The 288,358-nt window shown below is 42.4% G+C and overlaps 5 protein-coding genes across 11 annotated transcripts; 4 read left to right on the forward strand and 1 right to left on the reverse strand.

Annotated features, from left to right (window-relative positions):
• Positions 1 to 24,503: 24,503 nt before the first annotated feature.
• On the forward strand, positions 24,504 to 54,756 carry FNTA (farnesyltransferase, CAAX box, subunit alpha). 2 transcript variants are annotated; one of them, XM_082680573.1, is made up of 9 exons: positions 24,504 to 24,695; positions 26,682 to 26,767; positions 34,595 to 34,709; positions 44,438 to 44,542; positions 48,982 to 49,108; positions 50,725 to 50,873; positions 52,699 to 52,761; positions 53,676 to 53,847; positions 54,129 to 54,756. In XM_082680573.1, the coding sequence occupies exons 1-9, from the start codon at positions 24,520 to 24,522 to the stop codon at positions 54,249 to 54,251; spliced, it is 1,116 nt and encodes a 371-aa protein (XP_082536699.1). In that variant the 5' UTR covers positions 24,504 to 24,519; the 3' UTR covers positions 54,252 to 54,756. The 2 variants fall into 2 exon arrangements, with proteins under 2 accessions (XP_082536699.1, XP_082536700.1); XM_082680574.1 differs by lacking the exon at positions 44,438 to 44,542.
• Positions 54,757 to 61,022: 6,266 nt separating this feature from the next.
• POMK (protein O-mannose kinase) lies at positions 61,023 to 82,007 on the forward strand. Of its 3 annotated transcripts, XM_082680391.1 has the most exons (5): positions 61,032 to 61,062; positions 63,140 to 63,233; positions 64,152 to 64,221; positions 68,245 to 68,547; positions 78,354 to 82,007. In XM_082680391.1, the coding sequence occupies exons 4-5, from the start codon at positions 68,266 to 68,268 to the stop codon at positions 79,122 to 79,124; spliced, it is 1,053 nt and encodes a 350-aa protein (XP_082536517.1). In that variant the 5' UTR covers positions 61,032 to 61,062; positions 63,140 to 63,233; positions 64,152 to 64,221; positions 68,245 to 68,265; the 3' UTR covers positions 79,125 to 82,007. The 3 variants fall into 3 exon arrangements, with proteins under 3 accessions (XP_082536518.1, XP_082536517.1, XP_082536516.1); XM_082680390.1 differs by lacking the exon at positions 61,032 to 61,062 and having other exon boundaries at positions 63,102 to 63,233; positions 64,067 to 64,221; XM_082680392.1 differs by lacking the exons at positions 63,140 to 63,233; positions 64,152 to 64,221 and having other exon boundaries at positions 61,023 to 61,062.
• Positions 82,008 to 88,582: 6,575 nt separating this feature from the next.
• LOC309838979 (large ribosomal subunit protein uL30-like) lies at positions 88,583 to 89,770 on the forward strand. Its single transcript, XM_082680432.1, has one exon. The coding sequence runs from the start codon at positions 88,589 to 88,591 to the stop codon at positions 89,330 to 89,332; it is 744 nt and encodes a 247-aa protein (XP_082536558.1). The 5' UTR covers positions 88,583 to 88,588; the 3' UTR covers positions 89,333 to 89,770.
• A 15,229-nt stretch (positions 89,771 to 104,999) lies between these two features.
• On the forward strand, positions 105,000 to 152,091 carry HGSNAT (heparan-alpha-glucosaminide N-acetyltransferase; the record flags this gene model as incomplete). 2 transcript variants are annotated; one of them, XM_082680200.1, is made up of 18 exons in its annotated part: positions 105,000 to 105,195; positions 112,351 to 112,466; positions 116,362 to 116,498; positions 116,716 to 116,837; positions 119,657 to 119,726; positions 135,777 to 135,846; positions 136,726 to 136,823; positions 138,280 to 138,356; positions 138,954 to 138,984; positions 140,437 to 140,597; positions 141,706 to 141,821; positions 143,990 to 144,111; positions 144,474 to 144,600; positions 145,677 to 145,763; positions 147,436 to 147,513; positions 148,114 to 148,184; positions 148,274 to 148,386; positions 149,032 to 152,091. In XM_082680200.1, 18 exons carry the CDS (start codon positions 105,000 to 105,002, stop codon positions 149,211 to 149,213), a joined length of 1,974 nt encoding a protein of 657 aa, XP_082536326.1. In that variant the 3' UTR covers positions 149,214 to 152,091. The 2 variants fall into 2 exon arrangements, with proteins under 2 accessions (XP_082536326.1, XP_082536327.1); XM_082680201.1 differs by lacking the exon at positions 116,362 to 116,498 and having other exon boundaries at positions 105,176 to 105,195.
• Positions 152,092 to 166,436: 14,345 nt separating this feature from the next.
• Positions 166,437 to 203,181, reverse strand: INTS10 (integrator complex subunit 10). 3 transcript variants are annotated; one of them, XM_082680199.1, is made up of 18 exons: positions 203,021 to 203,181; positions 202,369 to 202,436; positions 201,088 to 201,191; positions 199,354 to 199,493; positions 197,211 to 197,292; positions 196,576 to 196,716; positions 195,974 to 196,145; positions 195,342 to 195,511; positions 194,475 to 194,608; positions 183,559 to 183,712; positions 182,336 to 182,418; positions 181,470 to 181,622; positions 178,705 to 178,813; positions 174,110 to 174,189; positions 172,567 to 172,729; positions 171,633 to 171,726; positions 168,895 to 168,972; positions 166,437 to 166,827 (listed from the first exon to the last, which is right to left on the reverse strand). In XM_082680199.1, exons 1-18 carry the CDS (start codon positions 203,147 to 203,149, stop codon positions 166,671 to 166,673), a joined length of 2,211 nt encoding a protein of 736 aa, XP_082536325.1. In that variant the 5' UTR covers positions 203,150 to 203,181; the 3' UTR covers positions 166,437 to 166,670. The 3 variants fall into 3 exon arrangements, with proteins under 3 accessions (XP_082536325.1, XP_082536323.1, XP_082536324.1); XM_082680197.1 differs by lacking the exon at positions 168,895 to 168,972; XM_082680198.1 differs by lacking the exon at positions 168,895 to 168,972 and having other exon boundaries at positions 201,088 to 201,174; positions 203,021 to 203,149.
• Between the last annotated feature and the right edge of the window lie 85,177 nt (positions 203,182 to 288,358).

Raw genomic sequence — 288,358 nt, forward strand, 5'->3', positions numbered from 1 at the left:
AGAGTTGCTTGTAGTAATCTCTCATGATCTCTTTTATTTCTGCAGTGTCGGTTGTTACCTCTCCTTTTTCATTTCTAATTCTATTGATTTGAGTCTTCTCCCTTTTTTCTTGATGAGTCTGGCTAGTGGTTTATCTATTTTGTTTATCTTCTCAAAGAATCAGCTTTTAGTTTTATTGATCTTTGCTATTGTTTCCTTCATTTCTTTTTCATTTATTTCTGATCTGATTTTTATGATTTCTTTCCTTCTGCTAGCTTTGGGGTTTTTTTGTTCTTCTTTCTCTAATTGCTTGAGGTGCAAGGTTAGGTTGTTTGTTCGAGATGTTTCCTGCTTCTTAAGGTGGGCTTGTATTGCTATAAACTTCCCCCTTAGAACTGCTTTTGCTGCATCCCACAGGTTTTGGGTCGTTGTGTCTCCATTGTCATTTGTTTCTAGGTATTTTTTGATTTCCTCTTTGATTTCTTCAGTGATCACTTCATTATTAAGTAGTGTATTGTTTAGCCTCCATGCGTTTGTATTTTTTACAGATCTTTTCCTGTAATTGATATCTAGTCTCATGGCATTGTGGTCAGAAAAGATACTTGATACAATTTCAATTTTCTTAAATTTACCAAGGCTTGATTTGTGACCCAAGATATGATCTATCCTGGAGAGTGTTCCATGAGCACTTGAGAAAAATGTGTATTCTGTTGTTTTTGGATGGAATGTCCTATAAATATCAATTAACTCCATCTCGTTTAATGTATCATTTAAAGCTTGTGTTTCCTTATTTATTTTCATTTTGGATGATCTGTCCATTGGTGAAAGTGGGGTGTTAAAGTCCCCTACTATGAATGTGTTACTGTCGATTTCCCCTTTTATGGTTGTCAGTATTTGCCTTATGTATTGAGGTGCACCTATGTTGGGTGCATAAATATTTACAATTGTTATATCTTCCTCTTGGATCGATCCCTTGATCATTATGTAGTGTCCTTCTTTGTCTCTTCTAATAGTCTTTGTTTTAAAGTCTATTTTGTCTGATATGAGAATTGCTACTCCAGCTTTCTTTTGGTTTCCATTTGCATGAAATACCTTTTTCCATCCCCTTACTTTCAGTCTGTATGTGTCTCTAGGTCTGAAGTGGGTCTCTTGTAGACAGCAAATATATGGGTCTTGTTTTTGTATCCATTCAGCCAATCTGTGTCTTTTGGTGGGAGCATTTAGTCCATTTACGTTTAAGGTAATTATCGATATGTGTGTTCCTATTCCCATTTTCTTAATTGTTTTGGGTTCGTTATTGTAGGTCCTTTCCTTCTTTTGTGTTTCTTGCCTAGAGAAGTTCCTTTAGCAGTTGTTGTAGAGCTGGTTTGGTGGTGCTGAACTCTCTCAGCTTTTGCTTGTCTGTAAAGGTTTTAATTTCTCCATCAAATCTGAATGAGATCCTTGCTGGGTAGAGTAATCTTGGTTGCAGGTTTTTCTCCTTCAACACTTTCAATATGTCCTGCCACTCCCTTCTGGCTTGCAGAATTTCTGCTGAAAGATCAGCTGTTAACCTTATGGGGATTCCCTTGTGTGTTATTTGTTGTTTTTCCCTTGCTGCTTTTAATATGTTTTCTTTGTATTTAATTTTTGACAGTTTGATTAGTATGTGTCTTGGCGTATTTCTCCTTGGATTTATCCTGTATGGGACTCTCTGTGCTTCCTGGACTTGATTAACTATTTCCTTTCCCATATTAGGGAAGTTTTCAACTATAATCTCTTCAAATATTTTCTCAGTCCCTTTCTTTTTCTCTTCTTCTTCTGGAACCCCTATAATTCGAATGTTGGTGCGTTTAATGTTGTCCCAGAGGTCTCTGAGACTGTCCTCAGTTCTTTTCATTCTTTTTTCTTTATTCTGCTCTGCAGTAGTTATTTCCACTATTTTATCTTCCAGGTCACTTATCCGTTCTTCTGCCTCAGTTATTCTGCTATTGATCCCATCTAGAGTACTTTTAATTTCATTTATTGTGTTGTTCATCGTTGCTTGTTTCATCTTTAGTTCTTCTAGGTCCTTGTTAACTGATTCTTGCAATTTGTCCATTCTATTGTCCATTCTATCTCCAAGATTTCGGATCAACCTTACTATCATTATTCTGAATTCTTTTTCAGGTAGACTGCCTATTTCCTCTTCATTTGTTAGGTCTGGTGGGTTTTTATCTTGCTCCTTCACCTGCTGTGTGTTTTTCTGTCTTTTCATTTTGCTTATCTACTGTGTTTGGGGTCTCCTTTTTTGCAGGCTGAAGGTTCGTAGTTCCTGTTGTTTTTTGTGTCTGTCCCCAGTGGCTAAGGTTGGTTCGGTGGGTTGTGTAGGCTTCCTGGTGGAGGGTACTAGTGCCTGTGTTCTGGTGGATGAGGCTGGATCTTGTCTTTCTGGTGGGCAGGTCCACGTCTGGTGGTGTGTTTTGGGGTGTCTGTAGACTTATTATGATTTTGGGCAGCCTCTCTGCTAATGGGTGGGGTTGTGTTCCTGTCTTGCTAGTTGTTTGGCATAGGCTGTCCAGCACTGTAGCTTGCTGGTCGTTGAGTGAAGCTGGGTGCTGGCGTTGAGATGGAGATCTCTGGGAGATTTTTGCTGTTTGATATTATGTGCAGCTGGGAGGCCTCTTGTGGACCAGTGTCCTGAAGTTGGCTCTCCCACCTCAGAGGCACAGCACTGACTCCTGGCTGCAGCACCAAGAGCCTTTCATCCACAGGGCTCCTTAATTTGGGATAATTCGTTGTCTATTCAGGTATTCCACAGATGCAGGGTATATCAAGTTGATTGTGGAGCTTTAATCCGCTGCTTCTGAGGCTGCTGGGAGAGATTTCCCTTTCTCTTCTTTGTTCTCACAGTTCCCAGGGGCTCAGCTTTGGATTTGGCCCCGCCTGTGCGTGTAGGTCGCCGGAGGGCGTCTGTTCTTTGCTCAGACAAGACGGGGTTAAAGGAGCCGCTGATTCGGAGGCTCTGGCTCACCCAGGCCGGGGGGTAGGGAGGGTCACGGAGTGCGGGTCTAGCATGTGGCGGCAGAGGCCGGCATGACGTTGCACCAGCCTGAGGCGCGCCGTGCGTTCTCCCCGGGGGAGTTGTCCCTGGATCCCGGGACCCTGGCAGTGGCGGGCTGTACAGGCTCCCCGGAAGGGCGTGTGGCTAGTGACCTGTGTTCGCACACAGGCCTCCTGGCGGCGGCAGCAGCGGTCTTAGCGTCCCATGTCCGTCTCTGGGCTCCGCACTCTTAGCCGCGGCTCGCGCCCGTCCCTGGAGCTCTCTCAAGCAGCATTCTTAATCCCCTCTCCTCGTGCACCAGGAAACAAAGAGGGACGTAAAAGTCTCTTGCCCCTTCGGCAGGTCCAGACCCCTCCCCGGACTCTCTCCCGGCCAGCCGTGGCGCACCAACGCCCTGCAGGCTGTGTTCACGCCGCCAACCTCCAATAGACTTTTAATATCAAAAAAATCTAATGAATATAAAATTCTATTTATATAATCCCAAATTTATTTATAACCCTGTCAAATTACATAGCCCTATATACATGTCCTTCCATGCCTGTGTATACACATCTCTGTCATTCTTGTTTCACTTTTCCATACAGTGGGCTTGGCATAATTTTCATGTCAATGCTATTTTTTTGCAGAACAGATTTCTATAAGTGGGACTAGGATACTCAGTTTTAGGACTAACCATTATCTGAGCCTTCAGCGAGTCATAACCTTTTTGCTGGTAGAGGGTCTTGCCTGGATGTTGATGGCTGCTGACTGATCTGGGTGGTGGTTACTGAAGTTGGGGTGTCGGTGGCAATTTCTTAAAATAAAACAACAGTGAAGTTTGCCACATCCCTTGACTCTTCCTTTCGTGAACAATTTCTCTGTAGCATGCATTGCTGCTTGGTAGGATTTTTACCCACAGTAGAAAGTCTATCAAAATTGGAGTCATTCCTCTCAAACCTGCTGCTGCTTTATCAACTCAGTTGATGTCATATTCTGAATTCTTTGTTGTCATTTCACCAATCATCACAGCATCTTCACCAGGAGTAGATTCCATCTCAGGAAACCAGGATCTGTGGTTGGCTGAACCCACAGATGCAGAACCAGGGATGCCGAGAGTTGACTCTAAGATTATATGCGGGTTTTCTGCTGCACGGGAGTCGGCACCCCAACCCTTGGGTTGTTCAAGGGTCAAATGTAATTATTTTTTCCTTTGGGCTTTTGGTTTTAGTCTTGTGTTTTTCACCATTTTACTCCAATTCTGTTTTCCACCTTAAAGTATTTTTTATTGTAAAATATAATACAAAAACAGGAAAGTACATAGTATGAACATGTAGTCTTACAAGTTGTCATATAGAGAAGAACAACGTAATCACATCCCGGCAGGATTAAACATTGCAAGTGCCTGAGAATCTCCACACATTTCCCTTCTCAAGCTCCTCCTTCCCCAGAGGTAACCACTAGCCTGACTGCTATGGTAATGATTCCATTTTTTGTTTAGGGTTTTACCATTAAGTAAAAACAACATGGTATGACGTTGCCTGTTCCTAAACTTTGTGTAAATAGAATTATATAGTCTGGCTTCCTTTGCGCAGCATTTTGTTTATACAGTCATCCTTATTATCATGTGAGCTCCAGTTAATTTATTTCATTTTTGCATAGAATTCCATTATATGACAATATACATTGTACCCTTGATGAGTATTTTGGTTGTTTCCAGTTTGTGGCTATTCCAGACAATGTTGCCAACATTGTTCATATATTCTGATGCATCAGAGTATGCGTTTCTTTGGGGACGTACCTAAGAATAGAATTACTGCATCATTAGGATAGGTATCTTCAACTTTCCTACATAATGCCAAACTCTTCCCAAAGCAGAGTAGTCATTTCGAACTGTCAAGCTTTTTCATTTTTGCCAATGTAATGGGTGGGTAGTGGTATATAAAAATGTCTTTAATTTGCATTTTCCTGATTACTGAGATTGGTCACTTTGTCATGTATTTATTGGCCATTTGGGTTTCTTCCTTTGTGCAGAATATGTTCCAACCAATCTTCTATTTTAGGTTATCTGTATTTTTATTTCTAGGAATCTAGTACATATTTTGGATTTAAGCCCTCTGTGGTTTGCCTTCAACTCTTGGTGTATTCTGATGGATAGAAAGTTCTTAATTTTAACGTAATCAGATTTATCATTTTTTCTTGTATTACTTATTTTCTGTCTTGTTTAAGAAATTTTTTCTAACTCTAAAGGCTGGAGATTTCCTCCTATATTATCATCTAAGATATTTATCTTTTGCATCTCATATTTCAGTACATAGTGTGAGATAAGGATGCAATTTTGTTCTTTTTATTAAATTTTTTTCCGGTATTGATGCCTAATTGTCCCAGCACCATTATTCAGAACACTAGATTTTTCTCACTTCTCTGCAGTGAAGGTTTTCTCAAGTCTCAAGTATCCATATATATTCATAGATATGTTTGTGAGTTCTCCACTGTGTTCTGTTACTTGCTTTGTCTATTTCTGTGCCAATATCACACTCTCTTAAATCATTACAGCTAAAGTATTAGAATTAATAGAAGTTAGGACTTCCCAGGTGGCGCAGTGGTTAAGGATCCACCTGCCAGTGCAGGGGACACGGGATCGATCCCTCATCCAGGAAGATCCCACACGCTGAGGAGCACCTAAGCCCGTGCACCACAGCTACTGAAGCCTGTGTACCCTAGAGCCCACTCACCGCAACTACTGAGCCCACGTGCTGCAACTACTGAAGCCCGCGCACCTAGAGCCTGTGCTCTGCAACAAGAGAAGCCGCCGCAATGAGAAGCCCACACACCGCAATGAAGAGTAGCCCGTGCTCGCTGCAACTAGAGAAAGCCCGCACACAGCAACGAAGACCCAACACAGCCAAGAAAAATTAATAGAAATTAGGAAAGTGGCTAGATATAAAAATCAATTTTAACAGCATACCTAGAAGATATAAAACCTCATAAGAGACAATAAAAAGCTAAATAAACAGAAATATGCCACGTTCATGGATTGGAAGATTTAATACAGTAGAGTTGTCAGTTACCCCAACATTGATCTACAGCTTTATCACAATCCCAGTCAATCTCAATGAGATGGTGGTTTGTTGGTTTGTTGTTTTGAATTTTATTTTACTTATTTTTAAAACAGCAGGTTCTTATTAGTTATCCATTTTATACATATTAGTGTATACATGTCAATCCCAATCTCCCAATTCATCCCACCACCACCCCCCACCCCCTGCTGCTTTCCCCCCTTGGTGTCCATATGTTTGTTCTCTACATCTGTGTCTCTATTTCTGCCTTGCAAGCCACTTCATCTGTACCATTTTTCTAGGTTCCACATATATGCGTTATTACACGGTATTTGTTTTTCTCTTTCTGACTTACTTCACTCTGTATGACAGGCTATAGATCCATCCACATCTCTACAAATGACCCAATTTCATTCCTTTTTATGGCTGAGTAATATTCCATTGTTCTCCATTGTTCCACATCTTCTTTATCCATTCATCTGTCAATGGGCATTTTAGGTTGCTTCCATGACCTGGCTATTGTAAATAGTGCTGCAATGAACACTGAGGTGCATGTGTCTTTTTGAATAATGGTTTTCTCTAGGTATATGCCCAGTAGTGGGATTGCTGGGTCATATGGTAATTCTATTTTTAGTTTTTTAAGGAACCTCCATACTGTTCTCCATAGTGGCTGTATCAATTTGCATTGCCACCACCAGTGCAAGAGGGTTCCCTTTTCTCCACACCCTCTCCAGCATTTGTTGTTTGTAGATTTTCTGATGATGCCCATTCTAACTGATGTGAGGTGATACCACATTGTAGTGTTTTTTTTGTTTTGTTTTGTTTTAACATCTTTATTGGAGTATAACTGCTTTACAATGGTGTGTTAGTTTCTACTTTACAACAAAATGAATCAGTTATATATAGACATATGTTCCCATATCTCTTCCCTCTTGCATCTCCCTCCCTCCCACCCTCCCTATCCCACCCCTCCAGGCAGTCACAAAGCACCGAGCTAATCTCCCTGTGCTATGCAGCTGCTTCCCACTAGCTATCTACCTTACGTTTGGTAGCGTATATACGTCCATACCTCTCTCTCACTTTGTCACAGCTTACCCTTCCCCCTCCCCATATCCTCAAGTCCATTCTCTAGTAGGTCTGTGTCTTTATTCCTGTTTCACCCCTAGGTTCTTCATGACATTTTTTTCTTAAATTCCATATATATGTGTTAGCATATGGTATTTGTCTCTCTCTTTCTGACTTACTTCACTCTGTATGACAGACTCTAGGTCTATCCACCTCATTACAAATAGCTCAATTTTGTTTCTTTTTATGGCTGAGTAATATTCCATTGTATATATGTGCCACATCTTCTTTATCCATTCATCTGGGGATGGACACTTAGGTTGTTTCCATCTCTGGGCTATTGTAAATAGAGCTGCAATGAACATTTTAGTACAAGACTCTTTTTGAATTATGGTTTTCTCAGGGTATATGCCCAATAGTGGGATTACTGGGTCATATGGTAGTTCTATTTGTAGTTTTTTAAGGAACCTCCATACTCTTCTCCACAGTGGCTGTATCAATTTACATTCCTACCAACAGTGCAAGAGGGTTCCCTTTTCTCCACACGCTCTCCAGAATTTATTGTTTCTAGATTTTTTGATGATGGCCATTCTGACTGGTGTGAGATGATATCTCATTGTAGTTCTGATTAGCATTTCTCTAATGATTAGTGATGTTGAGCATTCTTTCATGTGTTTGTTGGCACTCTGTATATCTTCTTTGGAGAAATGTCTATTTAGGTCTTCTGCCCATTTTTGGATTGGGTTGTTTGTTTTTTTGTTATTGAGCTGCTTGTAAATTTTGGAAATTAATCCTTTGTCAGTTGCTTCATTTGCAAATATTTTCTCCCACTCTGGGGGTTTCTTTTGGTCTTGTTTATGGTTTCCTTTGCTGGGCAAAAGCTTTGAAGTTTCATTAGGTCCGTTTATTTTTGTTTTTGTTTCCCTTTCTCTAGGAGATGGGTCAAAAAGGACCTTGCTGTGATTTATGTCATAGAGTGTTCTGCCTATGTTTTCCTCTAAGAGTTTGATAGTTTCTGGCCTTATATTTAGGTCTTTAATCCATTTTGAGCTTATTTTTGTGTATCACGTTAGGGAGTGATCTAATTTCATACTTTTACATGTACCTGTCCAGTTTTCCCAGCACCACTTATCGAAGAGGCTGTCCTTTCTCCACTGTACATTCCTGCCTCCTTTATCAAAGATAAGGTGACCATATGTGTGTGGGTTTATCTCTGGGCTTTCTATCCTATTCCATTGATCTATCTTTCTGTTTTTGTGTCAGTAACATACTGTCTTGATTACTGTAGCTTTGTAGTATAGTCTGAAGTCAGGGAGCCTAATTCCTCCAGCTCCATTTTTCGTTCTCAAGATTGCTTTGGCTATTCGGGGTCTTTTGTGTTTCCATACAAATTGTGAAAATTTTTGTTCTAGTTCTGTGAAAAATGCCAGTGGTAGTTTGATAGGGATTGCATTGAATCTGTAGATTGCTTTGGATAGTAGAGTCATTTTCACAATGTTGATTCTTCCAATCCAAGAACATGGTATATCTCTCCATCTATTTGTATCATCTTTAATTTCTTTCATCAGTGTCTTATAATTTTCTGCATAGAGGTCTTTTGTCTCCTTAGGTAGGTTTATTCCTAGATACTTTATTCTTTTGGTTGCAATGGTAAATGGGAGTGTTTTCTTGATTTCACTTTCAGATTTTTCATCATTAGTGTATAGGAATACCAGAGATTTCTGTGCATTAATTTTGTATCCTGCCACTTTACCAAATTCATTGATTAGCTCTAGTAGTTTTCTGGTAGCATCTTTAGGATTCTCTATGTATAGTATTATGTCATCTGCAAACAGTGACAGCTTTACTTCTTCTTTTCCAATTTGGATTCTTTTTATTTCCTTTTCTTCTCTGATTGCTGTGGCTAAAACTTCCAAAACTATGTTGAATAAGAGTGGTGAGAGTGGGAACCTTGTCTTCTTCCTGATCTTAGTGGAAATACTTTCGTTTTTCACCACTGAGGACGATATTGGCTGTGGGTTTGTCATATATGGCCTTTATTATGTTGAGGAAAGTTCCCTCTATGCCTACTTTCTGCAGGGTATTTATCATAAATGGATGTTGAATTTTGTCAAAAGCTTTCTCTGAATCATTGAGATGATCATATGGTTTTTCTCCTTCAATTTGTTAATATGGTATATCACATTGACTGATTTGCGTATATTGAAGATTCCTTGCATCCTGGAATAAACCACACTTGATCATGGTGTATGATCCATTTAATGTGCTGTTGGATTCTGTTTGCTAGTATTTTGTTGAGGATTTTTGCATCTATGTTCATCAGTGATATGATATTGGCCTGTAGTTTTCTTTCTTTGTGACATCCTTGTCTGGTTTTGGTATCAGGGTGATGGTGGCCTCATAGAAGGAGTTTGGGAGTGTTCCTCCTTCTGCTATATTTTGGAAGAGTTTGAGAAGGATACGTGTTAGCTCTCCTCTAAATGTTTGATAGAATTCGCCTGTGAAGCCATCTGGTCCTGGGCTTTTGTTTGTTGGAAGATTTTTAATCACAGTTTCAATTTCATTACTTGTGATTGGTCTGTTCATAGTTTCTATTTCTTCCTGATTCAGTCTTGGCAGGTTGTGCATTTCTAAGAATTTGTCCATTTCTTCCAGATTGTCCATTTTATTGGCATAGAGTTGCTTGTAGTAATCTCTCATGATCTTTTGTATTTCTGCAGTGTCAGTTGTTACTTCTCCTTTTTCATTTCTAATTCTATTGATTTGAGTCTTCTCCCTTTTTTTCTTGATGAGTCTGGCTAATGGTTTATCAATTTTGTTTATCTTCTCAAAGAACCAGCTTTTAGTTTTATTGATCTTTGCTATCATTTCCTTCATTTCTTTTTCATTTATTTCTGATCTGATTTTTATGATTTCTTTCCTTCTGCTAACTTTGGGGGTTTTTTGTTCTTCTTTCTCTAATTGCTTTAGGTGCAAGGTTAGGTTGTTTATTCGAGACGTTTCCTGTTTCTTAAGGTAGGATTGTATTGCTCTAAAATTCCCTCTTAGAACTGCTTTTGCTGCATCCCATAGGTTTTGGGTCGTCGTGGCTCCACTGTCATTTGTTTCTAGGTATTTTTTAATTTCCTCTTTGATTTCTTCAGTGATCACTTCGTTATGAAGTAGGGTATTGTTTAGCCTCCATGTGTTTGTATTTTTTACAGATCTTTTCCTGTAATTGATATCTAGTCTCATAGCGTTGTGGTCGGAAAAGATACTTGATACAATTTCAATTTTCTTAAATTTACCAAGGCTTGATTTGTGACCCAAGATATGATCTATCCTGGAGAATGTTCCATGAGCACTAGAGAAAAATGTGTATTGTGTTGTTTTTGGATGGAATGTCCTATAAATATCAATTAAGTCCATCTTGTTTAATGTATCATTTAAAGCTTGTGTTTCCTTATTTATTTTCATTTTGGATAATCTGTCCATTGGTGAAAGTGGGGTGTTAAAGTCACCTACTATGAATGTGTTAGTATCGATTTCCCCTTTTATGGCTGTTAGTATTTGCCTTATGTATTGAGGTGCTCCTATGTTGGGTGCATAAATATTTACAATTGTTATATCTTCTTCTTGGATTGATCCCTTGATCATTATGTAGTGTCCTTCTTTGTCTCTTCTAATAGTCTTTATTTTAAAGTCTATTTTGTCTGATATGAGAATTGCTACTCCAGCTTTCTTTTGGTTTCCATTTGCATGGAATATCTTTTTCCATCCCCTCACTTTCAGTCTGTATGTGTCTCTAGGTCTGAAATGGGTCTCTTGTAGACAGCATATATATGAGTCTTGTTTTTGTATCCATTCAGCCAATCTGTGTCTTTTGGTGGGAGCATTTAGTCCATTTACATTTAAGGTAATTATCGATATGTATGTTCCTATTCCCATTTTCTTAATTGTTTTGGGTTCGTTATTGCAGGTCTTTTCCTTCTCTTGTGTTTCTTGACTAGAGAAGTTCCTTTAGCATTTGTTGTAAAGCTGGTTTGGTGGTGCTGAACTCTCTCAGCTTTTGCTTGTCTGTAAAGGTTTTAATTTCTTCATCAAATCTGAATGAGATCCTTGCTCTGTAGAGTAATCTTGGTTGCAGGTTTTTCTCCTTCATCACTTTAAATATGTCCTGCCAGTCCCTTCTGGCTTGCAGATTTTCTGCTGAGAGATCAGCTGTTAACCTTATGGGGATTCCCTTGTGTGTTATTTGTTGTTTTTCCCTTGCTGCTTTTAATATGTTTCTTTGTATTTAATTTTTGACAGTTTGATTAGTATGTGTCTTGGCGTATTTCTCCTTGGATTTATCCTGTATGGGACTCTCTGTGCTTCCTGGACTTGATTAACTATTTCCTTTCCCATATTAGGGAAGTTTTCAACTATAATCTCTTCAAATATTTTCTCAGTCCCTTTCTTTTTCTCTTCTTCTTCTGGAACCCCTATAATTCGAATGTTGGTGCATTTAATGTTGTCCCAGAGGTCTCTGAGACTGTCCTCAGTTCTTTTCATTCTTTTCTCTTTATTCTGCTCTGCAGTAGTTATTTCCAGTATTTTATCTTCCAGGTCACTTATCCGTTCTTCTGCCTCAGTTATTCTGCTATTGATCCCATCTAGAGTATTTTTAATTTCATTTATTGTGCTGTTCATTGTTGCTTATTTCATCTTTAGTTCTTCTAGGTCCTTGTTAGATGTTTCTTGCATTTTGTCTATTCTATTTCCAAGATTTTGGATCATCTTTACTATCATTATTCTGAATTCCTTTTCAGGTAGACTGCCTATTTCCTCTTCATTTGTTAGGTCTGGTGGGTTTTTATCTTGCTCCTTCATCTGCTGTGTGTTTTTCTGTCTTCTCATTTTGCTTATCTTACTTTGTTTGGGGTCTCCTTTTTGCAGGCTGCAGGTTCATAGTTCCCGTTGTTTTTGGTGTCTGTCCCCAGTGGCTAAGGTTGGTTCAGTGGGTTGTGTAGACTTCCTGGTGGAGGGTACTAGTGCCTGTGTTCTGGTGGATGAGGCTGGATCTTGTCTTTCTGGTGGGCAGGTCCACGTCTGGTGGTGTGTTTTGGGGTGTCTGTGGACTTATTATGATTTTAGGCAGCCTCTCTGCTAATGGGTGGGGTTGTGTTCCTGTCTTGCTAGTTGTTTGGCATAGGATGTCCAGCACTGTAGCTGGCTGGTCGTTGAGTGAAGCTGGGTGCTGGTGTTGAGATAGAGATCTCTGGGAGATTTTCGCCATTTGATATTATGTGGAGCTGGGAGGTCTCTTGTGGACCAGTGTCCTGAAGTTGGCTCTCCCACCTCAGAGGCACAGCTCTAACTCCTGGCTGCAGCACCAAGAGCCTTTCATCCACATGGCTCAGAATAAAAGGGAGAAAAAGTAGAGAGAAAGAATTAGTAGAAGTAGGAAGAAAGAAAGAAAGAAAAGAAAGAAAGAAGGGAGGGAGGGAGGGAGGGAGGAAGGAAGGAAGGAGAAAAAGAAAGCAAGAAGATAAAGTAAAATTAAGATAAAATATAATAAAGTTATTAAAATAAAAAAATAATTATTAAGAGAAAAAAAAACGGACGGATAGAACCCTGGGACAAATGGTGGAAGCAAAGCTATACAGACAAAATCTCACACAGAAGCATACACATACACACTCACAAAAAGAGGAAAAGGGGAAAAAATCATAAATCTTGCTCTCAAAGTCCACCTCCTTAATTTGGGATGATTCGTTGTCTATTCAGGTATTCCACAGAAGCAGGGTACATCAAGTTGATTGTGGAGCTTTAATCCGCTGCTTCTGAGGCTGCTGGGAGAGATTTCCCTTTCTCTTCTTTGCTCTCACATTTCCCAGGGGCTCAGCTTTGGATTTGGCCCCGCCTCTGCGTGTAGGTCGCTGGAGGGCGTCTCTTCTTCGCTCAGACAGGACGGGGTTAAAGGAGCCACTGATTCGGGGGCTCTGGCTCACTCAGGCCGGGGGTAGGGAGGGGCACGGAGTGCGGGTCTAGCATGTGGCGGCAGAGGCCGGCATGACGTTGCACCAGCCTGAGGCGTGCCGTGCGTTCTCCCCGGGGGAGTTGTCCCTGGATCCCGGGACCCTGGCAGTGACGGGCTGCACAGGCTCCCCGGAAGGGAGGTGTAGAGAGTGACCTGTGCTCGCACACAGGCTTTTTGGTGGCGGCAGCAGCAGCCTTAGCGTCTTATGCCCGTCTCTGGGGTCCACGCTTTTAGCCGCGGCTCCTGCCGTCTCTGGAGCTCCTTTAAGCAGCGGTCTTAATCTCCTCTCCTCGCGCACCAGGAAACAAAGAAGGAAGAAAAAGTCTCTTGCCTCTTCAGCAGGTCCAGACTTTTCCCTAGACTCCCTCCCGGCCAGCCGTGGGGCACTAACCCGCTGCAGGCTGTGTTCACGCCGCCAACCCCAGTCCTCTCCCTGCTCTCCGACCGAAGCCCGAGCCTCAACTCCCAGCCCCGCCCGCCCCAGTGGGTGAGCAGGCAAGCCTCTCGGGATGGTGAGTGCCGGTCGGCACAGATCCTCTGTGTGGGAATCTCCCCGCTTTGCCCTCCGCACCCCTGTTGCTGTGCTCTCCTCCGCGGCTCCGAAGCTTCCCGCCTCCCGTCACCCGCAGTCTCCGCCCGCGAAGGGGCTTCCTAGTGTGTGGTAACCTTTCCTCCTTCACAGCTCCCTCCCACACGTGCAGGTCCCGACCCTATCCTTTTGTCTCTGTTTATTTTTTTCTTTTCCCCTACCCAAGTACGTGGGGGGTTTCTTGCCTTTTGGGAGGTCTGAGGTCTTCTGCCAGCGTTCAGTAGGTGTTCTGTAGGAGCTGTTCCACGTGTAGATGTATTTCTGGTCTATCTGTGGGGAGGAAGGTCATCTCCGCATTTTACTCTTCTGCCATCTTCCCGGAAGTCCTCACATTGTAGTTTTGATTTGCTTTCTCTAATAATTAGTGATGTTGAGCAGCTTTTCATGTGCCTCTTGGCCATGTGTATGTCTTCTTTGGGGAAATGTTTATTTAGGTCTTCTGCCTAAATTTTTGGATTGGGTTGTTTGTGTTTTTAATATTGAGCTCCATGAGCTGATTATATATTTTGGAGATTAATCCTTTGTCCGTTGATTCATTTGCAAGTATTTTCTACCATTCTGAGGGTTGTCTTTTCATCTTGTTTGTAGTTTCTTTTGCTTTGCAAAAGCTTTTAAGTTTCATTAGGTCTTATTTGTTTATTTTTGTTTTTATATCCATTACTCTAGGAGGTGGATCAAAAAAAATCTTACTGTAATTTTTGTCAGAGTGTTCTTCCTATGTTTTCCTCTAAGAGTTTGACAGTGTCCAGTCTTACATTTAGGTCTCTAATCCATTTTGAGTTTATTTTTGTGTATGGTGTTAGGGAGTGTTCTAATTTCATTCTTTTACATGTAGCTGTCCAGTTTTCCTAGCACCACTTATTGAAGAGACTGTCTTTTCTCCATTGTATATCCTTGCCTCCTTTGTCATAGATTAGTTGACCATAGGTGCATGGGTTTTTCTCTGGGCTTTCTATCCTGTTCCATTGATCTATATTTCTGTTTTTGTGCTAGTACCATACTGTCTTGATTACTGTAGCTTTGTAGTACAGTCTGAAGTCAGGGGTCTGATTCCTCCAGCTCCGTTTTTTTCCCTTAAGATTGCTTTGGCTATTTGGGGTCTTTTGTGTCTCCATACAAATTTTAAGATTTTTTTGTTTTAGTTCTGTAAAAAATACCACTGGTAATTTGATGGGGATTGCATTGAATCTGTGATTGCTTTGGGTAGTATAGTCATTTTCACAATGTTGATTCTTCCAATCCAAGAACATGGTATATCTATCCAACTCTCGTGTCATCTTTGATATCTTTAATCAGTATCTTATAGTTTTCTGAGTACAGGTCTTTTACCTCCTAAGGTAGGTTTTCCTAGGTATTTTATTCTTTTTGTTGCAGTGATGAATGGAATTGTTTCCTTAATTTCTCTTTCTGATCTTTCGATGTTAGTGTATAGGAATACAGGAGATTTCTGTGCATTAATTTTGTATCCTGCAGCTTTACCAAATTCATTGATTAGCTCTAGTAGTTTTCTGGTAGCATCTTTAGGATTCTCTATGTATAGTATCATGTCATCTGCAAACAGTGTGAGTTTTACTACTTCTTTTCCAATTTGGATTCCTTTTATTTCTTTTTCTTCTCTGATTGCCGTGGCTAGGACTTCCAAAACTATGTTGAATAATAGTGGCGACAGTGGACATCCTTGTCTTGTTCCAGATCTTACAGGAAATGCTTTCAGTTTTTCACCATTGAGAATGATTTTTGCTGTGGGTTTGTCGTATATAATCTTTATTATGTTAAGGTAGGTTCCCTCTATGCCCACTTTCTGGAGAGTTTTTATCATAAACGGGTGTTGAATTTTGTGAGGAGCTTTTTCTGCATCTATTGAGATGATTATATGGTTTTCCTTCTTCAATTTGTTTTATGGTGTATCACATTGATTGATTTGCATATATTGAAGAATCCTTGCATCCCTGGGATAAATTCCACTTGATCATGGTGTATGATCCTTTTAATGTGTTGTTGGATTATGTTTGCTAGTATTTTGTTGAGGATATTTACATCTATATTCATCAGTGATATTGGTCTGTGATTTTCTTTTTTTGTAGTATCTTTGTCTGGTTTTGGTATCATGGTGATGGTGGCCTCATAGAATGAGTTTGGGAGTGTTCCTCCCTCTGCAATTTTTTGGAAGAGTTTGAGAAGGATGGGTGTTAGCTGTTCTCTAAATGTTCGATAGAATTCACCTGTGAAGCCATCTGGTCCTGGACTTTTGCTTGTTGAAAGATTTTTAATCACAGTTTCAATTTCATTATTTGTGATTGGTCTGTTCATATTTTCTGTTTCTTCCTGGTTCACTCTTGGAAGGTTATACCTTTCTAAGAATCTGTCCATTTCTTCCAGGTTGTCCATTTTATTGGCATGGAGCTGCTTGTATTAGTCTCTTAGGATGCTTTGTATTTCTGCATTGTCTGTTGTAACTTCTCCTTTTTCATTTCTAATTTTATTGATTTGAGTCCTCTCCCTCTTTTTTTGATGAGTCTGGCTAAAGGTTTATCAATTTTATTTATTTTCTCAAAGAAGCAGCTTTTAGTTTTATTGATCTTTGCTATTGTTTTCTTTGTTTCTATTTCATTTATTTCTGCTCTGATCTTTATGATTTCTTTTCTTCTACTGACTTTGGGTTTTGTCTGTTCTTCTTTCTCTGGTTCCTTTAGGTGTAACGTGAGATTGTTTATTTGAGATTTTTCATGTTTCTTGAGGTAGGCTTGTATAGCTATAAACTTCCCCCTTAGAACTGCTTTTGCTGCATCCCCTAGGTTTTGGATCGTTGTGTTTTCTTTGTAATTTGTCTCTAGGTATTTTTTGATTTCCTCTTTGATTTCTTCAGTGATCACTTGGTTATTTTGTAACATACTCTTTAGCCTCCATGTGTTTGTGTTCTTTACGTTTTTTTCCAATAGCGTTGTGGTCGGAAAAGATACTTGATATGATTTCAATTTTCTTAAATTTACCAAGCTTGGTTTGTGACCCAAGAAGTGATCTATCCTGGAGAATGTTCTATGTGCACTTGAGAAGAAAGTGTAATCTCCTGTTTTTGGATGGAATGCCCTATAAATATCAATTAAATCTATGTGGTGTATTGTGTCATTTAAAGCTTGTGTTTCCTTATTAATTTTCTGTCTGGATGATTGCCCGTTGGTGTGAGGTGCTACAGTCCCCCACTATTATTGTGTTACTGTCAATTTCCTCTTTTATAGCTGTTAGCAGTTGCCTTATGTATTGAGGTCCTCCTTTGTTGGGTGCATATATATTTATAATTGTTCTATCTTCTTCTTGGATTGATCCCTTGATCATTATGTAGTGTCCTTCCTTGTCTCTTGTAACATTCCTTAAAGTCTATTTTATCTGATATGAGTATTGCTACTCCAGTTTTCTTTTGATTTCCATCTGCATGGAATAGCTTTTTCCATTCCCTCACTTTCAGTCTGTATGTGTCCCTAGGTCAGAAGTGAGTCTCCTGTAGACAGCATATATATGGGTCTTGTTTTTTTAACCATTCAGCGAGCCTGTGTATTTTGGTTGGAGCATTTAATCCATTCATGTTTAAAGTAATTATCTATATGTATGTTCTTATTACCATTTCCTTTAGCATTTGTTGTAGAGCTGGTTTGGTGGTGCTGAATTCCCTTAGCTTTTGCTTGTCTGTAAAGCTTTAGAGTTCTCCATTGAATCTGAATGAGATCCTTGCCAGGTAGAGTAATCTTGGTTGTAGGTTCTTTCCTTTCATCACTTTAAATATATCATGCCACTCCCTTCTGGTTTGTAGAGTTTCTGCTGAGAAATTAGCTATTAACCTTATGGGAGTTCCCTTGTATGTTATTTGTCATTTTCCCTTATTGCTTTCAATAATTTTTCTTTGTCTTTAATTTTTGTCAATTTGATTACTATGTGTCTCGGTGTGTTTCTCCTTGTGTTTATCCTGGCTGGGACTCTCTGCAATTCCTGGACTTGGGTGGCTATTTCCTTTCCCATGTTAGGGAAGTTTTCAACTATAATCTCTTCAAATATTTTCTTGGGTCCTTTCTGTCTTCTCCTTCTGGGACCCCTATAATGTGAATGTTGCTGCGTTTAATGTCGTCCCAGTTGTCTCTTAGGCTGTCTTCATTTCTTTTCATTCTTTTTTCTTTATTGTGTTCCACGGCAGTGAATTCCTCCATTCTGTCCTCCAGGTCAGTTATCCGTTCTTCTACCTCAGTTATTCTGCTTGTGATTCCTTCTAGTGTATTTTTCATTTCAGTTATTGTATTGTTCATCTCTGTTCATTTGTTCTTTGATTCTTCTAGGTCTTTGTTAAACATTTCTTGCATCTTCTCAATCTTTGCCTCCATGCTTTTTCCGAGGTCCTGGACCATCTTCACTATCATTATTCTGAATTCGTTTTCTGGAAGGTTGCCTATCTCCACTTCATTTAGTTGTTTTTCTGGGGTTTTATCTTGTTCCTTCATCTGGTACATAGCCCTCTGCCTTTTCATCTTGTCTATCTTTCTGTGAATGTGGGGTTTTTTCCACAGGCTGTAGGATTGTAGTTCTTGCTTCTGCTGTCTGCCCTCTGGTGGATGTGGCTATCTAAGAGGCTAGTGCAAGTTTCCTGATGGGAGGGACTGGTGGTGGGTAGAGCCGGGTGTTGCTGTGATGGGAAGAGCTCAGTAAAACTTTAATCCACTGTGATGGGTGGGGCTAGGTTCCCTCCTGTTGGTTGTTTGGCCTGAGGCGACCCAGCACTGGAGGCTACCCAGCTCTTTGGTGGGGCTAATGTCAGACTCTGGGAGGGCTCACGCCAAGGAGTACTTCCCAGAATTTCTCCTGTCAGTGTCCTTGTCCTCATGGTGAGACACAGCCACCACCACCACCCCCCCTCGCCTCTGCAGGAGACCCTCCAACACCAGCAGGTAGGTCTGGTTCAGTCTCCTATGGGGTCACTGCTCCTTCCCCTGGGTCTTGATGTTCACACTACTTTGTGTGTGCCCTCCAAGAGTGGAGTCTCTCTTTCTCCCAGTCCTGTCAAAGTCCTCTAGTCAAATTCCACTAGCCTTCAAATTCTGACTCTCTAGGAATTCCTCTTCCTGTTGCTGGACGCCGAGGTTTGGAAGTCTGACGAGAGGCTCAGAACCTTCACGCCAGTGGGTGGACTTCTGTGGTATAAGTGTGCTCCAGTTTGTGAGTCACCCACCCAGCAGTTATGGGATTTGATTTTATTGTGATTGCACCCCACCTACCATCTCATTGTGGCTTCTCCTTTGTCTTTGGATGTGGGGTATCTTTTTTGGTGAGTTCTAGTGTCTTCCTGTCGATGATTGTTCACCAGTTAGTTGTGATTCTGGTGCTCTCGCAGGAGGGAGTGAGCGCACATCTTTCTACTCCGCCATCTTGAACCAATCACTCCACTGCCTTGTGCCTCTGTCTTACTTATGACTGGGCTCCACTCAGCCACTGTTTTACTGTCTGTTATGACTGTCCTGACTCAGCTGGGCATAGCCTCAGGTGCTTCGTGGTGGGGGAGCCAAAAGACAATCACAGGCTCCTGGTTCTGGTTCTCGATTAACCAATCTTCATGTGCTTTCTCCCTTCCTGCCCTCCCCTCCTGTTTTCTCCCTCTCTGTCTAGCTCACACGTTTCTAGTACTAGCTCCTGGAGTGCAACCAGGGCTCTGAAAGTACCAACCTCCCTGATTGTAGCCAAGAGAGAAAATGTTGAAGCTTAAAGAGCATTGGGGGAAATTGAAAGCTCAAGCGTTTAACACAATTCCCAGGCACCTAATCATTATCAAACTTATGGGTAAACTCTGGAAGAGTGCAGTCAAACTGAGAGCATCATGTAGCTAGTGACGGCCCTACCAATGAAAAGCTCATATCAATAATTCCCAAGAAGTCAAAAACAGATGATGAATGGTACACATGAATGAGATAAATTTTGTGATAGGTAAAATATACCTCAATAAAAAACTGATGAACAATTTGCACTACAACTTATATCACTTGTTAAGTAGTTTTATTTACACACACATTGTGATTTAGTTTATTTGTATAATAAATGGTAATTTTAAAAAAATTGTTCATTGATTGGTTGATTTCTGTATTTAGCACAACATACTGATTGCTAATCAACCCTGCCTACACTCTCCCACTAGCACTGTGGCATCTTAACTTTCCCCAGAAACCCTGATGACATAGCAGCAGTCTGTACTGTGGACTCATTGAGCTGTCGTTTTCAACCTGGGCTGCACCTTAGAATTATGGGGGGAGCTTTTAAAGTATGCTGATGCCAAGCCCTCACCCTCAGCCAATGAAATTAGAATCCCTGAGGCTGGGGCTCAGTCACTGGAGTTTCATTAAAACTGTCCACGTGATTCTAAGATGCAGCCAGGGTTAAGAAATACTGGACAGAGGAAGGCACCCTTTGAAACTGGGGAGGCAGGCGTGGGTTTCATGAGTGTCCATTTCCTAACTGTCACCCTTCTCCATGTTCTGTAACAAGTGCGTCAGGCCTGGCTCAGGTTCTCACTTGTAAAGTGGAGAATCAACAATTGCCCTGCTTCTCCATAGGGTTTTTTTGGTCTCAAATGAGACAGCATTTGTGTGTCCTTATGGATATTCGTCCAGATCCCATCTGTCCCTCGTCTGGGGTGATGACTTTCTTCTACCCTGTCTTACAGTTTCCCTTCTCTGGCTTTCATTTTTCTGATCGTATTTTCACCAAGCATCTGTAGACTGCTTCTGATATCCTCAGGGATTGGTAAGAAGGCAGGAGTGTTGGTGCACAATTCAAAGCACATCGCAAGGATCTAGAAGACAATGACAGGTTTAGAACATCCATGTGCTGACAGGTATCCAGCTGTTTTGAAAGAGGATCAGCCAGTCTTTTTTTTACTCAGATTTTATTCTTATTTGTACTGGTTTGATGGGAGAGCTAATGGTGTAGGGTACCTATCTTGAAATAGTGGCAGCAGTCATTGATTTTCCTTTCCTATAACTGACAACTTTAAAGAATATGTTCTGGGACTTCCCTGGTGGTGCAGTGGTTAAGAATCCGCCCACCAATGCAGGGGACACGGGTTCGAGCCCTGGTCCAGGAGGTCCCACATGCCACAGAGCAACCAAGCCTGTGTGCCACAACTTCTGAGCCTGCACACTAGAGCCCGCAAGCCACAACTACTGAGCCCACGTGCCATAACTACTGAAGCCCGTGTGCCTAGAGCCCGTGTTCCCTAACAAGCCACCGCAATGAGAAGCCCGCGCACTGCAACAAAGTCCCAACGCAGCCAGAAATAAATAATAAATAAGTAAATTTATTTTTTAAAAAAGAATATGTTCTGTGATTTATTAGAGTTTGGAGGAGTTATTAGGTTATTGCGGTTTGGAGAGATACATATCAAAGGATCAGGAAGGACAGAGAAGCTGTATTGTAGCCCAGAAAGATCTATATCCATTCAATACTAAAATTTGCCAAATAAATATGACTCTGTTTTTTTTTTTCTTTTAAAGCCACCAGAAATATATGCATGGATGTAAATCCATAGGGAAAGAACACAGTGAACAACTGAACTAAATCAGGATTGGATGGTCAAAGGGAGTTTTGTCTACTCTGATCAAAAGGAACTGTCACCTTGGAGTCATTCTTAACTATTTTTGGGTCTTGCATCCTCCATCCAGTTAAGCTGTCAGCAAATCCTATCAGATTAACCTTCAAAGAACATCCAGAATCCATACACTGCTCATCACCTCCAACTGAACTGATACAGTCCATTGTTTTCTAAAATTGTTGACCACGACCTACGGTAAGAAATACATTTTACAACATGACCCATTACACCTGAACATATATAAGTTTAAAAAAACTTCACCAGGGTTTCCCTGGTGGCGCAGTGGTTGAGAGTCTGCCTGCCGATGCAGGGGACACGGGTTCGTGCCCCGGTCTGGAAAGATCCCACATGCCGCAGAGCGGCTGGGCCCGTGAGCCGTGGCCGCTAAGCCTGCATGTCCGGAGCCTGTGCCCCGCAACGGGAGAGGCCACAACAGTGAGAGGCCCGCGTACTGCAAAAAAAAAAAAAAAAACTTCACCAAAAATTACTTTCTTCTTCTAAATGCACTGTGCACTATTTTCTATTCCACTGTATTTCAGTTTTTGAAATACTCATTAAACACGCCAAAAAATGCTGGTCATGGAATCAGATACTAAGATGGAACTTGGGACCAACACCCGTGTGGTCAAACTGCAAGGCCTGTGAGGTCTCAGCCTCCCAGGTGGAAGCCGTGTGGCACCTGTCAGTGATCCCCGTCAGGCTGCGATGGCTGGGCCCTCATACCTAAGAGGCCCTCTGTCTCTTAGCAGTCCATTGTGGGCTGTCCTCAGGCCACGCAGGAGGCTGGCTGCTGACTGCACTCCCCAAAGCTGGGCAGCAAGTTCCTCCTTGGAGGAGGACTGGTGGGTCACCTTGTCCACCATAGGACCCACTAAAATGACTTTATGATCGATCAGTGAATCGTGAAGCATAATTTAAACACTTTGACCTTTTGCCCGGACTGCTACAATAGCTTTACACTCATTTGTTTCCATTCTTGCCTTTCTACTTTGTGTATTTCACACATGGTAGCCAAAATAATCCTTTAAAAATGTAAATCACATGTCCCTCCTTTACTCAAAACCTTCCACTAATTTCCACTTAAAATCAAATCCCATAAATGTTAATTAGCACATTAAAAGATGCTCAACATCACTAATCATTAGGGAAATGCAAAGTGAAGATACCAGTTCACATTCATTCAGATGGTTATCAAAACAAAACCAGGAAACAAGCATTGGTGAGTATGGGAAGAAACTGGAACCCTTGCACAGATGCTGTGGAAAACAGTTCCCAAAAACTTAAACACAGAATTACCGTATGTCAAGCAATCCCACACTGAGTAAATACCCAAAAGTGAAAGCGGGGTCTCTAACAGGTATTTCATTATTCTCAACAGCCAAAAGGTGAAAGCAACCCAAATGTTCATTATCAAATGATTGGATAAACAAAATGTGGCCTATACATACAATGGAATATTATTCAGCCTTTAAAAAGGAAATTCTGACACGTGTTACAACGTGGATGAACCTGGAGGACATTATGCAAACTGAAATAAGCCAGACACCAAAGGACAAATACTGTATGATTCTACTTCCATGAGGACCTAGAATAGTCATACTCACGGAGACAGAATGTAGAATAGTGGTTACAAGGGGCCGGGGCGGGATTGGGTGGGGAATGGGGAGTGTTTTATGTGGACAGAGTTTCAGTTGGGAAGATGATAAAGTTCTGGAGATGGATGGTGGCCATGGCTGCACATCAATGTGAATGTACTTAACATCACCAAACTATATACTTAAAAATGATTAAAAAGATAAGTTTCATGTTATGACTATTTTTTACCACAATAAAAATAATAATAAAAATCCAAATCCTTACCATGATCCTTGGCTGCTTCTTCAATCTTATCACCCTCCAGTTCCTTCCCTTCATTCACAGGCCTTCAGCCCTGCTGGCATCCTTGCCGAACCAAGATCGCACCAAGCACGCACTTCCTGTTCTCTGACTGGTATGCTTTTTCCTCTCACAGGTCTCTGCTCAAACAGCCCCTGAAAAGCCTTCCTGAAAATCTACTGCTGAAGGTGAAAAATAATTTTCCTTCCACCCTTCTGAGTTCTTGGTTGAAACCCCAGTAATAAAAGATAGATTAACAAGAGAAAAACAAAAAGAGGTTTATTAACATGTATACCTCGTGTATACCTAGAGAAAATAGAAAAATACGTAGAGATACCCAGAGAAAAATTAGCAACTCCCTGAGATGGCTTAGAACTCAGGCTTAAATACCACCTTAATAAGGAAAGGGGATGGGAGATGAAGGCCTCTTGGGGGAGAGTAAAAGGTTTTTAGGAACGATGAACGGGCCCTTAGAAGAACAGGTTGGGGATGTGACAATTTGACAAAACTTGTCAGGGTGTGGCATCCACTTCCACTCTTGAAACTCCCAGGGAGGGAACTTAACGGCAATTGAGTTCCTTTTGGAGGGTCTGTCTTTAGAAATGTAAGGGAGTTCGGAGAAGTTTCTCCCCACATTTACTGTTTTTCAAGTGCCAACAGCTCAAAATAACCAAAACACCAAAGCAGCATCTGTGGAGTGGCATGTCCTGTACTCCTACATACATATTTTGGGGCGTATTCTGCTATCCTCCCCTAGAATGCAAAGCCCGTGACTGCAGAGCTTATTTTGTGCCATGAGCAAGCCCGGCATATACTAGGTAGTCAGTGTTAAACGTTTACCTTTCCTATAATGTATACCCATATTCCTTGCATAATTAGAACTTTAATTTCAAAAGACTAAAATCCTGGATTACTGAAATTCTGCGGTATAAATTCAGCATCCAAAAGAAAAAAAAAAAAAATGTGTGCAAGGAGCGTAAATGCCCTTGGATGGCTAACGCGGAGCACGGGCGCGAGCTGCTTATCCAGGGCTCCCAAGCTTCTCCCGCCGACACTAACAACTAACAACACTAGTACGTTCCGAAGCACCAGCTACAAGCGTTCGGACAGGCCTGCGGACAGGACGAGTGGGAAATCTGGTGCCCCAGGTGGCGTGACGCAGCCCGAAGTGCAGAACCGCGCCCAACAGGGACGGCCAGGCCAGGGTGCAGGCGCGGGCGCTGGGCACTCCGGCCCGCGTCTCTATGGTAGGAGCGGAAAAACCGGAAGTAGCCGTGAGAGGGGCGGGGCAGGGGCGGGGCCTCCGGCACCTCCTCCGCTGGGAGCCGAGGAGAGATGGCGGCCGCCGACGGCGTCGGGGAGGCAGCGCAGGGCGGGGAGCCAGGTCAGCCGGAGCCGCCGCCGCCCCAGCCGCATCCCCCTCCGCCCCAGCTGCCGCCAGAAGAGGCGGCGGCGTCCCCTATGGACGACGGGTTCCTGAGCCTGGACTCGCCCACCTATGTCCTGTACAGGTAACGCCCACGGCATGGTCGCGGGGCGGGAGGCCCTCCCCCGCGCGCGGCGCTGCCCGGGGCGCGGCTGCGGCAGAAGCTAGCGCGTCCTCGCCGTCCGGCGGCTGGGAGCGGCGGGGTGGGGCCCGCGCTGTCACCGTTCTGGGCGGTGGAGGTTCCGGAACCCACAGCGCTGGCCTGCTGTAGTCCGAATGCCAAAGGGCTTGGGTGCAGTCGGACCGCAAAGAAGGTCCAGATTGGCTCGCTTTAGAAACGGGGCTTCCCGTGGTTTGTTCTGCGGAAACGGAGAGAGCTAGCGTAAGATCTTTAGGGACCGGGACGTTTTCATTCAGTGTTTCTAGCGCCCAGCGTCAGCCAGGCACCGAGTTAGGCTGTAAGGATGAGACTATGAGAATTCAGCTCCGTTACGCATCCCCTCGTCGCCTCGTGCTTAGTGCAAGCCATGTGCAGTGTCGGGTACTGCTGTAACTTTCTCACCTTTCCTCTCCATCTTTGCCACCACCCAGTCCCGTCCCCGTTAGTTCTTTGCTTTCTATTGGTCATGCTGGTTCCCCAGCTGCATTTTGAACCTGCAGAGACGACTGAGAAGTCCTTACTTTTCTCATGTCTTATTTTTTCTTCTGTAGTTCTAGGTAAACCCATTAGATGACTGATTTGCGTAGGTTGTTTATGAATTGAGTGAAAGCCACTATGCACATTTCGTTCTTGGAGTTTACAGTGTTAGTGATTTCAGTTGGTTGAGGTGGCCCCATAGCCCTCAGACCTCCTCTCTGAACTGTGAAATACTCGGGTTCTTCCCTTGACTGTGTCCTATTTCCCTGTGCCTAAAGGACAGCGGTACCATTCTCATGCCACTCCCCATATAGGTCTCACACCTCGAGTAATTGTTTCCCCTGGATTTCTCCTTGTATAATGGGCACAATTTTAGGATTTGTCTAGATACCACAGAATTTTTGCTGTCAATAGCTGATGAGTACAGAGAACTGAAAAATGGGTAATAGGAAAAGAATGTAAGTAAAAGAGTGGTTAACGAAAATTTGGTCACACTGAGCAGTTTACACAGCAGTGTCTATAGGCACCCAGTGTTGCCACTGTAATTTATTTTAGCATTGATAATGAGAAGTAGTATTCATTGAATACTTACTATATGCATTTATTATATGCTACATTTATAACATATAGCATATATATTTAAGCATACAGTAATACTATATAGTACATTTAGTGTATTTCCTGTATAATATTGTATATGCTAACTGTGTGTGTTAGGGTATATATAGTATAATAGTGTATATGTAGTATAATACTATGTATTATATGCTTACTATTATGCATATTTTAAGAGCTTAACATATTATCTCACTTAAACCTCCAAGTAGCCTTCTAAGGTTGGTTGGTAATAGTATCATCTCCATTTTATAAATGAAGAAATTGAGGCCCAGAGAGGTTAAGTAACTTCCTCAGGATCCCACAGCTAGTTAAGTGGTAGAGCCAGTGTTCCACAGATTCCAGACTCTACTGACCACCTGGACCACCTCTCAGTGTACAAAAATGATAGTGATTACTTTTACTTTTAAATATCACTTTCTAGTTATTCAGAGTATTCAAATAAAAAATTGTTATTCAATTTTTTTTAAACTGTTGACTGATTCCAAAGAGCCTTATTAGACCAATGAATTAGATTGATTTCTAATTTAAAACTATTGTGTACTTGCTACAAAAACCTGCTTTTGCATTTATGTAAAAACTTTAAATTTGAAAACTATTGACTTATTAACTTTAATTGGAAAATTATTCATTTTATTTTTCTTTTACTTAAAAGTTTAATATGTAAAACAAAGTGGCAACACTTGGTCTTGAAGAATCCAACCATGGTTACATTATTTGTAAGTTAAAGTGTAATTGTTGCCTTTTTAAAAAAACATCAGATTTCTTCTTTTCCTTACACGCTTGAATATAATCACTGAAAAATATATGTATTTTCAGGGACAGAGCAGAATGGGCTGATATAGATCCAGTGCCGCAGAATGATGGCCCCAATCCAGTGGTCCAGATCATTTATAGTGAAAAATGTAAGTTTATTTTTTATTAGGGAAAGGTCTGTAAGTCAAACTTAGTAGCAAAGTTGAAATTCACAACTATGTGACTAGATAGATGACAGATTTTTGTCTAATAAAGATCTAAGTGACTTAAGCTAATCTTGTGGGGTTTTGTAATTTATTTTCATGATTAAAAGTTTTATTTTGTCCAAAGAGTGGACATATTTTAAGTTTAAATAATGAATGTTACATTATAATACATAGTAACTACTGTGTGATTGTGCTTTTCATTTAGTGTTTAATCTGCACATGAGATACAACAGAAATGATTTACTGTTTTATTTAGAATAAACTTTGGTTGTTGAAACATGAGCATTTTGAAATATATTTTAGCTGTGAAATGTTAGGCTCAGCTGGAATATATTACTGATAGTGAGTGGATTATTTTCTTTGACAAAGTATTCTTTCATAATGAATGTGAAATGCTTTGTAAATTGAAGGCCATGCAAATGTTAATTGTTAGTTGTTCTTCTAGGAAAGGGTAAACAAAATGGAATGCAAGTTTTGTAGTTTTATGTATATACTTCTTTCAGTTAAGGCTCTGTTATCCAAGATCATTCCTCTTTTACAGAAAGCGATTATTATTTTTTCTGATTATGAGATAATGTCAAGAATGTAAAGAAAGAATAATAGTGTGAGGGTTTGCCTTATCAAATATGAAAGTGTACTACTAGACTTAATAATTAACATGTGGAACTGGTGCAGAAATAAATAGATTAATAAAGAAACTAAAAATAGGTCATCAGTATAGGTGGGACCTCAATATTTGCTAAAAAGGACATTTCATATCTGTATGAAAAAGATGGATTAATCAAGTAATGGTTTTGTAACAGTTTCTGTGGATTTGAATATAAACAGAATTGTATCCCTATCTCATATCTTACATGAAAATAAATTACAGATGAATTAAAGTCCTAAAGCAAAACTGTAAACATACTAAAGCAAATAGAATAATCTTTCATTCTTAGGGTAAAGAAGGCATTATTAGGCAAGATGTAAAACTCCAAATTGATTGAGGAAAAGATCAGAAGGTATAACTGCATGAACCTGCAAAACTTCCAAACTGGTGAGAGATATTATATGTGAAGAGTTAATTCACTAGAAGAAATAGAAATATCTATGAAGAGATGTTAACCTCACTAGTGATCTGAGAAATGAAAACCACAACTTTTCCAGATTCATAAGGTACCTTTTGAAAACTGACACAGTCATTCATTTCTCTTTCAGTTAAAAATAATAAAACCTTTTTTTTCAGGGTAAAAAAAAAAAATCAATATTTTTAATTCTTAAATATATCATTAGGGGCTTCCCTGGTGGCGCAGTGGTTGGGAGTCTGCCTGCCGATGCAGGGGACACGGGTTCTTGCCCCGGTCCAGGAAGATCCCACATGTCGCTGAGCGGCTGGGCCCGTGAGCCGTGGCTGCTGAGCCTGCGCATCCGGAGCCTGTGCTCCGCAACAGGAAAGGCTGCAACACTGAGAGGCCCGGGTACCGCAAAAATAAATAAATAAATAAATAAATAAATAAATAAATATCATTATTACAAACCACAAAGGAAAAGAGAGAAATAATGACCCATTGATCAAACATTGATAAATGATTATATCAGAATTTTAAATTTGTGCAACAGAAGACACCATGAATAAGTTAAAAAGCAAACAGCAGTGTAGGAGAAGATGTATAAACAGAGGATCGATATTCAGAACCTTATAAGGAATTCCTACGAAAGGTTAAAGAAACAGGGAAACTAATCAAAAAATAGACAAAGGGTATGAACTTGTAGTTCATAGAAGAAAAAATTTCGTTAGCCATTAAATAGGGGGACAATCCATTATCATTAGGAATGGAAGATAATTTTAAACTGTTTTATGATATCAGATATTGAGACATACGAACAGATCCATGCTTTTCAGATGGTAGTTTTCATATGTTTAGCCATTTTAGAAAGCACTATTGCGTGTATATTTAGTAAAACTAGAAAATGCTCATATCTTACAACCTTGAAATGCTGCTTCGCATGATACATTCTGGGTTCACTCTGGCTTATGGCATCAGAAGACATGTATTAGGAGGCTGAGAGCACAGACTTCAGAGCCAGACCACCTAGTTCAGATTCTAACTGCACCACTTTACTGACTCTGTAACCTTGGACAAGTTATTTAACCTCTCATTATCTCTGTCTTCTTCTGTGTAAAATGAGGACGATAGTAGTAACTACTTTATAGAGTGAGTGAGGTATACACATGAAATAAGAGAACAGTGGCTGACTCATAGTAAGCACTGTGTGTGATAGCTGTTACAATTCACAGCATTTTTTGGAAGAACAAAATATTGGAAACCAGCTGTATATTTGTGTTTTGGAGAATAGATAAATGTATCGTTGTCATACAGCTGTGTGCTACATAACCAATAAGAGGATCTAGATCTGTTATAATAGGGACAGATCGCAGAAAACAGTGTTGAGTGAAAAAAAGGCACATAAGTTTTAGACACTTTGAGTATGACAGTATATTAAATTTGTAATTTTTAATTAACAGACTTTTAATATCAAAAAATCTAATGAATATAAAATTCTATTTATATAATCCCAAATTTATTTATGACCCTAAATTATATAGGGTCATATAGCCCTAAGACTGAGTATCCTAGTCCCACTTATAGAAATCTGTTCTGCAAAAAAATAGCATTGACATGTAAATTAGGCCAGGCCCACTGTATGGAAGTGAAACAAGAATGATGTAGATGTGTATACACAGGCATGGAAGAACATATCACTGAGGGGAAATGCCAAAATGAAAAGCAGAATGAAAGTGTTATGCCAACTTCATTAAAAAACAAGAGCAAGATTACATTTATTTGCTTAGAAAAATGTCTGGAGAGACATATCAACTGGTAACAGCCATTACCAGTGATACAGATCCAGTGCACTGGGGAGTAGCACTGGATATGGGAGACTTCATGTACTTTTATATTGTTTGCAGTGTTTACAAAGAGCATGTATTTCTTTCTTTTCTTTTTTTTTTTTGAATACTCAAAATAGTTTTATATTAAACATTTACCAAATTTAAGTTGTGCTAACTTCTGATACATAGACATATGTATCTACATAACTGTATATACATGTATACATAAATACATACATAATTCGCATCTATGGTAATATTTTGAGCTTTACCTATGAAATTAATTTCAATTTGGGTCAAATATTTCATCTTTTGGAAGAAACCTAACTTGTTCATGAAAATCTTGAATCCATCTGAGGTAAGGAATAGAATTCCGGGTAGGACTGGGATATGGGAGTGGCGTGGTCAGACATGCCACTAGCCCATACAGGGTGCGTTGGCGAAAATTTGAAAAAGGAGCCACATCGTCTGGGCAGACACGGCCATGCACCAATAAACTCGGCTTGGTGAATGCGGTAGGATTTCAGCTTCCGTTCCCTGCCTTAGCTGGATGCCTTGCACTGGGTGCAACCTGCATGTAGGTGGCAGTCCTAGAGGGATGGCTCAGTGGCGGTGCAAGCAGAAGATGGTCATCTGGCCAATGATCTGTACAGCTCCATTCCTCGCTGGACTGATTTAATTTGTCTGGAGGAGTTTGGTCGGGTAGGGATCTTTTCTTCTCACCACTTCTGATGATTTAGCTGAAGAATGAGATCTCCCTGATGAAAAAAGTCCATTTTCAGGTTCAAGTGTGCAGATGGCTGTGCAGCCTCCAAGTGGGCTTTCATGGTTTAATCTTAGGAAATAGCCCAATGTTGATTCTTGAGTCCTAAAAAAAATATGCTGTCGATCTGGTTGTAGATGAGCTTTGCAATTTCCCTTTTCTCTCAGCGCCTCAGCTCGGCCGCCTCACGCCAGGGATCGTACGGAGGGGCTGCATGAGGAGAGAGGAGCGGGCGGGGAGCCACTGGGCTGCGCCCCAGTCCCAGGCAGGCTGGCTGGGGGACCAGGGCCGTGCACGTCCCTACCCGGATGGCGCGGCCAAGCGGGCGCATGGTGTTCCGTGCCCTCCAGGCTGACTCCCGGAACATGTATTTCTTTTTAATTAAAAATATTTTGGAGGACTTCCCTGGTGGCGCAGTGGTTAAGAATCCACCTTGCTGGGCTTCCCTGGTGGCGCAGTGGTTGAGAGTTCGCCTGCTGATGCAGGGGACGCAGGTTCGTGCCCCGGTCTGGGAGGATCCCACATGCCGCGGAGCGGCTAGGCCCGTGAGCCATGGCCGCTGGGCCTGTGCATCCGGAGCCTGTGCTCTGCAACGGGAGAGCCCGCAACAGTGAGAGGCCTGCGTACCGAAAAAAAAAAAAAAAAATCCACCTTGCCACTGCAGGGGACATGGGTTCAAGCCCTGGTCTGGGAAGATCCCACATGCCACAGAGCAACTAAGCCCATGTGCCACAACTACTGAAGCCCACGCGCCTAGAGCCCGTGCTCTGCAACAGGAGAAGCCACCGCAGTGAGAAGTCTGCGCACCACAATGAAGAGTAGGCCCTGCTCGCCTCAACTAGAGAAAGCCCACACGCCACAGCGGAGACCCAGTGCAGCCAAAAAAAAATATTTTTTAAAGTAACGCATGCTCATCGAAGAAAAATTTGAAGATGTTAACATCAAAAGAAGAGTATAATCATCCAGAACTAACCACTGTTAACATTTGGTGTATAGCCTTCCACTCCTCGGAAAATATGTTTCCACAGAGTTAGGTTTATACTATGTATGTGTGCATGTGTGAATATAAAATAATGTGTTTATACATTGTATATAGAGTTAACATGTTATAAGCATTTTGTTACACATTTTAAAATATTTGGGAGCTTGGTTCTTAATGACCACATAATATTCCATAGTTATTTACCATTTATATTGTTTCTAAATTTTACTCTGGTATAAATTAAATTCAGCATTTTAAAGATAGTATTTAGGAGTAGATGACCTTTGTATGTTCAGAAAGAGCTATAATTATTCATGCTCTCCTCTGATAATTTCTTTTTTGGATTGTAGTCTAATGAAACTATACATACCTATGTGTGCTTGCATGCACACACATAAATACATGTGTGTATTGTATATTTAATTTTTAAAATTTTTTAATGAAAGGTCATTGGATGCTTAAGGTAGTGATTTTTATAAAACAAAATTGAAAACAACCAGTAGTAGCAGAATGGTTAGGCAAATCAGGATATATTGACATTGTATTCATGCATATTGACCTCCTAAAAGTTTGTGAACCCTGTCAGTAACTGGAAAATTATATGCTATAAGAAAAAATAGCAGGACTTTCCTGGTGGTCCAGTGGTTAAGAATCTACCTTCCGATGCAGGGGATGCAGGTTCGATCCCTGGTCAGGGAACATACCCACGTGCCGTGGGGCAACTAAGCCCATGCGCCACAGCTACTGAGCCCGTGCTCTACAACTACCAAGCCCTTGCACTCTGGAGCCCACACGCCACAACTACTGAGCCCGCATGTTCTGGAGCCTATGCGCCACAACTAGAGAGCCTGCGCGCTGCAACTACTGAGCCCATGCGCTCTGGAGACCACACACCACAATTAGAGGCCCACGCACCACAACGAAGAGCCCGTGCACTGCAACAAAAGATCCCGCATGCCGCAATGAAATCCCACATGCTGCAACTAAGACCTGACGCAGCCAAATAAATAATAAATAAAAATTAAAAAAAAAAGAAAAATAGCATAGCATGTCCACATAAATTTTTAATTGTGGAAAAACAAGTATTGAGGAGTATTTAACACCTGGGTTTCTTTAGTAGTCTGTTTAGGGCCTTAGTCTGTTCTCTATGTTAACCTGTGCTGTGATGTGAAGGCATTTCAGCTGCAGTGAAATGAGCATTGTGATTAGCAGTGTGTGCTTTGGTGTCAGACTAGATTGGGGTTTAACTTCTGTCTCCAAAGTACACTGGGCCATGTGAACTTGTTAATCTCTCTTAAGCCTGTTTCTCTTGTGGAAATGAGAGTAAAATAGGTTAATATTTGTAAAGGTCTAAGTTCCTTCAGTTAAGAGATTGGCAAAGATCAGAAGTTTTGATACTCTGTCAGTGCGGATGTGGAAAAAAATCGGTGTATTCATACATTCTTGGAGGGACTATATATTGAACAGACCTTTTTTGAGAGGTTAATTTGGCACTGTCTGTCAGCATCAACAGTGCACGTAACCTTGATCCAGTAATTCCGCTTGTAGGAATTCATCCTACAGATGTACTGAATTTGCACGTGTGTGCAGAAACATACCATGATAGGACAGTGAGAGAATGAAAACAATTTAAACATTCATTTATAGGGGACGAGTTAGGTATAGAGTGCCCATACAACGAAATGCTGTGCAACTGTTTGAAAAATGTAGTAAACTTTGTAATGGGGAATGTGGTTGAAAATTATGTCATCTTCTCAACTTGTTCCTCAAACTCGTATGTTCATAAATAAGCATATACTTTTAACTAAACGAATAGCTGCTGCTCTGCACCTTATGTTTTTCACTCAACAACCTGTCTTAGCAGTTGTTCCATTTCAGTACATAACAGACCAGCCTCGTTACTAATAGCTGCATAGGATTTTGTTGTATGGGTGTACCGTGATGGACTTAACCCATTCTTTACTCATGGAAATTTCAGTTGTTTCCAGTTTTCATTTATTTCTTATGTAAATTTCCTTGGATGCTTTGGGCACATACAGGAGTATATTTGTAAGAAAACTTACTGGAACTGGAATTGTTAGGTCAATGAGTAGTCAGTTTTTATTTATTTATTTATTTTTTAGAGAAACACTTTATTTTTGGCTGTGTTGGGTCTTTGTTGCTGTGCACGGGCTTTCTCTAGTTGTGGCGAGCGGGGGCTACTCTTCGTTGCGGTGCATGGGCTTCTCATTGCGGTGGCTTCTCTTGTTGTGGAGCACGGGCTCGAGGCCTGTGGGCTTCAGTAAGTTGTGGCTCATGGGCTCAGTAGTTGTGGCTTGCAGGCTCTAGGCATGCAGGCTTCAGTAGTTGTGACGCGCGGACTCTTGAGCTCAGGCTCAGTAGTTGTGGCACACGTGCTCAGTTGCTCTGCAGCATGTGGGATCTTCCCATACCAGGGCTCGAACCCGTGTCCCGTGCATTGGCAGGTGGATTCTTAACCACTGCACCACCAGAGAAGTCCCCAGTTTTTAATTTTTAATAGATATTACCAAGTGGTTTTCCATAGAGATATTTACTAGTTTATACGACCTTGAATAATGTATGAGTGAAAAAAGCAAGGCCCAGGACATTAGAATGGGATGTGATCTCATTTGTATTAAAAAAAAGAAAATGAGAAGATGGAATTAGAACATGTACTTTTGTGTGCATAGGATATATTTGGAAGGATACATTAGAATCACTCCACAGTTGCTTCTGGGGAGAAGAACTGGGAATTTAGTGGAATGGAAACTTAGCATGAACCTTTTTGTACTGTTTGAGTTTTCTATCATTGTGTATATTACTTTTTCAGTTAAAAAAAACTGATCAAAATAAAATGTGAGAAAAACAGCTAAGTGAATATATTTGGATATATGCACTCTTAATTTTTCTTTAATGCATAAGGTCTCTGGGGGATCTGGAGTCAGGCATCAACCCCCGTACGTGCATCCTGGCTGTGACACAAGTTATCAGGGTGGCAGTCATAGTCATGGATTTTCTTTCTTTTGCGTATTGTTATAAATCGTATACATACGATAAAGTATCTTCCTCATAGAGTAAAACAACATTTTGTACTATAGTGGTTGTTTTAAACAAGAAAGACCATCCTAATGCAGTTGTGTGCTCTGTTTCTAGTTCAGGATGTTTATGATTATTTCCGGGCTGTCCTGCAGCGTGACGAGAGAAGTGAAAGAGCTTTTAAACTAACCAGAGATGCTATTGAGTTAAATGCAGCCAACTACACAGTGTGGTAAGTAAGACACCTCGTTAATATTCCCTGTCTGAATGTCGCAGGTTTTAGTTTGGATGACTTTTTTCTTAATGATAATTTTTATCAAAATAACAATTCACATATGAGTTTAAAAGTCAGAGACTGAATGAAAAATAGCAATCTCTGCTCTATTCCTTCTCATTACAGAGTCCCACTCCCCGGAGGCAACAATTCCTAGGTGTTTTTTCTTAAAATCACCTCTATATTCTAAATCATATGCTTGATTATTTTTAATTTTTTCACTTTACACATTACTCCTGCTATGGAAGATACAGAGTTCAGTCTCCTATACTGTCTCCATCACAGTAATCAGTTCATGGTTCATGCAGACCCACATTTCATCATATATTTATATTTCCTTTAACAGATTGGCTTTTTTATTTAGTTTTGTTCTCTTTTTACCAGCAAGTTATCTGTCTCCCCGACTCTCTGCTCATGTAGAATGTCACGTTACTGTTGAGCACAGCAGGTAACCCTTCAGTTCCTTCCTTTCTTCTCCAAGGACTTGGGCACCGTGTGTCTGGTCCATAGCTCTTTCCTGTGTCAGGTCCCTGTTTCCTAGATCCCACATCTTTCTCTTTCCTGCTTTACTCTCATTTTATAGACCAGATCCTTGAATAGAAGAAAACTCTTAGAAGGCTGTGATGGAAATTGTTACTGAGGTTTCGTAAATTTAAAAGTGTCTTCAGTCTCTTCGAGCTTTAGTGATAGAATTCTAGATTGGAAATCATTCTCCGTTAGATTTTTAAAACTGTCTTTCTGTTTCTTTCAGCCTCTATTGAGAAGATTCCCATTCCTTCGTTTTAACCTTTTCTTTAGCTTTGGGAAATTTTTTTTTTTATATGTTCTTTTGATAATGTCTTCTCTCTTTCCTCTGTTGGCTCTCTCTGGAATGCCTTTTAGTTGCATGTTGTACTTCTGAGGTTGTCTTTTCTTACTTTTATCTGTTTTTATTTACTTTTGAGATTTTTTTCAGCTTTATCTTCTAACCTATCTGCACTCATTTTTAATTTACAAGAGCTCTTTTTATCTTCTCTGAGTATTCTTATTTAATAGCATCTTGTTTATTTCATGGGTGGGATATGTTTTCATTTTTCTGTTTATTTGTTTTGGTCTCTTTAATGTAAACATTTTTCTCAAATGAATGGTAAGTTCTTGGCTCTCCTTTCATACTTACAGTGGAAGCAGGAAAATGATTTGGCATCCCTGCGTGTTGCAGGACTTGTCACCGAGAGGGGTTTACCATGAAGTTAGTGTGGAGGCATGGCTGCTTTGTTTGACGTCTTCATATGTCAGTATTTCTGGGTCTTTTCTCTTGACTACTTTGTTTCTCTGAAGAAGAGCTGTCTGAAGAATGTACATTTGGCTGCCACAGTTCTGGGGGTCAGTTCTGGCAGGGGAAGACAGGGGTGGGGGGCATCTCAGCTATTCAGTGTATCAGCGTTAAATTTCCTTGTTTCCAGCCTTTACCTCACCCTGCCTTCTGCTATGTCTGGTATTTCTTTCTGCTTTGGATTTTTCCAGAAAATAAAGCCACTTGTCTGCTGCCCAGGCTTTTTTTTTTTTTTTTTTTTCTGCCCAGGCTTTTTAAGAAAACCCTAGTCCTCCTTCTCCTATGTGTTTTCTTTACTTCCACAAAACACTTCACTTCTGGCGCTTCTAGTCACTGAATGTGTGTGGGATTTTTCCCCTACCAGGCAGTGCCCTGTGACACCACCTGGGTGTCCTACAGTTTAACTCAATTCTAACACTGTCTACCTGGAGGTAACGTCAGATCCCACAGGTTAAGGGCTCGGTCCCACAAGCCTGCCCCACCCCAATGCCAGTCGCACATCCTGTGCTTCTGACTGGTGGGCCATAAATCAGAGGTTCCACAATTCCCTCCTTGGGTTCAACTGATTTGCTAGAGCAGCTCACAGAACTCAGTGAAACACTTACTTATGTTTACCAGTTTATTAAATGATATGATAAAACACAGAGATGCACAGCCAGATGAAAAGGTGCATAGGGTGACATCTGGGAGGGTCCCGAGCACAGGAGCTTCTGTTCCTGTGGGGTTGAGGTGCATCACCCTCCTGGTACATGGATGTGTTCACCCACCTGGAAGCTCTCTAAATCCCCTACTGTTGGGATTTAATGGTGGCTTCCTCACGTGGACACGATCGATTATTAACTCCATTTCCAGCCCTTCTCTCCTGTCTGGAAGATGGGAGGTGGGGCTGAACATTCCAAGTTTCTAATCAAGGCTTGGTCTTTCTGGTGACCAGGAGCCATCCAGGAGCCCGACCAGAATCACCTCAGTAGAAGGGATGCCCGAGTGCTCTTATCACTCAGGAATTTACAAGGGTTTTAGGAGCTCTGTGTGAGGAAGAAAAAGACAGACAGACACACACACACACCCAGGTTGGGAGATGTTGTCACCTCTCTGCTCAGGGTTGGAGGAAGGATCTTGGCTGCTGAGGACTCTGTCTACATTTTAAAATGTTTTCAGCCCCACCCTTGACTTCCAGTTTTGGAAATACCTGATACATCTGATTTCTGAACCTTTCTTCCTCAGTTGACAGGTTTTTAGCACTTTCTGGTTTTCTAAGTCAGTCAAAACTTATCAGCTTACCATTTTCCATCGTTTTGTTGACCTCTTCCAGTTGCTGTGGTATCCTCTCATCCTTGTGGATTTATACCCTTTTTATTTCTTTACTGTCATTTTAGTAGGATTATCTAGAGCTGTTAGGGTGCTCGTCCATCACTTTATGTCTCTAATATGCACATTTTTAGCTTGTAAGAAATTCCTGACTGTACACAGCTCAGAGCAACTTAGAATGCATTTAAAATTTCCTAAGTTTATTTGCTGTTTTCTTAAAAACAGTATACCTGAAATTACCCATATGAACCAGGCTGCCTGTATGTGTATGTGCTCTGTGAAGCCTTATTTTCTTCAAACTAATTATAATAGAGGAATACTGTCATTTCCTCTATTTAGCATTTCATTTTAAGAGATAACTTTTAAAGTAGTTTTTTGGGGGGTTGGAGTCAAGATGGCGGTATGGGAAGACACAGAGTTGGCATCTCCCCACAACTAGGGCGCTTGCCAGACACTGGTGGGGGACCTTGAAGCCCAAGGAGATGGGAGGAACCCCCAAGTGAACCGGTAGGACGTGGGGGGACTGAGCAGGGAGGAGAAGTGGAGGCCAGACAGGACCAGCGCCCCTGAGGGGTGGCTGAGAGGGGAGGGGTTCCTATGCCTGGAGGGACCCTCGGGGGCTCGGATTGGAGCGGGCAGAGTGCCCAGCATTTGCCCTACTCACTTGAGCCTGGGAAGCCTGCTGGGCTCCCAGGCCAGGTCTCCCGCCCTCCAAAGCCTCCTTCAGGATGCATGGGTCTTGGAGGCATAGGAGGGAGGCCGGGGGAGAGGAGGAGAGGCAGCAGGAGGGGCCCTCCAGGACGGCAGGAGCAGGAGAGGAGCAGAGGGTGTTTGCCCCGCCCACTTGGGCCCAGGAAGCCAGCTGGGCTCCCAGGCCGGGTCCCCCGTCCTCTGAGACCAGAGGCAGGCCTGGGCCCCTTCTGTTCCATTGAGCCTAAGCCCCACCCCCCCACACACACACCCCCAGGGCCTTTTCCAGCTGTGTGAGTCCTAAGCATAGGCCCCACCCACTGCCCAAACCTCACCCTTGCTTAGGCCCCACCCTCCACAGCCAAGGCCTTTTCTACCTTTTTTTTTTCTTCCTTCTGCTCTTGTTTTTTTTTTCCCTTCTGCTCTTGTTTACTATTGTGATTCTGTTTTACCTTACGGTTGTTTCATCTATATTTTTATTTTTATACTCTTTCTAACATACCTGTTAGTTTCCTAGTCTAATTTTATTTTTTACTCTTTCTTCTTCTTCTTATTTATTTATTTATTTTTTTGCTGCTCTGCGCAGCTTTCAAAATCTTGGTGCTTGAGCCAGGGGTAGGACTGAAGCTCCTGTGGTAGGAGTTCCGAGTCTGAACCACTGGACTAACAGAGCACCTCAGACCCCAGGGAATATTCATTGCGGTGAGGTCTCCCAGAGGTCCTCATCTCGGCACCAAGACCCAGCCCTACCCAACAGCCAACAAACTGCAGTGTTGGACGCCTCAGGCCAAAGAACAAGTAAGACAGGAGCACAATCCCACCATCAAAAAAAAAAAATGAGACTGCTAAATATATATCACAGGTGAAGGAGCAAGTTAAAAACATAAGACCAAATAAATGAAGAGGAAATAGGCAATCTACCTGAAAAAAAATTCACAGTAATGATAGTAAAGATGATTCAGAATCTCAGAAATAAAATGGAGGCACTGATTGAGAAAATACAAGAAATGTTTAACAAAGATCTAGAAGAACTAAAGAACAGAGAAACAGAGATGAACAACACAATTGAAATGAAAAATACACTAGAAGGAATCAATAACAGAATAACTGAGGCAGAAGAACGAATAAGTGAGCTGGAAGATAAAATGGTGGAAATAACTGCCGAGGAACAGAATAAAGAAAAAAGAATGAAAAGAATTGAAGACAATCTCAGATAGCTCTGGGACAACACTAAACGCACCAACATTCAAATTATAGGGGTCCCAGAAGAAGAAGAGTAAAAGAAGTGGTCTGAGAAAATATTTGAAGAGATTATAGTGGAAAACTTCCCTAACGTGGGAAAGGAAATAGTCACCTAAGTCCAGGAAACACAGAGAGTCCCGTACAGGATAAACCCTAGGAGAAACACCAAGACATACTAAAACTAACAAAAATTAAATACAAAGAAAAAATATTAAAAGCAGCAAGGGAAAAACAAAAATAACATACAATGGAATCCCCAAAAGGTTAACAGCTGATTTTTCAGCACAAACTCTGCAAACCAGAAGGGAGTGGCAAGGTATACTTGAAGTGATGAAAGACAAAAACCTACAACCAAGACTGCTCTGTCCAGCAATGATCTTATTCAGATTTGATGGAGAAATTAAAAGCTTTTCAGACAAGCAAAAGCTAAGAGAATTCAGTACCACAAAACCAGCTTTACAACAAATGCTAAAGAAACTTCTCTAGGCGGGAAACACAAGAGAAGAAAAAGACCTACAAAAACAAACCCAAAACAATTAAGAAAATGGTACTAGGAATATACATATCGATAATAACCTTGAATGTAAATGGATTAAATGCCCCAACCAAGAGACACAGACTGGCTGAATAGATACAAAAACAAGATCCATATATATGCTGTCTACAAGAGACGCACTTCAGATGTAGGGACACGTACAGGTGGAAAGTGAGGGGATGGAAAAACATATTGCATGCAAATGGAAATCAAAAGAAAGCTGCAGTAGCAATACTCATATCAGATAAAATAGACTTGAAAATAAAGACTGTTACAAGACATAAGGAAGGACACTACATAATGATCAAGGGATTAATCCAAGAAGAAGATATAACAATTATAAATGTTTATGCACCCAACATAGGAGCACCTCAATACATAAGGCAAATGCTAACAACCAGGAAAGGAGAAATCGACAGTAACACAATAATAATAGGGGACTTTAACAACCCACTTACCAATGGACAGATCATCCAAACAGAAAATAAAGAAGCACAAGCGTTAAATGACACAATAGACCAGATAGATTTAATTGATATTTATAGAACATTGCACCCAAAAGTGGCAGAATACACTTTTTTTTCAGGTGCACACAGAACATTCTCCAGGATAGATCACATCATGGGTCACAAATCAAGCCTCGGAAAATTTAAGAAAATTGAAAGCATATCAAGCATCTTTTCTGACCACAATGCTATGAGATTGGAAATCAGTTATAGGAAAAAGACTGTAAAAAACACAAATACATGGAGGCTAAACAGTGCACTACTAAATAACCAAGAAATCAAAGAAGAAATAAAAAAATACATAGAAACAAATGACAACAGAAACACAACCAAAAACCTATGGGACGCAGCAAAAGCAGTTCTAAGAGGGAAGTTTATAGCAATTCAATCTCACCTCAAGAAACAAGAAAAGTCTCAAACAATCTAACCCTACACCTAAAGGAAGTAGAGAAAGAAGAACAAAGAAAACCCAAAGTCAGTAGAAGGAAAGAAATCATAAATATCAGAGCAGAAATAAATGAAATAGGAATGAAGAAAACTATAGCAAAGATCAGTAAAACTAAAAGCTAGTTCTTTGAGAAGATAAACAAAATTGATAAACCCTTAGCCAGACTCACCAAGAAAAAAAGGGAGGGGATGCAAATCAATAAAATTAGAAACGAAAAAGAAGAAATCACAACGGACACCACAGAAATACAAAGGATTATAAGGGACTACTACAAACAACTATATGCCAGAAAAATGGACAACCATGAAGAAATGGACAAATTCTTGGAAAGGTACAATTTTCCAAGAAAGAACTAGGAAGAATTAGAAAATATAAACAGACCTACTGCAAGTAATGAAATTGAAACTGTAATTAAAAATCTTCCAACAAACAAAAGTCCAGGGCCAGATGGCTTCACAGGTGAATTGTATCAAACATTTAGAGAAGAGCTAACACCCATCCTTCTCAAACTCTTCCAAAATATTATAGAGGGAGGAACACTCGCAAATTCATTCTACGAAGCCACCATCACCCTGATACCAAAACCAGAAAAAGATATCACAAAAAAAGTAAATTATGGACCAATATCACTGACGAACACAGCCACAAAAATCCTCAACAAAATACTAACAAACAGGATCCAACAACGTATTAAAAGGATCATACACCATGAGCTAGTGGGATTTATCCCAGGGATGCAAGGTTTCTTCAGTATATGCAGATCAATCAATGTGACACACCATATTAACAAATTAAAGAATAAAAAAGTATATGATCATCTCAATCGATGCAGAAAAAGAAAAAGCTTTTGACAAAATTCAACACCCATTTACAAAAACTCTCCAGAAAATGGGCAAACCCATTTCTGGAAACAATCCCATTTACCATTGCAACAAAAAGAATAAAATACCTAGGAATAAACCTACCTAAGGGGGCAAAATACTTCTACTCAGAAAACTATAAAGCACTGATGAAAGAAATCAAAGATGATGTGAACAGATGGAGAAATATACCATGTTCTTGGATTGGAAGAATCAATATTGTGAAAATGACTCTACTACCCAAAGCAATCTACAGATTCAGTGCAATCCCTATCAGACTATCAATGGCATTCTTTACAGAATTAGTGCAAAAAATTTTACTATTTGTATGGAAACACAAAAGACCCCGAATAGCCAAAGCAATCTTGAGAAAGAAAAACAGAGCTGTAAGAATCAAGCTCCCTGACTTCAAACTATACTACAAAGCTAGAGTAATCAAGACAGTGTGGTACTGGCACAAAAACAGAAATATAGATCAATGGAACAGGATATAAAGGCCAGAGATAAACCCATGCACATATAGTCACCTAATCTATGACAAAGGAGGCAAGAACATAGAGTGGAGAAAAGACAGCCTCTTCAATAAGTGGTGCTGTGAAAACTGGACAGCTACATGTAAAAGAATGAAATCAGAACACTCCTTAACACCATACACAAAAATAAACTCAAAATGGATTAAAGACCTAAACGTAAGACAAGACACTCTAAAACTCTTAGAGGAAAACACAGGAAAAACACTCTTTGACATAAAACACAGCAAGATCTTTTTTGTCCCACCTCCTAAGAGTAATGAAGATAAAAACAAAAATAAACAAATGGGACCTAATTAAAGTTAAAAGCTTTTGCACAGCAAAGGAAACCTAATCAAGACGAAAAGACAGCCCTCAGAATGGAAGAAAATATTTGCAAATTAAACAATGGACAAAGGATTAATCTCCAAAATATACAAACAGCTCATGGAGCTCAATATCGAAAAACAAACAACCCAATTAAAAAATGCGTGGAAGGGCTTCCCTGGTGGCGCAGTGGTCGAGGGTCTACCTGCCAATGCAGGGGACACGGGTTCGTGCCCCGGTCTGGGAAGATCCCACATGCCGCGGAGCGCCTGGGCCCGTGAGCCATGGCCGCTAAGCCTGCGCGTCCGGAGCCTGTGCTCCACAATGGGAGAGGCCACAACAGTGACAGGCCCGCGTACCGCAAAAAAAAAAAAAAAAAAAAAAAAAAAATGCGTGGAAGACTTAAATAGACATTTCCCCAAAGAAGATGTACAGATGGCCAAGAGGCACATGAAAAGATGCTCAGCATCACTAATTATTAGCAAAGTACAAATCAAAACTACAGTGAGGTATCACCTCACACCAGTCAGAATGGCCATTATCAAAAAATCTAGAAATAGTAAATGCTGGAAAGGGTGTGGTGAAAGGGAACCCTCCTGCACTGTTAGTGGGAAGGTAAATTGATACAACCACTATGGAGAACAGTATAGAGGTTCCTTGAAAAACTAAAAATAGAACTACCGTGTGATCCAACAATCCCACTATTGGACATATACCCTGAGAAAACCATAATTCAAAAAGAGACATGTACCACAATGTTCATTGCAGCACTATTTAGAATAGCCACGACATGGAAGCAACCTAAATGTTCCTCGACAGATGAATGGATAAAGAAGATGTGGCACATATATACAATGCAATATTACTCAGCCATAAAAAGAAACGAAATTGAGTTATTTTTAGTGAGGTGGACAGACCTAGAGTCTGTCATACAAAGTGAAGTAAGTCAGAAAGAGAAAAACAAATACCGTATGCTAACACATATATATGGAATCAAAAAAAAATGGTACTGCTGAACCTAGTGGCAGGGCAGGAATAAAATCGTAAACATAGAAATGGATTTGAGGACACGGGGTGGTCGGGAAACTGGGGCAAAGTGAAAGTAACATCGACATGTACACTACCAAATGTAAGGTAGATAGCTAGTGGGAAGCAGCAGCATAGCACAGGGAGATCAGCTTGGTGCTTTGAGACCACCTAGAGGGGTGGGATGGGGAGGGTGGAGGGAGGCTCACAAAGGAGGGGATATGAGGATATATGTATACATATGGCTGATTCGCTTTGTTATACAGCAGAAACGAACATAGTATTGTGAAGCAATTATGCTCCGATAAAGATGTATTAAAAAAAAGAAAATAAAAAAATAAAGTAGTTTTTTGTCTCATTATATATTGAGTTGGAATATTTTGAAATTTTGAAGTGAAAATAGACTAGAACTAATCATGTCTTTAGGGAAAAGGTTTTTTTAATGGTTTGACTTCACCTGTGAAAAAATTAAAGAGAAACTTGTTTCATTTATAAGTAACATTTTTAGGGTGGTTCTAAAAATAAAATATATGATAATGTTTGTAATGAAATTAATTTATTATATGAGTAATGTATCTAAATGAACAGCTTATACCATATGGGGAAAGAGATGTTTTTGATTCTTGTGTAATAGAACACTAGTAACCAGAGTATTACCTGGAAATAATCATTTGTTGGTTGTCTTTTCTTCTGTCTCACATTTGCTGCCTTTCACTATTTTGCTTCAAAATGCCTTATTCTTCTGTTCATCAGATAGTTGTATGAGTTTGGACAACGACAAGCAGTTAAGTTGCTAAATTACTGGTTATATAGAATACCTACCAAAAATGTGTCTATGTTGTTGTCTTGTGACTTCATTTGATACTGTGGCTGGGCAATTTATGTGGAGTAATGAGACTTTGGATGCTTGATGTTTGCTGTAGGCATTTTCGGAGAGTTCTCTTAAAGTCACTTCAAAAGGATCTACATGAGGAAATGAACTACATCACGGCAATAATTGAGGAACAGCCCAAAAACTATCAAGTTTGGTAAGATGAAAATAGGAAGGAAATAAGTCACTATGCTAATAGTACCTGCCAATGGGTGACGAAACCATAGGGAATTGTTTTTTTCTTTATGATTACAGTGCTTGCATTGGAGCTAATGTCACCAGGCTTAACGGTGTTGTTGGGAGTACCTGAGATAACTTTATGTTTAGTGCTTGAAGTGGTGCTTGACCCATAGTTAACACTCAAATGTTTGCTGCCGTAATTATTTCAGACTTCGACATTAGCACGTAATAGTACTAGAGTCAGGAAAAAAATTGAGTGAAAAATCTGAAAAAATGTTTCTATTCAGTGTGTTATAAAATGACTCTCTGGTATTTCATCTTTTATTCATTTGTTTATTAAAAATTTCTTATTGATGTTGGGGGTACAAAAATGAATGCGACACCATCTAAAAGGGAAAGCAAATAATAAAACCAGTTATTTTACAGAGCAGTGTGAAAAATATAATGTTAGGGTTTTTTACAGTGTGTATTTGTTCTAAAAATTAAGCCCCTAACTTAGCTTAGACAAGAGGATGGGGGAGCAGGACACAGTGGGGGAAAAGAGAAGTTAGGGAACAGGAGGACCGAGAACAAATAGGAAAGAAAGAGTCCGGACAGTACCCAGCATTTAGTGAGCCCCCCATGAATGGTAGCGACTGTGGTGATGGAGGTGGCGGTCGAGGAAGAGGAGGTGGAGGAGGTGGCGTTGCCGTGGTCATGGTGAAGGAGAAGCAGCAGCGTGGTGACCGTCAAGAGCTGTCTCCACTTCTGTGCCACTGACTGCCTGCTCTTCATGCAGGGCTTTCCTCCACTGGATGTTTTTCCCGGGTAATGACTAGCACACACACCCTGTCTTTATGCCTGAGATTTAAGGATTTCTGAGAAGAAAGACTGCTGAGGCAAAGAGAATATTCCGGGGAGAAGAGGCATGAAAGAGCTTGGTGCACTCTGGGAACTGCATGTAATTGCATGTGATTAGAGTACATTTGGGGGCCCTAGGACGAGATCATAAAGGGCCTTATGAACGTTGGTAAGGGTTTGGGGATTGATCTTAGCTGCAGTGGAGACCTCCTGACAAATTTTAATTAAGGAAGTAGTATGATTAGATTTGTGTCTCAGGAGCTTTACCCTGACAGCAGGGTGGAGGATAGCGGAACAGACTCACAGTTCTGGTGGGCCACTGGCAGTGTGGGAGCCAGGGGGGAGTGTGGTAGGGTATGGGAGAGAGAAGGGTAGATGTGAGAGAGGTTTTGGAGGCAGAAGCAACAGGCTTTGAAGTTAAACTTATCAGGGGAGTGACAGAGAAGAATGATGTCTATATTTTTGGCTTGACCATTGGGTGAATGGTGGTGCTGACCACTTGGGGAATTTTGGGAAACAAAGCAGCACATTTTTGCGAAAGGAGGGTGGATTCAGTACTAGAAAAGTAGAACTTGATGTGCTTATGGAAAACCTGTGTAAAGTTGTCCAGTTGTCCAGTAAGTGACTGAAAAATGCTTCTCTGGAGTGACAGTCACAGCTCTGGATGAGGATGCTCAAGGAGAATTAGAGAAGGTTGGGGACAGAACACTGGTGAGCATCAGTGTCAGGCAGAGAGGTGGTCCAGGACGACTGAGGAAGGAAACCAGAAGCTAGTGTCCTCACAGAAACCAAGAGAAGGGAGAGTTTCAAGAAGAAAGGGGTGGATGGCAGTATCAGCTGCTGCTGAGAGGTCGAGGAGAGCGAGGGCTAGAGATGACCCATGGGATTTTTAAGTTAGGCAGTTGCCAGTGACTGGTCTTGGCACGAGCAGTCCTCCCACCAGGGGTGGGGCAGGGCAGGGGTGGGAAGAGGAAATGAGCCACGGAGCAGTGCTTGAATCGCTGATGAGAGAGAAGACGGAGCAAGCAGCTAGTCAGGGCTGTGTCTTTGGGTTTTGTTTTTCCAAAGTGGCAAAGACTTCATGGTGTGGGGAGAGTTACTAGAAAGAGAGAAGGTGAGAATTCTGGAGAAAAGGGGGATAGAGCAAGGGCTTGCTTGGAGTTGGGAAGAGATCCAACACATAGGTTAGCCTTAGGAGAAGGAACAGCTCCCCAGCTGTGGACACATGCGGAGAGTGAACTGCTCTCTGGCCCAGTTGGCTAATAATAATCTGCATGATCAAATACGGTCGTTAAGGAGTACAAACCATAAGTAGATACTTAATTTTCAAAGAATTAGAACATAATAGATCTGACAGTGAGTAACTGAACATTTGGCAAAGCATGGAAGTGCTAGCTGTTGTGGATTTCCATTTGTAGAATTTTAAACAACTTTACCTGTGTAGCTTCTTTCTTTGTAAGTGCATGATGGTTGCATTCCTGAGAAATTGCCTTATGAAAGAGCTGTTTTATTGACAAAAGTGATTAGCTAGAGAGTTTCAGTCCCTCATTTAAAAGGCATTGACTCTTCGGAATTAAGGTGCTTTTATATAAATATTTGGAGGTTATAGCTCCAGAAGGGAGTTCCCTGGTGGTCTAGTGGTTAGGATTCAGCGCTTCCACTGCCGTGGCCCAGGTTCAGTACCTGGTCGGGGAACTGAGATCCCACAAGCTGTGTGTTGTGGCCAAAAGAAAATCCAGAAAAGTACTTGAAGAGATATATAAACTATGTACCATTTTATCTTAAAAGAAAAAAAAAATCCAGACATCACAAGCATTCTCAGCATTTGATTACATCTAGTTTTTGCTGAAGAGAAGTAGCTTCTTTTTCTGGACGCTGCAGATACTGTCATTAACACGTTGTCACCTATCGTTATGAAAAACAAAATACAAGACATCCAGAGTGGGCTTCCCTGGTGGCTCAGTGGATAAGAATCCACCTGCCAATACGGAAGACACAGGTTCGAGTCCTGGTCCGGGAAGATCCCACATGCCACGGAGCAGCTAAGCCCGTGCACCACAGCAGCTGAGCCTGCGCTCTAGAGCCTGTATGCCACAACTACTGAGCCCACGTGCTGCAACTACTGAAGCCCACATGCCTAGAGCCCGTGCTCCGCAACAAGAGAAGCCACTGCAATGAGAAGCCCACGCACTGGAACGAAGAGTAGACCCCGCTCGCCGCACCTAGAGAAAGCCCGTGTGCAGCAATGAAGACCCAACACAACCAAAAATAAATAAAATTTTAAAAATTTAAAAAGAAAAAAAGAAACCCAGAGCAGTTGCTGTTGGAAACCTAGCAGTTTTTAATTACGGTACATTTTAAATTGCCCACTCCGCTAGTTGCTATCATAATTAGTATAGTACAAGTAATGCAAATCCTGTATGCCACGTCACTTTTTATTAAATTCACTATGAAAACTTATGCTGTAAGATCAAACCCCTGTATTTAATTAATACTCTTTAAATCATAGAACATCAGAGAGAGCTTCTTAGTATTTTTTTCTGAGAAGTCATTTTGACACACTGGAGGACCTAATTCTTAAGTTTTTCCTGAATTATAGAATTTACCAGTAACCTGGAAAAATAAATTATTACTGTGCTCACTGACTTGGAAGACTTCTTAAATTATTTGGAAACCGTTCCCTCTAGGATCTTCCTCTTGGTAGTTTCTTGCCTTAATATTCTCTAAGATGAATTTTTAAATTTTCCATGCATGTAGAATAGGTCACCCATTAAGCATTAAATCTTTCCCCTTTCCCCCATCATCCCTGCGCACTTTTAGTATAATGAGTACTAATGGGTTTTTTTAAAAAACAGCTTCACTGAGATATAATTCACATATCATACTGTTTACCCATTTAAGGGGTATATATATGCAGCCATCACCACAGTGAATTTTAGAACATTTTCACTAATAGATTTTTATAAATATTTCAGCTAAAGAAAATTATAAAAATAGAACCCAGTAGAGAACTCTTAGAAGTATTTTCCTGGTACAGAAACTCCTCTTTCGACAGACTTGCAACTTGTCATAGCTACTTGCCAGACAAGAAGTGAATTCCATTCTGCCCACAAACTGGTGGAATAAGAAGTTGCTTGAATGGTGGCACTTAGGACTTAAGGAAAACTGACAGCGTGTTGATAACCAGAGGGGCTTCCATACTTGATAAAATAGTATCACATTTCCCATAATCTCACTGTGACATCTGGGCATGTTGAAAAATTCTTTCACACGGTATTGTGGTTGTCAAGAGATTACTGTACTTTCAGATTTAGCTTGAGATAAACCTTCTTTAAGCTCTTATTATCTGGTTTCATTTTACGTGCAAATCACTGTTTTATGTTTCTCAGCTGTTACTTAGTGTTCTGAAATTTTTTCTCATAGTGTTTATTCTGTAGTACCTTTTCTTTCTAGTAGAGTCTTGAGAATTAGAGATAAATTGCTGTTTCTTGAGTGTCCCTCCACATCACCTAACACATGCAGCGGATACTTCCGTTTTGGGGTAAATTAACACAAAACTTCTTCTCTTGACTTTAGGCATCATAGGCGAGTGCTAGTGGAATGGCTGAGAGACCCATCTCAGGAGCTTGAGTTTATTGCTGATATTCTTAATCAGGATGCAAAGAATTATCACGCCTGGCAACATCGACAGTGGGTTATTCAGGTATTGCCTTTCTTGTGTTTTACAGATTTTTATTTTTTTAACTGAATTAAATAATTTAATTACTATTAAATTGTAGTATACTTAAACACACATGTAGATCATTACAAACAATATATAATTATTAAGAATTATTAGATACTTAATTAAACCTGACATCCTTCATGTTGGTTAGCCTTTATAATCTCTTTGGATATGTTGGTGAGTAACTTCACATTAAAGAATAATAATAGTGACTTTTTAAATACTTTTTGGATTGAACTTGAGTCATGTATTTGCTAGCAAATTGAATAGAAAAAGTAGTTGTAAATTTTTTATACAGCTGTGTTATTTTAATTAACAAGGACATATTACATATTAAGGTTTTGCATGCTTAAACTTTGAAATATGATTTTACAGTTAACTGTTGTATATTTTATTTCTGCCCCCTTGTTAAAATTTTATGCTAAGTCCTGAATAGAAGAAAACAGTTATGGGACTTCCCTGGCGGTCCACTGGTTAAGATTTCGCCTTACAATGCAGGGGGTGCAAGTTCGATCCTGTTCAGGGAGCTAAGATCCCCCATACCTTGGGGCCAAAAAACAAAACATAAAACAGAAGCAATATTGTAACAAATTCAATGACGACTTTTAAAAATTGGTCCACATCAAAAAAATCTTTAAAAAAAAAAGAAAAAATAGTTATAACTCCCACTCTGGGCATTTTTATTTATTCCAGCAAACAATTGTAGTGTTGTGTCCAGTGAATTTTTTCCAGGGATTGCTACTTTCTGCACTGTTCATTATACCAAGAGTATTTCACCAAAAAATTTATTGCTTAAAAATTTAAACTTTTCCTAATTTGATTAAAGGAATACATTTTCTAAAGACATTTAGTATTTTTTTTATGAAATTCTAGTTTTTTGCTAGTATCAAATAAGCAATGTATCTCCGTTAGCTTTTTCATAGTTAACATCCCCAACTTTTGTGGCATTTGTACGTTTTGACCTTTTACTCCTTTTTCAAATTGTCTTTGTTAGTTCTCTCCATAATTTTTTAAATTAAAACAGCTTTGTAATGTAAAAATTTATATCTAAATCCAATTGTATATTTATCTACATGTATTTTAGCATTTTTGAATACTTCCCTTTTACTTAATATATGTAATAATGTCAAATCACATCAAATTAATATACAGTAGTACAGTTAATCATTGTCTTATCACTGAGTTTGGTTTTTTTCTTCCACATTTTTACTGTAAACAATGCATAAGCATTTAGTTAGATATGCTTTTTTTTTTTTTTCTTTTGATTTAATTCTTTAGAGTAGTTCTTGGGTCAAAGTTAAAACATGCTGCTTGGTATCTAAATTGTTTTCCACAAGATGCTCCTGAATGACAGCCACTCTGGGTGTTCACTCTCACTTCCTCATTTTTCCTTCCTCATCGCCATTCCTCTGTCTTTGATGACTTTTCTTGCCCCGCCATTTCCTTGACCTTCAGCATCCCTCTCCAAATATGTGATGAGTCCATGTCTTCATTTCTACCTGCTTAGCTTTGCTGAAGTTTTATTTATTTATTTTTGTTGTTAATAGATGATAGGACATTTCTAATTGGATGTTTTATTTTGTATTTTCTTTTAGGAATTTAAACTTTGGGATAATGAGCTGCATTATGTCGACCAACTTCTCAAAGAGGATGTGAGAAATAACTCTGTCTGGAACCAAAGATACTTCGTAATTTCTAACACCATGGGCTACAATGATCGTGCTGTATTAGAGAGAGAAGTCCAGTTAGTAATCTTCACTTGTTCACTCATTAAAAGAATATTTGTGTGCCTACCATGTCTCATGTTACTACTGAGATACAGGGCATAAAGGCGTTGGAATACAGCAAAGATCAAGATTGCCCCAATCCTACCCTCATGGAAGTAATAGGACAGAATACTTAGGTGAAACCTATAATGATAAATTTACGAATAATATAGTGTATAGCAGCGGTCCCCAAGCTTTTTGGCACCAGGGACTGGTTTCGTGGAAGACAGTTCTTTCACGGACCGGGGATGGGGTGGGGCTGTGGCGGGAATGGTTTGGGTGGTAATGTGAACGATGGGGAGTGGTCCACGGCCTGGGGGTTGGGGGCCCCTGGTGTATAGTAAACCTTTACTTTGTAGTGGCTTAAGTTTCTTAAAATATTGTTGCTACTGTAGAGGCTTAAGTTTCTTAAAATATTGTTGCTACTGTAGATTGAGAAGAACTCAGATTTCATGATGTCTAGGAAGCTTTATTTTAAAACTATCTCATTAAATTTTAGATAACAGTCCCCAGATGCCATGTTACTCTCGTGCAGGGTTTGGGCCAATGAGTCTTTGTTGTCCTGTGCATTACAGCATGTGTGGCTCCATTCTCAGCCTTTATGCCCTATATCTCAGTAGTAGACCCCACCCCAGCCCAAATCACCCCCAGCTGAAAACTGCTGTAGCATACAAAATGCTGTTATAAGATCTAGAAATTTCTGAATTGGCATGAATTTCTATATTCTATCCATAAACCTCTTTTCTGACTTTGTCTAATTTGTCTCAGTGTCTTGTTTGAAATTTGAATATGTTTATTATCTTTATAGCCTGATGAGATCATAGTCATATTTTAATTATAAAAGTTGTTTGAACAGCTCCTAGGAAGAGCTGATTTCATGGTACATCTGCCTTTCATCTCCCTTGCCCTTACTTCTGCTTGGATCAGGGCAGTTGGCTCTAATTTTATCTGTTCTATATATAGGGTTCTGGTGATTTAAATTTTTAAAAAGCACACACACACAGTCTCCAATCTAGTGTCCTATCTTAACTCTCTTCTCCAGGCTTCTTTCTTTATAATATTCATAATTTTCATAATGCTGAATGAGTTTATTATTACTTTCTGTGAAAAAAAATGCTGTTAAAACAGCACTGCAACAAAACTAAGATTACTAAACTTTAGTCAGTCACTAATTTGAGCAAGTGTATAGTGAAGCAAAGTTCTGTAACTCCCTTGGAATTTTTTGTAACTGGATCTAAATTACAATTAATAATCTGGTTAAGGGGAAGAGAAAAGTAGGGAGCGTCCATTTGGAATGGAATAACATCATAGTTTGCAGGTACTCTTGTTTTGGAATATAAGAAATATGCTGTTGTTGGTTTCTTATTTTTATTCTTTGTCTATATAATCTCCATGCTTGTCTGTTTTTTATTATAGCTTCCAGGATTATTTAGTTCTCCTTTTTCAATGAGTAATGATTTTTCTGGCGTAAGTAGATCTTAGACATTTTCCCCAAGATTGCTTCAGCGAAAAAAGGACAGTCTCCTTGTTGTAGCTGACATCTCCTTCAGAGGGCAGTCTCCAACATTAACTTCTTTTCCATTTGTGAACTGAGCCTTCGTATTACTTTGTAAATAAGAATTGACCATTGCAGCCACGAGGGAGTCTCTAACTCAGATATAACCTAGGGAGGTACCAAGTCCACCAGCAGAGATAAGTGAAAGCTCATGTCCAGGCTCTGCCACCACCATAGGAAGACTGTTTCTCATTATTGCACTGCTCTTGCAGAGTTATACACGTTTATTTGTGGTCTTTTTCTTACAGGTACACTCTGGAAATGATCAAACTAGTACCACATAATGAAAGTGCTTGGAACTATTTGAAAGGGTAAGAGGTTGTTTTTGCTTTTTTTTTTAACCTCCTAACATGAGTCATCTTGGAATATGTTCCATAATCAGATTCCAAAAGGACACTAAAGAATTTTCCATTTTTCTGGATCTAAGAGCAGAAGTGTAATAGCGTTATGATAACACCTAAGAACAGTACCTTCTACCCTTTCCTTAACCTCCCAGGCACATACCAGCACAGTTTTTAGAATAGTCCATGAGTAGACAGTGACACAATTTTAACTGCATTTATGAATCCTGGGGTCTTTATGTCACAGAACGGAACACACACACCAGTTTCTGTTCAGCTCAGGATCACGGGAAGACAAGACAAATCACTTAGAAACAGATTGCACAGACACATAGCCACCCTTTCCGTTGTCATTTCCGGAGATCTCCTGTTACAAGTCTCACTCCTTAAATCAGCAAGGTTTCTCTTGCCACTGACATCACCCGGCTCCTTGTCAAACTTAAGGGTCTCCAAGGAAACAGGCCCAAAATGCACAAAGCATGGAGCTCAGTCACATTTGGAGATCTGTCAGCGGTTGGGGCCTATAATATCTGGAGAGCTAAAGGGATGAATAACCATCTCAAGACACAGAAATGTCTCTCCTGTTTTTTTCCTTCACTTTTAATTTTAAGAAAATGGAGTTTTTTTCCTTTAATTTTGTATGTTGCAGTTTGACTTACAAATGATTATTTTTAAACTTCATTATTCTTTTTAGCTAATTTTACCCAGCTCTTAATTATGTATGATAAAGCTCACATTTAATTTAAAAATTTCATTTCATTTCAACCTCATTCAAAATGTTTCCTTTTCTTGCTTATATTACAGGGGTCATTTTCTCTTGATCTTTCTACTATTTTTGTTCTTCCCTCTAAAAATTGGGAATAATTTTTTTTTTTTTTTTTTAGGATTTTGCAGGATCGTGGTCTTTCCAAGTATCCCAACCTGTTAAATCAATTACTTGATTTACAACCAAGTCACAGTTCCCCCTACCTAATTGCCTTTCTCGTGGACATCTATGAAGACATGCTAGAAAACCAATGTGACAACAAGGAGGACATTCTTAATAAAGCATTAGAGGTAAGCTGGCAGGACTCAGCGATTTCTTCTTGGAGTCTCAAAGCTGGGTCTGCCCAGCGACACGAGTATTCATGCCCCTTTCAACACAGCCACTCAGAATTCCGTGCAGGGCTATTCTGCTGTTTAGGGTGACACCCATATCACTAGTGCACATAGTATGTGACTCTAGTGGTGTATCTCATTTGATCACGACCTGAATGAAACTGTACTAGTCCAAATGCATTTGCCCTAGGGATTGAATTACACATTTCCTTTAATGAATTTTTGTTGTTCATTTTCAGTTATGTGAAATCCTAGCTAAAGAAAAGGACACTATAAGAAAGGAATATTGGAGATATATTGGAAGATCCCTTCAAAGCAAACACAGCACAGAAAGTGACCCACCTACAAATGTACAGCAATAACACCATCTAGAAGAACTTGATGGGATGCTTTTATTTTTCTAAGAGACTCTAACGCAGGAGTTAAAAACCAGAGCGATCATCCCCTTTGCCTGTGGTGTGAAACGTACATTACACGGGCACTGCTTTTTAACATGAACCCAGTGTGATGCTCCTGGGGTGCTAATGCTGTTCAGCCTGGTTCTGAGTGATTTGATTCTTGTTAAGCAGAGTGATTCAGGGGAGGGAGGAGAAACAGGAAGTCCCCAGAGGAACTTGGTAGCCTTTCAGCATTCACTGTAACCCCTTAGCAGCAACTGCCCTAAACGGTGTATGTGTCAGGATTTGCAGCGTTAATGTTTGCAGGCAACGCGTATGTGAAGGATGTGAGTCACTTACATTTCAGTTCAGAAAGCAGGGAGTGCAGTTGTTACATTAGAGCTGCTCTGCCACACTCACAGTATCTTGCTATCACTGTAACCAACTAATGCCAAAAGAATGGTTTTGTAATAAAATTATAGCTGTATCCTGAAACAATTGCCATAGTGGTTTGACTTTTTTTTTTTTTTTTTTTTTTTGCGGTACATGGGCCTCTCACTGCTGTGGCCTCTCCCGTTGCGGACCACAGGCTCCAGACGCGCAGGCTTAGCGGCCATGGCTCACGGGCCCAGCCGCTCCGCGGCATGTGGGATCTTCCCGGACCGGGGCACGAACCCGTGTCCCCTGCATTGGCAGGCGGACTCCCAACCACTGCGCCACCAGGGAAGCCCCTGACTTTTTAAATAGCATTTAACTATATACAGGGGACATTGTCTCGGCTTAGAAAAGCAATTGAGGAAGGATATATTGCTATAAAACTGAAGAAACCAGAAACATGACTATGTTAAAGGAAATGTAATTAAAATGTGAAGTGGTCAGTTCTTGACTACAAGCAACAGAATTCACTCAAGGTGGTTTAAAACTCACAGGGTTTATTGAGGTATATAGGTAGCTCACAGAATAATTACCCGATCTTCCGAAATATGTCCCAAAACCTCATTGCAGAACTGGAGCATCACATTGCTGTTGCCTGTGCTGGGATCAGGAACTGCTGAGTGAGGCTGCCAGCTCCATGTCCACCTCCACCACCTTCCACGCAGGCTCACCTGCTTCCCTTCCCACAGGACGTGGCTCCAAAGTAAAGGCTCGCTTTAGTGCATCTGATTGGAAAGAACCTAAAGGACATCGAACACCCTTAACTGCAAAAAGGAATCTGGGAAATGTAGTTTATAGCTTTCCAGCCTCTACGCTTCAGGAAGACTTGCTAGAAAGGAGTTGAAGGTTGAACAAGCGAGTTTCTGTGTACCTGCACGTAATTAAATCTCACCTTATCAATAAAGAATTTTTGTTCACTGTTCAAAGCACCAGACTATAACTAAAGAAATTATATAGAGTAGAACAGGGAATTCCCTGTCGGTCCAGTTGTTAGGACTCAGCCCTTTCACTCAGGGGCCTGGGTTCAATCCCTGATCAGGGAAGTAAGATCCTACAAGCTGCGTGGTGCAGCAAAAAAACCAAAAAAAAAAAAACAGTTATCTCAAGAATTCAGAAAATAACGATATATTTTTTAAAATATTTATTTATTTATTTGGCTGCACTGCGTCCTAATTGCAGCATGTGGGACCTTTAGTTGCAGCGTGTGGGATCCTCAGCTGCAGCACGCGAACTCTTAGTCATGGCATGCGGGATATAGTTTCCTGACCAGGGATCGAACACGGGCCTTCTGAATTAGGAGCACAGAGTCTTAGCCACTGGACCACCAGGGAATTCCCACAATATTTTTTTTAAACAAACTTTTTTTTTTCTGGCCATGCTGTGCAGTTTGTGGGAACTCCCAATAACAGTATTTTAATAATTCCTGGAGAAACTACCATATGACCCAGCAATCCCACTCCTAGGCATATATCCAGAGAAAATCATAATTCAGAAAGACACATGCACCCCAATGTTCACTGCAGCACTATTTACAATAGCCAAGACATGGAAGCAACCTAAATGTCCACCAACAGAGGAATGGATAAAGATGTGGCACATATATACAATGGAATATTACTCAGCCATAAAAGAACGAAATAGTGCCATTTGCAGAGATGTGGATGGACCTAGAGACTGTCATACAGAGTGAAGTAAGTCAGAAAGAGAAAAATATCGTATAATATCGCTTATATGTGGAATCTAGAAAAATGGTACAGATGAACTTATTTGCAATGCAGAAATAGACACACAGATGTAGAGAACAAACATGGATACCAAGGGGGAATGGGTGGGGTGGGATGAATTGGGAGTTGGGATTGACATATATACACTACTATGTATAAAATAGGTAACTAATGAGAACCTGCTATATAGCACAGGGAACTACTCAGTGCTCTGTGGTGACCTAAAAGGGAAGGAAATCTAAAAAGGAGGGGATATATGTAAGAGGGGATATATGTATATGTATAACTGATTCATTCTGCTGTACAGCAGAAACTAACACAACATTGTAAAGCAACTGTACTCCAATAAATTTAAAAAAACACTAATTAAAAGGAAGGCCAGTCTGATTAAAAACAAACAAAAAAACCCAAAATAACTAGGATAATGGTGAAAAAAAAATTCCTGGAGAAAATATACTTTGTGGGTATTTAACATTTTACATGTCAGTTTTTGTTTTTAGACTCCAAAAATCTCTGAATTTATATTTGAAATTTTCATAAAGTGTCATCCCTATGTAGACAATTTCAAAGGTGTCATAAAAAAAATTGTACAGAAAAGTTTTCATAAGATGGCATTTACTCTCAGAAACTACCTTGTCAGTGTACCCAAATTGATTAGATTCAGGGCTGCTGACTCAACAAAGCTCGTAAGAGACTTTAATAAAAAGCATAATGGCAGTTTACTAATTTACACTGAGAAATGTAACAGGCGGACCAAGCAATTGCACCAGCCTAGCCACTTAGCATTTTCTGCCTGAAGTTTAACTAGGTGGCAATTCATTTATCACAAGGTTGCTTAGTGAGTATGGAATCAGGTGAGGAGGCCCCATGATTCAAGTGTATAATGACTTATTTTGATGATCCTAATGAGGGTCATCTGATGGGCAGCTGAATACAGAGACCTGGCAGTGCACTTTTTTCATTGGACTAACAATTAAAATGTGGTCTGTGGAGGGGCTGTTAGCTCAAAATTATTTATCCAATAATACTTTCACTGTGTTGCTATCTGCACTGCTGGCGCATAAACAGTGGGTCAGACTGCTGGTGCCTTAGCACAAATCAAGGCAGTGGTACTGAGTACTCATTGTTTTCTTCACTGCCATGCATTCACTGAACAATGCACTTGATGAATCAGTAATTATATATTTTATTCACAGTACTCACGGTCTCTTCAGTATTTTGTGTGACTGAATGGAAGTACGCCTAAACTTCTTGGTTGTCTTGAAGAAAAGCATTTGTGCAATTGTGTAAGTTGTGGCCCAAACAGGCCACTCTTCTTGGAATGCCATTTGTACTTGAACAACTGAGTGTTTATTGCCAATCATAAAATTTGAGTTTTTGAGGGAAAATTTTAATCTACCACAGTCAGCTTGACAGCTTCCCGCTACCTTCTGATGAAATCAAAGTGATGATATTAATGAATTATTAATTCATTATTAATTATTGAATCAATAATGAATAGTTAAATGTATCCACAATTGGTGGATCCGTATAGTTTAATGGAACAATATTTTCCAAATGACCCATCTATGATATTATCATGAATGCATAAACAATCCATTCACATTACCAGATGTAACAGAACACAAAAAGTACATTGATAAGAGTTGCAGATTCCACAGTGCAACTAACCTTTGAGAAACCACCACTTGTCGAATTTTGGTGTAGTATTGGAGAATATCCACAACTTCTTAAAAGACTCCTAAAATACTCCCTTTCTGACTATATATCTGTGTGTATGAGTGGATTTTCTTCATGTACTTCAACCAAAAACACCATATTCCAACAGATTGAATATAGAAGCAGATAGGAGAATCTGGAAATCTTCTATTAAGTCAGACGAAAGAGATTTGCAAAAATGTAAAACTGCCATTTTCCTGGTTGGTTTTTTGGAAAATGTAAGTTTCATAAAATGTTATTTTTGTTAACATGTAATGGGTTTATTGCTTTATTAATGAATTAAAATTTTAAAATCTCAAATATAGCAAATAGCACTAGCTTGGACCCACATAAAGGAAATCTGGAGCTAGAGGAGAGAGTAAGATCTCTGCCCTCAGGGATCCCAATTTTGAGAGAGACCAACAGTATGCTACACCCCTCAGTACCCTGAAAATGTTTATTAGCTTGTTGAAGAAGTACTATTTGGGAACACAGAAGCAGGAGGGATTATCTTCCTGATGGAGTCAGGAAGGGTTCACAAAGGAGGACAAATTTCGTTAATTACATCCTTTAGTGAGGCCTTCAACTCAATTTTTTAATTGTTTATATCCCAGATATTAACTTATAAATTAGTAACAGAGTCCAGAAGTTTTCCCTCTGGAAGTTATGTTATAAAAAGCAATGTTTTTCAAAAAAAAAAAAAAAGGCAATGTTTTTCAAATTGGGTTGTAACCCATTAATGGGCAAGTCAGTGTGCATCGACAAGCTTTAAAAACAAAAAAGTATATATAATAGAACTTTCAACTTCACTGAATTCTCTCACATTTTATTTCTTTCCTTCTACTTGACTTGGTCCACTCTAGCTTTTTTGCCTAGCAATTATTGTGATATAATCGACAAGTAACACTGTGTAAGCTTAAGACATACAGTATGATGATTTGATACATATTGTGAAATGACTACCACGTTAAGATTAGTGACCAGATCCTTCACCTCACACTTGTGTGTGTGTGTGATCTCTCTTAGCAAATTTCTAGTGTACAGTACATGCTCTAATTTTTTAAGGTGGAAGCTTAGATTGATCCAAGCTTAGATGATGATTTTTCCCCAATATAAGCATTTAATGCTATACATTCTATTTTTATTCAGCTCAAAATATTTTCTAATTTCCCTTCTTGAGACATCCTCTTTCAGTCAGGGATTATTTAGAAGTGTATCATTTAATTGCCAAGTGATCAGAGATTTTCCTGTTATTCCCTATTATTATTATTTAGTGGTTACTCTAGGAATTATATAATACGTATTCAACTTTTTACAGCCTACTTATATCAATATTTTATCACTTCAATTGGCATGTAGAAACCTTACCACGGTATAGGTCTCCTCACCCCCACCATTTATGCTATAGCTGTCTTATACATTACCTATACTTACATTGAAAACCCCATCAGACAATTTTTTTGCATTCAACCACCAAACATATTTTAAAGAACTCAAGAATAGTAGTCTATTACATTTACCAAGAGATTTACTATTTTTGTTACTTTTCTTTCATTCCTGATGTTCCAAGTTTCCTTCTGGTATAATTTTCCTTTTGCCTGAAGAAATTTCTTTCAGCAGTTCTTTTAGATTAGTTCTGCTGGTTGCAAATTCTGTTTAGTTTTCCTCAGCTGAGAAGGTCTTTATTTCATCTTCATTCCTGAAAGATGTTTTCGCTGGATACAGAATTCTGAGTTTACAGTTCTTTCAGCACTTGAGAAATGTCACTTCCTGTCATTAGAATGGTCGTTCACCTACATGTCATCTCTCTCTGGCTGCTTGCAAAATTTTTGTCTTTAGTAATTTGATTTTGATGTGTCTGGCCATGGATGTCTTTGGATTTACCCTATTTGCTCAGCTTCTTGAATCTGTAGGTGTCACCAAACTTGGGATATCTTCAGCCATTACTTCTTCAAACATTTTTTCAGCCCTTTCTCTTCTGTGGGATTCTCAGTGCAAGAATGTTAGACCTTTTGTTATTGTCCCGAAGGTGCCTTTTGTTCTTTTTTCTTTCTTTCTTTTTCCTTTTTTTTTCCCTCTGTTGGTCAGATTAGATCATTTCTATTAATCTGTCTTCAAATTCACTGACTTTTTCTCTTGTCATCTCCATTCTACTATTGAACCAATCCAATGAGTTTTTTGTTTGGGTTATTATATTTCTCAGTTCTAGACATGGGCATTGGAAGGGCTGCAGCCTGTGAATTATTGTGAAGCGATGGGGAGTTACCCGAAACCCACTGGTAAGCTGGAACACCAGATGTGGATGGCTGTGGCTCACGACAGGAACTGAAGACACTGAGAGATGTTGAGGTGCGTGCGTGTGTTTTGTGCGTTCCTACGCAGCGCGGCTCAGCTGGGTGCATTTTTCCGCATTCACCTAGTGTTTTTCCAGAATGAAGTTACGCATAAACAAACGTGGACGTCTAGCACGGGCACCCCCGGGGGCCTGTAAAAGCACAGAGCGCTGGCCCCAGCCCCGTCTGGGATGGAGCCCAGAATTCGCACTCCTGACAAGTTCCCTGGAGCCGTGAAGCGTCGGCACCTGGTCTGAGGACCGCCCTTTGGAAGCACGGCCTTGCGCTGAGCGGGAGCTTTCTGCTGCGTCTAGATCGTACAAGTCCTCTCCGCACCGGCACCCGCACCCGGCTGCGCGTCCGGACTAAACACGTCACCGCCCTTACGCGCTGGCAGAGAAGCAGCCGCCACAGGAGCCGGCCGGGGGCGCCGGCGCTGCTTCCGGGTGCGCTCCGACACTGGCTTTGCGTTCCGGCGACCGACCTCCGGGTGCGCGGCGGCGGGAGGACGACACTAGGGCGCACCCTCGCGCTGGTCCTGCTGGGCGCGCTTCCGGCCGCGCAGGCGCAGGAGGCCGCGAGCCAGACCGGGAACCGGGACTGCAGGTAGGGGCGGCGGGCCGGGGGAGGGGTCGGCAGGTAGGGGCGGCGGGCGGCCGCGGGGGTAGCTGGGCTGCGTCTTGCCCGGCGCCCGAGCTGGACTTGAGCCGACGGACACGCCGCCGGGACAGGCTTCAGCTCCTGCCTCTGTTGGTGCCGCGCTGCCACCGCCTCCAGGTCTGGAATCGTCTGCTGCCCCTTTTTAAAAAGCAGGGTTAAGCCGTGTTCTTTGGTGGTCTTGTCTTCTCCACCCTTGCTTGACCTTTACTAAAGAACCTTAAGGCTAAGCAGGCATCCGGAATATTTAAAATAATTAGTGTACCTGTGCTTTGTTGGCAAAATGGGATTCTAACCAAAATTGTATGGGCGGGGGGGGAGCACTAATTCATCATTTCTTCTCTGGTTGGTTGTGTAAATTATTCTGTAGCTGGTAAAAACCAATTTTGTTCCATTGCTTTTCTTTCTTTTTAAATTAAGCTGTGAGTGTATAGCAGTGGGAACCACTTTTTTCCTGTTGCCAGTTTTTTCGTATTGTCAGAAATCCTTTGTGTCTAAACAGTGCCTGAATTTCTCCTACCCACCTGGACCTTTAATCGTTATTTCTTAATTTGTAGAAGCTTTCAGTGTCGTTTTGCTTATTTCTGGGCGAGAACATTTCCTCAGCCTTACAGCCTCTTCCCTAACTCTGGGCAACATACTACAGAAATATGCCTTTAAAAGAAAAAGGAGGGGACTTCCCTGGTGGTCCAGTAGTAGAGAATCCTCCTTACAATGCAGGGGATGCGCGTTCGATCCCTGGTCAGGGAACTAAGATCCCACATGCCGCGGGGCAACTAAGCCCGCACACCACAGCTGGAGAGCCTTCTTGCCGCAAAGTGCAAAGCCCACACGTCCTGGAGCCTGGGCACCACAACTAGAAAGACGCCCGCGGCCGCAATGAAAGATCCTGCATGCCACAACTAAGACCCGATGCAGCCAAAAACAAATTAAGTAAATAATAAATCTTTAAAAAAAAGACCATAAGGTGATAGAGTGGGTGAATGACTTCTTTAAGAAGTGGGTGGGACTTCCCTGATGGCACAGTGGTTAAGAATCTGCCAGCCAACGCAGGGGACACGGGTTCGAGCCCTGGTCCGGGAAGATCCCACATGCCGCAGAGTAACTAAGCCCACATGCCACAACTACTGAGCCCCTGCTCCGCAACAAGGGAAGCCACCACAATGAGAAGCCCGGGCATTGCAACAAAGAGTAGCCCCTGCTTGCCGCAACTAGATGAAGCCCGTGCGCAGCAATGAAAACCCAACGCAGCCAAAAATAAATAAAATGATTTTTTAAAAAAGACCCTGTGTAAACCTTCCACATGTACACAGGAAGTGTGTGCAAACCTGAATCACCAATCCAAAAGAGTGAAGTAGAGCGTCATGTATCTGCTTCGATAAACCTCAAAAACATAATGCTGGGCTTTTAAAAATGCAAGTCATAAGAGGACTTTGTGTCCTGCATCCCCGATACAGAGGGATTCTACGCCATTTTAGATGAGGGACTTGAGCATCCGCAGATGTTGGTTTTCGCACGGGGTCCTGGAACCAATCCCCTGCGGTTACTGAGGGACGAACAGTACAACACTGCTTGTATTAATATAAAGTTTGAAAACATACGTGTATTATGTGTTGTTATTTATGGGTACATACTCATGTGGTGAGAATAAAAAGCACGCATGGAAATTATTAAAGTTCAGCTTGCACCCCCACGTCACGTGTGTTAACACAGATGTCTGGGCTCCACCTCAGAGTTTCTGGTGCAGTAGGTGTGGGGCAAGGACTTAAGAACCTGCATTTCTCAGAAGTTCCAGGTGGTGCTGCGGCAGGTACAGGGACCACAGTTTGAGAACTACTGACATACCAACTTGAGGATGGGGACTGTTTCTTGGGATGGAGCAGAATAGGACTGCGAGGGGCCCCTGGCTTCAACCATGTTTGTAATAGGTTATTTCTTTAACAAGGGGATGCAGTATTACTTGACAAAGCTGGATGGGTGCTCATGATCTTACGTTTTAACTTTCTTTATGCTTGAAACATTTCAGGAAAGAAAAAAGATCCTAGTCGGTGAGGAAAATGGATTGGAAAAGAGAAAGCAGTGGGAGAGTGCGTAGGAAAGCGTTGCAGAAGCCCAGGAAGGTGATGCTTAGACCAGGGCGGGGGAACGGGGGCGGGGGGATCGGGTGTGAGCAGATTTGGGAGCTTTGCAGAGACAAGTGACTGTCGGTGGTGACTGGTTGGTCTAGTGGCTACGGGGAGGGAAGAATCAAGTCACCTGGTTGTGTGCCCGTCACAGAGGGGAACCCTGTGGAGTGGGCATGCTGGCGACCGGAGAGACAGAATTCAGGTATGGATGTTGCAGACCTTGAGAGGCCAACTGAGCGAAGTGTAGGAGAAAGAGCCAGGCCACAGAAGAGACCTGAAACAATCGGCGTGTACACAGCCGCCAGAGCCACATGCGGGGACGAGACCGCGTGGAAGGCGTGGAATGGAAGGGGGGCCCACGACATCCAGAGGGATGCCGTCACCTAAGCTGGGCTGGCTGGCTGCTCCCCGCCACCCATTCTTGTACAGCCTGTGAGCTGAGGATGCGTTTCACTTTTTTAAATGTTGGGGGGAAAATCAAAAGAACATGTGGCATGTGAAATTCGAATCTCAGCTTCCATGAACAGTTTTGTCGGGGCACAGTCATGCTCGCTCACTTGTGTAGCATGGCCTGGCTGCTGCTGACGACGAGATGAAATAACTCTGACAGTTACCTGGTCGCTCGGCACCACTGCTTCTCACCCCGCTCATCACGGTGCCGTGGCCACTCGATTCCCGCTTCTGGCCCCTAAACCTGAACATTTGCTGTCTGATCCTTTGCAGAAAATAGTTCTCTGCTCCCTGACCTCAGGTCTAAGTTGACACACTCTTGGTCACTTTAAATGCTACAGAGGAGAGATGGCCGTGGTTTTGCCCATTTCTTTAAGGTCACCTTCTAAGAATCAGGCGTCGGTGGAAGAAGCTCAAGAGACCATGAGGCCTGAGTGGTGAACGTTGTCATCATGTCCACAGGAGTCCTGGAAGATGCCTGGAGGGAGAGAGGTGGAGAGAAAGATGTGGGCCCGGAATCTCGGTGAGGAAGGTGAGCAGACAACTCCCTGCAGCATTGCTGGACGTTGCTGACAGGACTCAGGTGGCGGGTGAGCATGTGGCATCGTCTCGAGAAAGGAGCTGTTAAATGAGGCTGGAGCAGTCGAGTAGAGCCAGGGTCTCTCGAGCACCTCGTCATGACGGCAGGGATGAGCAAAGCAGCGTGTTCTCTTCTCATTAGGAAGAGTACACTGACCCGTAGAAGGGTCCATTACTTCTAAAATTCCCTGCTCAGCAGAAGAGTGTCACTCCTGACCCTTCACCTGCAGCCTTGTCACTGGAAGAATACAGTTGTCACTCACTGAGATTGTGAACACTGAAAACAGCAGATTTGAGGGGAAGAGTTGAGTTTGGGAAGTTGTTTTTTTTTTTAAAGGTTTCCCTTTTCTGTTTTTTTTTTAAAGGTTTCCCTTTTCTTTTTTTTTTTTTAGATTTGGGGGTAGGAGTTTATTAATTAATTTATTTATTTTTGCTGTGTTGGGTCTTGGTTTCTGTGCGAGGGCTTTCTCTAGTTGTGGCAAGCAGGGGCCACTCTTCATCGCGGTGCGCGGGCCTCTCACTATCACGGCCTCTCTTGTTGTGGAGCACAGGCTCCAGACGCCAGGCTCAGTAATTGTGGCACACGGGCTTAGTTGCTCCGCGGCATGTGGGATCCTCCCAGACCAGGGCTCGAACCTGTGTCCCCTGCATTGGCAGGCAGATTCTCAGCCACTGCGCCACCAGGGAAGCCCAGGAAGTATTTTTATATTTTAATGTTGAGATTTTATATATACATAAAAATACATACCACGTCTTCTTTATCCATTCCTCTGTCGATCGACACTTAGGTTGCTTCCATGTCTATTTATATGGTAAATAGAACTGCAGTCAGCATTGGGGTGCATGTAACTTTTCGAATTAGTGGGTTTTTTTTTTTTGCTGAATATATACCCACAAGTGGGATTGCTGGATTATATGGTAGTTCTAATTTTAGTTTTTTGAGGGACCTTCACACTGTTCTCCATAGTGGCTGCACCAATTTACATTCCCACCAACAGTGCAGGAGGGTTCCCTTTTCTCCACACCCTCTCCAGCATTTATTGTCTCTTGTCTTTTTGATGATGGCCATTCTGACAGGTGTGAGGTGATATCTCATTATGGTTTTAATTTGCATTTCTGATGATTAACAATGCTGAGCATCTTTTCATATGTTGGCCGTTCATATTGTCTTTGGAAAAATGTCTATTCAGGTTTTCTGATCACTCAGCCATAAGAAAGAATGAAATTCTGCTATTTGTAACAACATGGATGGACCTAGAGAGTATTATGCTTAGTGAAATAAGTCAGAGAAAGACTAATACCGTATGATGTCACTTATATGTGGAATCTAAAAATAAAACCAACAAATGTATATAGCAAAACAGAAACAGATATATAGAGAACAAACCAGTGGTTACCAGTGGGGAGAGGGAAGAGAGGGGGCAAGGTAGAGGTATGGGATTAAGGGTTACAAACTCCTATGTATAGAATAGGTAAGCAACAAGGATAATTGTACGACACAGGGAATACAGCCATTGTTTTGTAATACAGTAAGTCCCCTACACATGGACCTTCAAGTTGCGAGCTTTCAAAGATGCGAACCTATGTTCCATCATCGTCAGGCGTGAGTGAAATGGCAGCTTGCCCTCCGTCTCCTATTGCTGACAATCCTTCAGCTCTGCCATCTCCCACCTTCTCTCCCTCCTCCAGTCAGTAACTCTTCTTGCCTATTCACTCGATGCCAGCCCCTGTGTGCCAGCTGTTGTACTGTACTACTGTACTTTTCAGGGTACTGTACTGTAAGATTAAAAATGTTTTCTGTATTTTTTGTGTTTGTTTTTTATGTATTATTTGTGTGAAAAGTATTATAAACCTATTACAGTACAGTGCTATAGCCGATTGTGTTAGTTTGGTACCTAGGCTAACTTTGTTGGGCTTAACGAACACTATCTTGGAATGGAACTCGTTCGTAGGTAGTGGACGTGCTGTAGCTTTAGATGGAATATAATCTAGAAAAATACTGAATCACTATGTTGTACACCTGAAACTAATACAATATTGTAAGTCAACTATAATTCAATTTAAAAATTAGGTTGAGATATATTTTACAGGCTATAGATTTGCTATTTTAAAGTGTACAGTTAATGATTTTTAGTATATTCACAAGGTTGTGCAACCGTCACCACTAATTCCAGAACATTATCATCCAAAAAGAAATCCTGTCACATCAACTACCTCTCCCCATGTCCGCCTCCACCCAGGCCCTGGCAACCACTGATCTACTTGCTGTCTCTGGACTTCCCTGTTCTGGAGTTTTATATAAATGGAATCATATGCTATTTCCCTTAGTTAATTTTCCTGAGAATAATGTTTTCAATGCATGTTGCAGCATGTATTAGTGCTTTATTCCTTTTAATGGCTGAATACTATGTCATTGTGTGGACACATCACGTTCTGTTTATCCAGGCATCATCTGATGGACATTTAGGTTGCTTTCACTATTTGGCTGTTATGAATAATGCTGCTGTGAACATTCATGTACAAGTGTTTGCACGAATGTATGTTTTCAGTTCTCTTGGGTAGATACCGAGCAGTAGATTTGGTGGTAACTCTGTGTTTAACCTTTGAGGACTTCAGACTGTTTTCCACATTGGCTGCTCCATTTTGCATTGTCACCAGCAATGTATGAGGGTTTCCCATCCACACTTGTTACCGCCTGGTTTTTTGATTATAGCCATCCTAGAGGATGTGAGGTGGGATCTTGTCGTTTTGGTGTGTGTTTCCCTGGTGACTATTAAAGTTGAGCATCTTTTCATGTGCCTGTTGGCCATCTGTATATCTTCTTCGGAGAAATGTCTGTTCAAGTCCTTTGCCCGTTTTTAAATTGAGTTATTTGTCTTTTTATTGTGGAGGAGAAATATTATTTTTGAGTTGTCCACCAGACTCCAAGTAGAGGTGTCAGGAAGGCAGGTGTGGAGTTCTGGGGAGGCTGGGACTGGGCTTCACACCTGGAGCTCAGCGGATGGGCATGGAGATCTCCCCACCCCGGGAACGAGGGTGGGGGCCAGGTCCCAGCTGCAAGTGGTTTCCTGGGAGCCGAGTGCAGAGCGTTTTCAGGAGGAGGGAGGGAGTGGTCAGCCAGGCCAGGTGCTGCCGAGGGGCCAGGCCTGCACGTTGGCTGTTGAGCTTTGGCACAGGGTCTGTGCCGTCAGTGGTGTCCCGTGTGCCCCAGTGCTGTGGTTAAGCCAGCGCACAGTGGTACAGCCACGTCGCTCGTCGGGGTAGTGATGCTCCCTGCGCGTGGCAACCAGCATCCGCCCCAGGCACCCTGAGTGTCCCGCTCCCGATGTCCAGGTCCCTCCCCACCCTCCACCGAGGCAACCGGGTGGTAACGCCTGCCTCCACCCCGGGCCTCGCACCTGCTCCCGGACGGGAGCCCACTGGATGGTGAGCGCCCCTGCCTCACCGTGGTGTTCACCTGTGCGCCCGCCCGTCTCCCTCTGGTCGTGTTGCCCTGCGTTCTCATCAGTGCTCGTTCTGGGTTCCCGCTGGGGCCTCCCACCCTGGGGCACCTTTCACACCTTTGCTTCTTAAAAACATCAGGGGGCTTTTGAGTACCTTGCAAGGAACATCCCAACCCCTCAGAGTCCCAGCCATACCCCGACCCCAGCTTCTCTCCTGTCCACCTCCTGCCCCAACCCCACTGGACTCACAAAGCCACAGTTTGCTTTCATCTTACTAACTGTTCAGTGCGTATCTACTCAGCGCAGACAGCTGCAGGGAGACAGAGACAAAGTCAGACCCAAGACTCCCTTCTGCTCGAAGCTGTAATAGGAAGCAACGATTCTGGGAGGAGCTGGCATCGAGCGTTTGGTGCAAGGCTGCTCTCAAACCCTCTCTGATCCTCACGGTGACCCTGAGGCCCGGGAGGCTGTGTCACCCTCAGTCCTTCCTGAAGTAAGATGGACCGTGACTACTCCCTGTTTCCCTGTTTTAGGAGCTCGCAGAAGCCAGCGCCATGGAGACGAGGCCCCAGGAGGGCAGGAAAGGGCCCCCGCCCAGGGACGTGCCCCCGATGGTGGGACTGCTGCTGTCCATGGCCCTCATGAACGCCCTCCTCTACCTGTGCCTCGACTGGCTCTTCATCTCGCCCCGGCGCTCCACGGAGGACCCCACACGCTGTCCCTACGGCCACTTCAGGATGGGGCCGACGAGCAACTGCTCCCCGTGGCTGTCCTGCGAGCAGCTGAGGACAGAAGTGAGGCAGATGAAGCGTGTCGGGGAAGGAGCCGTGAAGAGAGTGAGTCCCTGGCTCACCGCCCGGGGCAGCGAGTGGCCCAGCGGGAGGGGGGCTGGCATCGTGTGGCCGCCAGTGCCTCCAGCTGGGACATTATCCTATAGAGGGAGGCGAAGGAAGGAAGCGTCTAGATGCACCAAGGAGTACTCTGCTTCACTGTTGACAGTAATAGAAAACTAGAAGTCATAACTACAGGGCAGTGGTTAAGTTATGGTCCAACCACTTGTAGAATATTCTACAGCCAGTAAGTGTAGTTAGGAACCCTCTGCGGCAACGTGCAAAAGCTCTCATTATGATAAGTAGAAAAGCAAAATAGAAAACTGTGCAATATGCAGTTTTCATCTGCAAGATCATATATGGAGAAAAATATTAAAATGATAGAAAGTGTGTTATGGTGAAGGAAGATTTGGGGCAGTTTTTTTCGTTCTTATTTTTCAAACTCTATAGTGGCATTATATTGATTAAAAATTTTTTATTTTAAAAAGAGAAAGCAAAGGGGCGAATTCAGTTCTCACGTAGAAGCTTCCAGAGCCCCGTCTCATGGGCTGCATTTCCGCAGTGGTTGCACTGAGACAGGGTGACTCCAGAAGCCAGTGAAGGGTGTTGAACAGGACAGACCCTCTGTGAGGACGCAGCGAGTGACGGCAGGGCTGCAGCTGGATAGACAGCTGCGTCCCTGAATGGGGAAAGGATTCACCTTGAAGGAGGGAGTCAGAGGGAAGAAGGGAGGGGAATTAATGTGAGGTGAAACCATGAAGCCAGGTGACGGGAAGGTAACGGGTTTCTTCAGATTCGCCCGCTCATTGTAGTGGGTGCTCATTGTAGTGGGTGCTGACCTCCACCCCGCCCCTCCTGGCGCCCCGACTTCAGTAACTCCTCGGGGCCTCGGTGGGCTGATCCCACTGCTGGGGGTGCAGCAGTGGACAGAAGCCCTTGAAGCCGGCTGGGGAGTCAGACAGTCAAGAAGACAAGAAACAGGTGCGTAGGAAGCTGTGTTAGTGACGTGCTCTGAGCCAGTGGGGCAAGGGAAGAGCCGCTGGCTTGTTACTCCAGGTGGTCAGAATGGTGTGGTACTTGGGCACAGCAGACGCCCCTGGGTGGGATGTGCCTGCTTGTCCAGGACCAGAGGCAGGATGCGAGGAAGGCGTCAGAGGTGAGGGTGCCCCAGGGGTGCTGGCCGCAGGCACCACCTCGGGCAGCGTGAGTGGAGGGGAGGACTGCTGGCCTGTGTGCAGAGCGGACCCGGCCGGGCTCGTGGGGAGTTTGGTGACAGGTGGCTACAGCTCGACATGAGTGTCAGCGCCGGACACGGTAAGAAATCAGTGAGTTCTGGTTGTATCTTAAAGGTGGGGGCGGTAGGACGTCCCAGTAGACTGGACGTGGGGTGTAAGGGAGGGGATGACGGAGGCACCCGGCTGGGGCAGCAGGGAGGACAGGGTCTGCGTCACCTGCTCAGGGAGGCCTTGTGAGTGTGTGAGGTGACCGTCCTGAGCCGTTCAGGTGGCCAGGCAGGGACACGGGCAGTCGGGTGTACGAGTCTGGCACTCGGGGGCGGGGATGGAGATTTGGGGGTGTTGACAGCATTGGGCTAAGCGGTCACCAGGGAGGGGAGCAGTAGAGGACTCACAGCCAGGTAATTTCTGTCTCCTTCGGAGAGGGACCCTGAGGGCTGCCCGCTTGCTTCCATGCTGCTGTGCTCGCTCAGAACATTTTTGGAATTTTTTTTGGAATTGCTTTTTACCCTGAAGGATGTTTCTGAGTAGCTTCGATGGTGGCAGATTATTGTTTGAGGACAGATTTGATTTTACGGAACCTCACAGATGACACCCAGCCCACTAGATTCAACAATGTGGAATGTGGTTTGTTTGTTAAGGTAAAGGGCTGTTACACTGAGATTTTGTTTCTTTGGCTGAAACTTGCCCTTGGGTCACAGGTGTTCTGAGCGCAAGATGTCAGCTCCACTGGGAGCCCCATCTGTCCTGCCCCGTTGGGACCCCAGGGCCTGTGCATGGTCCAGCCCAGGGCAGTCCCCTGACCCTCTGTGTAGGCACCTACTCCCACAATCCTGCCACCCCGCCTACGTGGGCATCCCTCCTCTCTGGCACCCGTTCTGGGGGCATAGTTTCTCAATAGGAATTTCTGTGACCAAAGTTCCTGACATCCCTGTCTGACCTCCACCCCGCCCCTCCTGGCGCCCCGGCTTCAGTAACTCCTCGGGGCCTCGGTGGGCTGATCTCACCCCCTTCTCCCTCTCCCACCTGTCTGCATTCCGACTCACCCAGCAGCAGATTCTGCTGCTGTGTCCTCGTCACTCTGGCGCAGACACTGGCAACATCTCCCTGCATCTCTGTCTCCATCCTGCCTGGCGGGGAAAGCCCCACACCCGGTTGACGCCAGCTGTGTATCTGCACTTGGGCAGCTGTCCTGGAGGCAGAGAGGAACGTCACAACCCTGCCATTCCGGCGCGACCACAAACCTCAGCACAGCCCAGGGGTCAGGCTCTTTTCCCTTAGCTACTTTTTCCTCCCATTCTCTGAGACAGACGTTTCCTTTAACAACCCCCTCGTTGTTTCCTTAGACGTTTCCTTAGCTGGTGATCTTGCTACTAAGATGTTGTGAAAACAGAAGCCACCCAGAGGCCCTGTCCTCATCTGCCCACCCGACCTACAAACCTTCCAGCTCCGGGGTCGTCCCTGACTGCTCACAAGTTCCCTTTAAATGATTCCCCCTTCCCTACATCATCGCTCTTCCCCACTCTGAAGGTGGTCCCTACCGGCTACACACAAACGCTCGCGCTTTCAAAGAGAAAACCCTCTTCCCGTGATTCCCTGTTGCTTCCCCTCTGCTTCCTCCTCACCCATCCACCCTTCCATCCTCCTCCTGAGAGGCTCCCAAACACCAACCTCCAGGGAGACACTCTCACCCAGCTTCCCGCTGACCCCTGGCCAGATGTTGCTCTGCCTGCCTCTCACTTGACCTTTCCTGCAGCCCGGGCTCCTTGACTTTCTGGTTTTCCTCCCCTGGGCAGCCCTTCCTATTTACTCTCCCCTTGGCTTCTCCTGTTCGCTCTTCTTGCCTCAAGCAGCGGTTCTTAGCCCAGAGGCGAGGCTACTCCTCAGGGGACGTTTAGCAATGAGTAGAGACCCCAATGTGGCTGTCACAGCTGGGCGTGGGGAAGTGACACGGGCGTCCAGTGGGCAGACACCAGGGGCGCTGCTGACCACCCTGCCACGCGGGGACGGCCCCATCCCCAGCAGGTGGCTGCGCGGCCCGAGGTGGCCCTGGTGCTGAGGCTGAGAAACCTTATTCCTCCCGGTGGCTTCCAGGGTCCCCTTCTTTTTCTTCTTGGGATGCACTCTTAGGTGATTTAATCTATCCATTGCTCTAAATGCATTTTATGGGCTGGCGACCCCCAGCTTGATACCTGCAGCCCGTCCCTCTCCCCTGAGCTTCAGGTCTGTGTATCCACCTGTACTTGACCTGTCTACTTGGAAGTCTCTTGAGAATCTAAGTGTGACCAAGGTGGAACTCCTGGTAATTTCCCCTCTGAAGCCCATTCTTCCCCAGCCCTCCTGTCTCAGTAAATGCCAGCACTCCGCCCAGTGGCGCCGGCCAGACCAGGGAGTCAGCTTGCATCCTCTCACCCCCTCCCCCTGACTAGGCCAAGAGCAAGTTCCATCAGGTATGTTTTCAAAACATTTCCCAACTTGTTGGGTAACCCCTGTGTCCCTGGCCTTGGAACCGGCCTCCCTGCCCACCTGTGCCCTTCCCCAAGCCCCAGGCAGGCGTCTTGCAGACACACTTCAGACCACACATGTCCCTTCCTTAAAACCCACAGCATCCTTAGGAAAAACCCCAAACCCGGGCCCTACCTTCCTCCTAAACTCACCCAGACCAGTCCGGGTCCTCACCCCACCCTGCCACCACCCTGCCCTTTCTTTTGTTCCTTGATCAGACAAGCCCTTTCTCACCTCGGGGCCTTTCCCAGCCTGAAATCTCTTCCTCCCCATCTGCCCGACTCCTCATGTCCAGATCTCAGCTCAGATGTCACTTCTCTGAGAGGCTTTCCCTGACATCCCTCTCTAAACCCATCTCACCCCCTGCCGTGGACCCTCCCATCTGGCATCTGGTTTGTTGTCTCATATAAATGCAAGCTTCCTGAGGGCACAGACACCAGTTACCTGTGTGTCCTCAGCACCTAGCCCGTGGCTGGTTCATAGAGCAAGTCTAGCCCGTGGCAGGTTCATAGAGCAAATTTTAGGGGCCTGAACACAAAGGCTCATTGCTGAATCCACATAAAAAAAAATACTGGCTTATCTTTGACAGTTTCCTCACTATACAAGCACACCACCCTCCCCCCTTTCCCCAGGCTGTGTTTCTGGTTTGTGTTTGGAATTGCTGGGGCCACAGATCTTTTCCTGCAGCTGGTTTGGGGGCAAGGCCGACTGCCCCCCTGCTTTTCCTTTTCTGCCCTTTGATTATGAACGCAGCACATCCAGCTCGGATGTTCGAAGGAGCTGGAGCCCAGGGTGAAGGCCCTTCACCTGCCCCTCCCCGCTGTCCCGTCTGACGCCTGCAGGTGACAGTGGGTTCAGCCCTTTTGGATTTTTAAACCCAAGATGAACGGACAGGTACGTTTTCTGCCAGCCGCTCAAGGACAGCAGCGGCCACGTCTCAGGGCTGCCTGTTTTCTGAACCACAGACTTGGGCAGCAGTGCTCGTGAGGAGGAAGGGCTGCAGTAGAACCGGTGCTTCTGGGGGCGGACACTCCACCGTGCTTTGCGGACACCAGGCACCATCCCGGCCACTCGTGTCCACCTGGGGGAGCGGAGGTGGTGCGGCCCCGTGCAGCATCTGTGTACTTAGCCGCACAACCCTCCAGCAGAGTTTTCTCGGTTACGTTGTTTTTCCTTTAAAATTAAGGTATGGTATGTTAAAAAGCCGTAACATTTGAGTTGGCTCCCATCAGAAGAATGGATTCAGCCCTTACTCTGTCGCCCTCTCGTTTTGTGTAACCCTTAGAAGGGCCGTGTGTGATCTGTTTTTACTGTGGAAGGCTGGCGGGAGCGCAGGCGTGGCATGAAATAGCAGCGTCCGCCCCTCGGTCTCCCCTGCAGGCTCCACCTCCTCATCCTCTTAGCCTTGGACTTCTCTGTGCGCACTGCCAGCGTGGCCTCGTCCAGCCCCGTATCTTTATCCCCTGAACGAACTCTGGACTTTTCTATCCCCTGCCTACCCCGCATCTTGGATGTTGAATGTCTTCTCAGCCTGAGTGTGTCACAGACCATCCCCTTAGCCGGCTCCTCCTTCACCGCCCCCATCACCCTAAGGACAACCCCATCCGTCCAGCTGCTTACACCACAACCCGGGAGGCATCCTTTGTTTTTGGTTTTGTATTTAATTTTTCTTTTATATTGGAGTCGAGTTGATATACAATGCTGTGTTAGCTTCAGATGTACAGCACAGTGAGTCAGTTATACATATACATGTATCCACTCTTTTTCAGATTCTTTTCCCATATAGTCATTACAGAGTATTGAGTAGAGTTCCCTGTGCGACACAGCAGGTCCTTGTTGATTATCTGTCTTGTATATAGTAGTGTGTATATGTTCATCCCAAACTCCTAATTTATCCCTCCCCGCCCAGGGAGGCACCCTTGTCATCCTGCTTTCTCCACAGCCACGTTCAGTCCCTCAGCAAGTTGCAGCGTCTCCACACGCAGGAGAGACCTGGAATTTGGCCGCTCCTCGGCTTCTTCCCGGCCCCCTCCCCGCCCAGGCCTCTGTGCCTGGTACCTGATTATCTCGGCAGCCTCCAGAGTGCGCTCTCTGCCTCCACACTTGCCCCTTCAGATGCTCTCACACAGCAGCCAGCTCCTCCGTGTAGGGTGCCCTGTCTCACGCTAGTCCTTTCGGCGACTGAAGGCCTCTCCCAGCCTCTGCTCCCCTCCCCCTGCTCAGACACTGCAGCCCGTGGACATATCCCACCCCAGGGCCTTTACCCTGCTGTCCTCCCCGCCTGGGACATGGTCCCAGATGCCACGTGGCTCCATGCTCCACCTCCTTCAGGCTCCTGTTCGAGCCTCACCCCAGTGAGAGCTTCCCCAAGCTAGTAAAGCTGTAAACCCTTCCCTGCTTAATTTTTCTCCAAAGCCTGTTTTACCTTCTAATGTACTTTACACACTTCCTATTTATTTTCTCTCTTGTCCGCCTCCTGCACTAGAATGTAAATTGCATATGGGCAGGGATTTATTTCAGTTTTTTTAATTGACATAAGTACTTGTTAAATGAATGAAGACATATTTGACATTGTACTACAGAAGACCACATAAGCTAATTATCTTCTAAAATTTGTCTTTACATTTGTAATAAAGGATCACATGAATAATATATAAAGAACTAGATATTAATAAGCACAAAGCAAACAACCCTAGAGAAAATACTCTGAAGGACAATGAACAGACTTTCCACAGAAGAAATACAGAAATGCCCAGAGGGTGAAAAGTGCTCAGTCTCATTAATAATCAGGGAAATACAGATTGGAACAGGAAAATGTTTTTCAACCATTAGATTGGCACAGATTACCAAGATTGGTAACGCCTAGTGTGGTTAAGGCTCTAGAACACAAGATTTATACACGATTGGTGAAAGTACATGTTGGTACTTTGAAGGGTCCTGATAGTACCTCGTCTTCATTCAGTGATGCGTCTACTTACCTAGCTTATAAAAGCACTTGCACATGTGCACAGAGATGTAAATATAAGACTATTCATTGCAGAATTGTTGTTACTAGGAAATAAATGGGAAATAGTTTAAATGTCTATCAAGTCTTTAAAAATAGATTACATAAGATCTTATTAAATGTTTATGTAAAATGATAGAGCTGTGTAGAAAAAAGAACCTAATCCATTCTGACAGCATCTGTTCCAAATTTTATGAATTTTTATTATATCATACTTTAGTTTTAAAAAAAAGAAATGATCATCTGTAAAACTGAAAATATACCAGTATAAGTAGTACACCCATACTGTGAAATATTCTGCAGCTTTAAGAATGACCTAGATCTATATATACATTACGGAAAGATTTCTGAGGCATCTGTTAAATGAAAAAAGCCACCTGCAATATATTTGTCATATTCCCACTTTACATAATAAACTCAAATGCTATTTTATAAATGGACATTAATACATGTAAACGCATAGAGAAACTTCTGGGAGGTTGCCAGCCAAATAGTTAGCTAGTTTCCTTTGGGTTGGGAGTAAATGCAGAGGAAGGAGTTCTACTCCTTCTGTATTTGAACTTCTACCAAGAAAAGTATTCATGATTATTTTTATAACTAAAAAAAAAAAGGTAAAGTTGGTTTCTGAGAAATGATTCTTAACCTTTAACTTGCAAATATGTAATATTGGAGGCTTCAGATATTTGTGAGAGATCCCAGAGACTAATACTACTTAATAATAAGTAGTAGTTAATCTTTCATTTATCTGAGGCACAAAAATGGATTTGTCATAAACGAGGGTTCAGGAGGAAGTCACGAGGCCTGTGCTGAACGTCTCCCGCGTTTCTTGTTGAATAAATGCGTAAACCGTGGCAGCTTCTCTAAAGTGATTACTGTTTTGTATGAAAAATGGGCCTGGGCACCAAAGCCGTCTGCTAGTGCTGGTGCCGACACAAGCAGGAGGGGAGCCCAAGGGAGTGATGGGCTCAACAGAAGCGGGGTTTTTGTTTTGTTTTGTTTTGTTTTGTTTTGTTTTACGGTACGCGGGCCTCTCACTGTTGTGGCCTCTCCCGCTGCGGAGCACAGGCTCCGGACGCGCAGGCTCAGCGGCCATGGCTCACGGGCCCAGCCACTCCGCGGCATGTGGGAATCTTCCCGGCCCAGGGCACGAACCCGTGTCCCCTGCATCGGCAGGCGGACTCTCAACCACTGCGCCACCAGGGAAGCCCAGAAACAGGATTTTTATATTGGAGTCAGAGATCAAATACAGTGCTGGTGCAGATCTATGGAGAGAATAAAATGTGTTCTGTATAAAAATAAATAAAATATATATTCATGAAACTTACAGTGACTGTAGCAGCCAGAGAAATATGGCTTCTTAATAGAAATTATCCGTAGTGAAATTTCTCAAATTCGGGTTTTTGAGAAGGTCTTGAAAGATTTCTCTTTTGAATAAACGGTCAACAGCAGTTAAAGGGTTTTTCCATAAGGAACCTCCGTTCTCAGGCCCAAAATAAATCTTCACAGTCCTCTAGCCCACCTCCATTTGAAATAGTAGTTTTTAGTTCTTTAAAAAAATGTTTTAAAATATAAAAGTAATATATATTCATTCTGGAAAAGTTATACCAAAAGATATGAAGGAAAAAAAAAAGCATATAAAGAGAACAGCAAAAATCCTTCGATTCCTATGTAATTTTGCCTTGTTTTATGCAGTTAGAACAATGGTATGAAAACACTTTGTATCCTTTTCATTTGTAACGTGACTTTTATCTGTGAAAACCCTATCAGGGTCTGCATTTTGCTGAGCCCTGTAACCTTCCTTGAGTGGTCCTGCATAACCGGACTGCTCCCGGATTTTTGATGGATGGATAACTTCCAGTTATGCTTTTATAAATAATGCCATATTTTTATTCTTAGAGCTTTTTAGGTATTTCAGATTGTTGCCTTAGATAGATTGTAGATTTTAATGTTAAAGGCTCTTGATAAATATGCCCCAAGTTGCTTTCTTAAGCTTTATTTTAACAATGAAGAAGAGGAAGCCAGAGGGACACAGCCCACGGAGTCAGGAGCCACCTGGTGCGGTGGAGTCCTGACCTGGATCCTGTTGTCTCTTCTGCAACCTTCTGCCTTCCCTTTGGGGACTCGAGCAGAAGATCAGTGGTTCTTATTTCTTTTTTTCTCCATACCACTTTATTTATTTATCTGTTTATTTATCTATGTATGTATGTATGTATGTATCTATCTATCTATCTAAGCCGCAGAGCTCACAGATCTTAGTTCCCTGAGCAGGGATTGAACCCCGGGCCCATGACAGTGAAAGCGCAGAGTCCTAACCACTGGACTGCCAGGGAATTCCCCTGTGGTTCTTCTTTGCCAGCTGATAGAAATAGGAATCCACGGCTGTGCGGTACAGCGGCTCCTCTGCCAGCTGTGTGCCAGGACAGCAGGTCCAGTGTGTGCCACTTCAGCTCCTGCTGTTACAGCTGAAGTCACAAAACCACGGACCGTGTAAAAATGTGTTCCTTACGTAGAGTCGTTCCTGTTTGTGGTTTGCTCTGACACCTTTTAAAGCGAATGGTGGCGTTGTGTGTGATGGGCTGGCTGGGCTCGGTCCCTGTGTGGGGTTTTCCAGCTCTCCACTTTTCCAGCCTTCTCTCACCACTTTTCCAGCCTTCTCCCGCCCCACCCCACCCCCGCTTTGTGCTGCCCTGCTTTGGTCTGTCTGCTACTCCCTGCCTTTGTTCGTGCCGTCCCCTCTCCTGGGAGTGCCCCCCATTCTCCACAGCTGGCCTGCGAGCCCCGTCATCCCACAGACCAGCTTCCAGGACATTCCCGTGGGCTCTCCAGACAGCCCTCAGCACCCGGACCAGCTGCCCAGCCTCCTCCGCGCTGGGCCTTCGCGCTGACAGGGCATTTGCCTCACCCGGCATCTGGTCCTGCTTATTAGCAAGTCTTTGGAACAGTCTGTGCCTCGCTAATGTCTGTGTCCTCTGCACCACGTCTGACACTGAGAGGCATTTGCCGGGTTGCTTCCTGGCTCACCAGCTGACAAGGGTTCCGGGTTGACGTTCTCTGTGGCTGTGTTCCAGGTGTTTCTGTCCGAGTGGAAGGAACGCAAGGTGGCTTTGTCGCGGCTCACCAGGCTGGAGGTAAGAGACGACTTCCTGCACGGACTGCGGATGCTGAAGTCGTTGCAGAGTGAGCACGTTGTCACGCTGCTGGGCTACTGTGAGGATGACAACAGCATCCTCACCGAGTACCACCCCTTAGGCTCCCTGAGCAGCCTGGAGACGACGCTGAACCTCTCCAAGTACCGGAGCACGAACACATGGCAGCACAGGCTGCAGCTGGCCCTGGGCTACGTGGCCATCATCGACTTCCTGCACCGTAGCCCCCTGGGCACGCTGGTCATGTGCGACTCCAGCGACCTGCCCAAGACGCTGTCCCAGTACCTGCTGACCGCCAACTTCAGCATTGTGCTCAACGACCTGGACGCCCTGCCCCTGGTGAACCGCAGCACCGGGGCCCTGGTGAAGTGCGGCCACCGGGAGCTTCGCGGGGACTTCGTGGCCCCAGAGCAGCTGTGGCCCTACGGAGAGGACGTGCCTTTTCACGACGACCTCATGCCCGCGTATGATGAGAAGATCGACATCTGGAAGATTCCAGATGTCTCCAGTTTCCTTCTGGGGCATGTAGAAGGGAGCGACATGGTCCGATTCCACTTGTTTGATATTCACAAGGCGTGTAAGAGCCAGACGCCTGCAGAGAGACCCACCGCTCAGGACGTCCTGGACACTTACCAGAAGGTTTTGAATCTACTCAGAGACACCGCGACATCTCAGACAAGAGAGATGCTGTAAAAACCAGTGCAGTCGGTGAGGTATGGGAGTCAAGGATCGGATGGAAGAGTTACAGTGGTTCCGCTCTGATGGTGAGGTTTTTGCTGCTTTGACCCGTGGTTCTTCCATCCGCGTGCACAAGTGAGCGGCTCCCTATCCTGGCCGCCTGGCAGGAGTTACTAAGTCAGAGCAAATTGGGCTTGATGGGAGCCTGGCTTCAGGCGAAGGTGCAGAGAAGCAGTGAGTCTGGCCAGTATCTGAAGGAAGTAACAAAAATGGAGCTACAAAGAGGCTTCCCTAACACCTAAATGTGTAAGCTTGTAAGAAATGTGTGTAGAGAGGTTTTTAAATTGCAGTGTACGGAAGAAACGAGCAGTAGTACTCGCTTTTTTAGGTGAGTATTGCGGTGTATTTCACTGGTACTGATGAGGCATCTCTACCATTTCAAATGATTGCTCTGTGAAGCTCCCGTGCCATTCCCTTCCCAGCGAGCTTGCACGTTCTTTGAAATTTTGAATGGATAAGGAACATTTAAAATATCAAGTATGATGGAGATTATGTTACTGCCTTGGATGGTGCTTGTGAAATTCCTACTTACCTTCCAGCTGGATTTTCTGTGTCCAGAATTAATTATTGTGAACATTTTATATCAACAGTATCTGTCACTCATTACTGGAAGGTGTCAAGCCCTTCCACTTGAGTTGCATGATTGAATCCTTCAAGTAGCTCTTTCCTTGGTCACTGTCATCCTTGTTTGCAGGGGATGATGGGTTTGGTGCATAGTCATCATCACCAGTAAGGGGGTTAAAGCTGACTGAGGGGCAGAGATGCTGTGCAGCCGGCTGCCTGCCCCTGGCTTGCACAGGCCTCACAGGCACTGGAGTCACAGGGAGCCGGGCCCTGACCCACAGGCTCTGACTCAGTCTGTCTGGGTGGAGTCCGAGAGTTTGCATTTCTTACTGGTTTCCAGGTGATTCTGGTGCTGCCAGTCTGGGGACCACATTTCGAGAACCACTGTGCTTAACTGTCAGGGAGGGCAACCGAGGCAGTGGGATAGGGAGTATTGTCAGTATTATCCCTATTCTACTGCCTGTGGTTGATCGGGTCCTGTGGGTCCTATGGTTCGTCAGAGACTACGCTTGCCCAGAGTATATTAACTGCTACTTTCTGTTATAAAAATGCTGCCAGAACCCACTAGGACGGCTGTAATCAGAAGGATGGACAGTAACAAGTGTTGGTGAGGATGTAGAGAACTGGAACCATCATACACTGCTGGTGGGAATGTCAAGTGTTCCAGCTGCTTTGGAAAACAGTCTGGCAGTTCCTCTAAAAGTTAAAATAGAGTTACCATGACCCAGCAGTTCCCCTCCCCAGTATTTACCTGAGAGAATTGAAAACATGGCCATAAAAGAACTTGTACATGAATGTTCATAGCAGCATTATTCGTGAGAGACAAAAGATGAAAATAACCCAAATGTCCATCCACTGGCGAATAGATAAAGAAAACAAAGAAAATGTGGTCCATCCATTCCATGAGGCGTTGTTCAGCCATAAAAAGGAAAGAAGTACTGATACATGCTCCGACATGGATGAATATGCTAAGTGAAAGAAGCTGTCACAAAAGACCACATTTGTATGATTTCATTTGTATGAAATGTCCAGAATCGACAAACCCATAGACAGAGAAAGTAAATCAGTAGTTTCTAGAGGCTGGCAGGGGCCTGGGGTTGAAGAATGGGGAGTGCTTGCTTGTGGGTACAGGGTTTCTTTGGGGGTGATGAAAATGTCCAGAAATGATGCAGTGGTGATGGTTGCACAACTCTGAATATACTAGGTAACACTGAATTGTACAAAAAGGGACAATTCTATGGTATGTGAATTATATCTCAATAAAGCTGGAAACCCCCCCCCCACCTCTGCCACAAGACCATGTACCTCTTATGACCCTTTTCACTTGATGTAGTAGTTACTGTGTGGAGTTGCTGATTTGAAATTACCCTATTCATGTTGTAATTCTGGTTTGAGGGTTTTCTTGGTTTGGTGACTTTGCATTGGGAGCAAAACATTGTTTCAAATGAATTTGTTTTTAAATATTGATGATAGAGCTAAAATGAACAGCATGGTGTAAGGGAGGGGACGCTGTCAGGATCAGAAGACCTGAGTTATCATCCCAGCTCTGCCTCTGACTCATGTGTGGCCTCAGACAAACCCATTTCTAAATGAGAGAGTTGGTGAGAGGCATTTCCAACTTCTGCTCTGCCTCTGAGTTCTCCCTGATGCTTTACCATGCCAGTGCCGACACCAAACTGGCCCTGGCCCTTCAGGTTCAATCTTCAGTACCAACAGAACTGCAAAATCATAAGAGGAACTTACATGCTCACTAAAACCTAGGTGAGTTCATTGCCCACATATTCAGCAAAAGTATAATCAGGAGAAGAGGCAGATGAGGTGAGCCATTCTCAAAGCACAGCCCAGGATTTAGTGGTCTCTCTACTAACCTTATTCCAAGTTTTTTTTTTTTTTTAATCACCATGGGGACATCACTGGAGGTCCAGTGGTTAAGACTCTACACTTCCACTGCCAGGGGCAAGGGTTTGATCCCTGGTCAGGGAACTAAGATCCTGCATGCCACGTGGTGTGGCCAAAAAAAAGAAAAAAAATCATCACTACCATGTGGTTTATAGTGTGTTTTCTCTTTATCTCATGTGATGCTACAAACACCCCAAGCTTCGGAGAGCCTCCAGGGATTGTAAATCGTTCAGCAGAGACAGGACACGTGAGTGTTCTTAAAACGAGGCACATGAGGTGGGAGTGGGGTGGAAAGCTTATCTCACGCAGGATGTGTTAAAAAGGTCCTCTATGTATCCACCCTCCCCCCATTATTTTAAAAATAAATGTCAGTTTCAGTAATCACTATTCTCATATGACTTTTAATCATTTAACATAGGGGTCCCCAACCAGTACCAGTCTGTGGCCTGTTAGGAACCGGGCCGCACAGCAGGAGGTGAGCGGCGGGCAAGCGAAGCTCCATCTGTATTTACAGCCACTCCCCATTGCTTGCATTATCGCCTGAGCTCCACCTCCTGTCAGATCAACGGTGGCATTAGATTCTCATAGGAGCGCAAACCCTACTGTGAACTGTGCATGCGAGGGATCTAGGTTGCGCGCTCCTTATGAGAATCTGATGCCTGATGATCTGAGGTGGAGCTGAGGCAGTGATGCTAGCGCTGGGGAGCGGCTCTAAGTACAGATTATCATTAACAGAGAGGTTTGACTGCACAGAGACCATAATAAATCAATTGCTTGCAGACTCATATCAAAACCCTATGAGTGAGTGGTAAGTGAAAACTACGCTGCTTTTGGTGGCAGGCTTTATAGTGGCAAGTGAGTTGATGGTACTTCAATCGTACAGCTGCATCTGATGGCAGGCTCTAAGTCAGAATCCGACACTTATTTTAGTCTGTGTGTGGCCCGCCCATTATTTTATTTACCACTTCCATCCGTGCCTCTTTCCTGCACTGCACACTTGTCTCAGTCACAGTTTTGGTAAGCCTGCAAGCTAACCCTAGCCCACATGAGTAAAAAACAAACATCACTGGAGAGCTTCTTTGAAAAGGTGGAAAGACCCAATGATGAGACAACAGAAAACTCTAAGACTGCCAACAAAAAGAAAGCTGCATTTAGAAGAAAATGCCAAGAGTCCTACTTAAGTTACGGGTTCATTGCAACAGGTGATTCACATTCTCCAAGCCTGCTTTGTATAATATGTGGCGATTGGCTATCCAATGAAAGCATGAAACCTTCAAAACAGCTTCACCGCATGGAGACCAAGCACCCTGCATTAAAAGACAAGTCTTTGGGGTTTTTCAAAAGAAAAAAAAATGAATACAAAGAACAGAAGTTCAATTATTGAAGTCTACCACTTCATCAAATGTGTCTGCACTGAGAGCATCATACTTAGTGGCTAACCACATTGCTAAAGCTAAGCCCTTTACTATTGGTAAAGAGTCGATCCTGCCTGCTGCGAAGGACATTGGTCGTGAACTTTTAGGAGAGGCTGCAGTTCAAAAGGTGGCACATGTTCCTCTTTTGGCTGGCACTGTAACTAGAAGAATTGATGAAATAGCAGAGGATATTGAGGCACAATTGTTAGAGAGGATTAGTGAGGCACCATGGTACGTAATCCAGGTTGACAAGTCTATCAATGTTGACAACAAGGCAGCAATGCTTGTCTTTGTGTAATATATTTTTCAGGAGGATGTGTATGAGGATATGTTATGTGCACTTTTGTTGCCAGCCAACATCACAGCTGCAGAACTATTAAAGTCTTTGAATGATTACATATCAGGAAAACTGAATTGGTCATTTTGTGTCGGTATATGCACGGACGGAGTGGCTGCCATGACTGGACGGCTTTCTGGTTTCACTACTCAGGTCCAAGAGGTCACTTCTGAATGTGAGTCTACGCACTTAGAGAAATGCTGGCTAGCTGAAAAATGTCACCTGAACTTAATTTTTTTTGTGTGGTACGTGGGCCTCTCACCATTGTGGCCTCTCCCGTTGTGGAGCACAGGCTCCGGATGCGCAGGCTCAGCGGCCATGGCTCACGGGCCCAGCTGCTCAGCGGCATGTGGGATCTTCCCGGACCGGGGCACGAACCCATGTCCCCTGCATCGGCAGGCGGACTCTCAACCACTGCGCCACCAGGGAAGCCCATCACCTGAACTTAACATTTTGAAGGATGTGATTAAAATTATCGACCACATTAAAATACACACCCTTAACTCACGTCTGTTCATGCAGCTCTGTGAGGAGATGGACACAGAGCACACACGTCTTTTCTTATTCACAGAGGTGAGATGGCTTTCTAAGGGTAGATCACTGGCCAGAGTTTTTGAGTTATGAGAGCCGCTCCAGAGATTTCTTTTAGAAAAACAGTCACCACTGGCAGCACATTTCAGTGACACGGAATGGGTCGCAAAACTTGCTTACTTGTGTGACGTATTCAACCTGCTCAAAGAAGTCAGTCTGTCACTTCAGGGGAGAAGGACAACTGTGTTCAAGTTGGCATTCAAAGCCAAACTGGAATTATGGGGGCGACGAGTGAACATTGGGATTTTTGACGTTTCAAACATTAGCAGAGATTTTGAAAGAGACTGAGCCAGGGCCTTCTTTCTCCCATCTGGTGCATGATTACCTGTCTCAGCTTTCAAAAGGGTTTGAGCATTACTTCCCAACCACAAAAGACCCCCGAACTGGGAACGAATGGATCCGCGACCCATATGTGAGTAAACCAGGTGAATCGACTTTGCCGGTGCTCGAAGAGGATCAGCTGCTTGAGATCACAAATGACGGTGGCCTTGAAAGTATGTTTGAGACAACTTCAAATCTCCATACATTCTGGATTAAAGTCAAGGCGGAATATCCTGAGGCTGCCACAAAAGCACTGAAAAGCCTGCTTCCATTTCCAACATCCTTTCTTTGTGAAGCAGGGTTTTCTGCAGTGACAGCAACCAAAACGAGATTATGGAGCAGACTGGACATAACACACTTCAAGTGTCACTGTCTCCCATCACCCCCAGATGGGACCATCTAGTTGCAGAAAAACAAGCTCAGAGCTTGCACTGATTCTGCATTATGGTGAGTTGTATAATTATTTCATTATATATTACAATGTAATAATAACAGAAATAAAGTGCACAATAAATGTAGTGCTCTTGAAACATCCGAACACCATCCCCCCCGGCCCTGGTCTGTGGAAAAATTGTCTTCTATGAAACCGGTCTCTGGTGCCAAAGAGGTTGGGGACCGGTGATTTAATGGTAATTTAAAATGTGAAACCAAGTCATCCCCAGTGTTCTGTATAACTCACCTACACACACACCTAACCCATGGCTGGATCCCTGTGCACACCCCAGAAGGTGGTGAGAGTGAACCTTTGCAGATGCCTGGTGAGCACGTGCAGAAATCCTGACTCTGCAGGATTGGGAGAAAGTACACAGATTTGAACATTCAGCAGTGCCCAAGGGAAAGCAAACAGGAGGCTCTCAGCACTCAGCCTAGCTTTGTAGGATAAAGAGAAGGCAGAGAATCTTAAGAATTCCCCCTAGGAGGGATCAAGAAATATGAAACAGGTATATCAATAGAAAAGTTCTGGAAGAGCCTCAGAATCCCTGGTAGAACTGACAGAAGCTATTTCTCCTTCAAAGCCAATCACTAAAGACTGGAAGAGATGGCTGCCTCTTCACATGTGAAGATGGCCGTTCAACACTTCATGGGACATGAAAAATAAAGGAACATGATAATTCTTCAGTAACTGATCCCAAAGGAGTGGAGATCTGTGATTTGCCAGATAAGGAATTCAAATTAGTCGATATAAAGAAGCTCAGCAGGCTACAAGAAAACATGAAGACAATTCAATGAAATAAGAAAAATAATACATGAATAAAACAAGAAGTTTAACAGAGAGCTAGAACTCATAAAAGAGAGCCGAGCAAATTCTGGAGCTGAATGCTACAGCGAATGACATGAAAAATGCAATAGAGAGCAACAGCACAGTTGATCAAGCAGAAGAATCTCAGTAATACAGCAAGTTGAAGACATGTCATTTGTTCTCTATCTCAGTAAGACAGGAAGTTGAAGACAAATCATTTGAAATTATTCACTCAGGGAAGAACAAAGTAAAGGGAATGAAAACGAGTGAAGAAATCCTGCGTGAATTATGGATAACATCAAAAGAGACAGTCTAGGCACTATTGGAGTCCCAGAAGAAGAAGAAAGGGAAAAGGGGGCAGAAAGTTTACTTTAAAAAATAATGGCTTAGAACTCCCCAAATCTGGGGAGAGATTTGGACATTCAGGTTCACGAATAGGTCCCCCCAAAGATTGTTGAATCTTTTTGTTTTGAATCTTCTCTAAGACATTAAAATAAAGCTGTCTAAAAATCAAAGATAAAGAGAGAATTTTTAATGCAGCAAGAGAAAAAAAAAGTCCTCATATACAAGGGAACCCCCATAAAGCTATCAGAGAATTTCCCAACAGAAATCTTGCAGGCCAGGAGAGAGTGGAATGATATTCAAAGTGTTGAAAGAAAGCAACTGCCAACCTAGAATACTTTACCTAGCAAAGCTGTCCTCCAGAAAGGAAGGAGAGATAAACACTTTCCCAGACGAACAAAAGCTGAGGAAGGTCATCACCACTGGACATGCCTCACAAGAAATGCAGAAAGGAGCTCTTCAAGCTGAAATTAAAGGATGCACATTAGTGACATGAAAGCATATGAAAATATAAATCACCCTGGTAAAGGTATGTACCTAATCAAATTCAAAATATTCTGATACTGTATGTGGTGGTTTGTTAATCACTAAAGTTTATTATAAAGGTTAAAGGACAAAAGTATTAAAATAACTATAGCCACAATAATTAATTAATTATTTGGTTACGCCATTCTTAGTTTTGGCACATGTGCACTTAGTTGCAGCTCGTGGGCTCCTCATTTGTGGCATTTGGGCTCCCTAGTTGTGGCAGACGGGCTCCTTAGTTGTGGCAGGCAGGCTCTGTAGTTGTGGCTCTCTGGCTCTTTAGTTGTGACATGTGAACTCTTAGTTGCAGCATGTGGGATCTAGTTACCTGACCAGGGATCGAACCCGGGCCCCCTGCATTGGGAGTGAGGTGTCTTAACTACTGCTCCACCAGGGAAGTCCCACAATATAATTGATATGGAATATAAAAGGATGTGAACTGTGACATCAAAAGTAAAATGGGAGAAGGAAATAAAAGGGTAGAGTTTTTATATGCAATCAAATTTAAGTTGTTACCAGCTTAAAAAGACTGTTATAACTGTAAGATGCTTTATGTAAGCTTTACAGTAAGCACAAAGCAAAAACCTACAGTAGATACACAAAAGATAGAAGAGAATCAAAGCATACCACTATTGGAAATTATTAATTCACAAAGGAAGACAGTGAACCAGGAAGACAGGAACTATAAAGCATCTAGAAAACAATAAGATGGTATTAGTAAGTCCTTACTATCAATAATTACTTTAAATGTAAATGGATTAAATTCTCCAATCAAAAGGAACAAAGTGGCTGAAGGGATAAAAAGCAAGACCCAACTTTATGCTGCCTACAAGAGACTCACTTCCATTTTAAGAATACACATAGGCTTAAAGTGAAGGGATGGAAAAAGATATTCCATGCAAATGGAAACCAAAGGAGAGCAGGGATAGCTATACTTATATTAGACAAAATAGGCTTAAATCAGAAACTGTAATAAGAGAAAAAGAAATTCATTATATAATGATAAAGGAGTCAACTCATCAGGAGGGTATAACAATCGTAAATATATATGCACCCAACAATGGAGCACCTAAATATTTTAGCAAATGCTCCCAGCTCTGAAGGGAGAAATAGACAACAATGCAATAATAGTTAGAGCCTTCAATGCCCCACTTTGAACAATGGACAAATCAGACAGAATATCAAGAAAGAAACATTGGATTTGAACTGTACTTTAGACCAAATGGATCTAATATATATATATATATATAGAACATTCCACCCAACAGTAGCAGAATACACATTTTCCTCAAGCACACATGAAACATTCACCAGGATAGATTATATTGTTAGGTCACAAAACGAGTATTAACAAATTTGAGAAGATTGAAATCATACTGTAACAAATTTGAGAAGATTGAAATCATACTGACCATCTCATCTCATTTTCCTACCAAAATGGTATGAAACTAGAAATCAGTAACAGGAGGGCGAAAACAAAGGGAACAGAAACCAATGAAATAGAAAACAAATGGACAACAGAGAAAATTCACAAATGTGTGGAAATTAAACAACACACTCCTTTTTGTTTTGTTTATGGTTTCCTTTTCTGTGCAAAACTCTTAAGTTTAATTAGGTCCCGTTTGCTTAATTTTGTTTTTATTTTCATTACTCAAGGAGATGGCTTGAAAAAGATATTGCTGCAATTTATGTCAAAGAATGTTCTGCCTATGTTTTTCTCTAAGAATTTTATAGTATCTGGCCTTACATTTAGGTCTTTAATCCATTTGAGTTTATTTTTGTGTATGGTGTTAGGGAGTGTTCTAAACAACACACTCCTGAACAAACAAAGAGTCAGAGAAGAAATCAAAAGGGAAATTTTAAAAAATTCCTTGAGACAAACAAAAATGAAAACACACTATACCAAATCTTACAGATGTAGCAAAAGGAGTTCTAAGAGGAAAGCGTATGTATAGTGATAAATGTCTACATTAAGAAAAAAAAGATTTCAAATAAACAACCTAACTTTACACCTCAAAGAACTAGAAAAAAAAAAAAAAAACTAAGCCTAAAAGTTAGTAGAAGGAAGGAAATAACAAAGATCAGAGCAGAAATAAATGAAATAAGAGACCAGAAAGTCAATAGAAAAGGTCAATGAAACTAAGATCTGATTTTTTTAAAAACATAAACATGGAGAGTTGGAAAGATGGCGGAGGAAGAGCCAAGAAAAAAGATCCCTTTGGTTCCAGAAAATCTCCTGAAAAAGAGGAAGGCTTATCAGGCCCTGAAAGCCACCCAGGCAAAGCAGGCGCTTTTGCAAAGGAAGGAGCAGAGGAAAGGAAAAGAGATCAAGTTTAAGCGACTAGAATGGTTCCTACATGATTCCTGGCAGCAACTACGTGACAAGGTGCGACTCAGACGACTAGAAGTGAAACCTCATGGCTTGGAAGTGCCAGATAAACATTCCTTGGCCTTTGTTTTACGCATCGAAAGGATTAATGGGGTGAGTTTACTGGTGCAGAGGACCATTGCAAGACTTCGCCTGAATAAGATTTTCAGTGGTGTCTTTATGCAAGTAACTCCTCAAACCATAAAAACGCTTCGTATAGTGGAACCTTATGTGACCTGGGGATTTCCAAATTTGAAGTCAGTTCAGGAACTCATCTTGAAACGTGGACAAGCCAAGGTCAAGAATAAAATCATCCCTTTGACAGACAACACAGTGATTGAGGAGCACCTGGGGAAGTTTGGTGTAATTTGCTTGGAAGACCTCATTCATGAAATTGCCTTTCTGGGGAAGAATTTTCAGGTGATCTCAGGGTTCTCGCGCCCTTTCCAACTCTCAGTGGCCCGTCACGCTACCAAGAATAGAGTGGGCTTCCTCAAGGAAGTGGGCTCACCTGGCTATCGAGGTGAATGCATCAATCAGCTTATCCAGCAGCTGAACTAAACCCAGCATATCTGAAAGCACAGTGCCTTGGAAGCATGTGTTTTTATTTTATGGAATTGTTACCCAGTATCTTCAAGCAAGATTATTTTCTGCTGTATCTTCAGAAACTGGAGGGAAAGGGTCAGGGAAAAGATGGTGATGTTCAGGGCAGGCACTTTTCATCCCACTTCAGTTCCAAGAAAAAGTTCCTGTGTGTTTTCTGCAAAGACCGCCGTCCACCTCTGAAACCAGCAAAGGACTTGTGTCATGGAGGAGAGAGTCCTGTTTTATCACACCTATCCTGGGACTTCATGTTGGTGAATGAGCAAATACCCACATATGAATACAAGACAGCAGTGGACCAGGCCCAGGGACATATTGAACCTGGGGTATCCAAGGGCCTTGTTTTAGAAAGAACTTGAAATACAATTAGAAAGAAGCACACAAAAACAAAAACAAAAACGAACAAACAAAAAAAAAACATAAACATGGACACACATTTAGCTAGACGAAGAATAAGAGAGGACTCAAATAAATAGAAATGAAAGAAGATATTCCAACTGCACCACAGAAATACAAAGCATCATAAGAGATTACTGTGAACAATTGTATGTTAACAAATTTTATAACCTTGAATAAATGGATAAATCCCTGGCACATATAACCTACCAAGATGGAATCATGAAGTAATAGAAAATCTGAACAGACTAACAAGTAGGAGATTGAATCAGTATCAAAAACCTCCCAACAAAGAAAAGCCCAGGACCTACAGTCTTTACTGGTGAATTCTACTAAATATATAAAGAATAATTAATACCAACCCTTCTCAAACTTCCAAAATATTGAAGATCAGGGAACACTTTCAAACTTATTTTATGAGACCAGCATTACACTGATACCAAAGCCTTGCTGGACACTACAAGAAAAGAAAAACTACAGGCCAATATCCCTAAAGGATATATGAATATGAACCAAGGATGGTTCATTCAACATGCTCTAATCAATCAATGAGATGCATCACATTAACAGAATGAAGGGTAAAAATCATAGAATCATCTCAATATGTGCAGAAAAAGAATTTGACAAAATTCAACGTCCTTTCATGATTAAAAACTCTCAATAATAAGGCATAGAAATAATGTACCTCAACATAATAAAGGCCATACATGACAAGCCTACAGCCAACATCATACTCAACAGTGAAAATCTGAAAGCTTTTTCTGTAACATTAGGAAAAAGACAGGAATTTCCACTCTCACCACTTCTATTCAACATAGTACTAGCTAGAGTAATTAGGCAACAAAAAGAAATAAAAGGTATCCAAGTTCTTAAAGAAGAAGTAAAAATGTCTGTATACAAATGACATGATTCTATATATAGAAAACCCTAGACTCCACCAAAAAAAAAAAAAAGTTAGAACTAATACATGAATTCAATGAGGTTGAAGGATACAAAATCAATATACAAAAATCAGTTGCTTTTCTATATGTTAACAAATTATCAGAAGTAGAAATTTAAAAAACAATTCTATTTACAATAGCATTAAAAACAATATTTAAGAATAAATTTAACCAAGAAGATGAAAGATATATATGCTGAAAGCTATAAGACAGTGATGTAAAAATTGAGGGAGACACAAATGAATGGAAGGATAGCCCATGATTATGGACTGGAAGAATTAATATTGTTAAAATGTCCATACCACCAAAGACAATCTGCAGATTAAGTGCAATCCCTATCAAAATTCCAATGGCATTTTTCACAGAAATAGAAAAAACAATCCTAAAATTTGCTTGGAATCATAAAAGAATCTGAATAGCCAAAGCAGTCTTGAGAAAGAAGAACAAAGTTGGAGGCATCACAATTCCTGATTTCAAAGTACTGTATTACAAATTTATAGTAGACACAGACCAATGGAACAGATTTGAGAGCCTTTTATAAACCTTGATTTTGTCAAGAGTGCCAAGAATACTTAATGAGAAAAGGATAGTCTCTTCAATAATGGTGTTTGGAAAACTGGATATCTACATGCAAGAGAATCAAACTGGACCCCTATTTTATAACATTCACAAAAGTTAACTCAAAATGGATAAAAGACTTAGAATGTAAGACCTGAAACTGTAAAACTCCTAGAGGAAAACATAGGTAAAAAGCTCCTTGATGTTGGTCTTAGCAATGATTATTTTATATGACACCCAAAACCTCAGGCAACAAAGCAAAAGTAGACACCTGGGACTACATCAAATTAAACAGTGTCTGTACAGCAAAGGAAACAAAATGAAAAGGCAACCTATAGAATGGTAGAAAATATTTGTAAACAATATATCTGATGGGTTAATATCCAAAATATATAAAGAACTTGTGCAACTCAATAGCAAAGAAACAAATAATTCAATTTTAAAATGGGCAGAATAGACATTTTTCCAGAGCAGACATACAAATGGCCAACAGGTACACAAAAAGTGCTCAACATCACTAATCACCAGGGAAATGCAAATCAAAACTACAATGAGATATCACCTCACACCTGCTAAGATGGCTTTTATTAAAAAGACAACAGATAACAAGTGTTGTCCAGGCTGTGGAGAAATTGTGCACTGTTGGTAGGAATGTAAGCTGGTACAGCCATTATGGAAATCAGTATAGAGGTTCCTCAAAAAAATTTAAAATAGAGCCGTATGATCCAACAATCCCACATTTGGGAATATATCTGAAGTAAGTGAAATCAGACTCTCAAAGAGATATTTGCACTCCTATGTTTATTGTAGCATTATTCACAATAGCCAAGATATAAAAGCAAACTAAATGTAAGGAAGATGTGAAAGAAAATACACATACACAAAAAACATTATTCAGCCATGAGAAAAAAGAAAATCCTGCCATTTGCAACAGCATGTGTGAAACTAGAGGACGTTATGCTAAGTGAAATTAGGCAGACAAAGAAAGATAAATACCGCATGATCTCACTTATCTGTGGAATTAAAAAAAAATTAAACTCAGAGAATAGAATGGTGGTTACTAGGGGCTGGGGAGTGAAGGAGGTGGGAAGATTCCAGTCAAAGGGTACAAGTCTTCAGTTGTAAGATGGATAAGCTCTGGGAATCTAGTGTACAGCATGGTGACTATAGTTAATGTGTGTGTACTCTAGATTTTTGAAGAGTAGACCTTAGGCATTGTCTCTACAAAAAACAGTGACTGTGAGGAGATGGCTGTATTAAATAACCTGATTTCACACAGTATACTATGTCAAATCATCATGTGGTACCCTGTTAATAGATAAAATTTTATTGGTCAATTATTCCTCAGTAAAGCTGAGAAAATATTGCGAACATTTTCATCATCTCAAAACCCTTGATACCAATTAGCTATCATCCCCTATCTTCCCATCCCTCCCCCAACCCCAGCCCTAAACAACCACTGATCTACTTTCTATCTGTACCGATTTCTCTATTCTGGACTTTCATATGAATGGAATCATAACATATGTGAACTTTTGTGTCTGGTTTCTTTCACTTAGCATAATGTTTTCAAGGTATATCCAAGGTGTAGCATATATCAGCACTTCATTCCTCTTTAGAGCTGAGTAATATTTTGTTTTATCCTTTAGTCCATTGATGGACATTTGGGTTGTTTCCACTTTGGGCTATTATGAATAATGCTGATATAAGCATTTGTGTACAAGTTTTTGTGTTTTCATTTCTCTTCTTATATACCCAGGAATGGAACTATTGGGTCTTTTGGTAACTCTAGGTTTAATCATTTGAGGAACTGCCATTAAACAGACTATTTTTCAAAGCATCTGCACTTTTACATTCCCATCAGCAATGTATGAGGGTTCTGATTTCTCTACATTATCTTTTTGATCATAACTCTCCTAATGGGTGGGAAGTGGTATTTGATGATGGTTTTTCTTTGGGGTGGGTTTACTTTTATATATTTTTAGATGAGCCTTCTGATACTTGGAATTTGAGTGTCCTTACTGTTAAAATCAGTCTCACAGAGGCTCTGTTTCTTATATGTGAAATAGGAAATGACAATAACTTTCTTCTAGAGTGGTTTTCCCGCTTTTTAAATTATAGTAAAATATAAATAAAATTACTATATTTAAGTGTGCAGTTCAGTGGCATTAAGTACATTCACGGTGTTGTGCAACCACCACTACCGTCCATCTTCAAAACTTTTTCATCTTCCTCGAGGGAAACTCTTTATCCATTCAACACTAACTCCCCATATTCACCAACCTGCCCCACTCCCACCCCAAGTGCCTGGTCGCCACCATAATGCTACTATGAACATGGGTGTACAAATATCTGTTCTGAGTCCCTGCTTTAAATTCTTTTGGGTGTATACCCCAAAGTGGAATTCCTAGATTATGTGGTAATTTTATGTTTGATTTTTTGAGGAACCACCATACTGTTTTCTACAGTGGCTGTACCATTTTACATTCCCACCAGCAATTACACAAGGGTTCCAGTTTCTCCACATCCTCATCAGCACTTGTTATTTCCCCTTTTTCTTTTTTTCAATAGTAGCATTCTAATGGATGTGAAGTGGTATTGTGGTTTTGATTTGTATTTCCCTAATGATTAGTGATGTTGGGCATCTTTTCATGTGTTTATTGGCCATTTGTATATCTTTGGAGAAATGTCTATTCAAGTACTGTGCCCATTTTTGAATTAGGTTGTTTGATTTTGTTGTTAAGTTGTAGATGCTTTTTATAAATACTGGATATCAATCCCTTATCAGATATATGATTTGCAAATATCTTCTGCCATTCCATGGTTGCCTTTTCACTATTGATAGTATCCTTTGATGCACAAAAGTTTTTAATTTTGATGAAGTACAATTTATCTATCTTTTCTTTTGTTTTCTGTGCTTTGGTGTCATGTCCAAGAAATCATTGTTAAATCCATTATCATGAAGTATTCCCTTCTGAGACTTATAGTTTTAGCTCTTGGATCCATTTTGAGTTAACTTTTATATACAGGGTACAACTTATTTTTTACATGTTGCTTATCCAGTTTTCCCAACATCACTTGTTTGAAAACACTGTATTTTCCCCATTGAATGGTCATGGCACCCTTGTCTAAAACCACTTGGCCTTATATGTGAGAGTTTATTTTTGGGTTCTCCATTCTATCCCTTCAGTCTATTTCTCTGTCTTTATGACTCAGTATCATATGGTTTTGATTACTATAGCTTTGTAGTAAGTTTTGAAATTGAGTATGTGAGACCATATAAGTTTTAGATTTTTTTTCTATCTGCAAAACACACCATTGGGATTTTGATGAAAATTGCATGGAATCTGTAGATTGATTTTGGGTAGTATTGACATATTAACAGTATTAAGTCTTCCAGTGAACAGGAACAGTCTACCCTGTTCCTTCATGAGCAGGGTACTCACTGTGCATTTGATGTGTATTTTCCTGATGACTAATGATATTGAGCATCTTTTCATATCCTTATTGGCTATTTGTATATCTTCCTTGGAGAAATGCCTGTTCAGATCCTTTGCTCATTTGTTTGCCCTTTTTTTTTTTTTTTTTTTTTTGATGCTTGCTTTTAAAGTTAATTGACACCTGTTTGGTCCCAACACAAAAAAACAGCACTTGAACCACAGAAAAAGTTCAAACAAAATAGAGAGTTAAGAAAAACATCTCTTCCCCCAAGCTCAATCCAAACAGTGCAAGATGGGAAATGGGGTTTTGGTGATAACTTTTGTCTTTTTTTAAACAGATAAATCTAATCTGGTATATCTTTCCACCCAGAAATAATGAATTTCGCTGTCTTAATTCTCATACATCATTTTGTCACATCATTCAATTAAGCCTCCAGATTAAAAAAAAATGGATAGCAATTGGACTGGCCATTGTGGAGTACATTATGAACACAATGAGTTTCGCTGTATTCTCACATCTTCAGCCAGCAATTGTTGGAGCTACACACACGTCCCAGGCTGACTGGTGACTCCAGTGAATGATTCAACCACACCTACACCACAGCACACAACTCCAGTCTCTTCTTTGTCTGTTGCCCAAAGAAGCTGCTCTTTGAGGCTGTTCCTAGTGACTTGTAATGGTGCCTCTTACATCTTTAAAGTCCACATTCCTTACCTTCAAGCAAAACTAAAGTAGCAGTGCAGTTTTCCCAGCACTGCTTATTGAAGAGGCTGTCTTTTTTCCATTGTATTCTCTTTCCTCCTTTATCAAAGATAAGGTGACCATATGTGCATGGGTTTATCTCTGGGCTTTCTATCCTGTTCCATTGATCTGTATTTCTGTTTCTGTGCCAGTACCATACTGTCTTGATTACTGTAGCTTTGTAGTATAGTCTGAAGTCTGGGAGCCTGATTCCTCCAGCTCCATTTTTCTTTCTCAAGATTGCCTTGGCTATTCAGGGTCTTTTGTATTTCCATACAAATTGTGCAATTTTTTGTTCTAGTTCTGTGAAAAATGCCATTGGTAGTTTTATAGGGATTGCATTGAATCTGTAGATTGCTTTGGGTAGTATAGTCATTTTCACAATGTTGATTCTTCCAATCCAAGAACATGGTATATGTCTCCATCTGTTTGTATCATCTTTAATTTCTTTCATCAGTGTCTTATAGTTTTCTGCATACAGGTTTTTTGTCTCCTTAGGTAGGTTTATTCCTAGGTATTTTATTTTTGTTGCAGTGGTAAAAGGGAGTGTTCCCTTAATTTCTCTTTCATATTTTTCATCATTAGTGTATAGGAATGCAAGAGATTTCTGTGCATTAATTTTGTACCCTGCTACTCTACCAAATTCATTGATTAGCTCTAGTAGTTTTCTGGTAGCATCTTTAGGATTGTCTATGTATAGTATCATGACATCTGCAAACAGTGACAGCTTTATTTCTTCTTTTTCAATTTGTATTCCTTTTATTTCTTTTTCTTTTCTGCTTGCAGTGGCTAAAACTTCCAAAACTATGTTGAATAATAGTGGTGAGAGTGGGCAGCCTTGTCTTGTTCCTGATCTTAGAGAAAATGGTTTCAGTTTTTCACCATTGAGAACGATGTTGGCTGTGGGTTTGTGATATATGGCCTTTATTATGTTGAAGTAGGTTCCCTCTATGCCCATTTTCTGGAGAGTTTTTATCATAAATGGGTGTTGAATTTTGTCAGAAGCTTTTTATGCATTTATTGAGATTATCATATGGTTTTTATTCTTCAGTTTGTTAATATGGTGTATCAAATTGATTGATTTGTGTATATTGAAGAATCCTTGCATTCCTGGGATAAACCCCACTTGATCATGGTGTATGATCCTTTTCATGTGCTGTTGGATTCTGTTTGCTAGTATTTTGTTGAGGATTTTTGCATCTATGTTCATGAGAGATATTGGCCTGTAGTTTTCTTTTTTTGTGACATCTTTGTCTGGTTTTGGTATCAGGGTGATAGTGGCCTTGTAGAATGAGTTTGGAAGTATTCCTCCCTCTGCTATATTGTGGAAGAGTTTGAGAAGGATAGGTGTTAGCTCTTCTCTAAATGTTTGATAGAATTTGCCTGTGAAGTCATCTGGTCCTGGGCTTTTGTTTTTTTGGAAGATTTTTAATCACAGTTTCAATTTCATTGTGATTTGTCTGTTTATATTTTCTATATCTTCCTGGTTCAGTCTCCGAAGGTCATGCTTTTCTAAGAATTTGTCCATTTCTTCCAGGCTGTCCATTTCATTGGCATATAGTTGCTTGTAGTAATCTCTCATGATCCTTTGTATTTCTGCAGTGTCAGTTGTTACTTCTCCTTTTTCATTTCTAATTCTGTTGATTTGAGTCTTCTCCCTTTTTTTCTTGAGTCTGGTTTATCAATTTTGTTTATCTTCTCAAAAAACCAGCTTTTAGTTTTATTGATATTTGCTATTGTTTCCTTCATTTCTTTTTCACTTATTTCTGATCTGATCTTTATGATTTCTTTCACTCTGTTAACTTTGGGATTTTTTTGTTCTTCTTTCTCTAATTGCTTTAGGTGTAAGGTTAGGTTGTTTATTTGATATTGTTCTTGTTTCTTGAGGTAGGATTGTATTGCTATAAACTTTCCTCTTAGAACTGATTTTGCTGCCTCCCATGGGTTTTGCATCATCGTGTTTTCATTGTCATTTGTTTCTAGGTATTTTTTAATTTCCTCTTTGATTTCTTCCATGATCTCCTTGTTATTTAGTAGCATATTGTTTAGCCTCCATGTGTTTGTATTTCTTACATTTTTTTTCCTGTAATTAATTTCTAGTCTCATAGCATTGTGGTTGGAAAAGATACTTGATACTATTTCAATTTTCTTAAATTTACCAGGGTTTGATTTGTGACCCAAGATATGGTCTATCCTAGAGAATGTACCATGAGCACTTGAGAAGAAATTGTACTCTGCTGTTTTTGGATGGAATGTCCTATAAATGTCAGTTAAGTCCATCTGGTTTAATGTGTCATTTAAATCTTGTGTTTCCTTATTTATTTTCATTTTGGATGATCTGTCCATTGGTGAGTGTGGAGTGTTAAAGTCACCTACTATTCAGTGCATGTTCGTGGGGAACCTGGTGCTAAGCCATTCATAGACGACCTGCTTCTGGGTCAGGGTTTCGTATGTAGCAGAGCAGCTCCCTCGCTGCGATCTATTGAAAGTCAGCCCTTGACACAAGGGTTCGTCGAAAGGTAATAAAAAAAAAATTAAAGTCTCCTACTATGATTGTGTTACTGTCAATTTCCTCTTTTATGGCTGTTAGCATTTGCCTTATGTATTGAGGTGCTCCTCTGTTGGGTGCATAAATATTTACAATTGTTATATCTTCTTCTTGGATTGATCCCTTGATCATTATGTAGTGTCCTTCTTTGTCTCTTGTAATAGTCTTTATTTTAAAGTCTATTTTGTCTTATATGAGAATTGCTACTCCAGCTTTCTTTTGATTTCCATTTGCATGGAATATCTTTTTCCATCCCCTCACTTTCAGTCTGTATGTGTCCCTAGGTCTGAAGTGGGTCTCTTGTAGACAGAATATATATGGATTCTTGTTTCTGTATCCATTCAGCCAGTCTATGTCTTTTGGTTTGAGCATTTAATCCATTTACATTTAAGGTAATTATCAATATGTATGTTCCTATTACTGTTTTCTTAATTGTTTTGGGTTTGTTTTTGTAGGTCTTTTCCTTCTCTTGTGTTTCCTGCCTAGAGAAGTTTCTTTAGCCTTTGTTGTTAAGCTGGTTTGGTGGTGCTGAATTCTCTTAGCTTTTGCTTGTCTGTAAAGGTTTTAATTTCTCCGTTGAATCTGAATGAGATCCTTGCTGGGTAGAGTAATCTTGGTTGTAGGTTTTTCCCTTTCATCACTTTGAATGTGTGCTGCCACTCCCTTCTGGCTTGCAGAGTTTCTGCTGAAGAATCAGCTGTTAACCTTATGGGGATTCCCTGTATGTTATTTGTTGCTTTTCCCTTACTGCTTTTAATATTTTTTCTTTGTATTTAATTTTTGATAGTTTGATTAATATGTGTCTTGGCGTGTTTCTCTTTTGGTTTATCCTGTGTGGGACTCTCTGTGCTTCCTGGACTTGATTGACTATTTCCTTTCCCATGTTAGGGAAGTTTTCGACTATAAACTCTTCAAATATTTTCTCAGACCCTTTCTTTTTCTCTTCTTCTTCTGGGACCCTAATAATTCGAATGTTGGTACGTTTAATGTTTTTTCAGAGGTCTCTGAGACTGTCCTCGATTCCTTTCATTCTTTTTTCTTTATTCTGCTCCCTGGCAGTTATTTCCACCATTTTATCTTCCAGCTCACTTATCCGTTCTTCTGCCTCGGTTATTCTGTTATTGATTCCTTCTAGAGTATTTTTAATTTCAGTAATTTTGTTGTTCGTCATTGTTTGTTTGCTCTTTAGTTCTTCTAGATCCTTGTTAAATGTTTCTTGTGTTTTCTTCATTCTGTTTCCGAGATTTTGGATCATTTTTACTATCATTACTCTGAATTCTTTTTCAGGTAGGTTGCCTATTTCATCTTCATTTATTTGGTCTTTTAGGTTTTTACCTTGCTCTTTTGTCTCTAACATTTTTTTTTTGTCATTTCTTTTTTTTTGTTGTTTGGTGCTGTAATCCTGTCTTACTGGTTGTTTGGCCTGAGGTGTCCAGTACTGGAGTTTGCAGGCAGTTGGATAGAGCTGGGTCTTGGTGCTGAGATGAGCACCTCTGGGAGGCCTCACTCCAATTGATATTCTGTGGGGTCTGCGGTTCTCTGTTAGTCCAGTGGTTTGGACTCGGAGCTCCCACCAGAGGAGCCCTGGCCCAACATCTGGCCTGGGGACCATGATCCCACAACCTTTGTGGCACAGTAAAAAAAAAAAAAAAAAAAAAAAGGAAGAAAGAAAAAAAGCAGCAGTACAATATCAAAGAGTAAAAAACAAAATAGAATTAGGAAGATAAAAATTATATTAGGAAAAATAAAACTATAATTGAAACAACTGCAACATGGTAAAATAAAGCCACAACAGAAAAAAAGAAAAAAAAAAAGGGGGGGGGGGGAACAAGCCAGAAGGAGAGAACAATAACAAAGTATAAAGAATAAAATAAAATTAGAAAAATAAAAGATTTTTTAGGAAAAATAAAAATATAAAAGGATCAACAACAATGAATCAACAAGGTAAAACAGGAAAATGTAAGAGGAAAAAAAAAGCGTTGGCTCTGGGGGTGGGGTTTAGGTGGGGGCTGGAACTTCGGCAGGGGCAGGGTTTTGGGTGGGGCGGGACCTAGGTGGGTTGGGGGTGACATTAGAGCATGGGCCGGGGCCTAGGCGGTGAAATGTTCAAGTGTGGGCAGGGCCTCTGCTTAGGACCTGCACAGAAGGGGAGCAGCAGCACGTGGAAAGGAGGGCCTCTGTTGTATGGGGTTCCTGAGTTTGGAGGTAGCCACCTGAGTGAGAGTGTGTGGGTGGGGTTTAGGCCCAGTGTGTTGGAGGGGGTCTCAGAGGGGGTCTCCGAGTGTAGACGTGGGGCCCCGGGCGGGGGCGTAGGGGTGGGGCTTGGGCTCTGCCCGGCAGGAGGGAGGCTCCGAGGGCAGAGGATTAGGCCTGGGAGCCCTACAGGTTCCCCGGTGCCTAAGAGGACAGGGAAAGCACTGGCCCCGTTCCCTTCCGTTCCTCCATGCCCTCCCCCAGGGTCTCCCCCATCAATGCTGAACCCCTAACTGTGGGTGGGTCCCGCTGGGTGTAGGAACTCCTCCCCTCCCGTAGCTGCCCCTCAGGGGTGCCCGTCCTGTAGGTCCGGCCTTTACTTTTGCTCCCCCTTCCATCCCTCCCACTCCCTCAGGACCCATGCAGCTGGAGGGGGCCTCGGTGAGCAGAGGATCAGGCCGGGGATCTCAGCAGGTTCCTGGGGGCCCAGGTGGGCAGGGGAAACCTGTCCATGCTCCCTTTTGATCCTCTGCCCTCCCAATGGTCCCCCCATTTCCCCCTTCAGGCATGGGATCCCTTCCCCTCCCCCAGCCACCCCTCAGGTGGGCCAGTCCCATCCTGCCTCCACTTTTCCTCTCTCTTCACTTCCCCCAAGCCCCACATCCTACCCAGTTGGGGTCCCTCCCATCCCCTTAGGTGTCCGTTGTCCCCCTCCGGTGCCTGGTAGGTGCCCTAGTTGTGAGGAGACACAAATTTGACGTCCTCCTAGTCCGCTGTCTTGATTCCGCCCCCTCTTTTGCCCATTGTTGAATCAAGTTGTTTGGTTTTTGTTGCTGTTGAGTAGGAGTTCTTCATATATTCTGTATACGAGTTCCTTATCAGATGTATGATTTGCAAATATCTTCTCATATTCTCTGAGTTGTCTTTTTACTTTATTGACAGTGTCTTTTAAAAAAATTTTTTAAAATTTTGATGAAGTCCAATTTGACTATATTTTTCTTTTGTTAGTCATGCTTTTGAGTAACAAAGAATCCAAGGCCAAATCCAAGGTCATGAAGATGAACCCCTATGTTTTCTTCCAATAGTTTTTTAGTTTTGACTCTTACATTAAAGTACTGAGTTAATTTTTGCATATGGTGTAAAGTAAGGGTCCAGCTTCACTCTTTTGCTATATGCTATATATGCTATATGCCTATCCAGTTGTCCGAGAACAACTTGTTTAAATGTCTACGATTTTTTGTATTCCTTTGACCCCTCCACCCACTGCAGTCTGAACTTTGCTACTACTACTGCCCTGAAACTGCTGTCACCAGGTCACTAATGGCTAAATTTAATGTGCACTTTTCAGTCCTTTCCTTTTTGAAATCCCCCTTGACTGCTGTGGCTTCCCACCCCCAAGCTTTCTCCCACCCCTCTGGCTTCTTCCGCTCAGTCTCTGCCCACCCCACAGCTCCCGGTTTCCGTTTTCAGCCCTACACACACTACCTGGGTAATCTCATCCTCTTTCACAATTTCACTTGCCACATAAGTACTGATTTTCCCCAAATACTTAACTCTCCTTTTATATCAATGTGATTTGCAAATCATATATCTTATGTGTGATCGATATCCAGTATATATACAGAACTTCTACAACTCAGCAAAAGACCCACAAACCATCCAGTGAAATGAATAGACATTTCTCCAAAGAACATCTCAAATTCAACATTTCCAAAATAACTCTTCTCTGCTTCAAATTTGCTGCTTTGTGTGTGCTACATCTGTACATGGCATCCCATCCATGGTGATTTCCCAAGGGAGAAGCTCAATTTATATATAATAAAATGCAACCATTTAAAGTATTCATTTCAGTGAGTTTTGATACATTTATATACTTGTGTCACCACCCCTACAGATAAACACAATGCATTTCTATCTCTTCTGGAATTTCGTATGTGCCCCATCCCATTCAATCCTTTCTCCACTGCTGGCCCCAGGCAATGACTCTCTGCTTTATTCTTAGAAAGATTAGAATTTCTTTTCCAGAGTTTCATGTAGTTGGAATCATGCAGTATGGTATATACCTTTTTGAGTCTGTCTTCTTTCATTCAGTGTAATGTTTATGAGATCCATCCATGTTTGTTGCTTATATATATTTTGTTAAATTTACTTACGTATTCATTTAAAAAACTTACTGTAAATGCTATTTTAAAAATTTCAATGTTCAATTTTGTTTATATCTAGGTTATAAAAATACAATCTATTTTTGTATATTGACTTTGAATTTCGTGACCTTGCTAAATTCACTTTAAGTTCTAGCAGCTTTTATTTTGTAGATTCCTTAAGATTTTACACATATATAATCATGTCATGTTTGAACAAAGCCAATTTATGTGCTTTTAATTTCTTTTTCTTGCCTTATTGCACTGACTGGGACCTCCAGGACAGTGCTGAGTAGAAGTGGTAAGGGCAGATATATTTGCCTTGTTCTTGATTCTAGGCAAAAAATATTGTCTTTCAAGTGTCATATTAGCTGTAAGTTTTTCATAGATGCCATTTATCAGATTGAGGAAGTTGCCTTCTATTCCTATTTTGTTGAGAGTTGAATAAATGTTGAATTTTGTCCAATTTTATTTCTGCATGTGTTTGTCACATTGGAATCATATGACCTGCTTTGGCCAGTGAATGCCAGTCACAGGCATCTCTCTGCTGGGCAGGAGCCAGTGTAGGATTTGCTACATCATTTCTCCATGGCTGCAGTCATGGTAGAATGAAGCACTGGACATGAATGTGAGCAAGACATGAGCTTTTGCTGAAAAAAGCCACAAGACTGGGTGTCTGTTTATTGTGCATTATAGCTTAACAGAGAAGGTTCTTGCCCTCAGGACAAACTCTTTGCCTTCATGGATCTTACATTCTAGTGCAAGGGAAGCAGAAAAACAAACACACATTATAATGTCAGGTAGATATGAGTAGAATGAAAACCAAAGCAGATATAGCAGGACACAGGGATAGAGAATGTTTTAGTTTTAAATAGGGGTATTGGGGAAGAAGGTAACAGGTGAGCTGAGACCTGAATGAAGTGAGGGAGGGTCTGTGAGGTGTCAGGGGAAGAGTGTTCTAGGTAGAGGGACCAGCCATGCTCAGCCCTAAGACAGGAATTCCAGATTCTTCTGGGCACGGAGGTTTGTGACAGAGCTGAAAGAGCCATCCTCGAAGAGGAAGCAGAGAAGGGCACATCCACCCAAGGGGCCCTGTGGCCCATTCTGGTTTTGTGGGGACCAGAGAAGCTGTTGGACAGCAGATGTCTAGTTGGCGATGGTCTTGTCATATTCCTTATACACCAGTGTCCCTCAACTCCTGGGATTTTGAACAGTGGGGCCGGGCAAGGAGGAAAAAAGGAGTCACCGAACTTCTTGCTGACCTTCAGGCACAGAGGTTTGTTTTCTCTGAGAAAACCCATGTGACTGACCTTTATTAGATAGTTCATGACCATGACTTTCCTGAAAGTTATCTCCACCGTAAAACTCAACAGCTTGCTACTGTCCTTAAGAAGAAGCCTAAACTCAACTCTATTGTCGAGCTCACCTCCTGTCTCCTCCTTCCCCTCACAGAATTCTGCTTCCGTCACACTGGGTCTCTTTCAGTTCCTGCACTGAGACGTGCTTTCTCTGAGCCTTCGCAAAGGCTGCTCCTTCTGTTAGGAACGCTCTTCCTCCCTTCTCCTGGCTCACATCCCTCAGGACTCAGTTTAAATGTCCATCCTCCTGGGAAGCTTCCCAGACTAGCTTAGGTGCTTCCATCAAATGCTATCTTAGCGTCTTGTCCTTCTATGAACATAGCACTCATCACACTGTATTGTAGCTTTACAAAGTTATCAAGTCATTCAATATACAGAGAAGTATAAAAAATAATATAGAGAGCACGCATAAATCTATCACCCTACCTAAGCAATAACTTCTCTGGCTGAAGCCCACCGTGAAGCTGGACCTCAACATTGTGCCTCCTCCCTATTCCCAGCCACGGCTTAAATTCAGTGTTTAACTTTCCATATGTATCTTTATACTTTTATTACACATGCATATAAGCCTAAACAATATACCTATTTTGCTTGGCTTTACACTTTATGTATGATATTAAAAAGATATGTCTGCAACTTGCATTTCCCTCTCAGCCTTATTTTTGAGATTCATCCGTGTGGACACAGGTAAGTCTAGATCATTTCTACTGCTGTATGCATTACACCACAATTCATCCATTTTCTCCACTGATGGACATTTAGATCATTTACAGGTTCTTGCAGTTTCAAACCAGTCTGCCTCAAGCATGACTGGATCTGCCCTTCATGCGTATGTTAGTTTCCCCGGGCGCAAAGCTAGGAGTGTAACCGCGGGGTCATCGTGCCTGCGAGGCTTTAACTTCATCCGGGACTGGCAACCAGCTCTTCCAAGTGGTAGTAACACACGGTGGCTTTTATGTCGCAACTCTCCCTCTGGATAGCAAACGCCTTAGGGGCTGGGACTCAGAACAGTGGACAGAGGACACTAACACCCGTTTGTATGGCGAATGGCTGGACGCAGGGATTCAGCGTAATGTCGCTCAGCGGGTGGTGAGGGACCGCGGAGCGGCGGCTCGGGGCCTGCAGGGCCCTCTCTTCCCGACGCGACGCGTCTCTCCTCAGGACAAAAAAAAAAAAACAACAACCCCAAAAAAAGCAAAACCCTGCGCAGCGGTTCCGGGTGCGGTGAGCTCCCCTCCCCCGGAAGATCCGCCCCCGCCCCGCCCCCGCGGTGGCTCGCGCCCCGCCCCCGGGGCCGATCGCAGGGCGATGACGGGCTCGCGGCCGTGTGCGGCCGAGCAGCGCGGGTCCCGGGAGCGCGGCGGCGGCGGCGGCGGCGGCGGCGCGGGGTCGGCGGGCGGCATGAGCGGGACGGGGGCCGCGGGCTGGGCGCTGGCCGCGCTGCTGCTGGCCGCGTCCGTGCTGAGCGCCGCGCTGCTGGCCCCCGGCAGCTCCCCGACGCCAGGTGAGTGCGCGCTCCGGCCGGGCCCGCGGAGCGGCGACTGTCCCCTCCCCGGGGCGGCGCGCGGGACAGCTCGGGAGGAGCAGCGCCCGGAACTCGCGTGTCGTTTCCGCCGCGCTGTCGTGGCGGGGCCGGGGCTCGTGCACTGAGGCCGACCCAAGGGAGGACGCAGGAGGGCGGGAGTGGCGCTCCTCGGGCTTCATGGAGTGCCTTTGACCCGGAGACCTGTCGCCCCCTAATGCAAAGCTGATCGGAGCCGGGCCGGCGCCCCGCTCCGTCCGCCGCACGGAGGGGTTGCGGGGGACCCGCCGGAGCCGCGGCCCGAGCACGCAGCTCCGTGCGCGGCGGGACGGAGAGGCCGGCTCGGCTGTGCTGGGCTCCGGGGTCACCGCGGCCCGGGCCGGGGGCGCAGCGGGAGCGCGCGGGAGGCGGCGGGCGCGGGAGCTGGCGGCCGAGGCGCGGGGTCGGATCTCGAGCGAGCCTCCCCGGCCCGCTGGGCGGTTCCGCTTCCATGGTGACGGGCGGAGCGCCGGGGCTGCGGTCTGCAGGGGCGCCCCGGGCGAGGTCGGCGGCCTGGGAGGGCTCGGGGGGATCGGTGTTCATGTCCGGCAGGGAGGAGAGGAGAGGTGAACCTCGGCTCAGCGAGCGTTTCCCCAGCTTGCCTGGTCTCCGAGCTCGCCAGGGAAGTGGAAAAAAAAAGGCAAATTCCAGGACCTCCCGCTAGACCCCTTGGACGAGGACCCAGGGCCCTAGAAGATCTCAGTCCCATGCCCCTCCCCAGGGGATGCTGTGGTTGAAGGTCAGCCCTTGGGATCAGCCAAGGGCAGCAAACCCGGTTCGGTCAGTGTTGGGGAAGGTCTGCTTATCACCTGGGTAGCTGGGGGGCCACTTGCCTCTGCTCCCTTCATCCCATCACCTTTGTATCAGAACGCGGGGGTTTTGGTGTCAGCGTGTGTGGTTCAAACTGCCGCTCCTCCTCGATCAAAATGTTGTAGGGAGAAGACAAAATCAATTTTGAAAAAGCATCTTAGCTGATTACGTTTAATACAGTGTCTCCCCCGCCCCCGAGCTCAGTCTCGTCACTCCCTCCCTTTATAATCGAGCAACGGACCTCAAGGGGTTACATAATCTGCCCTGTCACAACTTGTCAGAGACTGAACCCGTACAACGCTCTATTTTTGTGCTTTAGCATCAGTTAATACTGATAATTATTGTAGGAAAAAGGTAAGTTTCTAAGCAGTGATTCTGTGTAGTGAGGGAGAGCATACTAGTAGCGTTCTGAAGCCATCCACTCCCGAACCTTCACAGAGCAGTGTTGCCAGGTCAGCCAGGCTTTTAGTGCCATCTGGAGGCCAACTTTGGGCGGGACAGATTCCTACTAAGAACTCCACCTTTATATGATTTGTGGACTCAAGTTTACTTGAAAAGAAAAAAAAAAAAAATTAAGTAGACTATGTCTTTTCAGATATGCTCAGCAAAGACACTTACGAGCAGGGAGCTAGAGCCAGAAATTGAGTATTTGGATATGAAGTAAAAGCCTAATATGCGAGCAGTACAGTTACTTGGGCACTATTGAAACGTGACTTTGTTTGGTTTATTTCCTCACCAAGACATTGTAGACAGGAAGAGGGAATTGTCTGTTGTATGTAATGCTCCTTGAGGCTGCCCTGGTATTTCTTTTTTTAAAAAATATTTATTTGGTTGCGCAGGGCGAGTTGTGGCAGGCGGGCTCCTTAGTTGTGGCATGCAAACTCTTAGTTGCAGCATGCATGTGGGATCTAGTTCCCTGACCAGGGATCGAACCCTGGGCCCCCTGCATTGGGAGCGCGGAGTCTTAACCACTGCACCACGAGGGAAGTCCCTGCCCTGGTATTTGTAAGTTCAGCTGTTGGCAGCTTTTTCTAGAAACTGAGCATCAGTTTCAATTTCGGCGTCATATTGGATGGCTTAGGAATTTCGTCCTTTGTGTTTGTGTGTGTGTGTGTGTGTGTGTGTGTGAGTGGTACAGACTACACACTCATTGGGTTTTTAAAAAATTTATTGTATTGAACTATAGCTGATTTATAATGTGTTAATTTCTGCTGTATGACAAATGATTCAGTTATACATATATATACATTCTTTTTCATATTCTTTTCCATTGTGCTTTATCATAGGATACTGAATATAGTTCCCTGTGCTCTATAGTAGGACCTTGTTGCTTATCCATTCTATATATAATAGTTTGCATCTGCTAATCCCACAGACTCATTGGTTTTTTTAAAAATGCTCAAATAATGCAAAAAGGTACAAAGATGTCAGAATCCCCTGGCCTTACACTCACAGTGTCTGTTGCTGCTGTTTTGAGGAGGGTAAGTGTTGATGAGGGTGTGGAGAAAAGGGAACCCTCCTACACTGTTGGTGGGAATGTAAATTGGTGCAGCCACTATGGAGCACAGTTTGGAGGTTCCTCAAAAAACTAAAAATAGAACTGCCATATGATCCAGCAATTCCACTCCTGGGTATGTAACTGAAGAAAATGAAAACATTAATTCAAAAAGATACGTGCACCCAGTGTTCATAGCAGCATTGTTTACAATAGCCAAGATATGGAAGCAATCTAAGTGTCCATCAACAGATGAATGGATAAACATGTGGTACATATATACAATGGAATATTACTCAGCCATAAAAAAGAATGAATGAAATAATGCCATTTGCAGCAACATGGATATGAGGGTATTATACTAAGTGAAATAAGTCAGAGAAGGGCAAATACTGTATGTTGTAATTTATATGTGGAATCTAAAAATAAAATGAATGAATATAACAAAACAGAAATAGACTCACAGATATAGAGAACAAACTAGTGGTTACCAGTGGGGAAAGGAAAGGGGGAGGGGCAAGAACGAGGGTAGAGGATTAAGAGATACAAACTGCTATGTATAAAGTAAACTACAAGGATATATTGTATAGCATGAGGGATATGGCCAATATTTTATAGTAACTTTAAATGGAGTATAATCTATAAAAATTTTGAATCACTATGTAGTACACCTGAAACTAATATATTATAAATCAGCTATACCTCAATTTAAAAAATACAAAAAATAAATCATACTGGTTGGGCAGAGATTCTGATTTAATAGGTCTGGGGTGGAGCCAGGGCATTGGTATTTTTTTGTTTTGTTTTTAAATTATGTATTAATTAATTTATTTATGTTGTTATTTTATTTATTTATTTATATTTTATTTTTGGCCGCGTTGGGTCTTTGTTGCTGCATGCGGGCTTTCTCTAGTTGCAGCGAGCGGGGGTTACTCTTCATTGCAATGTGTGGGCTTCTCATTGCAGTGGCTTTTCTTGTTGTGGAGCATGGGCTCTAGGCACATGGGCTTCAGTAGCTGTGGCATGTGGGCTCAGTAGTTGTGGCTCCTGGGCTCTAGAGCGCAGGCTCAGCAGTTGTGGCACACGGACTTAGTTGCTCCGCGGCATGTGGTATCTTCCTGGACCAGGGCTCGAACCCATGTCCCCTGCATTGGCAGGCGGATTCTTAACCACTGCACCACCAGGGAGGTCTGGTTTTGTGTTTTTTTTAGCTTGCCAGGTAATTCTGATGTTCAGCTAGCATTAGCCCTTCATACAACCTTATATAAAATAATATTGATGACAATTAAGAGCCTTCAAAGTCTGAAATTCACATGGAAAAATTAAGCATGAAACAAGAACCGTATTCCACCCACCACTGAAGACTCATAGAAGTATGAATAAAAAGAGTAGTTACTACAGCTCTGAAGGGATGATGCTGTATAGAACAATTCCGGAGGAAAAGGTCAACAGCTAGTGACTATAAATTTGCAAATGGAAGCTCTCAAACCTGAACAAGGGAAATGAAAAAGAGAAATACTTGAAAACATTATGACAAGTATGACAAAGGATTTAATATCACAGGGGCTAAGTGGTTAAATAAACATTCCAACAATTCACAGGAAAGTACTGATAGTCAACATTTGGAAAACATGTTCGAACTTGCTAATTGTCAGTTCAGAACTAAAATAATAAGGAAATTATATTTTCTATACTTCGGGCTAAAACGCAAGGGAAAAAATTAAACTGGCCCAGCTGCTAGGGGACAGATCTGCTTAGTCTCAGGAGACTGGGAGCATAGAGGTTAGGTGCTGGCCAGACTGGTGAGTCAGTCTGGTGGGTGACCTCTCCAGGCCTTCCATACCTCATCCGGAGGCTGGAGACACCAGCAGCTGTTTCACGAGGCTGTTGGGACCTGGAGCACAGTAAGTGTGTCGTTTTTGGTGTCACCTGGGAGCCGATGAACACCACAGTTGTCTTTATAAACCGGCACAGCTAAATTGGGAGAGGAATTTGGCTAAACATATCAAAAACTATTTAAAAAGCTATTTTTGATTGAAAATTTCACTCCTGGAAGTTCATTCTTAAGGAACTATGTTGAAAGAAGAGCATGTTGATTTTCAGGTGTCTATAGCGCCATTTTTATATAGGATATAGCATCATTTCTTATAATTGGAAAAAAGGGGAATGGGGAAAAATTGGAAATAAGGTTAAATGAAAAGAGAAGAAACAACTTTTCAAAATATTTAACCACATGTTCTGATTCTGACAAAGCCCCTCTTGTCCCCTGCATTGGTTGGATGTGGCCCAGGTCATTATAATCATCATTTGTCGAACACTTACTTTGTTTGAGGTTCTCTGTCAAGCACTTTGCTAGTGTTATCAATTTTAGCCTCCCCAGCAATCCTCCGAAGCACACACTGTTATGACCCCTAATTTATTGATGAGGATGCTGAGGCAGGGTGGGGTCCAGATTCAAGTTGGCCCAACATGGAGTCCACACACTTAACCCACCATGTTATACTCCTGGTCTCAAACGCTGCTTCTGCTGGCCGCTCGCCATAGGGCGACCAAAGAACAGAAAAAGTGATTGGTAAAGCTTTGTTTAGCCTGGAAGGGAAAAAAAGCCTCAGTAGATTATTAAAAGTTATATACTCTGTGTTTTGTCTTCACTGAGAGCTAAATAAGGGTAAATTAGGATGAACGCTAAAAATGAGGGATTTAGGCTGGCTGCAGTGAAGAATTTTCTGAATTAACCAGATGAGGTACTGGGGAGCCCTGAATTAAGCTTTCATATTACAAAATAAAAGAGGCTAGATTATTACCTTTCTGGTTGTGTTATTAAATAGTTTCCCTTAACCCTTACACTGTTGGTGGGAATGTAAATTGTTACAACCACTGTGGAGAACAGTATGGAGGTTCCTTAAAAAACTAAAAATAGAGCTACCATATGATCCAGCAATCCCACTCCTGGGCATATATCTGAAAAAAAACATAATTTGAAAAGACACATGCACCCCAATGTTCATTGCAGCACTATTTACAATAGCCAGGACATGGAAGCAACCTAAATGTCCATCAACAGAGGAATGGATAAAGAAGATGTGGTACATATATACAGTGGAGTATTACTCAGCCATAAAAAAGAATGAAATAATGCCATTTGCATCAACATGGATGCAGCTAGAGATTATCATACTAAGTGAAGTAAGTCAGACAAAGACAAATATCATATGATATCACTTATATGTGGAATCTAAAAATAAATGATACAAATGAACTTATTTACAAAACAGAAATAGACTCACAAACTTTGAAAACAAACTTATGGTTACCAAAGGGGAAATGTGTGTGGGGAGGAATAAATTAGGAGTTTGGGATTAACATATATGCACTACTATATATATGTATATATAATAGATAATTAACAAGGCCCTACTGTGTAGCACAGGGGACTCAGTATTCTGTAATAGGCTACATGGGAAAAGAATCTGGAAAAGAATGGATATATGGGGACTTCCCTGGTGGCGCAGTGGATAAGACTCTGTGCTCCCAATGCAGGGGGCCTGGGTTCGATCCCTGGTCAGGGAACTAGATCCCACATGCATGCCGCAAGTAAGAGTTCACATGCCACAACTAAGGAGCCCACCTGCCGCAACTGAGGAGCCCACGTGCTGCAACTAAGGAGCTGGCGAGCTGCAACTAAGGAGGCCGCCTGCCACAACTAAGACCTGGTGCAACCAAATAAATAAATTAATTAAAAAAATAAAGAATGGATATATGTATATGTATAATGGAATCACTTTGCTCTACATCTGAAACTAACACAACATTGTAAATCAACTAGACTCCAGTATAAAATAAAAAATTAAAGAAAGTTTCCCTTTTTTTCTTTTGCCTAGAAGCTAGATGGTGATTTCTCTTTCATATAATATAACAGATATAAATGGCCTAGTTGATCTGGATGAAACACTTTGCTTTAACTTTAGCCAATAATAGTTCACTGTTTTCCTACCAAATTGGCAGACTGAAAGGTAGAAGATGCATCATCCTTATGGTACCCTGAGAGCATCTGGTAAAGTGATGAGCTCTAAGCCCAGGGAATATGGAGCAGTGGCTCTTTCTGCCCTTCAGACTTACCCTCTCTCCTTCCCCGCCTCATGTCTGCCATGGAAACCAGGAGATGCAGAACTCCAAACAAAAGTGACATCAGGCAGAGCTTCTCGGACTGTAAAGGGCGTGCAGATCCCCCAGGAACACTGCTGCTCTGCGCGTCCTGACTCCCTAGTCTGGGGTCCTGCAGGTCTTAAGAGCTGCCCATCCCAGCTCAGAGCTGAGTGATGTGGGCCAGGAAAGTTGGAGCTTCGGAATCACGCAGATTGGGTTCATGTCAGTGATTTTACTGAAAACCTCTGTGGCCATGGGCAGTTATGTAATTTTTGTGGGCCTTAATTTCTTCATCCGTAGGATGGAGAAAATACCTAGCTCATGAGGTTGTTATATTATCAAATAGAAGTTGCACGGAAACAACTAAACTTGGTGCCCCTCACACCTTAGTACTTGGTGATTGGAAGATGCGAATGGTGTTGATTGAATCCTTGTTTGTAGTAGAGGCATGTGTGTGGAAGGGAACTGGGTGCGTGTGTGCACGTGCACATCCGTGTGGACACGGCATGAGGGACGAGAGACCCCAGGCGTTTGAGAAGCGCTCCTGAGAAGCCACTTTCCACTCTGATGCACTTTGTGTCTGGCACATCTTTCAGGTGCCTAGTTTTTCTTTTTCTTTTCTTTTTTTTTTTTCTAATTCTTACCAGACTTAGGGAAAAAAAGGCACTTGGAGCTGAAGATGGACCAGGCTTTGCTGCTCATCCATAATGAACTGCCTGGGACAAACCTGACCATCTACTGGAATTTCGATCGCTGTTATCATGTAGGTGCTGCGTGCTTGCTCACAGTTGTGTTTGCTTTGGGGCTGGTTTGATATGGCCCCAGTGCTGTCAGACCTGAAGCCCTTCACATGTTAGCCTCAGCTTTACAGGTGAGGAAACAAACAGGCTAGACAAAGACTCAGAAGAAATTCCATCACGGAGGATGCCTAGCAATGGGCAGCATCCCTTTTTTATCATTTCCCTGCCCATCTTTTTCAAACCAGTTTCTGTGATGAGCAAAATTGATAGACATTTTTTTTTGTTTTTCGTTTTTTTTTTTAATGTGACAAGCATCCTTTCATTCCACAATAAGAGCATAAACCAGATCCGGGCCACTTGCTCATTTCTGCCACCTCTTATAGCCTGTACCCTCAGAGCCATTAATCAAGGGGCCTAGAGTGTGACAGGGCAGCCACACCACTGGTTTCAAGTTGCAGAGGGTGATGCACTAGGATGGGGTCTCAGCAGGATATTCACACTCCCTTTTGGAGTCCATTCAATTTGATCCCTTGTGAAGCCTGAAGTGATAGACGTGTTTTGGCTCCTCTGCCCACTGCATAACCCTCCTGCTGGACCAGAGAAGGAAGGAGTGAGACACGGCGGGGGTGGGGGGGGGCGGGTAGGGCGGGGCGGTGAGGGCCACTGGACGCTTAGGCTGAGGCCCTTCTGATGATAAAGGATTTTATCTGAAGGTGTTGCTCCTATGCTAGACCTTGTTGCTTTTTAAGGACAGGGCTATTCTTCCATGTAAAATGAAATAGTCTTTACTTCCAGATTGAGAGCTTCAATGTACCACCTTCAGAGGAGGAATTTTAATGGATAGTGACCTATTTAGTGTAAATAGCTTTTTAAGAAAGAAGACAAATTTTAAAAGTCCCCAGTGTGGGTATCAGCTAGAAGATGATGGAGAAGTACATGACACCTCCTGTAAAGTTAAGTGAAACACAGAACATTGGTAATATTAAAAAGGTAGGTCAAGACCAAGAAAAGGCTTATCACAAGAGGGACTAAAAGGACCTTAAATTAAGTAGAAAAAAATCAATAACTTCAAAAATATCTGTAATGTATTTAACAAAACATCAATCATGTGTTGTCAAACGAGACTAAACACAAACGGCAGAGATTATACTTTCTGCAATTTCCTACCTCTGCATAACAAAAAAATACTAATAGGAGAGAGAATACAGCCGTAAATGTCATAGAAAAATCTTTGACCTGGCCAAAGCAATTCTTATGAAAATTTGTGTCTAAATGTTTCTAACAGTAAAGATAATGTTAATACAAGTTGTCGCTGCTGTTTACTGAGGGCCTGCTCTGTTTTAGATACATTATATCTCATTTAATCCTCACAGCAATCCAGGAAATACCTGGATTCTGCAGATGGTGATGCTGAGATTAAGAGCGGGAAAGTGACTTTATCCCAGGTCCCCCCGCTGTCACGTGGCAGCGCTGGGGTCCTCACCCCTCAGTCTAGCTTCAGAGTGTGTCCGCTTTCCTTTCTGGATCCTGCTTTATGTTAATCAGGAAAAAAAGGGGAAAAGAAAAGCTACTGAGTAAGGATCTCAAGGTCTTGGAAAGCAGTGTCATCATCCAAACAAGAAAAAAGGAAGCAATAAAAACAGTAACTATGGAAACTGCAAAATGAGAAAAAAACTGGGAATAAGAATGAGCCAAGAGATGGTTTTCTAAAATAAAAGTCACACATACTCTGTAATGGCCTATATGGGAAAAGAACCTAAACAAAGAAAAAGAGTGGATATATGTATACGTGTAACTGATTCACTTTGCTGTACACCTGAAACTATAACACAGCATTGTAAATCAACAATACTCCAATAAAAATTTGAAAAATTAAAAAATAAATAAAAGTCACAATTGATAAATTATTGATACATTTAAGGGAACAATGGAAATTAATAAAATTAGCAATTATATTTCAACAGAAATTGAAATAATTATGGTCCAATGAACAGTTAAGACTGATCAATTTAAAGTACAAAAATTGATTGATTTCCTTCAAAAAATATAATATGAAGATTGATTCAAGAAATTGAAGATATAAATAGATCAGCAACTGATTAAGAATCTGGAGAGTTGTAATGAATTTCTCTACCTAAAAATAGGTCATTTTCTCCTGCATTTTCAAATAATAAATAATTCTTAATCTATATAAACTGACCCTAAATATAACAACAATAAAAAAAATGATGTCTTGGTATCTGATTCATTCTGCAGGGTGTTGATCTTAAAATCTAGCCAAGACATGACAGAAAATGCAGGTCAATCTTTCTAATTAATGTGGGTGTAAAAATCTTAAATAAATTATCAGGTAGAATAAGTTGGCATATTGAGAGATTTATGATGACTTATATTTTCATCTTGAGGAATCTATAAGAGGTCATATATATGGACAATGATAAAATTTTAATGGGAAAATTATAGGCTAAATGGAGAAATAGCCAATGCACGCTGATGTGACACCTAAACGTAGGAAAAATGGCAATACTTCCCAAATTAGTTTATACATTCAACACAATTGCTTGTGGATACTTTATAGAAGCTGCATAAAAATAATTCCAAAATGTCTATGAAAAAGTAAGTGTGCAAGAGAATCAGAGGATGGCCCAAAAGGAGAACGGATGGTACGGAGACTTGCTGTACCGGATAAGAAGTATCGCAGAGCACGGTCGTGAATGTAGCCAAAAAAGATAAATGAAGACCAACGGGCCAAACGAAGTATAAGAAGTAGAATCTAATTTACGTAAGAATTTAACAGCTAAAACCATGGGAAAGGTATTTAGAATTATGGGATACCATCTATCAAATACCCCAAGTGGATTCAAGTAAAAAAAAACAAAACCCACAAATTTAACAAATACTAAAAAATGCAGAATACATTGTTAAACTCATGAAGCCATAGAAGAAATAACAAACCAGAGTAGTGTGACTCTGTAAAACTTTAAAAACAACAACATAATAAGATGAAAGCACTAGAGTGGAGAAGCGTTTGAGAGAGTTAGAAGTTTCATGTTGCAGTGTACGAGGACAGATTTCTAAGATTCTGTTTGAGGGAATTGAGTGTCTACCAGGTGGTTCACACCATAAGGAACATAAAAGAGCAAAAGAAAATTGAATTATTTAATCTACTTCTAATTTAAAATGTAATCTTAATGCTGTGGTATCATAAACACCTAGTACCTGAACAAAAGGAAGAATGATATGAAGTCCTGGTAAGGCTGATGAGAAATAAATCTATTGTAATTTTTCTTATGTGAGTGCTATTTGGCCACGTGTAACAAGAACCATTAAAATGATTATTTTTTTAATCCAGTAATCTCAGTTTTGGAAATTTGTCTTAGGGAAAGAGTTTAAAGGAATAAGAACATCATGTGTAGATCTTTTAAAACAATATAATTTATATAAATTATAAATATAAGTAGATTTATATTATTATATATCATATAATTAAATTATATATCTTCCAAAGCAATATAATTTATATAAGTTATATACAAAAAGATAAAACGAGCTTTGAAAGCACCCTAAGTATTCATAGCGATAGTATTTGATGGAATATAATGCAACCATTAAAAATTATAAATATGCAAATTAGGTAGAATCATGGAAGTTTATTTGTTAAATAATATTAAGTAAAACCATAGAATGCAAGATTAAAGGGATGCTGTATTTGTTAATTATGTGAAGAATGTACCTATGAACAAAGATTATGTAGTTCCATAGCAACACCTAGTTATGTAGGCAAATTTTACCTAAATTATTGAAGTGTAAAAGTTTTCTATAAGCATGAAGGAAAAGTTATCTCAGGTCTTCAGTTGGATACCCAGCAACCACAGACTGTCAAACCCCTAACACCTGGCCTGTGCTTGGATCGTGTAGTGCCTGCTCCAGGTCCTGGTTGACGTCTCCCAGAGCAGGAAACCCGGGGAGCCCAGCATTGAGGCTGTGGCTGTGAGCACCCAGCACGGATCCATCCTGCAGCTTAATGACACTGCGGAGGAGAAGCAAGTTTGTAGGTTCGTACCTGCTATGATGTGACCTACTGACACCTGTACTTTCTCTCTACTATTTTTTTCCTGTTTGGTTTTTAGCTTCTTCTCTCAAAATATCTTTCTGTGTCTTCCCTGATCTGCACCCAGGAATGCCTGTCACTCTGCCTGGGTGACATTACCAACATCCAACTGCTTATTTCCTAACCTAATGATGTTTCTTCATTTTCCGTAATCTTTGTAGGCTGGAATACAAATTTGGGGAATTTGGAAACTATTCTCTCTTGGTAAAGCACACCCACGATGGAGTCAATGAAATTGCATGTGACCTGGTCGTTAATGAGAAGGCAGTTGACAGTAACCTTCGTACGTACATGCTCTTGATTGATTTTTATTTTTTAAAATTATTTATTTATTTATTTATTTGGCTGCTCCAGGTCTTAGTTGTAGCACGCAGGCTCCTTAGTTGCAGCATGCATGTGGGATCTAGTTCTCTGACCAGGGATCAAACCTGGGCCCCCTGCACTGGGAGCACAGAGTCTCAACCACTGGACCACCAGGGAAGTCCCTCTTGGTAAATTTGCATTTTCAACGGTTTTACTTTTTGAGTACTGTTTGCGACATTTCGGGTAATTTAAATCCTGGATTATAGGTTGTCTATCTCAGTTATGGCATATTTATAATATATTTATTGTGTCATTGGTGTAGACTAAGAAAATTATGTGACATACAAAAAATTATTTGATGTATCAACATATTCTCATAGTTTTTATTTACTGTATTATGAAGTATAAATAAGCCAAAAAAATTAATGCAGTGGAAAGAAACTAGAAATAAGACAGTTGGCTGTCAGTTGTCTTTCTTTGTTTTAGGATTTAGGGTACAGTGTTTCCTGTATGTGTCTCTGACTGTCCAGAGGTCCCCTTGGGTTCAGGAGGGATCGTTCGTTCTCTAATAACTCCACTGGAGAAAATCTGTCCCTCCAAGCCCCCAGTAGATAGTATCAGGAATCCCTGGGGCTGTTCCAACAATAAGTACTGTACACAGTGACGCTGTTGAAAACTGTCAGAAGAACACTGGTTAGAGCCAATGTGAAAGAGTCAACGCGGGATGATTTAATCATTAAAAGAATAATGAATGTAACTGACGGAAACACGTTGCACATACAAAAACCAGTGAGTTCACTATGAAGCTAAAAAGCACAAGGCCCCCAACAAAAACAATATTTTGGTTGCCTTTGAGGGTAACAAGGACACCTGGTGTTAACTGATGATCCTGGTGAAGGCAGGATCATCTCTCCTGCCTTTCCTGTTTTGACTATATCTTAGGGTAACGAAATAGTCCTAGGTGATGAGGGTAAATTCTTTAGAGAAGGAATCCAGCTAATAATGTGGCAGAATATTTTGCAATGCGCATTGAAGTTACTGATTTAGGCAAAAGCCATGAGTGGATGGAACCATCCAATGAAAGGGGAACTTTACACGGGAGGGGACAGGCCTTCACCAGCTGAATGCGGGCATCGGGCACAAGGTCTGAAGCAGGAGGTGCTCCTGATGGGACGTGGTGGGAAAGACACAGCACCTGCGACGCGTTCCTGCCAGAGAAGTGGGACTTCTCGGCCAAGGCTGTACAGCTAACTTCCCATTTATAGAACGCACAGAGGATAGAGGAACAAGTTGAGTGACACCAGGCGAGGGGTCCTGGCAGATCTAGACCGCGAATGAGATGCCCTGATAGGAGACAGCCAGCCTCGTGTAAATCAAGTCAGTGGCTGTGGACCAATGCATGGAGCTTAAGGCACGTTAACAATGCAGGCAAGATGCGAGCCTTGCTTGGATCCTGATTTGAACACATGGACTACAACACACATTTTTGAGGCAACTAGAAAAATTTGAATATGGACTCAGTGTTAGCCAGGGAATTATTAATTTTGTATGACGTTGTGCTTATACAGCAAAAGGTCCATTCTTAAGAAACTTTTAATTTTGAAATAGTTTTAGACTCACAGAAACGTTGCAAAACAGGATTTCCATATACCCTTCACTCAGCTTCCCCTAAGCCCCTAAACTATATAATCACAGTACAGTGATTCCATGTACAGTGATTGAAACCAGGAATGTCATGCACACAGCGCTATTAACTGAGCTGCGGAGTTCTCAGATTTCTCCAGTTGTCCTACTTGTGTCCGTTTTGTGTCCAGGGTCCCACAGAGCATTTAGTGATCAGGTCTCCCAGGCCTCCTCTAATCTAACCTCATGGCCTCTAATCAGCCTTTCTTGGTCTTTCATGACCTTGACGCTTTTGAAGAGGACTGGCCAGTTATTTTGTTACTTTGGTTTGCTTGCTGCTTGCTGCTTGTGACCCAGAAGAGGCCGTGTGTCTTCGGTAGCGTCCTACAGAAGAGATACAGTGTCCTCCTCAGGGGATCACGTAAGAATTGCATGACGTACATAGAGATACATCCTGAAGATGTGGGAATGAAATAGCTTGATGTCTGGGATTTGCTTAAAACACTTCAGGTGGAAAAAAAAAAAAAGGGTGAGTAGTAGTAGTAGATGAAGCAAGAGTGGCAATGTTTGATATTCTAGAATCTAGGTGACAGCTATATGTGGGTTTATTGTACAGTTCTCTGTACTTTTGTGTATGTTTGATATTTTTCATGATGAAAATTAGCGCTTCCCTCATGAAGAGTATTCTCAGTTGTTAATAAGAAATTTCACATAAGGATATAGGCTTTTCCTTCATATGTTTCCATTTTTATTTGTTTGCCTTTTTCTTTTTTTTTTTTTTGCGGTATGCGGGCCTCTCACTGTTGTGGCCTCTCCCATTGCGGAGCACAGGCTCCGGACGTGTAGGCTCAGCGGCCATGGCTCACGGGCCCAGCCACTCCACGACATATGGGATCTTCCCGGACTGGGGCACGAACCCGTGTCCCCTGCATCGGCAGGCGGACTCTTAACCACTGCACCACCAGAGAAGCCCCCTTTTTCTTTTTTTAATTTTAAAATTTGTTTTACTGAACTATAGTTGATTTACAATGTTGTGTTAATTTCTACTATACAGCAAAGTGATTCAGTTATACGTATATATACATTCTTTTTCATATTGTTTGCATTTTTCATTTACTGATTCACTGTGATGACACGACAGCTTTTGGTGATGATACGTTTTCTTTATTTTTGCAGCCGTGAGTATCGCATTCCTTGTCGGCCTGGTGCTCATCATTGTGGTGTCCTTTCTAAGGTTCGCGCTGAGGTAAGCAGGCGTTGGCGGGGGGCACACTGGGGAAAATAGAATACGGAATAACTGTATTCAGAAAGGGTACTTTGACCGTTATTCCTGGATTAAATGAAAACTTACTGTGTCCACCGTGCCCAGTGTAGTCCTAGGCATTAGGGATTCAGTGTCAAATAAGAGATGGTCCCTGACTTCAGGGAAATAATAACCTAGTGCGAATGGCTCTCTGCCTTCAATTCTCCCACGTGGCTGAAGATGTAGAAGAAAATACTTGAGCAATCATTATTTCCTGACAGACTCTCACATCCTGCCACATAGCGCATGGAAGAGGCCTGTGATGGGCTTGGGAGGTGCTGCCACACTGATGTCTTCCTCCTCTTGGCTCTGAACCCAGAGGCCACGCCTCTGGTCCAGCTTCCCAGCTCCTGCGGTGGGGACCTCCGACCTCAGGGTGGACTCTCCCTTGGTTAGGGTCGGCCAGCTTGGAGAGGGGATTCCTTCTCCTGCCTGGTAAACAACGATTCTGGTGAGTGGATTTGTGGACTGCAGAAGGAAAAGAAAGTAAAATAGACCCAGGCCTGGCACGTCACCTTGCCAAGGGGAGGGCTTTCCTCTTAAAAGGAATAAGATTGAATTTTCACATGCTCAGCTGGTTACGGTCTCAGGAAAGACCATGAGATTTTATTAGTGAGCCGGATCCAAATTGGAAGAAAAAACCTGCTAGCTTGGGGAAATCCTGCACCTTTGGGGAGTTTATCACTCTGACCCTTTAGGGATGGAGTGCAATCCGTAAAGAGGAGTTGCATTACTTTGGTGATAAGATGTAAATGGTCTTCCAGTTTATTAGAGTGTTTTCATTTGGTGCTTTGGATGTGAATGTATCTATTACATGATGTTTAAAGTGGTAGATAGCTCATATCAGACTCTTGGAAAGAGAAGAATCCCACCTTGCCCCACTGTGGAATTGAAACTCCTTCTACATGTGATTCTCCCTTTGCAGCCTGTGGGCACAAAGCTCTTGTGGGGAAAGCAAGAGTGCCTTGTACCTTTCCCCATCACTTTCCAGTGTGCCCATGGAAGCCCAGGGAAGTTCAGATTTGTCTGAACCAGAAAAGAATCTGAAAAAGTAGTAAGAATACAGCGTCTTTCTCCTTTTCACTTGGGGAACAAGCATGTACAAGAAAATAAGTGCTTTTTTTAATTTTAATTTTTAAGTATCTTCTTTTACCTTTCCTTAGATGGTTCTGTTTTCAAGTTTTTCATGTGATGGTGATGTTATTAGTGCTGGATAAACTAGAAATGGGAGTTGAGTTATAAGGGAAAAAAGAAATTAAAAATATAAGCAATGGGTATATGGAACATGTTTGGATATTGACTTGAGCAATTAAACTGTAAAAAAGACAGGAAAATTGAACTTGCTATTTGACAATATTGAGGAATTGTTGATAATATTCTTAATGAGGTAATAGAATTGCAGTATGTTTAAAAATAAAGAGTCCTTATTGTTTTCTTTTTTTAACATCTTTATTGGAGTATAATTGCTTTACAGTGGTGTGTTAGTTTCTGCTTTATAACTAAATGAATCAGCTATACATATACATATATCCCCATATCTCCTCCGTCTTACGTCTCCCTCCAACCCTCCCAATCCCACCCCTCTAGGTGGTCACAAAGCACGAGCTGATCTCCCTGTGCTATGCTGCTGCTTCCCACTAGCTATCTATTTTATATTTGGTAGTGTATATAAGTCCATACCACTCTCTCACTTCATCCCAGCTTACCCTTTCCCCCTCCCCGTGTCCTCAAGTCCATTCTCTACATCTGCGTCTTTATTCCTGTCCTGCCCCTAGGTTCTTCATAACCTTTTTTTTTAGATTCCGTATATATGTGTTAGCATACGGTATTTGTTTTTCTCTTTCTGACTTACTTCACTCTGTATGACAGACTCTAGGTCCATCCACCTCACTACAAATAACTAAAATTCGTTTCTTTTTATGGCTGAGTAATATTACATTTTATATATGTGCCACATCTTCTTTATCCATTCATCTGTCAATGGACACTTAGGTTGCTTCCATGTCCTGGCTATTGTAAATAGAGCTGCAATGAACATTGTGGTACATGCCTTTTTTTGAATTATGGTGTTCTCAGAGTATATGCCCAGGAGTGGGATTGCTGGGTCATATGGTAATTCTGTTTTTAGTTTTTTAAGGAACCTCCATACTGTTCTCCATAGTGGCTGTATCAATTTACATTCCCACCAACAGTGCAAGAGGGTTCCCTTTTCTCCACACCCTCTCCAGCATTTATTCTTTGTAGATTTTTTGATGATGGCCATTCTGACAGGTGTGAAGTGATACCTCATTGTAGTTTTGATTTGCATTTCTCTAATGGTTGGTGATGTTGAGCATCCTTTCATGTGTTTGTTGGCAGTCTGTATATCTTCTTTGGAGAAATGTCTATTTAGGTCTTCTGCCCATTTTTGGATTGGGTTGTTTGTTTTTTTTGATATTGAGCTGCATGAGCTGCTTGTAAATTGTGGAGATTAATCCTTTGTCAGTTGCTTCGTTTGCAAATATTTTCTCCCATTCTGAGGGTTGTCTTTTCATCTTGATTATAGTTTCCTTTGCTGTGCAAAAGCTTTTAAGTTTCATAAGGTCCCATTTGTTTACTTTTGTTTTTATTTCCATTACTCTAGGAGGTGGGTCAGAAAGGATCTTGCTGTGATTTATGTCATAGAGTTGTTCTTCCTGTGTTTTCCTCGAGAGTTTTATAGTGTCTGGTCTTACATTTAGGTCTTTAGTCCATTTTGAGTTTATTTTTGTGTATGGTGTTAGGGAGTGTTCTAATTTCATTCTTTTACATGTAGCTGTGCAGTTTTCCCAGCACCACTTATTGAAGAGGCCATCTTTTCTCCATTTTATACCCTTGCCGCCTTTATCAAAGATAAGGTGACCATATGTACATGGGTATATCTCTGGGCTTTCTATCCTGTTCCACTGATCTATATTTCAGTTTTTGTGCCAGTACCACACTGTCTTGATTACCATAGCTTTGTAGTATAGCCTGAAGTCAGGGAGCCTGATTCCTCCAGCTCCATTTTTCTTTCTCAAGATTGCTTTGGTTATTCAGGGTCTTTTGTGTTTCCATACAAATTGTGCAACTTTTTCTTCTAGTTCTGTGAAAAATGCAACTGGTAGTTTGATAGAGATTGCATTGAATCTGTAGATTGCTTTGGGTAGTATAGTCATTTTCACAATGTTGATTCTTCCAATCCAAGAACATGGTATATCTCTCCCTCCGTTTGTATCATCTTTAATTTCTTTCATCAGTGTCTTATAGTTTTCTGCATACAGGTTTTTTATCTTCTTAGGTAGGTTTATTCCTAGGTATTTTATTCTTTTCCTTGCAGTGGTAAATAGGAATGTTTCCTTAATTTCTCTTTCAGATATTTCATCATTAGCATATAGGAATGCAAGTGATTTCTGTACATTAATTTTGTATCCATTGAGTAGCTCTAGTAGTTTTCTGGTGGCATCTTTAGGATTCTCTCTGTATAGTATCATGACATCTGCAAACAGTGACAGTTTTACTTTTTCTTTTCCGATTTGGATTCCTTTTATTTCTTTTTCTTCTCTGATTGCTGTGGCTAAAACTTGCAAAACTATGTTGAATAATAGTGGTGAGAGTGGGCAACCTTGTCTTGTTTCTGATCTTAGAGGAAATGGTTTCAGTTTTCACCATTGAGAACAATGTTGGCTGTGGGTTTGTCGTATATGGCCTTTATTATGTTGAGGTAGGTTCCCTCTGTGCCTACATTCTGGAGAGTTTTTATCATAAATGGGTGTTGAATTTTGTCAAAAGCTTTTTCTATGTTTATTGATATTATCATATGGTTTTTATTCTTCATTTTGTTAATATGGTGTGTCACATTAACTGATTTGCGTATATTGAAGAATCCTTGCATTCCTGGGGTAAACCCCACTTGATCATGGTGTATGATCTTTTTAATGTGCTGTTGGATTCTGTTTGCTAGTATTTTGTTGAGGATTTTTGCATCTATGTTCATCAGTGATATTGGCCTGCAGTTTTCTTTTTTTGTGATATCGTTGTCTGGTTTTGGTATCAGGATGATGGTGGCCTCGTAGAATCAGTTTGGGAGTGTTCCTCCCTCTGCTATATTTTGGAAGAGTTTGAGAAGGATAGGTGTTAGCTCTGCTCTAAATGTTTGATAGAATTTGCCTGTGAAGCCATCTGGTCCTGGGCTTTTGTTTGTTGGAAGAGTTTTAATCACAGTTTCAATTTCAGTGCTTGTGATTTATCTGTTTATATTTTCTATTTCTTCCTGGTTCAGCCTCAGAAGGTCTTGCTTTTTAAGAATTTGTCCATTTCCTCCAGGTTGTCCATTTCACTGGCATATAGTTGCTTGTAGTAATCTCTCATGAGCCATTGTATTTCTACAGTGTTAGTTCTTTTTCATGTCTAATTCTGTTGATTTGAGTCTTCTCTGTTTTTTTCCTGATGAGTCTGGCTAATGGTTTATCAATTTTGTTTATCTTCTCAAAGAACTAACTTTAGTTTTATTGATCTTTGCTGTTGTTTCCTTCATTTCTTTTTCACTTATTTCTGATCTGATTTTTATGATTTCTTTCCTTCTGCTAACTTTGGGGTCTTCTTTTTTTTGTTCTTCTTTCTCTAATTGCTTTAGGTGTAAGGTTAGGTTGTTTATTTGAGATTTTTCCTGTTTCTTCAGGTAGGATTGTATTGCTCTGAAATTCCCTCTTAGAACTGCTTTTGCTGCATCCCATAGGTTTTGTATCGTCGTGTTTTCATTGTCATTTGTTTCTAGATATTTTTTTATTTCCTCTTTGATTTCTTCAGTGATCTCTTGGTTATTTAGTAGAATATTGTTTACTCTCCATGTGTTTGTATTTTTTAGTTTTTTTTCCTGTAATTGACATCTAGTTTCATAGTGTTGTGGTCAGAAAAGATACTTGATACTATTTCAGTTTTCTTAAATTTACCAAGGCTTGATTTCTGACCCGAGATATGGTCTATCCTGGAGAATGTTCCATGAGCACTTGAGAAGAAAGTGTACTCTGTTGTTTGGGGATGGAATGTCCTATAAATATCAATTAAGTCCATCTTGTTTAATGTGTCATTTAAATCTTGTGTTTCCTTATTTATTTTCATTTTGGGTGATCTGTCCATTGGTGAAAGTGGGGTGTTAAAGTCCCCCAGTATGATTGTGTTACTGTCGATTTCCCCTTTTATGGCTGTTGGCATTTGCCTTATGTATTGAGGTGCTCCTCTGTTGGGTGCATAAATATTTACAATTGTTATATCTTCTTCTTGGATTGATCCCTTGATCGTTATGTAGTGTCCTTCTTTGTCTCTTGTCATAGTCTTTATTTTAAAGTTTATTTTGTCTGATACGAGAACTGCTACTCCAGCTTTCTTTTGATTTCTTCTTGCATGGATTATCTTTTTCCATCCCCTCACTTTCAGTCTGTTTGTGCCCCTAGGTCTGAAGGGGTTCTCTTGCAGACAACATATATACAGGTCTTGTTTTTGTATCCATTCAGCCAATCTATGTCTTTTGGTTTGAGCATTTAATCCATTTACATTCAAGGTAATTATCGATATGTATGTTCCTATTACCGTTTTCTTAATTGTTTAGGGTTTGTTTTGGTAGGTCTTTTCCATCTCTGTGTTTCCTGCCTAGAGAAGTTCCTTTATCATTTGTTATAAAGCTGGTTTGGTGGTGCTGAATTCTCTTAGCTTTTGCTTGTCTGTACAGGTTTTAATTTCTCCGTTGAATCTGAATGAGATCCTTGCTGGGTAGAGTAATCTTGGTTGTAGGTTTTTCTCCTTCATCACTTTGAATATGTGCTGCCACTCCCTTCTGGTTTGCGGAGTTTCTGCTGAAGAATCAGCTGTTAACCTTATGGGGATTCCCTGTATGTTATTTGTTGCTTTTCCCTTGCTGCTTTTAATATTTTTTCTTTGTATGTAATTGTTGATAGTTTGATTAATATGTGTCTTGGTGTGTTTTTCTTTTGGTTTATCCTGTATGGGACTCTGCGCTTCCTGGACTTGATTGACTATTTCCTTTCCCATGTTAGGGAAGTCTTCGACTATAATCTCTTCAAATATTTTCTCAGACCCTTTTTTTTTCTCTTCTTCTTCTGGCACCCTAATAATTCGAATGTTGCTGCATTTAGTGTTGTCCCAGAGGTCTCTGAGACTCTCCTCAATTCTTTTCATTCTTTTTTCTTTATTCTGCTCCCTGGCAGTTATTTCCACCATTTTATCTTCCAGCTCAGTTATCCGTTCTTCTGTCTCAGTTATTCATTCCTTCTAAAGTATTTTTAGTTTCAGTAATTTTGTTGTTCATCATTGTTTGTTTGCTCTTTAGTTCTTCTAGATCCTTGTTAAATGTTTCTTGTGTTTTCCCCATTCTGTTTCTGAGATTTTGGATCATCTTTACTGTCATTACTCTGAATTCTTTTTCAGATAGGTTGCCTATTTTGTCTTCATTTATTTCATCTTTTAGGTTTTTACCTTCCTCCTTCATCTGTAACATTTTTTTTTTCGTTTCTTTGTGTTTTTTTTTTTGATAGGTGGCGCTGTAATCCTATCTTACTGGTTGTTTGGCCTGAGGTTTCCAGCACTGGCGTTTGCAAGCAGTTGGTTAGAGCCAGGTCTTGGTGCTGAGATGAGGACCTCCGGGGGGCCTCACGCCAATGAATATTCCCCGGGGTCTGAGGTTCTCTGTTAGTCCATTGGTTTGGACTCGGAGCTCCCACCGCAGGAGCTCGGACCCGACCTCTGGCCTGGGAATCAGGATCCTGCAAGCCAGTCACTGGGTGTTCCTACCATTGCCTTAGGCATCCGTGGTCCCCCACCAGTCCCTGGTAGGTGCCCTAGTCGTGCAGAGACACGAATTCCGTGTCCTCCTAGTCCGCTATCTTGACTCCGCCCCCTGAGTCCTTATCTTTTAGCAGTACATACTGAAGTATTTATAGATGAAATGATATGATGTCTCTGATTTTCTTTCTTTATTTTTTTAAAATATATTCTTTTTAAAAATTAATTAATTAATTTGGTTGCACTGGGTTTTAGTTGAGGCAGGCGGGCTCCTTAGTTGTGACACACAGGCTCCTTATTTGCAGCTCGTGGGCTCCTTAGTTGTGGCAGGCAGGCTCCTTAGTTGCAGCATGTGAACTCTTAGTTGCGGCATGCATGTGGGATCTAGTTCCCTGACCAGGGATCCAACCCAGGCCTCCTGCTTGGGAGCATGGAGTCTTATCCACTGCACCACCAGGGAAGTCCCCTATGATTTTCTTTAAAATGACCAAGCCAAGTCAGGGAAAAGGGGCAGTGGGTGGGAGTATAGATGAAGTAAGATTCGATATGAAGATGAAGACCATGCTTCGTAGATACTTGTTGAAGGTAGGTAATGGGTCCATAGCGGTTCATTATACTGGTTTGTCTACTTATATGTATGTATATGTTTGAAACTTTCCATGACCATAAAAAAAAAAAAGGAAAGAGGAGGAAAAATCCTATGCATTGAATATTTCAAATGTTCAAATGTGCAAATTTTATGCAAAACCTGTGTGAGTATGAAGTTTATTACACTTTTCAGTATCAAGAGAGCTGGAAGCACAGTACATATAAGGGCTTGTAATATTAGAAATGTTATATATAATTTCTATAAGAAAGCCCTCAATGATTTACAGACAAAGGTCTGCCTTCTCTTGATTTTTTAATCAAAGAATTATACTTACTAAAAGGGCAAATTTAATCATTCTTATATACCAAATTAAAAATGCTAAGTATTCATTATTATTTGAAAAATAACAAATTGGCCTGTTAGCTCTGAGTTTGCTACAGTTGTTGGGTTGAGAAAAGATTCTGTGTGGACTTTAATAATCGGATGTGGGGACATAAAGTGGAAAGTTCATGTCTTTATGGGCACAAACAAACTAAATAAAAGTGAAACTGTCCCAGAAAATTTCAGGAATTGTAAATAACAAAAGATATTACCCCATCAAGTCACTAAGCAATCTTTAGTGTATTGGAAATCAGGATTCGTTTCCACTCCAAAGTTCAAAAAAAAAAGGGGGGGGGAAGTAAACTAAATCAGAATGTAAACATTGTGTGAAGAGCTAAATATACTTTTTGAAACATTTTTTCCAAGTAAGAACTCTCGTTTCAAAGAAAAACCAGTTAAGTTATTTATCTTTCGTTAATCATGTAAATCAACTTAATATCCTCTGGATATCTTGTTGCACTAAAGCTCCATCTAGGAGAAAGAACCCCGTACATTAACTGTGAGTCACTCCAAGGTCACTGTCAAACTTTCTCAGTTTGCATCTGTGCATTTTTTTTTTTTTTGGCCGTGCCACACGGCATGTAGGATCTTAGTTCCCCGACCAGGGATCGAACCCGTGCCCCCTGCAGTGGAAGCATGAAATCCCAACCACTGGATGGCCAGGGAAGTCCCACATCTGTGCATTTTTATTTAGTTGTAATTGAGTCTGAATACTATGATTTGCTTTTTGTATTTAATAGTTTGTATTTATATTTCTTTGTACAGGCATTCTTTTTTTTTCCAGGGTGGACAAAATTACTTTTTTATACAGCAGGATCTTATTAGTTATCTATTTTATACATATTAGTGTATATATGTCAGTCCCAATCTCCCAATTCATCACACCACCACCACCATCCCCCTGCTACTTTCCCCCCTTGGTGTCCATATGTTTGTTCTCTACATCTGTGTCTCTATTTCTGCCCTGCAAACCAGTGCATCTGTACCATTTTCTAGGTCCCATATATATGTGTTAATATACAATATTTGTTTTTCTCTGACTTACTTCATTCTGTATGACAGTCTCTAGATGCATCCATGTCTCTGCAAATGACCCAATTTCGTTCCTTTTTATGGCTGAGTAATATTCCATTGTGTATATGTACCACATCTTCTTTATCCATTCATCTGTCGATGGGCATTTAGATTGCTTCCATGACATGGCTATTATAAATAGTGCTGCAATGAACATTGGGGTGCATGTGTCTTTTTTTTTAATACTACTTTTATTTATTTATTAATCAGATACATTCACTGATTTTTGCATCCTGACTTAAACCTCTATCTGTCTTTCACTCATCTTTTTTTTTTCACACATACACACTGTATTTTATTTTTACAAGAGATAAATAAACTGACACCAAGCATTGTAAATGGATGACCACAAGAAAAATAACAATGATTGCAATTAACAAACACGAAACACACTCATACTGTGTCATAATATTGACAGTCAGTCCAGTAATCCTCCACTGTAACAGCTCCTTTACTTTGCAGTGAAAATTGATTTGTATATCTTTTGCCTCTGACTCCTTGTGGGATTTTTTTTTTATTCATACAGAAAGTCACAAAAATTATAATCATCCTCATCAGTTCACTCAGTCCCATGTAATTATTTTTTTTATCTTGATCTTTTGTTAGCACTTCTATGAATTCATTAGTTTTCCATTAGAGTTCTGAAAATGCTTATTCATTCAGTTCAGCAGTATAGTCAGTTACCAGAAACCTGTACTTGTCAGAGTCTTTCCCATGAATTCCTTGAAGACGAAACCCTTTTATAGGAACATATTTGCAAAAGCATCAGAGTACACCCAGAACTGTCTGTAAATGACAAAAGACTTAAAAATGACCATGGTTACAGATTTGATGACACTTCATAATAATGCAATTGACAAGGAAATTTAGTTATTTCTGAGATACACATTTTAAAGTAATAACTAGAATTATGACTTATAACATTATACCAGAACATAAGATTTTTAGAAATTTCATGTAATGTCTGAAACATTTATATTAACATATTTCCATACAAGTAACCCAAAGAAAGTTTAGTATTAGTTGTTTTTTTGGTTTGTTTGTTTGTTTTTTTATACTGCAGGTTCTTATTAGTCATCAGTTTTATACACATCAGTGTATACATGTCAATCCCAATCTCCCAATTCAGCACACCACCATCCCCACCCCCCTGCGGCTTTCCCCCCTTGGTGTCCATACGTTTGTTCTCTACATCTGTGTCTCAACTTCTGCCCTGCAAACCGGTTCATCTGTACCAATTTTCTAGGTTCTACATACATGCGTTAATATACGATATTTGTTTTTCTCTTTCTGACTTACTGCACTCTGTATGACAGTCTCTAGATCCATCCACGTCTCAACAAATGACTCAGTTTCGTTCCTTTTCATGGCTGAGTAATATTCCATTTTATATATGTACCACAACTTCTTTATCCATTCATCTGTCGATGGGCATTTAGGTTGCTTCCATGACATGGCTATTGTAAATAGTGCTGCAGTGAACACTGGGGTGCATGTGTCTTTTTGAATTATGGTTTTCTCTGGGTATATGCCCAGTAGTGGGATTGCTGGGTCATATGGTAATTCTATTTTTAGTTTTTTAAGGAACCTCCATACTGTTCTCCATAGTGGCTGTATCAATTTACATTCCCACCAACAGTGCAAGAGGGTTCCTTTTTGTCCCCACCCAATCCAGCATTTGTTGTTTGTAGATTTTCTGATGATGCCCATTCTAACTGGTGTGAGGTGATACCTCATTGTAGTTTTGGTTTGCATTTCTCTAATAATTAGTGATGTTGATCAGCTTATTGTGTGCTTCTTGGCCATCTGTATGTCTTCGTTGGAGAAATGTCTACTTAGGTCTTCTGCCCACGTTTGGATGGGGTTGTTTGTTTTTTTAATATTGAGCTGCATGAGGTGTTTATATATTTTGGAGAGTAATCCTTTGTCTGTTGATTCATTTGCAGATATTTTTTCCCATTCTGAGAGTTGTCTTTTCGTCTTGTTTGTAGTTTCCTTTGCTTTGCAAAAGGTATTACGTTTCATTAGGTCCCATTTGTTTATTTTTGCTTTTATTTCCATGACTCTAGGAGGTGGATCAAAAAAGATCTTGCTGTGATTTATGTCATAGAGAGTTCCTCCTATGTTTTCCTCAAAGAGTTTTATAGTGTCTGGTCTTACATTTAGGTCTTTAGTCCATTTTAAGTTTATTTTTGTGTATGGTGTTAGAGAGTGTTCTAATTTCACTCTTCTACATGTAGCTGTCCAGTTTTCCCAGCACCACTTAATGAAGAGACTATCTTTTCTCCATTGTATATCCTTGCCTCCTTTGTCATAGATTAGTTGACCATAGGTGCGTGGGTTTATCTCTGGGCTTTCTATCCTGTTTCATTGATCTATATTTCTGTTTTTGTGACAGTACCATATTGTCTTGATTACTGTAGCTTTGTAGTATAGTCTGACGTCAGGGCGTCTGATTCCCCCAGCTCTGTTTTTTTCCCTCAAGACTGCTTTGGCTATTCAGGGCCTTTTGTGTCTCCATACAAATTTTAAGATTTTTTTGTTCTAGTTCTGTAAAAAAATGCCATTGGTAATTTGATAGGGATTGCATAGAATCTGTAGATTGCTTTGTGTAGTATAGTCATTTCCCCAATATTGATTCTTCGAATCCAAGAGCATGGTATATCTCTCCATCTGTTTGTATCATCTTTAATTTCTTTCATCAGTGTCTTCTAGTCTCCTGCATACAGGTCTTTTTTTCCCCCTAAGTAGGTTTATTCCTAGGTATTTTTTTCTTTTTGTTGCAGTGGTAAATGGGATTGTTTCCTTAATTTCTCTTTCTGATTTTGCATTGTTAGCGTATAGGAATGTGAGAGGTTTCTGTGCATTAATTTTGTATACTGCAACTTTACCAAATTCATTGATTGGTTCTAGTAGTTTTCTGGTGGCATCTTTAGGGTTTTCTATGTAGAGTAACACGTCATCTGCAAACAGTGACAGTTTTACTTCTTTTCCAATTTGGATTCCTTTTATTTCTTTTTCTTCTCTGATTGCCATGGCTAGGACTTCCAAAACTATGTTGAATAGTAGTGGTGGAAGTGGACATCCTTGTCTTTTTCATGATCTTACAGGAAATGCTTTCAGTTTTTCACCATTAAGAATGGTGTTTGCTGTGGGTTTGTCGTATATGGCCTTTATTATGTTGAGGTAGTTTCCCTCTATGCTCTCTTTTGGGAGAGTTTTTATCATAAATGGGTGTTGAATTTTGTCAAAAGCTTTTTCTGCATCTATTGAGATGATCATACAGTTTTCCTTCAATTTGTTAATATGGTGTATCACATTGATTGATTTGCATATATTGAAGAATCCTTGCATCCCTGGGATAAATCCCTCTTGATCATGGTGTATGATCCTTTTAATGTGTTGTTAGATTCTGTTTGCTAGTATTTTGTTGAGGATTTTTGCACCTATATTCATCAGTGATATTGGTCTGTAATTTTTTTTTTGTAGTATCTTTGTCTGGTTTTGGTATCAGGGTGATGGTGGCTTCATAGAATGATTTTGGGACTGTTCCTTCCTCTGCAGTTTTTTGGAAGAGTCTCTAAATGTTTGATAGAATTCACCTGTGAAGCCATCTGGTCCTGGTATTTTGTTTGTTGGAAGATTTTTGATTACGGTTTCTATTTCATTACTTGTGATTGGTCTGTTCGTATTTTCTGTTTCTTCCTGGTTCAGACTTGGAAGGTTATACCTTTCTAAGAATAGGTCCATTTCTTCCAGGTCCATTTCATTGGCATAGAGTTGCTTGTAGTAGTCTCTTAGGATGCTTTGTATATCTGCGTTGTCTGTTGTAACTTCTCCTTTTTCATTTCTAATTTTATTGATTTGAGTCCTCTCCCTCTTTTTCTTGATGAGTCTGGCAAATGGTTTATCAATTTTGTTTATCTTCTCAAAGAAGCAGCTTTTATTTTTATTGATCTTTGCTATTGTTTTCTTTGTTTCTATTTCATTTATTTCTGCTCTGATCTTTATGATTTCCTTCCTTCTACTAACTTTGGCTTTTGTTTGTTCTTTCTCTATTTCCTTTAAGTGTAAGGTTAGATTGTTTATTTGAGATTTTTCTTGTTTCTTGAGGTAGGCTTGTATAGCTATAAACTTCCCTCTTAGAACTGCTTTTGCTGCATCCCATAGGTTTTGGATCATTGTGTTTTCTTTGTAATTTGTCTCTAGGTATTTTTTTATTTCCTCTTTGATTTCTTCAGTGATCTCTTGATTATTTAGTAACGTATTGTTTAGCCTCCATGTGTTTGTGTTTTTTATGTTTTTTTTCCTACAGTTGATTTCTAATCTCATAGCGTTGTGGTCAGAAGAGATGCTTGATATGATTTCAATTTTCTTAAATTTCCTGAGGCTTGATTAGTGACCCAGGTGTGATCTATCCTGGAGAATGTTCTATGTGCACTTTAGAAGAAAGTGTGATCTGCTGTTTGGATGGAATGTCCTATAAATATCAATTAAATCTGTCTGGCCTATTGTGTCATTTAAAGCTTGTGTTTCCTTATTAATTTTCAGTTAGGATCATCTGTCCATTGGTGTAAGTGAGGTGTTAAAGTCCCCCACTATTATTGTGTTACTGTCGATTTCCTCTTTTATAGCTGTTAGCAGTTGCTTTATGTATTGAGGTGCTCCTATGTTGGGGTGCATATATATTTATAATTGTCCTATCTTCTTCTTGGTTTGATCCCTTGATCATTATTTAGTGTCCTTCCTTGTCTCTTGTAACATTCTTTATATTAAAGTCTATTTTGTCTGATATGAGTATTGCTGTTCCAGCCCTCTTTTGATTTCCATTTGCATGGAATATCTTTTTCCATCCCCTCACTCTCAGTCTGTATGTGTCCCTAGGTCTGAAGTGGGTCTCTTGTAGACAGCATATATATGGGTCTTTTTTTCTTTTTTCCATTCAGTGAGCCTGTGTCTTTTGGTTGGAGCATTTAATCCATTCATGCTTAAGGTAATTATTGATATGTATGTTCCTATTACCATTTTCTTAATTGTTATGGGTTTGTTTTTATAAGTCCTTTTCTTCTTTTGTGTTTCCCACTTAGAGAAGTTCCTTTAGCATTTGTTGTAGAGATGGTTTGGTGGTGCTGAATTCTCTTAGCTTTTGCTTGTCTACAAAGCTTTTGATTTCTCCATCTAATCTGAATGAGATCCTTGCTGGGTAGAGTAATCTTGGTTGTAGGTTCTTCACTTTCATCACTTTAAATATATCATGCCACTCCCTTCTGGCTTGTAGAGTTTCTTCTGAGAAATCAGCTGTTAACCTTATGGGAGTTCCCTTGTATGTTATTTGTCATTTTTCCCTTGTTCCTTTCAATAATTTTTCTTTGTCTTTAGTTTTTGTCAGTTTGATTACCATGTGTCTCGGCGTGTTTCTCCTTGGGTTTATCCTGCCTGGGACTCTTGGCACTTCCTGGACTTGGGTGGCTATTTCCTTTCCCGTGTTAGGGAAGTTTTCAACTATAATCTCTTCAACTATTTTCTTGGGTCCTTTCTCTCTCTCTTCTCCTTTTGGGACCCCTATAATGAGAATGCTGTTCTGTTTAATGTTGTCTCAGAGGTCTCTTAGGCTGTCTTCATTTCTTTTCATTCTTTTTTCTTTATTCTGTTCCGTGGCAGCGAATTCCACCATTCTGTCTTCCAGGTCACTTATCCGTTCTTCTGCCTCACTTATTCTGCTGTTGATTTCTTCTAGTGTATTTTTCATTTCAGTTATTGTATTGTTCATCTTTGTTTGTTCTTTAATTCTTCTAGGTGTTTTTATTTAATTCTTCTAGGTCGTTGTTAAACATTTCTTGCATCTTCTCGATCTTTGCCTCCATTCTTTTTCCAAGGTCCTGGACCATCTTCACTATCATTATTCTGAATTCTTTTTATGGAAGGTTTCCTATGTCCACTTCATTTAGTTGTTTTTCTGGGGTTTTATCGTGTTCCTTCATCTGGTACATAGCCCTCTGCCTTTTCATCCTGTCTGTCTTTCTGTGAGTGTGGTCTTTGTTCCACAGGCTGCAGGATTGTAGTTCTTGCTTCTGCTGTCTGCCCTCTGGTGGATGAGGCTGTCTTAGAGGCTTGTGCACGTTTCCTGTTGGGAGGGACTGGTGGTGGGTAGAGCTGGGTGTTGCTGTGGTGGACACAGGTCAGTAAAACTTAATCCGCTTGTCTGCTGATGGGTGGGGCTGTGCTCCCTCCTTGTTGGTTGTTTTGTCTGAGACGACCCAACACTGGAGCATACCCGGGCTCTTTGGTGGGGCTAATGGCGAACTCTGGGAGGGCTCACGCCAAGGAGTACTTCCCAGAACTTCTGCTGCCAGTGTCCTTGTCCTCATGGTGAGACACAGCCACCCCCTCCCCCCCGCCTCTGCAGGAGACCCTCCAACACCAGCAGGTAGGTCAGGTTCAGTCTCCTATGGGGTCACTGCTCCTTCCCCTGGGTCCCGATGTGCACACTACTTTGTGTGTGCCCTCCACGAGTGGAGTCTCTGTTTCCCGCAGTCCTGTTGAAGTCCTGCTATCAGATCCGGCTAGCCTTCAAAGTCTGATTCTCTAGGAATTCCTCCTTCCATTGCCAGACCCCCAGGTCGGGAAGCCTGACGTTGGGCTCAGAACCTTCACTCCAGTTGGTGAACTTCTGTGGCACAAGTGTTCTCCAGTTTGTGAGTCACCCACCCAGCAGTTATGGGATTTGATTTTACTGTGATTGCGCCCCTCCTACCATCTCATTGTGGCTTCTCCTTTGTCTTTGAATGTAGGGGATCTTTTTTGGTGAGTTCCAGTGTCTTCCTGTTGATGATTGTTCAGCAGTTAGTTGTGATTCTGGTGCTCTCGCAGGAGGGAGTGAGCGCACGTCCTTGTACTCTGCCATCTTCCTCACAACACCCTTGAACGAAAGCTCTGTCTTTATTTCTGTCTCATCGATCAGGAGACCATGCTGTCAGGGTGAAGCATTTGAATGTACTTGGATTTCTACTTCCGTTTCGTTAAAACACTTTAAAATGTTTAGTTCTTTGACTTGTATAGAATGTGAACTTTAAATTAATTTCCTTTCAATATGATACCATTCTGAAAATTCTGCCGAGGAAAACAAATTAACCAGGCCTTTCATTTATTTACAGCTTGGAAGACTTTCGTGATTGGATTTCTAAAGCCATAAATTCTCAGGAAACGGACGGCCTCATCAATTCTGTGAGTTGTTCAGACGCATCGTGTGTGCTCTGGGTGTTTTCCTGGATTCGGATTTACAGTCTGCTATTTAGTAATCTTAATTATCTCGTGCTGTGCAAGGCCAGGTCATGTGTCCTGCCTTCTTGGTAAACAGCAGTCCTTGCTGGCCCCGTGAAGGGTGCCCCCCCCCCCGCCCCCATCTTTGTGAGGCTGGAGCTTGAGCTGCTTTGTGATGCTGGGTGTGGAGATGGTTTTCACTCTTCAGGCAGCACTGTTGAATCAATCTGTTTAAGTAGAGAGTATCAGGATGATGGGCTTCCCTGGTGGCGCAGTGGTTGAGAGTCTGCCTGCTGATTCAGGGGACACAGGTTTGTGCCCTGGTCCAGGAAGATCCCACGTGCCACGGAGCGGCTGGGCCCGTGAGCCATGGCCGCTGAGCCTGCGCGTCCGGAGCCTGTGCTCCACAACGGGAGAGGCCACAACAGTGAGAGGCCCGCGTACCACAAAAAAAAAAAAAAAAAAGATGAAGACAAAAGAGTGAGAGACATCAGTATTAAGTCTATACATGAGATGGCCTGCTGTGATGATTAAACATACTGTCTGTGTTAATTGATTAACATGGACGTATCTTTGTCCACTTTTGGACACACTTGCTGGTACTCTTGCTCCTTTGTGGTCGTTTATCAGCATGGCCACGGAGAGCTCAGCAGGCGGCACATAAACCAAATAAAGTGAAAAACCTAACCTCTAGGTGGGGTCTTTACAAAGGCAAATTAAAGTATTATCCAGAACAATGATCCTTGGCTTTCACTCTGCTAATTTCTTCCCTAAAACACAGGAAAGTATAGTTTACTCTTTTGTATTATGAACTGTTTGCATTTTTCTCCTCTTTTCCGGCAGGAGCTGGGGTCTCCGAGCAGGGCGGGCGACCCCCCACCAGAGGCCTGGCGTCAGTCGGCGACCCCCCTGCGCCTCCGCTGCGTGGACACGTTCCGCGGGTACGTGGGCTCCCTGGTGACCCGTGGGCACAGGTGGCCTCGGGTGGCACGTTCACAAGTCCACCCACTTGCAGCGGGAGGCGTTTCACGTGCCTTTTACTCTCTAGGCTAGAAAGGATTTCCTGCCCGAAAGAGAAATCGGCAGCCTCTCCTGACTTGAAAACTGTCACGAGAGCCAGGGTGACGTGTCACTGGAGAGCAGCAGTGGGAGAGGCCGGAGCCCGTCTCCCCTGGTGCACAGGTGCTGCTGAGAAAGCCACTCACACGTGTGAGCAGCTGCCCGAGGGCCCCGTGTCCGCTCAGCCCTGGACCAATGGGCTAGTGCCCCAGTCTGGAAACGGAACCCGGGACAGCCCTCGGCCTCCTCCACCATTCGCACAGCAGCTCGGATATCAACTGACAGCAAATCCACAGAGTCCTGCAGTAAATTGTTATTTTCCAGTTCTGGGAAAAGAACGAAGGCCGGGACCAAACTCTGAAAATAGAGTCTAAGACTGTATGGCTGAAAAGCAGTATCTAGGTGTCAGGTCTTCTGTTTCTCCCACTGAGGCCTTTCAAACTCCAGTGATAACCTGATAACTGACCCAGCTTCCCGAGCTCTAAGTGCTCCTGTGTGTGTCCAAAGCCAGGCAGTAATAACAGTAACGATACTAATAGTAACCACTGCTAACAGTTTTGAGTCCTTATGGTATGCCAAGCACTGTTCCAGCTTGTCTTAATTTCCTTAATCTTTTAGCAATCCTATGAAGTATATACTTTTAATAATACACCTGTTTCACAGATAAAGAAATTGAGCCACAGAGTTGAGTAAGTTGGGCTCCAGAGTGCCCACAAATTACCCCCTGACATACTAACGTTTTTATTCCCCGTATTCTGAGAAATTAGCAGCAAACAACAGCACATGCAGAATCTGTTTTATTGTATTCCTCTTTCTTTCGGAGATGTTCACAGGTGGACGGGAGTCGACATTGATTTAAGTGCTAAGATGTTTCAGGCACCGTTTAGGTGCTGTGATGTACGTTACTCTCCATCGTGGTGCCTGTGGTCCCCAGGTCAGGGGTGTCCCTCCTCACAGAGAACTGATGAGGGGCTCGCCTGAGGTCCAGTGGCTCCTAAGAGAGAGGGACCCAGGGCTTGACCCTAAAGACTGTCCCCTCCCACTACAGTTCTTTAACCTGAGACATCTAAGTTATTAGCACAAAGTGGAGTGATCGGGAATGTTTTGCACCATTTTCAAGTTACACAGTTCAGTGTTGGTGTAAGTTTGTCTTCAGACGTCATGTTGGAAATGTTGGCAGAGAGGACTTTAGCGCGAGGGTCCTAACCGTGATGGCTAGAAGTGGGAGTTTCCTGCTCTTTCAGTGTCTGCTTGTATCGTGACGGCACCTGTGTCCTGCAGTCGGGCCATCCTTGTCACATGCCCAGGCCCTGAGAGTGTATCTTTGTGGCTTTGCAGGATCGCTCTCACCCTCATGGTCTTTGTGAACTACGGAGGTGGGAGATACTGGTACTTCAAGCACGCGAGTTGGAACGGTAAGACACCACCGAGAGGTCGCCTTGCTGACGCGGGCCCTCTGAGAGCCGCAGGTAGGAGGGCTCCTTGGCGTCCCCCAGGGGTTCCAGAGGTGAGCCCCACAGAGGCCCCTTAGGTCGTTCTGTCAGCCTTCAGCTCTGCTCTTCCTTTCACGTGCTCTGACTCCGAGATGCCTCGCTGTCATCACGTTGTACACGGTCCCTGTGCTCTTCTAGGTGTGCCCCATGCCTCAGCCGCACGGGCGTCCTGCCCCGAGACTCATGGTCCCCCTGGGATGCCGTGGAGCTGGGGGTGGTCTGAGTGGCGCTGAACAGTGGCTGTGAATCTGGCTGGGGGGTTGCTTTAGGATGGGTTTTGAGTAAGATCTGCCTAAGAGCACAGATTGTCCACATACTTCTCTGTGGTGCTCCCACAGCAGGGGTGCTCTCAGGTGGCGCCCGGGCTGGCCCCTGGCCACAGAGTCCAGGGAGCTCGGTGCTGCTTCATGAGGTTTACCCAGGGCTTTCCCTGTCAGTGTGAGACGGAAGCCTTCCCGGGTCAGGGAGCACCGGCGTTCCAGGTCCTTTCCTCACTGTCGTGCTTGTGTTCTTCTGCAGGACTGACGGTGGCTGACCTCGTGTTCCCGTGGTGAGTTGCAAATCCGCCATCCACTCTTCGTAGCCCATCTGCAAAGTTTTCTTTTCAGTGGATGCTGGACCTTCCCAACACCAGCCTTGAGTTCCGGGCTGCGGGCCTGTGCTGCCCACAGGTGGTAGCGTGATGAGGTCCTTCCGAAAGCCGGGTTTCTGAATCATTCTGACACTTGGGCTCGTGCTTATCTAAGAGACGTGAGAATAAAAGACTGCTGATTTCACAGGGAACATTTTATTAGTGTGGATATGATGTACAAGATCCTGGAATCTCGTAGGAAATCATAAATTCTGAATATTCCACTAATCCTGAAAATAAATTTAAACATCTTAGTTCCTAAAAGGTATGCAGTATATCAGTATCAGGGAATACAGATAAGTATGTAGCAGTTAAGGATAGTAATAAGTTACACTTTAAAATAATAGTGGAGGACTTCCCTGGTGGTGCAGTGCTTAAGAACCTGCCTGCCAATGCAGGGTGCATGGGTTCAAGCCCTGGTCCAGGAAGATCCCACATGCCACAGAGCAACTGAGCCCGTGCACCACAACTACTGAGCCTGCGCTCTAGAGCCCACGAGCCACAACTACTGAGCCCACGAGCCACAACTACTGAAGCCTGTGTGCCTAGAGCCCATGCTCTGCAACAAGAGAAGCCACTGCAGTGAGAAGCCCGCGCACCGCAACGAAGAGTAGCCCCTGCTCACCACAACTAGAGGAAGCCCGTGTGCAGCAACGAAGACCCAATGCAGCCAAAAATAAATAAATAAACAAATTAAATAAATAAATAAATAAATAATAAAATAAAATAAAATAATAGTGGAGTACCCCACTCTGCCCGGAGCATTCCCCTGCTGAGGGACTCTGGCCCCTGCACAGCGTGGCTCTTGTGTCTTTGCTGAGATGCTTTGAGCGGCTTGCCTCCACCATTTATAGGCAGGACCAGCCACTGGTTTGCGTCTTTGGTCCCCAGTGTTTCACTGCTAACGTGAACTCAGGTTTATCTGAGTGGGGGAGGAGTTCCTTTTGTTTTAATTGACGTATAGTTGATGTACAATATTATATAAGTTACAGGTGTACAATATAGGGATTCACAATTTTTAAAGGGTACACTCCATTAATAGTTATTATAAAATATTGGCATTCCTTATGTTGTACAATACATCCTTGTAGCTTATTTTATACCTAGTGGTTTGTCTGTCTTTGATGGAAGGCTTGTCCATGGAAGCTGCAGTCAGTCCCGAAGGATCTCCCCCTAAGACAGGACAAGAAGGTGCACAGTCCTTCCAGCCCAACATTCTGATTCTTCTCCACCACTAAACCGGATGTGGTTTCAATCGTCAGTTTCTTTCAAAAATCATGTGTTGCTTCTCTTATGTAGTAGATTATAAAATAGTAATGACATAGAGACAAAGTTGAAAGTGGCCATCTAGTAACAGCTTTGTTTTTTCAGGTTTGTGTTTATTATGGGATCTTCAATCTTTCTGTCAATGACTTCCGTTCTGCAGCGGGGATGTTCAAAATTCAGATTGCTGGGGAAAATTGCGTGGAGGAGTTTCCTGTTAATCTGTATAGGAATTGTCATTGTGAACCCCAATTATTGCCTTGGTCCACGTGAGTATTTTTTCCCCTCTGTTAGAATGTATTCAGGTTGAAATAGGGAAACGATGTGTTATAATTTGAAAGAAATGCAGTTTCTCCATCTCATGTACCTGCAAAAAGAACAGTTACTAGAAAAGTATATCTAATGCTTGTATGACTTTGGGCATTATCATTATTACTATCTTGGAATTTTAGGCCTGGGAGGCGCCACCAGTCCACTCAAACCCTTCTGTACGAGGGAAGACCCTGGGGCCGGGAGAGTGAGTGCTGTGTCCGTGTGTAGTGAAGGGCAGAGCAGGGACCACACTGGTTCTCAGAGCTGCCCTCCTGCCGCTTTGGTTTCACCAGCTTTCACAGTAAGGCTGTTGTTCAAGGGTCCACCTTGCCATCACCTGAATGCCCCCGGGCTGCGGGAAAGGTATGACATCTCTGTCACTGAGTGGCGTGAGAGGGACAGGAAAGCTGAGGGAAGGATGTGAGTGAGCCCTGTTCTGGGGACCAGTGTCGGAACCAGGGAAGGCAGCGGCCACCGTCCTCAAGGGGCTTACAGTGTCATTAGCAGAAAGAAGACGTACTTATCCAGGCAGGTGCCAGGTGAACCCCTCAGGCAAGAAGCACTAAGGCTTCAGGCGACGGGAGGAGGTGGGGTGCTAAGGGAAGGTGTCACAGAAAAGTCCATTCGATGGATCCCCCAACAGAGGGCCACTGCTCCCAGGAGGACACACTGCGGGGGTCCTTATAGGGTTACCCTCGGGCAGTGATACAGTCACGTAGCCTGCATGGCAGGGACAGTCCGCGGGCTGCGCTGGGTCTGCAGGCTCCTGCTGGATGTGAGTTGAGTCCACACTCCTGATGGGAAAGGCCGGGGCGGGGTGGGGCAGGGCTTCAGGGCCGAGGGCGTCTGCGTTATCCCCACACCGAGCCGGACCCTCCCTGGCTCTTAGCCCAGCATCACTGCCGTGTGTGAGCCAGGCCCTTGACCACGTGTGTTTCCATCTCCAAGAGCTTAACTTCCTCAGATGCAATGGAAGTCTGTCTCCCCCCTCAGGAAACAGTGGTGTCATCTTGGGGTGAAGTGAGCAGTGCCGGCTGACACCCCTGCACCCTGTGCGTCCCGCAGTGTCCTGGGAGATGGTGCGGATCCCCGGCGTGCTCCAGCGGCTCGGGGGCACCTACTTTGTGGTCGCCGTGTTGGAGCTGCTCTTTGCCAAGCCCGTGCCTGAGATCTGCACCTCGGTGAGAAACCCTGCATTATGAAAGGGGGAGAGGTCCCTGTTTAGGTACTAGAACTTTCTTTAGTTTTGAGTGCAGTACCAGAGACTACAAGACTCTTTAACTCAGTTAGTCAAAAACATTCTTTTTTCTCTTCAATGAGTTATTTTTATTTAGTCTTTATATCAGTCTTCTTTTAAATTGTGGTAAAAAACACATAACATGAGATCTACCCTCTTAACACATATTTCAGTTTCCATTAATCAAATGAATGTGATGGCGTTAAATAACATCACCATCTTCTAGTTGGCTGGTCCAGCCTCTTGGGGGAATTACTGCCAGTTTTTCAATTTCCTGGTGGTAAGGATACACAAAAACCTCACAGAACATTTCAGTGTCTATACACATGCTGCAGAGGTTCGACTTGGACAGTGCCAATGTTGGGCCAGGAGGTGACAGTTCCGCCCTGGGCCGCTTCCTGTGTCTTCTTTGTAAGAAGTATGTGAGCATCTCACCTCTTTTGTAATTACTTTCTGTCTTATTATAAATTGCTGAGTTGAGTTTACTCAGATGACCACTATTTTTTTTCCCCCAACGAAAGTAAAACTTCAGGTGGAAATATTTAAATGCTTCCATTTGGGGTCCTACTTCACAGTAAGTTAATAAAGCTGCATTTGTTGTCCAGCTCCTTCCTGTGTGGGTAACTAGCAAATTCATCACTGAATCCCCGGTTCTCTTGGTTTTTCCTGTAATGATCCCTTGGTTTTACGTGCTTGGAGAGCATTTACACTTCACTCCTTCACACCGCGCCCCCCGACCCCTGCTGGCACACCCGTGCCCTCTGCTGTAGGCTATGGAAGGCACACAGGGGCTCCATGTGCACATGTGAACCTGACCTTGCTGGCTGTGGGGAACCGGAGGGTCTGCAAGGCTCATCCAGGTCCCACAGTGGAGCCCAGGGCTGGGGGGACACCAGGAGTGGTGGGCTGCACCTCTCCTTCCCTCTCTTTCCATTTTAAGCTCCAAAAGCTTAAATTTTATTTTCCTTTTTTAAAATATAGCTGTATTTCTTTTAATTTAATTTAATTTATTTTTGGCTGTGTTGGGTCTTTGTTGCTGCGCGCAGGCCTTCTCTAGTTGCGGCAAGCGGAGGCTACTCTTTGTTGCTGCACGCGGGCTTCTCATTGCGGTGGCTTCTCTCGTTGCGGAGCACGGGCTCCAGGTGCGTGGGCTTCAGTAGTTGTGGCTCGCAGGCCCAATAGCTGTGGCTCGCGGGCTCTAGAGCGCAGGCTCAGTAGTTGTGGCGCACGGGCTTAGTCGCAGCGCGGCATGTGGGATCTTCCCGGACCAGGGCTCGAACCTGTGTCCCCTGCATTGGCAGGCAGATTCTTAATTACTGCGCCACCAGGGAAGTCTCTTTATTTCTTTTTAAAATAATAGCTTTATTGAGATATAATTCACATACCATAAAGCTTACACATTTGAGGCGCAAAATTGAGGGATATTTAGTATATTCATGGAGTCGTGCAGTCGTCACCACTGTCTAATTCTAGAACAATTTCATTATCCCCCCAAACACCCTGTCCTCACTACCAGCCGCTCTCCAACCCCAGGTCCCCCCAGCCCTAGGCAACCCCTAATCTACTCTCTGTCTATAGATCTGCCTGTTCTGGACATGTCCTAGAAATGGAATTATAGAATATGTGGCTTTTTGTGTCTGGCTTCTTTCATTTAGCAGAATATTTTTTGAGGTTTATCCATGTTATACCATCAGTACTTGATTCCTTTTTACTTCTGAATAATATTGCATTTTATGAATGTACCACATTTTGTATCCAGTCATCAGGTGATGGATATTTGACTTGTTTCCACTTTCTGGATATTACGCATAGTGATTCTGTGTCCATTTGTGTACAAGTTTTTGTACGAACATCTCTCTTCAGATCTCTTGGGTATAGGAGTGGAATTGTCCACTGATTTCTTCTTAACTGGCATTTTACTGTGCTATGTCATAGAGATGAAGCATCTAGACCACATGCCACATATGGAATAAACACGCGTCTATTTTGTGTTACTACCGTAAAGGCCAAGAGGAGCGTCACAGAGAATTTTCTGAGTACATGTACTGCACTGTGTATTGTTTCCCATTCCACTTGCGTTTAGCTCACGTTTTTTATGCCCCGCCCCTGCAGGAGAGAAGCTGCTTTTCTCTGCTGGACATCACATCCAGCTGGCCCCAGTGGCTCTTCATCCTGATGCTGGAAGGTGTTTGGCTGGCCTTGACCTTCTTCTTACCTGTTCCCGGATGCCCTACGTGAGCCAGCCCTGCGGGAATCCCCTTTTTGCCAAGTCCGAGCCCCTGGGTTACAGCTGTCGGATTTCCCACATTGGGACCTCCCTTCCTCTCTCTCTTCTCCCCTTGTGTGGGAGGGGGTTTGGGCACGTGTCCAGAGGCCTGTCTCCATGAGGTTTTCCAGGGTCGGTGGGACGGACGTTGGGCTCCCGCCTTACCCCTCGGGCAGCCGTCGAGTCAGGGGCCCCGCAGTGGACGTGCATGGTGCCCCGGGGTCGTCAGGCTGGTGGGTGTTTGCGGCTCTTTGTGGGCACGCACATCACCGGTGTACATCCCCCTGCCCCTAAGTCTGGTGGGTGAAGTGCATGTTCTCGCTTCCCCAGCGGCTATCTGGGCCCCGGGGGCCTCGGAGATTGGGGCAAGTATCCGAATTGCACGGGAGGCGCTGCCGGCTACATTGACCGCCTGCTCCTAGGAGACCATCACCTTTACCAGCATCCTTCCTCGGCTGTGAGTGAGCCTGGCTCCAACTTGGAACCGGACACTGAGGGGAAGGAAGGGAAAGAGCCAACTCCGAACTGTGTCCACGAAATAGACTTGGGTGGAACGAAGTTTTATTTGAAAAGTTGGCTGACTTTACAGACTTCAGTTTAATGTTGGTTGTGGGCGGCATGTAGACATTTCTTTGGCTGTTAAAGTGAGACTGCCTGGTGTCAGGTGTGCAGCAAGGTGCTTTCTTGTACATCTCAGGTATGGGGACAGCTTCCCGTGAGGGAGGTCTGTCAGACAGTGCTTTTGGGATCAGCACGTGTGGGTCTGGAGGAAACAGGACGGGGCAGTGGGGACAGCCACACGCAGGCCCCCGCTGGTCTCCTGGGGGCTGGGGCGGCCCTTCAGGGTTGTTCTCAGTGAGGTGAGGGACCAGGCTCTAGACATCCCGGGTGGGATGTGATGGCCTGGCCAGAGGGCGACTCCTGAGGGGCAGCTGTCTTCAGGGACAAATCCAGAAGCTGCTGAGAGCTTTGGGCCATGGATACGTCTAGCAGCCGGGGGAGTGGATGCTTTAGTTGCAAAAGGGGTGGGATGGACAGGTGGGGGCCAGATAGCTGGGCAGTGCCTTCCAGCACCCACTGCAATGACTGGTTCCAAATTTCTGCCGTTTCTACAAGAACGATTTCTTTTATAATGAAATAATACAAAGGTATTTTTCTTATCGTTATTTGCCTTAAAAGAAGAAAGGAAGCTGTCGACGTTACAGTAGGGTTGGCCGCAAAGAGTAAACCTGAAAATTAGAAGGTGTCATGTGTGGTGTTTGAAGCTGGTTAGGGACGTGTAGTGTCACAGCCACAGGGCCCAGCACGGTCTCCCATGTGGGGAGAGTGTCACATGCCAGAGTGTCACATGCCACACACTTTCTTGGCCAGGAGTATTCTGCCCGTCATCCCCATAAGTTAGCAGTGAATTTCTGCAGCAAAACCAAAAATGTTGAATACTGGGGTGTATCCGAGTTTGCATTTTGTCTGTGAGTTGCTGTGTGCTTTTTGTGATCCTTGGGTGAGTCCCGCCTGCTTGTCCTGCCCTGTCAGGTGCTTTATCACACCGAGGTGGCCTACGACCCAGAAGGCATCCTGGGGACCATCAACTCCATCGTGATGGCATTTTTAGGAGTTCAGGTATTTGTTCATTTCATGAGAATGCGTGTTCCTGACAGTTCATGGTTATTGATTCATTACTAATCCAAAAACCATTTGATTAAAATAAGTAACTGGAAGCACATCTTCTGTGTTTCAGACCTAATAAATTCTGTTTATATTTGACAGGTGGTCAAAACCAGAGGTTGCTAAAATTTAGCACTTTCGAATAATTAGGTATAATTCCTGTATTCTCCAAAGAAGTTATTCATACGGCTCATCTCGGCAGTGGGCGCACAGCAGCCCCTGGCTGAGAGGGGTCCCTGCTGGGCTGGCGGCCTTTGGAAGGTCACCTGTCACCTTGTGTGTACAGTTGGCACAGTTTCAGGTTATGCCTGTTTTATGCCAAAGTCAGTACAGGTTGTTCTTGGCTTCTCTCACGTGTTTGTTAGGATTCTGAGCAGTCTAGATTTTCCTTGCTGAAGTTCTCCTTATCGGTGTTTGAAACTATTATTTGCGGGCAGATGACGGGAGCGGGGAAAGACCGGGTCCAGCCTCCTGCAGGGGGGCCTCTGCAACGGTAAAAATGCTCCGCGTGTGCTGTCCATGTGGCCGCTGAGTCCTCAGACGTGGCTGGTCTGACGGAGGAACTGGTTTTTAATTTTACGGCATTTAAATTGAAACTGAAATTGTCACAGGTGGTCAGTGGCTCCCACGTGGGACAGTGCAGGTCTACAGCATATACGTTTTGGTGATGAAATAATTTCCTATTTAGAGATACTGCCTTTCTCTCCGCAACACTGTAGAGTTTACATTGGGTGCTTTTATTCATAAATGCATTTAATCCCCCCACGTGCTCTCCAGGTAAATCTGCGCCTGCAGGACAGCCGAGGGTGGGTGCCGAGGAGTACAGCCCGGCGCCGGGGCCTGGACTTGACCCCGCTTACTAGCCGGGTCATTCCGGGAGTGTTACTGCACCCTCTGTGATTCAGTGGCACCCAAATAAGTAGGCACACCTAAATCAGTTAATTCACATAAGGTTCTAAGACCAGGACATTCATAAATTTTAGCTATTTTAAGTTATTATTAACACTTTCTCTGATGTTTTCAGAAATTAATTCCTAATTTGCAGGAGGGTGGGGCTATGCAAAGTCCAGATTTTTCTGTTTTTAAAGTGTTTCCCTGCCTCTGGGTCCACGCTGTTCTGTCCCTCTTCTGTACCCCTGCCAGACTGGGCCATCTAGCAGGCCAGCCTGAGCTGGTCCCTTGTCACTTAGTGGGGGAAAAGTGACTTTCCTTGGCTCCCATCACCTGTGGGAGAAAGCTCGTGCCTACCTGCTCCCACCTTCCCACCTCTGCCCACCCCTGGCCTTTCTGAATTACCTGCAGCACCTCGGGGAGGCTGTGCGTTTTCACCCGTGTGACATACTCCTGTGCATGCTGTTCCTTACTGCCCAGACACTGTTCCTGCTTTGTGCTCATATCCTCAGCCTGGCGGTACCTCCTCTGCGCATCCCCTTCCCTCCCTCCCTCCCCAGTGGTCCCTGTGCCTCTAGGCCTCCACTAGCCAAGGACAGGGGAACCGTTCATCCCCTTGTAACCCCGGTACCTGCAGGTGAGTCCGCCTGTCGAGCGGTTAGGACAGTGGATGAGTATGAAATAAGAACACATCGTAGGTGATTCTCTTGGTCATACTGTGCGTTTTCTTCCCCAGGCAGGGAAAATACTCCTGTATTACAAGGATCAGACTAAAGGCATCCTGATCAGATTCGCTACCTGGGGTTGTTTCCTTGTAAGTAGCGGATGGTCCTCACTGAAATTCCTTCTCTTCACACATACACATTTCAAAGACATAAAATGTTTAGTGGCCGGCCGTGGGATAGACAGCAGCTGTCACTTCGCATCGGTAACATTCTTCTTCACTTGAATATCAGAGAGGAAAAGTCTCGACACCTAAGTTCTCAGGTTGATTTTCTTAGGAAAATGTCTTTATAAATAAGTCAATGAAGATATGAGGAAATGGAGCGGAGGTGTGGGTTCTGGTGGGGACCTTTGCCAGAAGGACCAGGCCAAGGATAACAGGTTCACTGGGGGCAAAAGATAAGCTTAGCTGTTCTTTCACCCCTGACCTGGCAGCCCTGTTTCCTCCACGGATTCACTCCAGTTGATAAGGTCGTTTACCTTCAACTCAAGAGTAATGCTGAAAAGAGGTTTTTTGGAGAACATTTTTAGTTACACATCTTAAAAATGTTTTTCCAGTTAAAAGAATAAAACGGAGGGCACAGTTTTCAGCCTTCCCTAAGCAATTAAGTCACTCCTTTTCTTCAGTTTTGAACCACAGTTGTTTCTTGAGATGATGTAAAAAACTTTAACATCTTCTCCCCGCTTCTAGGGGTTTATTTCTGTTGCTTTGACAAAGGCTTCCGAAAATGAAGGCTTTATTCCAGTAAACAAAAACCTCTGGTAGGTACAGAAAGCCTGTCGTTTTCACATCCGGTCGGGCTGGCATTGGATGTGCTCTCGGGAGCCCTGAGATGCCCGCTGTCCCCCAGGTCCATCTCCTATGTCACCACGCTGAGCTCCTTCGCCTTCTTCATCCTGCTGGTCCTGTACCCCGTTGTGGACGTGAAGGGGCTGTGGACGGGAACCCCGTTCTTCTACCCTGGTGAGTCCCCCCACCAACCGGCCCCAGGCCTCGCGGAGGAGGGGACCCAGCGGACGGGCCAGAGGCCGCGGGTGCCGGGTGTGTCCAAGGCGCCGACCGAGATGGTCCGAGGGGGTCCATGCAGGGTGTTGCTGGGCCTGTCCCCGAGCAGCGCCACCTCGTTTTACCATTTAGGTTGTGGGATCATAAATGCACCCCTCTGGCCGCTTCAGGCACGTCATCCAGTCCCTCGAGCTTCACAAACAGGGCCGTGCTTTCTCATGTAAACCCCCTGCCCTACAGGCGGTGCCTAAGAGACACCACGCGGAGATGCACGGGTTCTGCCCGAGATGAGAGACAGCAGATGACTTCAGTGACTCGTTTCAGCCCCGAGTCCAGTAACAGTTACGCTCATTGGTCCTCCAGTTTTCTGTGTGGAGAATATAAATGAATAATTCTGGCTTTCCTTTCAAATTCGGTATTCCAGAATTACACTTACCAAAGGAATGTTTTCTAATAATTTTTGGATAAGGTTCACACTCAAATCTCTAAGATTCGCATCACTTATTTTTGGAGTAGCCAATAACAAGTGGGCACTTTTTCTTTTTTCACTGAACTAAAGGCAAATTTCAAGAGTTAAGTCAATAACCAGCTGTGTTTCCTTAGGAATGAACTCGATCTTGGTGTACGTGGGCCACGAGGTCTTCGCCAGCTACTTCCCCTTCCAGTGGAAGCTGGGGGACAACCAGTCACACAGGGAGCATCTCGTTCAGAACATAGTCGCCACTGCACTCTGGGTGCTCATCGCTTACGTTCTCTATAAGAAGAAGGTGTTTTGGAAAATCTGAGGCCCCAGCTGAGATGTGTTGCTAGCAGACAACAGGGCCTGGGGCATCATTAAAAGGAGCCATTCGTTATAAAACTGCATATTTGCAGGTTATTGGGGGCGATGCGGACGTGCTCAGGCTGGTTGATTATCGGACGTGGCTCATCTGACTCTGTATACGTGAGACTCAGACGTCTGAAACGTGATTGTCTTTCCTCTCCATCTTCTGTAGAAATGGATGCCTTTGCAACTTCATTCTAAGGATTTCTCCTCTAATTTTTCACAAGGGAGTTAACCAGGCCATTTTGCTTCTGTGACCACCTAAGGTCTGACCTTATGATCTTTCCTGCAGACTGCCTTTCTGTGCTGGTCCACGCCGACCAAGATACCACCGTTTCTGTTGTGTCTGACTGTGAAGCTCATTGGGTATAGTGTGTGGTAACATAGTCTAACATATTTCAGTTACGTACAGTTTAGTATTTCAAGAAACTCCAAGTAATCTCCTTTCAGATCTGTAAGTAACTGGTGGGTCCAAAAAAACGCCTTTCTATCAGAAGCCATTTTCTCCTTTTCCTCATTTGAAAAACAAGTGAAACAGTAGGTGTGTTATTCCCAGCCACCCTTGCATATACCTGTCTCTCTACCCACCCACCTCCTGCCTGCCTGTCTGTCTTTCTGTCTGTGTGTCTGGGTGGTAGCTGGTCCCCCAGGCCATCCTCTGACTCTAGGAAGAGAGAGAAGCTCATGGTCTCGGCCGGGCTCCTGCTGTGGCGTCCTTGCCGGGTCAGACGCGAGGCAGGTCCCCTCACAACGAGGGACACAGTGCTGCCCGCTCAGCTCCCCTCCAGCTCTGAGACCCAGTGGGGTGGGAGACATCAGTGGCATTTCTGAAATCCTTAGAAAAATAATTTTGTTACAGAAAACTCTTGAAAATAAATGAGAAGTTTAAAAAACTCTCATCAGAGTAACTCTTTTCAGAATGACCCTCCACAGTGGAGGCAGCTTTCCTGCTTGGAATCACCAAACTGCAGAATTGTTTCTCAGGAGTGAAGGAGGAGAACACAGGGGACCAGCACCCCCGTTTTGCAGCACCCTACTTCGGGATTTCCTGTGAGAATTCCACAATGAAGGAAGATGTGGCTATAGGTTGTACTTCGGAGCATCCTTGCATGGTGAGGCGGGGTCACTTCGACCTGTCCCCTCATGTCAGCTATCACCCTGCTTGGATAGTGAGTTTCCAGCTACCCCGTCTCTACCCGAACTCTCATCCCAACTTGTACCTGTCCACCTGGGTGTCCGCCAGCATTCAGGCTTCCCCCTCCACCCTCTCTTCTCAAACACAAGCCTTTCCGGCTTGGATTGTCCCAACTCTGCAGACAGGTGACCCTCTGTCTCTCGGATAAAACTGTCTTTCACCCGCTTTACCTCCTCTGTCCCCCTTTCCCATGTTTAGTCATTGCCAAGTCGTCTCAGCTCTCACGGTCACTGCCTGTTACTCTTGCCCAGATGCCAAGAGGAATCATTTTTCAACTGGCCTCCTTCCCTCAGTCCCTCCTTCTGTAAAGCCACTGTCCACTGCCCCAGATTACACTTCATAAACAGAGCTGACTCACATCACCTCCTTATAAGCACTTACACTGAAGTTCGAACAGCTTTGCTGGCAGGTAGAGCCGTCCTCCGTTGAGCCCAGCACACCTCGGCTGTGTCCAGCCCCCTGGACCCAGCCTGCTCCTTGCAGCCCCATCAGCTGCCTCCTGCCCCTGAGGTTGATTAGTCCCCTTAATGTTCTCCCATCGACCCTTGACCTATCACATTTGCCCCCTGCTTCTAAGGCACCTTCTCTAATCTCTTAGTCTTGTCCCTAAGTAATATTTTCTTGCTCTGAGTTCTCGTAATATCTGATTGGGCTCAATCTTGTGGCGCTTGTTGCTCTCTGCCTTGCATGACAGTGATTTGGGTACATGACCAGTTTCCCACGCTGGCCTGTGAGCTTGTGGCGGATAAGGCACATTCTTCACGCACGCCACAGTGGCCCGTGCAGAGCAGGCGCTAAATAAACGTGTGAAAGCAAAATGGGGTGGTGGGTTTGCTTTTCATAGGTAAAATTTCGCGTGTATCTGGAGCTAATGTGTGTGTGTGCGCACGTGCGTGTGCGTGTGTGTGTGCACGTGTACGCGTGGGGAGAGCTGTCATCTTTGAGGAAACCCCTCTCTTGCGGTGCACATTTGTGGGTGGTCATGGCTATGTCATTCCAAGTCTCAGCAGGTAAGGCTGAGCTGGGCCTCTCCAGAAGCAGTTTTCAAGTCGGGGTGTCCATCGGTTAGGATGTCTTGAGCCGGATGGAGCAGAAACTCCCCATCCAGCTGGGTTATAAGCAGAGCATCGCACATAAGTGGTCCCACGGCGGGTGGGCTCCCGCTCAGGTCGCTTCACGGCTGAGATGCCCACCCCACTGCCATCACGACAGACACACACACTCGGCTAGCGCCACACGGGAGGGAGCGGGCATCCCCTCTGTGCCTCATAACGTTATTGGCCGGAAAACGCTCCCCAAACTGTGCAAGACCAGCCGTGACGAGGGAGCTTGGGCTGGCCTGGCCCAGGGCTGAGCGGGGACAGCTGTCACCTCCCTGGGGAGGGCAGGGAGTGTGCAGGGTGAGTGGTGGAGTGGGACATGGCAGTGGGGACAACCGTGTGCAGCGGTGGCTGCAGAAAACCCATGTCACAGTGCATCCCATGGGGAAGTTGGGTGGAGTCCTTGTGTAACAAAGCAGAAAGTACTGTCCTGGAGTGGGGATGTAATAATTTGACATTGTTTATTCATTTTTTGCACTTATTTTCCTAATTCCGCTTTATAATTAGGTGAATAAACTGCTGCTCTTACACTTGACCTCACTTCATTCTGGCCCATAAAGGGCCTCGTTCATAAATGCACAATAATCTGGTTTGTATCAGATGGTATCAGCTTAAATGAAAGTCAACATACTATTTTTTATTTTTCCTTTAATGTAGTCCTGTTTTCCAAATAAATGGGGGTGACAAAAGGACTTTGAGAAATTTTCTCAGCAAATCAAACTGCCTTTCAGAAAGAGATTTCCATCAATCGTAAAAAACCAGGGGTAGATCTTTAAAAATCCTAAGCAGTACGCTGTAGCAGCCATGGCCCTGTGAACAATGCAGCTTCTGAGGTTTTAAACACACCTTCTGTTTAAACTTTGAAATTAGGCGGGAAGACGCATCGCCAGTGGTTGTCTTCAGCTGCATATCTGTGTAATCTGTTTTCACTGGTGTAGCAAGCCACCATTTTTCTCCCGGTAATCAGTTTTTGTTGGGCATTAGTTCCAAACATTTTTTTTCTTCAGGCTACATGTGTTTCCGATTTCAAAGTTGATAGAAATGCTAGATGTTTGCGTCATGTCATAAGATGCTCCAGACCCTGTAACCCCCTTATCTAATGTATGTTGCAAACACTGCGCCAGATAAAAGATGCCAGCATCCCGCTAGCTTTCCTTTGCAGAATCCATCCCAAACGCAGCTGTAAGGACAGCTGGCCTCACTCTCCGCAGGGCCGAGCCCACGGCTTCCCACGGTGTCCATTACCATCTCGGGTCTGGTGGGATTCTGTCCTGACTGCTGGATTTTTTCGACAGAGGTCAGTTCTTTTTCTATTTCCCCACCTTTCATGGCTGTTTGTTCTTGCATTTTATCTTATTAGAGGTCACACCCTTCCACTTCCATAAATAAAGAGTTTTTCTTCTATTTGATTAAACTCTGTATGTCATTTGGCTTGTAAAGTGGTACCTCCGTCCAAATCCTGCCTGTTACAGCTCTGCCCAGGAGACAGCTCACATCAGTTTAACAAATCACAGGCGAAGCCAGCCCTTGTCAAAGATGAACAAAGCCAGAGGCTGCTAAAGCGGTGAGGCCAATGGAAAGAGGGTCCAGCGTGATCGGAACTAGTTTCCTGAAGCAAAAGGCTGGAGTTTGAAAGGCTGGCTTTGGAAGGGCGCTGGGAGCTGGGACGGGATTGGTCCACGTGACTGGGCCACCTGGGTTTGTTCACTCGCGCTTTTATGGAGGAGAAACAAACTTCTATCCTTATGGCAGGAGGCGGTGGTGCCACATGAAGCAAGGTACCCACGGAATTAGTCCCCATCCTCCCCGGATGTTTACATTTCAGAGAGAGCTCCTGGAGGAAACAGTTCCGGGTGGCAGTCTCACATCTCAGAGAACAGAGGGCGGGTTGAGCACTGCAAGCTTTCTAAAGGAGCAAAGAGTAAATTCTGGCGGTGGCAGCTTTCTCAGGCAGACGTTTTAAGGGCGCTGGGGTCATCCCGGGACACTCCTTCAGCTGCTGGAAGGCGGTTGCCCTTTGGTTGAGTCTCTCAGTGCAGGGCTTGGACGGACTCTCCTGTGCCAGTGGTGCGAGCCCTTCCTCATCTGCACACTTGGTCTGAGTTTCCATTCTATCCTGTGGCCCTTTTCCTGCAACTCTGCACAGCAACGCACCACCGAATTGAAAAAAAAAAAAAAAAAAGATGATTGGTTCCCTTTTATCTGGTCCCTACACATGTGGGTGTGAGACAGTCTTATTTTGATGTGTGCTGCCCCCAGATGCCGATCTGAGGAAGGGGTTATGAAACCAAAAGGTGCCAGAGTGTTTACTTTGAAAGTTGCTACGGGCAACGCACGCCATGTTTGTAAAAACAACAGGATGGTTTAATATTTGTAATCCACTCATATCACAGTGATAAGCACTTTAAAATGAGCTAGTTGAAATATTTTCTGAAACCGGATGTCTATTCCTTAAGCCACTATATTGATCTAATTTTATTTTTAAAAATTTTATTGAAGTATAGTTGATTTACAATGTCATGTTAGTTTCAGGTGTACAGCACAGTGATCCAGTTATATAATTCTTTTTCAGATTCTTTTCCCTTAGGTTATTACAAAATATTGAGTATAGTTCCCTGTGCTATACAGTAGGTCCTTGTTGACTGTTTTACATATAGGATGTATATATGTTAATCCCAAATTCCTAATTTATCCCTCCCCCTTCCTTTCCCCTTTGGTAGCCATAAGTGTTTTTCTGTCTATTTCTGTTTTGTAGATAAATTCATTTGTATCTTTTATTTTTTAGACTCCACATATAAGTGATATCATATGATATTTCTCTTTGTCTGACTTATTTCACTTAGTATGATAATCTCTAGGTCCTATTGCTGAAAATGGCATTATTTCATTCTTTTTTATGGCTGGTACATTTTATATATGTACCACATCTCTTTACCCATTCCTCTCTCGATGGGTACTTAGGTTGCTTCTAGGTCTTGACTGTTGTGAATAGTGCTGCTATGAAATTTGGGGTGCATGTAACTTTTCGAATTATGGTTTTCTCTGGATATATGCCCAGTAATGGGATTGCTGGATCATATGGTTGTTCTATTTTTAGTTCTGTAAGGAACCTCCATACTGTTCTCCACAGTAGCTGCACCAATTTACATTCCCACCAACAGTGCAAGAGGGTTCCCTTTTCTCCACAGCCTCTCCAGCATTTATTATTTGTAGACTTTTCGATGATGGCCATTCTGACTGGTGTACTTTTGATTTGCATTCTCTAATAATTAGTAATATTGAGCGTTTTGCATGTGCCTTTTGGCCATCAGTATGTCTTCTTCAGAGAAATGTCTATTTCGGTCTTCTGCGCATTTTTTGGACTGGGTCATTTGGTTTTTTGATATTGAGTTGTTTGAGCTGTCTGTACCTTTTGGACATTAATCCCTTGTCGGTTGTATTGTTTGCAAATATTTTCTCCCATTTTTTGGGTTGTCTTTTCATCTTGTCTGTGGTTTCCTTTGCTGTGCAAAAGCTTTTAAGTTTAATTAGGTCTCATTCATTTATTTTTGTTTTTATTTCCATTACTCTAGGAGATGGATCCAAAAAGATATTGCTGTGATTTATGTCAAATAGTGTTCTGCCTACATTTTCCTCTAGCAGTTTTATACTATCCAGTCTTACATTTAGGTCTTTAATCCATTTGAGTTTATTTTTGTATATGATGTTACAGAATGTTCTAATTTCTTTCTTTTACGTGTAGCTGTCCAGTTTTCCCAGCACCACTTATTGAAGAGACTGTCTTTTCTCCATTGCATGTTCTTGCCTCCTTTGTTGTGATTAATTGACCATAGGTGCATGGACTTATTTCTCGGCTTCCTATCCTGTTCCACTGAACTATGTGTCTGTTTTTGTGCCAGTACCGTACTGTTTTCATGACTGTAGCTTTGTAGTAGTGTGAAGTCAGGGAGCCTGATTCCTCCAACTATGTTTTTCTTTCTCATGATTGCTTTGGCTTATTCATGGTCTTTTTTGTTTCCATACAAATTAATTTTTGTTGTTGTTCTAGTTCTGTGAAAAATGCCATTGGTAATATGGTAGAGATTGCATTGAATCTGTAGATTGCCTTGGGCAGTATGGTCATTTTAACAATATTAATTCTTTCAATCCAAGAACACGGTATATCTAACCATCTGTTTTTTCATCTTCAGGTTCTTTTGTCAGCATCTTATAGTTTTCAAAGTACAGGTCTTCTGCCTCCTTAGGCAGATTTATTCCTAGGTATTTTATTCTTTTTGATGTGATGGTAAATGGGATTCTTTCCTTAATTTCTCTTTCTGATCTTTCACTGTTAGTGTATAGAAATGCAGTGGATTTTGGTGTATTAATTTTGTATCCTGCAACTTTACTGAATTCATTATGAGCTCTAGTAGTTTTCTGTTGGCATCTTTAGGATTTTCTATGTATAGTATCATGTCATCTGCAAACAGTGATAGTTTTACTTCTTCCTTTCCAATTTGAATTCCTTTAATTTGTTTTTCTTCTCTGATGGCTGTGGCTAGGACTTCCAAAATTATGTTGGATAAAAGTGGTAAGGAATTCCTGGCAGTCCAGTGGTTAGGACTTGGCACTTTCACTGCTGTGGCCCTGGGTTCAGTCCCTGGTCAGGAAACTAAGATCCTGCAAGCGGTGTGGCATGGCCAAAAAAAAAAAAAAAAAGTGGGAAGAACACAGCAAGGAGGCAGCTGTCTGCAAGCTAGGAAGGGTGCTCTACTAGAGACCAATCAGCTGGCATCTTGATCTTGGACTTCCCAGCCTTCAGAACTCAGTGAACAGAGAAGGTGGGCTGTGTCGTGCCTACAGACCTGGATCAAGACCTGGATCGAGGAAGACCTTCTGCTCTGTGAGGAAGAAGCCCAGAGTCCCGGTGGGTGGAGCCAGGATGCCCCCAAGGCCTTGAGGACACAGAGCAGCTCCCCAAGCATAGAGCCAAGACTGAGAAGCGTGAGCAGTCCCTCTCATCAGGAAACTTGCACAAGCCTCTTAGATAGCCTCATCCACCCACTTCAGAGAGACCCACTTCAGACCTAGGGACACATTCAGACTGAAAGTGAGGGGATGGAAAAAGATATTCCATGCAAATGGAAATCAAAAGAAAGCTGGAGTAGCAATACTCATATCAGATAAAATAGACTTTAAAATAAAGACTGTTACAAGAGACAAGGAAGGACACTACATAATGATCAAGGGATCAAACCAAGAAGATGATAGAACAATTATAAATATATATGTACCCAACATAGGAGCACCTCAATACGTAAGGCAACTGCTAACAGCTATAAAAGAGGAAATCGACAGTAACACAATAATAGTGGGGGACTTTAACACCTCACTTACACCAGTGGACAGATCATCTAAACAGAAAATAAGGAAACACAAGCTCTAAATGACACAATAGACCAGATTTAATTGATATTTGTAGGACATTCCATCCAAAAACAGCAGATTACACTTTCTTCTCAAGTGTACATGGAACATTCTCCAGGGTAGATCACATCTTGGGTCACAAATCAAGCCTCAGTAAACTTAAGAAAATTGAAATCATATCAGGCATCTTTTCTGACCACAACACTATAAGATTAGAAATCAATTACAGGGAAAAAAACGTAAAAAGCACAAACACATGGAGGGTAAACAATACATTACTAAATATCAAGAGATCAGTGAAGAAATCAAAAAATACCTAGAGACAAATGATAATGAAAACACGAGGATCCAAAACCTATGGGATGCAGCAAAAGCAGTTCTAAGAGGGAAGTTTATAGCTATACAAGCCTACCTCAAGAAACAAGAAAAATCTCAAATAAAGAATCTAACCTTACACCTAAAAGAACTAGAGAAAGAAGAACAAACAAAAGCCAAAGTTATCAGAAGGAAAGAAATCATAAAGATCAGAGCAGAAATAAATGAAATAGAAACAAAGAAAAGAAAAGCAGAGATCAATAAAACTAATAGCTGGTTCTTTGAGAAGATAAACAAAATTGATAAACCATTAGCCAGACTCATCAAGAAAAAGAGGGAGAGGACACATCAATAAAATTAGAAATGAAAAAGGAGAAGTTACAACAGACAACGCAGATATACAAAGCATCCTAAGAGACTACTACAAGCAACCCTATGCCAATAAAATGGACAACCTGGAAGAAATGGACAGATTCTTAGAAAGGTATAACCTTCCAAGACTGAACCAGGAAGAAATAGAAAATATGAACAGATGGATCACAAGTAATGAAATTGAAACTGTGATTTAAAATCTTCCAACAAACAAACGTCCAGGACCAGATGGCTTCACAGGTGAATTCTACCAAACATTTAGAAAAGACCTAACACCCATCCTTTTCAAACTCTTCCAAAAAATTGCAGAGGAAGGAACACTCCGAAACTCATTCTATGAGGCCACCATCGCCCTGATACCAAAACCAGACAAAGATACTACAAAAAAGAAAATTACAGACCAATATCACTGATGAATATAGATGCAAAAATCCTCAACAAAATACTAGCAAACAGAATCCAACAACACATTAAAAGGATCATATACCATCAAGTGGGATTTATCCCAGGGATGCAAGGATTCTTCAATATAGGCAAATCAACCAATGTGATACACCATATTAACAAATTGAAGAAGAAAAACCATATGATCATCTCAATGGATGCAGAAAAAGCTTTTGACAAAATTCAACACCCATTTATGATAAAATCTCTTCAGAAAGTGGGCATAGAGGGAAACTACCTCAACATAATAAAGGCCATATATGACAAACCCACAGCAAACATCATTCTCAATCGTGAAAAACTGAAAGCATTTCCTCTAAGATCAGGAACAAAACAAGGATATCCACTCTCGCCACTCTTACTCAACATAGTTTTGGAAGTCCTAGCCACGACAATCAGAGAAGAGAAAGAAAGAAAAGGAATCCACATTGGAAAAGAAGAAGTAAAATTGTCAGTGTTTGTAGATGACATAATACTATACATAGAGAATCCTAAAGATGCCACTAGAAAACTACTAGAGATAATAAATGAATTTGGTCAAGTTGCAGTATGCAAAATTAATGCACAGAAATCTCTTGCATTCCTATACACTAATGATGAAAAATCTGAAAGAGAAATTAAGGAAACACTCCCATTTACCATTGCAACAAAAAGAATAAAATACCTGGGAATAAACCTACCTAAGGAGACAAAAGACCTGTATGCAGAAAATTATAAGACACTGTTGAAAGAAATTAAAGATGATACCAACAGATGGAGAGATATCCATTATCTTGGATTGGAAGAAACAATATTGTGAAAATGACTGTACTACCCAAAGCAACCTATAGGTTCAATGCAATCTCTATCAAATTACCAATGGCAATTTTTACAGAACTAGAACAAAAAAATCTTAAAATTTGTATGGAGGCACAAATGACCCCGAATAGTCAAAGCAGTCTTGAGGGGAAAAAAATGGAACTGGAGGAATCAGGCTCCCTGACTTCAGACTATACTACAAAGCTACAGTAATCAAGATAATATGGTACTGGCACAAAAACAGAAATATAGATCAATGGAACAGGATAGAAAGCCCAGAGATAAACCCATGCACCTATGGTCAACTAATCTATGACAAAGGAGGCAAGGATATACAGTGGAGAAAAGACAGTCTCTTCAATAAGTGGTGCTGGGAAAACTGCACAGCTACATGTAAAAGAATGAAATTAGAACACTCCCTAACACCATACATAAAAATAAACTCAAAATGGACTAGAGACCTAAATGTAAGACCAGACACTATAAAACTCTTCGAGGAAAACATAGGAAGAACACTCTATGACATAAATCACAGCAAGATCTTTTTTGATCCACCTCCTACAGTAATGGAAATGAAAACAAAAATAAACAAACGGGACCTAAATGAAACTTAAAACCCTTTGCAAAGCAAAGGAAACTACAAACAAGATGAAAAGACAACCCTCAGAATGGGAAAAAATATTTGCAAATGAATCAATGGACAGAGGATTAATCTCCAAAATATATAAACAGCTCATGCAACTCAATATTAAAAAAACAAACAACCCCATCCAAAAGCGGGCAGAAGACCTAAATAGACATTTCTCCAAAGACGACATACATATGGCCAAGAAGCACATGAAAAGCTGCTCAACATCACTAATTATTAGAGAAATGCAAATCAAAACTACAATGAGGTATCACCTCACACCAGTTAGAATGGGCCTCATCAGAAAATCTACAAAGAACAAATGCTGAGAGGGTATGGAGAAAAGGGAACCCTCCTGCACTGTTGGTGGGAATGTAAATTGATACAGCCACTATGGAGAACAGTATGGATGTTCCTTAAAAAACTAAAAATAGAACTACCATATGACCCAGCAATCCCATTACTGGGCATATACCCAGAGAAAACCATAATTCAAAAAGACACATGCACCCCAATGTTCATTGCAGCACTATTTACAATAGCCATGTCATGGAAGCAACCTAAATGCCCATCAACAGACGAATGGATAAAGGAGATATGGTACATATATACAATGGAATAGTACTCAGCCATAAAAAGGAATGAAATTGGGTCATTTGTAGAGATGTGGATGGATCTAGAGACTGTCATAGAGTGAAGTAAGTCAGAAGGAGAAAAACAAATATCGTATATTAACGCATATATGTGGGACCTAGAAAAATGGTACAGATGAACTGGTTTGCAGGGCAGAAATTGAGACACAGATGTAGAGAACAAACATATGGACACCAAGGAGGGGGGAAAGTGGCGGGAGGGTGGATGTGGTGATGTGATGAATTGGGAGATTGGGATTGACATGTATACACTGATGTGTGTAAAATGGATGACTAATAAGAACCTGCTGTATAAAAAAATATAGAAAATAAAATTCAAAAAAAATAAAGTGGTGAGAGTGACCATCCTTGTCTTGTTCCTGATCTTAGAGGAAATGCTTTTAGTTTTTCCTCATTGAGGATGACGTTAGCTGTGGGTTTATCATATATGGCCTTTATTATGTTGAGGTATGTTCCCTCTGTGCCTTCCTTCTGGAGAGTTTTAATCATAAATGAATGTTGAATTTTGTCAAAAGCTTTCTCTGCCTCTATTGAGATGATCATATGGTTTTTATTCTTCAATTTGTTAATGTGGTGTATCATACTGATTGATTTGCAGATATTGAAAAAATCCTTGATCCTTGGCTTATATCCCACTTGATCATGGTTTATGATCCTTTTAGTATATTCTTGGATTTGGTTTGCTAGTATTGTGTTGAGGATTTTTGCATCTATGTTCATCAGTTATATTGGCCTGTAATTTTCTTTTTTGATGGTATCTTTGTCTGGTTTGGTATCAGAGTGATGGTGGCCTCATAGAATGCGTTCAGAAGTGTTCTTTCCTCTGCAATTTTTGGGAATACTTTCAGAAGGATGGGTGTTAACTCTTCTCTAAATTTTTAATAGAATTTGCCTGTGAAGCCATCTGGTCCTGGACTTTTGTTTGTTGGGAGTTTTTAAATCACAGATTCAATTTCAGTACTTGTAATTGGTCTGTTCATATATTCTGTTTCTTCCTGGTTCAATCTCAGGAGATTGTACCTTTCTACGAATTTGTCCATTTCTTCTAGGTTGTCCTTTTGATTGGCATATAGTTGGTCGTAGAAGTCTCTTATGATCCTTTGTATTTCTGTGGTATTAGTTGTAACTTCTCCTTTTTCATTTCTAATTTTATTGATTTGGGCCCTCTCCCTTTCTTTCTTGATGAGCCTGGCTAGAGGTTTATCAATTTTGTTTATCTTCTCAAAGAACTAGCTTTTAGTTTCATTGATCTTTTCTATTGTTTTCTTCATCTCTATTTTATTAACTTCTGCTCTGATCTTTATGATTTCCTTCCTTCTACTAACTTTGGGTTTTGTTTGTTCCCCTTTAGTTGCTTTAGATGTAAACTTAGGTTGTTTATTTGAGGTTTTTGTTTCCTGAGGTAAGATTGTATTGCTATAAACTTCCATCTTAGAACTGCTTTTGCTGTGTCCCACAGGTTTTGGATCATCATGTTTTCATTTTATCTCTAGGTAATTTTTAATTTCCTCTTTGATTTCTTCAGTGGTCCATTGGTTGTTTAGTAGCATATTGTTTAGCCTCCATGTGTTTGTGTTTTTTGCAGTTTTTTTTTTTTCTGGTAGTTGATTTCTAATCTTAGAGTGTTGTGGTCGGAAAAGAAGATTGATATGATTTTTTTCTTCAATTTATCAAAAATTGCTTTCTGGACCAGCATATGATCTATCCTGGCGAATGTTCCATGTGCACTTGAAAAGAATGTGTATTCTGCTGCTTTCACATAAAATGCTCTAAAAATGTCAATTAAGTCCATCTGGTCTAATGTGTCATTTAATGCCTGTGTTTCCTTATTGATTTTCTGTCTGGATAATCTGTCCATTGATGTAACTGGGGTGTTAAAGTCCCCCACTATTATTGCGTTAGTGTAGCATTTGCCTTATATATTGAGATGCTCCTGTTTTGGGTGCATATCTATTTACAATTGTTATATCTTCTTCTTGGATGATCCTTTGATCATTATGTAGTGTCCTTGTCTCTTGTAACAATCTTTAAAGTCTATTTTATCTGATATAAGTATTGGTACTCCTGCTTTCTCTTGATTTCCATTTGCATGGAATACCTTTTTCTATCCCCTCACTTTCAGTCTGTATATGTCTCTAGATCTGAAGTGGGTCTCTTGTAGACAGCATATTCATCTCTTGTTTTTATATCGATTCAGCTAGTCTATGTCTTTTGGTTGGAGCATTTAATCCATTTACATTTAAGGTAATTATTGATATGTATGTTCCTATTGCCATTGTCTTAATTGTTTTGGGTTGTTTTGTAGGTCTTTTTTCTTCCCTCCCTCTTTTGTTCTCTTCTTTTGTGGTTTGATGACCATCTTTAGTGTTGTGTTTGAGTTGCTTTTTCTTTTTTGTTTGTGTATCTATTGTAGTTTTTTGGTTTGCATTTCCCATGAGGTTTTGATACAGCAGTCTATATATATACAAGATTGTTTTAAGTTGCTTGTCTCTTAATTTCAAATGCAATTCCCATTTCCTGCATTTGTACTCTCCTCTTCTCATGGTGGCTGGTTTTGATATCATATTTGTGTGTGGATGACTTCCTACCTTTACTGTATGTTTTGGTGAGCATTCCCATTTCATAATTTTCTTGTTATGACCTTTTCTTTCCTGCTTAAAGAAATTCCTTTAGCATCTGTTGTAAAGCTGCTTCATGGTGCTGAATTCTTTTAGCTTTTGCTTGTATGTAAAGCTTTTGATTTCTCTGTCGAATCTGAATGACAGCTTTGATGGGTAGAGTGTTCTTGGTTGTAGGTTTTTCCATTTCATCACTTTAAATATAGCGTGCTACTCCCTTCTGGCCTGCAGTTTCTGCTGAAAAATCAGCTTATAGTCTTATGGGATTCCCCTTTATGTTATCTGTTGTTTTTCCCTTGTTGCTTTTAATATTAATATTTTCTCTTTGTCTTTAATTTTTGTCAATTTGATTACTATGTGTCTTGGCATGTTCCTCCTGGGGTTAATCTTGTATGAGACACTCTGTGCTTCCTGGCCTTGGGTGACTGTTTCCTTTCCCATGTTAGGGAAGTTTTCAGCTATTATCTCTTAAAATATTTTTCATGCCCTTCCCCTCTCTTTTCTCCTTCCTGTATAATGTGAATGTTGGTGCATTTGATGTTGTCCCAGAGGTCTCTTAAACTGTCCTTTTTTCTTTTCATTCTTTTCTCTTTATTTTGTTTTGCATCAGTGATTTCCACTATTCTGTTTTCCAGCTTACTGATCCGTTCTTCTGCCTCATTTATTCTATTGATTCCTTCGAGTGTATTTTTCATTTCAGTTATTGTATTCTTCAACTCTGTTTGCCTCTTCTTTATATCTTCTCTTTGTTAAAGACTTCTTGTAACTTCTCACTCTCTGCATCCATTCTTTTCCTGTGTTCTTGGATCATCTTTAGGACCATTACCCTGAACCCTTTCTCAGGTAGATTGCCTATCTCCACGTTACTTAGTTGTTCTTCTGGTGTTTTATGTTGTTCCTTCATCTGGAATGTATTCCTTTGCTGTCTCATTTTGTTTACATTTGTTAGCATTTTTATTTATGTGGTAGGTTAGTTATTTTTCTTGATCTTGGAGAGGTGGCCCTCTGTAGGAGATGTCCTATGTGTCCCAGCAGTACACTCCCCTCTCATCACCCAAGGGCCAGGGACCAGGTGGTCCCAGAGTAGGTTCTGATCTGCGTTTGTGGACTCAGTTCTGCAGACTCTGGGATCATAGTTTTCTTGCTTCTGGTATCTGCCCCCTGGCGGATGAGGCTGGTCTAGCAGCTGTGCAGCCTTCCTGGCGGGAAGGGCTGGTGCCTGCCCACTGGTGGGTGGAGCTTGGTCTTGGCCCTCTAGTGGGCAGGGCCATGTCTAGAGGTAGCTGTGGGCTCAGGAGATCTTTAGGCAGCCCGTCTGTTGATGGGTGGGGCTGTTTAACCCCCACTGTTGGCTTGGCCTGAGGCATCCCAGCACTGAGCCATAGGCTGTTGCATAGGGCCAGGTCTTGGTGCTAATGAGCCAAGCAAAACGTCTGCCTCTAGTGAGTTCACACAGGTGAACACTCCCTGATACGTTCGCCACCAGTTTTCATGACCCCAGAGAGAGCCACAGGCGCCCCCTCCCACCTCCCCAGGAGAACCTCCAGGACCAGCAGGTAGGTCTGGCCCAGGCTCCTGTGAAGTCACTGATTTTGCCCCGAGTTCTGGTGCACACAGGACCTTGTGTGTGCCAAGAGTGGAGTCTTTGCTTCCCCCAGTCCCGTGGAGCTCCTACAGTCAAGCCCAACTGGCCTTCGAAGCCAAATGCTCTGGGGGCTCCCCCTCCCAATGCTGGACCCCCCCAGGCTGGGGAGCTTGATGTGGGACTCAGAGCTCTCACTCCTGTGGGAGAACATTTTAAAAAAATATTTACTTATTTATTTGGTTGCATTGGGTCTTAGCTGTGGCTTGCGGGCTCCTTCGTTGCGGCACATGAACCCTTAGTTGCGGCATGCATGTGGGATCTGGTTTCCTGACCAGGGATCAAACCTGGGCCCCCTGCATTGGGAGCAAGGTGTCCTAACCACTGTGCCACCAGGGAAGTGCCCTGTGGGAGAACTTCTGCAATAAAATTATTGTCCAGTTTGTGGTTTGCCCACCTGGGTGGTATGGGATTTGATTATATTGCAAGTGAACCCCTCCTACTGTCTCGTTGTGGTTTTGTCATGTCTTTGGATGTAGAACATCTGGTTTTGGAAGGTTCCAGTCTTTTATTTTGATGGTTGTTCAGCAGTTGTGATTTTGGTGTGCTCATGAGAGGAGGTGAGCTCAAAGTCCTTCTACCTCACCATCTTTTCTTTCCTACTGATTTTTAAAAAATAATAATTATTTTTTTTTGCTGCATTGGGTCTCCGTTGCTGCACGCAGCTTTCTCCGGTTGTGGCGAGCAGGGGCTACTCTTCGTTGTGGTGTACGTGCTTCTCATAGTGGTGGCTTCTCTTGTTGCAGTTTCCCATTGATTTTAATAAATCTATAAAAGGGTCTTATATAGAAAAAATTTCTAAAATTTTTGTGCACGGTAATGAAACCATGCCCCACAGGGTTGACAGAGACTGGTGACTAACGGAAGTTCCCGAGCTCCTCACAGAACAGCAGCAAAGGGAACAGCTTAAAAACCCCTGTGGCCTGCTTTCACTGAGCAAGCTCACTTTGGTTATTTTCCTTTTCTTCCTCTTTAAATGCACGCCTCCCAGCCTCCCGTAGCCCAGGAACTTGTAATCAGCTCCTGCCCGATGCGAGCTGGCTAGGACCGGTTGGGACCACTGCTCCTGAAACTGGGCCTTGGGGGTTCCCATGAACGGCCTCTGCCGCCAGAAGTCTCCACCCTCAGATGGCGCTCGGTGCCTCCACTGTGAACGTGCAGACGCACGAGCCCAGATGACCCCGCACAGAACACCCAACACCTCATCTGTCCCCACTCCCAAGACCACCCTGCTCACAACACACATACCCCGAGCCCCTTGCCTTTGGGCAGGCAGACCTGAGACTCGTTCTCCTGTCTCTTCGCTTGGCTGCCTTAGGAATAAAGTCTTTCTCAGCTGCAAACCTTGGCCTCTCAGCATTTGGCTTGTTGCATGTTGGGCCAATGGGCCTGGTCCAGTAACAGTAACTGAACAACTTCTTAGCTCTTTCATTCTTACATCCCCCCAGAAACAACTGTTCATGTGATGCTTACCTGATATATTTCAGGAACAGCAAAAGAAATGAACCTGACCCCTGACCCCAGTGTTGTACTTAGAAGTGCGAGGCCCCATCCCAAGTGTGTCACGTCACTGGCTTTACAGCCAGCTGGGAGGGAAGGGCCAGTGCCTGTATTTCCCATGACAAGCTTGAGGGACATGAATGTGTCCCTGGTATGTGGCAAGTAAAGGGCTGGGCAGAACCAGGCCGGAGGCTAGGCTGTCTGGTTCAGGGCACCCAGGTGACAGCAGCCGACGGGGAGGGGAGGTGCCCTCCACAGGCCACTGGGCAGGACCCCCACCCCAGCCCCCCACGGCGGCTTCAGTGGAAGTTCAGTCAAGTTCATCCTGGCACAAAGGATTTTGGTGTTAAAACTTCCTGAAGGAAAAGGTCTAGCATTATGTTGATATGTGATATTCACCAAAACCTGACTGTGGAAAAGAAAATCTTGAGAACATGGAAGGAAATGCCTTTTAAGTAAAGTACACTCTTGTTCAGAAACTCTAAGAATTAAAAATAAAATTGAAAACCACCCCCACAAATTTAGGATGATTTTATTTACAAAACAGGTTCTTTTGTTTTACAAAAATTACAAAATACGACAAAAATAGAAATAGCTTCTTGGACTGTTGGGAACTACTTCTAAGCAACCAATGAGTTAAAACCCCGATGGTCTTCCTCTTTTGAAGAGCGATGACGGCAACGCTCATCTGCGCTTTATGTCTCCCCAGAGCCCCGCGGCTGTGGGCTGCCTCTGGCGGGAGGGCCGGTCAGGCCAGAGTCTGGAGCAGCAAGATCTTCTCGTTGACGCAGAACCTGTGCAGCACCAGCGTCAAGTTCTCCCCACAGCGGGACACCTGGCGCTCCATGGCCAGGCGGAAGTCCTCCTTCACGCCCTTGGTGATGCCCCGGGTGACCGTGTGGTGCCTGGGGCAGCGACAGGGAAACAAACAGACACCACAGTTAGCACGGCAGCACGGGTCAGTGACTCTGGGGCAGGAGAACAGGCTGCCTCAAATCTAGCGAAGAGTTTAAAAAAGCAAAAAGCCCCAACCAAACAGCCTCCACTGCCCGTTCCTCTTCAGAAAGACTTAAAGCCGGAGAGTCGTCTTCCCCACTCAGGAAAAGGCTATTCTAAACATCGCATGTTTGGCGAGGTGCTGCCTGCTTGGCTTCTAACTTCTGCAGCCCTGACGCTGTACTTCCCTCTGTGACTTGTGCACAGTTCAGTTACTTGGGGCTGACGGAGTCCAGACCACCCTGGCCACACAGTTCGGGTCCAGCCAGGCCAGCTGAGCGCAGAGGCAGCAGTGGGGAGGGGGATGCCTGAGCGAGCGTGGCCATGGCCGCAGCCCCCGGCCGGTGCCCCGTGTCAGGCTGCGGGCCACAGGCGTGTCTCTCTCCCTGTGATGCCAGGATGGGACAGCTCCTCCAGGTCTTTTTGCAAAGAAGCAGGAGGACCTGGGGCCCCAAGACAAGAGTCCGGCACCGGCAGGGAGAGAGCAGCAGAGTCGCTGATGCAAAGCTTCCTGAGGGCCTGCTGGGGCCCGGGAGCCCTGCATGCTGGGCTGGGCTGGGCCGGTGGGAGCACAGGTGGGTCCTTCACAACGCCCTGGAGGGTGGGCTTCAGAGAAGGAAATTACAGAGGAAACCCCAGGAAACTCCAAACACCAAAATGAAGGAAGCAAAAGAAAAACCTAGCAAAATTCAATGGGTTCAATCAAAAGGAAAGGCGTTTTAACTACCAGTTAGTAATTTGGTAGATTTAGACGAACAGAAGCCACCTCCATCCTCCACTCCCACTGCCTAACTTCCCTAAGACACAGTCATGGGGGTTTAAAATTAGATTTTTAGGTACTGGCCAAGATTAAACTGTTGAAACCACTCTAAAATGTTGCTGTTTTTAAAACTTGAATTATATAAAATAAGTACAACAGAAGTCAGAAAGTTGCAATGTAATAGAAGGAAAAAGAAAACCAAAACAGGCTTTGTTAGAAGGGCAAGATATTACAGGACACCCTACAACGCCCATGGACAGTTTATAGAACCACACAGTGAGACAGCACAGCCAGTTCTCTGTGGACATCTCTAATCAGGTCTGGCTGGTGACTCAGTAGTAAGTACAGTGTCAGTGAGCCCCGCTGGGAGCTCATGCAGCCCCTTTATGCTGCCCTGAGATACTGCTCTCAGGGGACCCAGACTGCAACCCCAAATGGGAGCCCTCCCTCTGACCCACTGAAAGACGCTGGTATTTGCAGACACTGAGCTAAAGGGCATGGATGGCTCCAAGCACACGCTCCCCTTAATACTAGTAAAAATGTAATAAAATGCTGTGTCCTGCTGGTCACGGGCCAAAGGTGTTTCCACATATGAAGAGTGGTACAACCCAACTGTATTTCTATCAGAGTCTTTATTGCTCTGGCAAGTTTGGATGAAGAAGAGGACGAATTAGCTTTTGTGGTTTAAGACCAGGATAAGTCAACTAGTAAATGCAGCATTCTAGCCTACCAAATATTTTCAATCCGGACAGGTAAGGTCAGAAAAAACAGTACCAGTGGCAGGAAGATACTGTGCTTATGCCCATTTAGACCAAGACCTCAACACTAATACGAAAATCTGAGAATAAAAATTTACTTAGAGTAAGTTTCAGCATCCTTAAATATTTAGGACCGAATGCCTTATGTTTTACCAAAAGAGAATCATAATTTAGTGCCTAATCTAATGTGTACTTAGTCTTACACAGTTTTATATAACGTTCACTTATTTCCAGATCCATAATGATTTTTAAATTGAACACAAAAACACTGGCAACTTATGGAAAAAAATAAGAAATGTTACAATATTACAACCAGATGGTTTGCCAAGGAATGCAGAACAAATTAAAAAATTAAATAAAGCATGAAAAAGAGCACTGAGGAACAAAGAGCTGAAAACCATGGGCAGTAAAACATGTCGACAAACAGTACACTATGAGCAGGTGTGTCCACTTGGTACCTGTCAGCAGTCTGTATGCTGGGCTGAAGCACAGGTAAGAATTCCTGCTGCAGTAACCCCATGGGAGGGCTAGAAGGCCTTTAAAAAACAGCAAACAGCGGCATTCAAACACCCACACCGACTCAGCCTGCACTTAAAAACAACACTCCAGAGAAAACGCATGAGACGGGGGGCAGGCTGCACAGAACCGCCAGCCTCAGGCCTCGAGCAGCTGTTTCGGGAGGACAGAGGCTACCAGCCCCCCCGCTGCACGGCTGTGGCCCACATGGGTCCACAGGCCTCTCGGCTGCCGGTCCCCGGCTCAGCCCGCTGAGATCTGTCATGAAAAGCAAGAGCCAGGGGAGAGGACGGGGAGATGCCATGGAACGGCCGTGGAGAGAATCTCAAATCCAGCGCCTTTGCTCTCCACGCTTGCCACGTCCATGCCGATCCCAGAAAGACACCCGTGACTTTTTAGAACCATCTTTGATGGGACTGAAGCCCCAGACTGAAGAGGCCCTTTCAAGAGGACTGGAGAGGCTGGCAATGTTTTTGATAAAGAAAGGTTGAGTTTAAATTTCAAAAAGTATTGAGAAAAGGAACAGATGGGGGAAAACAAGAGTCTGGGCCATGGCTTTGTGGGATTCTGTAACAACAGAAATGAGTACATTAGCCGGGTGATCACCTCTGAGAACGTCATCACGCACCCGGTTCGGGGCACACACAGGACATGGGTTTCTGTGTCACCCAGGGTACTGCAAGCATCAGCACAGAAGCATTTCTCTACTTCAAAATACATGAGAGCAGCACGTGTAGGTAAGAATCAGAGCTCGTCCCTCCTGCCAGTCAGGCCCCCGTGCCCTCGGCGCTGGTACCGTACCTGCTGCAGCCCAGACGCCACAACCAGGACAGACTCACAGCCTCACCTGAGGGAAGGCTGGACTCTGCTCCCTGCATCTCTGCGCTCGGCTGGAGGGCCCCCCAAAAGGTCCACAATGGCTTCAGACAATTTGTTTGCGACCCAAAGGGAAAAGGAATGTGACAGTTTTACTCAAGATCCCGACCATACCTCAACTGTCTCAGACGGCCCGCTTCTCCACGGTAGCTTCTCGTCAGAAATTTGGAAGGCAGGTTTCAAATGAACCCTGGGACTCACACTGTCAGCTCACTAAGCAACAGCCCCTAGTCCTGCTTCCAAACTGACGGGGCAGCAGGTTTCCTAAGAGACTTAATGGTCTTCTACAGGGAGTTAGAAGAAATTAAGGGTTTCTTTAACTAAGGACACCGTCTGCGTGCCCAACAGCCCTCGCCTTCACTACTCGTCCGAGGGCTTGTCTGCATGTTCCCGTGTCGCTGTGCAGCTCAATAAGACTGGCTGGAGAAGACAGGTTCAGTAGAATGAAGTCTGAGACTCACCGCTGATTTTCTGACAGCCTCTTCTCTCACATTCACAGCTAAGCATTATCTAGCGTGAGGATTATTAAACTCAGGTTTAATCTAAGTAAACGGAGTTGATTCTACTGAGGTTGTCTCCGTATTATGACAATTTGTATGGTGAGCATTAATGGGAATTAAAGAAAAAGCTATTAAAGGTATGTTTGTGTGTCCAGCCTCAAAACCTGCAAATTACAACGTAAAAGGGGTTACCTAGGCTTCCGTGTCAAAAAGCCATCTTTACTCTCAAGCATGGTGAAGAATATTTTGAATCACGCAATTATTTTCCCCACGTTCTAGGGGAGCTACCAGAGTGAGAAGATGAGCATGTCTGGTCCCCTTGCCTGAGCCAGCTAACGTATAAAGGTCTTGCGCTTTCATGTCAAATGCTCAGAATCTTTAGTAACGTTTGCAAGGTGAAGGACAAGCACCCCACCTTCCCATTCCCGACAGGACACCGTGCTGCCTGGATGCCCCAGCCCCGAGGCTACGGGAGTCCAGAGGGACACTTCTTACTTCCCTCTCGACAACACTCCCCAAAGACAGCACGAGATGCGGATTTTGGCTTTGCGCTGAAAACTCGTCCCTTTCACAAGTGAGGGAAAAAGGAGAATCTGTCAGCCTCAGCAACACTTTCTTCTCACTCGGGGTTCGGTCTCCTGCAGTGACTCTGATCCTGACCCACACACGCTGAACGTGCAGGACGCAGAGGAGGAGGTATGGACATCACACTACGCGAGGCGTCTGCAGCACAGAGGATGTACTGTCCAAACTGCAATGAGGACTGAAGGGCAGAAGCAAGGGCATTTAAAAATCATAAATGGTCACTGATTTCATCCAGGAGTGGGGAGTGCCAAGACCAAACCCCACCCCGCTGAGCGGGCAGGTGCTCAGCAGGGCTTCAGTCAACACTGAGGCCCAAGTACAGTGTGGAAGTTAGGTCTGCAGTTTTTCCCAGTCCAGCTCAACTTTAGTTAAGCATGGCTTTTCTTAATTAAAAGCACCCTACTTCTAATCAGAAATTATAGGATCAGTCTGTAAGTTTTGGAACAGAAAAGATACCATGAGTAAGACTTTTGTCTAGTGAAGTAAGTATCAAAAGTGACAGAACTACCCCAATTTAAACAATGTTCTATCAGAAATGTAGTTAAGGAAATGCCAAGTCTTTCAAAAGGATTCCCGGAATCAAATCTACTCTCCAAAACAGAGACCAGGTTTGTATTCCTTCCTAATGACTGTGTGCAAGCCACGGACATTTACAAACGTTTCCCACGAGCACACGAAGGCGGGCGCTCAGCACGGAGGGCAGGAGGCGGTGCCCTTACTTGATCAGCATCCCTTGATTGGGCAGGAGTTCCAGATGGATCTTCCCACCTTCCTGAGTTCTCAGGTAGGCGAACTCCTCCAGCATGTCGATATCTGAGGCCAGATTCAGGGAACCACGTGAGAAATCATGGAGCCCTGCTCTCCTGGAGGAGCAGACTGGCTCGCAGCCACTGAGAGACCTGCCCACGGCGACCGCACCAACAACCCAGCGCTGCCTGAGTCCAGACCCAGCGGTTCCTATGCCAGCCCAACGCCCTCACAAAGAGAAACATGTTCCTCAGGTAGCTGACTGAGCAGAGCCTATAGGGTCCCAAGAGCAGAATCTTCTGTTTTCTTAGTAAGAAAGAGGCAGTAGAGGTGCTATACACACCGCCCCCCTCCCCCTGGCCCAAAGGTTAAGAAATGCTGCTCTAGGTACCTGGAGAGGGATGTCAGACGACTTGCAGCTCAAAAGTAATGTATTAAGAGAAGCAGACCTTTCCCTAACCAACAGTATGAAATACAATGCTCCCCCACACGAAAGCCAGTGCTGGGTGGAGGAGATTCTCTGGCGGGTGCCCCACGGGCCACCAGCTGCTGTTGTAACCCTAGACCCCGGGGGTCCTGTTCCCAGAGGAAGGCCAACAGAGAATCACAGTCTATGGCCCCAGCAGTCACCCTGGGCCTGCAGGGAGCCTGCAGGCTCTTACTTCAGGCACCCTGGGTACCTTCCTAAGAAGCCACTTGAAGTGGAAAATGCAACAGGGCTGTCCACGTTCCTGATTCCTCTTTGAAGCCATTCATGACTTTCACAAAACCAGCTGCCACAATCCCATTTTAAGTCACCATTCCTTCTCCTTTTCCCCCAAATCACCAAAAGCATTATTTCTACCCCAAATGGTTCGTTCATTTTTGTACCAAGCATTGCTTCTGCTCAAACAAGAAAAAGGATACTTGTAACATAATTGAAAAAATTCTCATATTGGAAGTTTCCTTGCTGGCAAATCTTATTGACGGCTTTCAAGAAAAGGGTCTCTCCCCGCGGCCACTCCTGCTGAAGCAGCACGATCACGTGCCCCAGCGCCAGGTCGTCTCTGCTGTCTGTGAAGGCTCTCAGCTGCAGGACAGAGGGGAGGGAGTCACGGGGTGATCTCACACATGCCCGATACCACCTCCCCCAAAACACTGTGGCAGGGAGGTGCGTGACTACGGTCACTAGTCAGAAGGGACAGCAGAAGTCAAGCCTGCCTGGCAAATGTCACCGCTGCCGGCGAGGAGGGGCCCCACCACAGAACCCGGCTCCCCGGCACCCTCGTGAGCATCCTGGCGGGAGTGGGACATGCAGGGTGGGCCCGAGGCTCTGAACGCGGGGATGAGGGTGCGAGGAAGGTGAGCGGTCTGGGCAACAGAGAATTTGGGGACTTCTTTTAAGGGGCCGGGGGGGGGATGGAGGGCGGGTGAGAGGCCCCCTTAGACAGAGGGGTCTGAGGAGACTGTGGGACTGGGGAGAAAGGCCAGCGGGAGCCACGGGAAGGAGGACGCAGGGGTGTGAAGTGAGAAGCTGTCAAAGGGCTTCTGGTTCTAAACCGGCAGCTGTGCCTGAAGTCACTTCAAATTGTTTCTGCCGCTCAATGCTTCAGATCAAGAGTCAGGTTTGGGGTATAATTGCTTTACAGTGGTGTGTTAGTTTCTGCTTTATAACAAAGTGAATCAGTTATACATAAACATATGTTCCCATATCTCTTCCCTCTTGCGTCTCCCTCCCTCCCACCCTCCCAATAAAGATGTTAAAAAAAAAAGGGGGGGCGGGGATAGGACGAGATGAATAACTTAAATGTCCATCACCAGGAGAAAGACTAAATACGTTGTGGTACACATCAATGAAGTGGACACAGCCATTCAAAAAAAAAAAAAAAGAGTCAGGTTTGGGAATTACCGCCCTGAAGGGGAGACCCGACACTGCTGCCCGCTTGAGCCTTCGTAGACAATTCAGCCTGTCCATCCCAGGCCTCCGCTCCCCACAGCCCGGTCCTTAGGCTTTCCTGACTCTGCTGGGCCTCTGCACGTGCCCAGCCTCATGCCCTATCCCTGTGATAATGAACTCACATCCCTCCATAAGCCCAACAGCACTTGTGCTCCCTTCTTCTGTAGCTAATATATCCTGACTCGTAGGCTAATTGATAAAATATTTACTGGACGCTACCACAGGCAAGGTTATTTGTGTATCCACCCCACTATTACCTGTAAATTATCTGCCCCACTGTTACCCATAAACCTCTCGAGGATGGGGATTATTTCCTACTCATCTTTGCCTAGTGCAGTCGATATTTAATAAATATTTGTTAATTCCTTGCCCATGTGCTTTCCTCACTACACCACCCTGTTTTCAAAGGACTAAACTAACATTTGTGCCTAAGGCTCTCAATTCAAGTCATTCCAGGTCATCAGAACAATCCTGCAGATTAATTTCCTTTACACTAATCAACGTGAAGCTTACCTTAAAACAAGCTAACATTAAATGCAGGCAATAGGGCATGATAGCCTTGCTGGTACAAGGCAGCAGCTTCAGATCTGAACCTAAGAAAAGTCCACAATATATCTGTTAGTAGCAAAGAAAAGAGCTTTGAGAAGCAAATGTTTAAAGTGCTTTCCTTAAAAGGAAAAGGATAAGCAACAATCACATGGTCTCAACACAGTTAAACCACAATTACATTTAGTGAAGGTGAAACTGGTTTTTCAATCGTCTCTGGATTTCATTTCTCAATCTAAATTTCTAAAGTTGCTTAAATACTTATTATTATGAAACATTTCAAATACATAGAAAATGACAGAGATTATTACAAACAGCAGAGTGCTCACCACTCAGCTGTATAAAATGCTGACATCTGCTTTAGTTTTAGATTTTAATATAAAGCATCGCAAGCTCACTTCTCTTCTGATGCCACTCCTGCCTCCCTCCTGAGAGAAGACTGCTATTCTGAACGGGGGTTCATCATTCCTGTGCACACTGCCTGCTTTTAACACAGGAATCTATATTCACGCACTGCAGAGAAACGTCTCGTGTGTTTTCAGTCTACTATATAAATGGTGTCATAGCGTACGTATCTTTCTGCAGATTGTTTTTGGTACTAATATCTGTGGCTCTAGCTCATTGGTTTTCTGTGTTACGTAGTGTTCTGTTGGTTACACTGACCACACCTGATTTATCCATTCTTTTATGGTAAACACTGAGTATTCCAATGTTTCACTATTACCAACAATGCTGAAATAAACATTCTTATATATATTTTCTTGTGCACTTGTGGAAAAAACTTTAAGCAATGGTTGTTTTTCAAACCAAGACCATAGTCCTTTCCTTTATGCTGTGTGCTCTTTCTATCCTAAATCCTCTCTACCCCAGAGGCAAGAAGTAGCAAGAAATAAATATGCTTTTCACGTGGCAACCCTGTGCACACACACTTACACATGTTCATACAGCTGGCTTCTGAGCAACACAGGTCTGAATTGCACGGGTCCACTTATACATGGATTTTTCAGTAAATACAGTGTCTGCATTTTCATCTTACAGATCTCTAAATGAACTAACTGTGGGGAAAAGTTTGTATTGGATTAGAGATCACAACATGTGGAATCAAAAGAATTGCGGTTTGAGCCCTGATTTTATCCAAACTGTTCCAGCTTCCTGCCCTAGGCTGAGTCACTGGTCAGTTCCTGTTTTTGAGGCAGAGAGCAGTACCCAGATTTTCGACCGTTGCGGGGAGGGGTGGGTCTGAGCCCCTGGGTTAACTCCTGCATTGTTCAAGGGTCAACTGCGTGTCTAAAACAAAAGGTTCATGAAATAAAATTTACCCTTTTTAGTGGAGATACATTCATTTTAATAATACTGTTACAGTCTATCTCATTAAAAAAGAAAATTTCTATGGGAAATTCATGACCTAGTAGGTGAGGGCCCAAATTTGGAGATCACTGATCTAAAGTCTATACCTGGAAGGGGCACATAACCAGGTAGTGAGATATGCAACTTGGTACTGCTAAACTGCTCTCCAAAGTGACCATATGAATCTATGCACCTTCCAGAAGCACGTGGGCGATGCGTATCTTCACGTCCTGATGGTCAATACGGCCACCCTTTACTCTCTGCATCCTGATGTAAAATGATAGCTTATTGTTTTAATCTGAATTTCCTGTATTAATAATAGGTGGAGAATCTTTCCAAGTAGTTTTTGGCCATTTGGCTTCTGTGAATCTGTTGTTCATATTTTTTGCCTATTTTTCTATGGGGGGTTGGTTATTTGTTTCTTATAGGAGCTCTTTCAACATTCTGGATACTAATTTTTTGTTGAATATATAAGTATATAAATATATAAATTGTGCTGGACAATTTTCTTATAGTCTATAGCTTTTCACTTTGATCATAATATCTTTTGTTGGTATTTTGATTTTAACGTGATCAAATTCACTAATCTTTTATGTTGTGTGCTCTTTGTAGCCTAAATCCTTCTCTAACTAGAAAGCAACAAGGATCGTCTTCTGTATTTTCCTCTAAAAGTTTAAAAGTTTTAGTTTTAATATTTAAATCTTAAAATTTAAAGGGTTCTTGTGTAGTATGAAGGAGGAATCTCTTTTCTGTCATTTTTGTATTTGGATAATCAACTGTAACAGTACCACTTACAGGATAAATTCATTCTTCCTCCCCTGAACTGTAATGCTTCCAGTTTCTTCGTTCTCTATTCTGTTCCTGGGGTCAATCTCTACGCCAATGCTACACTTTAAAATCAGTCTTGATGTCCGCTAGGTCAAGTCTTACCCACCTGATCTGTTTCTGTTCCACAGAGATATTAATTTTTGAAGGGGTCTGGGCTATGTCTAGTTTTTTCAGCCTTTTGTTGTAGAAAATCCCAAACATATAAAAAGTAAACAGAATAGTATAATGAACTCCCAATAAGTATCAAAACTGTCATGCTTTTGTCTTCTAGAAAGCTTTTAGTGTCCTAAGGAACCTACTACCAGTCTCAAAGAAATTTTCTTCTAAAAAAATGTTATCATTTAGCTTCTCCATTTAGTCTCTCTGCTCCAGCTCAAATTAATTTTTGGGAAAAATGTGAGGTAGGAGGTGAGAATCTTTTTTTCCTCTACATGAAGATCCCTTTGTTCCAGCACCATTTGTTGAAAAGGCTTTCCTTTCTCCATTGAATTACTTTGGCGTCTTCATGGAAAATCATTTGACCATACTTATGTGGGTCCATTTCTGGATTCTCCAATCTTGTGCCAATACTGTCTGGATAACTGTAGCTTTATATTAAACCCTGCTATCAGGTAGGGTCACTTGTCATTTTGTTAGTCTTTTTCAAAACTGTTGTAGTATTTCCATATAAATTTTAGAATCAGTTTGTCAACTTCTGTTAAAAAAAAAGTCTGCTGGGATTTTGACTGGGATTGCACTGAATCTATAAAGACATTTGGGGAGAACTGGTATCCTAACAATATTGAGTCTTCTAACCTACAAACATAATTTTGCATATCTTTCATTAAATTTATCCCTAAGTATTTTATGGGGTTTGATGTTATTCTATTTGGAGATTCCTTGACTTTTCTACGTAGCCAAATATGTAGCTGTGAATAAAAACGGTTCTTTTTCAACCTTTCTTTTTCTTGCTTATTGTGTTTGCTAGAATCTCCAGGATGTTGAATTGAGGTGCTGACAGCAGACACCCCTGTACTGCTGCTGGTCTTGGGGAAAGCATTCAATATTTCATAGTTAAGAATGATGCTGAGGAAGTTTCCTCCTATCTCTAGTTTACTAAGATTTTAAAAAAATCATGAATGATAAATGCAGACATAATTGAATTCTGTCTGCATCTATTAAGATAATCTTATGATTTTTCTCCTTTAATCTGCTAATGTGGTGAACTGCAGTGACTGGTTTTCCTGTGTTAAACCACCTTTGCATTTCCGGTATACTTGGCCATTATGTATTATCTTTCTTATATATTGCTGTATTTGCTTATATTTTCTTAAGAATTTTGGCATCTAAGATCATGATAGACACTGGCCTTTAATGTTCTTCTCTTGTTTGGTTTTGCTATCAGGGTTATGTTTGTCTTAAAAACTGAATTGGTAAGTGTTCCCTCTTTCTCTGTTTTCTCCAAAAGCGTGTACAGGATTGGAGTTATTTCTTACTAAATGCTTGACAAGATTCACAGTGAAGCCAAACGGGCCTGGAGTTTTCTTTGTGGGAAAGTTTTTGACAACAAAATTTAATTTCTTTGATAGATATAAAACATTCAGATTTTCTATTTCATTTTGTGTCTGTTTTAGTAAGTTGTGTTTTTCAAGGAATTCTTTCCATTTCACCTAAATTGTTAAATTTATTGGCATAAAGTTATTCACAACCTATTCTCTTACTGTCCTTCTGGTTTCAGCACGATCTGGAGTGACATTCCCTCTTCCATTCCTGATATTGGTTATTTGTATTTACTACCTTCCTGGTCCATCTTGTTAGGGGTTCATCAATTTCATTATTTTTTTTCAGAAAACCGACTTTTTGCTTTATTAATTTCCTCTATTTTTTTTTCTATTTCATTAGTTTCTGCTCTTGTCTTTATTAGTCCCCATTTTCTACTTGGCTTGGGTTTGACAGATTATCTTTTTCCAACTTCTAAGATGGAAGTTAGATCATGACAGTGGAGCTCTCTTCCTTTCCTAGGAAGCATCACAGCTCAATTTACGTAGTTTTTCAACAATGAGCAACTTGAGGTAAAGCTCAAAACAGCCCGAGAGACAAGCTAAGAGATCCTTCTCAACTAAGTATTACAAGATTTCCTAGAATTGGTAAAGACAGGAAAAGGAGCTCACTGATATTCTTCAAAGAGCCAACAAACTCAGGAACTGATGAGAACTTCGGAAGAAGGACAGATGTATGGCTGCTTATGAAATCAGAGCCACGAAAAGCTTGGCGAGCACTTCGCTTCTTATACAATTTGTCAAGCTCTGCAGATCACATGGTATTACGTTGTCAGGAATTACAAAAAATTCCCAGCCTTAGGTCCTAAAGCTATTTCTATAAAATAAAAATAAAATTTGTCACTGTACCTTTTCTAAACTTGGGCTTTATTTTTGAGGGTTCTTCCTGTGACTTGCCTCCATCCTGGATGGGGAGGACCATGTAGCACATCAAATCAAGGACTTTCTCACACGTCATCTAGAGAAGACAAGACCAGAAGGAACTAACTGAAAGTTTCTGACTGAAACCAAATCTACGTAACTAAAACTTATGCAGCACAAGTGGGGCCACCTGTGCACAGAGCTTGGGAGCACGGCCCCAGGATGCCATGTGACCAGTACTGTCTGCTTGACACCGTGTAGAAAAATAACTGAGATCAAATCCATGTACTAGACCATTCAGGGAACACTAACTCATTCTTCACTGTTAAAAAACAAAAGAACCTAAAAATTAATCAAGTATTAACTAAACTACCAAAGTGTTTCACAGCACAGTGGAATCCAAAAGAAGTATGTCCCTATCTTAAGGACATTTACTAACTCACTGAATAGAAAAATTAACAAAATGGGACACATGGTGGCGGACTAAAATGTTATGTTTAGAGCATAATTTAAAACTAAGTAGAAACACCCACAGACTAAACTAGCAGGAAAAATTTCAGGCAGGGAGGTGATCTAAGCCTTAAAGGGGGGCAGGATCTGAAATATGGAAAAGAGAAAAACGGGTTTTCAAAGGAGGAGAGAAAGACGACGTGGGGAAGGCTTTCTACTGGTTTTGGCAATTCCCTTGAGGGGAAGGAGGGCGTGGTTTAGGAAACAGACATGAAACTGGACCAATGACGTGCTGCTGGATGAGAGGCGGCCCCAGGTGCCCATGGAGCAGGTGGTCTCAAGCCACAGAGAGCAGGGCATCACCTTCTGTCCACCCATCAAATTCCAGTAGTAACAGTCAGAATCGGCTGAGGGAGCATTTCCTGTGTGTCAGGCACAACCCCCTACTACCCCCATTTTACAGATGACGAAGTGGAATCTTCCCAACCTTTTTCATGTCTTGGCACTTCCAGAAAATAGTATTTGTAAGGCTGCTCAGAGCTGGCAGCAAATGATCTGGGGCTTAGCTGCCCAAGCCACAGCTAACTGCCTGGGGCTGAGGGGTCGGTATCCTGGCACATCCAGAATCACCCATGGCCACAGGGTCATGAAGCTCCAGCTTTGAGAGATCGGCAGCTGGGGAGTTAAGAACTTGAACCCTGGAGTTAGACAGGTCACAGCGCTAGTGAGTAGTGAGACCGGGAGTTAACTCAGAATCATATGCCGCCATCCTTCCTTCAATACCCACCTTCTTTCCCCGAGGGTGTGGGCCTGGGCGAAACCACCCTTCCCTGAATGACTGCTGTATGACTGCTGTGCACAGGTCTGAGGCAAACTGCTAGTTCTGGATTTTTAACTGTCTTACATAAACACCTGCACTTCTCTCTCCAACTCAAATTAGATGTCCTTGAACACAGGGATCCCACCCTGGGGCACCCAGGAAGTCAACACCTCGATGAAATGGAATGATGACAGCAATGTTGTAGAGAGCTGACCATAACTTATAGGGTTGGAAAAATGGTTACAGGCAACAAACTCAGTTAAAAGCCGTGGGTTAGGGTGGTGGCAGTGGAAATAAAAGGCACTATGCCAAAAGCACTGGTGCCCCATCCTGGAAGAGACAAAAGGACCAGCTTGAGTAAGAGTCTCTGTGACTTGACAGGTGGTGTCTAAGGTCCAGAGAACTAAGGAAATGCACATCTGGACATGCTGAGTCCCAGCCAAAGACAGGCAGTCAGAGACTCAGGAATCAGATAAGGTAGAAACCAAAGATGAAAGCCTAAGAGCGACCCGCACGGAGGTGGTAACAGGAGCCCTCAGAGAGAATGAGTCTGCGTAGCTTAATCAAATCTACCAGTTTATCATACGTTCCCTCGTACCGTGCACGGCTGTCTAATTCTACACGACACGTGTGTATCTGTGTGCGTAACTATGTGCTCTCTTAAGTTCGCAAAAGGAATCAATTGAAACTTAGAATTAGGCACCTGACAACGTAAGTGATAGAAAAGCATTTCAATTTTAAATGCACATACTTCACATACTTATTAACTTTTTCTTTCTAAAATTCATCACGGCAAATTGTAAATCATATTTCAAAGTTCAAGTGAAAAAATTTAATTTAGCGTTTTTAATCACAAAGTAATCAACTTAATCTCTATAGAGAGACAAGAAGAAATCCGAGTTGGTGTGTTAAGGTGTGACCTGAATCTATCCAGTAACTGTGCGTATAAAGCCGCGCTGGTCACGCTCACCGCATGCAGGTGTTTACTGCGGACTGAAGCTGTGCGGCCACCATGCAAGGAGGGGCTCACAGCATGGAGAAGGCAGGTCTGTTCATACAGCTGCTCCTGCAACACCCCTAAGAGGTGTCACCACCACGTAAAAAGAGAACCTGAGTTCAGATATGCTATTGTGAATCTCCATCTCCCACTGGGTGAAGGCCTCTTCTGTCCAAGTACAAGAGGACTGACTCCACTCTAAAGGGATTCCAGGCAAGAAAGTAAAAATCATCCTCAAACAAATGGAATAATGAGCGGGAAATGTGAAAAGTATGGAAGCCTAACTTGAGGGAAGCTATAGAAAGGAGGAAATTAAACAGCATCACTAACCTTTTCACCAGCAGATGAGATAATAAAATCTAGGCAGAAAGAGCAAGCTTCAAGTAAACATGCACTGAATTAAAAAGCCACTCTGGGAAAAAAAAAGAAAGCCCCAAGGTTACCGAGTGCGCCTGCACGTCCCCATACCAGGCACCCAGTACTCACTCTGTACTCCCCCAAGGCAAAGTGGCAGGTCGCCAGCTGGATGAGCGCCCTCTGATGCTCCAAGGTCCCCTGTCCCGAGATCTGTGGCTGAGGAAGCGGTCCCTGGAGAGCGGCCAAGTGGTGCAGGCTGGCTATGGCCTTTTTATATTGACCCTTAGAAAGTCACAGCAAGGAGGGAAACACAGTGCCATTAAAGAATCTCCAGAGCTAATTACGCCCCCAGCAAGCAGCCACAAATCAGGCACCTGTACTTAATCATTTGAGGAGGGAATGGACACAGCTACAGAATCAAACCAACTTAGCTAAAGCTACGTGGAGGATCTGTAGGGGGACTTCATAAATACAAAGATTTTTCTTTCTAGTCTTAATTCTTGAGACTAAATAAAATGACACAAGCTCTTTGGTAGCGTACATTTTGGATATACCACTTCTTTATGAATATTTTACTACTAATACCATTTCTCCTCATGAAGGCTGGAAGCTGCAACCTGCCCATTTCAACAACGGGGGTTGGAAGCTCTCCCTCTCGTTACTGAATCCTCTCTCGCTTCTGGACATAAGTAGCTCGAGGACAGCAGAGCAAGGCAGCAGGGCTCCCCCAGAGCAGAGAGGAGAGGTGAGCAGTGTTTGTCTTTCACTGAGAAATAAAACTCTTACTTTTACAGAGGGGTGTGATTGGACCCCCCAAAAGTAACCCAGATGTGGGCCTGCCGTCCGGAGCTGTTCTCAGCTGAAAGTGGACCACAATCCCCTCATCAGTGAAGAAGGAACATCTGCCTTCAGAGCAGGAGGAAACGCACACATCTTCACGCTGAAGATGCTCACAGCAACCGTGGTCAAGACACAGGTACTTAAACACACATTACCTGATAGATGATCACATCGTTGAGGAAGATTCTCAACCAAAGCCAAGTATCCGTCTTCCACGCCAAACAAATTCTTGTAAATTCTGAGCAAGAATTCAAAAGTTAATTCACCAGAAATACGTAACACAGAAGCAGAGAATAAAACTGACATACCCACCAACAGAACAATAGTCAGAGAGAAACAAATTACCAAAAAATGGATGTAACTTTAGACTTTGATTTCTAAAACAATGGTCTGAACTTTCAGTTCGATAGTAAAGTTAGGGCAGAATACTTACCAGTAATACACAAGCAATAACCTTATTAGGCACCAACACTTCCTAAGCACACATCATGCGCTAGCAGCTGCTCAAAATGCTTTTCACACATTACTTTATCTTCTAAACTGCTTTGCTTTCACCCAGTTAAAGTAATAAATATATGACATTAAGAGTTTCACTCATTTTTTTAAGTCGATTTATGCCTAAAGAAAAACATCCCCTCCAAAAGTCACATACCTGTTCACCATTCTAGATGTGACAAGGAGGAACTGGACGATGCAATGTTTACTTAGAAACTATGACATGACACATCAAACAAGGGGCCTGTATAGGCACGTGACAGGAGCAAGCCAGGGACAAATGTCCACTGGCCAGGAGGAAAGTAATGGCCTTGATCCCAAAGTACAGGAAAATATGCTGGTTAGCAGAGTGCTAGTGATTTCTGAGTAGTGTTGAAATACTCAGTAGTGTAAATATTATACAGAGGAAACTCCCTCTCATTTCTGTCTATGCTCAAAGCGGGCTTTCTGCAGTGTTTGGAATTTGGGCTTTCAAGCAACGGAGTCAAGTCAGGCATCACAGCACCACCTTCTGCAGCCTTAGTCACATGTGGCTGGAGGGGGCACAAAGCAGTGGGCAGAGTGACTAAAAGCACCAGACAAACCCAGCAAGAAAATGGCCAGCAATATAAATTTTAACAGAAAGATCAAACCCCCCCCCCAAGTCCACCCCAACCCTGATTATAATACACCCCCAGTGCACGAGCTAAGAGGTAAATGGTTATTTGAATATTTATAACTGATTAGATTTCCTGCTCAAAAAAGAATCCTATGAAATGTGTGAACTACTGTAATCAATTTAATCAGCTGTTAGTGACGACATTTCGAGTAGAATAATGAACCTTTTCGGCATGATGATTTCCCATAAAAAATGAAATATCACAACAGGATGAGCATGCCTTACCCTTGTCAAGGAATTCCAGGGAATAGAGCAGCTCCCAGCTCTCTCTGGCCAGCTTAAAGCTTTCCAACACCTCGATGGAGTTAGCAAGTTCTGCCTTATTGACAACAATGTGACGATTCCTTCCTTTTGCTGAACAGTCTTCATCGTCTGAACTCTGCTTAGAGAATGTGAAGAACATGATTAAAGTTATAAAGATAGTCACTACTTAAACATTATTACATTTATTGTTGCCAATTCTGATTATTATATGAATTTCATATCAAAGGATACTATCATGAGTATAATACAATTCTTTTGAATTTAACAATTTAGCTTTAAAAAGTAACATAAAATTTTCATCCTTTCACAAGTTTGATAGTTACTTTTAAAATTAAGGTTTTCTGATGATAAATTCTAAGCTTGGGCTTCCCTGGTGGCGCAGTGGTTAAGAGTCCACCTGCCGATGCAGGCGACACGGGTTCGTGCCCCGGTCTGGGAAGATCCCACATGCCACGGAGCGGCTGGGCCCGTGAGCCATGGCCGCTGAGCCTGCGCGTCCGGAGCCTGTGCTCCGCAACGGGAGAGGCCACAACAGTGAGAGGCCCGCGTACCGCAAAAAAAAAAAACAAAAAAATTCTAAGCTTATGTTGGTTTCAGAGTAAAGCTATAGAGTTAAAACTTCCAATAACTTTAAAAATATACCAATGTTATAAAAGCCAAAACTTACATTTTTACATTTAGGGATACAGCTTAATTAAGTAGCACCTGTTTTACAGTTTACTTTTTTCCAATAGGTGACATTTAATTTGCTTCCAAGAAACAGTTTGTTCTGTAGTGCCATAAAATTAAAGCCCGAGTCCTCTGAGAAATAATTAAGAGAAACTGTTACTTATCTTTTGTTCACTGCATATAACTTCTCCAATGGCCACCCAATGCAAGGTGTCTGGCCAGGAATTACATTTGTCTGCACTTACCCATTTTACTTTATAATAAACTTTCCTACATTTCTTGCTCTTCATCTCAAATAAAGCCAAAGAAAAGAGAGGGCCTCAGAGAAAGGCAACTATTGTAAATGCCACTGAGTATGGTCAGACTTTTTGCCAAAAACAAGTAAAGTCAAAAAAGCTCCATTTCACTTTATTTTCCTGAAAATTTCTTGAACCTTTTATTCCACCTACGTCATTTTTATTAATTAATTGACCCAAATTAAATTTTCCCTGCAGATTTTTACCCCACTAAGACTGTCTAAAAATATGTACAAATAAACACATCTATGAAACAGAAACAGACTCACAGACATAGAGAAGAGACTTGTGGTTGCCAAGGGTGGGAATAGGGGAGGGAAGAACTGGGAGTTTGTGATTAACAGATGCAAACTATTATATACAGAATGGATAAAAAACAAGATTCTACTGTATAGCACAGGGGACTATATTCAATAGCCTGTAATAAACCATAATGGAAAAGAATATGAAAAAGAATATGTATGTATAACTGAATCAATTTTCTGTACAGAAGAAATTAATATAACACTGTAAATCAACTGAATTTTTTAGATTCAATAAAATTTTTAAAAAATATGTAAAAATATTTCACCTAAAAGCTCCAATCCTCATAAACAAAACCAACAAACCTCTAGCCAGGTTCACCAAGAAGAAAAGAGAGGAACTAAATAAAATAAGAAATGAAAGAGGAGAAATAACAACCAATACTGGGGAAACAAAAAAAATCATAAGAGAGTACTATGAACAGTTATATGCCAATGAAATGGACAACCTAGAAGAAATGGACAAGTTTCTAGAAACATACAGCCTGTCAAAACTTAATCAAGAAGAAACAGATACCCTGAACAGACCAATCACTAAAACAGAATCTGTAATTAAGAAAACTCCCCGTAAACAGAAGTCCAGGATGAGATGGCTTCACTGGGGAATTCTACCAAACACACAAAGAAGAACTCATACCAATCCTTCTCAAACTCTTCCAAAAGACTGAAGAGGAGGGAACACTCCCAAAGTCATTCTATGAAGCCACCATCACCCTGATACCAAACCAGACAAAGACACTACAAAAAAAGAAAATTACAGGTCAATATCTTTGATAAATATAGATGCAAAAGTCCTCAACAAAATATTAGCAAACTGAATCCAACAATACACAAAAATGATCATACACCCATGATCAAGTCAGATTCATTCCAGGGTCACAAGGATGGTTCAACATAACACTAATCAATCAATGTGATACACCATATTAACAAAAGAAAACACAAAAACCATATGATTATCTCAACAGATGCAGAAAAAGCATTTGATAAATCTCAACATCTGGACTTCCCAGATGGCGCAGTGGTTAAGAATCCGCCTGCCAATGCACAGGACACAGATTCGATCCCTGGTCCGGGAAGATCCCACATGGAGCAACTAAGCCTGTGCGCCACAACTACTGAAGCCTGCGCACCCTAGAGCCTGTGTGCCACAAATACTGAGCCCATGCGCTGCGACTACTGAAGCCCGTGCACTCTAGGGTCCACGTGCCGCAACTACTGAGCCTGCATGTTGCAACTACTGAGGCCCACACGCCTAGAGCCCATGCTCCACAACAAGAGAAGCCACCGCAATGAGAAGCCTGTGCACCGCCATGAAGAGTAGCCCCTGCTCACTGCAATTAGAGAAAGCCCTTGTGCAGCAATGAAGACCCAATGCAGCCAAAAAATAAATAAGAAAAAAAAAAAAAAAAAAAACTCAACATCCATTCATGATGAAAGTTCTCACCAAAGTGGGAATGAACATATCTCAACATAATAAAACCACTTACGACAAACCCACAGCCAACATAATACTCAATGGTGAAAAGCTGAAAGCCTTCCCACTAAAATCTGCAACAAGACAAGGATGCCCACTCTTACCACTTCTATTCAACACAGTATTGGAAGTCCTAACCCAGCAATTAGACAAGAAAAAGAAATAAAATGTATCCAAATTGGAAAGGAAGAGGTAAAACTGTCATTGTATGCAGAAGAAATGATACTCTATATAGAAAAATCCTAAAGACTCCACACAAAAACTATTAGAACTAATAAATGAATTCAGCGAGGGAGCAGGATACAAGATAGATATACAAAAATCTGTTACATTTCTTCACATTAACAATGAAATATCAGAAAGTAAAAAAAAAAAAAAAATCCCATTTAAAATCAGGTCAAAAAATAAATAAACCTAGGAATAAACCTAATTAAGGAGGTGAAAGACCTATATGCTGAGAACTCTAAAACACTGATAAAGGAAACTGAAGATGATTCAAAGAAATGGAAAGGTATCTCATGCTCTTGAAATGGAATAATTAATATTGTTAAAATGGCCATACTACCAAAAGCAATCTACAGATTTAATGTGATCCTTTATCAAATTACCTATGACATTTTTCAAACAGCTAAAACAAATAATCCTAAAATTTACATGGAACCACAAAAGAACTAGAATTGCCAAAGTAATTCTCAGGAAAAAGAACAAAGCTGGAGGCATAACCCTCCCAGACTTCAGACAATACTACAAAGCTATAGTAATCAAAATAGCATGGTATTGGCACAAAAACAGACATACAGATCAATGGAACAGAATAGAGACCAGAAATAAACCCACACACCTCTGGTCAATTAATCTTCAACAGAGGAGGCAAGAATATACAATGGAGGAAAGACAGTCTCTTCAGCAAGTGGTTCTGGGAAAGCTGGACAGCCGCATGCAAATTAATGAAATTACAACACTCCCTCAAACCATACACAAAAATAAACTCAAAATGGCCTAAAGACTTATATATAAAACATGACACCATAAAACACCTATAAGAGAACATAGGCAAAACATTCTCAGACATTAATCATAGTAGTATTTTCTTAGATCAGTCTCCCAAGGCAAAAGAAATAAAAACAAAAACAAACAAATGGCACCTAATTAAACTTATAAGCTTTTGCTCAGCAAAGAAACTCATAGGAATGCAAGAGATTTCTGTGCATCAATTTTGTATCCTGCTACTTTACCAAATTCATTGATTAGATCTAGTAGTATTCTGGTAGCATCTTTTCTTTTTGTTTTGTTTTGTTTCTTGTTTTTTTGTTATTGGCGGCATTGGGTCTTCGTTGCTGCACACGGGCTTTCTCTAGTTGAGGTGAGCGGGGGCTACTCTTCATTGTGGTGTGGAGGCTTCTCACTGCGGTGATTTCTCTTGTTGCAGAGCACAGGCTCTAGGTGTGCGGGCTTCAGCAGTTGTGGCTGGCGGGCTCTAGAGTGCAGGCTCAGTAGTTGTGGTGCATGGGCTTAGCTGCTCCGCAGCATGTGGGTTCTTCCCAGACCAGGGCTCGAACCCGTGTCCCCTGCATTGGCAGGCATATTCTTAACCATTGCGCCACCAGGGAAGCCCTCTGGTAGCATCTTCATGATTCTCTATGTATAGTGTCATGTCATCTACAAACAGTGACAGTTTTACTTCTTCTTTTACGATTTGGATTCCTTTTATTTCTTTTTCTTCTCTGACTGCTGTGGCTAAAACTTCCAAAACTATGTTGAATAATAGTGGTGAGAGTGGGCAACCTTGTCTTGTGCCTGATCTTAGAGGAAATGGTTTCAGTTTTTCACCGCTGAGAACAATGTTGGCTGTGGGTTTGTTGTATATGGCCTTTATTATGTTGAGGTAGGTTCCCTCTATGCCTACTTTCTGGAAGGTTTTTATCATAAATTGGTGTTGAATTTTGTCAAAAGCTTTTTCTGCATCTATTAAGATTATCATATGGTTTTTATCCTTCAGTTTCTTAATATGGCGTATCACATTGTTTGATTTGCATAGCAGTATACAAAATTAATGCACAGAAATCTCTTGCATTCCTATACACTAATGATGAAAAATATGAAAGTGAAATCAAGAAAACACTCCCATTTACCACTGCAACAAAAAGAATAAAATACCTAGGAATAAACCTACCTAAGGAGACAAAAGACCTATATGCAGAAAACTATAAGACACTGATGAAAGAAATTAAAGACAATACAAACAGATGGAGAGATATACCATGTTCTTGGATTGGAAGAATCAATGTTGTGAAAATGACTATACTACCCAAAGCGATCTACAGATTCAATGCAATCCCTATAAACTACCAATGGCATTTTTCACAGAAGTAGAACAAAAAATTTCACAATTTGTATGGAAACACAAAAGACCCCGAATAGCCAAAGCAATCTTGAGAAAGAAAAATGGAGCTGGAGTAATCAGACTCCCTGACTTCAGACTATACTACAAAGCTACTGTAATCAAGACAGTATGGTACTGGCACAAAAACAGAAAGATAGATCAATGGAACAGGACAGAAAGCCCAGAGGTAAACCCATACACATATGGTCGCCTTCTCTTTGATAAAGGCGGCAAGAATATACAATGGAAGAAAGACAGGCTCTTCAATAAGTGGTGCTGGGAAAACTGGACAGCTACATGTAAAAGAATAAAATTAGAACACTCCCTAACACCGTAAACAAAAACAAACTCAAAATGGATTAATGACCTAAATGTAGGGTCAGACACTATAAAACTCTTCAAGGAAAACATAGGCAGAACACTCTACGACATAAATCACAGCAAGATCCTTTTGACCCACCTCCTAGAGAAATGGAAATAAAAACAAAAATAAACAAATGGTACCTAATGAAACTTAAAAGCTTTTGCACAGCAAAGGAAACCATAAACAAGACCAAAAGACAACCCTCATAATGGGAGAAAATATTTGTAAACAAAGCAACTGACAAAGGATTAATCTCCAAAATTTACAAGCAGCTCATGCAGCTCAATATCAAAAAAACAAACAACCCAATCCAAAAATGGGCAGAAGACCTAAATAGACATTTCTCCAAAGAAGATATACAGACTGCCAACAAACACATGAAAGGATGCTCAACATCATTAACCATTAGAGAAATGCAAATCAAAACTACAATGAGGTATCACCTCACACCAGTCAGAATGGCCATCATCAAAAAATCTACAAACAATAAATGCTGGAGGAGGTATGGAGAAAAGGGAACCCCTCTTGCACTGTTGGTGGGAATGTAAATTGATACAGCCACTATGGAGAACAGTATGGAGGTTCCTTAAAAATTTAAAAATAGAACTACCATATGACCCAGCAATCCCACTACTGGGCATATATCCTGAGAAAACCATAATTCAAAGAGTCATGTACCACAATGTTCATTGCAGCGCTATTTACAATAGCCAGGACATGGAAGCAACCTAAATGTCCACTGACAGGTGAATGGATAAAGAAGATGTGGCACATATATACACTGGAATATTACTCAGCCATAAAAAGAAATGAAATTGAGTTATTTGTAGTGAGGTGGATGGACCTAGAGTCTGTCCTACAGAGTGAAGTAAACAAATACCATACGGTAACACATACATATGGAATCTAAAAAAAAAAAAAAGTGGTTCTGAAGAACCTAGAGGCAGGACAGCAATAAAGACGCAGACGTAGAGAACAAACTTGAGGACACGGGGAGGGGGAAGCATAAGCTGGGACGAAACGAGAGAGTGGCATGGACATATATACACTACCAAATGTAAAACAGATAGCTAGTGGGAAGCTGCTGCATAGCGCAGGGAAATCAGCTCGTACTCTGTGACCACCTAGAGTGGTGGGGTAGGGAGGATGGGAGGGAGAGATGCAAGAGGAAGGGGATATGGGGATATATGTATATGTACAGCTGAATCACTTTGTTATACAGCAGCAAGTAACACACCATTGTAAAGCAATTATACTCCAGTAAAGATGTTTAAAAAAAAAGAGAAAATCATAAGCAAAACGAACAGACAACCAATGGACTGGGAGAAAATATTTGCAAACAATGCGACCAACAAGGGATTAATTTCCAAAATATACAGACAGCTCATGCAGCTCAATATCAAAGAAACAAACAACCCAATCAAAAAATGGGCAGAAGACCTACACAGACATTTTTCCAAAGAGGACAAACAGATGGCAACAGGCACGTGAAAAGATGCTCAACAACACTAATTATTTGAGAAATGCAAATCAAAACTACAATGAGGTATCACCTCACACTGGTCAAGATGGCCATCATTAAAAAGTGTACAAATAATAAACACTGGAGAGGGTGTGCAGCAAAGGGAACCCTCCTGCGCTGTTGGTGGGAATATAAATTGGTGCAGCCACTATGGAGAACAGTATGGAGGTTCCTTAAAAAACTAAAAGTAGAGCTACCATATGATCCATCAATCCCACTCCTGGGTATATATGTGGAAAAGACAAAAAGTCTAATTGGAAAAGATACATGCACCCCAATCTTCATAGCAGCACTATTCACAATGGTCAAGACATGGAAACAACCCAAGTGTCCATCAACAGATGACTGGATAAAGAAGATGTGGTATATATGTACAATGGACTACTCAGCCACAAAAAACAATGAAATAATGCCATTTGCAGGACCAATGGATGGACTTATTATACTAAGTGAAGTAAGTCAGAGAAAGACAAATATTATATGATATGACTTGTATGTAGAATCTAAAAAAGACACAAATAAACTTATTTACAAAACAGAAACAAACTCACAGATATAAAAAACAAACTTACGGTGACCAAGGGGAAAGGGGGGGCGGGGGGAGATAAACTAGGAGTATGGGATTAATAGATAAAAACTACTATATATAAAATAGATAACCAACAAGGACCTACTGCACAGCACAGGGAACTATATTTAATATCTTGTAATAACGTAGAATAGAAAAGAATCTGAAGTTGTACACCTGAAACTAACACAACATTGTAAAACAACTATAGTTAAAACAAACATAAAAAGCTCCAATCCTCAAGCTAAACTCAGAAAAAATTGGCACCTCCCTCCCACTACCTCCCCGTCCCACCCTAGTTAGCTTCATATTCTTATCCCCTTAGTAATGACACACACCCCAATTCCTTTCAAAACCAAAACCCATCTGTCAGGCATCTTAGCTCATCGGGGCCACATGTGGGCCACACGTGGGCCATCTAGTGAGATACAGTAATAGGAATGGTGTGTTCATCGCCGTGGCAACTCATGGAACATATTCCTGCCTCAAAATGAGATCAGGAGTTTCTGGAAGGGCCTCAGATGTGGTGGGGATAGTGTGGAGTTCCAAACAGTCTGTAAAATTTCGAGAAATTGATTTCGAAATACAGTAATGCACTCTGAGGCTCTGCAGGGATGCTCTGAAGCAGGAGTCTTGACCTCAGGGAAGGTACACGAGTGTACGTGGTGGAACACCCTGCCCACAGGGAAGACTGCCCCCGGCTCCAGCTGCCTGGCAGGCACTTAGGCTGCGGGGAGAATGTCCACCCCACTGCAGGGGTGGGCCTCCACAAGGGCCAGCATTATCAGAGACACCAATTATTAAAGGGAAGTCAGACATCTGGATAGTGAGAGAAAGCTTCCAAGTTTTAGGTGCTAGGTTAGTAAAAACAAAACAAAACAAAACACTACGAGTAAAACAAGACAGGTCTGTGAGCTGAGCTCATGGGCCACCAGGTATGTCCCTTGCCACAATGGGACAAACAGACCTGGCTGGACCTGCACTGGGTGGGGCAGGCAGTGGGACGGAGACCCCAGACTGCCTGGAGGGTCAGAGCATGAGAGCAGAGCCTGCTAGACGGCACACGACGAGTGAAGGATGGAAGGAGGAACGGATGGGCCAGAGGCTACACAGCTGTACCACTGCCCGGACCCACACCCGGGAGGGCATGTGTGAATCCCCTCGCGCACCAGAGCTCACCGAAGGCCTGCTGGGGCGCAGGCACCGTTCAGATGGATGCCCAGACACTGCCACTGGCCCCGTGGAGCTTGTACTCTGGTGAAGGGACACGGACAGCAAACCCACCAACCAAGAAAGAATGAAAAATAAACTGCAATAAGGGCTATGCAGAATTAAGATACAGTAATAAAAAGAGAAAACTGATGGCCATTTGGAGGCAGCCTCCGGGAGAGAGCTCAGCTCTGGGCTGAGCACTGCCCGATGGGACCCAGCCAGGCACAGAAAGGCACTCCGCCCCAGTGCATGGCTATGAGCTGCGCCGGGGCCCGGGCAGGAGCAGCGGCAGCCAGTGTGTCTGCAGCACCGAGGGCGGCTCAGTGCATGCTCTGAAGCCAAAGGAAAGAGTCTGGATTTTATTCTTAGAGTGATGCGGAGCCGTCAGAGGCAGAAGCCATGTCTTACTCACATTGTAAAAAGGTCACTAAGGCTGCTGGGGAGAGGAGAGATTGTGGGAGGCAAGAGTGCGAGCAGGGAGCCAGGATGATGACTCGGGTGAGCCGGGGCAGAGGCCGCGGTGCCTGGACAGGGAGGGGGTGGAGAGAAACTCAGGGCGCGGCTACGCTACATACACTGAATGACAGGCCACTGCTTTTCATTGAGACTAGGGACACACAACCTACCACCTACGTGGGTGGGAGAGGTGTCTGTGGTCTTACTGTGAAACCACACACCCTCAGAAAGCAGAAGGGAGAGCTGACAAGAGCTACCCAGCCTGGGAATGTCAGGAAAGAACGGAAGAGCAGACAGAGGGCATCTGGGAAAGCCTGGTTAGCACGGAGATCTCAGCCTGGGGTTCAGGGTTGGGCTTCAAAGCAAAATTGTGCATGTTGAGCATTTTTCTGTGGAAGGAAACAAACCAGTTTTTCAGAACTAGTTAATACCCTTACACGCACATTCAGAATGGGCCACGTCTTCCCACTCCAAACCATTTCATACTCCAGAGCCTTGGAGACATCAGATTAAACTGATTTTCAGACCTGTCTCTCATCAAGCCAGGGTCTCGTTAAATGTTACCCAAGGGCTGAAGAAGAGCATGTTAAGAAACTGAAAGGTGGAGAGAAGAGGGGACAGAAGTTGGGTGAGACTCCTGGCTGCCCTCACACTTCCACCAGAAGAGGGGCTGGCACGCTATGCCCTGCAGGACAAACCCTGCTGTCTCCCACTGTCTGTGGCTATTTCTGCACTTTAGGAGCAGAGCTGAGTATCTGCAATGGAGACGCATGGCCTGCAAAGCCTGAAACATTCACCACCCAGCATTTTACAGGACAAAGTTTGCTGAGACCTGACCGAGAGCATCCCCACTGTCACATTACATGACGGGCCTCCACAAAAGTGCTCCTTGAAAGAAAGGATTCCTCTGCTTAAAAAGAGTTCGAAAATCAGCGCTGGGCACTGGCTTGCCAGCAGGCCAGACCAGAAGACTGATGGTTCACTCTCTGGTTTCCTGCATCTTTGTGCAAGCTGCCCCTTCTTAACAAAATCTACTTCCCAATTCCAAACAACAAAACCCTACGAGGCTGGCGTCAAATGCCAACCTCCTTCATGGGACCTTTCCAACATCTCCCCTGGGGTTATGACTTCCTACCCCGATGGCTAAGAACTCCCCGTTCGGCGGCCAGTGCCCCTCGGCACCCCGCTCTATATGTCCAAGGTAGTTTATTTGGTTTTGCCTTTTAAATTTAATCGATGGCACTAAGTCAAACAGGTATAAACGACTTATACCAGGGCTCCTCAGCCTCAGCACTAGCGGCCTTTGGGGCTGGATAACGCTTTGCTGTGGGGCTCTCCTTGTGCACAGGAGCATGTTTAACAGCATCCCTGGCCTCCGTTCACTAGGTACTAACAGTAATCCCTCCCCACTGAGCCATGACCATCAGAAATGCCCTCGGACACTGTCAAATAACCCAGGGGGCAAAATCACCTCTAGTGGAGAACCACTGATTTTATATAGTAATTATATTTTATAATTAAAAGACCCAAGCTTTATCAATTTAGCTCCAGAGCCATGTTTTACAAAGATTCATTTCTAGCAAACCATAAACATATAATCTGTTAACAATTATATCTGAAAGAATTACCATGGTTTTTTCTCTTCCCTCAGCTAGTTTCCTCTTTTTATGTATGTGTTTATTGCGATCGATCTCTACATCACCGTATACATTTGATATGTCCTCCAGAAGAACCAGTGGAACTTGGCTAGGGGCATTAGGACCTGTGGATGGAGGGAAAACACCAACACTTAAAAATGCAGCAGGGAAACAGTACTTAATATCAGGTGGAAATTTACTCAAACATCGTGTGAAAATACGTTCAGTATCATCCCAGCTAGGTAAACAAATAAGTATACATATACAGAAATGAAAAACTGTACAGATATAAACCAAATTGTTAATAAAGGTTCTTTCTCAGTGGTGGACAAATTTTTACAATGATCACGAAGCATAAAATTACCAAAAAAAGAAAAACTACCAAGTCACACATACACACATACATTATTGTTATAAATTCCAAACAAATCTAAATATATGAAACACTATAGTCAATACACAAAAATGAGAGCTGCATTACACTGGAAGTATTGTGGGTGATCTCACCCTGTAGTTTTCCTGTTTTTCACATTCTCTAGAATTTATATGCATACATCTTATTTTAAAAATCTTTGTCTGTTGAGAAGTCATTGTGAAATCTACTTCAGCACTTAGCTACATCTGCTGCTTTTTTAAAAGAGGCATTCAATATCTGTAGTTTCACAGTACCACTACATCCTTTGATATATAAGTTTTTAATGAAAACTTTCTTACATAAAAATCAACAACTAATGAAAGCTCTGGCATCACCCCGCAATTACTTGGATCCAAGAACAATGTTAAGGTAAACATTTTCATCTTCCTCACCACCCACAATGAGGCCAGTATTTTGAGACACTCTAAAATTCTTCAACCAACCTTGGAATAGAGACGGCTGTATGCTGTTGACATACTGAAATGCATTCTTAAAGAAGACCAACATAGTGGAATAAACCACTTGGTTTTTATATTTTGCATGAGCTTCGTTATCAAAGTTGTTCATGTATCTGCAGAGATCCTTCATTCTATGCAAAATATCACCATAGCTTCTGAAAGGTGAAGGACAATAAAAATTATTTAATTACTCTGGGCTTGTCAGCAAAAGGTCTACCAGAGAAAAGCCCCAATAGAACCATTACAACTACCAAATGTGGCTCTAGGCATGTAAAACTATTCTTCATTGTCTGCATACGGATGCAAATTCCTCTTCCGAATTAGAGTAGCAACAGGCCAAGAGTTCATGACACAAACATGCCAAGTAGCTTCTCTTTCCTCTAAACACCAAGGAGTTCTTCAAACTCAATATCATCTTAAGAGTTCATACTCCCGTTGGGAATCTTTTAATAAAGTGAAAAACCACACTCTTTTGCATAAATACTGAGTGTTACAGAATTTGCCCAGACAGAGGTGTCCCTATACATTATATGCTTTTAGAAAAAAGTATTTTGTTTTATAGAGAGTATGCTATCAAAAGATTTGTTATGCAATCTTAGAAATGAACAGTTTTGTACCGTCTTCCTTTATCCATCTGCCAGTCACATCTCATTCCAACAACATTCAAAATCTTAAACAACCTCTCCCAAGGGTCCACGATCTGGGATGATTTTTCAGTCAGCCCCTCTATTATGTACTTCTGAGAGCTACGTTTGCTCGGTGACATTAAATCAGACGTTTCCTGGGTACCTGAGATGTGAACAAAAAGTAGTTTACAATTACCATTACTACTTACTATTTATGCAGTACTTTATAGAGAAAAAACGTCTAACTCCCCATGCAAGAGGCAAGAACACAGAACTTCAACATGTTGTGTGTTTTATTCAAAGACCCACCACTGGCCCCTGGTAGAGTAGGAAGGGACCTTTGAGCTGTGGTTAACGTATGAAACTAACCTTACAGTTCAGCAGGTTCACTGCTTCAATCGAGGGGTAAAACTGGCTCCAGAAAAGTCTCATCTCTTAACTGTAGTGTTTTTTTCTAGGAACCATCTTTTAGCAAGACTATCAAACTGGTATGTATCCAGAGGAGAATAATCAGAATGTTGAGGGATTTCTGAGCTTGAAATTTTACAAAGTAAGAAATACAATAAAATAAACTGCAGGTTATTCCCACTTACCTTGATGCTGACTCTCTATTTGAGTAGACCTAGTGACGTAATTGATATAAAATTCAGCTGCTTTGTTCAAGTACTTATACAACAAATTGGCGGGCAACCGAACATCATGGTTGTTAATTATTAGAGGAAGGACATCACACACTGTTGAAGAGGGAAAATGAGGAAAAACCGATTAAGCTGTTTGTCTACTCTAGGGTTCTGGCAAAAACAAAATTTATTTTAGAGTTCACTTAATGTAGTACCTGAAATATATAGGCAAAAAAGAAACCCCTTATGGCACATTTATTTAAAAAATGCAGTGCAGAGCGACACCAGTGGATGGAGTCAGGAAGGAAACACACAGGCAGATTCCACATTATGAGTGATGTTTGGGTGGAAATTCAGGTGTTTATTAGTATGCCTCATACTCAAATACATGGTTACACATATTCTTTCAGAAGTATCAACTATTACATAATAAAAATTTAGGAGTTGTTTAAAATGCTTTCTGAACTGAAAAAATAAACACGGATTTAAATCCCATAATACGAAGAGTTCCTCTGCTTTCCACAAATGACCTTATTTCTGAAATGACACTTACCCCCAGCATATTCTACTTAGCATAAGGAATGAATACAAAATGTAATTTTTCTTACCAAATAATTTTCTAAAGCAGTTAACAGGAGATTCTTGCTCTTCAATAGTTTCAGCCTCCAACAGTGCCTCCCCAAGGCCAACCTGTTTCAAAATACAATTAATCATCTGTGTTAAGTTTCAGACGTCAGAATTACATGAATAAACACCATATTTGATTTACCACATAGTTTGTATATTCAAACTTACCCAAGAAACAAATATTATCATTTTAAAGACTAGAAAACAAAAGAATGCATCAGCAACACCACCCAGAAGGGAACCCTACATTCACCTGACCACAGACCACTCTGTCTTGGTTATTCTCCCCTGAACTAGTAAAATTAAAATGTCTAAGAAACTTAATGGAAGCACTGGAGCTAGTTTGATAATACAGATGTAGAGATTTTTCTAAGAAATGTAGAAACTAACTTTATTCTCTACATCAAGATGTATCATGTAGACAAAACAACATTTTCAAGAGTTGCCGGGAGTAGTCAGTCATACAGCCTGGACTAGGTCGGACACAACTGTTTGAGAAGGCCACCTTCCCATTACTGATGCCCTAGCCTAGTAGAAAGCTGGCTTCTCCAAATCCACCAACACCTGCATCATCTTCCTTGCAACCACCTGGGGATGCATGGGGTGGGGGGAGAGGGGAACCATGTAAACAATTACATGAGACAGAAAGTTAAAAGAGTAATCGTCAGGGAGGACACCAGGTTGAACAGCATCCCCCCAAAATTCACGTCCACTCAGAACCTCAGAATGTGACCTCATATATTTTTTTATCTTATAAAAAAGGTCTTCGTGGGACTTCCCTGGTGGTGCAGTGGTTAAGAATCCGCCTGCCAATTCAGGGGACACGGGTTCGAGCCCTGGGCCGGGAAGATCCCACATGCCGCCGAGCAACTAAGCCCGTGTATCACAACTACCGAGCCTGTGCTCTAGAGCCCGCGAGCCACAACTACAGAGCCCACATGCTACAACTACTGAAGCCTGCATGCCTAGAGCCTGTGCTCCGCGGCAAGAGAAGCCACCGCAGTGAGAAGCCCGCGCACCGCAATGAAGAGTAGCCCCCGCTCGCCGCAACTAGAGAAAGCCTGTGCGCAGCAAAGAAGACCCAACACAGCCAAAAAAAAAAGGTCTTCGTAGAAGTCATACTGGATCAGGGTGGGTCCTAAATCCAATGACTGGTATCTTTATAAGAAGGTCATGTAAAGACACAGGGACACAGACCACAAAGAAGGCCACGTGACAACAGAGGCAGAAACTGAGAGATGAAGCTGCAAGCCAAAGAATGACAAGGATCGCTGGTGCCCCAGAAGCCAGGATGAGGTGAGCAGGAGTCCTCCCCAGAGCCTTCACGGGGAGCACGGCCCTGCCCATACCTTGCTTTTGGGCTTCGAGCTTCCAGAATTGTGAAAGAATAAACTTCTGTTGTTTTAAGGCACCCAGTTTCTGGTATTTTGTTACGGCGGTCCTTGAAACTAATATACGGACGTACAGAGAAGGTTAACTGGGGCCAGCAGCCAGAAAAGTGGAGCCAGAAAGAATAAGCCAAAGAGGTTGAATTAAGAAAGTTAAAGATTTGAATCCCACTTCTCCGTTACTGGCTACGGGAAGTGACTAACATATATGTAAAGTAGGATGCTGTCTACCTCCACGGATCTAAGGAGTATAGAAGGACCTACTGAACACCGACCAATGCCTGCCAGTAGCACTCAATAATAATTAGAGATATGAGGAAAGGGCAGAGTAGAGGGAAAACAGTGACCATATGGCAAAAGCATATGAAAAACGTTAAGAATACAAACTATGGCTCTCCTTTAAATTCAAACACACTGTTCAATACAATGAAACAGATTATTTTTTAAAACTTTAGTGAACTTCACAAATTGAAGATAAGTTGCACTGTCAAGGCTTGGTAATTGTTTCCTCACACTGGTAACACAACTCCTACTGGATATTCATAGAGTTTGGTAACAGTGACGCCCTTTTAGCTTTACTGACGAAAGTTCCTTGATTTGAATTCAATCTTACCCGGTGCTCCTCAGAATTAGAGCAATCTGCGTTAGAATAGCACACACTAGCTCTGAAACATACTCGTGGGTCCACTGATCAATTTTATACTCTTTTATGAAAAAGGAAAGGATCAAATCTTACCCCATGCTGTACCACCGTTTCAGGGAATCGTCTCAAAAGTAGAAGCAACATTTCTGATCGTTCCAAAGTGTTGAAGCATTGTTCCGTAACCTTTAGTAACATTTCACACTGGACCCGACCAGGAAGAGTTTCAAATAAACCTGTATATAACATATTTCATTTTTAAAAGTTTCTTTCAGAAAGAAAATACGGAAGCAAAAGTGGAAATAAGGCATCATCATGTACAGAATGGTATATACTAAGTGAAGAATCACTATTGTTGGAGTTCACCTACAACCTGGAAGGCTTTGGGGTCAGATATTATTGGGCATAAGATATTTGCTGAATGACGATAAAACCTTTGGAGGCCTTATTGGATCTAGAAGAGAAGAATGATGTCTGGGAAGGGTCACAGCAGTGTTTGCTGCTGACTGAGATAAAAAACACTCACTTAAGTTGAAATGACCTAAACAATCTACTTTCTTTTTTATCCAAAATCTGAAATACTGGATTGGCTATAGCAACCAACACAGAGTGAAGGTTAATGAGAAAGGTCATAAATTACTAAAAGTTTCTCTCCTGTTCTGTGGAGATCTGTCTAATCTACAGATGTTTTATGATTACTGTAGAACTTGTTAAAATATATTCAGTTTCCCAGGCTAACTGATAAATCCACATCCTTTAAGAAAGTTTAAAGGGTTCTAAGCATATGCTCAAGGGATCAAGTGACATCATTTGTACAGGCTTCAGTTGCCAAGAACAAAACATGCATATGGGTACCAATACCACAGATGTGACTTTTTTGTGAAATTACTACACAGAACTTGGTATTCCAGAGGTTTTAAAAAGAATTATATGTTTTTTATTATAATATAATTCTACTTGGAAACATTTTGGTATATCTACAACTGTATTATATGAGATAGCACCATCATTATGTTCTAATAACAGTAAAAAGAATGATCACTTTCTAGATATTTGTTTTTCAGAAAATTATTATTTTTAAAATTAACAGCTCAATAAAACTGCATCTTATTGGGCTCACAGTTGTGAGTCACTTTTACTATGGTGAAATAATTGCTAGTATTTTTACCCAAGTAGGCAAAACTTCCAAAATATAATTACTTTTAATCTCATGCAGACATTTTATAAAAATTAGATGAATTATCTTCTTTTACGTTTTTGCTTCTAATTTTATAAATTATGTATATTGCTAGAGTATGTAGCATAAAACACATTATTATATCTTATCTCTGATATCTTAATGATAGCTTTAATACCTTAGCTATTTATCGATGTTGATAATTTTATTTTTTACATCTTTATTGGAGTATAACTGCTTTACAACGTTGTGCTAGTTTCTGCTGTACAACAAAGTGAATCAGCTATACGTATACATATATCCCCATATCCCCTCCCTCTTGCTTCTCCCTCCCACCCTCCCTATCCCACCCCTCTAGGTGGTCACAAAGCTGATCTCCCTGTGCTGTGTAGCAGCTTCCCACTAGCTATTTTACATTTGGTAGTGCATATATGTCAGTGCTACTCTCTCACTTTGTTCATCTTCCCCTTTCCCCCTGTGTCCTCAAGTCTGTTCTCTACGCCTGTGTCTTTATTCCTGTCCTGCCACTAGGTTCATCAGAACCATTTTTTTTAGATTCCATATACATGCGTTAGCATACGGTATTTGTATTTCTCTTTCTGACTTACAGAAGTAGTAATTTATACACCAGTAAGTTATCATTTTATTCTTACTTCTTAAAAATTGGGTTTGTTTATCCTGTGAATCGTTTCTTAATGCTGATGTAATAATGCTGATTTCTCTCCACACCACGGGCTGATCTGGGAAATTCACAAACCTATTTTTAAAATGAATGCATTAAATTAAAATGTCAGATTCTAAATAGTATCCAAAAAAGAAAGTAAAACGCTAGCATCAGAGAAAAACACATTTTACTATATTCCAAGTGAACACATAGATGTACCAAAACAAACTGAAATAAAGATATAAAAATAAAAACTAACAAAAATGAGGGTACTCACAAAAGTCTTTAGTTTTTTTAATAAGTGAAAAGACAAGTGTCCATAATATGCAAAACACTACTAAACGGCAAACAAGAAAAAAAAAACTCCCCAAAGAAAAAAATGGGCAAAGGTAAATCACAGAAAAAATACAAACAGCCAAATATTTGAAAAGATACTCAGTCTTATTAGTAATACAACAAACACAAATCTTTAAAAAATAGCAAGATATTGCCTTCTCCTACAGCACCGGCAAAAATTGACAGCTGAGGGAAAGACGGATAATATCCAATGCTGGCGAAGGTGTGGGAAAACAGGCACTCAAAGACGGTCAGTGGAGATGTAAACTGAACAGTACTTTTTGGAGAGTAATCTGACAGTGCATCGAAATTTAAAATGCGCATACCCTTCGACTAGGAAAACCTACTCTAAGAATCTACTCTACAGAAAAACACCCAAATGTGAGTACAAAACTGCTTTCTGACACTCTGAATATAATTTCAAACAACTGGAAACTACCTAAATGTCCGCCGACAAAAGAGGGCTGAAACGCTATGCAGACAGGAGAAAGAACCAAGTAGATCCCTACATGCTGGCCTGGAAAGAGCCCCATCACAGTGGGTGTGCAGTAGGCGCTCACCGCTGCAACTCCTCCCCCAGAACCTACTGATGCGTCCTGGGCCGTACATGCACACAGACACACACACTCCTGAATTCGGGCCGAGGTTAGGAGGGACTTCCACTGATTATTCTTTATACTTCAGTACCGTCGCAACTTCTGCGAGGAGCCTGTATTACGTTATTCCCAAAGTAAAATAAATGATTGAATGGAAGAGCTGTAACAAGAATAAAACCTAAGAAGACTTCCCTGCAGTTAACGGAAGGCCTAGACCACTACCAAGTTAAGCTTTAGGTGCCGGACACGCAGATGAACTTGAGGACCTTCCCCCAACTCCCTCTGCCACAGACAGAACGGAAAGCTCCCGAGAGGTGCGGGGCGGCGTCCCCACTCACATGTCGTAGAGCAGCCTCCCGGCGGTGGCCGTCCGCTCCGCGTTCCGCTCGATGGTGTACATCTCATACTGCAACACGGGCCGGGGCCGCGTCAGGCCCTCCGCCCGGCCGGCCCGGCTCACCCCACCGCCCCGGAGGTCCCAGGGTCGGGCATCACGTGCTGACGGAGCCTCAGGGCTCGCGCCGCGCGGCCCCGGAGCCCCGGATTAGCGCAGGCACGTCTCCGGCGGCCAGCGGGGCTTCTGACTATCCCGGACGGCAACGCGGTGCAGGTCTATGCCGTTCGCGTCACTCGGATGCCTTTATCAACCGCGGGGCCCGCAGATGCGCGGTATTGGTCCCCTCACACAGCCGCAGCCCGGAGCTGGCGCCTGTGTTCACTACACTGCACCCCAGCTCCCTCCCACGGGGACCTAGAACACCCCACCCCGCCCCTGCCCCCGCCACTACCCGCGCCCACGCGGCTGCCGTCCGGACCCACGAGCCGGCGGGCGGCCTTCCCAGGCGGCGCGAGGCGCTGTCCCGACCGCCAAGAGGGTAACGCTCCCGTCGCCCCGACCCGGAGCGGGGCCCGGGGTCCCCTGGGCCGGGCTTGCTGGGGGCTCAGGGAAGCGGGGAGGAGCGCCCCACCTGCGCCCCCGCCCGGCCTCACCTGGATGTTGAAGTCTGCGGGGTAGAGGCTGCGGGCCGTGATCAGCCAAGCCTTGGCGGCCCACAGGTCCTGCTGCACCAGCTCGCGGGCTCGCTGCACCAGGAACTCGCAGTCGCCCTGGGCCGACATGACGCGGGAGGCCTCAGGCGGCCTGAGGCTGCCGGACCTTCCGGCTGGGGGACGCCGCGGACCTCGCCGCCGCGGCCCGTGCTGCCGCCGCCGCCGCCGCCACCGCCGCGGACGCTACTGCGCAAGTCCGGGGTCGCGCGGCAGCCGCAGGGTGGATCCGGGAGGGCTTCCGGGCTTCGCGAGTAGCCTCCTCCCGGGCACTCTGCGCCTCTGCCCGGCGGCTTCCTCCTCTGGGGACCTAGTGCGTTCGTCACGGCTCTTCCAGGTCGCCTCCAAGACGCGGAGGAGCGGATTCTCACCCTGCTCGGGAGCGACCCCGGTGCAGCCAGGGAGCATGCGCGGAGCCCGGTCCTGGCGGCGCCGGGGAGCCGGGTGGTCAGTCTTGGCTGGGCAGCCGGGGGCCGGGCGGGGAAGACCCTGGAGGGGGGAGCGCCGAGGGGCTTCGCTGAGGCGGCGGGAAGAGCCCCCTCGGGACCTCCGGATCGGATGTACAGAAAGGCTCGCGCTGCTCTCGGTCAGGCGGTAAAGCCAGCGTTTGGACCGGTCCTCAGCACAGTCATGTCTCATGGTCGTTGCTTCTTTATTCCCTGGTTTCTCCGAAAAGCATTTATTGAGCCACTTGCAGTCTTAGTACTTTGCAGGTGCTTGGCTGCATGCCGGGAGCTACCGAGCCGTTTATCCTGTTCCAACCTGAGTTTACAGTGTTAGGGACCTGTGACCTACAAAAAATAGCTGTTTTAATTCTCTTTCAACCAGAATCAGTGTCATTTTCACCAAATGAAAACAAAACAGTCTACCTGATCTCGTGAAGGGAGGCCACACTTAGGAACCGGAGGAAGCAGCATTTATTCGCCTAATAGGAGGCATGTGCCAAAATGTGTGTTCCCAACAGTTCGTTGGAGTCTCCAATCCAAGGTCTATATACAAAACTTTTAGCAGGTTCTAGTACCACTGATATCTTGGACTTAAAACCGAGATTAGGGATTCAAAACTGATATTTTTGGAAAAAAAAAGAAATGACTATATACTTCATACATGGAAACATTATAAATATGGTAAATAAATATGAATATATACTTACTATCGAGGGCAAAGAATGTTGCCTGCCATCCTAGTAAATAATGACTATTGCCTGCCCGCAAGCGCAAGCTATCAGCCACTGTAGCCTGGCCCCCCTCCACCCCCCGCCCCCCATTAGTGCTCCATGAGCGGAATTCAGGATGGAGAAAAACAGGATAGTGGCCCTACATAAAGATGTATACCTAAGGAGTAACTTTAATGACCCAGACTCTTGCATCTTCCCATGTGTGTTTTTCAGAGAAACTCTTATATATCCTCACTCCCCCTTACCTCTTTGGAACAGTCCTGCAGAGCTATCTGAGAGGCTGTCTCCCAGGCGATGGTCCTCAGTAAGGTCCCCAAATAAAACATAACTAGTAACTTTTAGGTTGTGCATTTTTCTTCAGTCAACACTGTGGTTATACGTAAAGTAAAATATATACTTCGTAATTATAATAATTTAAAAATAAACAACCGTGGGACTTCCCTGGGGGTCCAGTGGTTAAGACTGCGACCCCACTGCAGGGGGTACAGGTTGGCTCCCTGGTCAGGGAAGTAAGATCCTGCATGTGGTGTGGTGCGGCCGAAAAAATAATAAAATAAAAACAACCGTAAAGTTAGTGGTGAATTAGTGTGTTAGTTTTAGAGGAAAGTACCAAGAAGATGAGGCTTTAAGGAACACCATGTAAAGCGCCAACGCTATCAAATCCATCAATGTCCAGGCTCTTCTGCTATTTCGCTCATAATACCAGTCTAAAAATGTTAACTTTAGTATCTCCCCTCTTATTTTAAAACCTTGATTTTAAAAACTCGATTTTGTTTCATTAGTATCCTCAATGATATCTTTAGGTAAGAGTCATTGCTTTACCCTCAGTCACTCTGATACATTAATTGTATTAGCGCTTTGGGAAGCATTATGGTTCCTAACGCTATTTAATGTCCTCTGATTATGCACAGGAACAGCGTGATTATGCGATCACTTTGTAGGCTGGGATGGATTGCTCAGTGATAGAATTCTTTCAGCTTTGTAGAAAGGAAGGTAGAAAATTGAATTTAAACAGATCAGGGGACTTCCCTTTGGTCCAGTAGTTAGGACTCGGCGCTTTCATTGCCATGGCCCCGGGTTAAATCCCTGGTCGGAGAACTAAGATCCTGCAAGTGTGGCCAAAAAAAGAAAAAGGATATATATACACACACACACATATATATATATATATGTATATATGTGTATATATATACATATATATACGTATATATATATATACATAAATATAAAAATCAGGATAATTTTTATCTTACAAAGTGTAGACCAAAAAAAAAACAGATTGCTAGCTTAAATATTTTTTTCATTATTTCATTGATTTTAATGTATAAATTGTATAATGTGTAAATTGGCAAAAATGACTGATTAGACTTTAATCTTTAAACTTTATGTTTTGGTTATGGGATTACAAAACAGAAACCAAAACAAAACCGTGTACCTGTTCCTGAGTCTTTAGTTCTCTAGTGTTGTATTAGGTAACAACTGAAAATTAAACATTTTAAAGCTAGGGCTAAATAAGGGAGCTCTGGTTATAATTTAGATGCCAATCAATTGAGTTTTTGCCAGATTACAAGATAAGACTTGTGGATATTTTCTAGCCAACCTCTTAATTTTGAAAGATCTCCAGATAAATATTTGTCCTAGGGTATCATGCTGGCATCTTAAAGTACAGAAGAGAGGTACCGCACCATGTGGGTTTTTACGTCTTTTGGGCCTCCTTGTCCTGATCTCGAAGCCTCATTGAGCGTCTGGGCGCCTGGCTCCCGTTCTCCCTGACAACTTCTAAGTCACATAAGATGCCCAGCGTCCAGCATCCAGCATCCAGCCTCAAGCTCCTGGACCTCAGTTCAGTGATTCGTATTAAACTCTATATTGCTTTTTACCTTCCACTTCAAAATCTCAAAACTCATAAACACAATCGCTTAACTTTCCTGCCCTCAACTCTCTCCTTGGTTCTTTTCAGCAATTTCCTACTTTCTTCCTCCCTGATGTTAGCTTAACAGATCTACCTTTTCCTCCTAGTTTATCTGCCTCCTCATGCTGTAGCCTTGCTTGGACACTCAGCATGCTCAGCGCCTTTGCTTCTTATCCCACCTGTATCCACTCTTCAGATGAACAGCCCTGGATCCGCCCTGTGGTGCATCTTGCTGGATGTTGCCACTGGCTTGGAATAGGGGCAATAACTATATAGTCAATGAGCATTGAGGAGGCTGAGTCCTGCTGGAGAATAGCACATGCATGTGCAGATTGATGCTGTAAGAGATTCCTGGTCTTAGTATCAGTCTGGGCTCTCAACGACTCCACCTCCCACTCTTTCAGTTAGGACTCTGGATCTATGAACTGATGGGAATTGGGTACTTTGTGTATAGTCATACAACTCAGATTTCTGCATACCTGGCTTAGACTTTCTCTGATTTTGCAGATCAAGCCGTACTTTGGTGGAGGCTGTCCATCTGTTTTATTCCTGGGAACTTTATGATCAATGAGCCACTGCCACAGACCTTGAGAGCCAAAATGCTCTGATGGCCACTCTGTCCCCATGTTTTATTATGCTAATTGTGCCTACTTTGTCCTCGATGGTCAAGTGCTGCCACCACACTGCTACCACACAGGGATCCCATTATTCCCATTGAAATGAGGGTACCCAATTCTACTGTAGTTATCTCTCACCAGCATCTCTGGTGTACAGAGGACAGTTGGCACTAGGACTTTTATGGATTCTGGTGCTCCCTTCACTAAAGCATTTCTGGGCCTCCTGGGTTGTACGGTAAGGGTTGGCTGAGCAGGCTGCACGTAATGAATTAACTCCAACAGTCCCGTCTCAGTGAGCCAGTATAGTCCTTCCTCTAACATATGCTGGGAAAATTCCAACCTCTCAATCTAGGCCATCTATGAACCAGTCTTCACAAGCATACTCTTAGAGCCGTTTGGCACCTAACAGCTGTTCAACTATCTATAATAGCTGCAGATCCCAAAAGAGGGATCTGCAACTATTATAACAGGTCCAACAGAATTCAAGATGGCTGTATGCAGCCCCTGACAAGGCCTAATGGAGCAAAACATGCCCATTTGACAAGCAGTTCCTAGACTGTTACTGGACGTGTTGAACCTAGAATTCTTGGTAAGTGAACCCATATTGATAAATTTGGTCCTATCTCATTGTATGATTTATCCTATTTGGTCAATTCCAAGCATCTTGTGGATGTGAGTTGGTAGAATCCTGCAGTTCCTTTGGGATATACTTTTTCTCTTCCTGGTTTTGTAAGTCACTCTTTAGGCCATATAGGAATTTCTTTTCCTTAAAAAAAAAATGTTTTACCTGGAAATAATTTCAAACTTACAGAAAAGTTACAAGAATAAAAATAGTATAAAAATTATCCATATATTTGTTAGGGGTTGAATTGTGTCCCCCCACCCCCGCCCAAAACAGATATGCTGAAGTCTTAGTCCTGATACCACAGAATGTAACCTGATTTGGAAATAGGGTCTTTACAGGGGTAATTAAACTTAAGGTCATTAGCTTAGGCCTTAATCCAATATGACTGGTGTCCTTATGCAAAGGGGAAATGTGGACACAGAGACACACACACACAGGGACAATGCCATGTGAACATGAAGGCAGAGATGGGGGTGATTTTCTACAAGGCAAGGAACACGAAAGGTTTGCAGCAAACCACCAGCAGCCAGGAGAGAGGCCTGGAACACTTCCCCGTCACAGCCTCAGAAGGAACCAACACTGCTGACACCTTGATCTTGGACTTCCAACCTCCAGAACTGTGAGACAGTAAATTTCTGAGGTTTAAGCCACCCAGTTTGTAGTACTTTGTTTGACCATCTTAGCAAGCTAACGCATACTCTTTACTCAGGTTTACTTATTGTTAACATTTTATTTCATTTGCTCTATCATTTGCACGAGAGAGGATTCTCTCTCTCTCAATAAATACATGCATAATATATATTTTACTGAACAATTTGAGAGTAAATTGTATTTGTCATGGCCCTTTATTCCTAAATATTTCAGCATGTGTTTTCTAAGCATAAGGATATTCTCTTACATAGCCAAGGACAGTGATCAACTTCAATACCTTTTTTTTTTTTTTTTGCGGTACGCGGGCCTCTCACCGCTGTGGCCTCTCCCGTTGCAGAGCACATGCTCCGGATGCGCAGGCTCAGCAGCCATGGCTCACGGGCCCAGCCGCACCGTGGCATGTGGGATCTTCCCAGACCGGGGCACAAACCCGTGTCCCCTGCATCGGCAGGCGGACTCTCAACCACCGCGCCACCAGGGAAGCCCAACTTCAGTACCTTTAACCTTAATAAAATAGTTTCATCCACTCTACCATCTACATTCCAGTTTTTAAATTGACCCAATAATGTCTTTCACAGAATTCCCCCTTCTAGTAAAGGATCCGGTCTTGGATCAGGTATTGCATTCACTTTCCACTTCGTGTTCCTTGAATCTAGAATATTTCCACAGCCTCTCTTTGCCTTTTATGACTGACATTTTTGAAGAATATAGCTCCTCTCCATTTTCTTTTACATAGAAAGTTCCTTATTCTGAGCTCATCTGTTCCTCCTCCTGATTAGATTCAGCTGTGCATTCCCAGGTGGACCACTACACGTGTGATCTACCCTTCTCTGGGCATCACACCTGGAGGCATACAATGCCCACCTGCCCCTCACTGGTGACGCTCATTTTGATCATTCAAGGTGTTGTCTGAACTATAAGTATTTTCTTCTCTTTGCAACAGTAAGCAAACTGAGGGAGACACTTTAAGGCCATGCAAATACGCTGCCATTCTGGAATTTTCCTCTCGTTATATGCCTGGATATAATGCAGAACAGGCATCCCATCTGCAGCTGTTACAGCCTGGAAGCAAAGAGATAACAGATTCCTTGGAGGCCATCAGATACGTTTTCTGATTTCAACCAGCGCCCTGAGTTGAAAGTTCAAGACACCCAGCTTACCTTTTTCCAATCTACATCTTATTGCCACAGTAACCAAATGATTTTCCAAGTCTTTCCCCTCTCTACTCCAGTCCATGCCATGGCAGACCTTATTTTGAGTAATCCTGGTTCCAGGGTGTGCTATGTGTTTCCAGTGGCTCTGAGCCATGTATGGGAACCCCAGAATTCCATCTTGAGAGCCTGTTGTTCTTCATACCATTTGCTCTCTCAGTCAGGGTCCCAAGAGGAAAAAACAAGATACACTCAAGTGGACTTCTGAAGGATTTAACGAATTTACAGCCGTGTGGACAGAGTTAAGAGACCCACAGGGGATGTGGAGGGACCGGGAGCCAGCGACAGCAGGATTACCCCTCGCCCTGGAGGCTGAGAGCTGAGGGGCGTCCTGGCAGAGGCTGCTGTTGTAGAATGCCAGCCTCAGCCAAGCTCTTGCACCGATGCAGGAAGAGAGAGTGTACAAGTGCCCCGCTGCCCTCTCCTGCCCTCTGAGCGCCTGCGGTACTTCCCTTCCGTTGGGTGATGCTAACCCCGGGTTAATGCAGCCCCCAGGGGCCACCTTCTGGAGCAGAGAGAGCAGGCAGGGCGCAGAACGGGAAACAAGCAGCACCGGGGCCCTCACTGTCACTGCGAGGACCTGGCTGTGGTCCCCTGTGCTCCTGCTGTGTGCAAATCCACTTGTAACGCTGCTCACTGCAAGGACCTGGCTGTGGTCCCTTGCGTGTTTTCTTTGTTTATTACACCGCTTCTCGAAGAATGTGAAGACAAAACAGCAAAACTCCATTTACCCTTTCTCCTGCCCTTTGTGCTGTTACCGTCACATATATTACCTCTGCCACAATACATTGTTATTATTTTTTCTATAAATGTTTAACTTCTTAAGAATTCAAGAAACCAAAAAATTACCCTTTTATTTTTACCAATATCCTTAGCATTTCCAGTGCTCTTTTTTCCTTCTTGTGAGTCTGATTTGTATATGGTACCATTTTCCTTCAGTCTGAAGAATTTTCTGTAGCATTTCTTACAGAGTGAGTTTGCAGGCAATCGGTTATTTAAACGTCCATTGATCTGAACATATCTCTATTTTGCCTTCATTTTGGCAAGATGTTTTCACTCAATGTAGAATTTTAGGTTGATAGTTGATAGTTCTTATTTGGTTTTGACACTTTAAAGATACCCGTAGGTCCTACTGTATAGTACAGGGAACTATAGTCAGTGTTCTGTGATGGGCCATAATAGAAAAGAATATGAAAAAGAATGTATCACTTTTCTGTACAGCAGAAATTAACACAACATTGTAAATCAACTCTACTTCAATAAAATAAATTAAATTTTAAAAATAAATTAAAAAAAGATACTCTTGTCTTCTGGCCTCCATTAGTTCTAATGAGAACTTAGCCTTATTTTTATTATTGCTGTTTGCACATACTGTATCTTTTATCTTATGTTTGCTTCTTTTAAAAAAATTTCAAAAATTTTTAAATTGTGGTAAAATATGTATAACGTAGGATTTGCCATTTTAACAGTTTTTAAGTGTGGAGTTCATTAGTGTTAAGCATATTCACATGATATAGCCAATCTCCAAAACTTTCTCATCTTGCAAAACTGAAATTCTGTGTCCATTAAACAATTCCCTGTATCCCATGCCTGCAGCCCCTGCAACCAAACTTCTGCTTTCTGTTTTTATGAGTTTTACGAGGTACCTAGAGCATCTAGGTACCTCCCATAAGTGGAATCATACCGGATTGATCTTTTTGTGATTGGCTTATTTCACTTAGATTAATGTCCTCAAGCTTTATCCATGTTGTATCATGTGTCATAATTTCCCTTGCTTTTTAAGGCTGAATAATATTGCATTGTGTATATATGCCAGTTTTGTTTATTAATTCACCCTTTAATGGATGCAATGCTGCTATGGACCCGTACCTCTTCAAGACCCTGCATCTGCTTGCCTTTGAGATTTTATCTTTATCTTTGACTATGATCTGTGTAGGTGTGATTTTCTTTTTAGGTGTATTTTCTTTTTTGATTGGGGTTCACTGATTTTTCTGTCTGTGGGTTTCTTTTTTGATCAGATTTGGGATTTTGATTAAAATTTCTTCAAAGATTATTCCTACTTCATTTTCTGCTTCCCTCCTTCTGGGATCCTAACCACACATGTGTTGGACCCACAGGTCATTGAGGCTTTGTTTTTGTTTCTCTCCTAATATTTTACTCTTTGTGTTTCAGTTTAATGATGTATTTTGAGCTATCTTCAAGTTTACTAATCCTGTCTTCTGTTGTGTTTAATCTCCAGTTAATCCCATCCAGTGAATATTTGATTCCAGTTCTTATGCTTTTTTTTCAGTGTTAGAGTTTCCACTTGGAAACTATATATGTAAATTTTTATAACTCTCCTAAAATTTCTTATCTCTTTCCCCATTATATCCATCCTTTTTTCTAGATTCTTTTACATGTTATTATTTGTGTGTTTGAGGCATAGTGTTTTATGTCTGTTTCTTTTCTTTTTCTAAAATTATTATTATTTTTTATTGGAGTATAGTTGATTTACAAGGTTGTGTTCCTTTCTTTTTTTTATGAATTTATTTAATTTATTTTACTTTTGGCTGCATTGGGTCTTCGTTGCTGTGCACAGGCTTTCTGTAGTTGTGGCGAGCGGGGGCTACTCTTCGTTGTGGTGCACGGGCTTCTCATTGTGGTGGCTTCTATTATGGAGCACGGCCTCTAGGCACATGGGCTTCAGTAGTTGTGGCACGCAGGCTGAAGGACTTGTGGCTCACGGGCTCTAGAGCACAGGCTCAGTTGTTGTGGTGCACGGGATTAGTTGCTCCGTAGCATGTGGAATCTTCCCGGACCAGGGCTCGAACCCGTGTCCCCTGCGTTGGCAGGCAGATTCTTAACCACTGCGCCACCAGGGAAGCCCTATTGTGTTCCTTCCTGCTGTACAGCACAGTGAATCAGTTTTACATATACGTATATCCACTCTTTTTTAGACTCTTTTCCCGTACAGGTCATTACAGAGTATTGAGTAGAGTTCCCTGTGCTATACAGTAGGTCTTTATTAGTTATCTATTTTATATATAATAATGTGTATATGTCAATCCCAATCTCCCAATTTATCCCTCCCTGACTTTCCCTCCTGATAACCACAAGATTGTTTTCTACAACTGTAACTCTATTTCTGTTTTGTAAATAAGTTCATTTGTACCATTTTTTTAGATTTCACATATAAGCTATATCATACAATATTTGTCCTTCTCTGTCTGACTTACTTCACTCAGTATGACAGTTTCTGGGTCTATCCATGTTGCTGCAAATAGCACAATTTCATTCCTTTTTATGGCTGAGTAATATTCCATTATATATATATGTACCATGTCTTCTTTATCCATTCCTCTGTTGATGGACATTTAGGTTGCTTCCATGTCCTGGCTATTGTAAACAGTGCTGCAGTGAACATTGGGGTGCATGTATACTCTTGAATTATGGTTTTCTCTGGATATATGCCCAGGAGTGGGATTGCTGGATCATATGTTAGCTCTATTTTTAGTTTTTTAAGGAGTCTCCACACTGTTCTCCATAGTGCTTGTACAAATTTACATTCCCACCAACAATGTAGAAGGGTTCCCTTTTCTCCACACCCTCTTAGTGTGTCTGTTTCTATGGACAGATTCTACTTTTTACTCTAGATTACATTTTTTTCTTTGCATTTCTAGTAATTTTTGACTGCATACTGGACCCTTGATGATTTGTTTTAAAGGCTCTGGATTGTTTTATTTTCTTCAAAAGAATTTTGAATTTTATTTTGGCAGATACCTAAATTAATGTGGACCAGTTTGATTTTTATTAAGGCTTAGCTCTAGGCTTTTTAAAGGTTGGTGTATTTTGCCCTCAGTTCTAGGGTGTGATCTTTACTTCTACAAGATGGGCGTTCTGGTGTCTCAACTGAATGGCAAGGACATTGACCAGTGTCTCTCCTTTCTGGATGGGTAAGTGTCTCCCCAGCCCTGTGAAATCCCTAATTCCTCTTAGCTTTTGGTCTCTCATCAATTTTTCTCTGCTAGGCTTTTCAGAGCCTCATCTTCACAGATAGCTTTAGATTTGTAAAAGGACGCCAGGGAAACCCGTAGGTAGACTTTAGGATTCTTTCTCTGTAGCTCCTTCCTTTCTGATAACCTGCTCCCCAAATTTCACCTGCCTTAGCTGCTCTGAATTCCAATCTCTGGTTGTTTTGTTTTGTTTGTTTTTTGCCCAGTGAGACAGTTCTCTTCTTGGCCTCCATTTTCCTGCACTATTTTTGGAAATGCCTCCAGAGAAGGAGTCTGGGTGGCTTTGGAGCTTACCTATGGTGTGCTTCCTTTCTTCCAAGATCACAGCCCTGTGCTGTATACTGCCAGTGCTTGAAGACAGTTGCTTTCTAGTTTTTTAGTTGTTTATAGTGGGAATATAAATGCAATTTGAACTAATCCATCAAGGCCAGAACCAGGAGTTACTTTAGAAAATTACTATGACCATTTTATCATTAAAAAAAATTATTTTTCACTTTGAAATAAATCCCTCTTCTTATATCATGTCTTCTCCAAGGATAGTTTTTATTTAATTTTTCCTTTGGTTGTGCCATACTTCCCTGTTTCTCTGTATGTCTTGTGATTTTTTAATTGAAAACTGGACAAGTAAATCTTATAATGTGGTAACTTTGGAAATCAGATTTTCCCCCTTCCCCAAGGTTTGCTGTTTGACTTTCTAAAAAATTGAGATATAATTGATATCATTTTACAGCTCAAGGTAGTGTTAGGAGTGCCCACGCTCTGCACAGTCAGAAATCAGCCTATAACTTACAGTCACGCCTCCGTACTCGTGGTTCCTCCGTATCATCCTTGCATTCAGCCATCCGAGAATTGCATAGTACTGTAATGTTTACTATTGAAAAAAATCCCCGTATGAGTGGGCCCATGCAGTTCAAACCTGTACTGTTTAAGGGTCAACTGTATTAGTTTCAGTGTACAACGTAATGATTTGATACATGTATGTATTGTGAAATGATCACCCCAATAAGTCTGGTTAGCATCCATCACTACACATACCTACAGTTTTTTTCTTGTGATGAAAACTTCTAAGACTTACTCTCTCAGCAGCTTTCAAATATATGACACAGTATCTTTAACTGTAGTCACCATGCTGTAAGTTACATCCCTAGGACTTACTTATTTTATAACTGGAAGTTTGTACCTTTTGACCCACTTATCCATTTTGCCTGCCTCCACATACACCTCTGACAACCATCAATTTGTTCTCTATCTATGAGTTCAGGTTTTTCTTGTTTTTGTTTTAGACTCCACACATGAGATCATACAGTATTTGTCTTTCTCTGTCTGACTTATTCCACTTAGCATAATGCCCTCCAAATCCATGCATGTTGCCATAGATGGCAGGATTCCTTCTTTTTTTGGCTAAATAATATTCCATTCTATATATACTATATTTTCCTTATCCATTTCCAACAACGGTAGACACTTAGATTGTTTCCATGTCTTGGCTATTGTGAATAATGCTGCAATGAATATGGAGTTGCAGATATCTTTTCAAGTTAGTGATTTTGTTTCCTTAGTATATATACCCAGAAGTGGGATTGCTGGAGCACATGGTAGTTCTATTTTTAATTTTTTGAGGAAAAAAACTACTGTTTTCCATAGTGGCTGCACCAATTTCCGTTCCCACCAACAGTGCACAAGGGGTCCCTTTTCTCCACATCCTCATCAGCACTTGTTATCCCTTGTCTTTTTGATAATAGCCATTCTAACAGGTGTGAGGTGATATCTTATTGTGGTTTTGATTTGTATTTCCCTGATGATTAGTGATGTTGAGCATCTTTTCATGTACCTATTGGCCACCTGTATGTCTTCTTTGGAGAAATGTCTATACACTTCCTGTTCCCATTTTTAATCAGATTGAGTTGTTTGAGTTTCTTATATATTTTGGATATTAACTCCTTATCAGGTATGTTTGCAAATATTTTCTCCTATTCAGTATGTTGCCTTTTCATTTTGTTGATGATTTCCTTTGCTGTGCGGAAACTTTTTAGTTTGATGTAGTCCCACTTGTTTAGTTTTGCTTTTGTTGCCTTTGCTTTGGTGTCAAGTCCAAAAAATCATCCCCAAGACCAATGTCAAGGAGCTTACTGCCTATGTTTTCTTCTAGGAGTTTTATAGTTTCAGATCTTATGGTAAAGTTTTAAATCCATTTTGCGTCAGTTTTGTGTAACTGTTTGGTGTAAAATGGTGGTCCAGTTTTATTCCTCTGCATGTGGTTGTCCTCTTTCCCCAGCACCGTTTATTGCAGCAACTGTTCCTCACTGATTTGACCATATACTCATGGGTTTATTTCTGAGCTCACTATTCTGTTCCATTGATCTGTGTGTCTGTTTCTATGTCAATATCATAGTGTTTTGATTATTATAACTTCGTAATATAGTTTGAAATCAGTAAGTGTGATGTCTCCAACTTTGTTTCTCTTTCTCAAGATTGCTTTGGCTATTCAAAGTCTTTTTGTGGTTCCAAGCAAATTTTAGGATTTATTGTTCTTTAAAAACTTTTTTTTGTGTGTGTGTAGGTGTCTCTGTGTCAGAGATCAGCCTGAAATGTGTACACTTAAGGTCTTATCAGGTCTAAGAAAAGCCTGCATCTTGGACATGAGTGTTACCTTTCTAAATTTCCCTGTATGTGTAACTAATCTTTAAGTATCTTGCTCCCAAAAGGGACAAAAGGGAAAAATGAAGGGAATAAAAGATCCATTGTCTCTTTAAGTCCCCTGAAAGGTGCTTGAGGTGGAGGAGCATGAAACGATGGTGGTGAGAAATGCTGCTGATTGCCCCCCTCTGTGTCTGCCCCTCCATTACCAGAGGCAGCTGTTGGTGATCAGAGCCCAGATCCCTGATATTTGAAGGACAAAGTCCTTATTGCCACTCTGGATCCTGCAAGCCCCTCTAAGAACACTGGTACAGCTGGGTGCTGTGGGTTGGGGCGTGGGAGGATGCATAGCTGCACGAGGCTGAAACTGACTAAAAGTAAGAGCAATTTACCAGCCTTGTCCTTGCCTGGAAGCTGCAAGCCTTTGAATAGACTCAGAAATTTTTAAATAATTATGGAAGACAGATTTGGCCAATACCATGTTGTCCAGGTGGAGAGACAAATTCTTAGCACTTCCTACACTGCCATCTTCCCTGCCATCCCAGGCTTATTTAGTCTTACATTCTGGTACAGTGCATTTTAAATTCTCATGTCAATTCTCTAATTTAACAATTATAAAAACTGACTTCAAGTTGCTATGTGGAATTTAAAATTATTGAGAGTGGTAGCTTAAATTAATTTATACACACATTTTAAGGCCTTCTTCAAGATATACTCCAGATTATGCAAAGGATGCTTGGTACCTTGGCCAAAAGAAAGCAATTTGTGTGTATGAATAATATGTAGAGCATAGCAAAGCAGTAGAGAAAGGATTGGGATCCTGGGGAATTGTAGCTTAGAGACAATCTTAAAACCATCTGATTGGCCACTGTAATAACAGTAAGAAGGTGGCATAAATTTAGATCAAAAATCTTACTACTGGGCTTCCCTGGTGGCGCAGTGGTTGAGAGTCCGCCTGCCGATGCAGGGGACACGGGTTCGTGCCCTGGTCCAGGAAGATCCCATGTGCCACGGAGCGGCTAGGCTCGTGAGCCATGGCCGCTGAGCCTGTGCGTCTGGAGCCTGTGCTCTGCAACAGGAGAGGCCACAACAGTGAGAGGCCCACGTACAGCAAAAAAAAAACAACTTACTACCCAAAGCAATCTACAGATTCAATGCAATCCCTATCAAACTACTAATGGCATTCTTCACAGAACTAGAACAAAAAATTTTACAATTCGTATGGAAACACAAAAGACCCTGAATAGCCAAAGCAATCTTGAGAAAGAAAAATGGAGCCGGAAGAATCAGGCTCCCTGACTTCAAACTATACTACAAAGCTACAGTACTCAAGACAGCATGGTACTGGCACAAAAACAGAAATATAGATCAATGGTACAGGGTAGAATGCCCAGAGATAAACCCACACACCTATGGGCACCTAATTTATGACAAAGGAGGCAAGAACATACAATGGAGAAAAGACAGCCTCTTCAATAAGTGGTGCTGGGAAAACTGGACAGCTACATATAAAAGAATGAAATTAGAACACTCCTTAACACCATACACAAAAATAAACTCCAAATGGGTTAAAGGCTTAAATGTAAGACCAGACACTATAAAACTCTTAGCAGAAAACATAGGAAAAACACTCTTTGACCTAAACCACAGCAAGATTTTTTTTGACCCACCTCCTAGAGTAATGGAAATAAAAATAGAAATTAAAAAATGGGACCTAATGAAACGAAAAGCCTTTGCACAGCAATGGAAACCATAAACAAGACAAAAAGACAACCCTCAGAATGGGAGAAAATATTTGCAAATGAAACAACAGACAAAGGATTAATCTCCAAAATATACAAATAGCTCATGGAGCTCAATATAAAAAAAACCAAACAATCCAGGTAAAAAATGGGCGGAAGACCCAAATAGACATTTCACCAAGGAAGACATACAGATGACCAAGAGGCACATGAAAAGATACTCAACATCACTAATTATTAGAGAAATGCAAATCAAAACTACAATGAGGTATCACCTCACACCCGTCAGAATGGCCATTATCAAAAAATCTAGAAACAATAAATGCTGGAAAGGGTGTGGTGAAAAGGGAACCCTTCTGCATTGTTGGTGGGAATGTAAATTGATAAAACCACTATGGAAAACAGTATGGAGCTTCCTCAGAAAACTAAAAATAGAACTACCATATGACCCAGCAATCCAACTACTGGACATATACCCTGAGAAAACCATAATTCAAAAAGAGGCATGTACCCCAATATTTATTGCAGCACTGTTTACAATAGCCAGGTCATGGGAAGCAACCTAAGTGTCCATCGACAGATGAATGGATAAAAAAGATGTGGCACGTATATACAATGGAATATTACTCAGCCATAAAAAGAAACAAAATTGAATTATTTGTGGTGAGGTGGATGGACCTAGAGTCAGTCATACAGAGTGAAGTAAGTCAGAAAGAGAAAAACAAATACTGTATGCTAATGCATATATATGGAATCTAATAAAAAAGAAAATGGTACTGATGAACCTAGCTGCAGGGCAGGAATAAAGAGGTAGACATAGAGAATGGACCTGAGGACATGGGGTGGGAGGGGGAAGTTGGGGCGAAGTGAGAGTAGCATTGACATATATACACTACGGAATGTAAAATAGTTGGCTGGTGGGAGGCAGCAGCATAGCACAGGAAGATCAGCTTGGTGCTTTGCAATGACCTAGAGGGGTGAGATAGGGAGGATGGGAGGGAGGCTCAAGAGGGAGGGGATATGGGGACATGTGTATGCATATGGCTGATTCACTTTGTTGTGCAACAGAAATTAACACAGTATTGTGAAGCAATTATACTCCAATAAAGATCTATTAAAAGAAAAATCTTACGTTGCTGTGCGATAACATCTTTTGCAGGTCTCAGGCAGAGTCCCAGTGAGGAGAGACTCCTTACCCACAGTCGTGTTCCTCTTGTATTAGGCATTCTCTTAAGGCTTCATCCTACTTTTAAATGTTTTCCTTGGACTCCCTACATCATTTATACATCATCATGAATTTTGTTATTTTCATAAGGGCTTGCTTTGTTTCTCCAATTAGATGGCAATCTCTTTGAGGTCAAGCATTATATTTTCATTCTTTTTAATGTTACACAATATTGGGAACAGTTTTATTCAATTACTATTTTATAATTAATTTTTCAGAGCATGAGAAATCTAAGGTCTGTTAATGTGTGATTTGTCAGGATGCAAATACTTTTATTTTAGAAGCTCCTACATTAATAGGAGTTCTGATGGGAGTGAAAGCAGATGTTCTTCTTGATAGAGGAGTGTGATTTCCTAATTTTGGCTCAAACTTTGTTCATAACTTTTGTTCCTGCTGGATCCTATTTGGCATATTAATAATTCATTGATGTGTATATAGGTTGATAGCTTGATATATTAAATTTGGTTGTAGGCATTAAACAAAATAAATGAAACCATTGCAAATTGGAAGAGGGTATTATTATTCAATTTTCACTGTAGAACACCTTGGAGTAGTTTGAGAAGCACTACCGTCAATCATCCAAATATCCCACAAATTTAACAGTCAAGCATTAAAAATTTATTCCCTAGATAGTATCTTTTGTAAAATCCATCGTTTTTATTCATTAGAATTGTGAAACACTAAAAGTTCTAAAAATAATATAGAATTACTATAGAAATTAGAAAAGTGCAGAAAAGCACAAGGAAGAAAATATAAATCACTCGTAATTCCATCATTCAGAAATAACTGATATTACCACGATCTATGCAGTCATTACAAATTTTTTCCATTTATATTTTATTCTTTTAAAGAAAAAGATAAACAATCCAATAGAAAAAAATGGGCAAGAGATTAAAACAGGCTCATTATATAAGACAATGTGTAAGTGGCTAATAAATCCATTAGAAATAAGGAAAATGCAAATTACAATCACAAGATACTACTCTATAACCATACAACTATTAACATTAAGAAAGGCTAACAATACCCAGTATTATTAAGGATGTGGAACAATGGAAACTCTTGCACCACTGATGAGAGTGTCAACTTGTTGCAGGAAATTAGGAAAACTGACATTATCTGCTAAAGCTGAAGATTCACATATCATTGTCTCAGCAATCCCACCCCTAAATATTTACTCAACAGAATGTGTGTTCCTATGTAATAAAAGGCATATAGAAGCATGTTTATAGGAGCATTATCCATAATAGCCACAAATGTCCTTCAAGAGCAGAATGAATAAATACATCATGGTCTATTCACGCAAGGACTTAGAAAGGCTTTCTCCATCTGGTACACAATGAAAAACGGCTACTCTGTACAACGTCGGGAAGTGGAAGAGGCCAGACCTAAAGTGCCCACACCATGTAATTGCATTTACATAAAGTTTGAAAACAAACAAAAGTAAGCCAAAGTGTTTACAGTGTTTTCTTTATAGTTTTACCACACAAGTGGTAAAACTATAAAGAAAAGTAAGGGAATAATTACACTCGTGGTTCATTTGGGGAGAAGGGAGGGGTGAAGACTGGCAGGTGGCAGGAGGACACTGAGATGCTTGAATCATTCTATTTCTGGACCCAGTGGTGCTTACAAGATACTCACTTTGTGATAAGTCAGATCTACCTGTTTCTTTTGTACACTCTTTCTTATGTTATATTGAACAATAAAAATTCTTAAAAGGAAACAAAAGTATTGCACTAGACATTGCTTTGAAATTTGCTTTTTACAAAACAGTATCTTAATAATGTTTTCAATGCCATTAAGTCTTCTACTTTTTATTGCCGTATAGTATTCCATGAATTAGGTTCATTATAATTGGATGTTCAGTTGTTTCTAGATTTTTAAATATAAATAATAGTTTGCTAAACATCTTTGTAAATATACATTTTCAGATGTACATGATAGTTTCATTTGGATATATTCTGAAAGATGGAGGTATTTAAATAAAATGAATGCATTTTAAAGTTTTTTTTTTAAAGTTAAATGTGTCAAATTACTCTCCAGATACATTTTGACATATCAGATTCCCAGCAGCATTGCGGGAGAATGCTAATTCTCTCCACCCCCAACATTAGGTTTTGTCATTTTATTAATCTTTTCCAATTTGATCAATCACATTCTTATTTTTGCTTGAATTTTGAATTTCTTATAATTAGAAAGTTTGACCTTTTAAAAATATGTTTACTGAACATTGTTGGTCTCCTATGAATTACCTTTGCTTGTTTTTTAATTGGGATGTTAATTTTTTCCCTTATTCTTTAAAAAAGTTTAAAATAAGAATATTAATCTTTTGCTGTCACATATACCTTTCCCAGAGTTCCTTTTAATTGTACTTATGATGCTTTTTGAAAATAGTATTTTTACTGTAAAATAAAACATGGATATAGATGACCACACAAAACAAACATATAGCTTTGTGAATTGTTCTAAGGCAAACATCCTTGTAACAACCATCAGGGAAAGAAATAGAACTTTTGTCTCCCCAGAGATCCCCTTCATGTGCCCATCCTTATCTCTCTCCCCCTCCTCCCACAAGTAACCACTATCCTGACTTTTATAAAATCACTTACACATGTATCTGTCATAGACTGAATGTTTGTGTCCCCCTCCTCAAATTCACATACTGAAACCTAATCCCCAAGGTGATGGTACTTGTAGGTAAAGACTGCAGTCTGTGGACCCGGAAGCTGGCTCTTACCAGACACCGGATCTGTTGGTGCCTCCATCTTGGTCTCCCCAGTCTCCAGAACTGAGGGAAATAGATTTCTGTTGTTTATAAGCCACCTAGTCTATGATTTTTATCATTATGCTTTATTACTTTTAGCTCTATTGAGGTATAATTCACAAATAAAATTGTAAGATATTTAAAGTGTACATAGTGATGACCTAATACATTGTGAAAGGAATCCTCCCAACTAGTTAATCAACACATCTGTCACCTTATTTATTTCTATACACACACACACACACACACACACACACACACACGTATATATATATATGTTTTGTTTTTTTTGGGGGGAGAGGGTGAGTACATTTAAGTTCTACTCTCTCAGCAAATTTCAGTTATACGATACAGAGTTAGCCACTTTGGTCACCATGTTATAGTTTAGATCCTCAGATCTTATATATCTTATAGCTGAAAGTTTGTACCCTTTTACCAACCTCACCCTGTTTCCTCCATCCCCCAGCCTCTGGAAACCACTTTTCTACTCTTTGTTTCTATGAGTTTGAACTTTATTTTAAGATTCCACAAATAAATGGTACCATACTGTATTTGTCTTTCTAGTCTGGCTTATTCATTTAGCATAATCCCCTCAAGTTCCATCCATGTTGTCAAAGTGGCAGGGTTTCCTCCTTCCTCATAGCTCAATAATATTCCTGTGTGTGTGTGTATGTGTGTGCGTGTGTCTGTGTGTGTACCACATCTTCTTTAACCACTCATCCACTGACGAACATTTAGCTTGTTTCCATGTCTTGGCTGTTATAAGTAATGCTGCAATTGAACATGGGGGTGAAGATATCTTTTCAAGTTAGTGTTTTCATTTCCTTAGAAAGTACCCAGAAGTCAGATTGCTCCATCATATGGTAGTTCTATTTTTAATTTCTTGAGGAATCTCCATACTGTTTTCCAGAATGGCTGTACCAATTTACATTGGGGCACAAGAGTTCCCTTTTCTCCATATCCTTGACAGATCTTAACTCTGGTCTTTTTCATAATAGCCATTCTGACAGTTGTGAGGCAATATCTCATTGTGGTTTTGATTAAAATTTCCCTGATGATTAGTGATGTTGAGCAGATTTTCATGCTCAACCCTGATTTTTTTGCATGTGACTGTCTGGTACATAGTTTGAATAGTTTTGGTTTGTTTGTTGTAAATTAATCGACCATATATGCATGGGTTTATTTCTGGGCTTGCTATTCTGTTCCACTGATCTATTTTTATGCCAATACCATAGTGTTTAGATTACTATAAATTAATAATATAGCTTGAAATCAAGAAGTATAATGCTTCCATCTTTGTTCTTTCTTAAGATTGCATTGGCTATTCAGGATCTTTTGTGGTTCCATATAACTTTTAGATTGTTTATTCCTATTTTTGTGAAAAATATCATTGGAATTTTGATAGGGATTCCGTTGAATTTGTAGATAACTTTGGGTAGTATGGACATTTAAACAATATTAATTTATCAATTGTTCCAATATGTGAGCATGGACTATCTTTTCATTTATTTGTGTCTTCTTCAATTTACTTCATCAGTATTTTATATCATTCAGTGTATTTAATTTTTGATACAGTTGTAGATGGGATTGTTTTCTTAATTTCTCTTTCTGATAGTTTGTAATTAGTGTATAGAAATGCAACTGATTTTTGTACATTGGTTTTGATCCTGCAACTTATTGAATTCATTTATTAGTTCTAACAGTTTTTTGGTGAACTCTTTCTATATATAATATGTCATCTGCAAGTAGATAATTTTATTTCTTCCTTTCTGATTTGGATGCCTTTTTTTTTTTTTTCTTGCCTAATTGCTCTGGCTAGGACTTCCAGTACTATGATTAATAAAAGTAGCAAGTGTGGGCACCCTTGTTTTGTTCTTGATCTTAGAAGAAAAGCTTTCAGCTTTTCACCATTGAGTATGATGCTAGCTGTGTGTTTGTCATATGTGTCCTTTATTATGTTGGGATACATTCCCTCTATACCCACTTTGTTGAGAGTTTTTATCATGAATGGATATTGAATTTTATCAAATGCTTTTTCTGCAACTATTGTTATGATCATATGGTTTTAACCTTTGTTTTGTTAATGTGGTATATACCACATTGACTGATTTGTGGATGTTAGACCATCCTTGCATCCTTGGAATAAAATCCACTTCATCATGGTGTATGATGTACTGTTGAATTTGGTTTGCTAATATTTTGTTGAGGATTTCACATCTGTGTTCATCAGGGATATTGGCCTGTAATTTCCTTTTTCTGTAGTGTCCTTGTCTGCTTTTGATATCAGAATAATGCTGGTCTCATAAAATGCGTTTGGAAGTGTTTCCACCTCTTTTATTTTTTGGAAGAGTTTGAAAAGAGTTGGTATTAGTTCTTCTTCAACTGTTTGTTAGATTTTTTTGTTGCCAGATTTTTGATTACTGATTCAATGTCCTTACTACTAATTTGTCTGTTCAGATTCTCTGTTTCTTCATGATTCAGCCTTGATAGGTTTTATGTTTCTAGGAGTTTATCCATTTCTTCTAGGTTGTCCATTTTGTTTTGGTGTATAATTTTTTATAGTAGCCTCTTTAATCCTTTGTATTTGTTTGGTATCAGTTGTAATGACTCCTCTTTCATTCCTAATTTTATTTATGTGAATCCTCTCTCTCTCTTTCTGGTGAGTCTAGGTGAGGATTGTTTATTTGCCTTTGAAAACCAGTTCTTAGTTTTATTGATCTTTTCTTATTGTCTTTTTAATCTCTAATTCATTTATTTCTGCTCTGATCTTTTTTATTTCCTTCCTTCTACTACCTTTCAGCTTAGGGTGTTCTTCTTTTTCTAGTTCCTTGATGTATAAAGTTAGGTTGTTTATTTGAAAGGTTTTTTTTTCCCTTAAGGTAGGTATTTATCACTATGAACTCCCCTCTTAGAACCACTTTTGTTACATCTTATCAGTTTTGGTATGTGGTATTTCTATTTTCATTGGTCTCAAGATTTTTTTTTTTTTTTTTGCTGTACGCGGGCCTCTCACTGTCATGGCATCTCCTGTTGCAGAGCACAGGCTCTGGATGTGCAGGCTCAGTGGCCATGGCTCATGGGCCCAGCCGCTCCACAGCATGTGGGATCTTCCTGGATCGGGGCACGAACCCATGTACCCTGCATTGGCAGGCGGACTCTCAACCACTGCGCCACCAGGGAAGCCCCCAAGATATTTTTGATTTCCTTTTGATTTCTTCTTTGACCATTGGTAGTTCAATAACACATTGTTTAATCTCCACATATTTGTGAATTTTCCAATTTTCTTCTTATAATCGATTTCTCGTCTCATACCATTGTGGTCAGAAAAGATGCTTGATATGATTTCAGTCTTCTTAAATTTATTGATACTTGTTTAGTGGCCTCACATATGATGTATCCTGGAGAATGTTTCATGTGCACTTGAGAAGAATGTGTATTCTGCTGCTCTTGAATGTATACTGTGTAAATGTCTGTTAGGTCCATCTGTAGTTTAAGTTCAATGCTTCCTTATTGATTTTCTGTCTGGATGACCTATCCATTGTTGAAAGTGGAGTATTGAAGTGCCCTACAATTATACTTTTGCCGTCTATTACTCCTTCAGGTCTGTTAATATTTGCTTTATATATTTAGGTGCTCCTATGTTGGGTGAATACAGATCTATAAATGTTATATTATCATGTTGTACTGATACCCTTATCATGATGTAATGACCTTCTGTGACTCTTATTACAATCTTTGGTTTAAAATCTATTTTGTCTGATACAAGTTCAGCTACTTAGCTTTTTTTGGTTTCCATTTGCATGGAATACCATTTTTAATCCCTATACTTTCAGTCTGTGTGTGTACTTAAAGCTGAAGTGCGTCTCTTGTGAGCAACATACAGTTGGGTCTTGTTTTGTTTAGCCATTTAGCCACTGTATGTCTTTTGTGGAGAATTTGGTCCATTTACATTTAAAGTAATTATTGACAGGTACATGCTTTCCATTGCCATTTTAAAATTGTCTTCTGGTGTTTTGTCATTCCTTTCTTTTTTCTTCTCTTGCTCTCTTTCTTTGTGATTGGTGATTTTTACATAATGGTATGATTAGATTCCTTTCTCTTTATCTTTTGTGAATCTATTTAAGGTTTTGCTCTGTGGTTAACATGAGGCTTACATAAAACATCTTATTTATAACAGTCTATTTTAAGCTGATAACAACTCAACTGTGAATGTATACTAAATCTCTACATTTGTACTCTTTTTGTTAAAACATTTCATGTTTTTGATGCCAGAATTTATATCTTTTAACTTGCTCATCCATTTACAAATCATTGCAGTTATAGTTATTTTTACTAATTTTGCCTTTTAACCTTTACAACAAATTTAAAAGTGATTTACCCATCCCAACATTAGAGTATTCTGCACTTAATATATATTTACCTTTACCAGCAAAATTTATATTTTCATATGTTTTTCTGTGACTAATTGGTGCCCTTTGTTTCAGCTTGAAGAAGTCACTTTAACATTTCATGTAAGGCTGATCTAGTGGTGATAAATTCTTTCAGCTTTTGCTTGTTTGGAAAACTCTTTATCTCTACTTCAGTTTTGAAGAACAAGTTTTCCAGGTAGAGTATACTTGGTGGCAGATTTTTTCTTTCAGCACTTTGAATATATCTTGCCATTTCATTATGGTCTGTAAAGTTCCTCTGAAGAAACTGGTCATAGTCTATGGGGGTTCCCTTGTATGTGACAAGTTGTTTTTCACTTGCTGCTTTTAAGATTCTCTGTCTTTAACTTTTTTTTTTTTTTTTTTTTGCAGTATGTGGGCCTCTCACTGTTGTGGCCTCTCCCGTTGCGGAGCACACGCTCCGGAAGTGCAGGCTCAGCAGCCATGGCTCACGGGCCCAGCCGCTCCGCGGCATGTGGGGTCTTCCCGGACCAGGGCACGAACCCGTGTCCCCTGCATCGGCAGGCGGACTCCCAACCACTGCGCCACCAGGGAAGCCTGCTTCCCATATTTTTAATGGTTGTATATTATTTACCTTGTTAGAGAATAAAGCTATTAAACACTAAACCTTTGTCTTTTACCCTCATTTAGACTTAGTTTTAAAGTAACCATATACTTAATGCTCATGACCAATTCTTATGCCAATGTCTCTCTAGTATTTGTTTGAAGCTTCTTTTCTAATAGATATTTCTGGAAATGCTCATGAGAAAATTATTCCCTGAGTTCTGTATGTTTTGATAATAGTCTTTCTAACTTTTTGTACTTAAAAATTTATTGGGTTTAAAATCCTTGGTTCAGGCTTCCCTGGTGGCGCAGTGGTTGAGAGTCCGCCTGCTGTTGCAGGGGACGCGGGTTCGTGCCCCAGTCTGGGAAGATCCCACGTGCCGCGGAGCGGCTGGGCCTGTGAGCCATGGCTGCTGAGCCTGCGCGTCTGGAGCCTGTGGTCCGCAACGGGAGAGGCCACAACAGTGAGAGGCCTGCGTACCGCAAAAAAAAAAAAAAAAAAAAAAAAAAATCCTTGGTTCACGTTTTCTTTCATTAAGGATCTTAAATTTATCTATAGCATAAAGTGTTACTTTCAAAGACTGTGATGATAATCTAATTTCCTTACCCTCTAGTCAGCTGCTCAGTTGCCTAGATTTCCAAAGAGTTTTTACATTTTTAGCTTATTATGAAATAACAGGTAAGAGTCTTGGTGTGTTTTGTGAGCATGTCTTTCTGGAGTGCTTTCATTGATGTTATTCTGTACCTTATTTTCATTTGGGATTTTATACGGGATTTAACCTTGATCATTGTCAGCTGCTCATTTCATGTGAAATTAGTTTTCCTCAATTTTTTGGTTGAGGGGTGGTTTAGTCAAGCTTTTCTACCTTCACAGGGCTCCCTCTTCTGTTGTTTTTGTGTAGCTTTGAAAAAATATGGTAATGTGCCTTCTGAAATGTCCTGGCTTAGTTCTCCCTCACAGTTTTATTTGTGCCTTGTTTTTTCTTTACCTCTGTTGTCCTTACACTACTCGATTTTGATTGCATTTCCAATAATTTCTTTTCAGCGTGGAGTCCAGTTCTGGAAGGGAGTACTGGCTGGTCAGTTTCTTTTTGTTGTTGTTTTTTTTTGCGGTACGTGGGCCTCTCACGGTTATGGCCTCTCCCGTTGGGGAGCACTGGTTCTGGACGCGCAGGCTCAGTAACCATGGCTCACGGGCCCAGCTGCTCTGCGGCATGTGGGATCTTCCCAGACCGGGGCACAACCCGTGCCCCCTGCATCGGCAGGTGGACTCTCAACCACTGCGCCACCAGGGAAGCCCTGGCTGGTCAGTTTTGAGAGTGCAAAGGGTCTGGAAGGTTCCAGCCTTTTCAGACCTAAATATGGATTCTTGCTCTCATCTGCATTGGATTGCATGAAATCCCTTCAGTTTCAGCTTTTGTTCTCAAGGTGACCTGCTGTTGTTTACAGTGAATATCTATTGGCTATTTTATGGTGTTGCTGTTCTCAGACCTGTTAGATGCCTCATGGCTTCCCTCTTTTTCCTCCTGCAAAGATGCTAATACCATGCAGGTATTACGGCTGTCGGTGGTTTGTCCCTCTCTGCTGTATCTGCACTGTCGACTGAAAAATATGTACAACGTGAGAATTGTGAGTTAAGTTTTATTGGGGACAGGGAGGACTATATGAGGACTATAGCCTGGGAGACAGCCTCTCAGACAGCTCTGAGGAACTGTCCAAAGACGTGGGGGAGGTCAGTATATACGTGATGTCGGTGAAGAGGGTCCATGCAATCAAGCGCACATTTCGGCAGGGGGCTGCTGCCATTCACGAGGAGCAGATGTCACCATTCATGATTCTAGTGCTTTTCTAGATACGCGAAGATGCAAGAAATTGGGCTCATAAAATCTTCTCCTGAAAATATCTATCTGAAGGCCTGTTCTGCCAGTTTTTCCCAGAGCACAGAGTACCTCATTCCTGATCTCCACCCTGAACTCGTTTCAAGGTGAGTTGAAGGTCAGCGACTGCAGGGCCTAGTGACTTCGTCCTTGTAGAGGCGGATGGCGTGTGTCAAGTTTTAGTTGTCAGGGGTTTGTGGGAATACCCTCTCACCCAGATTTGTTGTAAATGTTGGCCATGATTTTGACTTTGCTATCTAGTTTCTCTCTCTATTATTACATTGGGATTCAGGAAGTTCCCCAGATTATATCATCTCTGCCACCTTGAACTTCCCAGACTCTATCATAGTGTTTTCTAACTTGTAGAAATCTTTAATTTAATTTAATTTTGTATTTACTTTTTTTTTTTTTCGGTACGCGGGCCTCTCACTGTTGTGGCCTCTCCCATTGCGGAGCACAGGCTCCGGACGCGCAGGCTCAGCGGCCATGGCTCACGGGCCCAGCCACTCTGCGGCGTGTGGGATCTTCCCGGACCGGGGCACGAACCTGTGTCTCCTGCATCGGCAGGCGGACTCTCAACCACTGCACCACCAGGGAAGCCCTTGTTTTTACTTTTTTAAAAACATTTATTTATTTATTTATGTTTGGCTGCGTCGGGTCTTACCTGTGGCTTGTGGGATCTTTCGCTGTGGCATGTGGGCTTCTCTCTAGTTGTGGTGCACAGGCTCCAGAGCATGTAGGTTCTGTAGTTGTGACACAGGCTCTCTAGTTGTGGCACGCGGGCTCAGTAGTTGTGGCGTGAGGGCTTAGTTGCCCCGCGGCATGTGGGATCTTAGTTCCCCTACCAGGGATTGAACCCACGTTCCCTGCATTGGAAGGCAGATTCTCAACCACTGGACAACCAGGGAGTTCCCAGAAGTCTTTAATTTTAATGGGGCAAAATTTATTACTCTTTACTGCTATGGTTTATGTTTATGCTTGTGTGTCTAGAAGGGCTTCCTCCATTCTAAATGCAGGTAAGTAATTTTTTGGTACCATATTTCTTTTCTTTTTGTACATTAAAGAAAATCCCTCTGTAATTCTTTTGGTGTTTCATGAGAGTTAGGGACCTGGTTTTATTATTTTTACAAATAGTCATTTCAAAACTATTTACTCACTTATCTCTGTGCTGATTTAAAAGGCTTTGTCCGTCACAGACTAAATCCTTTGTACTTAGGTCTATTGCTAAGCCCTCTAATAATTTCCATGTGTCTATTTCTGTGACCACATCACACTATCTTAATGACCAAACTTTATAGTTTATCCTTTTCAACATTTCTTAGCTATTCCTTCCCACCTATTCATTAAGATGATATTACAACAATTTCATCAATCTCATGGGTGTTTTGAATTATTTATTCCAACATTTGGAAGAAACCATATTTTAATCAACTAGAACTGTTTCATTCAGGAGAAGAGTCTCTTTCTTTATTCTAGTCTTTTCTTGTGATCCTCAGTAAAGTTCTGTCAATATCTTCCTACAGGTTCCCCAAATCTCTTCTTGATTAGAAAAATATAATCATTTATCTCTTTTTCCCAAGAGGCAGGATTGGTTCCAAAGTATGGACTGCTGACTCCCCAAATGAGGTTAAATGTTGGAAACTTGTAGGGACAGGGAGCGAGCCAGGTGTGGTGGCCCTGAGCTTAGGCCTTGCCATCCTCTGACTTCAGGGAGAAAAACCTTGCAAGGGCTGGAGCTGTGCCCTGACATCCACCACTCCTCCAAGTCTGGGTAAAGTGTCGTGTACCCAATTTCAACATGGCAGAGGGTGTGGGGTGGAGGGTTGCAGGGTAGGGGGTAGAGGGGTGGAGGGTTTCCCCACACCAACCGGCAGGTTTCCAACACCTGCTGGTGTCCTACAATTCAATGCGATTCTGACACTGCCTACCTGGAAATAGCCTCAGATCCCCACAGGTGAGGGCTCTGTCCCACAAGGCCCTCCTCCACTTTGGATACTAATCGTAAGCCCAGGTTCTCACCTTTGCTTCTGACCAACTGGCTATAAATTGGAGGTTCCCATGACCCCCTCCTTGGGCTTGATTAATTTGCTAGAGCCACTCACAGAGCTCAGGAAACCCCCTGACTCACTAGTTACTGATTTATTACAAAGGAGATTAAAGGACATGAATCAGCAGCCAGAGGAAGAGATACGTCGGTGAGGTCCTGAAAAAAGGAGCTTCCGTCCTTGTGGAGCCTGGGGCCCGGTACAGTGGCAAGGGTAAGCATTCTGGTTCTCCAACCTGGGAGCTCTCTGAACCCCCTCCTTTGGTTTTTTTTTTTTTCTTTTTTAAGTATTTATTTATTTATTTTTTGGCTGTGTTGGGTTTGGCTGTGAGTTTTGCAAATGTGATTAAGTTAGAGATCGTGAGATAAGGAGAGCATCCTGGAACATCTGGTGGCCCCTAAATCCAATGTCAGGTGTCCTTATAGGTGACAGAAGAGGAGAAAACAGAGACAGAGAGAAGGCCATACGAAGACAGAGGCAGAGACTGGAGTGATGCAGCCACAAGGAAGCCAGCAGAGGTGGAAGAGGCGAGGAAGCATTCTCCCCTGGAGCCTCCAGAGGGAGAACTGCCCTACCAATACCTTGATTTTGGACTTCCGGGTCCAGAGCTATGCGAGGATACATTTCTGTTGTTTGAAGCCACCGGGTTTGTGGTCATTCGTTAGAGCAAGTCTCAGAAACTACTTTCCTTTCCTTGCTCTAGGAATGGCCTAGAATTAGCCATTTCTGGAGAAGCCCTGGATCCTTTTAGTGTAGAACGGTATTTAGAAATCACAGTTTGATGAATTGGGATATTGGGATTGACATGTATACACTGATGTGTATAAAATTGATGACTAATAAGGACCTGCTGTATAAAAAAAGAAATAAAATTAAATTTAAAAAAATGATGGACTAAAACACACACACACGGGAAAAAAAAAAAAAAAAGAAATCGTAATTTGAGTGCCAGGCGTGCTCACTATTATTGGGAGTCCCCTGTTCCCAGAGCTAAGGATTATATACATTCACGCACACATTCATAAATAAACATATATTTTAAAAACCAGGAATTCACACTGATATCCCCACTTTCAGCCCTCTCTCCTCCTTTCCACAGTGGGACCTCTCCTCCCTGACAGTGAGAAACCTGGTTCCCCTCGTCCTCAGTACATCGGTTTATCACCGGAACCCCCCTTGTTTGTGTGCAGACGCTCTCCCCTCACGGCTGCCCACCCCCGCAGATGCCCTTTCCCCCCTGCCGGGGCCTCTGTGCATCAGGCCGTCCCTCCCGCTATGCCCCCCTCACCCACATGGCTTCTGACACCTCCCCCCGGGGCTGCCAGTGTCCCTCCCCGGGCCCTTCCCTTCCTCACCGGATCAGACCTCCACACCCCGCTGAACCCTCGCACCCAACCACAGCCATGCGTCTTGCTCAGCCCCACGTGATGATCTAATGACTCACGGCCCAAAGCGTTCAAACAGGAAAAAGGAAAAGGAGAAGAGGAAACACAAAATACATTTTTAAGTGAAAAAACTTATGAATTAATACGTTTTCAGGGAAAATTGGTACACACGAAGAAAAGGATCTGGGTGTGCCCACGTCAAGAGGGTCCACAGTGGCTGTTGCTGGGAGACCCCACCCATGTTTGTTTTCTTTTCTCTTTTTGCTTCTGCTTGTCTCAGTTTTCTTTTGTCCTCCTCTCCCTCCTTTTCTTCTTTAGGAGGGGAGGCCAATGGGCATACTTTATTTTTGGAGTAAGAAGAATAACTGGAAACTTTATTTTTAAAATTAATTTATTATTTTTTGTTGTGATATAATTGACTTACAACACTATATTAGTTTCAGGTGTACAACATAATGATTTGATATTTGTATATATTGCAAAATGGTCACCACAATAAGTCTAGTGCAATCCTCCGGAGACTTTATTTTTAAATATTCTTTCAGAAGCCTATGATTAAACTCAAAGTTTTTTCTTCCTGGGTAGAGAGTAACTCAAAACGTATGGTTCTTAGGATGACCTGAGTTGTTTTTTTTTTAACTTAACATTTTTTTTGAAGCTAGCCTACCCAGATAATAGTGCAACTTATTTTATCTGTTGTTCCCTTGAATCTGAGGATTTCCCTCTTTCCACTGCTAACTGAGATTGCTGACATTTTCTCAGCTGGTTTATTGATTCACTGAAAGAGAAATCATCCATCTGTGCTAGGCAATGTGGAGAGTGAAAAAAAACGTAGAAAATAAGATCCCTGATCTTTTATTTTTCTACTTTCAAAGTCTAGTAAAATGTTGTTAACATTTCCAATTGCATCAAGTTCAGCTGACTTGAAAGTAGCCAAAAATCAAACCCAACTAAGATCAATCTATCTCTGTGTAAATTTCCACTTCACAGACATTGGTGGAATCTACGTGGCTGATTGTAATTGATCTGTTTTAGTGCGTTATGTACAGGTACATGCTTTGCAAGGCATCCTTATACCAATACAGCCCTGGAATGTTAGCTGCATACAGTTGTCCAAAGGTTTGTTTTCTTAACTGAGTTACTTCTGGTAGAATTAATTTCTCATTTTACACGCAGTTGTTGAAAACAGACTCCATTTAGAAGGATTTGTCCCATGAAGTCATGCTCTTTCCTTTGGCGCTTTCGCCAGTGGGAGTTCTATTCCTTTGTATGAGTGATTTTGGCCCCAGGAAGCTTTTTCCCACTCTGACTGGTTTCTGAGCAAGCTTGCCTGGGCCTCCTTAGGATCCAGCTGTAGAGATTTTTGGCCTGTCACAAAATCTTTCGTGTTACTGTGTAAAGGGAACCAAATGTGTGGCACTCTCTGGCTTTAGGCTCATATTTTTCTAGTTCTTTTGTTTGGATTCATTTTTATCCTTATGTCCACTGATGTTATTTTAATGGGCCATTTTCAGGGAGATTAATTATACCCTTGACACATCTGTCTTCCCATTTGAAAATTTTCTTTCTGTGACAGGATTGGAAAATAATAGAAAACAGTTCATACAGCTGCCTTAGTTACCAAGACAACAAACCAAAGAAGTAACTGGCTTTTCTCTCTTTCTCTGCACTACCTTCCAAATAAAATAAACTCCATCTGAAAAGCTATGTATCTGTTTGAGATTACTACTTGAGTAGTTACTGAATTAATTAATTTTTTTTTTTTTTTTTTTTTGCGGTACGCGGGCCTCTCACTGTTGTGGCCCCTCGCGTTGCGGAGCACAGGCTCTGGACGTGCAGGCTCAGCGGCCATGGCTCACGGGCCCAGCCGCTCCGCGGCATGGGGGATCTTCCCGGACCGGGGCACGAACCCGTGTCCCCTGCATCGGCAGGCGGACTCTCAACCACTGCGCCACCAGGGAAGCCCTGAATTAATTTCTTAACAAGAGTCTTATGTGCCCTAATTATAGTCTGAGAACAAAGCAGTTTTTGTTTTATCATTAAGTTTTCTTTTAAATTATTTTAGAAATTACACAGGTAATACATTTATACATGTTCAGTTTAAGAACGTAAAACTTTATGGAAGTATATAGGATAAAAAGTGTAAGTCTCAATATCCAGGATACTTATCTTTTGTATGTGTGTGTTTTTTCTTTTTTTTAAGTTTTTTTTTTTTAATGTGGACCACTTTAAACGTCTTTATTGAATTTGTTACAATATTGCTTCTGTTTTATGTTTTGGTTTTTTGGCCCGGAGACATGTGGGATCTTAATTCCCCCACCAGGGATTGAACCCACACCCCCTGCATTGAAAGACCAAGTGTCAACCACTGGACCACCAGGGAAGTCCCTCTAGGATACTTATCTTGACTGATATCAATATATCAAAGTGAATATGATTCAGTAAGTTGGCTCAGGGTGAATTTTAGGACAGGAATATATTCAGATTAGTAAAAACCACATGTTAAGTGTCCTAAAAATAAAAAACTTTAAAACCCTTTAAAATTTGTGTAAACAATATGTGCTTCTTCTTTGAAATTCAAAACAGACAAGCAAAAAAAGAATAAATTACCTACAATTCTACTACTCAGAAGTGACCACCAATAACATTAGTTTTTAATGCTTTTCAAAGGCTTAGTTTTTATTTTAAAGTAATACATGTTCATTAATTAAGAAAAAATACTTAATCCCATTAACAATAAGAACAATAATAATAAGAACAGCTGCTCTTTATTATTTTCTGTGTGTGTGCAGAATGTTTTATTTTATTTTTTTCTTATTAGTTATTTATTTTATATATATTAGTGTGTATATGTCAATCCCAATCTCCCAATTCATCACATCACCACCTCCCCCTTCGCCACTTTCCCCCCAGCTGCTCTTTATTGAATGTTCCTTGTACACCAGCCTGTGGTCACAGCTTACATGCAGGAAAACACAACCATTTTTTGACTAACATTTGGAATTTAAATTTCTGATCCTTTCTTTCCTTCTGTGTATAGGCATTTTAAAAAGTATGTCGCTATAATTGTACAGTATAAACAGTTTTGAATTCTGTTTTTTCATAAAAATTTTTTCTGTGATGCTCTATATTCTTCGATGTCACTTTTATAGTATGCTATCAGAGAACGTTTTTAAAGTGTCCTTTTACTGGTTGTCTAATATTTCATTGAATGCATGTATACAATTCGTTTTACCATTTCCATATTGTTGAACACTTATTATTTCTATTTTTTCATAAAATGCTCCTTATGTGTTATTTCTTAGAATAGATTATTTCTTAGAATGGATCTATCAGAAATGAAATTATTGGCTCAAGGTAAGGACTCATTTTAGAACTCTTGAATATGTTTTCAAATCGCTTTACCAAAAGGTTGTACTTATTCATATTGCCATCATCATTATATGACAATACTGGATGTTTCCTATTCTTTTCTAGTTTGATAGAAGCAAAATGATAGAGTGTATATAATTAGTTTCTCTTTGATTATGACTAAGTTTAATCATTTACCCAGGCTTAACAGTATGATTTCCTTTTTTATGAATTATCTGTTGTGATGTTGCATTTTATCCTCAAAACTGTATGTCTTTTTAAATCTCAGGAATAATATAAACTTATTGTAAATTTAAAACAATATAGAATGCACCTAAAAACAGATACTCCTCCACTTCACCACCTCTGCTTCATTTCACTCCTCTAGGGCTGGCTGGCAGTTACCTCTCAGAACTTCCGCTAAGGTTTCGGCATTAAGCTTTTTTCTTTCGCCATGGTGCGTGGGAGGGAAAAGAGTTTGATAATCGTTCTTTATGAAGCAAAGATATTCCCCTTTGTCATTTGTACTTGCTAGAGATATATGTTTACATATACATTTTGTTTGTTAGCCTTTAACTTAGACCTTGTTGTTGCAGTCAAATTTGCTGAGCCTTTCCTTTGTGCTTTTTTTAAAAAAATTCTTTTCAGCATAAAAAGGCCTTTACATTTAAAGGCTCAATAAACACTAAGTTCTTTTTTCTACTAGTTTTTGTTATGTTTTTTATTTTGGTATATATTCTAAGGCAATGTTTGAAATGTCATTTGGTTTTTCAAGAAATTAATTTTGGTGTATATATTATGAGATGATGATCTAAATGCAATTATCCCCCCAAATTGTGTGCCAGGTGTCCCCAAACCATGGCCTGCATAACCCTGGTCTTCCCCAGTGATTTAGCCTCCATTGCCACGTTTTAAATTTTGAAGTATAAGAGGATCTCTTCCTGGTGTTTCCTGTTCTATTGACTTGTGTGTCATTTAAGCTTATTTTTAAAAAGAGTCACATAAATATGTGTTATACTTCAATAAGACTATATTTCTTTTCACACAAAACACAGAAAAATTTATGTGTGCATCTGTGGGGAAATTCCCTCCCCTCTGGAATTTGCCTCATTAAAATAAAAGTACTCTATACCTTTGAAGAAGAATATTAAACATGGATTAATGTTTAAGATTATCCATTTTCTTGTTTTCACTTTAGAGCCTGAGTTCTGCCCAGGTGATTACCTTTTCGTGATGGGGTGGGGGGCAGGGTGAGAGACAGTGGTGCAGAGCAGGTAATGCTAACCCCATTTTATGGATGAAGAAACTAAGGACTTGCTTGGAGTCTGTTTCATATGCCTGACTAAGTGCTATGATTAAAGAAAGGTGTACGTTCTTTTTCCTCTTATTTTCGTAAATGCCTCTTTTTAAGTATGAGAGTTAGGTTTTCTTGTTGCCTAATTAAGAACCACATCTTTTTCTTTTAAAAATTGGTACGTGCCTAAATTTTGCCATCTAAAGTTTTTAAAAGAATGTGGTGTGATGGAGTATCTAGCAAAATCATGTAAGTCCAGGTTTTAACTATAGTCAGTTGAACTATTGATGAGTAGATTTTCAAATTTTAGTTTATCAATTAAAAACTTGATTTTAATGTTTCACCTTGATTTTGACTTTGCCTAACTGGGCAGCTGACATCTCAAACTATCCGTTCATTCTATTTTTTTATTGTGGAAATATATACAATATACAATTTACCATTTTAATCATTTTAAATGTTCAATTCAGTGGCATTAAGTATATTCATGATGTTCTGTAACCATTACCATATCCACTTGCAGAACTTTTTCGTCATCTCAAACATTAAACAGTAATGGGGGGATTCCCTGGTGGTGCAGTGGTTGAGAGTCCGCCTGCTGATGCAGGTGACACGGGTTCGTGCCCCGGTCTGGGAAGGTCCCACTCCCGCGGAGTGGCTAGGCCCGTGAGCCATGGCCGCTGGGCCTGCGCGTCTGGAGCCTGTGCTCCGCAACGGGAGAGGCCACAACAGTGAGAGGCCCGCGTACCGCAAAAAAAAAACCCCAAAACAAAAAAAACAGTAATGGGTACCTCCCTCCCCCTTCTCCCAGTCCTTGGTAACTTCTGTTTTATTTTCTGTCTCTGTGAATTTTCCTATTCTATGAATCTCATATAAGTGGAATCGTAAAATATCTGCCCCTTGGTGTCTGACTTATTTCACTTAGCATAATGTTTTCAAGGTTCATCCATGCAGTAACATATATCATAATTTCATTCTTTTCTGGCTGAATAACATACAATTGTATGTGTAGACCACAATTTCGTTTACCCATTTATCTGTTGATCGACACAAAAGATGTTTCTGCCTTTGGCTATTATGAATAATGCTGCAATGAACATTGGGTGTACAGGTATCTGTATCTCTTTGAGTCTCTGATTTCAATTCTTCTAGGAAATGCCTAGAAGTGGATTTGCTAGATCATATGATAATTCTATGTTTAACTTTTTGAGGAACTGCTAAAATGTTTTCCATCACATCTTCACCATTTGAAATTCCCACCACAATGCACAAGGGTTCCAATTTTTCCATATCATGGCCAATACTTGCTATTTTCCTTTTTTAAAAAAATAATAGTCTTCCTATCAGGTGTGAATTTCCCTAATGACTAATGATGTTGAGCACTTTGTCATGTGTTTATTGGCCACTATAGATCTTCCTTGGAGAAATGTCTGTTCAAGTCCTTTGCCCATTTGTGAATTGAGTTGTTTGTTTGTTGTTGTTGAGTTGTAGGGGTTCTTTACATATTCTTGATATTAATCTCTTATCAGATATATGATTTGCAAATATTTTCTCCCAATATGTGGGTTGTCTTTTTAATCTCAGTTGTGTCCTTCGATGTACAAACTCTTAAAATTTGATGAAATCCAGTTATTTTTTCTTATGTTGCCTGTGCTTTTGATGTCATATGCAAAAAATTATCATCAGATTTAAAGTCAGGAAGATTTTCTCTTATGTTTTCTTCTAAAAGTTTTATAGTTTTATCTCTTAAGTTTAGTCCTTTGATTGATTTTTTGGTTAACTTCTGATTTAACTTTTGTGTGTGGTATGAGGATATCCAGTTTTCCCAGCACCATTTGTTTAAAAAGCCATTCTTGGACTTCCCTGGTGGCACAGTGGTTAAGAACCCACCTGCCAATGCAGGGGACATGGGTTTGAGCTCTGGTCCGGGAAGATCCCACATGCCGCGGAGCGACTAAGCCCATGCGCCACAACTACTGAGGCTGCGCTCTAGAGCCTGCGAGCCACAACTACTGAGCCCGCGTGACACAACTACTGAAGCCTGCACACCTAGAGCCTGTGCTCTGCAACAAGAGAAGCCACCGCAGTGAGAAACCCACACACTGCAACGAAGAGTAGCCCCTGCTTGCCACAACTAGAGGAAGCCTGCGCGCAGCAACAAAGACGTAACGCAGCCAAAAATAAATAAATAAAATAAATAAATTTATATATTAAAAAAAAAAAACCATTCTTTCCTCATTGCACTGTCTTCTCACCCTTGTCAAAAATCAATTGACCGTACACGTGAGAGTTTTTCTGGGGGGACTCTATGTTCTATTCCGTTGGTTTATATGTCTGTCTTTATGCCAATACCCCACTGTTTTGATTACCAATGTTTTGTAGTTAAGTTTCAAAATCAGAAAGTGTGAGAACTTCCAACTTTGTTCTTTTCTTAAAGATTGTTTTGGCTATTTGGGGTCTGTTGAGATTCCATTCAGATTTTAAGTTGGATTTTTCTATTTTTGCAAAAAACATTATTGGGAGTTTGGTAGGGATTACACTGAATCTGTAGATCACTCTGGATAGTATCGCCGTCTTAAAAATATTAAACTTTCCATTCCAGTAACACAGGCTGTCTTTCTATTTATTTATGTTTCTTTAATTTCTTTCAGGAATGTTTTATAGTTTCAGTATACAAATCTTTTGCCTCCTTAGTTATATGTATTCCTAAGTGTTTACTCTTTTTGATGCATTGTATATGAAACTTTTTAAAATTTCCTTTTCGGATTGTTCATTGCGGGTGTATAGAAAGTGAACTGATTTTTGTGTGTTGATTTTGTATTCTACAACTTTGTTGAATACACTTATTTGTTCTAACAGGTTTGTGTGTGTGTGTGTGTGTGTAATCTTTAGAGTTTTCTACATAGAAGATCATGTCACCTGCCAACAGATAATCTTACTTCTTCCTTCCAATTTAGATGCCTTTTATTTCTTTTTCTTGTCTAATTGCTCTGGTTAGGCCTTCTAGAACTATTTTAAATAGATGTGGCAAAAGTGGGCATGCTTGTCTTATTCCTTATTGGGGGACAAGCTTTCAGTCTTTCATTATTGGGTGTGATGTTATCTGGGGGTGTTTTGTGTATTGTCTTCACCACATTGAAGAAATTTCCTTCTAGAAATTAGGTTTCTAGAATTAAGTTTCTAGAAATTGGAAACCATTCAAAAGACCTGAGAAAGCCAAAAGCCTCTAGGGGGATGGAAAAAGTCTCACTGTTCTAGTAGAGTTCTCTAGTCAATGGTATTATTTCAAACCAGAGGTGATGGTACAAATTGGTACAACCCTTTGGTAAGGTGATTTGCTAAACATATTCAAGAGCTCTAAAGCTATTCATAACCTTGAGCCAATAATTTCATTTCTGAGAAATGATCTGAGAAATGGACTTATTTTAAATATGTAAAGAGCTTTATGAAAAAGTAGAAAGAAAAGTTTCTGCATAGTATTGTACAGTCCTGTGAGATGATTGGGAAAGTTTAAGTCAGAGCATGGATTTGTCCACAGCTATAGAAAACTAAAGTTTGAAGTTTGCTACCAGGGCAACACAGAGAAATTCAGGTGCCTTCTTTTCACTTTACATCCACAGCTCTTTTGTGAGGTGAAACATTAAAAAAAAAAAATCAAATTCAGTTATCCCTAGTATTTCAGTGTGATACTGTGGTCAACATTGTTTTGGTGGCTAAGTAAGATCTTATATTAAGAAACAAAAGGGATTTATTTGGCAAGATAGGACAGTGGAGTATGGGATGAAAAAGTTATTTCCAGTGTGGTGTATCTGTCCTTTGCATCAGGAATGCTCTAGAACAGTGGTTCTGAACAAGGGGGGATTTTGGCCCAAGGGACCTTTGGCAATGTCTGGAGCCATTTTCTTGTCCTGACCTGGGGTGGCGGTTGGGGTGTGCTACTGACATCTAGTGGTAAAGGCTGGAGATGCTGCTCAATACACGGCGCTGGCTCGCTATATTATACATGAATATTATATACAGGATGATACAATGATGCATTGAATGAATACCCACAAACCCACCACCCAACTTATGAGTTAGAACATCATCCATATTGTAGGCTCCTCCTAAGTTCCCAAGAAGAATTCAAGAATTCACCATCTTGAATTTTATCTTTATCATTCCTTTGCCTTTTAAAAATAGTGACATGCATCCCTAAGTTATACACTTTTTAATCTTGCTGTCCTTTTCCTGTGTAAAAATGGTATCGTAATGGAGGTCGTCCTTTGTGAGTTGCTTTTGACATTCAACATTATCCATTTTCTCACATGTCCTTGTAATTCATCCATGGTACTGCTGTATAATACTTGAGTAATTATTCCAAAATTTACCTATTCTCTTAGTGATATACATTTGGGTTTGCTATGGGCTGAATTGTGTTCCCCAAACTCATATGCTGAAGGCCTAACCCCCAGTACTTCAGAATGTGACTGGATTTGGTGATCAGGTCTTTAAAGTGGTGATTAAGTTAAAGTGAGGCCCTTAGGATGGGCCCTAATCCAATTTGACTGGTATGCTTATAAGAAGAAGAAATTTAGACACACAAAAAGACACTAGGGGGAATTCCCTGGCGGTCCAGTGGGTAAGACTCCATGTTCCCAGTGCGGGGGCCTGGGTTCGATCCCTGGTGGGGGAACTAGATCCCGCATGCATGCCGCAACTAAGAAGTCCGCGTGCTGCAATTAAAGATCCCACATGCTGCAACGAAGATCTCGCATGCCACAACTAAGGCAGAGCAGCCAAAATAAATAAATATTGAAAAAAAAAAAAAGACGCTAGGGATATACATGAACTGAGGAGAGACCACGTAAGGACACAGCAAGAAGGTAGCCATCCACAAGCCAAGAAGAAAGAGGCCTCGGGAGAAACCAAACCTGATCTCTGACTTCTAGCCTCCAAAACTGTAAGACAATACATTTTGTTGTTTAAGCCACCCATTGATATCTTTTTATGACAGCCCTAGCAAGTACATATATATGTAATATATACATAATATATGTGTACTATATATATATATATATATATATATATATATATGGTTGTTTCTAATCTTTAACGTTATGAGCAGTGTTGTTAAAAACTCCCTTGCTCCTATACACATTTATGTGAGTTTTTTTACTGGAGCAAAACTGCTGGCTTGTAGAGGAAACATATCTCACTTGAGGATGATGCCCAATACTTCTCCAAAGCATGTCAACATTCTCATGATTCCACAGCCTTGCCAACACTCAGTATTCTCAGACCTGTTAGTTATTGTTCTTTCTTTTTTTTAATTGAATTTTCTTCTTATCCCATTTTACCTCTTCCACTGGTTTGGAAGTCATATACTTTATTTCTTTTATCTTAGTGGTCACCCTTAGTATGTTACCATACATATTTAATTTAATGTTAATCAGCATTTTTTCTCTCCCAGGGTCATAAAAGAGCTTTAGAACATATGCTTGTGATCACTCTTTCCCAATTTATATGCTGTTATTGTCCAGCATTTCATCTTTTTAAAAAACCCATTTAGATATTATTATTTTATGCAGATAATATCTGCTTTAGGCACACACACATGCGTGCACACACACACATACTTATCAGTTTCATTATTTTTTTGTTCATTCATTCCTCCTTACATCTCACACTTTGTTCCTGAAGCAGGTTTTGTTTTTGTTTTTCTTCCCCTCTGAGGTTCTTTTATGAGTTTTTTTAGTGGAGATGCACTGGAAACAAAAACTGAAAATTTATTTTCCATCTGAAAATGTCTTTATTTCAACTTGATTCTTGAAACATAGTCTTTCTGAGTCATAATTTGAGATCCACAGTAGTTTGCTCTCGGCATTTTTAAAGTGTTTCTTGGCAGTTCCCTGGCTTCTGTTGCTACTGGTGAGAAGTCAGCCGTCAGTCTAATTGTCATTCTGAGGAGGTCATCTTGTCTCACTGGCTGCTTTAACAGGATGACCTTGCCTCTGCATTTGCCCAGACAGCCCAGTTTAAGACTGCTGCCTTAGGACAGTGATGAAGAATGCCCTCATTGATGCCAAAAAAGTGTCCCCGTTTGGACAATAAACAATACGGCAACCATAGCGTTCAAGATCTTTTTCTTTTGCATGGTCTTCAGTTTCACAAACAGTGTCTAGAATTAGATTCACTGTCATTTATTCCCTGCCCCCCACCATGTGCAGGGCACATTATTTACTTTCCTGTCTCTCTTTGCAGCAATCTGTGCTGTTTTTCTAATCTCTCTCCAAGTTTGCCAATTATCTCTCAACTACACCTAATCTGCCTTTTTACCCATACATTGAGAGTGTCAATTAATATATTTTAAAGATCTGGTTCTTTTAAAAAATTGTTGGCTCATGTTATGTTTTGTTGCTTCCTTATCACTCTTTTACACATTTCCCCCCCTCTTCATTCATGCTTATTTTGTATTCTGTAACTGGTAACTTCAGTATTCAAGTTCTTAGAGTTCCAAGTTTATTGTTCCTTGTTTCTCGACTTTCGGTCATGGTGGCTTACTTCCTTACACGTTTGGTGAGCTTGCATTGTGAGTTCAGGTTTGGTTGATTTTAATCAGTTGGAATTCTGAGGGCCTAAATCCAGGATGCTTTCTTTGGGAAGAATTTGTTTTATCCTCTGGTGTGCACCTGACCGTCCCGTCAGAAGACCCAGAGAAATGTGAGACTCTGAGGTTTAGCTCTCAGACCTTGTGGTGAGCTCAAGTATTGTGGATTTTGCTATATCACCTTCAGCTCTACAAGTTTTGCTTCATGTACTTTGGATCTCTGTTGCTAAGCACACACGCATTTAGTATTGCTGTCTTCTTGCTGAGTTGACCCCTTTATCGCTGTGTAATGTCCTCTACATTCAGGGTAATATTCCTTGTTCTGAAGCCTACTTTGTCTGATATTTACATAGCTGCTCCAAGTTTCTTTTGGTTAGAGTTTACATGGTATATTTTTCCCACCCTTTTACTTAAAACCTATCTTGTGTCTTTATATTTAAAGTTGGTTCTTCAAATGTATGTATACCAAGGAGGAAAGGGATGGGGTGGGAGGAACTGGGAGATTGGGATTGACACATATACACTACTGATACTATGTATAAAATAGACAACTGGTAGGAACATACTGCATGGCACAGGGAGCTCTACTTAATGCACTGTGGTGTCCTAAGTGGAAGGGAAATCCAAAAGGGAAGGGATACATGTATATGTATGATTGATTCATTTTGCTGTGCAGTAGAAGCTAACACAACATTGTAAAGCAACTATACTCCAATAAACATTAATTAATAAAAAAATAAAGTCAGTTCTTGTACACAGAATATAATTGAGTCTTGCTTTTTAAATTATTATTCTAATCTAATAATTTGTCTTTTACTGATGTTTTAGAGTTAATTGTATTATATGAAATTTATACAAGAAGGGCTTAAAGATTCCCAAACTGAAAAATTTCAGTAGCATCATTGATATAACAATTTATTAATAATTGGATGAATCAAAAGTTACTAAATTAATCTAAAATATAAAAGTTCTAAATGTTGCCTACTACCATTTAGCAGAAATAGCTAAAAATACCTAGATTCCACCAAATACATTTATTGAACGTTTACTATTTGCTAAATTCTGTACCAGGTGCCATCCTGGCTGAAACAAGGAAAATACTTTGTTGACTTGTGTGAGTCCACCCTTTTGTTCTGGAAGGGTCAGTGGGAATGGACGTGGTACAGGTAGTTTCTCAACAGCCCGGAACCTGCTTAGAGGATTTTTGTGACTGGTTTTTTGATTGCCTGTGGTAATATTTGCCCCCGATTTTGCATGTAATTAGAAGTGGGATGTATTTTGAATAACATATTGAAACGTGACCTGGAAGATCTGAGTCAGCAAACCCATTCCACCCTCTTTCCCATCGCCATGTTCCCGTTAGATGTGACGATGAGACAGCAGCACCCCGGCTCTTGGTGTAACTGAGACAGCCATAGGGGCTTCGAAGCCTGGAAGGCGGACCAGCCACTGACTTGCTCTGAGACTTAGAAGAGATTCAATTTCTAAGCATCAAATGTATAGTAGATGCTAATTCCTAACTCCTGTCTTGTTAAAGAGTTTAGAAACTCAAAGATGATGTGAAACATTATTTTTAAAGATAGAAGGGATCCTGGAAGGTTATTGGTGGCTTTCCAAGGAATTTTTATTACGAAAAATTTCAAACATACTCGAAAGTAGAGAGAATATTGTAATAAATTCCCATATTCTGATTGCCAAAACAGTGTGCCAATCTTACTTTACCTACCACCCAGGCCAACTTTTTTCTTTGTTTCCCGAGGCATTTTAAAGCAAACCATAGATGCCACTTCATTAAATCCATAAATACTTCAGTATGTAAGTAAATCCTTTAAAAATTACATCTATTAATTCTTTGTTTGTCCCACTCCCTCCTTATTAGATTAGGAAACTAAGAGGGTTAGTGATTTGTCCAAAACCGTGTAATTAGTGGCAGAACCGGAGTTAGAACTTTAGTGTGTGTGTTTTTCTTGTTGTTGTTGTTTGTTTTTGCGCTACGTGGGCCTCTCACTGTTGTGGCCTCTCCCGTTGCGGAGCACAGGCTCCGGATGCGCAGGCTCAGCGACCATGGCTCACGAGCCCAGCCGCTCCGTGGCATGTGGGATCTTCCCGGACCGGGGCACGAACCCGTGTCCCCTGCATCGGCAGGCGGACTCTCAACCACTGCGCCACCAGGGAAGCCCCTTAGTGTTCTTAATACTTAAGCTTATGTTCTTTTCCCATAAAACTTGTTTCCTCTGAAGATTACCTATTTTCCAGCTACAGAGATTAAAAAAAACCTGCAATTAGATTCTCTACCAGTATCTTACATTGGAATCATTTTGAGAGATATTAAAAATGTGAATTCCTGACCCCCGATGCCAGAGAACCTAATTCTTTGAGGTTTGCTGGAGCCAACTTATACTGGTTCTTGAGAGCCAACTATTAAATTTTAAGGAATCTTATGAAACAAGTACTAAAAATCATTAAAAATTAAATTATATATGCTTACAGTTAAATACAGTATATTAAAAACAAAGGTAACAAATATTCAAAACTCATCACTTCTTGGGCTTTACTACCCTCTACTATGATCTATGCTCTCGAGGCCGGCTGTGTCTGGCTGATGGAAATGCTGTGTCACAGTGTGCTGTTGGGTGTCAATTCCCAGCTGCATGCTCAGTGGTGGCTTGAAATCGGCCAGGTGGGGCTTGGCAAATACAAACCAGGCTTAGTTTATGGTTTTGTTGATTATCTAGACTTAAGAGAGTAATGGAGAAAATGTTAATAATTCAGATTAAACTTAAAAGTGTGTCATGGCCATTACATTTTGAATAGTACAAAGTATGAGAAAATATTCTTCCAGTATTCAAAAAACAATTACAGTTCAGCAAAGAAGTCTCTCACATCATTCATAATTGATGTTTCACTTTTGTTTTACTCATTAATATAAACGAAAATATCAACCCACATTCATGTCAGAACTACACTTAGTCATCAATCGCGACCACAGGTTGGCTATAGATAAAAGAGTTTGGCAAAAAAAAAAAAAAAGCATTTCAGTGGGAGTCAATTAGCTGTATGAAATTTACAATAAAAAATGTTGTATCATTAATTGTAAATTATGTACTACACATCCTTTTTATCAGCAAGATATATAATATACTTAGGTATGTATAGAATGCTGCATTGTTTTCTTTTTCGGGAGGGCTAGTTGATCAACATTTTCTAGCACACCTCTGTGTGAAGCTCAGGAGTCTGCTTTTCAAACGAGCATCTCAGGTATTCTTATGCCTCCTGAATTTGGAGAATCACCGTTTTAGCCGTTGAACCAAAAGTCAGATCATTAATCAAGACTGTGAACATATCCATCACCCACGAGTCCTCTCATGCCCTTTATGATCCTATCCTTCTACCCCTCCTGCCCACCGCACACCAAGGCACCACTGACCTGCTTTATGTCACTATAGGTCCTTTTGCATTTTCGTACAGAATGTGCTCTTTTTGGTCTGGCTTCATTCACTCAGCATAACTGTTCTGAGTTTCATCCATGTTGGTGTCTAAATAGTTTGTTCCTTTTTATTGTGAGTAGTATTCCATTGTATGGATTCAACACAATTTCTGTATTCATTCAACATTGATGGACTTTTGGGCTGTTTCCATTTTTGCCTATTACAAATAACATTGCTATGAACATCTGTGTGTAAATCTTTGGACATACATTTATTTTTCTTTGGGGTAAATATCTAAGAATGAAATGGCTGGATCACATGGTTGATACGTGTGCAACCTTTTAGGAAACTGCCACACTGTTTTTCAAAGTGACACAGGCCACTTGTTTCCCTTTTTTTGTAGTGAAAAAAGCATGGGTGGTTTCTGACATTGGCTCAAGATTTTCATGTGAGCACCCTAAGCAAGCCAGGAATGCAATTACACAGCAATGCATATGCGTTAAATAATTATGTAGCCTTGAGTTAGTGGGAGTGGGAAGAAACTAGTTTATAGTAATGAACGTTGCATGGGGTTAGAGTTGCTCATTTAATTCACTTCAATGGCTGATGATACATTTGTTTGAATTTATTTTCCATTTTTCTGTAGTTCTTATTTGCCCTTCCCTTTCCTTCTGTGATTTTTCTGAACCAGACAACATCTTAGGCGGTATATTAAAAGGTTTAAAATTTTGGATCGTAACTCACTTCAGTAAACATTATGCTATACATTATTTGATTTCAGAATTTTAGCTGAAGGCAACTAATTACTATTTAGCACATATACATTGACAACATACTCAACAGAGATAGGTGTGTGTGTGTGTACGTGTGTGTGTGTGGTGTGTTTATTTTCCCACTCCAGAATGTCATCTATTTCCAGAGCAGTGATTCTGTTTTACTCAGGCTAACAGGGGCTGTAGCTCTGATTCATTTCAGTGATATGTTAGTCTCCTTTTATAGATTGTTACTCCAAGAAGCTGCCTGGCTGGCCTCTCAGTTTATCTGGCTCTGAAGGGCCCCCTTGAAGAAAGACAACCTGAAAGCTAAGACTAGGTATGTAGTTATGATATAAATAGATTTTGCAAAACCCCATATAAAATAGCACAGTCACAGCTCACCTCTAGTTAATTGTACTTAGAAATTCAGGGCGGCATCAGGGCTTCTGCAAGGAGATGGCCACAGGGAACTCTGACTAGGGAACACTTTCTCGTGTAAGTGTGACGGCTTCTTAAGCACTTCAAAATGTGGGTTTTTTCCCTAGTTTTGAGGCAGGACTGGAAGAGCGGACGAGCCTGCCTGAGCTTTACAGAGATGCCCCAGGAAAGAGGCCACATGTGCAAACTGCCGAAAGTCAATGGACGAGTGCCCAGTTCCCTTCTGATGATATTCAGCTGCAATGTGATATTGTTATTTCTTTTCCCATTTTATTTGTAACACCATATTACTCTAGAAAAAAATAGAACTGTATGTATAACAATAAGTAATATGTTCCCCCTTTTCCTGGGCATTATTCTCAAATACACGGTGGAAGTTATGTAAAAGTCTTCAAAAAGCTGTTTCTCAGTGAGAGAGCAGGCTATCTTTCCGTCCAATCAACATAAAAGCTCTATCTGGAGGGAAGCACTGTTTATAGATCTTGGGACTGGTCGTCTTCCAAGATGCTGGTAAAAAAAAAAAATTAGGAACGAGAAGTATCTGTTCTGTGAGCAGGAAAAAAACCAAAAAGCCTTCTCTATTTCGTTAGGTAAACACTGTTAGTATGACTCTAGTTGTTGGCTTAATAAATTGAAAATACATAAATGACGTTGATTGTCACCTCAACTGGAATACAAAACGTGGCATCATGTGACTAAAGAATAAAGGCAATGATGGAAAAACCAGCTCCATTAATTGAAATCTTGTTTAACTTTCCATTGTAATACTTGGCCACACTTCCTAAAAGCTCTGACCATGTACACTTAGACTATGAGAAGAATGTGTTGGAATGCAAGTCAGGTGGGCTAGATCCCAGTTCTGGATTCACCTTGTTCTCAAAGGGGACACTGGAGAGATTGCTGGTCCCCAACTTTTCCACTACAAAGAAACTATTTTATAATTTTTGCCCTGCAGACATGATGTTTTGAAAGATTTTATTAGTTACCTAAACTGTTACAGTATCAGGCTAAGACACGAGCCCCCAGAGGTGTGTCCATGGGGAAAGGAAGCTGGTCTGGGTGTGAATCCTGGTCCCGTGGCTTACCAGCTATATGATCTTGGGAAAGCTATATACCCTCTTTAAGCCTGTTTCCTCATCAGGTGTGGCAAGTATATAAACGTATTTATGGCTTAGAGCAGTGCCTGCAACATGGTAAAAGCCAAAATCTTAACAATGATAATAATAATAATAGTGATACCATTATTATTATTATTTGAACTAAGCAGATAGAAGGGCTGGCCCTCCTGAGAGCTGGCTAGCAGCCCCACCCAGAGTGCCCAGAGGGACACAGCAGACTTTGGTCCGAGTGATGCTGCTGTACATTTAAAGGAGTGTGGATTGGACTGCAGGAGTTTGGGTGCAGAGGTGGTCCTGTTTTTCGAGGGCAGAGGTCAAAGCTGAGTTTGCTTGGGTTATCAAGGTTGGAGCAGCTTTTGATTAGGGAGTCGTACTGCAGGTGGAGGAAGTGAAATTGGAAAAAACAAACAAACGAATAAACAAAACAACCGGGAAGGGATCAGGTCCTGGGTCAGACTGCCAGGCTTGAAAGCAGAGGTTGTTCTCAGAGAACTCAGACCTCCGGAAAGGGGAGAGGATGCTGCCCGTGGTGATGCTCACGGTGGATACAGACTGAGGGCAGAGAGACCAGAGACAGCCCCTGCTCCACAGCGGGGCTGCGGATCCGAATAGTTTAGGAGAAACTCAGGGCTTGGACACAGCTGGGTCTTTAGATTCAAGGTCTTGAGAGCCTGTAACAAAAATGACTTTTTCAATTTGGAGTCACATTATTTTTCTATTTCATCTCTGATTCATCCAGATATTAACCGAAGATTCACCATTATCAAAGGGATAGAATAAATTTACCTTGTGGCTTGAATTACTGATATGGTTGTGATGCTAAAAAACAATCAGGATGAGTAAACATACAGGCACTTAAGTTCTAGGCCAAAATTGATGGCTTGCTGGACCCTCTGTGCACAGTGACAGGGTCACCATCCACATCCCAGAAAGTCCTGGAATGCCATCAGCAGCAAATCAGCTTGGGTCCGTTGTGAAATGTCAGTGTAACCGCAGTGATTTCAGATGATTCTAGTAAAAAAACAGGGAGGGCTTCCCTGGTGGCGCAGTGGTTGAGAGTCCGCCTGCCGATGCAGGGGACACGGGTTCGTGCCCCGGTCCGGGAAGATCCCACATGCCGCGGAGCGGCTGGGCCCGTGAGCCATGGCCGCTGAGCCTGCGCGTCCGGAGCCTCTGCTCCTCAACGGGAGAGGCCACAACAGTGAGAGGCCCGAGTACCGAAAAAAAAAACAACAAAAAAAAAACCAGGGAAATTTTTGTGCTTAGTTAGCCGATGCTGTCCCATTGTAGATATACATACGTTTTCTGTTGGGTTTTTGAAGTGATGATAATGGCTCATCTACAACTAAATTGGCTTCTGGACAAACCCAGTAGATGCTACGGAACTTCATGTCTGTATACCCGTCCCTCACCCCGTGAAGCTCTCTGGCTCCTAAGACACCTGGTTTCTGTCTTTCTCACACCTTCCAGTTTCCTTCATAGAGCCTCTTTTCTTGTTCCATTAATTCTAATGTCCCCTGGGATTGTGCTCTCAGCCACCACCTTCTTTCATTTTATATACTTTCAACCTCATTTAAATGGTCATATTTCATACGTGGAAGACTCCCCATTCTGTCCATATCCCTGGCTCCGGCCTACCCTGAGCTCTAGCTCTTTAGTTCTTCTTTTCTTTTTTTGGTGGCGCCGCGCAGCATGGGGGGTCTTAGTCCCCCACCAGGGAGCGAACCCACGCCCACCTCCTGCAGTGGAAGTACAGAGTCTTAACCATTGGACAGCCAGGGAAGTCCCCAGCTCTCTAGTTCTAATGGAAAAACAGATCTGTCCTTGGGTCCCACAGATATCATAAGCTCAGCCATTTTTCAACACTGATTTTCCTCTTGGCTAAAACCAACCACAATTCATCCCTCCCTCCCAAGAGCTGGGGGCGTGTTGACCTCCCTCTTAGGGCCACTGGGGGATGCGCTCTGAACAGCTAAGAGCTCCTCCAGCAAGGAAGGCTGTGATTCGGCAACTACTACTGATGGCCCACACATACAATTCCCCACTCACGAAAATCTGTATCATAAATTCCTTATCTGCCATTCAAAGTCCCCATAGTCTAGACTCAGGGCACTTCTGGAATCTTACCTCTCTCTCTAAACGTCCCCTGTGTTCTGGCACCTTTTCTGGACGTGTGCAGCCCTTCCCATCCCTGCCTCACAGGTCAGGCATTGCTTCTTGGGGCCACCCTCCTATTTTCTCTGCCCGTCAAAAGCCTACTCATCTCTCAAGATGTAGCGGGAAAGCCGCTTCTAACACGGAGCAGTCCATGGACACCTCAGGTGTCTCTCTCCTTTCTCTTTGGATTCCTATAATACTGTGTTCGGTCTTTCCTACTAGATTTTAGGTTCCTTGAGGCTAAGGGCTGTGCTTGGTCATTTTTGTAGTTTCCACAGTGCCTGGTACACATGAAATGCCTAACTTACTGGTATTGGATGAATAGTGATTTTCCTAAAACATTTTGGTTGTGTTTACAAAGAAGCCAAACATGTCTCATGTAGCAAGAGAGGCAATGCTGGCATATTTGAGTTGGAAAAGCTCCCCCGCAAATGCATGTGTGTGGTTATACACAATGAATCCCTTGTGTGCCCAGGTTTTAGATATGTATGAAAAAAGGAAAGGAAATACACTTGTTTCTAAAACTGGCAATGCTTGTTTCCTGCATCACCTTTGCCTTTCTGTGTCTTTTTAATTTGTCAGTGGGCATTTCACTTGTTGCTCCTCCTTTAGGATTAATTATCCTTGGACCTATTGATTATTACTATCCTTGCCTTTCTGGTCTTCAAGCCACTTTCCCTGTTGAGTGTTAATATTTTATACAGTAGCTTTCCTGTTCTAACATCCTTGAGTACATCTTATACATCCTATTTCTACTGTCAGTAATAAAGATTCTTACAGTAACGTGTGTTATTGAAACATATTCTTTTATTAATGGAGCTCTCACCATAACATGTATTTATAGCAGTGACAGGGCCCAGAGTGAGGCCTGGAAGTCAGACAGGACTTTGCCGATATTGACTTAAATGATAAATGATCATTTTTTTAAAAAAAAAGATACTAATAATGCTTGGAAAGAGATAATAATAATTTAAAATAATCTATCCATCAGAGTTAAAAAATTAAAGCTGGGGTGAAAGTTACATACCCCTTTTCTGTACACCTTAGAGACTTGAGGTGCCCAAGGGAAATGTTTACAAACCAGTATTCCTGGTTTCCAAGAAGACAGGCCTGGGTGAGCTAGAGTTGTATAAGGGTGAATTAGTGCGTCTACCGTCGAAATAAAAGGCACTGTCTTGAGCTGATCTGTGTTTAGATCTCGGGATTTTATGTCAGGCAGATGCAGACCAGATGTGGATTAGTCTACGGTGCTGCCGCACTGTTTTTTTTCCTCCCCCTGTGGTTCCCTCTGTAACACTCTTCCTTTCTCGTGGGTATGCTGGGTGCACAGAAGCGGAATGGCAGCATTGCCCTGCGAGGCGCTTGGTGTGCTAGATGTTTCTGTGTGAGGTCTCAGTGATCCTCTTGATGGAACGTGCCCGCGGAACTGCTCCCGCTGCCTGTTCCTTGGAGAAGAGCGCTTGGTAGGGGCACAAAGATGGGAGTATGTCTTCTTGTCCTGCTCCTGGAATGACTCGGGAGAAACAGCGCAAAGAACAGAGAGTGTAGGATTGAAAATAATACCAACCAACTCATTGATTTTGATGTGTATACTAAAAGATGTTAATGCAAAACATCTAGACGAAGTTAATAGCATCCCTTATTCAATCAACACATTTTAAGTGAGCTGCACTATGTCTGAGTTACAGGGCTTATGGAAGGAGGTCTTCAACTGGGGTGGTTTTTGGTCTAGAAAAACAAAGCTTGCCTTTTTAGGTCACACATTGTTTATTTTCGTCAGTTTAAATGGAAACCTATTTGGAAATACATTGCATATTTGCGAGATTTCTGAAGTAGACGCTCTGGACTATAATTAGACCCGATTTCAGTGACACCTCTCCGAGCAGCTCCAGCCCATGAGTCCTCACGCCTGAGCACGGCAGACCTCGCCCACCGCATGGGTCCCTCTGACTCCACAGCACAGTTGCTGTGATCTAAGAAATCAGATAACCCTGATTATTAGAGCTCTTTAAAGAAAGAGTCAACACACTTGAGTGACTGCCTGGCTGCATCCCTTAGAAAGTAAAGCAGTAACTGAGTTTATTTGTGTGTGTGTGTGTGTGTGTGTGTGTGTGTGTGTTTTGTGTGTGTGTGATACACGGGCCTCTCTTTGCTGTGGCCTCTCCCGCTGCAGAGCACAGGCTCCGGACGCGCAGGCTCAGCGGCCATGTCTCACGGGCCCAGCCGCTCCGTGGCATGTGGGATCTTCCAGGACCGGGGCACGAACCCGTGTCCCCTGAATCGGCAGGCGGGCTCTCAACCACTGCGCCACCAGGGAAGCCCAGTAATTGGGTTTTAATGAATGAGCTTCATAAATGCTCCCTGGGTTCCTGGACGGCTTGAATTCTCAAGGATCTAGGTTCTCAAGGATCTAGGTGAGGTTGAGAAGTCTGACGTTGAACTGTGTGAAATATTTTTGTGCTTAAAGTTTAATATCTATGCAGTGTTTTGGGAAAAAGGTTTTAATAACCTTTTAACCTTTTTTAAAATAATTTTTAATAACCTGAAAAAGGTTATTAAAAATTACATATTATAGTACACATATTTTGTATTTTATAAGTGTAAAAGTTTGACACTTTACATATTTTTTTTAACAGTATATTTTTATATGGACTAGTTCCCCCCCTCCCCCCAAGAGGATAAGATCATTCTGGCATCATGATCTTACTTATTTCCAGAACTTTGTGCATATTTCTGTACTGTTACCACATTACCAGGACCATGTGAAGGTAGCAGCACCTTTATAATGTGCTTGGAAATTCAAATAACATATTCTGATTTCTAAATCACTATGTTTATGAAAAACGTTTACATAAGAGCACAACAACTAAAACCTAAAACCCATGTAGAAAACTAAGAAAGTCTAAGGGAACCCATCCTTCTACTGGTTTCACTGTCCCAATTCTGTTTGGCATCGTCCATCACAGAGTGGGAGCTGCAGAGGGGAGCTGGTTGGTCTTTCCCCTGTTCTGTTTCTGTTAACGGTGGACACTAAGGATGACTGACACTGCCTCGTAATAGTGCCTCCGCCCCCAAAAGTGGCCCTCCCCAAAGATAATTCATGTCATCAAAATAGTATCTACTAAATAATAATTGAAAGAATATCTACTTTCTTTCTGGGTAGCACACCCACAAAAGGTACGTTTTCTCACATTATGCTATCAGTTTTGTAGTTTTATCATTTTTCAACTCTCTTATTTTCTCATTATTGTACCAATTATTGTGAAGATGTACCTGGAGGCACCAAGCCCTTAGCTAGCACTGGCTTCATGACTCGATACATATTGATGTGAACCGCTGTGAAACGTATGGATACCTACGCTGCTGTGCTGATCTATTCCTATCCTAACTGAGAAAGGTTGTAAAATTTCTTCACGTAACTTGACAGGTGTGTTACAAGCCCTGGAGCTAATGTGATTAATCCTGACGTGATCTCCCTTTTCCTTCTAGATGATGGGAAAAGAGACAATCGCAGCCACAGGGGCGGGTGCCTCCCCCGCCTCCCCCAAGCCAGTGCACGTGACCTCTAGGTCGCCCGGTGTGCCAGCACATCAACCCCTACTCAAGTCCTTGGCCCATCCTCCAAACCAGATGCGTTGCTTGAACCCTATTATACAGAGATTCTGGAGACATTACTGAACAGAGAGATGGGAGATACCTCAGCAGCAGAGGCAAGAAAATCAATGCTTTAGCAACCCACCTATTACTGCGTGGGGGTGGGGAATGTCTTGGGGACAGGCGGAAGGCTCTGAAGAGGTTACTTGGTTACCCAGAGTGCCTGATTGTGCTGGCCCTAATCTTTACACGACTCATCAGTAACCCAGCCTCTATGTGGCTCCTGCACCTGCACAGTGGACTGTCCTACGATCATGTATGGAGGAGGCTTGACCAATCACTCGCACCTACATGTATGTGGATGCCGCGTTAGCCATTTAGGTACCACCTCCATTACTTTGCAACATTCTGGGGGCAGTACGTTGAACATGTATTTTTCACCCATTTGGCAAACACCTGCTTCTCCCCTCTTTCCCAAATCACAGTTGAGTTGCTGTGGGGACTTCCTCACAAGGTAACTCACTCAGGGGAGTCGGGGCGCGGACAGAGCCACTGAGGTCCCGGGGCATCCTTGGAAGAAGGATGGCCTGGGGTGGTCTGGGGAGTTGCCGTAGAAGCAGGCTTGCTGCTGGGATGCTGGCTTCTGGCGTGCTTCTTGCGGGTCAGTATGTGCTTGCCTCCAGGACTTACCAGCCTGTGCCCACATACAGTCTGTGTCCCCAAATCTCTGGGATGGGGACCCTGGGCATTCTGCTGGCCGGGCAGTAGAAGGAGTACCAGGCGCCGGAGGACTGGTCTCAGCTCTGGTCCTGCCCTGCCTCAGCCGTGGGCGCCTCTGCAAGCTGCGTGGAGAGACGGCCTCCTCCAGGCGGACACTGTTGCCTCCTGTCTCCTTCATTATACCGAGAATTGGGGTTCAAAATACCTCCCCCTCCCGCAGAGGAGCGCTGGAGCACTTGCAAGTCAAGGGCACTTGTGGCCCTGAGGGCCTGTGTGTGTGTGTGTGTGTGTGTGTGTGGAGGCGCTTTATTACTCAACACCCCGGCTGCCTGCTTTCCATCCTGCTCCCCCCGCCCCGCTCCGACCTCCCTTCTCGGCCTCCCAGTGGCCGTCAGGGCTCCCTGCAGACATCACTTCCCCACGGCTGTGGGGTCGCGGAGCTCACGGGCTTTCTGACCTTCCCTGTGAGTAACAGCTCTCTAGTGAAGGGATATAACCCACTCGGGCCGCAAACACAGCGACTGCGGGATTAATTCTCCGAAGTGCCATGTGCAAAGTTTGGGTAAGTCAGTCGGCCCAGGGCGGGGAGGGCAGCTGAGAGCAGGCAAGGGGACAGGGCGGCTGGGGGGAGGGGGTCGGGCGGGGGTCTCAGTCCAGAAAGAGGAAGGGCCACACTTGCCGGGTGGACTCCAACGCCCCCTGCTGGGGCCCCACAGCCACCGCGTCCTCGCCCCTCCCTCAACTTCGCCGGGTCTCAGGAGCGCGCCGAGCCGCCACCTGCGGGGTGGTCTCGGGGGCGCCCGCCGCAGGGGTAGCGGCTCAGGCCAGGGCGCCCGCTCGGGCCCGAGGGACCCCGCCCCGCGCCCCGCTGCTCGCGGCCCCCACCCGGCGCGGGGCTCGGCCGCGGTCCCGCGCTCCCCGCCCCCGGGTCCCCGGAGGCTCCGCGGCCGCCCGAGCGGGAGGTGGAGCCGAGCCCGCGGCGCCGCGCAGGAGGAGCCGGCGGCGGCGGGAGCGGCGGGAGCCGGCCGGCAGCGCCTCGCGGTGAGTCGGCCCGGGCCGGCCGGGCGTGGGCGCAGCGGGAGCGTCGGGGCGGCATCCTCGCGCCCCGCGGCTCCACCACGGGAGGCTCGCGCGGGCGTGGGGGGCGGTGCCGCGGGGAGTGGTTCGCACCGCAGGGTGGGGCAAGGAGGAGAAGAGGGGAGGGGGTGGCGCGGCGCCCGCAGGTGGGCGCGCGGGGTCCTGGGGGAGGCTTCCCGGGAGGGCCCCGGGCGCTGCTGGCCGGGGTCGCTGTGGCTTCACCAGACTCTGGTGGCCTTCAGCTGTTTGATGACTTTCTTGAACACCGACTAAAAAGTAGCCTTTGCACGTGCCCGCGTGACTGCTTTAGCTGCGGCTGCACAGAGTCGTCTTTGCTGGGATGGAGAGGGCGCGGGGGGCGCGCTCAGGTGGAGGTGGGCAGCGTGCCCTCTGCCTGGGACCCTGGCCGGGGCGAACGTGCCCGAGGGTCGCTGCGATCCGGGATGCCGGGAGGAAGTGCTGTGCGCCGTCAGCGGAGGGGCCCCCTCGAGGGCACGGTCTGGGGGTCGGGGTGAAGGGCGGCGGCGGAGGAGAGCTGTACGGAGACGCCGCGAAGTTGGTGTTTCCGCGGCGCTTCCTGCACCTGCACACCGGTCGGTGACTTTGAATTTATCTTTTCACCGATGAGCCAAGGGATGGGAGAGGAGAAGGTCTAACAGCGCCGTGCACGCCAAAACAGCGAGCCTTGGGAAGCCCTCGTACATAATAGAGTGGCTATTTCGCCTCCAACTCCGCTTTTATTCTGATTTCAAAGCCTCGGAGTGGTTTTTACTTAAATGTCGTTAGAGAGGTCCAGATAATAAAGATAATAACTGTTCTTTCACGTCTTTTTACTAGAAATGGAAATTCAATTCTACCGGGTTTGTTGGATTTTAACATTTTCATACAAGAAACTCGTAATTGTTGTAGCGTTACTTGCAACAGTGAACCTTAACCAGCCCTGCGCGGTGCTGTCATGTTGCTAATTAGAAGCAGAAAAGCCAAACTTAGATATAGAAGCATAAAGCAAAAAACATAAAGCCTTAGTCATAAAAAGTGACTCAGACACGTGTAATAGTGCATAACAGGACATGGGACAGTGTGTTGTGCTCCCGGAGAGGGTCAATTTCTGGAAAGCGAGAGATGGGCCGTAACGGTTTAGATATGTGATGGTTCTTTCCATCCTATGTGTACTCTAAAGTATACAGCATTGAAATGCTTTAATTCTGTTCGTCTTTGTGCTCCAGTTTGCAAACTGTCATAATGGGGTTCAAAGCAAAATCTCAAGCTTTTGGATTCACCAGATTACATGAAAGCGAAGGGAACATTTGCTTTGCCGTCCCAGACTCCTGGGCTCCAGGCAGCCTCCCATTTATTAACTGTATGACCTTGGGCAAGTCACCCTTTCACAACATCGGTTTCGACTTTGTAAAATGCCAGTAATATTCCTCACCTTATGAAGACGTTGGGAAAAAGGAAGTAACAATTAGGGGCTTATCCCAGCGCCCAGAGCACACTAAGTGCTCTGGAAAAGTTGTCTCTTGTCTTCCTTGACTTTTAGGAACCCCCAGGTCTGGCATGTTTCAGCGCTGTTGCTGTTTTTAATTTAAAATTCCTTGTGTGCAGCCTTCCTTCCCATCCATCCCTTCAAGCACCCTTTATTGAAGAACCTCAGATGCTGCCCTGTCTGGGTGTTTGGAAGTGAGGGGCTGACGCTCTGGAGGTGGAGGTGGGCAATACTTCAGGTTTTTCCTGTTGGTAAGAATCCATCACAAGGTCGCACGATAACGCATTGTACTTCCCAGTCTTCACGTTGTTCTAGCTCTGTCCCCAGTGTAATGTCACACTGGAAAGAAAGCACAGGAAGCTCTGCACAGTGCTTGCTCTCGCTTTTACCCTGTCTCTCCAGGCCAGCTCAGGCCGGGCAGGGCGCACGGGATTTGAAAGACAGGATGTAATGAAGTTATTCTTCAGGTTAGTTTTTTTTTTTTTTTTTTTTTTTTGCCGTACGCGGGCCTCTCACTGTTGTGGCCTCTGCCATTTCGGAGCACAGGCTCCGGACACGCAGGCTCAGCGGCCATGGCTCACGGGCCCAGCCGCTCCGCGGCATGTGGGATCTTCCCGCACTGGGGCATGAACCCGTGTCCCCTGCATCGGCAGGTGGACTCTTAGCCAGTGTGCCACCAGGGAAGCCCCTCACTTTTTTTTTATTCCTAGTGAAAGAACCTTGGGATTCTAAATGATGGCCCTACTGTATATTAGGGCTAATAGAGGTTATTAAAGAAGGTAGCTCAGGTAGACTTGATTACCTATCGGTTTTACCCTGGTGATGAAGCAGTCTTATAAAAGCTTACGCAGCCAACGGAGCAGCGGCTCCACCACTAGGGGCCTCTTCTGCATAGCGTATCACCCAGGCTGTCATTCTTTGCCATTGTTATGTCCTGTAAGGTAGCGAACTTAACTTCCTGGGCTCACCACACGGAATACTTTATTAGAAAAGGGCAACCTTGTGTGAAAAGCATTATCAAAGGCCTAAAAATATGTGCAAGTGGTCTTAAATGACAGATTCGGTACCATCTGAGAATAACTTTAAAGATTTAAAGGAGTTGTAATAATCGGGCTTTTTGCTTTGCATATCCTCATATTCCAATATATGACTTCAAAAAAACTGTCTAAAAATTCAAATATATGATTTTGCTCTAGTATTTTTCAGGGGATTATGTTTTTGGTAGAGCTTATTTTTATCTTTTTATGTGTTTAAAATTGCTTTATTTCCTAAATTGGTACTTGGAGCACTAATAACTTGTTTCTCAAGGAGTTTATCTGGCCAGTAGGAGCTGCTGGTGTCTTGTCTTTTTTAAAAATGGGGCCATGTGAAATTCCACGCATAAAAATATATATTTTATTACATTCCAAGATGTATCATTGACAGGCATTTTTCTTCTGGCAGTTTTTGAAAAGCCCTCTTACTTCTAAATTATAGCTTGAATGAAGCTAGTCAGGCTGGAGACTATTGAACAACTTGAAGGTGTGTTGGTGTTTTTATTTGTCAGATGGAATTTGCTATTTGGTAGACAAAAATACCGACAAGGTATGTAAGCAAACACGATGACTGAAAGTATTGCCATATGGTTTGTGAGTGAATAAGAGAATATTGTATTTTCAGGTTTTCAGTGAAATTTAATTACAGTGACAAACTAAATACCAGTAATTGGTAAAGCAAAACTAACTGCCGTTACAGAAGAGTTCAGCACATTGCAGGCCCCAAATCTTACCGAGGGATTTCTTCTGAATTCAGTACGTTATCAGACTTCTGATTCCGATTTTCGCGTGGCAGGACTTTTCTTTTCAGTGTGTTTTTTATTGAAGTATTGTTGATTTACAATGTTGTGTTAATTTCTGCTGTACAGCAAAGTGATTCAGTATATATATACATATATATTCTTTTTTTAATATTCTTTTCCATTATGGTTTATCATAGGATATTGAATATAGTTCTCTGCTATATAGTAGGACCTTGCTGTTTATCCATTCTCTATATAAAAGCTTACGTCTACTAACCGCAGCCTTCCACTCCATCCCTCTCCCAACCCCCTCCCCCTTGGCAACCACCAGTCTGTTGTCTCTGTCCGTGATTCTGTTTCTGTTTCATAGATAGGTTCATTTGTGTCATATTTTAGATTCCACATATAAGTGATATCCTATGGTATTTATCTTTCTCTTTCTGACCTCACTTAGTATGATAATCTCTAGGTCCATCCGTGTTGCTGCAAATGGCATTATTTCATTCTTTTTTAATGGCTGTGTAGTATTCCATTGTATATATGCACCACATCTTCTTTATCCATTCATCTGTCAATGGACAGATAGGTTGCTTCCATGTCTTGGCTATTGTGAATAGTGCTGCTATGAACATAGGGATGCATGTATCTTTTTGAATTATAGTTTTGTCTGGATATACATCACGTGGTGGGACTTTAAAACAAGGCAGTCTGATCTTTGCTGCCTTTCTTTCAAGGTCTAGATCATTACTAAGTACTGGGGAAGAGGAGAACTTCTGTGTGAAGGTCGTAGATAATTCTTCTTATCACTTCCCGATGAGTTAGCTAACTTTTGGGGGTTATGTTTAGGATTCTGAGCATGTCAAAGAGTTACACAGCTCCTGTTTGCACAAGAATGCTTCTTTAAACTGGGAGAGCGCTGCCGCTGCCCTCAAACATCCCTCCAGTGAAGGCCCTGCATCTCCCTGCCTCCCCGACTTCCCCTGGAGGGAGGTGGAGGCTCAGCCACAGTGATGGGTGTAGAGCTGCGTGCAAGGCGAGGCATGTGAGTTTGGACAGCAGCCTGGAGCTGACCAAGATGATGGATGCCCCAGGTGGGAGGAATTGCATGTTTTCACATGGGAGTCTTTTTTTAGGAACTTGTGCTTGGGCCCTGCATGCACAGAAACAGCAGCACTGGAGTTTGCAGAGAGGCTTGGATCCTGTGGCTTAGTGAAACAGTACTTTGATGCACAGATCATTTTAGTTGTTGCTTTTGGACAGTGCAAAACATACATTTGGTTATCCTGGGGTCAAATCTGCTACTCTCTTTCCTTTTCACACAAAGGGATATTTGAGTTGATGGAGGAAGAGGGGAGCAGGAGGCAGGGAGGAGGTAGATGGGAGTTGTCTGTTTATGCTGGACCCCTGGTCCCCTTATTTTCCCTTCCCAAGGGACGTGAGCACATGCCCTGCAACTTGATGATAGGAGCTATTCACTGGTGTTTTGGGGCTATCCTCATCTACTCTGTTAACGAAACTACTAAGATGATGGTTTTTGACTTAGGTGCTGGGTACTCTCGAGAGTGACCTTCTACTTCTGTCTCCTGTCTTTAGAAACTTACTCAGTTAATGTGGCAGCTAACCTCTGAACAGGGCTGCCAGCCCAGCAGGGGCCCCTTTGAGGTGAAGCATCCGCGCCAGGGTGCACGGCGTGTGAAGCAGAGTGTGGGCCTCAGCCTGCTTGCCTCCCATCGGGCACTCTTGTGGGACAGTTGTCCGCACAACTGTCTGTGAGGCTTACACCTGTACAAGTGGTTAGAACAGTGCTGGGCACGTGATCGATGAGAGATGTATCGTTGCTGCCGCTGCTGGTGGTGGTTATTATTATTATTATTATCATTACTGATAGCATTGCTTTCAGGGTAGACCATGCTGGTAGGCACAGTAATCTGGAACAGAGGATTCAGGTGAACTTAGTGTTTGCAAAAGCAAGTGATTCATTCATTTCAGATTTCTTGCTACATTTCCATTAGAGTTCTTCTCTTCATGTGACAGAAACGGCTCACACAGAGCCCTTAACCATGTGGCAACTGCTTTGCGAAATGTGGGCAGTGAGTTGTTCATTCAATCAGCACAGCACCCTTAGGAAATGTGCACTATTATTCTCTGCATTTTTGCAGATGAGAAAACCAGGGTGTAGAGAGGCCAGTTACCTGCCCGAGGTCAGCTCGTGGGTGGCAGGCCTGAGCCTTGAGTCCATGTCTGCCCGGCTCCAGAACCTCTGTGCTGTCTTTGCCAACATCCATACTCTTTGAGTTGGTAGCCTGGAAAGCGTCTTCGAGTTCTGAGGGTTAACAAAATGTGAAAACATTGATTTCCCTTAGATTCTTGTATTTGTGTCCTTTTCTAGACACGACGGAGCAGGATGACAAATGAACTGTTATCAGTGGGTCTGCTTCAGCACTTTTTATTTATAGATTTTTATATGTGGCTTTTCCTAGTAGCTCGAAATACAATACAGTGTGGTACAACTTATTTCTGTACAACGGTTAACATCTTGTCAAGGCGCTTCTCGGGCATGTTACAAGCAGAATATATGAATAAAACCCAGCGTGTGGTTGCAGAATATTAAGGTGTGAAGGCTGGCGTCAGGCGTTCATGCATCCACTCAACAAATATTTCTTACTCACCTCTTCTCTGGAGTCACTCTGCCAGACACCACAGAGATGGCGAAGATGAGGAAGCCTGCAGCGCAGAGGAAGGCTCTGGGCCTTCGGGGTGGGCATTGCTGGGGTTTGAATCTCAGCTCTGTCGCTCACTGACTGGGGATCCTGGGCCCATCAGTGGACATCTCTGAGGCTTAGTTTCTCGTGTGCATAATGGGGAATAATAATACTTGGTAGGCTGTTGCACGAATTAAATGAGATGCATGGGGAAGCCATCAGGCCGCTGGAGGTGGTGGGTACTGACCCACAGCGGTGCCCTTCCTCTTCTCCCATCTTACCTGTCTCTTCTCCCACTTCCACCAATTACAGGGGCTGGGAGAGATAAAGATACTTAAGCTCCAAGATAGAATTCTTCCAAATGTTCCTTTCTGGTTTTCTCTTGCGGGGCTGGGACAGACCTGGCAGCGGGGTTGGGTGATACGTGAGCTGGTGCCAGTGCAGCGTTCCTGTCACACTGGCTTGTTACCCAGGAGGCCCAGAGGCGGATGGATTCCAGGAAGCAAGGGCAGCTTGGAGCCCAGGATAGGTGCCTATGGGTCCCAGGGGTGGGGATGAGAGTCTTCTGGGGGAGTAGCCAAGAACTCGGGTCCCATGGAAATTGGAACAGGCCAGAAAAGAAGTTAGAGGCGGGCTGAGTGGGAAGGGTTTGGGATGTGGGTGGAGGGCGAGGCAAGAACGTGAGCAGCTTGTCCTTGGGGACACGAGGGGGTCAGGCGGCTCAGATGTGCCGCTGGCGGGCAGTGCTGAGGCGTGGGGAGAGGCCTGCAGCCCTCCTGCACTGCCTACTCCATTGCTGCAGGGCTTGTTACAGACTTCCAGCTCCCTGGCCTCCCACTGCAGGGTTTTTCCAGAAGCACTGCAGCCTCTCCCAGCAAACAGCTAAGTCAAAATTACTAATTGTTGCCAGTTTTCACTCTAGATCTTCAAGGGGTAGCCGGTATCATGGGAAAATAAGCCTTTACTTATTCCAGTTGGAGACTCGGTTAAACACACCCAGATCTGTTCCTGGTGAGGCCGGGAGCCCGGTCCACAGGGCGCTGTTGAGAGTCCTGCTGGCCTTTCTGGAGCGGGGGCTGTGTTGTGCGATCACGGGTGTTTTCAGGGAGATGGTCCTAGTGGTTTTACGATAATGGGCCACCTTGTTTGGTGTCCGGGGTAGATGCTGTGTGTGGAAGGGATGGAGCGCGGGCTTCACAAAATCATTATGGTCTGGGACTGGCTGCCTCAGCCAGGGAGCAGGAGGCCCTGACTCATTTATCCTGCGCTGGCTTATGGGCATAAACCAGCCCTTCTGTGAATAAGCAAACAGGACCTGCCCAGGTGCAAGAGAAGCTTGATTCAGGGTTTAAAAAAAATGCAAGAAATTTAAAAAACGTATTGAATTGGGGAACAGTTTGTTTAAAGTAAGCTACTGTAATTTTCAAAAGCCCATTTTATAGAATTAATAGCGTGTATTAAAATGAAATGAACAAGCAGACTTTAAAAAAGCGACAGAAGGATAGCTTTGTGGGAAGGAGAGTAATCCTTGAAATGGATTCCAGGTTGGTTCCTTTGGTTCCTGGGGAGCTGAGTGGAATGAATGTTTGCTGATTGCTCTAATAAGTGAGACAGTCTGGTCACCTCCGGGACAGGCCTGGGCAGTGGAGCCAGTTCACCCAGGTCCACCCTTTCTTAACTGTGATCCTGAACAAGTTACTGAATTCTTTAGGTCTCAGTTTTCTCATCTGTAAAGTGGGGATAATAGTGCCCATCGTATTGGGCAGTTTGCCGATTGATTTAGAGAATGTATGTGAACGGCTTAGCTTGGATACTTGGTAGCATCAGCTGTTGTGATTACATAGGCGCACGGGAAGGAAGGTGGAAGGGAAACATAGGCGCACGGGAAGGAAGATGGAAGTGAAACATAGGCGCACGGGAAGGAAGATGGAAGGGAAACATAGGCGCACGGGAAGGAAGGTGGAAGGAAACATAGGTGCATGGGAAGGAAGGTGGAAGGGAAACATAGGCGCATGGGAAGGAAGGTGGAAGGGAAACATAGGCGCACGGGAAGGAAGGTGGAAGGGAAACATAGGCGCACGGGAAGGAAGGTGGAAGGGAACATAGGCGCATGGGAAGGAAGGTGGAAGGGAAACATAGGCGCATGGGAAGGAAGGTGGAAGGGAAACATAGGCACATGGGAAGGAAGGTGGAAGGGAAACATAGGCGCATGGGAAGGAAGGTGGAAGGGAAACATAGGCGCATGGGAAGGAAGGTGGAGGGAAACATAGGCGCATGGGAAGGAAGGTGGAAGGGAAACATAGGCGCATGGGAAGGAAGGTGGAAGGGAAACATAGGCGCACGGGAAGGAAGGTGGAAGGGAAGGCGTGGATCAGGAGCATCTGCATTCGCCCTGGGCCTGGACGCTTCTCATTCTACTCTTGCATAGTGTTTAATGTCTTAAGTTCTAGATGATTATAATCAGATACGTCTTGAACACCTGCTGTGTATATGTCCCTATGATAAGGTGCCTGGGTGTAGACTCTGATCCCAGAAAACTGCCCTCGGTATCCTCACGTAGCTCATGGTCTTAGGCTGAGAGGGGCAAGACCGTGACGGGGTCTTGCCGTTAAAGAAGGAATTCTTAGTGTCCCTCGGCTATTTCAGTGAGCTGCCCAAAGGATACTTGCCGTCCTTGGCTTATTTCCCATCTACGCTACATACAGATGGATAGAAAATAAGTACTTCTTGGGTCTCGACATAAATAACTCAAAATACCCAGGGTACCTTTGGATGTCTTATTTGCGTAGAAATAAGATTTATTTAAGTACGTTTGTACTTAATACATAATGGGAACCCAGTGGAGGAGACTTGTGTTTTGGGGGATATTTCTTTGGATGTGGCTCTGACCTGCAAGCTCTTATACCTAAAGCACGTTCTTTGGTGGGGAGGGTCCTTTTGTCTTTTCACTGAACTCATGGCCCATAGATTTCTGGGCCACAATAACGAGAGAGCTGTGTGTAAAGAGGGTTTTGTTTGTTTGGTTTGTATCTCTCCTCCAGATGGTGTACACATGTTGCTGCAGAAGGAGACTAGGTTGGTGGAGAAAGGATTCCCGAGCTGACTCACTCTGTGGCCATGGGCAAGTTCTTAATCCCTAAAGTAGGAATCTAATCATTGAGACTCAAGGGCCATTTGAATGCAAAGCAATGAAATTTATGGACTGTGGATGGCTTCATGAGTCCAAACAGTGGCTGAAGCAAAAATCTGAGCATAAAGCTAGTTACTCCGTTGGATCAAGTGACCGTTTCAACATCTTGGGTCTTGGGTTGTCTCAAAAACGGATTTTCTTTGTAGACAGGATATTTTTCACTTAAGTAATTAAAAATCCTCAGAGTGTTTTCCATGGAAATCCGTGGGCATACAGGAGAATTTATCCAGCTTCACTGGAATTACCTTTTTCTCTTCCTTCAAGAGTGACTCTGGACCAGTGCCTGGGCCATTATTAGTGTGGAGTGCAGAGGCCGTGAGAACACGCCCTTTATGCAGAGCGGGTGTCTCATGTTCTGATGGAAATGAGGCCGGAGACAGGAGGAGATGCAGGAACTAGACCCGTCTGGTTGCCTGAAAGCACGGGGAGGTGACTCTTTGGGTTGTGGGGACGGCCCTTCCGGGGGTGAAGGCACGTGGGAGGCATCAGTTTTTTTTTTTTTTCTTACATCTTTATTGGAGTATAATTGCTTTACAATGGTGTGTTAGTTTCTGCTTTATAACAAAGTGAATCAGTTATACATATACGTGTGTTCTCATTACTCTTCCCTCTTGCATCTCCCTCCCTCCCACCCTCCCTATCCCACCCCTCTAGGTGGTCACAAAGCACCAAGCTGATCTCCCTGTGCTATGCGGCTGCTTCCCACTAGCTATCTATTTTACGTTTGGTAGTGTATATATGTCCATGCCACTCTCTCACTTTGTCACAGCTTACCCTTCTCCCTCCCCATATCCTCAAGTCCGTTCTCCAGTAGGTCTGTGTCTTTATTCCTGTCTTATCCCTAGGTTCTTCATGACTTTTTTTCCCCTTAAATTCCATATATATGTGTTAGCATGTGGTATTTGTCTTTCTCTGACTTACTTCACTCTGTATGACAAACTCTCGGTCCATCCACCTCATTACAAATAGCTTAATTTTGTTTCTTTTTATGGCTGAGTAATATTCCATTGTATATATGTGCCACATCTTCTTTATCCATTCATCTGATGATGGACACTTAGGTTGTTTCCATCTCCTGGCTATTGTAAATAGAGCTGCAATGAACGTTTTGGTACATGACTCTTTTTGAATTATGGTTTTCTCAGGGTATATGCCCAATAGTGGGATTGCTGGGTCATATGGTATTTCTATTTGTAGTTTTTTAAGGAACCTCCATACTGTTCTCCATAGTAGCTGTACCAATTCACATACCCACCAGCAGTGCAAGAGTGTTCCCTTTTCTCCACACCCTCTCCGGCATTTATTGTTTCTAGATTTTTTGATGATGGCCATTCTGACTGGTGTGAGATGATACCTCATTGTAGTTTTGATTTGCATTTCTCTAATGATTAATGATGTTGAGCATTCTTTCATGTGTTTGTTGGCAGTCTGTATATGTTCTTTGGAGAAATGTTTATTTAGGTCTTCTGCCCAGTTTTGGATTGGGTTGTTTGTTTTTTTGTTATTAAGCTACATGAGCTGCTTGTAAATCTTGGAGATTAATCCTTTGTCAGTTGTTTCATTTGCAAATATTTTCTCCCATTCTGAGGGTTGTCTTTTGGTCTTGTTTATGGTTTCCTTTGCTGTGCAAAAGCTTTGAAGTTTTATTAGGTCCCAGTTTCTAATTTTTGTTTTTATTTCCATTTCTCTAGGAGGGGGGTCAAAAAGGATCTTGCTGTGATTTATGTCATAGGGTGTTCTGTCTATGTTTTCCTCTACGAGTTTGATAGTTTCTGGCCTCACATTTAGGTTTTTAATCCATTTTGAGCTTATGTTTGTGTATGGTGTTAGGGAGTGATCTAATCGCATACTTTTACATGTACCTGTCCAGTTTTCCTAGCACCATTTATTGATGAGACTGTCCTTTCTCCACTGTACATTCCTGCCTCCTTTATCAAAGATAAGGTGACTATATGTGCGTGGGTTTATCTCTGGGCTTTCTATCCTGTTCCATTGAGCTATATTTCTGTTTTTGTGCCAGTACCATACTGTCTTGATTACTGTAGCTTTGTAGTATAGTCTGAAGTCAGGGAGCCTGATTCCTCCAGCTCCGTTTTTCATTCTCAAGATTGCTTTGGCTATTCAGGGTCTTTTGTGTTTCCATACAAATTGTGAAGTTTTTTGTTCTAGTTCTGTGAAAAATGCCATTGGTAGTTTGATAGAGATTGCATTGAATCTGTAGATTGCTTTGGGTAGTATAGTCATTTTCACAATGTTGATTCTTCCAATCCAAGAACATGGTATATCTCTCCACCTATTTGTATCATTAATTTCTTTCATCAGTGTCTTATAATTTTCTGCATAGAGGTCTTTTGTCTCCTTAGGTAGGTTTATTCCTAGATATTTTATTCTTTTTGTTGCAGTGGTAAATGGGAGTGTCTTCTTGATTTCACTTTCAGATTTTTCATCATTAGTGTATAGGAATGCCAGAGATTTCTGTGCATTAATTTTGTATCCTGCTACTTTACCAAATTTATTGATTAGCTCTAGTGGTTTTCTGGTAGCATCTTTAGGATTCTCTATGTATAGTATCATGTCATTTGCAAACAGTGACAGCTTTACTTCTTTTCTGATTTGGATTCCTTTTATTTCCTTTTCTTCTCTGATTGCTGTGGCTAAAACTTCCAAAACTATGTTGAATAAGAGTGGTGAGAGTGGGCAACCTTGTCTTGTTCCTGATCTTAGTGGAAATGCTTTCAGTTTTTCACCATTGGGGACAATGTTGGCTGTGGGTTTGTCATATATGGCCTTTATTATGTTGAGGAAAGTTCCCTCTATGCCTACTTTCTGCAGGGTTTTTATCATAAATGGGTGTTGAATTGTGTCAAAAGCTTTCTCTGTATCTATTGAGATGACCATATGGTTTTTCTCCTTCAATTAGTTAATATGGTGTATCACATTGATTGATTTGCATATATTGAAGAATCCTTGCATTCCTGGAATAAACCCCACTTGATCATGGTGTATGATCCTTTTCATGTGCTGTTGGATTCTGTTTGCTAGTATTTTGTTGAGGATTTTTGCATCTATGTTCATCAGTGATATTGGCCTGCACTTTTCTTTCTTTGTGACATCCTTGTCTGGTTTTGGTATCAGGGTGATGGTGGCCTTGTAGAATGAGTTTGGGAGTGTTCCTCTCTCTGCTATATTTTGGAAGAGTTTGAGAAGGATAGGTGTTAGCTCTTCTCTAGATGTTTGATAGAATTCGCCTGTGAGGCCATCTGGTCCTGGGCTTTTGTTTGTTGGAAGATTTTAAATCACAGTTTCAATTTCAGTGCTTGTGATTGGTCTGTTCATATTTTCTATTTCTTCCTGATTCAGTCTTGGCAGGTTGTGCCTTTCTAAGAATTTGTCCATTTCTTCCAGGTTGTCCATTTTATTGGCATAGAGTTGCTTGTAGTGATCTCTCATGATCTTTTGTATCTCTGCAGTGTCCGTTGTTACTTCTCCTTTTTCATTTCTAATTCTATTGGTTTGAGTCTTCTCCCTTTTTTTCTTGATGAGTCTGGCTAATGGTTTATCAATTTTGTTTATCTTCTCAAAGAACCAGCTTTTAGTTTTATTGATCTTTGCTATCGTTTCCTTCATTTCTTTTTCATTTATTTCTGATCTGATCTTTATGACTTCTTTCCTTCTGCTAACTTTGGGGTTTTTTTGTTCTTCTTTCTCTAATTGCTTTAGGTGCAAGGTTAAGTTGTTTATTCAAGATGTTTCCTGTTTCTTAAGGTAGGATTGTATTGCTATAAACTTCCCGCTTAGAATTGCTTTTGCTGCATCCTATAGGTTTTGGGTCGTCGTGTCTCCATTGTCATTTGTTTCTAGGTGTTTTTTGATTTCCTCTTTGATTTCTTCAGTGATCACTTCGTTATTAAGTAGTGTATTGTTTAGCCTCCATGTGTTTGTATTTTTTACAGAACTTTTCCTGTAATTGATCTCTAGTCTCATAGCATTGTGGTCAGAAAAGACACTTGATAAAATTTCAATTTTCTTAAATTTACCAAGGCTTGATTTGTGACCTAAGATATGATCTATCCTGGAGAATGTTCCATGAGCACTAGAGAAAAATGTGTATTCTGTTGTTTTTGGATGGAATGTCCTATAAATATCAATTAAGTCCATCTTGTTTAATGTATCATTTAAAGTTTGTGTTTCCTTATTTATTTTCATTTTGTATGATCTGTCCATTGGTGAAAGTGGGGTGTTAAAGTCCCCTACTATGAATGTATTACTATCGATTTCCCCTTTTATGGCTGTTAGTATTTGCCTGATGTATTGAGGGGCTCCTGTGTTGGGTGCATACATATTTACAATTGTTATATCTTCTTCATGGATCAATCCCTTGATCATTGTGTAGTGTCCTTCTTTGTCTCTTCTAATAGTCTTTATTTTAAAGTCTATTTTGTCTGATATGAGAATTGCTACTCCAGCTTTCTTTTGGTTTCCATTTGCATGGAATATCTTTTTCCATCCCCTTACTTTCAGTCTGTATGTGTCCCTAGGTCTGAAGTGGGTCTCTTGTCGACAGCATATATATGGGTCTTGTTTTTGTATCCATTCAGCCAGTCTGTGTCTTTTGGTGGAGCATTTAATCCATTTACATTTAAGGTAATTATCGATATGTATGTTCCTATTCCCATTTTCTTAATTGTTTTGGGTTTGTTATTGTAGGTCTTTTCCTTCTCTTGTGTTTCTTGCCTAGAGAAGATCCTTTAGCATTTGTTGTAAAGCTGGTTTGGTGGTGCTGAACTCTCTCAGCTTTTGCTTGTCTGTAAAGGTTTTAATTTCTCCATCAAATCTGAATGAGATCTTTGCTGGGTAGTGTAATCTTGGTTGTAGGTTTTTCTCCTTCATCACTTTAAATATGTCCTGCCAGTCCCTTCTGGCTTGCAGAGTTTCTGCTGAGAGATCAGCTGTTAACCTTATGGAGAATCCCTTGTGTGTTATTTTTCCCTTGCTGCTTTTAATGTTTTCTTTGTATTTACTTTTTGACAGTTTGATTAATATGTGTCTTGGCGTGTTTCTCCTTGGATTTATCCTGTATGGGACTCTCTGTGCTTCCTGGACTTGATTGACTATTTCCTTTCCCATATTAGGGAAGTTTTCAACTATAATCTCTTCAAATATTTTCTCAGTCCCTTTCTTTTTCTCTTCTTCTGGAACCCCTATAATTCAAATGTTGGTGCGTTTAATGTTGTCCCAGAGGTCTCTGAGACTGTCCTCAGTTCCTTTCATTCTTTTTTCTTTATTCTGCTCTGCAGTAGTTATTTCCACTATTTTATCTTCCAGGTCACTTATCTGTTTTTCTGCCTCATTCTGCTATTGATCCCATCTAGAGTATTTTTAATTTCATTTATTGTGTTGTTCATCGTTGCTTGTTTCATCTTTAGTTCTTCTAGGTCCTTGTTAAATGTTTCTTGCATTTTGTCTATTCTATTTCCAAGATTTTGGATCATCTTTACTATCATTATTCTGAATTCTTTCTCAGGTAGACTGCCTATTTCCTCTTCATTTGTTAGGTCTGGTGCATTTTTATCTTGCTCCTTTATCTGCTGTGTGTTTTTCTGTCTTCTCATTTTGCTTATCTTACTGTGTTTGGGGTCTCCTTTTTGCAGACTGCAGGTTCGTAGTTCCCGTTGTTTTTGATGTCTGTCTCCAGTGGCTAAGGTTGGTTCAGTGGGTTGTGTAGGCTTCCTGCTGGAGGGGACTAGTGCCTGTGTTCTGGTGGATGAGGCTGGATCTTGTCTTTCTGGTGGGCAGGTCCACGTCTGGTGGTGTGTTTTGGGGTGTCTGTGGCCTTATTATGATTTTAGGCAGCCTCTCTGCTAATGCGTGGGGTTGTGTTCCTGTATTACTAGTTGTTTGGCATAGGGTGTCCAGCACTGTAGCTTGCTGGTCGTTGAGTGAAGCTGGGTGCTGATTTTGAAATGGAGATATCTGGGAGATTTTCACCGTTTGATATTATGTGGAGCTGGGAGGTCTCTTGTGGACCAGTGTCCTGAAGTTGGCCTTCCCACCTCAGAGGCACAGCACTGACTCCTGGCTGGAGCACCAAGAGCCTTTCATCCACACGGTTCAGAATAAAAGGGAGAAAAAGTAGAAAGAAAAGAAAGGAAGAAAGAAAGAGAAAGAAAGGAAGGAATGAAGGAGGGAGGGGAAAGAAAGAGGATAAAATAAAATAAGATAAAAGAAAATAAAGTTATTAAAATAGAAATAATTATTAAGAAAAAAAATTTTTTATAAAGGAAAAAAAAGACGGATGGATAGAACCCTAGGATAAATGGTGAAAGCAAAGCTATATAGACAAAATCTCACACAGAAGCATACACATACACACTCACAGAAAGAGGAAAAGAGGAAAAATAGTAAATCTTGTTCTCAAAGTCCACCTCCTCAATTTGGGATGATTGGTTGTCTATTCATGTATTCCACAGATGCAGGGTACATCAAGTTGGTTGTGGAGCTTTAATCCGCTGCTTCTGAGGCTGCTGGGAGAGCTTCCCCTTTCTCTTCTTTGTTCTCACAGCTCCTGGGGTTCAGCTTTGGATTTGGGCCCGCCTCTGCATGTAGGTCGCCAGAGAGCGTCTATTCTTCGCTCAGACAGGACGGGGTTAAAGGAGCCGCTGATTCGGGGGCTCTGGCTCACTCAGGCTGGGGGGAGGGAGGGGCATGGAGTGCGGGGCGAGCTTGCGGCGGCAGAGGCTGTCAAGACGTTGCACCAGCCTGAGGCGTGCCGTGCGTTCTCCCGGGCAATTTGTCCCTGGATCCCGGGACCCTGGCAGTGGCGGGCTGCACAGGCTCCCGGAAGGGAGGTGTGGAGAGTGACCTGTGCTCGCACACAGGCTTCTTGGTGGCGGCAGCAGCAGCCTTAGCGTCTCATGCCCATCTCTGGGTTCTGCGCTGTTAGCCGTGGTTCGCGCGCGTCTCTGGAGCTCCTTTAGGCACGCTCTTAATCCCCTCTCCTCGGGCACCAGGAAACAAAGAGGGAAGAAAATGTCTCCTGCCTCTTCGGCAGGTCCAGACTTTTCCCCGGACTCCCTGCCAGCTAGCCGTGGTGCACTAACACCCTGCAGGCTGTGTTCACGCCGACAACCCCAGTCCTCTCCCTGCGCTCCAACTCTCGGGCTGGTGAGTGCCGGTCGGCATCGATCGTATGTGCGGGAATCTCTCCGCTTTGCCTTCCGCATCCCTGTGGCTGCGCTCTCCTCCGTGGCTCCAAAGCTTCCCCCTCCGCCACCTGCAGTCTCCGCCCACGAAGGGGCTTCTAGTGTGTGGAAACCTTTCCTCCTTCACGGCTCCCTCCCACTGGTGCAGGTCCCGTCCCTATTCTTTTGTCTTTGTTTATTCTTTTTTCTTTTGCCCTACCCAGGTACGTGGGGGAGTTTCTTGCCTTTTGGCAGGTCTGAGGTCTTCTGCCAGCATTCAGTAGGTGTTCTGTAGGAGTTGTTCCACGTGTAGATGTATTTCTGGTGTATCTGTGGGGAGGAAGGTAATCTCCACGTCTTACTCTTCCGCCATCTTCCCCCACACCAGGCACCAGCTTTTTAAAACTCTCTTCCCTGGTCTCCGTAAGTGACTGTTTAATTATCTTGGGGGCAAATGTCATACCAGTGTGAAGTGGACAGGCATTACTGCAGCTCTTAGTCACTTAGGATTGAGAGTCAGAGAATGAATGGAGAAGCTTTGACGAAAGCTAGCCATGTTCATCTATTTTATCTATATGAACTAAAAATCTTTGAAATGGCAAAGTCGTGCATCTGAAGGGGCCACTTGGATTCTGGAGGATTTGTAGAGTTCATTTAATGGTCTTGTCAGTGACTTGTTGGAGTTAGAAGTCACGGGAGGACCACTGCTTAGCAACAGAAATAATGTTATTTCTGAGATCAGTTGGACCAACATAAGTATTTTGCAGAAATAATAGCACCATTGAGACCATTTGCAAGCAGCCAGGTGCAGTGTGTAGACACCGTAGGTTCTTTGTAAATACTCATGAAACGAACAGAGGCACCATTTGGACTATCTCTGTATTTTCCAGATGAACAGAAAGAGGCCCAGAGAAGTGAAGTGCCTTATCTAAGATGGCCCAGCTACTGAGGGGAACGCATGGTCAGGAATGGAGCCCAGGTCTCTTGTTTCCATCCCACTGCTCTTGATGGGCCATGCAGCATCCTTGGGTACCACCGCCGGCTGGCAGGTAGTTTTAGGTGCCCCGACAATGATGCCACCTACACAATTGCCTGCTCTCAGGTTTTTCAGAGTCTGGTTATGGAGCTCCTGCCGTGTGCCCAGCACTGTTCTTGGTGCTAGAGATACACAGGTGAAAAGACAGGGGTTTCTGACCTCAGGGAGCTCTCAGTAGAGTGAAATACAAAGAAGGGACTATATTATTAAGCCATGGCTTAGTGACATGTGGAACATCTTCCTTGGAGATGTAAGCTCTCAGTGCCTACTTCAGGGTGAATGAGATTAGTTTTAATTTCCTGTTGATTTTACAGCATCAGAAATGGAAACGATGACCATAAACCTCATGAATCCAATTAACTCCAAATGATCCCAGTCTCATCTGGATTAAAATTTGAAACTCTTTTTTCTCTGCACTTCAAATCCATGATCTTTCTGGAAACACTTGCTAAGAATAGTTCTGGAGGAGTTTGTTTATGGACACAAGTCAAAAATTAAATTGTTTATGTCAAAGAGAAGTAAGATGTCGATATGGGTAACCCTGCAGCTAAGTCAGGGATTGAATTATTGGCTTTTTAATTAAATTGAGGCCCATCTTTTTCCCTGGGAGTGCAGAAGTGGCAGAAGCTTAGGAAGAAATCTATTAGGTACTAAGCAGTATCCAAAGCACGTTATTTGTGGAATTGTTTTTAAACCCGTATAAAAATACTGGAAGGACTGAGGTTCAGGTAGATGGAATGCCTTGGCAGGGGCGGATGGCGTGGCAGGGAGCCCCAGCATTAGCACAAAGTCTGTTTGCCGCTGCAGCTCCTGTGCCCAAGCGTGGCGCCTCCACGGGTACCAAGCGTGATGTGGCAGCGGCCTTGCAGTTGCTTTTGTGTCGTTCTTGAACAGGACTGCAGACCTGGAGCATGGGGTTCACAGCTCACACCATTGTTGGATGCGCTGCAAGCAGCGAGGTGCAGTGTGTAGACACGGTAGGTTCTTTATAAATACGCATGAAATGAACAGAGGCAGCAACTGAATAGTCAACAGTGTTGGTGAGAAACTGTGTTCATGAACAGGGCATGTTACCTTCCAGGGTCCCTGCAGTTGAGTGTAAAGCTGACCTTGGAGAAACCAAACAAACTACCCACCCCAAAAGAAAAGTCTCTTTTAGTATCATTTGCTGTTCATAAGCGTGCCTGTTTTCAACTCTCTTCCCCACATACTGTTTTCTTACTTGGTGTTTTCTTCCAAGCTACCTGTAAGCAAATTATGCATTCATAATCTTATGGCAGGCTGGCTGGATCTAACAGAGTCAGGAAGGCTTCCAACACATTAAGTGTTCTTGAAGGTTATAAAAAGGAGGACTAATTATCACACTGACGTGATTATAAGAAAGATGCTGGAGGTCTCTCTTTTTTTTTTTTTAAAGAATGAGGCTTGGCCCCATCTCATATCTTACACAATTTTTAAAAAAATTTATTTTGTTTATTTATTTTTGGCTGCATTGGGTGTTTGTTGCTGTGCGCGGGCTTTCTCTAGTTGCGGTGAGCAGGGTCTACTCTTCGTTGTGGTGCACGGGCTTCTCATTGCGGTGGCTTCTCTTGTTGCGGAGCACAGGCTCTAGGCGCGTGGGCTTCAGTAGTTGTGGCACACAGGGTCAGTAGTTGTGGCTCGCGGGCTCTAGAGTGCAGGCTCAGTAGTTGTGGCACACGGGCTTAGTTGCTCTGCAGCATGTGGGATCTTCCCGGCCTAGAGCTCGAACCCGTGTCCCCTGCATTGGCAGGTGGATTCTCAGCCACTGCGCCACCAGGGAAGCCCTGATGCTGGAGATCTTGACTCACTGGGATTTTGACAGCAGCCAGAGTAGTTAAGATGCTTTGAGAAACAGCAGAAGTGATCTATTTCCACCAAGTGATTTTCTTAAATCTGTGACATGGGCGTACCTATCGGCTCCTGAGCGAAAGGACGGACTGAATAATGCATGGAGTCACTGGGGTTGGAGTGTCGCTGGTGCTCACAGTGGGAGCCTGTGAGATTTTACGTTTAGTGATGATACCTCTCCCGTAGCCATCTGTCTCTCTCTTTAATAAGCAATGTTCCTTATCAGGTGATTTGTTTACATCGATTCCACCATTATACTTGTTAAATATTAAAGCGTTTATTCCCCCTTGTGTGAAGTCTAATTAGGCAAGGCGCTCAGCACAAGCCTGCATTATCAGAGTAATAGTCTGCTCATTACCTGTGACATACCTCAGCTTCCTGGATCATGTGTGGTTTGTTTTTCCTCCTATCAGAGTGCCTGTGTACCTAATGTAGTGCAGGAAGGTTTGGTGAAGGGTTCAGCGCTGTCGGGCCATTGAGAAGGGGCCTGCTACAAGGATTATGAAACCTTTTAAAAATGAGTGGAGCGATGTATTATCTATAGTTGGCATTTTTCATGAATCAGTCTTCTGAACAGATGTTTCTGATGAAACTAATTTGACTAAATTAAAGAATCTTAAAATAGCTTTAAAGGCTAAAAATACAAGTTACAATGTTGTTTGGAAGAAGAGAAAACCCATCAGTAAGTAGTTGCATTTTATACATGCTGCTGATGAAAAGAATAATTTTAGATGTGGAACCAGTATTACCTGAAAGTCCATGGGGTAGTCCATTACTTACTTTTTCAACTTATTTCTTCTGTGCAGTCTAATGCAAAAATTAATTTGCATCATGGATTTCCTAGCAAGCATTTTATTAGTATAAGGCCAAAAGTAAGGCTATGAATCAGGCTAGTATCTTTGATAAGTTATCTACATCATTTTGAGACAATCATTGTAATGAACGTTGTCTTTTTTGGAAGTGTTCATGGTACTTCCTCATTATTTACATTCCTAAACAATTCTGCAGTGTGCTGTGAACATGTACACACACACACACACAGGAACATGCATGTGCACACGTGTAATCTGGGGCTGATGGGCATGAACCAGATAAGGATTAGGCCCAGTTTATTGCTTATTATTCTCAGGGAGAAAAGCTTTTAAGCCGTGTTTCATGTAATGGGTGGCCATCAGGGCGAATCGGTTTTTCCCTCTCATGGTCCCAGCAGCTCATGTTAGGGTTTTGAAAGCGCCTTCATCCCTTCACAACTGCAAACAGCAGTAGCATCACTGGCCCTTTATGCACTATGGAAAGAAAGCAGCCTGTATCTCCTTAAAATGAGAGTTTATTTTGGGTTGTTTTTGAATGTAGTCAAATCAAAATGAGATTTAGCTCTGAGTTAAAATATGGATGTAAAGATCAGAGGATGGAAGGGAACTCACAGGTCATCTGGTCTAATGCTTCTGCTTCTCGAGTGGGGAAGCTGAGGCAGGGAGGCACGTGGCTCCTCAAGGTGTTAGCAGGGGTTCTGCTCTACGTACGGCACTTGTCTGCAGGCCTGATGGTGACCCTCGGGCCAGGTCCCACCTTCCGGCCCTTCACAGGTACAGTGTACCTGGGCCTGGATCAGTTTGAAAGTTTTTTTTAATTTAATTTTTATTTTATACTGGAGTCTAGTTGATTTACAATGTTGTGTTAGTTTCAGGTGTACAGCAAAGTGATTCAGATATACATGTACATATATCCACTCTTTTCCAGATACTTTTCTCACATAGGTTATTACAGGATATTGAGCAGAACTCCCTGTGTGACACAGTAGGTCCTTGTTGTTAATCTGTTTTATATATAGTAGTGTGTATATGTTAATCCCAAACTCCTAATTTATCCCTCCCCCCACCTTTCCCCCTTGGTAACCATAAGTTTGTTTTCGAAGTGTGTGAGTCTGTTTCTATTTTGTAAAGAAGCAAAAGCTAAGAGAATTCAGCACCACCAAACCCGCTTTACAACAAATGCTAAAGGAACTTCTCTAGATGGAAAAGAAAAGACCACGACTAGAAATAAGAAAATTATGAATGGGAAAGCTCACCAGTAAAGGCAAACCTACAGTAAAGGTAGGAAGTCATCCACACACAAATATGATATCAAAACCAGAAATTGTGAGAAGAGGAGAGCAGAAATGCAGGATATTGGAAACGCATTTGAAACTTAGAGATCAACAAGTTAAAATCTTGTTGATCAAAATCAACAAATCTTGTGTAAATATAGACTGCTATGTCAAAAGCTCATGGGAACCACAAACCAAAAATCTACAGTAGATACACACACAAAAAAGGAAAAGCAATCCAAACACAAGATAGTCACCGAATCACAAGAGGAAGGGAAGAAAAAAGACCTGCAAAAACAAATCCAAAACAGCTAACAAAATGGCAGTAAGAACATACATATCAATACTTACCTTAAATGCAAATGGATTAAATGCTCAAACCAAAAGACATAGACTGGCTGAATGGATACAAAAAATAAGACCCGTATATATGCGGCCTACAACAGACCCACATCAGATCCAGGGACACATACAGACAAAGTAAGAGGATGGAAGAAGGTATTCCATGCAAATGGAAATTGGAAGAAACCTGGAGTAGCAATACTCCTGTCAGATAAAATAGACTTTAAAATAAAGACTAAGAGACAGAGGACACTATGTAATGATCAAGGGATCAATCCAAGTAGAAAGGTTTTGAAGAAAAGCTTTCTACCTTACAGCCAACTCAAGGCAGAATGGGTATAGTCTGAACCTGTCCGGGGTTGGAGAACTTACATTTTGTATCTGCTCATTGGCATATTCCTAGAAATGGAGAACTGAGAGCCAGTGTGTGCCTCTGAGCATCTCTGAGTTCAGCAGGGTGTCAGTAGGGAGGCCGCTGTCTGCTGTCCTGGGATGATGATCCAAGGGAGGGGCGCCTGCTGCTTGGCCGACCTCAGCTGTGAAGGCCCAGAGTCTGGGCTTTTCCAGCCTGCGGTGGCATCGTCAGGCCCTGAGTAAGTCATCCAACCAACACACCCCAGGGCACAGGGGTTAGGGGTTAGTTCACCTTGACAAATAACTGGCTTGGTGCTTGGTAAGAACCGTGATGGTTAAGCACGTGAGGTCTGAGGCCTAACGTATTTGGGTTGCACTAGCTGCCGGGTATGGAATTTAGGCAAGTTACCTTACTACTTGAGCCTCAGGCGTTTTGTCTGTAAAATGGGAACAGTAGCAAACATTTATATCGTACTCACTATGTGACAGCTGCTGTCTCAGTGCTTCAGGACCACTGACTCATGTACTCTTCACAGCAACCCTATGAGGTAGGTACTACCATCATTCCCACTTTACAGATGAGAAGACTGAGGCCCAAAGAGGTTCAGCGAATTGCTCCAGGTTACACAGCTGTTAAGGGTTGGAGCCGGGGTTTGAATCTTGGCAGCCTGTCGCTCTTTATCTCTCTCCTCTGCTTCCTCTCCGTGGGATTAAGATGATTGTGAGATCAAGTGAGATCAGCACTCGAGCAGTATCAGCTGTCCTCGCTGATTGTAGCGAAGCTGACAGTGCCTCAATAACAGCAACAGGAAAATCCACGTGATCAGCGCCTTCTTTACCCGTCACCCAGCTCCTAGAAACCAGATCATAATCAGAACATCGCTTTGGCAATTACAGAAGTCACGCAGAGAGAATTCGGAAGGCTTAACCAAACGTCCCTCTGTGCGGACAGTGTGGGCACAGCATAGGAGAGCCGACCAGGGCTGGGGGGCCGCGGGGCTGAGCCGATGGCCGAGATTCCTTTCCAGCTCGCAGGACCTGGTGACTTTCTCTGCTGCAGGTGGCTCTGGGGTTCCAGACAGCGGCTCTGAACTATTTCCCCTCATCTGTCATCTGGATGGTTGAGTGGATCAGATCCACCCAGGGCGCTGTCACTGACCTCCGCCTCAGGGGTCAAGGGTGACACTCACACCTTCGAGGAAGTCTGCCACCGCTGACCAGCATCCTCCACTTTGTGTTGAGTTCACAGCCTCGTCGTCAGGTGCAGGCTTCTTTCCAGATTGTTTTGCTATGGAGTTTAGAGATTATGCTGTGTCTGTTCTTTGTTTCCTTTTAAATTCATAAGTCATGATAAGTGTATGTATATGTAACGTGTGTGTGCCTTTTGACTTAAAATAACAAAGCGAGTAACGATCCAGTAAGCATCTAGAACATTCCCTCTGAAGCCCCTCCCATGTACTTCCGGGTCTAATTTCCTTCCCTCCTCCTGCCCCACCCGAGGGGTAACTGCTCCTCCAGATAACGTGTTAATCATCTCCTTGCTTTATTAGAGTTTTACCACCAGTGTGCATCCCCACATAATTTATGGTTTTTGTGACAGGCTGTTGAATTGGAAAACTTGACTAAAGCCTCCAGATGCACTAGATAGCAGTTACAAAAATGAGGTGTGAGCACGACCAAGACGGGCATTTTCAGAGGCAGTATTGGAACACGAGGCTCACAGCTCTTGAAAATCCTCCTTACTGTGAGGGTATAAGAAGCACCCATCTATCTGGAGAATCTTCTGCTGTGAATCTGCACCAGCCCCTTCCCCCTGGAGGAAATGGGGGTGGAGGTCCTGCCCACGCACCCTGAGCCCTGTGTCCCCTCAGCTGGGTGCGTGGTGGGCTGGCTCTGACTCTGGTGAGACTTTTGGGGGTGTGGAGAGTGAAGAGTAGCTGGGACAGGCCTCCCCCCCACTGCCGTGTTTGTTGGGGCCATTGTAGGGGGGCTCTCCCTGGACCAGGTGTGGCCCCTGCAGGGAGGGAGAGCGAGCCTGGAACTTGATCCCTGCCCAAGGACACAGCCAGTGGAGAGCTTGTGGAGTGAGTTTCAGGGTCTGGGTGCATTGCCCACACCACAGGGGTCAGAGGGGAGCCCCTGGAGAATCCACAAAAACGCCCATGAGAGTCAGAGTCAGGCCTGAGTATGGGCTGGTCCGGAGAGTGCAAAGCTGTCTGTGCTGGTGAGGAGGAAGTTTGCCTGCATGTAAGAGAAACAACAGTGGTAACACACAGTAGAAGTTGATTTCTCTCTTACGTAGGATCAGTTGGGAAGTAGGCAGTTCAGGGATGGGATGGGGGCACCACACAGATGTCAAGATCACACCTCCTAGTTCACTGCCCCACGGCCCAGTCCCATGACTGTGGTCCTCGTGCTTCTGCTCAGAGGGGCTGCTGCAGCTCCAGCCATCATGTTACGGTTCAGGCAGACAGAGGCAGGATCTGCTCCCTCCCTTTTAAGGATACTTTCAAGATACATCACCCAACATTTCTGCTTATATGCCGTTAGCCAGAGTCGAGTCACAGGGTCAGGCCCAGCTCCAAGAAAGCCTTGGAAATATAAACTTGTTGCTGTGTAGCCATGGGCCCAGCTTAAAGCTGGGTTTGTTTTTGTCAAGAGGAAGGGACTAGTGGATATTGGGAGGCAGCCAGCAGCCTGTGCTACTTCTTTTTCATGGCACTAGCAGTCAGGTGGCCCTTCTCCACGTTCCAACACTGGAGGGGAGGGTAGCCGCAGCCAGCAAGGGGGGAGGGGGAGGGGAGGAAATGCAGAAGCCAATGTCTCTTATTCTTTTTGGCCTTACTTAAAGGGTCGATAATACACTGACCTGACATTTTATTTTCGGAGTCACAGTTGTGTTTCGTGACTTAAAGTAACTTTAGGACTTTCTGTTACCTACAAGTGGCCAGAGAATTATGGGACCTACCAGAGTTTCCCTTGGGTAGCAGGGGGAAAACTTACTTCTTGAATATTATATTTATTTCAACTCAGTAATGTCTTTGTTATATAAAACCACCATGCCGTTTTCACACCTAAAATATTAATAATCATCCTTTAAAAATCACCTGATACCCAGGCCATATTTAAGTTTTCCTCATTTTGTAATTACCTGTGGTGATGGATGTTAACTGGACTTGGTGTGGCGATCGTTTTGCAGTTTGTACAAATATTGTATCATTACATTGTACATCTGAAACTAATTATATTATGTTAGTTATACCTCAATTAAAAAAATACATACTCTAACCTAGTAAGTCTGCTTGTAATTATTCATCCTATGGCGATCAGACTAGTATCCAAAGGTGTGTAAAAGCATGTTCATCAAAACCTTATTTATAGGGCTTCCCTGGTGGTGCAGTGGTTGAGAGTCCGCCTGCCGATGCAGGGGACACGGGTTCATGCCCCGGTCTGGGAAGATCCCACATGCTGTGGAGCCGCTGCGCCCGTGGGTCATGGCCGCTGAGCCTGCGCGTCCGGAGCCTGTGCTCCGCAGTGGGAGAGGCCACAACATTGAGAGGCCCGCATACCGCAAAAACAAATAAACAAAAACAAAAAGCTTATTTATAGAGAAAAGATCCTAAATATCACTCAGTGGGAAATGGGTTAAGATATTATGGTACCTCCATACAGAGGAATTATTATTATCCATTAGAAAGAATGATTAATGATGTGCAAATATGATTAAACTATATTGATGAGTGAAGAAAAAGCTTTCCTTGATTATCTCAAGGAGTATCTTTTTCTTTGTTTGCATCTCATTTCCAAAAGGTCAGCGCGTGTGAGGTGTGTTTCAGGTGTATTTTAGCCCTCGATGTTCCCCTATCAGCAGAAAGACCTAGACCTCTCAGCACACAGAGTGCCTGGTGCATTGCCTCCGTAACCCTGTTTTAGGAATTTGGAGGAGGTTAGGATAATCCGCATTCATGTGTCACACGGCTGCTGACTTCTAAATCAGAAAGCTTGAGACAGTGGAGTTTGACTTGGGGCTTATCCTGAACAGAGAACTGATTTATTCTTACTAACGGAAAGTAAAGGTCTTCAAAGTGGGAAATAAAGGAATCTATTTTATGCTTAAATAGAATTTCACATTGACCATTGATCGAGTGTGGGCCTTGGATGTGATGTTGTAATGGTAACATACCACAAGGAGCTTATTCCAAATTGACTAGGGTGCTTTATAAGATTGTATATTTAGAATATATGGATATGATTGTATTTTTATTTAACCTGAATTTACTGGATACCTTCCACATGAACCACTGCTGTGTCAGACAAAAGACATAGAAAACAATGGGTTTTCTTAGGTCACTATTGCCTCTTCTCCCCTCTTCTTTCCACATGTTTTACTCTTTATCAATATATGTTATTAATCTTCAGATATCCTCTTTCAGTGCTATACCATTCCCCAACATGTCAGTCTAAACGGCTGGTTAAGGAGTATCATCGTTTAAAACTACGGGTTCTCCAGTTTTTAGGTATTTATATTTTATCCTTTTCATACTTACAAATGAATTTGAGATATCCATGTGTCATACTTTTAAAAAAGAACAAATAAAGAACAACAATAAACTCAGTATCATCAAAGTTACAAAACAGATAAATTAGAAATTACTTACATTCTTAAAAAAAGAAAAAAAAACACCACCAAACTTTCCTTCATCCATGCAGTGATACAAGGTAATACAGATAGCAGTTCATATAGCGAGGTAGTGTATTTGGAAATGACACAACGTTTAAAGATTCACATATATAACTTTTTGGCAACTTGACTTCTTGCCAAAAGTAAGGTGTCTGTGAATACTTCTGACTTTTGGTGTATATTGTAAACTCTTGAACCTTGATGTTATTATTTATTCATTTAACACATGTTCATAGAGCCCCTGCTATATGCCCTGCATTGAGCTGGTGCCAGGGAAAAGTCACATGAAGACACAGCTGGTTTTTATTCTAATTTCAGGGTTGGGGAAATTCAGTATCTAAGTGAAAGGTCAGCTACTGGAGAGTCATTTTGTGTTCATGTTCTGGTTTTCAAGAGATGGGCCTGGAGTGCGGCAACTAATATGGCACCTGTTCTATGGCAGCTGATAAATAGAGTTAACCACAGTGAATACTTATGGATCTTAAATTGGTGTATTTTGTTGTAGAAATACTGTTAAAAACTCTAACTTTTGTATTTTAGGAAATTAAAAATAGTGTTTTTGAGTGCAGATTTTATATGTTAATATCTGTCAAACACAGTAGGAGGAATACAGTTAGCCCTTGTTAGTTTATTTAAAAACATGCCTTTTTTTTTTTTTTTTTTGCGGTACGCGGGCCTGTCACTGTTGTGGCCTCTCCCATTGCGGAGCACAGTCTCCGGACACGCAGGCTCAGCGGCCTCCGCGGCATGTGGGATCCTCCCGGACTGGGGCACGAACCCGTGTCCCCTGCATCAGCAGGCGGACTCTCAACCACTGCGCCACCAGAGAAGCCCAAAAAACATGCCATTTTTTAACACACTAGTTTCTAGAAAACAAGGAAGATCTGATTAAAGCTAGATTGATCCGAATTGCAGCATTTGGCTTACATTACTTAATTCTCTTAACTTGGAAGATTTAGAATTGATTGTAAGAAAGGGTTTGGCGAATGACACTTTTTTGGAAATGTTCTTGTTTTCTGCATGCTATCAATGCATTATGGAGATAAAAACTCTGATAAATTTAATCAGATTTCACTCCGATGAAATGGCAAATACAGAGTTGCAGCGTGGCCTGACAACTAGGTTATTATTTGATTCAACATTTTATTTTCTAAATGATTAACCATGACAACAGTTTAAAAGAAGTTCTTAATGTAAAATTATAGAGGATGCTGACAAGTAAATATCTGCTCTTTGTTGATCAGGAATTAAAGCCTAAGCAAGAGCTTTTCTTTTTTTTATTGTGGTAAAATACACATAACATAAAACTTACCATCTTAGCCATTTAAAAATGGTTACTTAAAAGTGTACAGCTAAGTGACATTAAGTATATTCACATTGTTGTGCAGCCATCGGCACCATTCATCTCTGGAACTCTTTTGGGAGGTCATTGTTATTACTGTTATTTTGAAGTGCCACGTTCTCGCTAGCCTGATGGAATTTCATTATGGACAGGTGGCATCGCGAGTTCTCAGGTCTTTAAGTTTTAAGGTGGTGTGTCACAAAACACCATCTTTAGAGGACTCATGAGGCCCTTTCTTTAAGGGAGCCCTTCCATTTCCCCATACTCCCTAATCCCAGTGGGGATCCCAGCCAAGGTAAGTTCTGCTACCGAGTCCATGCTTGTACTGCTCACTGCAGGACAGCCAGTAAATCGAGAGACGAGGTGTTGGGACAGGGAATAGTAACTGTATTTGGAAAGCCAGCAGATGGAGGAGACGGTGGACTAGTGTCAGGAAGAACCAACTTACCCAAGTTGGAATTCAGACTTCTTTTATACTGAAGGGGGAGGAGCATGGTTAGTTGTTGTAAACTTCTTGGAGCTGGAATCCTTTGTTCTTGCAGCTTGTCCATGTAGGTCAGGTCAGGATGTTCCCTTAAACCTCCAACAAGGCAAAGGTTATTCTCTGTTTTGCAACTTTTTATCCTTATGTGAGTGGAAAAGTGTTATACCTTTAAAGGTCAGAGCCTTGAGAACGGGCTTCCTGTATATTTCAGGCAATAGGCAACATTCTTGTAGCAAAAGCAACAAAATACAGAGTTAAAGTAAAGAAACAGATCCAATATGGAGTCAGATTTGTTCTTCCCTATTACAATTCCCTGCCACTTCCTCAAGTTCTCCCACTCCTCTTCCCCGGGATACCTGCTCAAAGACCCCACAAGCTTTAGACCGTGTCCTGCTGGCTGAAGGATGCAGGAGGCCAGGTCACGGTCATCCCAGGTGTGGTGCAGCCTGAGAGCAGCCTTTCGGGGTTAGTGAGGAAGTTCTGGACAGTGGCAGTTGGAGTCTGGTTTGCAAGATGATCAGAAAATGGAAAACACGAGAATCATTTGTTACTGGCAAGCACCAGCAACTTGAAGGACACACTGCCCTAGGAGTACAGTCAGAGGATGGCCCGAGATGGGCTGCTGCTCCCACTTGGTAGTTACTTGCTGGGCCTGGAGGTACAGCTGCCGGGTGACCCCACCTGTGTCTGTGTCTCCACACAGACCACCTTATCACGTTACTTTTTTTGCTCATTCCCCGCCCCCTTTTTTTGGATAAAGTCCATTCAGAATAGCAGTCACTTAAACATTGTCATTCTCAGTATGGAAGTAATACACATTTACCAATGCAGAACATTTTTAGTCATCTAGCGTAAGCAGTTTCTGTATTAACAACTTGCTTGGGCCTCCAGTGTGCAAATTCTCTTGGTGCTGCACTTCGGCCCTCTCCGGAGCCAGGGCCGAGCCGGGAGCCTGGCCTCGTTCCCAGTAGTCGTCATGTCTCTGCCTTCATAATCCTCTGGTTGGTTAAGATTTGGGGATGATGATACTGAGAGTCTAAAGAAGGGAGTGTGGTGACTTGTGATTTTGGCCTTGGGTTCCTCAAGGAACGAGCTTTCTGCTTTTCTATCACTGAGGAGCTGAGAGTCGGGGTTGCAGAGTGGGGGTCTCTATCTGCTTCGTGGGCACCTTCAGAAAGATTGGAAGGATTTACCTAGGAGGTCTCTAGTCTGGTGGGCTGCCCCTGCACCACCCTTCCCTGTGGTCCCCCCTCTGCCACAGGGATGGCCTGGTCCTGTTCACGTCCATGTTTCTCCTGGGAGAGCTCAGCGGCGCTCCCTCCAGGGAGCCGGGGTGGTCGGGCATGTGTCCCTCCCTGAGGGAGGAGCCTGGGATCATCTCTGTGGGACACACTGCAACCCTTCTTTCTCACTGCTGCCGAGTGTCCCCAGGAGGAACCCGGAATGCCCCCTCCCCAGGTGCTGGGTGAGGGGGATTACCCTTCCCTGGGGGGGTCAAGGACCGGGAAGGGAAGTCTTGTCACATTCTAGGTATGTGCCCCGTATGTCCTGGAGCTGGATCCTCTGCGCCTGGGCAGTTCAGGAGAAAAACATTGTTAGATCGAAGTGAAAGGAACAATAGCCTCCAGTTTGCCTTGGTGAGGTCCTGGGCTCTCTCAGTTGACCTAGATCTCTATCGAGTCTAGATCTCTATGGAGTCTAGCTAGCGCTCTGATACTGAAGCTTCTCTACAGCAACCTGGGCTGTCCAGTCCGTGTTTGAATACTTCTGGGGACAGCAAACTCACCACTTTACGATACGGTCCATTCTGCATCTGGGTGGCCCAATTTGAAAGCTTGCCATATGTTTTCTACAGCTGCTACCCGTTGGTCTTAAATGCTGCCCCTTAGAGACACGAAGTACACTTGGATAAGATGGGTACAGTTTGCATGTGAAGCCTGGCTGGAAACATGCACCCAATCATGTAACAAGCAAGCAGGCCAGCACACACATGAATGCCTGAGTATCAGAGTGAGCTGAGCCTGCTTCTTGACCCCATGCGTTATTTTGTGTGATTTTTCTCCCTTGGCTTGACATGCCCAGAGCTTCCGAGTGTGTGCGTTAGTTTTCAAAAGATACGACTTTCCTTCCTGGCAACAGTAGTACATCTCAACCACACTGGGCTGAATCTGGTAGGCCCAATTTAACTGGTTTATGCCGTTATGGAAATATCTGTGGGATATTTTGTCAGAGGACAGAGAGGAAATTTGTGTTAATTGCCTTGGGTAAATATATTCAGCTTAAAAAAGAAAGGGAACAGTTAAAATTTTCCCTTGGTAAACTCGCCAGTAACATGACATCTGTAAACTCATAGCTCCTTGCCTGAAGGATAATTTTATTTAGTCCTCTTTTCTTTCACCTTCTTGAAAGGCCCAGGCTAGAGGGGAATTAAGTCTCCTAGGGTCCAGGAAAGAGTTAATTTTTTCCCCACAGTGCAGTAATACACACCTAAAACCGTTCCAGAGTTTTGGGTAGAACTTGTAAGAAAGTATTAAAACTTGAGAAATGAATTAACAAGCCACCTTTTTATGCGGCAGCAACGTGCCTCTGCACTGAATGAATGGCACTTTATCCTCAGCTGCGTAAATCGTGGGCGGAAATGTGGAGCCACCTCTGCATCAAGGAGGGTGCCTGTGTGCGTATGTGTGAGTGTACGTGCCTGTGTGTGCATGCGTGCTCAGATTAGAACAGATCCATGCAAATAAGATGAAAAGTCTGACCTAAACTCACAGAACCTTGAAAGAGAAGAACTTAGAATAAAACTCTATCTTCAGCTCACACCACTGAGTTTAAGCCTTTCTTAAACTTCATTCTTACTATAGTTCTAATAATTCCTGCTACCCACGTGGAGAATGCTCCATATTCTGTTACTGAACGTGAGTTTGTGTGCCCGGCCCACAGTGAGGCCAAACAAACTGAAACTTTGGAGTTTGGAGCAGAAAAGTCTATTGCAGGAGATGGGTGCAAGGAGATGGGTGGCTTGTACCCCCCCAAAAAAACCCCCTGAACTCATCCAAGGGTTGCAGCAAAGCACTTTTAAAGGCCAGGTGAGGGAGGGGCATGGTTAGTTGTTGCAACCTTCTTGGTGTTGGAATCCTTTGTTCTTGAAGCCCTCAGTGTAGTTCAGGTTAAGATGTTCCTGTAAACCTCCAACAAGGCAAATGTTATTCTCTGTTCTGCAACTTTTGATCTCTATATGAATGGACTCTTAAAGGTCAGGGCCTCAGAACGGGCTCTCCTGTATATTTCAGGCTACAGGCAACCTTCTTCTACAGAAGGTGCAGAGCCAGCATGACTAAGCACAGGCCGCAGGGCACAAAGGTTGAAGAAAAAGGAGCAG

The sequence above is a fragment of the Grampus griseus genome, assembly GCF_964374135.1.
Source record: "Grampus griseus genome assembly, chromosome: 21".
Classification (NCBI taxonomy): Eukaryota; Metazoa; Chordata; class Mammalia; order Artiodactyla; family Delphinidae; genus Grampus; species Grampus griseus.

What these genes read in the sequence shown, in the direction of transcription:
- FNTA (XM_082680573.1), top strand. Translation starts at nt 24,520, where the DNA reads ATGGCGGCCGCCGACGGCGTCGGGGAGGCAGCGCAGGGCGGGGAGCCA. An exon ending in GATCATTTATAGTGAAAAAT is followed by an intron (nt 26,768 to 34,594) that starts GTAAGTTTATTT and finishes CTCTGTTTCTAG; the next exon opens with TTCAGGATGTTTATGATTAT. An exon ending in TTCTTAATAAAGCATTAGAG is followed by an intron (nt 53,848 to 54,128) that starts GTAAGCTGGCAG and finishes GTTCATTTTCAG; the next exon opens with TTATGTGAAATCCTAGCTAA.
- LOC309838979 (XM_082680432.1), top strand. Translation starts at nt 88,589, where the DNA reads ATGGCGGAGGAAGAGCCAAGAAAAAAGATCCCTTTGGTTCCAGAAAAT.
- INTS10 (XM_082680199.1), bottom strand. Translation starts at nt 203,149, where the DNA reads ATGTCGGCCCAGGGCGACTGCGAGTTCCTGGTGCAGCGAGCCCGCGAG. An exon ending in TTGCCTTGGGGGAGTACAGA is followed by an intron (nt 178,814 to 181,469) that starts GTGAGTACTGGG and finishes TGTCTTCTCTAG; the next exon opens with ATGACGTGTGAGAAAGTCCT. An exon ending in AAAGCCCAAGTTTAGAAAAG is followed by an intron (nt 174,190 to 178,704) that starts GTACAGTGACAA and finishes GACTTTTCTTAG; the next exon opens with GTTCAGATCTGAAGCTGCTG.
- POMK (XM_082680392.1), top strand. Translation starts at nt 68,266, where the DNA reads ATGGAGACGAGGCCCCAGGAGGGCAGGAAAGGGCCCCCGCCCAGGGAC. An exon ending in GGGAAGGAGCCGTGAAGAGA is followed by an intron (nt 68,548 to 78,353) that starts GTGAGTCCCTGG and finishes GCTGTGTTCCAG; the next exon opens with GTGTTTCTGTCCGAGTGGAA.